This window comes from Tetrao urogallus (genome assembly GCF_951394365.1).
Source record: "Tetrao urogallus genome assembly, chromosome: 1".
Classification (NCBI taxonomy): Eukaryota; Metazoa; Chordata; class Aves; order Galliformes; family Phasianidae; genus Tetrao; species Tetrao urogallus.
The window spans coordinates 90,133,796-90,422,153 of record NC_136813.1 but is presented as its reverse complement, the minus strand read 5'-3'; the positions used below and the strand labels follow the sequence as shown (position 1 = coordinate 90,422,153).

Sequence of the window (288,358 nt, the reverse complement as noted above, 5' to 3'; positions counted from 1 at the left end):
AAAATGCAGACCATGAAATCATGAAGACTGGAAAAGACCTCTCAGATCCCCCAGCCCAACCACCAGCCCACCCCCCCCACGCCCACTGCCCACATCCCTCAGTGCCACATCCACACGGCTCCTGAACACCTCCAGGGACGGTGACTGCACCACCTCCCTGGCAGCCTGCTCACCACTCTTTCACAGAAGAAATTCCTTCTAATACCCAACCTGAAATCTCCCATGGCACAATTTGAGGCCATTTCCTCTCATCACTGTTACCTGGGAGAAGAGGCTGTCTCCCACCTCGCCACAGCCTCTTTTCAGGCAGTTGTAGAGAGCAATGAGATCTCCCCTGACCTTCAGACTGAACAACCACAGCTCCCTCAGCCACTCCCTGTTATGATTTATTCTCCAGACTTTTCATCAGCTTTGTTGCATCCTCTGTCTATGATGCATTTTGTCAGGTACTTGCCCCCTTCTTTATGTCAGTAGGAAGAGATTTCCTTCAGCCTGCCTTTTTCCAATAGCTCCAGAGAACACTTCATTGCAGCTGGACTCTCAGAGAGAAGGGTTTGTGACACATCTGGCATCTGTCCATCCCTTTCTTAGCTTACTTGGCATCCATCTCAGTTCTGATATGCTGTGGAATAATGTAACTGCCCACCAGGAAGCAAGGGTTACGTTTAAAGGCTGCTACTACTTATCTGTTAGACATTAATATTCATTTTTGCTCAACCCTTTTTAGTACCAAGGCAGTCCTTGAGCTACAGGACTCCAGAGTGATTTACATAGGCATCAGTTACACAGTCTCTTTCTGAGGGCGCTCAAGCACAATGAAAAAAAGTATTTGGTTGAAGCTGATTTAAAATGCACTACTGACATGGCCAACAGAACAAACTCATCTGAGTACTTCTGGTCTTATGAATATTACTGGGATTACATAGATCCAATTCCAGTAGATGGAAGGAAGTTGAAAGTTAATAAATGTAAGTATGGTAGTGTAGTAGGTGTTTATCTAATACAGGAAAAATGAGCGGGCAAAATGTTGCATAGATTGTCTTACTGACTTATCTTTCTTTCTTTGTGACGGAGACCATAATGGGTTAAGCATGCAGGGTTTGTATGGATGGATGTCTGTGTGCCAAACTGTCTTTCCTTGACTATGTTCTAATAGCAGTTATTGCTAATAATGAAACTCTTTGATTTATCTTAAAATATTTGAAGCTGTAAAACTGCTGATACTAACTTTTACTTAGAGCGACAGGCTTTTTGCCATTGCTGAGTGTAAACCTAATAGCATGCAGATCTGTAGGCTTGTTGTCTTGTAGGAGGATTAGCTATTTGCCTGCTACTCTCAGAAAAGTTGTGTGAATGAGCAAAGTTCTGTTGTAAGACTATCATGTTTTCAGTTTGGGACATATAGCTTATGTTACAACTGATAAATATTTAAAACCATGGTAAAGGAAGAGGTTTGATTCTGCTAGCCAAGTACAATAAGCTGAAAATACATTCTGTGATTTTTCCTCTTGTGGTTTATTGCTACTGAATTGTAAGATGAAGTAGTAATATACATTATCAGCACAATACTTTATTGCCATGGAAGCCGAGTCTGCTGAGTTTAGAAATTATTTGCAAAGTCTGTAATGTGAAACAGCATTATCCAAATTCAGCCATGGGCAGTTAATTCTCTTTCACACTTGGTTTTGCACAATGACACAGAGATGTACTTCTATGGTTACTTAAGTTGTTAAGACTTTTTTTTTTCCTAATGCAACTGCACTAGTTTGGTTTTACTACAGTAAAATCACAGTTATGTTATGAGGGATTAACTTAGCCTGATACAGCTGGAAGGATGGATGAAGATCAAGGGAGAAGAGACAGGCATGTTTGAACTGCCTCAGCTATGGGCAGCCATGGCTTTATTAGTCTCTGGTTTACTGAAGACAACTGCAGCTATGCAGGTATGTTTTCAGGAACTAAAATAGCTTTCTCCAACATAATTACAGTGATCTGGTCTGTAGGAAAAATATGATATACTCTCAAAATATTTTCAAGACAGTGCCTTCCTAATATGTGAGGGTTGGAGAGTGTGCGCAAGGAGCATTCAGACCACCCTCCTCAGACACCTAAATAAGGTCACTGTGCAAGGAGCTTCGTGTTCTTGTGAGAGCAAGAATAAGACAAGAGAGCAGAGTTTTTTTTCTGCACAGCCTCTAGAAGAGCTTTTCTGCCAACTTAATGAGCGTAGGTTTACTGCCTCCAACTTTGGGTAACCAAGAGCAACACACCTAAAAGAAGATGTTGTAAATATCATATATAGCCTTCCATATATAAAATCCCACTCCAAAATACTGCAGAGCAATATTTTGTGCTGCTGGGAACAGGCAGGCTGTGAGCAGCTTTACACCACTTATTCAATCTCTTAATTTGAAAGTTAAAGCAAATAATCTCCAGCAAATTCTACCAGGGAACCCCTTACATGTTTCTGTGAGAAAATGTTGAAATTCCCCTCTCAAGCCTTATTTCAGTTTAAAACAAACAAAACAACACACAACAGAGTCAACCAATCTCTTAGTGATCTTTTTTTTTCTCCCTATTTCTTCTCTTACCCTAAAGAAACAGAGAAGTCTAACACCTTTCAGGTCTCTATATTCTAAGGAGGTGACTTAAGTGATCATACTTTTTGTATATGCATCAGATCTTCTGTGCCTTTGGTAACTTCAACTCACTGATCAAATAATAAAGGAGTGGAGGCTTCAACGATATAAAATACCCGCAAATTCCTGTAGCAAATTCCTGTTAAATAATGGAGGAATAATATGATGAGTGAAGAAATTTACTGACAAAAAAGCTTTAGGAAGAGATCCTGCCTTGTTAGGCACCAAGAAAACCCCCTTGGCCTCAGCTTTGGGAAACAAATCTGCAGGAAACCGGTCTTCTGTATGTCAGCTGCCCATCTTCCAGGCAAAGAGGAAAAAGAAAGATGCAAGAGCACGGTGTGAGATTTACTATTTTCCCCATCTGCAGGGCAATGTGAAGGCAGTGTGTGTTCCCTGGGGCAGCTGTTTATGTAACAGATCTCTAGGCAGTGTGCCAAAATGGGATTCTGCTCCATGATTTGTGTCTTTAAAAAGCCCATATTGGCTGTATCAATTTCCAAATTACAAATGTTGGGTTTGGTTTCCTGATGGGCAGGAAAGTTAAATTGTCCAGTCATTGGGGTTTTTTTGGGTTTCCTATAAAAATAGATGTTTTTCCATGTCAGCAGCCTAGAAGGAATGGATGCTGCGTCATACTAGAACTTTTATTCTTCCTTCTCCAAATGCCAGTGGGAAAACAAGCTATAAAGAAAATAGCAAGGGAAATAATTCCACAGCTGCTTAGTTTTTTCCTTGCTTTGAATAAAAGGACTGGTAAGGCAATGAATATACTTTATAGGCTTTCCTGTCTTTACACAATATTTACATTCTTTTACCTTCAAAAGCAACTGCTGGGATTATTGTCTTCATGTGCTTGGAACTATGTAAACAAATCAGATTCAGCAAGTTCTTGCCCTTTGTGCAGAAGACGAAATGTGATAATTTCCCCTTAGACAGGGGCTTGTAGAGCTGTAAATATTCCAAAATTGGCAAATATATGATATCTCTAGAATTAAAATAAGCGCTATATTCAGAGGTTCCAGGGGACTTCTGCTCATTGACTGCAATGGGACTTGAGCATTTGTTCAGGTGCCTTGCTGAATCAGCCCTAATGAACTATACATTCGTCATAACCCCTGGGATGGGATTATAGCTCCCTAATTCAGTCTTGCCTTATTTTTTTATTTAATATAAAACAGACCTGAATCTCTGCACTTTCTCCTCTGTCATGTGGCCTGTTCCCGAAGCATGGTCAGAACTTGCTTGTCTCATGAAAATGGATCTAAATCCAGCTATGACGTCATGTTCTTGCTTTCTATTAACAGTATCATGCACGTCTACCCACTTTGTATGAAAATAATACAGGGCTTAATTGGCCCACAAACAAACACGCTGTTCAAAAACATACACACATGCGTATAGAAGGTGACTATAAAAGTTAGCAATAAAAGAGATTTCTATGGGTTGTTAAAATATGTTGTCCCAGTTCAGGAAGAATCCTAATTGCAAGACTGTAAAAACAGTCAGGAAGTTTCTGTTTATCCCTCGTGAGTTCCCGTGAGATCTGGAACAAATTTGATAAGCTTCAGTGAATTCCATGAATTGTATTAGCGGCTCTTAAAGATGAAACTAAAATAGCTTTGATACGGAGTTTTATAAATCCGTGCTCTTCATTTCTCTCCATGTGGCTTTAAGCACTTAAACATCAAGTTTTTCATCATATCTCCAGTTCTCCCCTGAGAAGTTGAGACTGGCAGTAGCACCCAGTCATTGTCTTGTATAATAACTTTTGTGAGGGTAGGCCGGAATACTGGCCCATCCATTTTCATTTACCATCCCTTGAGTTAAAGCTCAGTAAAAGGTTTGTTTTGGGGTTTTTTATTTATTTTTTTATTTTTTTATTTTTTTTACCAGAGGAAGAATAAAATAAACTGATGCCCCAGTAGTCATTTTGTACATTCTCATTTCTCAGTAGCCCAGCCAAAGCTCAGCTCTCTGGTAAGACTCCTGCTGGGTCAGCTCTAGCTGAAAGCATAAAGGACCTGGAGTAATTCCCCGTAATCTCTTTGTGGCTCTGATGACAACACATTCTGAACTTTTTCACAAGGAAACACCTCATCAAATATATCGGGCCTGTTTCAAAGAACATGAATGTTTTTTGTCCTTTGAGATAGAAGATTTATTTTATCCTGGTCAATATTTGTCTCTGGAGTCAATGACCCTTCTTTTTCACCTTAGTCTAAGTGAGAAACCAGTGATGAGTTCAGAGCATTTCTCGACTTGTGCCCTGCCCAACACCCAACGTTTTCAAGGCTTTAGCTGGAAGTTCACTACTGCACTGATCCCAGGAAGGAATATTTAGGACACAGTGACCAAATGCGCTGCTGGGGCAGAAGTGGATTCATCCCATCTAACAGCAAGCTCAGAAATGAGGCACTCATTTCAGCAGCACTGTAACCTTACATCATAGAAAATGAGCTCCCTTTTTCCTCCAAACAATTCCTGAGCTCTGTTTCCGCTCTTGAAGCCCTGTGGTCACTCAGATCAGGAATGAGATCATCTTTTTTTTTTTTTTTTTTTTTTTCCCCTTTCATTAATTAAGATTTTTAACAAATTTGCATGCAGATTCCCCTCTTTCAAGGGTTTAGTTAAATTCAATTAATTCAATGGCATACCTTTCTTACCAATCATAAACTGTGTTGTTGTTTTGTTTGTATTTGCCATGTCTCCAGTGACAGAATTATTGTGTTGTGTTCACAGATTCTATTGTCATAGCCTTTTGGGTTGGACTTGCTGCCTTTGTGATGTTTCTTTTCCTTATTTTGCTCTACATGTCCCGCTCTGGATCAAATCCAGTTAAGTAAGTAGAATGAGAGGTAAAAGAGCTAAGTGTGATAAAATAATCTGCATGAAACATTTATTCACTGCTTCAGATGATCCGGAAGTTACATTCAGCATTTGCAATTGCACACTGAGATGATGCTGCTTACTTATGTGGTTTGAGTGTCCCTCAACCAACTGCTGTTCACTGTTTCTATTAATCACCTGGGCTAAAATATTAATTAATAACTATTGTGATTTGCCAATGCCAAAAACACTGGGGAATAATGAAGCACAAGGGTAGGCAGAGCAGTCTGTTCTGCACGTTGTGTTTGCAAAAAAAACATGTATTTTTCTTATGTCAGCTATCAAGGTTGTATCTTATTAAAGTAAGAGTGTCTGTACATGCAGAGTGGGTGAGTACCTCATGTAAACCACAACTAAGGAGGAATCAGAAATCATGGTGATAAAGTAGGTGAACATGAGCCCCCCAAAGCAGTTCTGCAAGGCTCGATCAAGTTAAAAGAAACTTACTAGTGAGATCACAAAGGTAATAGTATGTGTGGCATTGCTTAGACCATTCAAAAAATGTTGTACTTGTGTTAGAATGAACTCTTTAAAAGGAGGTTTAAAGAAATAGAGAAAGAAATTGTACAGTGCATCATACAGCAAGAGCAATAAACTGAAATCAGTTCGTTTCTCAAGGGAAAGAGGCTCAAAGGTGCTTATTCTGAACTATCTGCATCCTTAGAACTCTAGTGTCCAGTTGGAGAGCCACATCATAACAATCAGATGCCAAAGTATTTTACTAAAATGTAATGACTGGAAGCTTATGCTACTCAACTAAGATGTACTACATAATTTATGTAAGGATAGCCATTCACTGAAATAATTTCTGTTAAATGGGTCATGATTAATTCTTTTTTTACTCAGTGACTTAACATCTTAGTAACATGCAGTTGTATTCATCCCAAAATTACTGTGCTACTATGGTCTAGCATTCTATGGTCTGTTATGGAGAAGCTTCTTTCTCACCTAAAATATGTGAGTGGCTTATTCTCTAAATATTTTTAAGCTCTTACCATTTAAACTTACTCTGTGAGGCTACTGATGTGTATGACTGCCTGAAGATCTGCTCCTGTTTTCTGTTCTTTTCTTGTTTGGCGAATCCTGGCAATAGTCTGACAGTGCCTTTTTTTCTCAAAGGTGGCCCATATCTGAACTGCTGTCCTTTAGCATAATAAGCTCTTGGTAAAACTATAATATGTTTAGTCAGAGGCAGTATTAATCAGTTGGAGGTGTATTTGTAAAATCAAATAATTGTTAAGGTTGATAAAGACCATTAAGATCATTTCGTCCAGCCATCAACCCATGACCACCATGCCCACTAAGTGACTTGAAACACCTGCCAACCACAACCCTGTAGCATTCACCACACCAGTCAGCTTAGGAACGATACAACATAGTAAAACTGGGTTTTCTGCTGTGCCAGAGTCTCCTGGAATTAACCTCATGTCGTTTTCCTAGTAATTGATGCTTTCAGATGTGATTCTGTTACTCACGTCTTTCTAAATATAAATTTCAGTAGAGAACTATTCACCATTAGGAAGACAGTTGGGTCTCAGCTAGAGAGTAGGTCACTAAAGCATAACAGCATTTTCAGGTTTAAAAAGTGTTCTGCACATATGGCACTACAGAAAGACATCCAAATCTACAGAAAGAGATTCTAGAGCAGCATGACACTAACCAGGTTGTTTTTACAGCTGGGCTTGACAAAACAGGACAGTATCTTTCAGTGGCAGACAGGTGGGTTAACTAATCTGTTTTAGAATATTTCTACCTGAAACTCTTGTTCCTGAAAAGAGAGGCTGAATAAATACCTAATTGTAACAGATACATTTGCAGTCCTCTAAACAATTATTGACCCTGCCCAGTGAAGAGCAGAGCAGGTGCTGCACAGGTACCTGTAGTGGATGTGCCTGAAGAAGATGCAGTGCCTGCTGATGTGCAGCACTCACATGTTGGTTGAATGGGAGCACAGTTCTAACACTACTTGTCATTTTGAACTTTGTCTAAGGACAGGTTTCTGTTTGCAGCTTTCTACACTTGGCTTGCTTTGTTTGCTACTAGGTTCTTGTTGTTTTTTTTTTTTTCTTTTTTTCCTGGCAAACATGTTTTATGTAAACAAGGATGCGTTTGCCCACTGTTCCACCTAATCTGATCAGGACAGAGAAAATTCAGCTCAGCACATTAGGGAGAGGTTCAAGATTAGGTCACGAACAAGCAGAGGGAATATCGTGGCATAAAAAAGGAGCTCTAATAGCCTAATTTATTTGCACCCTGAGGCCCCTGGCATTCCCACAAAAAGTAACAATGACAATAAAAAAGGCAACTTGCCCAAAGAAACCACAAAGCAAGAGGCAAGCTAATAATACAAGAAATATATGGAAATGAACAGAACATTATAGGGTAACATTAATTTACTGTTCCTGGAAAAAAAAACTGGCAGAAGTCTATATACATGAATAGCTCAGTGTATTTGGAAAATTAAAACAAGTGTTAGTTGTTTGTTTTTTAATCACTTTATATTATGTTATTTAATGAAACACTTGCCTTAAAAATATCCATATTCATCCTCAATATGTTCAATTTTGCTGTTAAAAGACCTGCTGTGAGCAAGGCAATTTGGCAGTGTTTTGTGGGAAACCCGAGAGTCATTAATGGAAAGCAGTATTGGATGAGATGTTCTTAAGTTTTAAATCATCCTGTGTCTCATCATTTTTCTAGGCTTGAAACATACTGAGAAAATATTTTTAGGACTGAACAGAGTAGTCAGCCCCCTTCTCCTTCCCCCCCACCCTCACAAACTTGCTCTTTTGGATTGAGTTCCACTTGTTTTCTAACTGCCTGCTCCAATTACGTTTAACTCCAGCAATAAAACACAGTGAATTGCTGTTCTTCTTATTAGCTTACACCATCTTCTCCTCTCTTCTCCTTTTCATATAATCTCTCCATTTTCCTTTGCATGAAGATCAACTCGTATCTATATGAATTCTCCTATCTCTTTTTCCATGATCATTGTGATGCATTCACCTAACAAATGTACATGTGCGTCACTGGTCAAGGCTGGAGAACTTTTACCTTCACTGTTTCTGTGCTCATCTCTCTCTCTGTCAAACCCAGGGGCATATAGGACAGTATGTTCTGTTTCCGCTTGCTCAATTGCTTGGTGAAACACTGTGCTTTCAAGTCTGACTGTTTGTAAGAGCATATCTCCTTGCTTTCACTCGTCTTCACCTGACTGTCAGGCATACCTCTGCTGCTGTAACTCAGCTGCCTTTATGGTCAGCTGGATCTTTGTGGGGTCCCTGGAGATTACATTTTGGCCTTGTATAATACGGATGATATCTCTTGTACAACAGTGATTGCATCTATTTCACCACTGTGTACACTGATGTCTGTTATGTTGGCAAGGCTATGACATCTGCCATGGTATAGTCTGCTGATTTTCAGCTGCATATCCATACAGAAGAGAAGACAAAGTGTCTTCCGAAAGACACTTACGAAATAACTAGATTTACTTATTCCACTGCATAATCTTCAGATGCTCAGAGGCCCTGGACTCAAAGCTGTGGTCTAATTGCATCACACTCACTCTGCAATACTAAGTATTTGGTGCCAAATCAGATGAGAGAATTCAGGAGGGGGGGAGGGTTAACGCATGCAAGAGAGCTTCAGCAAGGAATCCATGTCCCAGTCTCTTTTGTAACCATTATGCTGGCCCTACAGAAGGAAAGAAAAAATGGTTTGAGGCATGGCACCAATTAATTCAAACCCATTAGCATGCCAAGGCATTTACCACAGTGTTGTAATCAAGAGCCAGTATTAACATCTGCATCAACAATCTTTCTTACCATCCAAAATGATAGAGAAAACAAGGTTTGGTGGCTGGAGACAGTTCCCATTGGAGGCTGGCACTTCATGCAGTGAAATGGAGGCAGGGAATCAGCATTCCCAAGCCTCTCAGAGATCCCATTTTCCCATGCATTTCACTGGAGGTCGTGCATTCCTGACAGCTTGATAGACTGCTGTGAACATCTAAAATCTTCAGACTTTGCTTATCTGACAGTATAATGTAGGGAGGGGGAAAAAAAGCAAAGAAAAAAAAGAAAAAGGAAGGTCCACACAGTCTCAAACAAGTGACTCTGGACTCCTTGGCAGCATGAGCCTTTTTTGATGTCTGACAATTTTTTTTGCAATAAGAAACACTATTCAGTGTTCAGACATTTTTCCCAACTCCACCCAACTTTTGCCCAATATTTTTGGGACACATGGTAACAAAGTTTCAGAATCCCTCTTGCCAGACAGCCATGTGTGACTTGGCTTAGAAACCCTTGTTCTGCAGCCAGCTTTCACCTCAGTTTGCAGGTGAGGGTTTCCTGTACGGACAGGCAGATAACTGCTGATTTGGTGGACAGTCTGTACAACGTCCATGTGCTCTTTCAGTTTTCTGCTCCATCCAGATAATTGCAACAGCTGCTTCATTCCTGGAACTTGGGAACTAATTTGGATATTTGACAAGTCCAGGATCGATAGCAATATCCTAGATCTCACATGAGGGTAGACAACTGAGGTCTTTTTTTTTTTTAAATCTTCCAGATTGTAATATTCACTAGTGAACAACAAATCAACCATATATATATATCCTACAATAACAAAAAGTGCCTATTCCTGTACACAAAGGTAGCAGATTTGACAGTCTAAGCACTAGTTCATATTCTTCCCGATGACCGTAAGAAGTGTCGTAGTCTACTTTGCCATGCCTTGTCTTTGGGAAGAGGAGCTTACTGCACTACACTGCTTACTGTAGTAAGAAGATCATTGTGAGAGGTACTTTCCTGACTAAGCAGGCAATGCTTTCAGGTAGCTGTTCCTGTTCCCTGTTTTTCTCAGGCCTCTGGTTTCAAGTCTTTCAGGCTTTCATCATTAAGAGAACCTCCTACATTGACAGAACCTATGTTGGCAGCTCCTCATTGGTTGTTAAAATGGTTAGCTATGAACTGTCAGAACTTGTAACAAGTCTTCCATCATCAGAGCTCAAATCACATGGTCTTCACAGAAAGCTGTTCTCACTCCTGTCATCTAAAGGTTGACGGCTGGGAACCTAATCCATACCTTTTGGCAGGCTTCACGTCATTGGAGTCCCATGACTGGGTCTGTGGTGACACTTGGTACAGTGGTACTCATAATGCTCAGAGAAAACTTATCTCTGAGTGAAAACTAAGTCAGGTTTTTTTGTTTAGCACCATCCACTCCCTGCATGCACATGTGACCACACAGACAAGAAGAGAAATCGCCTACCAGTAATCAGTGCCCTTCCAGAAATCTCATGCACTGAAAAACTGTAGGGGAAACTGAAATACCGTTTGCTGAATGTGAGGTTAGAATGTGTCCCCCTCTAGTGGCTGCTGCTCAGACTTTCTTGGGTGGGCTGCGCAGTAGAGTGCACTTCTGAGTTGCTGGGAAGTAGGCTGCATTGGCATTAAGATGCTCACCAGTGCTTTCTGGAGGCCCTTCTAGTACTTGCCCTTTCTCTTAGAAACTAAAATCATGGGGATTTTTATTTTCAAAATATTAAACTGTTTTTAATGACAAAAACTCTTCCTATCTGATTGGGCAGACATTTAAAAGTGTCAAGTCAGAAGAGTGAAATAACTTTTGACCAATGCATTCGAGTAGACCTACTGTATGATCCAAGCCCACACTGTCTCTTCCGAGAGTGCCAAATGTCCAGTCCAGTCCTTTGCTCCCAAGGGACATAAACCACAACTGATGGGTGGGAGGAGATCTGGGAGCGCTGCCTCTTGAAAGCAGGGAGGCAGGCTCCTCTAAATTGTATTCTCCTGAAGAAATGAAATCAGATGTTTCACTGTGCCCATCTTTCTACAAAACCATACTGTCTGGAATTATTTTTTGTTGGTGTCCCTTGAAATACTTGTTCAGTTTTATCTTATCTTTGTTTTAATTCCATGACTTTGCCTGGGGCTGAGGTCAGTTACACTGGCTTCTAGTGACCTGGCTTTACCAGTTCACTCACTTGGAGTACTGGGACATTAGAGCCTTTCCAGTCTCATCATGTTTCCCCACTGTTCCAAGGATGGTTAAAGATTAACAAGAGCCATCCAGAGTTCTCCTCAGACAGACTGCAGATCTCTGGGATGCAAGTTCTCCAACTGGTGTAAAAATTTGGATAGCTAGCTGATGATACTGAGCTACTTAATGGACTGGAAAGGAAGCATCCTGTTTTGGTAAGAATATTTTTGTCTTGTTTCTGTCAGATGGAAAAGAAAGATCTCTTGAATATACCTGCATAATAGCAAGGAAAACCCCAAGTCTGCTTGCCTCCATCCTGTAGTGGGCCTGTTGCTGAGACTTGGGGATTTTGTTTTATTTATTTTTCCATTACCATTAAGCAGAATTACTGCTGTGTTAGTTTTGTCAGGCACAGATGTTTTTCATTAATTAATTATAAATTTGATGTTAACAAGTTGGTATTTCCCTTCCTCCAAATTATTCCAAATAATTGTTTCCCTTTTCATCCCATTAATTTTATCTTGCATTGTAAGTTTTGTTACGTTTGTCTGACCGCTGATACAAATGTGGCTTTTAGTCAAAGACCCCTCCTTTTTTTTTGCCTGTGAATCTGTGACACCAGTGCATTAATAAGACTTTTCAAAAAGTTTCCTTCTTCTTTCACACTTTTGGGGCACATTTTTCTTGCCAATATAATTTTCCTTTCCCACCCTTAAAGCCCTAAGGATAGAGTGATAGTTGGGACTATCATCTTGTGTTATGCCATACTCAGTGGAATTTGCTGCTTTTAGGGCTGGGCTTATCTGTCATTTCTTTTTTAAGGGTGAATTTTGGGAAGCTGCTGGGAGGAGGGAATAGAGAAGAAGAGGCAGGGTGAACTCAGCTGTCCTCCTATCATCACCCCATCCACCTCTCAACTATTTTTTTCCAGCAGAATCATAGGTCTTTGTTATGTACACTGAACATTTCCTCCTGCCCTTGTCCAACATGCTGTTTCATGCTCAGATCCCCACCCTTTCCTCAGACTGTCATTCCCAATGCCAGTGCCAGGGAATCTCTCCCAGATACCATGCATCCCTCTTGCTCTTGTCCCCATCGTCAGTGACTGTCTCTCTTGTACACTTGCTGACATTCACACATCATCCCTGTCCCCTTTCTTTCCCAGGAGCACTGATGGCAGATCCCTTTGCCCTTGCTGCAGAACGAGTCATAGCAGTGTTTCTAGTTTTCTTTATAAAAATGCAGGTGGAGAATCATGCCTTGGATTGGACTGAAGGACAACCATGATTGGGTTGGACAGAAGGTCTTATTTTGAGTAAGAGTGTTCACCAGGTGTGGCCCACAGCTCACCATTTTGCTGTTGGTAGTCACCAGCTAAGGACATAATTCTCACAGTGGATGAAGAAAACTGAAATCCAGAAGCATCTCTCATGCTGGACTCAATGTATTTGTGTTGGAAGAACCACCTTCTACATTTTTTAAAACTTTCTAAACGTGCTTGTTTATGAAACTGCTGCTATCTATCTTCCAAACAGTAGTCCCTGATAACAATGCATTTTTCCTTTCCACACATTACAGACAGGTGGTCGTAAGGAACCGGGTAGAAGAAAGCAGTTCCAACAGCGAGCAGCCTCACTGTGACAATCTCAGCAGTCCATTCCCAGATTTGGTTGCTCCTGGAACACCCAGCTGCCTTCCAGATGACAGTAGCATTCATGGAAGTATGTCAGCCTGAGTTAACACTAGTGAAACAGTGTCAGCAGGACAGTCCACCTGGCAGTGGAAACAATTAGTACACTAGACTGCAGCTGAATTAGTTCAGGAAAAGAACAACGAAGACCAAACCTGACAAATTCTGGATGCCTAAAATGAAGAACTGCCTGCGAAATCTCTCTCTCTCAGTAAAGATTCAAACTCTTCCCTCAGTTATGTCATCCAAAATGTTTGCTGCCTGTTGAATAATTCTCATTAACAGGCACTTGGCTGAGAGCAGATCTATTCCTCCAGCAGAAAGAATATACCAGTTACTCTTTGTGTTCTCTGAAGCACACTGAGTCCTCTTATTCCTAAGGATATTTCTGCAGAAGCAATTTTCCCCAAGTTTTCTTGCTGTGAAAGAAAGCAGTATCACATATATTGGGCAGCATAAACAATACTGTTTAGACATATTGTTTAGAAAATATTGTGAGAGCCTCAGTGACATATCTATTTCTAGCTTTGTCCTCAGATCACAATCTCATCAGCAGCATCTTAGTGACATCTCCATTTGGTCGTCTTCTCAAAAGTAAGCAACAATGGCAAGCATAACATCAGCAGTAAAACTTTGCTTTTGGGAGGGTTACAACTTGCTTCACTGATTTAAAGCTCAGCAATTCCCTCAGGGATAGAATTCTATTTTTTTGCAAAAGAAAAGTAAGTATTTGGTTTACTTAAAAATCACTGCTTAGCTAGAACAGCCTTTAAAAAAGCTACTGGCAGCACTAAATATTTCTATTGAGGGTGCCTTACTGAATAAACTCATTAACTTTACCCACTGCCCAGAAATAGTTTTGCCACAAATAGCCAATCACCTTTAGCTTTCATTTTGAAATGGTAAGTGGAGAAGAAACACAGAGACTGGACAGATTTGAAAAGGTATCTGTGAGTTACTCAGGCTTTAGAAGAAGTGTGCTTATCGTGTTTTATACCAAAGAAAAATGCTGGCAAAACTACAAAAGCAACAGTTATTTCTGCACAAATTGTTTGTTTTTAGCTGGGGCTGAAAAATATTCCATCAGAATCTAGAGTCCTCTCTGAGGGCCACAAAAGCTTTTCCATGAGGTGGAGAGGACAAGTTTAGTTCTGCTTGAGCAGAGCAGGAAGGGCCACTCGCATTCCCAACCCTTCAGCTCTCTCCACCTTTCCTTGGCCCTGGAGTGCCATGAAAGCCAGGCAGAACCAGACAGAGGTCCAAGAGAGGGTGAAAAACCCTTAGAGCTACAGTAAATTGTGTGACCAGGATTGCAGAGTCAGTAAGGCAGTGATAGTTGGAGTAGAAAAAGGACTGTGTAACTAATTGCTTGTCTGAGGACAACACAGAATTCATTTGAAACTTGAGGAAAAAAATAGCAGTTCCACCTCACCAAGCAGGCAGCAGAGACTCCTACAGTGAACCAGTAGCAGAGCAGCTCTATGCTGCATACGGGGGACGTGGATATGTTGGGTTGTGTTAACAAAGCCTTAAACCCAAGAGACAGACCAAACCACAAAGTATGTATTTGTAGTTGTATTGTTTTTTAAAACTCCTTTTTCATAAATCTCTGAGATAAACTCTTCTGAAGTTTGCTTTTTGAGCAAATTGACTACCGCTGGTATTGGGCTTGGAGTCCTATGGAGCTTCAAGTCTGCTGAGTCATGGATACACAGAGAAAATGAGGAAACGCCGCAGGAACCAAAGAAAGAATATGGACAGAGATGTTATCAGAGAGCTGAAGTCTTCCTTCAGCCAACCCAGATGATCACAGCAGCCTTCCCCACCTCTCAGATAAATTCACCATTTGCTAGAGCTGAAGTAGTTCCCTCAGAAGACATAAATGAACGTTTGTGGCAAAGGCCAGACTGGCTTTCATTGACAACAAAGCTCCTGCTGCCTTAAAAGGGGTGAGAATTTCACCTGTGTAGCCTACAGCATCCATGCCCTGTTGAAACGTTGTACCCATCAGCCAACAAAGCGCAACCCAAAGTAGCTCATGCAGTTGGTTCAAAGACATAATCGACTCCCATAAAAACATTATTCCTCAAACGTGACATCACTCCACCTCACTCACACTGCTTGAAGTCTTTTCCTTCCAACATGGCAGACGTGTTGTATACCAGCAGCCCATCATGGGGCTGAGATCCACTTCACGACTCAAGAAGCCTACCTGCACTCAAACCTGCTGGTGCCTACCGTACACCCCGTACTTCAGGAAGCAATATATTCTTTGGGGGCTGTTGGCCTTGATGACTTCCTGTGCATTTTGGGAGAAGGGCCCAAAAGATGTGTCCTTGCAACACACCCTTAAGTTTCATGCACTCGTGGTTCTCATCACAAGGACAACAGCAAAACAAATGACTCATGTCATTTGTAGAAACTCCTTGTTTTAAAATATAGGCTCATCTAGGGGACAAGTTTTCCACTTCTGAATCCCTTCCATAATTTATTCAATTCAAGATTAACTTCTGAAGATAATGACTCACCATCTAATTTATTGACATTCATTCTGAATACATTGGCAGCAATTCAGACACACAAATCACTCAACAGCTAGCCAACTGCGTGGGGCTTTTTTAAAAAGATATTTGACCGTTATTTCCAGAAAAACTTCATAATAATCTCTTAATTGCTCCATTATTAGACTATATTGAAGCTCACAGAAGCAGTGAGAGACAGAGCCATTTTTAGAAGTTCCCACATGCAGAGCTGCATCTGTTTACTGAGAATCACAGAATGGTAGGGGTTGGAAGGGGCCTCTGGAGACCATCGAGTCCAATGCCTCGCTAAAGCAAATTCCCTACAGTAGATTGCACAGGAAAGTGTCCTGGCAGGTCTTGAATATCCCCAGCGAAGTCATGACCTCTCTATTTTTTACATGACAGGTCAGTAGCTTTAACTTGGTAGGTTGTTCGCATTACTTTTGTTTCCGAAACATTTATAGATGAAAACATGTATGAGCAATCCTCTCCTCCAATCTTGAATATTTTGGTATTAACAGTATTGGAGAAAACAACAAAACAGGAAGACGTTAATCACAACTGAGCCATTCTGAATGCTTAAGGCCATCAGAAAACTGTTACTTCAGGATGCACCCTTAGGTGCATTCACATCAGGTAGTTAGCCTGCATTATATGTGTTACTGCAAAGAAAGTATATCAGCATAGTTGCAGCTGCAGTCTCCTCATGTTACTTTCCTTTTCTGTAGTACCTCGCAGCTCATCAGCAAAAGCCAGCTATAACCATGACAGCCATTTTTCTTATTTTAGCAGTGACAAAACTGCATAGAGAAATCACTACTTCCATTCACAGAGGGAAATATCCAGGTGTGCCAATAACTGTTGAAGCAGAAATAATTGAGCACACCTGCTTGCATCTGATGCACTTACTTCCAGAAACAGGTCTTAATTAATCAATTACTCATTCCACGTGGATGAGCTTCAATACATGAGTTCTCCTGCAAGTATCACAGTTGCACCATTCTCTTAAGCAAACATAGCATGTAAGGTATTAGGAAGTGCTGAAGCACACAGCCAAAAACTTGTTGGGAGACAGTGTAACAAAGGGGTTGAGGCATTTAGGCTTTAGGTTTTGTTCCCTTAGAAAGGGCCTGGAAGGGTCTATGGTACACCACCACTGTCCTGCAGTATGTCAGCTATTGCAGAGGATTGGCCTTAGGCTACAGGCAACTGCCCACCCAGCTGCTTTCTCACTGCCCCACAGGTCAAAATTAAGACAGGGAGATGCTTAGCAGTCACCATCTGGGCAAAACAGACTTGGCTTAGGGAAAATTAATTTACTGCCAATTAAGATAGATGTGGGCAGTGGTTGAATTGCTCTAGTTCCACGAGAAAAATTTTTACATTGCAGCCTTTTACAGGTTGAATGGTTTTAATCTCATTTCTTTAATTCTCTCAAACAAATCACATTATAAACCACTTCTTGATGTGATCAGCCCCTGAGGACAGCTGAAAACCTTCTATGTACCACAAGCATCTTCTTTTCCAGTCAGACAAGATGGCTTCTTTCCATCTCCAACCCTCATTTTCAGATCCTGCCTTGTGCACTTCCTCTGGTTTCATTTTGTCTGTTTTATGTTTCTAAATTAAGTGAAATACTTTTTTCTTTGCAAAGAACATTTTTTTTTTGTTGTTGCACACCAGTGATTCTATATTAATATCATGCCACACTTCAGCCTCTATTGGGCTTGTACAGCTTTTTCAAGAGAATATTTTTTATTTTTAAACCAAGTCTTGATAGAGATAGTACAGCTTCTTTAGGACAAGGATAACAGCATACAGAAGCAATTCTCATTTGCATCAGATAGTCCTTTATTCTTAAAAAAGGCACATTATATAAAGATCACAAGGAGTGTGCACTTTGAATTTTTCCCCAGTACAGACCGTGCATGGAGTACCTGGGCACAGCACATATTCATGAGTGAATTTAATAAATCCTGTTTTACATTTCAAAGGTTCAAGTTCAGGCTCTGCCTGTTTGCATGTCTGGAATGATATGTTAAACTGCCCTTGGGGCCATGTTCAAGAAACATTTATCACACTTCACAGAGAATTTCCAATAAAACACATGTTTTATCAATCACCAGAAGGTCATTTGGGCCTTAGCTCTCTCTCATCTTCTCAGAACGGAGAGTCTTGGCTGAATGTTTTCCGGCAGTGGTGATGGGCAGTGCATTTTTTAATTAAAAAAAAATTATTAAAAAAAACAACCATAAAACACCAACAGAAAAGAGAATAAAACCAGACCACCTCAAATAGAAATGCTTTCAAAAGCAATCTAAAAATGAGAAGAATCCTAGACCATTATGATCCCAGGGGCTCAGTGCCATCTGTTTTAGTATCAAGTATCCTGAAAGAAATGGTTTTTCAAGAAATAGTAAATCATTGTGGCTGAAGCTCTGAGCGCTTGTTCTCTGCATTTATACCAAACTGTGGTGGAGTACTGCAGTCATTTTTCAGCATCCTACATCGGAGAGAGGATGGGTTTTAATTGCACGGGGACTGAAATACAGACCAGAGATGATGGACTGATCAGTTGTCTTTGGTTCTTCATAACATTAAAAATGCTTGTAATTAAAAAAAAAAATTATATAAATAGCATTATGTCCCATAACTGGAGAAAGAAAAAAAAAAAAAAAAAAAAAAAGGCATCGATGAATCCCTCCTCCTCCGATTCTCACAAAGTAAGAAAATATTGATCCTTATGACAAAAGTTAGTTTCATATGAAGAACAGTTCAGGAGGGTTTCATGGCTAACAGCAGTGATGGCAGAGCACGTAACATTAAAGATATAAGTGTCAGTTTGCTGAATCAGTGTCCCAGTGCAGCTGAGAACAGGGTTCTGCAAAGAGGTATAATAGCTTCTTCTCCCTGTTTATCAGTTTCCATGTCATCATCATTTAATTTATCATCTGTACTACTGCAGATCAATTTGACATGGGTTATTAACATATCTGGCTCCTGTGCTCCAAGCCACACGTCTCCGATGTAAACAGAAGTCAGGAACACAGAAACAGCTGTGGAAGAATAAACAGAAAACAATCAGAACAGATAAGTTTTTTAGTCCCACATAGCAGTAACAAAATAACCCACTTTATCTAGACAACTATATTTTAAAAGCTTCCTAACTATTTTCTAGGTGGAATACGTGCGAGTTATTCACTCATACAATGCCAACTACCTTCTCCATAGTAAGGAAAGGTAACAGTTTCCTGTTAGCACACCCTGCCAACATCTTTAAATTAAAACGTCTGGAATCTGACCTGTGCCTTCTGCAATCCAATGGGCACAATGAACAGTATTTGGATCAGAACCCATGTGGATTTATTTGTTGCAGACTATTTTACCCTTGGAGTTACATTTTACATACCTCACTCAGCTCCATTAAAATCCCAAAAGGGAAAGTTTCTTTCAGGGAGTATGACTGTTGTACAACCAGAAACCCCTACAACACAGCCATATTCCGTTCTGCCAACCCACACACCCATAACACCTGAGACACAGCTCTCACATTGTTCAAGTGATGAGCACCAATAGACACAGAACTCCAGTTATGAGGAATAAAAATACCTATGGAACAACCTATTTTCTATCACAACTCTGCCTTATAACATGATTGAGAAAGAAGAGTCAAGTTACCCTTCTTGTTCACATCCTCTTCCGTCATTGCTGACTGGCACAATGTTTTTACAAGTTCATGACAGCTGTTGTTAGTCAGGCCCTGAGCATCCATCAGGTGAAGCATGATTGAACTGAACAAACAGAGCTCTTTTAAGTGTCCCACTGCCCCGCTGCTGGCCTCACAGATCCGACTGTAAAACCTGTAGATGTTGTTCCTCAGGGTCTCATCCCTGAGCACCTCCTGCACTGCCACTGGGTGCGGCAAGATGCAATTCTGCAGCCACTGCAGAGTCAATGAAACGTTCTGCATATTGAGGCTGTGCTCAACCATAGACTTCACCAGCCATTTTGTTACTATGTATGCAGATGCACAGGTCAGACTGACTGTTTCATCTGTAAGGTCAGCAGATTTGAGGGGTTCTTCTGAATGTTTGGTAGGCAGCGCTGGGAAAACGGGCTCCCAGTGGACAAATATGGTGCTCAGATCCTCTCTGCATTTCTCCAGCTCAGAGATGTTCAGATCTGCAGCCATGCAGTCTTCTGTCTTTCTCCTTTTTTGACTGCGACGCGATGAGGCTTGGGATTTGCTCTTTTCTTTAATATTTTCTGTAAGAAGACAAACAACATCACAATAAACACCAGGTCCTCCAAAGGACTTTTTTGTACCAAATTATTCGAGAAAGACTGGATCAGTCTGGATCAGACTTTCAGTTGCTAAAGGGTAAGCAGTAGCCTCATTTAACAGCTTACACAATTCAGAGCAAATAGGCTGCAGTGACTCCCACACTGAAAAACTCTTCTGAACTGGATCACCTAAATTTGAAGTGAACAATAAGGCCAGTGACGCCCTGGCCCAATGCTACGTGAAATCACAGCAGCATTTCAGAGGTCTATGAGATGCAGTTTTGCCAGTAAGGCTACATTATTTGCCCAGGGAAGCTATGGTGCCCCATCCCTGGAGGTGTTGAGGCCAGGTTGGATGGGGCCCTGGGCAGCCTGAGCTGGTGGGGAGCAGCCCTGCCCACAGCAGGGGTTGGGGTGGGTGGCTTTGATCTCCTAGCCCAAACCATTCTGTGATTTTATGACTATTTACACCACATCATGAGAAATTCACACACCACAACTCTTCAGGCTAGTGCAGTCACAGCACACACCAGCTCAAGGAAGGAGACACCAGCATAGATAAACTTTTTAACAATGCAGGCTAAAAGAGCAAAGCATGCCCTGCTCCAACACAGCTGCATCCTGACTGAGTATGGCTGATAAGTGTGGGATGTGAATTTTTCCACATACCAAGTGCACTAAATCTCCAACCAAGTTTTATTTTAAAGCTCTTTCACTTTTTGAGAATTGACTGCTCTAAAGCTTCCAGAATTGTGTTAAAATTAGAAATCACTACAGTATAGATCTGAAAATTGGCTTCCCCCATTTCCATTCCTCCTCCCCCAAGCTGCATCTGATTGACTATAGTTATTAATACTTCTTTCTAGGAAGCTTGCCTAACTTGCATGGTTAACATACAGCAACCTTAACAGTATTAATCTCCTTCAATGTTGTTAGTACTTACTAAGCAGTTCTTTGATCTGGTATTTCTGAGCAAGATTCTGTACATCCTCTTGGAGCTGCAGGTCTTTTTCAATGATGCTCCACTTATGCAACAACAGCAGGATGTCTTTGTTTGAGAGAACACTGCCATTCACAGTGAATCGACTCATTTCTTTAAAGGCTTCCACAACAAGAGCACGATATCCCAGCACAGAACTGAATGTAGTGAAAAACTGTGCCAACTTGGCTTGATCTAAATTAGTCCTATAAAAATAGAAACAGCACCATGTATTTTTCTAGATGCTAATGAGTAAAATGCAATAATAAACACAGGTTTTCCTCCTTCCACTCTCCTCTTACAATTCTCCACTTCTATTTCTCAAGGTACCAGTATTAATTTCATTCCCACTTCATGCAACTGGAGTCTGGCATACAGCTCATGGAACACAGCCTTTGCCCTCCCAGCTGCAACATCCAAAGGCATGTGGCACACAAGGAAGAGGCCAGAGGTCTGGCACTTCATTTCATTTTGCATGTATCATCAGAATTTTAAGAAAATAAGTAGAGCTTCTCGAAATTGTGGCAATACTTCTCTGCATGAAGAGCTGCAGGTGCTATTAGGAATTCAAACAGAACTGTTTATCTACCTGTTTGCTTACTGCTTTCCCTGCTGCAGCTGCTGCACGTGGGCTCATTGAGTGTGCAGAGAAGGGACTAACACCTAATTAATACTGCTGCGTAGAACCCTGCATGACTTTGTATAATTTGCAGGCATGGTTCAGACACAAAAAGAGCCCAACACATTGGAGAGCATGAAAGATCCCTGCAACAAACAGCACCACCAACTGCAGGCACTAATCCAGAAGTAAAAAACAGCTTAAAACACAGCAGCTTAAAAATAGCTAATTACTAAGGATGTAGAACTTGATGGTAACCATGCAACAGTTGTCATTTTGTTCCCAGTATATTCCAGCAGCTACATCTTCCTGAAAATCTCACTGAGGTTCATGAGCTGACATTCAGACTGAAGGGGAGAAGAGCATTACACTCATCAGAGACTGAGACATTCTCTCAGCCTTCGTAAATTTCAAACTGGACAGAGCACAGTATGCAAACTTCTTTAAAAAGAAAAACAACGACAACAAAAACAACTTACCGAATGAGTTTAACTAAAGTGATCAAAACATACAGAAATTCATTAACAAGCTGAATAGGAAGAAGCTTCCTGTTCTCCTGTGGCTTTTTCTTGCTTTCTCTGTTGCCTCCTATATTTGTCAGCCACAGAGCATGGACTAAGGAAATGATTCTATTTAGCAGCTTGTTTTCCAGAAACCTGAAAAACCAACAAGCAAAGGAATAAATACCCATAGGGAAGACAGACTTTAAGCAGAAACCAGTCTGTATTTCAGAGAGGGCTGCATTCTGGTGCATGCTGAGAGCAGCTACTTCACAGCCAGGACCTGTCAGGACTCGAGACCCACAAAGCACCAGCAGTGGAGACCCAGGCTGCTGCCTGCCCTCAGACAAGGGAAAAACCCAGCACCTCCTCCTGCCACACTGCAGTTGGGGAACAGCAGTGCATTACAGCCCTCGCACAAGGCTAGCGATTGCTGACTTGCACCTTTCATTACAAAGGCAAGGCAATCCATTCAGTCGCAGCCACTGCCACCATTTCCTTAAAGCAATTGCTGTTCAAGACATCTTGGGTCCTTATATTCCTAAGGCTTTAAGCAACAGCAGCAATGCTTACGGCACAGTATCAGAAGTTACATTTATTAAGGAGGAAAAGTAAAAAGAAAGAAAAAAAGCAATCATTTTTGCACAGAGGATGCAAGAAGAATACTCATCAAAAGGGCAACCACCAAGTAACCACTGAGTGCCAGAAGCCAAACACACAGTCTTCCAAATATACTACATGATATCAAAGAGAGGTGGCTGTCCCTAGTACCAGCTCCTGAGAACTGTTTGCACTCTGCTGTTACCATCATGGGGTATTCACTGGGACCTGTTCAGGCTGATCACAGCACAGATGATCCTGACAACTTGCTTGAACCTGCCAGGAGAATCTATGCAAGAGAGATTGTGCACATATACGTGCACATGTGCGCACACATCTCAGAGAAGCAACTGGAGTGTTACAGTGAGCTCAAAATCAGTGTCACACAAGTACTCAGAGGTCCTACACCAGGTTGTGAGGTGTGGGTATTAGAGAGATTTGGGTACACAAAAATAACTCTTTTCTTTTCTAAGGTGTTCAGAAACATGAAACTCTCCTCCCACTGCAATTTGAAAGTGCCTTGATTTTGTTTTTAGATACACTAGGGAACACTTCATAGTTCAGCAAGTTCTGCCAGTATGGCCTTAGGTGCCAAATATCAAGACCACTAACAGAGTCATTTCTGTATCTGCCACCCTTTGTTTTCATATTCAGTTACATAATTATTTCCTGTACGTGGGACAGTAGAATTGTTCTCATTTCACCAATATTTCCCTAGTTACCTTTTCTCTAAGATATGCAGTATCCAGGTTAGGAGGCTGTGGTCTTGTATCAGCTCATAAGCAGCTCTAGTGACACAGGCAGCATTCTGTAGCACTTCTAGAATGTGGTTCTGAAACAGAAAACATAATTTGTTCTTTACAAAATTAGTATATAGTCAACATCTAGTTACTATTCATCTTTCGGAAGGATGTAATTAGCAACCTGACTGGTATCCGGAATCCAATCAACTTAAAATATATCCCCAAACACCGCACGTTCAGAGAACAAAAGACATTCTCTTTCCAATGTTTCATACACACAGACACTCATCTTCAAGGAAGCAAGACAGCTTTCTCTCTGTCCAAAATGGTCATAGTTAAGTGAGATACTTTAAACAGTGGATTTCTCAGGATGGACGATTATAATCTTAAGAGCTGATGACCTCTGAACTTTCTTCTTCTTAATGCACTGCACAGATAACATGCTAATTAGGGTATCAACAAAACTAAAGTCTGCAATGTTTTCCACAAAGCAGAAGTAATAAGACTGTGCAGCCAGACCATCAGCTGATGAGAGTGAGTGAAGGGCCCCATCCGACCTGGCCTTGAACACCTGTAGGAATGGGCACCCCCAGCTTCCTTGGGCAGGGTCCTCTCCTAATTTCAGGGCTCATATATGTGACTGGTTTAGACATAAGAATTTCCCTCTTCAACATGTACAAAATCAACAATGAAAAAATTTTCAAGAGGGAAAGGGAAGAATCAACTGATCCATTCTGCTTCATATTTAAGATATTCAAAACCACATCACTTGATTTATTTATCTTTATTTATCTTTAAATTCTTACCTGTGAGCCTTCATCACACAAAGGACTGTTGAAAAAGGAAAGAATAACATGGAAGATCCTCTGGTAATCATAGAGCTGGTAGCAGTGTTTATCACGCAGCCCTTCCCCAAGAAGTCTGAGAACCCAGTCACGTTCTGTTTTGTGCTACAAGTCATAAAAAACAGCACCATCAAACGTTTCAGAATGATAACTGCTCATTAAGCACAACAAACCAGTAGCCTGGGAATGCCAGCACAGTGCTCAGCAGCTTCTTCTGGACTTTTCCACTTTCATCTCCATTACATTTAATCAATAACTACATCCACCAAGAACAGCTACTCTACGGCCCAAATATGCACTGACAATGGGACTTGTAAAGTTGCTATTTCTAAAATATCTCAATCAATCTCCAGTTTAAATTATTAAACTGAAACGTGAATTGAATTAGCTGGGGCAGAACATTCTGCTTGTTGTGCTGTACAGTACGCAGCACAACTCATGATTTCATTACCTGCTCTTATTAAAAAAAAAAAAAAAAGGAAAAAGAAATAATACTTCCCATTTACATATAATACAGAGCAACGATCTCTCTAATTAATTATCTCTGAAAGAATAAGATTTGATTGCATTTTTATGTCGTTTTTGTATTCTTTTTGGAAGAATAAGTGGATATCTATGAAGGGATTCTTAAGTTACCTCAAAGTCAAAACTGTAGAAAAGCTGGAAAAACCCTGGTACTTTCCTCAGGTCCAAATACTGGTGTGACAGAAGGAACCTGTTGATCTTTGTATACATGTGCTCCTCTGTGAAGAGAAACAATGGCTGGTTATTGAGGAGGAGGACAATGAACCCAATATACAACCACACAGAAAAATAAATGGAACCAGTATTTTCCAGTTTTTCAGCTAGCTGTCAAAACAGTGTGTTAGCTACAGCAAGGAGAGCTTGTGCTCTAAGGCTGACTGTATTGTTTGAGCTGGACCAGACTACTTGGAGGGGAAATTCAAACTCAACTATTTTTTTCCAGGGCTGCTGACGTTTGGTCGGGCATCATCCCACAGGACAAAGCAGGTATCCCAATAGAGACTGCCTTCCAGACATGTTCAGTATAGTCCTATGCACATTCACAGTCACCTCACAACTCTGTGGCATCAGCTGTGCTCATGAAACATGGAAATAATGTAAGAAAAATGCTACTGAGCAAATGAAAAGTAGGAGTACGTGTCGCATCAACGTTTCATAGACAAATGGTATTTAAAGGCCTCAATTTCAGGTGCAGTTACCCATGCAAACCTCCCAGAGAGCTTGTATGTGGCATATCAAACAAGGTGAGAGGATAAGAAACGATGGACATAAGTTAAAACATGACACTTTCAGACTAAATGTTAGGAATAACTTTTTCCCATTTAAGAACAGCAAGACAGTGGAATAGATTGCCCACAGGGGTTGTGCAACCTCCCATCCTTGGGAGCCGTCTATGATTCAGTCTGGAAGACTGGTTGTTTCCTAAGGTAAAGCCCTGAGCACAATTAACTGTCTTCAAGGTCGGCCCTGCCCTGGACAGAGCATCTAGCTAAAGATTTTGTGAGGTCCCCTGTAACCTTGATGCCGTTTCTCCTTTGCAAAGATGACTTAATTGATTCAGTGCCTAAGGACAAAGGGTTACTCAGGCCAACTGACTCTAATCTGCTGAACAGGACACACAGACTTTATATAGTCCTTTAATGATCTCCCCCCCAAAATTCCAAGGAGGTAGACCAAGGAGGTAGAGTTGCCTTCTTTAATGGACACAGCAAAAAGTCACTTCCCAGTCTTCCAGCAATAAGGCAGTCCAGGCAAACACTGAAAGCTTTTCTCAGAAATACAGGAAAGCATGCTTCGTGGCTCCTGCCACTCTCACAGTAACTCAGCCTCCAACGTCAATCAAGGACATCACTCCATGCACACCCACCCTCCTCTTTAACATGCCAGAAATTCAACATGTGCAATAGGTTACAGTACCTGGCTTCAGCATCTGCTGTGCCACACGAGCAATGTAGAGGGTTAGGGAGAAGGTAAATCTGAGGTTCTGCTGCCTGATTCCATTTTGCACAGCATCCATGAGATACAGCAACTGCAACACGAGAACCCAGGGGAGATAAAGCTTGAACTACCACCCAAACAAGTACAACAGCAGAGCATACATACAGAAGTAGGGTTTTACGATATTACCAAGGCCATAATCAAATACCAACCCCACTGGGATTTCTGTTCCTACAAATGAAGACGTTATGAATTTCTAAATGTGTTTTCCCCTCTTTTTCTTCCCAATGAATTCAGAATCACAAACGCAAAAGTGATAGAAGACAAGTAATGGAACAGAAGAAGCTGCTTTGGGCTCTTACCACGTGCAAGCAGGCTGGTTAGTAAGGCAGCAACTCTCCCCTAAGTGTCTATGACTTAAGATGTCTAACCTGGCAAACTCTCAGTGGAGCTCAGCCTTACCTGTTTCTGCTCTCGGAAGCGAGCTCCTTCCAGATGAGAACGAAAAGAAGCCAGGACAAAATATGCTGCTGCTCTCATGTTGGAATCATAGCTACTAAGGGCAGCCACCGTTAGGCCCAAGGCATTGACTTCAACAAACTTGTGACATGCCACTAAACATTCTGTGTGAGCAGAGGAGAAAGAGAGAGAAAAACATCCAGTGCATCATACTCACATGTTGTAAAGTATATAACAGCACTACAATCCTTCCTAGAACTTCCACTCATAAACACCAATTTCTAGATCTACTTCCCCGAGCTCCTGTTTCATCAAGAGCCTTCAGCTAACAGCTCTTTCAGCTAACAAAAGCATCCTGCAAATCACTCAGCAAGAATTCTTTAATAAACACTGAAGTTAAGGTGGTTACTCATTTCTTTCAGACAGATATGAGTTTGTCTGGCAGACCATGCAAAGTTAGCAGTAAATTCTCTTAAGATATCTCATATCCTACTGTTTCAGGAAAGCTAAGTGCAAGAAAGAAGAGGAGGGAAAATTCTCTTCCTCATTATTGTCTGGGTGCTTGGTAAGTCCGTGCATGAAAGCAAGATCAGCACAGACAATAGAAAACCTACCTGCAACTAAAGAGCTTTCATTATACAATGGATAAGAGAGTAATATCTAAATAAGTCATTAGCCACTTTAGAAAAACTACTGTGACCATGCAAGCATGGGTGATTCTGCTGGTAAGGCATGTTCCTACCAAAGTGCTAGGCTGTAACCCAGCAGTGATCAGTAACCAGCCAAATAGAAAACACTCTTGAACCTACTATTTATCTTCCATAGCATTTTGTCATCAAGATGCTGAGTTTCTTTTTTAGGGGCTGTGTGTTCTTGGCTTGTGCCATTGCTACTCACTGGGGCTGGCAATGACTTGATGTAAAACCTCCAGACTACCTCCTGTGCTATCTGTATTTAACAGTCACAAAGAGATTGATTAGGAAAACCATCTCTCACTGAAAACATGCAATAATATTTTCCATCCAGCTGACCTTGGAGAGCACACTGAACAACTAACATCAAATAACAAGCTATTATGAAAAGAAAAAAAAGTTCTGTCTCTGACATACAGTTTGTTTAAAGTACCTTGAGAATCATGATGGAGAAGCTTTCCACAAGATGCTTATCAGAGCTAAACTTAGACAGAACTTGCTATCTGCCCAACTCCAGACTCACTTTTTACCCAGTTAGCATGAAACACTGTGCAGTACGTCTATGTTTATAAATCCAGCAGTTGTATAACATCTGTGCACAGGGCACTGTGCAGCCAGTACAAAGAGCAAATAAATAAAGAATGAGGAATTCCAAAAGCAGCTGACATGGTTTAGGAGCACCATGGGACTCAAACGCACAAATCACTTGTGCCTTTTAAAAGGCTTCTTTGGGAACACTCACAAAGTCACATAGAGCAGTTTGCAACTAAATACAGGATGAGGACATACAAAACAGAAACTGCACTGTAAGAGTTTAAGTGAACAAGGAAAGACCAAGAGTGATTTCAATGATAGACAGTTATCAACCAGCTAATTGCTTGTGATGTTGTTGTGGAAAACAAAACCCATTAGGTACACAGTGGTTAACCACAATCAGCATCAGGAGGGAGGTGGTTAGAAATGCCTTACAATCTATTTCCCACTTTCATTTTTAATAGCCCTTGAAATAGGCAGTGTGCAGGTGAGTAACAGCAGGGATGCGCATACACAAAGCAGTCACATAAAAAAAAATCTAAGTGAGGCTAAGCAAGTAGTTTTCAAGCACTACGCAGACCTCACTAAACTTTCCAAAAATACTGAACACAGGCATAGTCACATCCATGATGGCCCCACACATCTGTGTGATGGACTGCAGCTGGGGCACTGTCCTGCCTGTTCTGCAGGATACAGCTCTCCATATTCACCAGAAAATACACAGCTTTCCAGTTGGGAATATTCTCTACTGATCTCTTTTGTGCTTGTTTTATAACTGCACTGCCCTGTTCTCTGGACTATACAGAATCAAGTTCAAAAGGTAAGATAATATAAATCTGTATCTAATTTTTAACTCTAAGCTGTTTTTAGTTCCAGTTTAAAAACCTCTCATCATTTTAAGCAGATCAGCCCCTCTACACAGGGTTCAATAGCTACATTTGAAAACATTATGAGGGAATACTTAGTGTTCTGTAAAATAACAGCTTGCTGCCTATGCTGCTACATAGTTCTAAGTACCTAAATCCCACTAGAAATACTGCACTATTTGGAAAAGTGCTTTAAAAAGACTTTAAGAGCAATTATGCCAGGTTACCTTTTAAGCCACTTTGAAATTACACTGCAGTTCAGTAGGTGGTTAAACCATGTATATATTTCTCCTTTCCAAAGCAAGCAATGTGATTTCTTTGAAGTATTAACCCTCAGACTTTAAATAACAGCACTACAGATGGAGCCATGCAGCTCCCACAGTAGAGTAAAATCAGACAAAATGTCAAAAAGGGAACACTCAATTTACCTGGTCTGGTCAATTCACTGAAGAGCTGAAGCAGAAAACATGGATCATAGAAATCATCAAGATCCTTGACACTTTCATCTCTATACAGTGACTCTTGTACCTCCTGAAACCAAATCCAAACCAAGATGATGTAAGGAACAACACTGATTTCCAGCTTGGTTTCAAACTGTCCCAACCATCTCATTCCACTGTACAGCAGCAACTCTAAATCTTGCCTAAATCTAAATCTAAATCTAACACAACTTGGGCCAAGGCATGCTTCAGTTTATACTTAGCTTTCACTAACATGGTTTCAAAATTATCAGAAAAACATAAAGAAGCATTTTAGCAAACTATCAAAGACAAAAAGAAGCCCACTGTCAGTGAATACTTGGACAGCCAAATTTAACATCTTTAAAAGTCAAATTCTGATGACAGTTACACATGGCAATATATAATCACACCTATAGACAAGATGTGGTCTTACTGCAAATCATTTGAAAAATAATTCTTTCATTTCAGGCAAAAAAAAAAAACAAAACAAAACAAAAAAGCATTCAGCAAAGTGCTCCTAGCTAATTAATTCCCCTTTATGAATGTACGTGTCTATCCTGATGTAAACGAATTGCAATATATTAAATGAATGCAAAACAAAAAGAAGGACTGAAGTGAAAGGCTTTTTTCGTATCACAGGAAGGATTATTCAGCACTCTGAATCACAGCACCTCTGATGGCAAAAGACGGCGATGCTGAGGGAAAGACAGAACTGTCTTCATCATCTTATCTCGATCGAGCAGACACAGAATCTCCTCCATGCTTGGCTGCTGCCATAGTGACTTCCCTAGACTCTTGCAAGTCTTGTGATGCTCCACAGCAGCTGGACCCCACAGCAGGATTCTTAAACATTGTTAAAAGTAAAGGCATTAGTCAACAGGCTGATAGCACCAAGCAAAAAGTAATTACAGAGGCTATAAATTAGTATTTAAATTTTCCCTTCACTTCTTCTCATTATTCTGTGGCAACTTGAAACTAGAACTCGTTTCCCTGGCAACACCTTTTTCATCCATCCAAAAGCTTCTCAAATTCAGTCTGAGGGTGTCTCATTAACTATTTCCTAACCTGGTAATTCAAGTCAGAGCTTACATTCTCACAAGAGGCTTCTTCTTATAAGCTGTAAATACAGGTAAGAATGATGGCAACTGCATGGAGAGAGCGATCAATATCTAGTCAATGAACGTTGTCTCAGCTGCAACTGATATTTCAAACCAGCATCACAGTGTTTCAGTGACACAACATTCTTACACTCCTCCCGACTTGCCCCTCAAACCCCACTTACTGTACTGACACTGATACTGTCATTTACTATGTGGGTACTGCCACCAGCATGCCCCTCTGTCAGCGAAACAAGTGGTGGGATGGCGTTGGGCTCCTTATCACCCAGATCCTGAATGCCCTGTAACACAAGCTGGGATCTGCTGGGTAGTCACTTTTCCTGAATGTGCTCTATATTCAAACTCTTCAGTGCTGAGTAGCCAGTGTCTGGTCACCAATTCACTTCAGGGTACAGTATGAAATTGTTTCTTCTTTAAAAAGACTATAAATGTTTGGGGTCCTAATTGCCTCTGAGAACAGTCTCCTCCATTTAACACCCTCCCAGTGGCAAACACTTTTGGTGAAGATTTATGCAGCATGCAACTACTGCCAAAGCCCTGGCTTCTGGAAGCTACTTCAATTGTCTTTTAACAAGAACTTTCATTTACTGTTCCACTTTATAGTCTGCAAAGATTATCTACAGTCTCAGGCAAAGCTCAGGAAGGAAATTAGGCTTCTAATTAAGAGTCCAGTCCCTCTTCAACTGCCTGAGCTGGTACTTTTAAGTATCATTTGATATGGAAGAGACCTTTAAAGGCCATCTGGTTCAACTCCCCCCTGCCATGAACAAAGACACCCACAGCTAGATCATGTGCTCAGAGACCTGTCCAATCTGACCTCTAGCTACATGCATCTTAATACAAAAGGTTACACATCACTTCTTCACTGGTGTCTTCCTCCCCTCTACAGCAAAGGGCTCTAACAGAATGTCATGCTCACAGGAGCAAGGGCAAGGGTTATGCTGAGTAGCAAATGATATATACCAAGAGAACAGGAAGGAATCCTATACTAGCAACTAGCATATTGGCCTTCTACTGACCGGGGCACTCATCAAACACTGATGCTGCAGATACCCATATATGATCCGTGTCCAAAAGCCTGGGCAATATGAATTTTACCTTTTATCCATTTTCCCATTTTCATATGAAGAATGTTTCAAAAAGCAACATTCACCTCCAAGTTTGACCTTGCTCACTTATTTTCTCGGTTAAAAATAAGACCCTGGAAAAATTCCAGCTGTGAGACCTCTTACTTGCATATAATAGGTCAAATAAAGGAAGGAGGTCAACTTACCTGGAATTTATAAGACTTTGATTATTCTTCTCATATAACTGAAGCAGCAGCAGTATCTTCTGATCTAAAAAAAAAAAAAAAAAAAAAAGCTAAAGTCAGTCATCTATGAAGATGAGAAACAGATCTAGTAGGAGTACCTTTCCCAGGCTAACATACCTACAGTACTCAGTGTAGCCCCATAGGCTCCCAGCAGCACAGCAAGGTGACTGCTCTCACATACCGAAGGGTCAAGTTTCACAATTGTCAGCAGGATATCCACCAGTGCCTCTGAAATAAATGCATGCAGGTTTAAGTAGTTTCACAACTACACCAAAGGACGATTAGGAGACAGTTGAAGGCAAAAAAGGAACACGTTTTGAATAAGTTTAAAAAGCATTTCCAAGGTGAACAAGCAGATGTTACTGTGAAGCAAGCTTCACAACGTGGCATACCTCCCTGCCAAACTTTTCTATGGACATACATTTGTTACCTTGGGAAAAAAAAAAATGAAGTTCCACACTCTACTCTGCCCTGCCACTGTTCCACCCTCTCTTGGGAAAGATTAAGGTAACAGGAGTTGCAAGGAGTAAAGACACACATCTCAGCAACTTTCCCAAGGCACTCCAGAACATAGAAGATCATGCTCTAGCTGCAGTAACTTATCAAAATGTTTCTACAGCATACATGTAAAGAGCTGTCTTCACTGCAGAGTCATTTAGCAAGCTACAGTAACTCTGTCCTGAGTTGTACAAAAGTTATTCGCCTTTGTTTTATGACTAGCTGAGGAACAGATGAGCAAGTGATTAGGTTACTCAAAGTCAAGTAGGTTATCTGTAGCAGATTCAAGATGTGAATGCAGATCTCTCTGCTCCCAGTATCTGAAAACACACAGGCTATTTCACCCAGTATCTACAGGCATGTACCAAAATAATACACATCATAAAGACACTGGTCTAAATGAATGCACTTTTGACACCATGCTTATTAATTACTAAAGTTAGCTCCAAACAATCCATTCTGCTGCTTTGCAGAAATACATTCAGATGGCAACATACATACAAAATCTATTACTTGTTAGGACCCAATTTGTATTATTCATGGAAGGACAGTGCAAGCTTTCAAGAGGAATATCAAATATACATGGAGTAGATTAATATTTGAGATAGAGTTTGCAAACAACTTAAAATCCTCTGTACTAACCATTTCTAAAATAAGGGCCTCTGTCACATAATTCTCAAAGAGCCTGCATGCACTTCAATGATCTTATTTACAACTTCACAGAAACCAAAAGAATCAATTCAAGACTTCAACAAGATTTAAAAAGGAGAAAAAGAGGCATAAACCTGCCTTAACAGAGTTTCTGAAAATGTGAGAGTTTAAATCTGGCAACCACAAAACAAATGTGAACACCTGAATCCAAGCACAGGTAGAATTTAAAACTAAATGCTAATATTCTGGAATTATCTAATAGCTCTGCAAGTATATGTGGGTGGATAGGTTCCTGGATGGATAGAATATAATAGGAGAAAGATAAGATTACTAAATATAGTTAAAAAGAAGGAAGGAGAAGAAAATATACCTCTTGTCTGGATGTTCGTGCCATCTTCTTCTCTCGACCTCAGCATGGCTGACAAAAATAGAGAATGGTGCGTGACCATCATGTGAAGTTTGGAGAGCTTGACTAATCTCTGACTAAGTGAGGATTCTTCCTTGTATAATAACTGAATAGCAGTGTTCAGGAACTTCAGAAATGCTTCATCTCTGTAGCGGTACCTTCGGAAGTAAAGATCACAAAACAGTTACGGAACGTCTCTCCCTCAGCCATTCTGCTTTAATTCCTTTTAGGTAATAACTGGTATCTTAATCAACAAAAGGTAAGAGGATAGGACACAGTCACACTTGTAGCTGCAATGAACTTGACAAAGGATGAGAATTTCTCCTACTAATCCATCAGACAGCAGCCCTTCATATTTAATGATTTTACCTCAGCAAAAACTATGATTATCCTGAATACCAACTTCCTTTGATTTCTTTTCTGTAAGTGGTTTACATTAACGGTGAAAGATCTGATTTATTTTCATCCTAATAGTATGTAAGAAATATCTTAAATGAAAAGGAGCATAAATAAGCACGAGACTTCTTTACGCCAATCAAGAAGGTGGTCCAACTATCCAGTGTTAGTTATTCACTCTGGAGCACAAAATCCCAGTGCTCAGACTTCAATGAAAACAGCTCATCCTGAGAAGCAAATAGCACCATCAAATCTAAGTGAGTTCAAGAGAGACAGGATGTATCCAGGGTGCAGGACAAGGCCACACGAACTGAACAGCATCTTTGGTGCATCTCAGTTACTTACTTTAGTCCCGTCTTCACAAGACTGTACCAGTCACCTGGGTCCACTTCTTCAACTAAGCTCTGTGCATGCAGTAAACAGAAAGAGATGCTTATGTTTAGTATATAACGTTTCTACAGATCACGACCAGCAACTTCTGTTCCATAGACCCATTAAAAACATGCAAGCCAGACATGAGACAATTAAAGGACAACAGGAAAGAAAATTCTTAGACACAGTAATCCCACCTCCTGATTCAAATGAAACTGCAAATATTGTTTTGTTGGGTCTGGGAATGAGGAAGCACATGAGCTGTATGCAATTAAAAAGCCAGCTGGTCTCTAGGTATCCAAAAAAACAACCAAAAACAAAACAACCAACAACTATCTTTAAACTCACGAGGCTCCCAGAATTCGAAAGGATTACAATGCTGGCAAGTCAAAGAGGCTGTGACTCAGGTACTAGAAGAGTACCTTCACATACTTACAGAGTACTTAACTAACAACTGCACATGACAAGCGGGTATGACAGCTGGATGAGCTGGGAGCACAGTATGTTCTTTAATAAAATTCATCCTCCCTAGAGTACTACAGACCACAACATGAACAACCAGTTTTCAGAAGGCTCAGAACTGCATATGCCAGCAGTCCTGGCAATGCTAAGCGTTAACCTCATCAGGCCTGTACAATCAAGATTAACGTTATGAGATGGCCCCTCAGGTCCTGCAAGACTCCAGTCTGCACAATCAGGTCCTAAGAGAGAATCTCACAAAAAGCCAGCAAGAGGTCAAATGCAACCACTGCCTGAAGAAAATTCCAATTTTTTTCTGTCCTTTATGGATTTGCTTACCCTACACAAGTGAAAAAAAAAGAAAAGCAAAACAGAGAGAGAATGAGCCAGCAGGTGTGTTTTGTGACCAAATTCAACTAGATTCTAGATTTCTGCCACCTACTTCTGAGGATGTGGCAGGTGGGTCTTGCCAGAAGTGTCTCTATGTTGTCACTTTTGTTTTTTTAAGTAAAAACATCCATCAACAAAAACATCCAAACTTTTGATTTTTATATCTTAAACACTTTGAACACTGGTTTTCAAAAAGCACTGTTGGTAGAAAGCTATCATCAACAACTCAAAACTGGTCCTTATCAAGGAGTGAAAGGACAAAATTAACTTTGTAAAAAGCTGTTAAAAGCCTTCAGAAGCCTTAAGTTATTTTTTTGTTTTATAAGTCCAACCTGCATTTACCCAAGACACAAACGCAAAAGCACAATAACACATATCTATACAGTCACAATCCTGGATGCCAGCAATGGACATTAAAAAGAAGTCTCACCAGTAATTCTTCTAGCCTCAGTAGCAGTGGCCTCTCCACATCTTGCTTGCTTTCATCTTTACAGCTGTTGTACATGACAACTAATCCTTTCATGCAGGCTGATAAGAGGCTTCTCCTCCAGGAATGCAGCTCTTCAGAGTTTTCAAGCACTCTAGAGATGGCATCTGCTACTGTCCAACTGCAGAAATATGTATTTAAAATGTTACATCAAGCTTTGTGTGTAGCCTAAAGCTGTGCGGCTGCCAAGCTTAAAGCTACAGATTCTCTGAAGACGGCATTACTGTTCATAATATTTCCATTCATGTGTATCTATCACAATGCTTTATGAATCAAACTTCACCACAGAACAGGGATACAGGACTGCCTACCTCTCATTATTTCCTGCTTGCTCAAGAGCAGCAGGGAGCTGGTCCATAAGCTTTCGCAGCCCTTTGCTTTGTGAAGACGGCAATAACTTTGAAAGAACTTGCAGCTTTACAGTGACCTCATCGTCCGATGCTTCTGTGTCTTGAAGTACACCAGAGATCTCTTTCCACAGAGCCTTTCTCAGGACAGGTAGAACAGCTGAGACAACTGCAGAGAGAAAGCAGGGGGCATCAGTTTCACCAGAAGTGTTAAGCAACAACTGCCATAATTAGAAATATTCCAAACCACTTCTCTAATTAAGCCCCAGCTCACCTAGTTTCTAACCATTATGCTACAGTTGCTGCTAAACTGCTACAGAATGCACTCTGCTCCTTTAACATCATCACAAGTATTCAGCAAATATACCAGAAAACCATTTGCTATGCAAATAATTACACATGGAAAAATAATGCAGATATTCAAAAGAGGGACAACTACATGATAAAAAAAACCTTGTCCTTGATTATGAAGAACAAGGAAATCCTTACCAGTTCTCTGACCATGGACTCAAGGGAACTGTACTCCCACATCAGCAAACAGCTAGCATGTACCTTATAAATCAGGTCAGCTTGCCAGCAGTTTCCTCTTCCAGCATTCAAGCACAATATCATCAATTGAATTAGGTGCCAGAAGAAGGCTTAGTTCTTTTATCATCCTGTACCAATGAGGTCTTTCCACTACTTGAACTTCCCCTACACAGAACTACCTTTCCCCACCAACAGCTACAGTCAGCCAGATTCTGTTGTTATTTACATTTCTATACAATAAGAGAAATTAATCTAACACGATCCTACTGATCTGAATCCTAAGTCAGTTTTGCTGGTTGAAAAAAACCTTGCCAATTTAACACTGCTGTTGGTTTGGAAAGTTTTGGATTGTATGCCAATTTAGGAAGGCAGCAAATTAGAAATTTATTTCAGCACGTTTTCAACTCTTACATCTGTCAAAGCAGAAGATTAGATTCCAGAAAACCATATGGCAACGGCATTCCATTCAGTGTTCTAAAGACATCCAAGAAAAAGTTTAACCTTCTATACTGAGCCAAGTAGATAAGCACGAGCATACTTGAAAATCTATGCTAAGTAGCAAGGGTTTCAGAAGAGAAGACCAGGCATCAGCCACCCCAAAAGTACTTCATAAAGGCTTCAGTCTAACATCCAAGCTTCACTACAGTCCTTCATCTTTTATATTGCAAAGATACTTTAAAAAAAAAAAAAAAAAAGACTATGAGCTCTACTTATTGAGCGGAGAATCCGATATTTTTAGACCAGAGAATTTGGCCTTCTGAATCATAACAGGGATCAGTTGTGGCTCTACCTGTGGAAGGTCGGGTGAAATCATACCGGTCTCTGCATTGCAAATACACATTAATGAGCGGAAGAAATCTCTCCATGTTTTTTCTGAGGCACTTCTCAACGGAACAGCTTAGACACCACAGCTCAAACTGCAGCAGGTGAGTCCTACAGTGTTTTATCAGCGTGCTTACAATGGCAAGGGAGGTTTCTGACCGCTGGTTAAGGCAGTAAACTTGCACCTCCACACTGACCGCGTGTGCAAGTACTGGCTCACTTTGGAGAGCCTGAAGGAAAACTTTCTCCAAATCTTCACTGGCTGATGCTGACATTAATATCCCCAAAGCTTTAATGTGCTCTGTGGACAGCAGTAGTTCTCCTTGTTGGGGCTGTCTTTGGTAGCCGTCTTTGAGGAGCTGCACCAAAATTTGTCCATACAAGCTCAACTGTTGCCCTTTTTTAGGGGATTTTTCAGATTTTTGAGTAGTCAAGCTCATCTCCGGAAGTCGCATCATGGTTAAAGTGATCTCTTTCAGCTGAGCTGCAGACATATATGCATGCAGTTCTTGAAGAGCCTCTAGCTGGTGAGACCTCTTAGGAGAGACCTGGCTTCCTCCTTTTCCAACAGCCTGTAGCTCTTTCAATACACTTTTTATGATAGCATCAAAATATTTCAATAACACATGTATATGATTCATGCTCTGCAACATCGGGGCACTTGTTTTCAGCAGCTGGAGCACACCAGAATTGACATGAGCTGACAGAAGCTTCACAGTGACAGGATTTAAACTGTGCTGGGGAAGAGAACGTTGTTCTAAAGCCAGGAACCAACTCTCCAGCGTCGGATGTTTGAAAATCAGCATTAACATATCTTCCAGGGTCTGTAACAAATAGTTGTAACAATATCACTGAATGGATAATTATAGATTGGAAAAAAAAAAAAATAATGTGTCTATCTTCCAGAACATGTTTATTACAATTAATGAACATGAAATTGGCTATTAAGCCATCAGAGGATAAAAAATTTAACAGGTTACAAGCATATTATTACCATTCTTTCAACATCTATGATGTGGAAGACACCAAGCATTTTCCACAATGAAGCACCTTTTCAAGGGGAAACTGTATATTCTTGGATTCTTCAATGTAACTTGATTCTAATCTCTAATAACCCACACAACAAATCAAAGGAGGGAAAAACTCCTCTGACTATCTAATTTTGATAACTAGCCCTAACACATGGCTTTGGAAAATAAAATTGCCTCTGCAGAGCTGTGTGGTCCCTGTCATGACCTCTCCTCACCATATTCCAGCTCAGGGGCAAGACTGTGGATGCTGCAGCTTGTTTGCATCTCCAGCTAGCAGTTTCAGAATTACTGAACCACATACTCAAAGTGCCTTCTCCCAAATGCAAACAGCATCTTTCTGCATCAACCTGCTGCCGGGTAGCACACTTTAATGTTGAGTGCAATCCCAGAAATCCTCACGACTTCCAAAACAACAGTGCTCACAAAGCCTGATGCTGGCTATTTTCCCCTATGCTCTGTCATAATTAACTAATTCCATGCTTCGGTGAATTGCTGATAATACGTCAACAAAATATGTGCTCCACAATCATTCACTTCTCAGACAAATTTCTTTACTAAGGGCTTCAACAAAAAAAGCTTAGATATTCCCCTGTTCTTTAGAATAGCTCAAAACAAAGTTTTCAATATCAGGTAAACTTCTAGCCTGTGTATCCAGGGACTCTGTACCTTGTCATTTAAAGATTCCTCTGTAATCAGAGACTCTTCATCCATAAAGAGATCCGATTCAGTCTGATGCTTTTCTTGTTTCTGCCGACTATCCAACTCTATCTGATCTCCCCGGCACAACAAGCTGTTCAGCAGGTCCACAAAGAGGTCAACAAGGCGAGGACCTGCAGTTTTACTAAGCTGTGAAAACACAGACACTTTGAAAGCTGAGAAAAGAGGAGGATGGGGACAGAAAGATAATTAGCCAACAGTAACAGAGTAAGTTAGGAACTTCCTGGATTACAACCTTTCTAGGGGAAGGAATCACTCCTCACTGTCGAAATCTGGTTCAAAGAAAAGCCTCAGGGTGCCAAACAAATGTTTTTAGATGTTCATCTGTGGTGCAACTTCCAATATAACACATGCCAGTGACTTTCACTCTCTAGAAAGGCTTCTTACAAAAACCCATGAGCCAGCTTAAAATCAGGAGTTTATCTGCTCTGCACACAGATCAGTAAGGCAATCCATGCAAAAAAAAATATGAAAGCCTCCTCAACAATTAGAAAGTTAGGATTTGTTTACAAATTATCTGCAAGTTTGTCTGGCCTCTCAGCCTCACCGAGAGCTGAAAAAAGGCGCAGAACTGAATCCTAAAGGTTTAACAGCCAAGTCTATTGTGTTTTATTTTCATGCTTCAAATAAAGTCACAGTGTCAATACAACATTGCTCTCTTACACTGCCAAAGTTCTCTACTGTGGATTTCAGGTACAGCAATACATGCTTCACTCCTAACAAAAGTTGTTCAGATGGGAGCTGGCAAGCCAGGTCTCTCAGTTTTGTCTGGATATCATCTTCCAGTAAGATACTGCTTCCTCTTGTATAGGCATTCTTTAGCAAAGTTGTAAACAGAGTGTCCAGAGCCACAGCAGGTTCTCTGCATTTCTCTTTGCGTTTTTTGAACTGTTTAAAAAACAAAAAAAACACAAAAACCACATAAGAGAAAATTAAAAGTTAGTATCACCTAAAGTTTCTTTAGCTATTTACATGTGGTATCCTGGACTGATATTCCAGGGACAAACCTCTACAGTCCTGCTGTCACACACCTTGTTAAAGGATTTCTCATGGGGTACCTGCACATGGTCGCTGTTGGGATAACAAAAACACAGCATCCCCCAGCATGGCTGGTCCATGCATTCCAAACCCATACCTGGGTGAATTCCAGACACTGTTATAATGGCTCCTCTGGCCTCGCATCACTAACATAATGCTACATTGTGCCTGGTGAGGAACTGAGTCTTTGGTGACTGGGTAGAACCCATGTGCTCTGGCTTCATTACACAACCACAGCAGAAACCTCTCTTGCTGTTAGAGAAATGTCCTTAAAAACATTTGTGTCCCTTGATGAGATCAAGGAGGAAGACATAAGCTGAACTTAAATCTACTTTCTGAAGGAAACCTAACTTTCATACACTGTCAGCTTTTTAGCAACGATTCAAGCATACAAGTGAATTCAGGTATAGCATACCACAGGTTCCTGAGCTTGCTGAGGTATCCAGAGATTATAATACTGGTTAAATTGGTAGAGTTGAGGATACTTAGAAACTTTCAGTGACTGCAGATCTTTATCATAGAGCTGGAACATCAAGCAGAGGGCAAGGGCATCTCTCTGAGAGTGTAGAAGATCAGTGAAAACACCAACAAGATACTCTACGATGTGTGCTCCTAGAAAACCAAAATAAAAAAGACACTTCCGTTGATAACATTTGCATTGATAACATTTGCATAAGCACACACCCTGAGGGATTAAAGCTTATGTGAGATACTTCTGTCCTTCCAGGGTTAGGAGAGAAGGACAGAAGTATCTCACATAAGCTTTAATCCCTCTCTTGAGTGAGGAACACCATGGATGTACCTCCTTCCTGCTCGTAACAGTAATAATAAAATGTCCTGTGGAGCTCACTAAATAAGACTTACTTTCTTCATATAAAAACAAACAAAAAGATTTTGTACCTGTTTCATTTTCAGTCTGAAGCAGCAGTTTATTCCTGGCTTCTAATGCAGCAGGGACAACAGCACTGAATGGAAATGTTTGAATAACAGTGTCTTCATTTAAAGTGAACCCAATTTCTTCATCTAAGCCATCACTGCCCTCAACTAGGACATCTACCATATCAAGGACATCTGTTGAGAGCAGAAAAAGTATAAATAAGATTCAGACTAACTAGAAACCAAAGGAGATAGAATTCAACACTCAAAGAATACGAGGCAGTTCCTGAATTCCCAAAGCAGAAAAAAGGATGAAAGCACATTTGTCCAGCAAAAACCACTCCTACAGTGTACTCAATTTCAGTTTGTCTTTCAACACAGCTGATAGAAGTAAGGAAGAAGGAGAGAAGAGATCACCACCTGTTGCTACCATGATGGCATGACCATCAGTGACAGGAAACATACAAAAAGCAGAAAGGAAGCAGCTACTGTCTCATCAGAAGAACAGCATGGATAGCTCTTGAAGAGCTTCTCAGTTTTGTATAGATACAGTATCTTGGTCACAAAAGACTCAAAAGACAGCTTTAAAACTTGAAGAATAGTATTACAGTGCACTCTGAGACTGGTATTAAGTCTCTGTAACACAGCCAACTCAAGGCATCAAATCAACTGATGCAGATGGCTGAATGACCTCAATTATCTTATATTTATGTACTACAAATTCCTACACACAGACTGTTACAGCAGAATAGCCAGCACATGACAAGTCTTCTAGTGTCCATCTGCGGAATTTTCACTGTGCCAGCAATAGGACTGTGACTGGTCCCAGAAAGCAGGAGCAGTAAAATTCCAGCTGTGAGCTTGTTAGTAAGGCTCCCTGCACAGCCCAACCTCTAAACTCATGGATGAATGCAGACGAGCAGCCCCATGGGAAGAAATGTTAATACACTCAGAAAATGCTGGTGCAAGATACGAGATCTTAAATACTGCTAAAACAGCTTAACTGCATCAGAAATTATTTCTTTGGGCAAAGAGGTAACTTTGTAATTCAAAGTTCTGCTTTTGATACTAGCCACACCTAGAAGGGCTGAATCCTGAAGATCATTACTTATGCAGGCCTTCTACAGTTATCAGTCTTTAGTAAGGCTGATTAAGGCTAGAAGATCTAGACCAAAATCTTGGAGTACTCTGTAATTGAAAGAATTGCCACATACCATCAATGTGAGAGACGGGGATGCTGACATTATCAGAGTCCTGTTTAAACATGTTAACTTGGAGCATACTCGCCTCCTGAACAAGGTCTGCTGCTTTATCTGTATATGGATAGGGATTTGTCACCAGTTTCAACAGGATCTGTTAATAAAGAGAGAGAGAAACATAAGCACACAGGCTAAGTCCATAAAAAGTCTTGTTAAGAAAAACTATGGGTTAAAAGTGCTTGAAGGTCAACTCCCACGTGCTTCTGCAGGAATCTGCCTGTGATTACCACTGTACGTGGGACTGCACTGCGCCTGATGGAAACAAGAAATATCCTCTGCAATTTTGCAATCAAAGTACCACAGTCTGAGTCCCTGGGGAAACTGCAATGAAAAGGAAGCTCTGGGCATTTAACATCCTGAAAAGTAAACAGGAAACATCAACTTTTCTTGTAAAAGATTACAATTTACTTAGGTCTGATAATTTCTGCAAATAGCATTACACAGAAGAGAACAGATAAGAGTTATTCCCCCCCACATTCATTGTTGATACTCTCCTATCAATAATGCTGTAATATCAACTTATTTTTCTTAATTTAACTTTCCTCCAAACCTATTCAGCCTCCTCCTACCTAAGACAACAAAGATACCAGCTCTGTATAAAGAACCATACCCACTGCCTTTCTCAGAATTCATTCACCAATCTCTGAGATTTCTCAGCAACAGAATAATGAGTTTCCATTAATGCTATTCTCAGCATTGTTTATCCAGCTAATTTGAACAGTTGTTACCCTTTCCAAAAATTGAATCACTGCTTCCTTTTTGTCTTCTTCTGTATTATCTAAGTGTTCCAGCCAAATTGAAAGTTCCTTCCACGTGTACTCAAACACTCCGCTGTCATGTAAAACCTGTCCAGAAAAAACAGAGGGGGGTAAACAAAAATAATGAATAAATACAGATCCTTTTGTAGAGCAACTTCATGTTTTCTTCACACACAAAACCAAGGTCAAGGTTTTCTAGACACAGAGGATTAGTTGCCTCCACTTTAGTAAATCTTGTTCTTGCTATTTCAGGAGAGTCAGCTTTAAGGGGGTTGTACTTCCCCAAGGCCATACAGTGGCATTACAAGAAGTTAAAAATAACTAAAAAAAAAAAAAAAAAATGGACTGACTCATAAAAACAGCCTGTTGAGGGGGACTTGAAAACTACTGATGTAATTAAATGAAAATCACTGCTAAATTAAACCAAAAATCAGCCTATCTATGCTTCAAAGAGTTGCACAGATGGGAAAATAGAAGGAAAATGAACTGCAGGCCAGGCCCACTGTTTACACATAAGAATAAACATAGCCATAGGAGGAATGGATGGGGAAGTAAGCATAATTTTACCACAATATCAACAGACTTTGAAAGTTTTTACTCACTTCTATTGTATCTAATTGAGGCCCTTATCTGAGACACTTAAATTAGGAACTCGGTGACCCTACGCTCCATCTGAGAGAGAAAGGAAAGAGGAGGAATGGCTGTCCAAAGAACAACCCAGACAGCAGACCATTTGAACGGTGCAATGGTGACATTGCCTGCCCCCCACCCTCAGCAACAGATGAAATCCTGGCCAGTTTCCTAACTCTGGCACCTACACTTGAATGCCTGAAGTTAAGTGGGATGAATTCATGCCTTTGTTCCTCCCCTTACTCAAAACACAAAGAAAGCTATCAGAGCTCATTTGCTCAATATTTACGCTGTGTATGCCACCGGCAGCTATAAAAATAACACTACTGCTTACTTGAAACTGTCAGGATAATTCATTTAATGAAGAAAAAAAGGTCCATTTTTAAGTAATTCACTATTTTTGGCAGTGTCTCAAAATAGAAATGCACTTGCAGCTTTCATGAAAACAGGCAGGAACAGAACGTGAAATCCAAAAATACGCCTTCTAATTGTAGGGCACAGTGTTGAAAAATAAGCAAAACACACTCATTAGCATCTATTTTTAGCAGCCTTTCTGCTGATATAACTGCCCTAACTTCACTGCTTGTCTTCTCTTCAGAGAAAATGAAATGGACTGAAAATAAAAGAGGAAACAAGAATGAGTCAGGCAACCCACGTCTCCACTTGGCAGAAGAACCCAAATACACTAGAAAAACTGCACTGGGTAGATTTTGATTGAGATATTCATTACCACGAGACAAAGTTAACCTGCCTTTAATCCCATGCAGCATTCAAGGGCAACTATAAACCTAATTCAACCAGCGTAACTTTAGGTTAGCTGACTGAACATAACAACTGCACCTTCAGATGGACACTAAATGTCAAATTTAAGTACACAAACTTGTATGCCACTAGAGCTATGGGATACTGCACAAGGAGTCCTAGTGAGAGCCTAGAACACTTTTCTATGTCTGTCCTTGGAGGTAAAGGAGGGTTGTCACATGAAATTTATTTTTAATGTAGGTTTACATCCCTATTTAGATAACTAAAAGATGTTCAGTTTAAAAAAATACATTAAAAAAAAGAAAAACAGCTGCTGCTGCCTTGTTGAGATTTGTAGTTGAGGAGCATTTCTGAGAAGTCAGATCCTTCTTAAATGCACCAAAGCAGATTTTAACTCAAATTGAGACAAAAGAATTCCTTGAATCAGAGCTTCTGCCTAAATGCAACACAGGTGATTTTCCAAGGGCAGGGTGAACTAGCTACATGTAAGGATTTAGGAAGAAGGACAAAGTACAGATTAAATAAATCAGGATAAAAAGAACAAAACTGCTCTTTGTTTGATCAAATGAGCATTGCAGACACAAATTATATCATTTCATCAAAGCAGAATGTTTAATAGAGCCTAGGTGGTGAGCAAACATTGAAGACATTTTTCCTACTATTTTATCAGTTGTTGTGAATTCAGTTGATAGCATTTATTCCCACCATGTATTTAGCTAACAGGTAGTTAGCTTAAGGCAATTTCCAAGAACAGTCAGAGAAAGCAGAAAGAAGTCTGTTAGCCAGACAAGTACGCAGTGAAGGTTTAAGAAAGGGTTTTTGGAATCCTGAAGTTTCAGACCAATGGAATACAGTAAACATCTTGATATTTCAGATCAAACACTTACCTTGATGATCAGTTTTTTCGTTGAAATTTTTAGATAAGAATGGTTACTTGTAACAAACATTTTCATCAGTAAATAAAATACTGATTTTTCACCAGCTGTCTTCTCTGTGTCAGAGACATCCTAAAAGAGAAAAAATTAAAACTCCTCAGCAACACTGTACCAAATTACATTGCACTGAGGCAGATATGTAAACAAAGTATTATTTTACAGACATACCCAAAAATACCAAGGCCAGAAATTAATGGGATGACTGCATTCAATGAACAAAGAAGATACGTATGATGGGCTTTTTTGGTAAACCAAAAAAGAGAGAAGTAGCAGAAACACCAGCTAATACAAGGATCCCAGTTAAAAATACTTCCATTCCTCTGCAATCATTCATTCTATTTGACTTTGTTGTCCCCAGGAGCTCAGCTTTCCTACAAGTACTGTCTGAGTAAGTAATCATTTAAGAGACTGAATTTGATTCTCAAAGAAAGGAAAACTATATGATTCAAAGGGATACTGAACATCAAACCACAATCTTCCAGTTATTTCCCCCACTTTTCTAACTGACTTGTATTTGATACGTAAGAACTGTTACCCTTTGTAACACTATCAGATTTGGCTTTTATCTATTCTGTGGAAAAATAAGTATACTAGAATGCCAAAGCCAGAAGAAAATACTTCAGCTTTTTGACTGTTCCCAGAGTTTTTCACTGCTTCTTCTTCACTCTCCTTGCTTCTCCTTTACGACCAATTGGATAAGGACAGAAAATCTCTAACAAGGCAGGATTGCAGTCACAATATTCAAAGGTTCCTCTGCTTCCTCTCAAAGCTAGGCTCAACTCCTTTCTCCAGACATCTAAAGCAGGCTCTCTGAAGCTCTTCAATTTTACAGGTATAAAGTAAAGAACAGGGGCTCTGAAATTTCTATTAATTACAGAGAAGGGGGATAGCCTTATTCAACATCAGAATCATCACTGGGAATAAGAGGAATGTCTCCCCACAGTGGTTCATTTCCTTGATCTGAATTCTCTGTCTTTCTGAACAAGTAGAAACAAGAAAATTCTCTTACCCTCAGCAAGAGCTGAAGAAACCCTGTCCAGCCCTCTTTATGGAGACAAAAGTTAATGTAACTGCATAAAACTTTTTCAGCTCAGAAAAAAATCTTTACTAATGCTCTGATTATAATCCCTATCTGTTTTATAAAAGCATCATCATCTAAGAACTGGACTGGGACTAATTTAGAAGCAAGCAGTGATAGAATTGATGACAGTGGGCTAAAGGTGCCTAAAACCGCTTTAAAGTTTCTTACCTGTACTCTGAACCAGGCAAATTTATTTGCAGGAAGCTCCAAAGCAACTTTCAGTACATGATACTGCAGAACATGGGGGACCTCCTCTCGGAGGCCCTGCTCGGTGACAATACCTGAGGTTTGAAGGCAACACAATTAACTTTACTTCTGAGTATCTCACTGAGATCATCAGAACAGTCATCATCTAGGGCTTCAAAACATCACTGCAATAAAGAGGCAATTCATAAGTTTCCAGACGATGAGACCTACATGCAAACACAAAATGTCCGGCCCATCTAAAGCTGAAACCCAGCAGGGATTGCACGCCTCCTCCTATCTCCAGCACAATCTATTGCTGTTGCATGAGAATACATAATCTCTTCTACCAGTCTCAGCTACTCTGAAAATGTGTGACCTACAGGACATCAAGACTACAGATGAATCAGAGATCAAAATGTAGATTTTAAGTCAATAACAAATCTTAATTACGTTGCTTATTACAGGTCACAGAACCCTGCATTCATGTCTCTTCCTACACTTCTTTAGTCACTGCCCACAAAGACTGCAATAGCATAGCCTCAGAACTATTCACCTTAAAGGTCAGAAAGTCATGCAGAGACCCTTGCAGCATGCTCCAAAAGTTAACCTGCCCATACTTAAGCTGCACTCTAATATCAGTTGTACAAAGCTTTGGTGTCAGCGTGCATTTCATCATCTGTATTGCATGTTCATGGCCCACATTAGAAAGAGACAATAGATTTTAAAAGCCAGCACCACGTCAGAGTCTAACCAACAGCAAGACAAATAGAATGGTATGAGCTCTTTAAATCACATACTACAAAGTAGAAAACCAGGCTGCCTTTGGAATGTATGTTTCAACCAGGGTGAGGGGAAGAAACAACAGAACTCTTAGGCTGGAACCCAAGGGAGGGAAGTTTAATGATTAATTTACACCACTGACTACCTTATCCTCTTTCATCAAAATGAATATCCAAGCTCCCTTCTGAGAAAGATGGTTTATTTTACAGCTTTATTATTTTATTATGTAACAAAACATACCAAAGATATCTGCCTCATAAAAATGTGTCCTGCATTCTGCCCACTTCAAAAAACAGCAGACTAGATCAAGAAATAACAGAACAAAAAGGATTTGTAATGTGGTATGACAGTTGATTTGAGGGGATGTTATTTTGTTGTTCACTTAAATTCTTTTTCTTCTAACAGACTTTAGTTACAGCTTTTAGGTAACTCCCATTCTTATACATTCCAGAACTTGAACAATTGTTTTAGCTTGGTGGCCTATTAGCTTTGCTGGCCCACAGACAGCAACAATGCCCAAACAACAATTCGCTCTTTTCTCCAGTCTCAGTTTTAAATGGCTATATTTATTGTACCATAAAGAAGGACACAGCCCTTGTGTGCAAATCCCTTAAGTACACAAACACACAGAGATTACTGTAGTGCAATCTACTACTTAAAACAACTGAGAGTAGCAGAAACAATGAGTGTCAATGCAATGAAGAAATTGAAATGAGTTTCTCATGAAAAACTTTCTCCTTCTGCCCACAAAGTAAATATTCCCTTCTGCTGTAGACTTTACAAGTAGCCAGAGAAAGCAACAAGGTAAAAGAAACACACATCACCTACCTTTCAGCAGCTTGCTAAAATCAAAGTTGCTCCGTGCTACCAAGTGGGGCACAACCTTCTGATAAAGACAAATGACCTGAAGCAATGCAGCTTTCAGAAACAGCGTCTCAGCATCATCCGAGCCTAAACCAAGTGTTGGGACAATAATTAGTTTCTCCTTCCTTCACATCAAGAAAGTACAGCATAGCACCTACATTATCCATTATGATGGCAATAATGGTTTACTAATTGTAAATGCCATTACTGATTATGCTAATTACTATTTCCAATAGATGTGCCTACAAACTGATCAGTTACCTTCTTACTAACAAGAAACAGGAAAAAAAACCCAAAATTCAACACATTATGGAATCCTATTTCCCAGTATTCCTGTTTGAATATTTTTTAAATTACCTCAGCTTATTCGGTGCCTGTTTTTAAGTAGGTTCTGAAGTGCTCACACCTTTGACAGCCTCACCATTTCAACAACCTCTACAAGAACCCAGTCATTGCCATTGCTGTTCAGTTTGAAAGTGAAAAAACAGGGAAAAAAAAGTGAGGGAAGGGATGGTCAGGCTGCTGATTTCAGGGGACACTATTTTAACATAATGTCAAGTAGGTTTAAGTGAGGTAGGGTACAAGCCATACACTAATTTATCAGTCCAATTAGAGGTTTCTTCCTTCTTCCTTTTCTTTCCGTCTTTCAAAACAATGCTTTCTCAAATTGTCCAACCTCTACTAAGGGAGCCATTTACATCTTGAGAGAAGTTATTTCAGTAGCTAAGTATTCTTTTAGTTCATAATGTGAGGATGCATAACAGCTATTTCTACCCAGTCACTAATGAAAGGAAGCAAAATAAATGAAGGGCAGCCACACTTTTAAAAACAATTATTTTTTTCTTGCTAACTTGCTCTCCCTCAGGGAGTCATGAAGAACTGGATGGATGCCACGCATAAATGTTGTCACTGTTTGCCCAAGTCTCAACATTCAGAAAAAGTTGCCGTAGTGCAAATAAAGCTGCAAAGGTAAGCTGAGGATACTATCATTCTAGCAGGAAGAGAAACTAAACCTACATTTCTTTAAAAAAATGGTTGCTCCACAGTTTTAGCAGGCACTCTGCCAGTAAAAAGCCTTGCAGTGTCAGCACTGAGGAATAATTTACTGCCAAAATCACAAACAGAAGGACAGACTTTGAAGAATTCTCTGCTACAGAAAGTCTCAGTGTGGAATATGCCCTGTCATGAGCACAAAGCCATCTGTAGATTTATTTTCAGTCTTAGTAAACCACTGTAGGCTGCTAGCCAAGCTACAGAAGAGCACTAGAAATTTCAGTTTCCTGGAACAGGATTATGAAGTCATTTAGTAAGTCCTTCAGTCAGGACAATGCTTTGTGAGAATAAAACCAAAGCCTCCAACTCCAGCACTCTGTCCCTCTTCTGACACTTAGGTATTTCCACTCCTCTGCTACACCAACACAAGCACTTGTATAGCCATAGTAACCAACTGCTTCACAAAGACATCCTCATGGCTAGATAACATGGCTGAACTGAAATCACTCAAAGTTATTTTTCCAAGCAGAACAGTTTCCCTGCCTGTTTTACTGTGTCACAGCAAAGCACAGGAGGTTGAAGGAAAGGAAGATTCTGTTCAGTATGGCAAGCTACAAAGTTCCGCATCTGGAGAAGAACAACCCCAAGTCCCAGGACAACACTGATAGTCACCCAGCTGGAAAGAAGCTTTCTGAAAAAGGACCTGTGGGTACTGCTGGTAGGAACTGGCTCAAAATGGGTCAGTATTATGTCTTTGCCACAAAGAAGGCATACGTTAGACAAAGTGATGCCAGCAGGTTGAGAAACTCCTTGTCTGTTCAGAACTGGTGAGGACACACCTGAAGTGCTTTGTCTACTTCTGAGCTCCCCAAGGCAAAACAGATATGGAGCTACTCAAAACAGGACAAGAAAGAGCCACAAAGTCAACACCTTTCTCATAAGGAAAGGATGAAAGAGCTGGGACTGTTTTGGCCAGTGAAGTATTCTTTCAGGGTACTCTGATCAGTGTACATAAATACCTGAAGAGAGAATGCAAAACAGATGAAGCCAGGCTCTTTTCTGTGGTGCTAAGTGGCAGGGCAAGACACAAAGGATGCAAACTGAAACAGAGCAGGCTCTCTGAACCTCAGGAAATAATCTTTCCATGAGGGTGACAGAGCACTAGCACGGGATGCCTAGTGGTTGTCAAGTCTCTTTGCAGATCTTCAAAAGCTGCCTGCACATGGGCCTGGGCACCCTGCTCTGGGTGCTCCTGCTCGAGCAGGGGGGTTAGACCAGATAATCTCCATAGGTCCCTCTAAATCTCAGCCATTCTGAGATGCTGCAGCAGCAGGGACACACACTGCTTAACTTCATAGTAACAATGCCAGCCTTAACATCAGACTGTGTTCTGGGCATCTCTGATAACAGTCAGAATTAAACTGCTTGAACAACCGGCCAAAGTAAAGCTGCGTAGTAAATGCATGGGACTCTGATGAAGTTAACTTCCTTAAATTAGAGGAGGATTTCACAATATCCACACATGCGTAAGGTGTGATGACTTCACCTGCTTTGCCTACCATGTTGTTCAGCAACTTCTGCCATCTCAGTCGTTTCCTCTACAGCAGACACAGCAGTTTCATTCTTTTCCTCTTGTCCATCTTGGTTTTCCTTCCCTTGCTTCAGAAGAGACTGCCAAACAGCTACTATGTTGTTCATGTCTGGTAAAAGCTAGAAGCAAAAGGATTAAATTGCATTAGCTCGCCTGTATGAGTCAAAGCCACTCCAATGCAAATATTCAAAACCAACCAACGTGACAATTTGCTGCTCTTCATAAGTCACGAACTGACTGATGTACCATGCAATCAAAAAAAAAAGATCTGAAACCAAATAGTCCACTTTCAAATCTACAGAACATAAATATGAGAAATTTTACTGAAGATTCCTTTTAAAAAAAAAAAAAAAAATTAGGTTCGTTCTTTCTTCCTGATGGTCTATTATGAACCCAAATGCTACCTTGTCTACTAACTTCTAATTCTGAATTAGCTACGCTGGCTTCAGTTTACTCAAACCTGGGGAATTTGATTCCCGAGTCCAACTCCTCATGGAACATGTTTGTTGCACAATAACTGCCAGTATTGCATATGTCTGACAATAAAAGGTTATTCACATTTCCATCAGCCAGCTTTATTAGAAAATGAAGTCCACTATGGCATTAAGTTATTAAGACCTTTTAAAGCACAGCTTCCTCCCCTGCTGAAGGACATTATCTCCTCATTCCCAAGCCATAACCACTAAGGAAGAAAGCGCACAGGAGTAGTTACATGCCACATAATGACTCTTATTAGACTTCAATTGTCTTCCCACTTTGTACCTTGCTGATGGCTTCTCTGTACAGCTGCACAAATTCCTGCATCACTGACAGTGAGTAGATTTCTGACTTTTGCCAAGTTTCTTCATTCAAGCAGTACTCAATATTCTTCAAGGCTCTTTTCAGGATGCTTGACACAAGTGATAGTATGCTGTGCTTCACTACTTTGCTTGGTAACTATAAGTGCAAAATTGCATTAAAGACATTTCAGTGCTTTCTCTTATTGCTTTGAATATGCTCTGTACTCTGAATATATGTAAACAGTTGCTAACAAATGAATTACTTTTTAAATTTTACATTGCAGAACAGAACCCACAGGTTTTCAGATTCCCAGCCCAAACTGTTAATAAGCATTGGAAAAACTGGTGCTTGCAAATACCTACCAGAAGCACTACCAACAGGTTTTAACTGATGCTCCCATGCTTCCCCACACCAGCTTTATGCTGGAATGGACAATATAAAACACATAACCGACTTAAGAACCTTCTTGGGTGATCACAAACTTGAACAAAATAGCACTAACTAGGACAGAAAAACGCACTAAAAATAAACTGCTCTTACATTTAGCCCTTGGGTGAACATCATTTTATTGCACACTGCAGGGACTGTTGTTACCATCACCATAGAAAGCAACCTTGGGAGAGGAATAAACTCTGAAGTCTTAAAAGAATTGGAAATCTCTGGCTGAGCCTCATAGATCTGAAATAAAAATAACAATTCAATCAAAATTGACAGTCAGGGAGTTAGCAGAGTCTTCTGAGGAACAATTTACAGAAGAGTTTTAACTTTTCAAAAGCAATGACAGCACTAAATGTCCAATTTTACACAGGAACACTACGGAACATCCCCCAGACTCCTATTCAACTAAATGAAACATCTGTATATAATTGCAGCCCTGCTAAAAGCCACTTTATATCTTAAAAACTGTATTATCAACATGATGTTTCCTACAACATCTTACACCAATTCCTTCTTTCCTGGTTTAGCTAAATGTTTATACAGCTTCCTGCTCTGAGAATGGCTTTTTAGCAAGTGACCTTCCAACTCTGACCACACTTGTTAAAACAACTGAGGCTCTGAGTCATTTCATTTTCCTCAGCACTCACAGAAAATAGAATGCCATCTCCCCCTCTCCTTTTACTAACTTCAAAATTTAACAGCACCCTGTTGCTTCTTCCCTAACATACCTACAGGAATTGATAGTTATTTCAGAGCAATTAAGTCCTTCCTGCTTAAGTCACTTAAACCTTCATCATCTAACTTCCTCACTGCTGGTTTAAAACCATTACTTATGAAATTCTGTGTCTGTCTGCCTTTTTAGTGATTTTAATAAACCCTATAATAATATTAATAATAAACCCTATAATAATATAATAAAATGCTGTCATTTACAGCTGTGAACAAAATTCGTCTTCAGATATGCGAGTTCCTTCCAATACAGAACATCTGCCTGTGTAACAAAGAACTCTGCTCCCTGATCTCCAATTTATTTCCTCACTCATTTCAACGAAATCTTATTACTCCTCACTAGGAAGATTTTGTCCAAGTTCAAAAATTCAGTTTACATCTAACATGACCACACTACAAGCTGACTGGATCCTGTACTGCAGCAGCACCCGAACTGTAATAAAGTTTACACAACAATGGCAGAACATGTAAGGTCTTATAATCTCCTTCTGTAACAGCAACAAAGGCAAGTCTCCCAATCAAAGATCCTTTGCTTTTCTCTAGTTTAGGAATATACCAGAACTACTTCAATTTTTGGTGAGAGAAAAGAAAAAAAAAAAAGAATATTGGACTTGCATTTCTATGTAGAAGCAGTGCGCATGATTCATACTTTTACCTTTTTGAGTAACTTCATATTGTCCGCCCAAGCTGACTTCACTCTGGGAACAAAGGAATACTGGGTTTCCTTGAAGTATCTATTCAATAGATCTGGACATACTTTAAGAATATTCACCACGAGATCAGCAACCATTTCATCTTCTGTTGCAGTTTTTAAACCAAGCAGAAAGCGCAGAAGGACTATATTTCCTCCCCTATTGAAGAAAAAAAAAAAAAAAGCTTTAAGAAAAAAGAAATCCCTATTTCAATACTTCACATGTAATTTTAACTCTGCAGCTCCTCATGAATACTGCAATGCAAAAAGTTACACTTCCTCCGACACTGAGGAAAATCCAAGGCAAAACACCTGAAACTGTTAATATAATTTCTGAGTTTCTACTGAGAAAATTAAGAACTGAATTTACCTCCAATTCACTTTTTTTGTCTCATCAATAGTTACTACTTCTAATTAAAACCACAATGTTTCAGGATACTCTAACCAAACTTCACCAAGCTGAGGATACAGAATTACAGCTTAATATTATACCTGGAAGCATCACACAGTCTTTCAGTCCTGCCTGCCCACGCCCCAGCAACCCTTCTTTTTTTTTCCTTCTTTACAGGTAAAGAAATGTTTCCAGATGTGTTGGTGTTACAGACCAAATTCTGGCATTACTGAAATCAACAGTGACATTTTGCCAAAATTTGAGATAAACAACAGCTGATTCTACCAGTAGTAAATTATTTTTACCATTATCTGGTATACACCACAGCTTTGGTGTTTTATTCTCACATCCAAAATGATATCTTACAGTAACAGACTAGGTATGTAGTTATTAATGGAAGTGGCTCAGAATAACAGCAGCACTACCTCCACTCCCTAGGAATACAGCAGAGCACTCTCTAGTAGGCAGAGGTATAAGGGAATCCAACAACTTGATTTTGGGAAGTTAAAAACAAAACAAAAAAAGCAGCAATGAATTTCTCTCTTCTGCCATAAGTTACTGAGACAGAAGCAGAATTCAGCAATGTTAACTTGCAAAGGCCTGGGAAGGCAGACAAGATAACTAGTGAGATCTGTCTTGCTATAGCATGAAGTACACACAGGGCATTCAACTCACTGGCGACCTACCTGCCAGAAGTTCCAAGACTTGGATCATAGAAAGTAATGCCATGTTTCAGAGAGCAGCAGAGGTCCATTAAGAAATTATGAACAAGTTCTCGTACCATTGCCTTTCCCACCTCTTCAGAACCTTGAGTTACCTACAAGAATCAAAAGGGAGTTAAAAATGACATGATTTTTAGTAAAGAAGAAAATCTTACAGCAATTTCTCTCTTTTCTAAGTCTCACAGAGCTCCTTTCATATAGAAATATCAAAAGAAAGTTTGGTTTGGGTTTACATTAAGAAGTTTCAGTTTCTGTATTAAACATGTTAAATATTAAGCTATATTATTTTCAAGGAAAGAAAACACCCTAAACTTATACGTATACGTACTATGTGCAGGGCATTGCTGACCTAAGACTTTTTGTTCAGAAGCCAGACAAAATAGACAAAAAAGCGAAGCTAAAGAAAAGTAGCAATACATGATTTATGTAAACTGGGGCGAGGCTACCCTGGGACTCTGGAGAATAAGAACTAAAATTTAAGCTGAAAGAAAAAACTTTCAGTCTGATGGTGCAGCTTCTGTCTGAAGTTCCAAAAGGCTAAAACAAAAGACATCTAAGCCTTCAGCATAAAGCATATGAAAAAAGCAAGCATATATTCTTTGGGCAAATTTGGCACAAGATGGAACAGCTTTAACATAGGACAAGAAAGATGGGTAGCTAACACTACACTGAACTTGTCAATATTACAGGGAAAGGAAGTGGGGAAGTGGGGTATGAATGTACAATCATCATACAAAAAAAATGGAAGAATTAATTGAACATCTGTATCAATCAAAGAGATGGGGGAAAAAAAAAAAAAAAAAAGAAAAAAAAAAAGAAGTGAACCCCTATTCCATTCATCTTTTACATTCAAGACAATGCAATATTCCCATAAATGAGCCTTCAACAACTGCAGTTAGGAATCTGTATAATCAATGAATATATAGATGTTGTAATTATGAAATAAACAAGAAAGTTTGGCTAAGCAGGTTATTATATCAAAAAGGGAATAAATAAGAGCGTTTACCCTTGCCTTAAGCTTACTATAAAACTCCAGAGGAGGGATCTCCAGAAGAGATCCTTCCCCCCTGGTAGCCAGCTCTTAAACAGGTCTAGGAGAGGTAGAACCAGGCTGCACCCCTTCCAGCAGCACAGCTGAATTGCCTTCACCTGTGCTCCCATGCCTGACTCATTGCTCACTTCAGGTGGTCAATCAGAGGTTCAGGCTGTGACTCAGCAGTTCCCATACCAGAATTGTTGTTGATAATTGTAACTGATAATTATAATTACTCCAAAATATTATAATTATTCCAAAAAGTTGTTAACAACATATCAACATTGGAATGGCATAAGTATAAGCATCCGGTAGAGGACGTACTAGAAAGTAGTCGTTCAGTGTTGTAAGATTTGATGAAGAAAGGTTTCTAAAGATCAAGTGATAATGAATACAGATGAAAAGACTGCAACCAAAACTCGGTGGAAGCATAGAAAGTTCTCCTACTGCTCTCCATCAGGCTTATACCTATGCCTTAGACAGTCCCACAACAAAAAGGTAAGAAAAAACCAAAAACTACATTAAGAAAAATAAAAAGGTAACCCATTCAAGTTACCAGACCTTGAAATCCTTAGAGCTGACATCAGTAATGCCATTCCATCGGTAAAGCGAAGCCACATGATTCAACACTTCTGCAGTGAAAAAGCGCACCTTCTGGGTTTTGGTAATATTTTTATTTTGAACCACCTGAAAACAGCAAGGGAAAAAAAATGAAAAAAAACAAAATACCATCTCTTCTATTTATTTTAACAAAAACAATGGCAACTTAGCAACACACTTCAAAAAATTTCTCCTGCAAATAAGATTGGACGTTGTAACCTAGCTCATAGCCAACAAATCTAGAACTTCTTCATTTCAGCACGAGATGCACCCAGTGAAAGACGAATCCATTGTCACTGGAAGCATTAAGACTACAAGGTTTTTGACCATCAGGCTTGGCACTGCTGCAATTGCAACCCAAAACGGTAGGAATCTGGTGGATAACACACACTACAGATGAGCTGAAATTAGCATCTAAGTAGTAGTTATGCAAAAAGACAAAACGAGACAAAACAGTTTCAAGGATACACCATACCTTAGTTTTCAGTGTAGAGAGAAGAAGATTGACAGTAGAAACTTTGTCTTCCTTTATTCCAGAACGAAAAATATCTGGGATGAAATCTAAGAAGATATTGCAAATGTTTAGTGAAGATACGAAAGCTATTTTTATACTAAAACGCTTCAAGGAATTCATATCAATTTCTCTTCTATGTCATACTATTGATTTTTCTGTTAAGAATGACCCAAAAAACTGCAACGAGTTCAAAAGGATGATATGTCTGTAACCAGTGATAAGCAAGTAATGCTGCCAAACCTATCTCAGCCTAACTAGCTAAACTGCAAACTCAGTTATTAACAATTCCTGCAACAGCATCTGTCAACTTCAAATATATTTCAGATCCCAATTTGGTATGCATTGCTTCAATTTGAGTGAAAAATGGGGCACACAGGGTAGTGTAAACAATAGAAGTCAATAATTACAGCCTAGTTTCATGCCCTCACTGTGGGAACTGCTGCCAACTAATGAATATTTCTTGATCCTTTCTGAATTCTTTCATAATTGCACCAAAGGTCATAACTGGAAGTATCACAAGTCACTGAAGTCAACAGAAGTTTTACATTCAACTTCAGCACTTAAGGGACCAAGTTTCTATTGAGTGCCAATAGGATTTGTCCTTTACGATCCTACTCTATGTCAGGTGAGCTTGACCCTCTTCTCTGAGAGACATGGGCTGAACTTTCACATAATGCCTTCAAAAAGGATGCAAAGGGCATTACAGTGCTCACTGACAAAAAGCAGTCTAATGGAGCACAAACGAGTTGTCCCGCACAACAACAGAAAGAAACTTGAAGTACATGCAGTCCTTACCATTAGTGTTTTTCAGAAAACCTACTACTGTGTTAGGAGCAAGCCCAGAGGACACATAGCTTTTTTTCTGCTTACCAATTCTATTCTTTTTTACATCTGTTCCATCAAATACTTTCTATTTTTCTAAAGCTTTTGCAGATAAAAAACACTACTCTCAAATAGAAGAGGCATTCTCTACAATACTGAAGAAGTTCACAGTTTTTCAGGAAAAAAAAGATTAAAAATATGTTTTGTATCTTAATAGTGTTTATCTTGTTCATACTTTGAATTAGCTCTTACTTATTACCATCTTTGAAAGACTCTGTCTTAAAAAATATTCACAAGGGTGGATAGTGATAGGGCAAGGGGGAATGGTTTTAAACTGAGACAGGGGAGGTTTAGGTTAGATATTAGGAGGAAGTTTTTCACTCAGAAGGTGGTGATGCACTGGAACAGGTTGCCCAAGGAGGCTGTGGATGCCCCATCCCTGCAGGCATTCAAGGCCAGGCTGGATGTGGCTCTGGGCAGCCTGGTCTGCTGGTTGGCAACCCTGCACACAGCAGGGGGTTGAAACTAGATGATCATTGTGGTCCTTTTCAACCCAGGCCAATCTATGATATATACACACACAAGCAATTATGAAGTACCTTTTAATTCCAGCACTTGCATCAAAACTGCAGTGTCACCAGCTATTAAAAAGGAGAGAGCAAACTGAATATAGGCCATACGGACATCAGGTCTCCCCTGTGAGAAAGATAAAATGCAGCATTGACAGAGATTGTATACAACTGCAACAATTGATTATCATTGTAAGTACTATAAATGGATAAATTAAGCAGCTTCCACAGGCAGATTACATACAGCCACACACATGCGTTTATATGCAATACATCCACAGTACATGTAAATTTTAAAAACTTTGTGAATTAAGCAGGTTCATTCAAGTTCAAATCAAATATGAAAGCATCTGTTTCACTTCTGAATAGATAAGACAAGCTATAAATTAAAAAGAAGAAACAGTATTTCCAAGCCAAACCTTGTATTCACATCACTGAACATCCACTTCTGCACTGCTTGGTACACAGGCAAATAGTCATGAACACCAATGACAGCAGTGCTGCTGCTTCCAGAGCTGGGCTAATCCTGGGGGCTTCTGCCACTCACTGACACCTCTGGATGCATTATACACACTCCTCAGCTATAACAGCTGCTAACAGCTTATAGCGGGGTCACACAGCTGAGACAGGCATTTCAATTTAAGGGGTGATGGCACACTCAAAGGCAACTTCTACAAAAACCACGAAATCTGCCATTCTCAAATATGTTTATATAAAAAGAAATCAAGTAATAGACAATCAACCAATCAAACAAATCCTGAAAGAAAAAAAACAAAAAACCCACTTTTCTCCCAGAAACCACCTTCTGCAGACTCATTTATCACCAAATTACAAAAACCAAACACAAACATATTTGTTCTGCACCGGCGTTGAAAATGATACTGAAATAGACTTATATTTAGGATAAAATGTAAATATTCTTGTTCTAAAACACTGGTTGATTATTTTTAGCAAATAGAAGAAATGAAAAAGAGTTCCTTTTGGAAAAGAGGACTGATTACTACTTATTCACATGTCCTCCACTGGGATTTGTAAGAGACTGTCTTAAGTTCCTGGCTGTATTTCAAGCTTTATTACTCTGGTTACTGGGCAAAATCCCCTCTCCATTAAAACAACCACAGAACCTCCATTTATTTCACTGGGTTCAAACAACAATCCACACACACTGAAAAAATGCTCTTCACCTAAATCTGTCATAGAATACCTCAGGGTGCAAGCCATTGCCTCCTCAATTGCAGACACTCAACACATGCCCTGGGGGTTTCCCACCTAAGCAGATTGGAAACTCATGCCCTATGGACCAGCTCTGCTGCAAATTGAAACAACCAAGCAGCGCTTCATCCTGACGCAGCACAAGAAGGAAGGGGTAAGTTTTTGCAGATGAAAATATGGCAAGAGACTTTGTTTAAACACTTGGCAGAAGAAAACTGATAAAGTCAATACATAGCATTTCATGGTGCACACATAGACAGCTGTTCATTTTACCTTCTTGTCTCTTTTTTTCACTAATCCAGACAGAAATTTATTATTGAAGTCAAAATGGCTAAACACGTCCCTTGCAGTATCTGGCCCCTGAGCCACCATTGCTGACAACAGGGTAAGGCACACTCGGCTCATCCTAAAAGGAAAGAGGAAAACATGCAGGTTATTTCCAGGATGACAAATGAAGAGATTAAATATAATGAAAGATGATTTTTAAATAAAATAAACTGTCCCATTCCACCTCCAAGAGCCATCAAAGCCTTCCAAATTTTCAGGCATGAAGTAGTCATCAGAGTAAGCCTCAACACGAGCAGTCAAGATAGCCATTAGCAAAGTATTCCCACTCATGCAAAGCTCTTGCTGCAGTCAACGACTGCAACGAATGTTGTGATTCTTGCTTACTGAGCAGTGGGAAAAATTGCCTAGAAAACTAGAAGAGAATTAAAAAACAACCAAAAGCATTGCTCAGGCAGTGATAATGACAACAGGGTAGAGCAGGAGACAAAAGAAGGGAAAAGGGAATGTCTATTTATATCCTCAGATAAACTTTTCAGCATGGACAGTTTTGTTACTGAATAAAATATCACCACAAATTTGCAGTCTGCCCAATGCAGGTTCTAGAAGGATTTCTCCAAAAGCTGTAGTCTTTAAATTATTAAGAAGAAATACAGATCTTGCACAGTTTCAAAAATTATTTTACTATATATACCCTCGCATATTTGGGATTTTATGGACAGTTAAAATGCTTGTTGCAGCAAGATCACCTCAGTGGTCTGGGAACCGTGGTCATGACCATGACCTGGAAGACAGAAAACACTTTTCTAATGCTGGCCTATACAAAGACCAAAAGGGTGGCCTTGGACAAGGCAACCTCTCACTGCCTACTGTTCAGGGGTATGGAGCAAAATCCACTACTTACATTCATCTGCCCCACATGCAAAGAACAGATGGAATGGTTGTTTAGATTGGGCCAGATAACAGGAGCGCTCAAATCAGCCTTAGATATAAAGGACAAAAAAGATTACAGAGGAAAAAAACAGTGTGAAAGGCCAAAAATACATCTGTTATAAAGATTCACAAACCTGGCAGCATTAAAATGGTAAGGCTGAAGATACCATCCATCTAACATCTCATCAAGACAGGCACAAACAAAGAAAACCACAGCTTCATACAAGTACCATATGGTATTAGATTGTGTATCATACTGGAGCTTCCACTTCAAAGGCTTCTACATGCAGCTGTTTTACAAACTGTAGAACAGTATCATTCAATAAAGGTAGATTGTTAGCAATAAGTTCAGTTGAATTTTGGACAGCCCCTTCGGATCAATTCAGAGCAACTGACAGAGATTCTCTGCAACAGAATAGAGAAGACTTACCTGTGATTTTCAGAATACAGTGCAGCATAGACCAATCTCATGTAGCTGTGAATCAACCTTTTGACTATGTTCATTCCCACAACAGAAAAATGGGAGAGGTCACTGGCTGTCCTCAGTAAAATAGTTTCTAGGGCTTGAAAGATTAATATCATCTGTAAAAATGAAAAACGTGTTAGTATTTGCCAATGTCAGGTAGGGCTTGAAACTATTAACTGGGCAAACAGTAAAAAATACAATTAAAGAAAAAAAACCCAAAAACCTATCACAAGAGAAAATCTTGCAAATATGAAAGCAAAATTAACTTCTGAATTCTCTCCCAAATCAATGCTTCCTTTTTAAAAGACTAATTCTGAGGGTATTAATCTTCAAGGAAGCCCCTATAGAGGTACTACATGAAAGACTAACATGCCATAGAAGGGCAACACACTGTTGATTTTTTGTTGTTGTTGTTTGTTTGTTTTTTTTTTTTTTACAGTTGTTAGACTGATGAAATTCAGCTGGAAAGCTGTGTCAGTGTGCTGACTGAAACAAAGGGCCCCTCCTCAGATGTGAATAGAGACCTACATGTGCACACATGATTTGTCAGTGTATGCACAACAGCCACTTCTGGGAACTCAGAAACTGACTGCAGTGTAAATCTTAGCACAGGCTGATGAATCTCAAAAGTCCTTTTTAAGCTGGAGGACAAGGCTGAGGTCCTTATGAAACAATACTGTAAAAGAGAACTGTTACTAAATGCTCTGTGAAACCTGCTTAAGAAAATCAATTGAGCTGCTCCAATCTTTCAATGAACTCCTTCTGGATGAAGCCAGAATCCTTGTTGCATGGGGATTGCATTCATTATTAGTTCATTGTATTCATTATTATTTTTAATCAATATTAGCCTCCGTAAGTAAAAGAGTCTTGAAAATAGAATTTAACTGAACATGACTGCCATAACAGAGGTTGTCATTTCTGTCATTTTCTGTAAAGACAACCTAATGCAAAGGCAGGTGCATGGCTATTAAAATGAACACTATCAGATTTTATGTTGAGAGCAGACTTAAGTCAAAAACAGTACCTGCTGTGAAAAGAACTTTCCAATTTGTTAGTTTCTTCAACATTTTTGTGGAAGAAAAATTGATTCAGATAAGAAAAATGATGTCAACTTTAGCAGCAGCTTCTTGGAAATATTCATGTATCAGGGGGATGTCTAATTATATAAAAACCACTATTTCCATCAGACAAATTTTTTGTTTGTGTAATTGCTGTTGGTCCCCTAATTAAATGGTAACATTTAAAGAGCTGTAACAGCCTGATTTTGGCTGGACTACTGGTTGTGCATTTTACCACCTCAGAGGGCGGTGAGGCACTGGCACAGCTGCCCAGAGAAGCTGTGGTGCCTCATCCCTGAAGGCATTCAAGGCCAGGTTGGATGGGGCCCTGGGCAGCCTGAGCTGGTGGGGGGCAGCCCTGCCTATGGCAGGGGTTGGGACCAGGTGGGCTTTGAACTTCCTTTCAACACAAACCATTCTGCGATTCATTCCATGATCATTAAATACAGGAACATCTTTGCACTGGAAAGGGCTTCTCCTACTCGATGAATGCTTCTGCCACTGTACTTTGCAATAACATAGTTATTATCAGTTATTTATGCTGCCAAGCATTTCTTTGGCAGCTTTGCTCCCAGCCAGCTCAGACTGTAACCACACCAAAATATAAAACCCACGGAAGACTTACTTCACTTTCAGGCTTCTTCTCCCCATCCAGCAGCTTGAAAATTTCAGCACACTCCACCGAAATCTTTATGTACCCCTCCACGACATCATATATTTCGGCAGACGGCAGCGTTTTCGCCGTGGAGACGAAGGTCTCCAGACCTGCAAGAAGAGATTTCCACCTGGATGGAGCTACGCGGGGTGGGGGACGCGTGGTCCAAAGCGTGGGCAGCAACACGTGCCCCGAGCGGCGATCACCCTCAGCCCCTCCGCACAGCAGCCGGGCCGGCAGCGCGCGCCTTTATCCCACGGAGCCCACCGCCCGGCCCCTTCTCACCCTTTCTAGCAGTGGCGGGGTCCCGCAACAGCGCCTTGAAGCGGGCGCCGTTGAACTCCTCCTCCTTACAGCGGGCTCGCTTGGCCGCCGGCGGGCCGGTCGTAGGCACACCGCGCCGCTTGGTCGCCATGCTGCTGTCACCGCCCCGGAAGCTGCGATGGCGGCCGCGCAGCGCCGCATCCCGGCAGGAAGCGGCGAGATCCTCCGCTGAACTGAGGAGAGCAGGGTGGGTGTTAGTGCGTGAAGTACGGCGGCAATGAGGGGTACTGGAAATAAATAACTGAGAGAAGGTGGAGTTAGAAGGCAAGCCTGATTTCTATAATAATACCATATTTCTAGGAACATCCAGGAAAGATACTACCGCAAAATACATGCAAAAAATATTTTCAATTTTCATGAAATCGTAGAATCACAGAATGGCCTGGGTTGAAAAGGACCACAATGCTCATCTAGTTTCAACCCCCTGCTGTGTGCAGGGTCACCAACCAGCAGACCAGGCTGCCCAGAGCCACATCCAGCCTGGCCTTGAATGCCTGCAGGGATGGGGCATCCACAGCCTCCTTGGGCAACCTGTTCCAGTGCCTCACCACCTCTGTGTGAAAAACTTCCTCCTAACATCTAACCTAAACCTCCCCTGTCTCAGTTTAAAACCATTCCCCTTGTCCTATCCACCCTTGTAAACAGCCGTTCCCCCTCCTGTTTATATGCTCCCTTCAAGTACTGGAAGGCCGCAATGTAAATTACATCATTCTCTCCCCTCACAGCCTGAGTAGCTGTTGCAGGATTTAATAAAGATGGTAAGGAAGACTGTTAATTTCACTTCAAACCAGACTACTTCCAATATGCTGCCCTAGTGTACTTTGATCACTTACCCCTTCCTTTCTCTGCCACAATTATTAAAATTTTCTACCCCAGAGCCTGCTTTTTGGCAAGCATCAATCGTGGAGGCCTGATCAGTGAATGAGACATCAGGCTCAGACAACGTTCATCTGCCCTGTTATGACTGCATTTTTAGAAGATGGAAGCAGCAAATGACTCAAGTATTAATTTCTGAGCTGCTCAGTTTTCAGTAAATTGAAATATATTCCTTTGATTCTTGCCAAGTGAACATGTAATCATATCCAAGATACACATTGCCCCTTTGGCATTTGCTAATCTGAAAAATAATTCCCAATCCCTCATGAGAACCTTAGCTCTTGCTCAAGATCAATGAACTCCAGATACAGAATTAATCAAGCCAAGTGACCCTCTCTTGCCTCAGCCATAATTCAACTTAAGAAGCGTTTGCTGGCTTGAACAGTGCCTTGTGTAACAAGAACCTGCTCTACAGTCCTGCTCAGCTTGCCTCTTCTTCTCAAATTCGAGCATTATTCCTAGCTTAAGATCCTTTTTCATGCAATCTTGAAGAGAAAATTTATTTTGTTAGATTCTCACTACTGGCTTCGCGAAGGTCTATCTTCAGGTTTCAGCCATAAATTCTCCTTTCCTGCTCAACCACCCAACCACCTTCAGCCTTTAGCCATAGCTCAGCAATATGTGCTATGCCAGACCTCAAGGTTAAGTTTGTTATTTTTAACATATTTCTTAACCATGTCCTGGTGAACCTTTGCTAAGCTTATCCTGATCTCTTGGCCTGCAAGTGTACACTGCAAATGAATGACTGTCTTTATGGATAGAGCAGGACTGCTGATAGAACCCAGGTCTAAACAGAGCCATATTTACAAACTTTACCTTTAAAAACACCGTTTGGTTTGGCAGAGCCAAGAACAGCCCCTGTCAGGTACAGTACCTCTCTACAGTGCAACTGCTCTCAGTGGAGGACTTAATGACCATACACAAGCTGTCGTGCCCTACTTCACACTAACACTGGCCTAGAGCGTGCAGGAAATGCAATGTTTCTTATTAAAAAAAAATAAAAATCAATAAATGGAATTCATTTGATGCATAATTTCAGAAACCATTCTGAGGAACTGAGTTTCAGCAGATGTTATGTATATAAAATTGCTGCTCTGAATGCTCTGTCGTGATTTAGAGAACTATTTCATTAAAAATAGTCTTTTTTTTCCTCTAAAATTTCAAGTTCTTGCAAACCTGAAGTGAAAGACACAACTGTTTAACAGATCTTTCTGCTTTCCAGCCTGTTAAATCTGTGGTTTAAGATCACAGAGGGAGAGACAATTAATGCTGCTAAGAGGTTGGTTAAGCACCATGCCCCCTTCTTCAACAGTTCTGCATGAAGGGAATATTCCCAACACAGCCCAATGCCACCAATTCTTCTCTACCACCCTTCCACTGATCAGCTCAGGACCAATTCACGTATATGGAGTCAGAGAGATTACAGAGCTTGAATTACGAAAGTTTAGAAACAAGTGTTCTGGATGGCTCACCAGAATCAGGTTGGATTCAGGAGCTGCATGGATAGGCCGATCTGAGGTAAGAACCCTCATGAAACTGCCTCACAGGGCCAATGCCTCTTTGGCATAAGCAGTTACAGCAATTTAGTAAAACGTCTTTTGATCCTGAAGCTGAAAAACAGAATGTTCTCTCCTCCTCCAGTCTCTTAGTTATTTCAACCACAGCAGCACTTTTCTGAGTAGTTAAAGAAGTGCTTTTTGAAACCTGACTAATGACAGCTTATCTTCCCTACCATTACACTGGAGCCCTATCGATATCAAAGGACCCAACTTGCCTGCAGCGTCAGCAGCATGAACATGCATTAGCACCAGGCTTTTGAGCCAGGGCACAGGATGAGTCAGGAATCAAGCTGTTTTCCCAGATGCTGAAGATGGATGGAAAGATTGAACAAGAAGGAGGAGGATAGAAGAGGGGGAAGGACTGTGAGCAGGCTGATGTGAGCTACCATAACTGAAAGCAGCTATGGGTATCTACTCATACATGCTGAAGAAATCCTTTATTTAGTTCAAGACATAGAACGGGTCCTTTGGCACTGCAGGCTAGCTACAACCAGAGGCACAAAATTGATAGCTTCCATGAATACTGACATCTTTACCACCTTCCACTCCTGGAACAATATTCAGCTATCATTACCCTGAGTCACTGTAACCATAAACATGGAGAATCTCTTTAGAATTTACCATTGGACCCTTATAGTACTGAGAGGAAAAGCAAACAATTCTAAACTCTGCAATGTTATTTTCAAATTTTTGTATTTGTTTCTAATTCTGGGGTGCTCAGGTTGCACTCAAGTTGAATTACTGCGAGGTCTTGATCTCAAAACTGTTAATTCTCACTGATTAGACACTGATAAGGGCTCATATTTTCTGAGATGTTCCCAGTTTAGCATGCCTTTGCATGCCTAACTTCAGTGACCTTGAGGACAGATTTTCAAAAGCTTTTGGAAAAGCCACCAATTTTTCATTGCTTTGACATTGATTCTGTGGCTGTAAAAAGCCGCTGTCTTGAATTTCAAGGACACAAAATCATTAGTCATTTTGGAAAATCTTAGCCTAAATACTTACTAAAGAAGAAACAGTGACAACACCAGCCAAAAGGCAGTCTCATAAACCCACAATAAGTCACTTTCACAAGTAAACAGGCTGTTTTCCAAGAATGGGGTCCACCCAGTTACTCTGTCCTGATGTCCTTCCCAAACTGAGAGGGAAAGCATATGACATCCTTTAGCCCATCCTTTAAGATCCTTTTTGGAAACCTACCAAGAATGACTCGTGCTTTTAGGGGGCATGATCAACAAAGCCCAGACCTTTTCCTTGGTGCATATATTCCTCCTCTTGCTTAGATCTTTTTTTGCTGTTTTCAGCAGTAAACTCAGTGGGAAGGGGCATGCCTCTGAATTCATGTCTGTACGAGTACACTGGGTGAACTGCTAGAAAAATTAATCGGTGTACAGAAGAGATGCCAGTAAGACTGGCAGCATGGAGGAGGATGAGGGGCCGTGATCTTTGTGCTGCATGTGGTGAGAAGGTTGAGATGGACTTCAGATGAAATGAGACACGAGTTTATTGGTTTTATAAGCTCCGTGTGTTTCATCTTATTGCTTTTTTTGTGAAGTGGTCAGGATCTCTATGGTGCTGTGATTAGTTAGGTCGAGTGCTGACTTTGCAGGAAGTCTTATGACACAAAACTCATAACTCGTTATCTCTATCTGAGATAACTCAAAAAAAAAGGCAAAACATATCAAATAATTCCTCTACTTGTAAGCCTGCTGGGTGAAGTACTGTACTCTGTGTTCCTTCAAATTTCTACTGATATCTGTGGGAATGTTTCCTAACTATAGCACACAGTATTGATCCTCTCAAGATCAAATTGCTACACACTTGAACTTAAAAACTGTGGCATCCTTTGAGAACTCACAACATCCAAAACACACTTGCAGTTGAAATATGCAAGAGAAGCTTCCCTATCACTATTTTCATTCTTGTATCCATAGAAATAGAGGTTGAATAAGGAAAAATGTGATATGTTATTCTAAATAATCACCATATAGTGATTACTGTAAAGCATGTGCTTTGTTTTAACTGGTTGGACACTCATTTCCATAGAAACAGAGGGAGGGTAACAGCCCACTCATTTGAACTGTCTTGTAGATTTCATCTGTGTCAAAATGCAAGCATATAAAGCATTTTAAAATGTGTGAAAATCCTGGAGTTTTGTTCTTAGCTTTTTTCTTTTTTAATCTTTTCCCCCAAAATGCTGAAAAGACCATTAGTGAATTTCTTGGACACTTTATTCTAGGAGAAGAAAATAAAGATGAAATATTTTAGTTCCTAAATTGACTGAAGAGTGGAGAGGAAGAAAAAGAGGTAAGGAGTTATGGTAGGAAAATAGTTATGTATATGAAAAAGTGTTTCATAGAAGTTGAAAGTAGTTCCAATCCAGCAAGAGCTACAGTTTTGCTACTGTGCTGTATATTTAGTTGTAATATTTTTTTCCTGATGGGAAATTTTAGGCCATCTAACTCAGCTTTAGTCTATGATTCCACATTGCAAGTTTATTTCTTGACAGCATGAATGTGATTTGAATTTCTGTACACTAGGCCATAACATGATTTTCAAATTGGCAGTTTGGCTGAAGTTCAGATAGAAATGATTAATATAGAGAAAAAAAGAACTCAAATTTTTGCTTTGCCCATACAAAACTTCAATGCAACAACACAGTTCCTGCATTTTTGACACTATAAAATGATTTCTTTTGTCCTGGAGTTCAAAAGAGAGAAACTTTTTGAAGAAGACATGCTTTCTGGTCTAGATTCTCACTTACAAGCTTTCATTTTGTCTTTGGTGAAAAATGGATCTCACTCCAGTTGCTCATAAGGAAAGGCCAAGGCTGATAAATTCTGTAATTCTGCATGCTGAACATGTCTGGATTAGTTATATTGTCTTTATATTGTATTCCAACTGCTGAGCTTTGCCAGCTTGTAGAAACTGTTTTAATGGCTATGGCATAGAAACAATTTTGCACATCAAGATAAATAATAATTTCTGCCTCTGTATCTCAGTGTTTTTTGGTGTTGTCTCTAAATTTACTATATAAGCCTTACCCCTAGAAAGGAATGGCAGGGATTGAAACAACAACAAAAATAAAAATTACAGATTAGAGATGACCATTGAATAACAAAGTATTCCCAGAGAGAGAGAGAGAGAGAGAGAGAGAGAGAAAGAGAGAGAGAAAGAGAGAGAGAAAGAGAAAGAGAAAGAGAAAGAGAAAGAGAAAGAGAAAGAGAAAGAGAAAGAGAAGAAAAGAATTGCCAATGCCATTTTACTTAAGACACATCTTCAATTCCTGCTGGCTGCAATATCCATCAGACACTCTCCTCTCCTCCATAAGAAGACTTCCCCAAAAGAGGCAACTACATACAGGAGCACCTGACTGCCTCTTTTGTTGTTGTTCAGCCCTCACTGCCTCACCTCCTGGGAGGTTACCTACAACATTTTGAACCTCTCCCAGTTCAGACATTCCACTTGAAAACTGACTTTGCCTTTGGGTCATATCTGAGCAGTGCCAAAAACATACCAGGCTCATTCCTGCATCATGGATGGTCTCTTACTTACAGCACTACTGGGCTAGAAAAGGCAGTGTTGTCTCATTAGGAGGAGAAAGTCTATAGTTCTCATTAAGCAAACAATTCCACAGGATCTTCTGACTCAAAGCCTTGCAAGTATGAGTACAGGATGGTATTTCTCAATGATTTTTGATGTTTTATATATTCTTGTGCACTGGTTCTGCTTGTCACAAACCCTCACCAACTCATACACAGCAAAGTGAACTACTATCACGGACAGTTATGTCTCATAGATTAGTGAGCAGTTCAGAGATGAGGAGGTAACTTTTGTTAGAGCTATAGCAGGTAGGGCTATAGCCAGAATATGAGGTGTCTGTATTTCTCTATTGACTGTGAGAGTCTAAAGCCAAAGGTCATCTGACTTCACACACTTGAAGATACAGTAGATATGTTGTTATGGTTGATGTGGCAGAGCCAAAGTTAGGGTAGACCAGTCCACCTCAGTCACCTAGACAATTTTGTAGAAAATCTAAGCACAGTTCCCAAGTACTTCCTCTTACTAAGGGATATAAATACTACTTTTAATGTTTCCTTGGTATTTATTTCTACCTTCAGTGGAACTGACTTCTGACAGCAGGTGCATGAAGTATCTGATTAAATGACTCGGCGTAACAAGATCAAGAGGAAAAAAAAAAGAGGGAAGTATACAGGAGAGTCCCATAGTTTTGTACCTAATATAATGGTTACAAGAGATGGGGAAGGTGTTTCAGCTCAGAGGGAAATACAGTCCTCACCTGAATCAGCTGAAAGGAAGAACTTCATACTTCCTACAGAGCTAGTCCTGTCTTCCCATCTGTTTGCAGTTGCAGCTTCTCTAAAATTATTCCATTTTCTCCTGTTTTTCAGCATCTTTTATCCCATTTTTTTTCTGAGTTTAGTAAAACTTGATGGGATGTTCCTGATCTCAGCCAGGTTTATCTGAAACCTGATTTGCTATTATCTGACCATCCAAAGGAAGAATGAGCATCCTACTCAAGTTATCCAGTTGTTATTCTGCGTGTGAAGAGGGAGAGGCTGAGGAAAGAAAGTGAATTCAGATGTAAACATGGTCAAAGTTCAGCATGACTTCCAGAAAGAGATGCCAAAGTTAGGAAATTGAAATCTGGACGTGATCCAGCTTCAGTTGGACCAGGAGGAAAGAAATGGTTTTAACAGAATCTGTTTGGTGTAATCATTTCTTACTTACTCACTTACTTGTGTCATTTCTGGAGGAAGCAGATGAGTAAACAGGTTGCCCAGAGAGGTGATGGATGCTCTGTCCCTGGAGATAATCAAAGTCAGGCTGGGCAATGCTCTGATCTAGCTGTAGGTGTCTCTGATCATTGTGGGGGAGTTGGACTAGATGGCTTTTAAAGATCCTTTATAACTCAGAAGATTACATGGTGATTCTATGAAGAGCATAAACACGCATACCTAACATAACATAGGCTGTCAGCATGTAGGTATCCTTGCCTACCTGCTTTACACCCAAGCACAGCCCTGGGATAGGGGATGTTTCCATGCCCATTTCCAGTGCTGCCTCTAGGTTCTCTTGCCCCTTTTGCCCCTCATGTGTTAAAAGCAGCTGCAAATCACATCCGAAGGTGGCTTAGCAGGTAATTTGTAAAGGGAATTTGTTTTAACTTCCCACTGGTTTACTTTCCAGTCTTACAAAATAGATCTCAAGGAACAACTTGAACCCTCTCAAAACAACTTCAAAATGTTTTCTCACCTTGCAGTGAAAGCCTTAAGCAATGCTACACACTTCAAACTCAGCTGTGCTGGACTACACAGCTCTTTAAGCTAAGGGCTGGGGTAAGGGATTGTCAGACGGCAACACGAGGGGAAGAAATGGAGAAAGAGATGTGGTGCTCTTGAGAGATAATGATTTAGCGGAGGGTTGTTAGAGTTAGGGTAGTATGGTTAGGTTGTGGTTAGACTTAATGATCTTTAAGGTCTTTTCCAACCAGAGCAATTCTATGATTCTATGATTCTTTTGCTTATTAACGCAGCCCTTTGCTCACTGAAATCCCTCATCCTGGGAGCTTTGTCCTGCTAGCTGGGTTTCCCCCACATCTGCCAGCAGCCCTGGGGGGCTGAAGCTGGTCTGGCATGCAGGCCAAGACAGTGTGAGGAAGGGAAGTAGGAAGGAAGGGAATTTAGGAAGTTTGTGCCGTGGGAAGAGGGAGCGATGGGGAGCACCTTGCGTCTGTCCTGTGGGGGAAAAATAAAGGGATGGGGGGGGAAGTATAGGGAACATAGAGAACGCAGCGGGGTAATGCTGTCACATGAGCCAGGGTGTGTGCGCAAGCCTGAGGCGGCCCTCCGACCACTGCCAAGCAGAAATGACGGGAGGGAAATAAGTTGAAAGCAAAGCGGTAAGCGCGGGGTGCGAAGGCGGAACGCTGCCATTTAGCCAAGAGGGAGGCGCCGGGCCCGAGAACTGCCCGGAGAGGGGTGGAGAGAGCCGGGGGAGGGCGGGCGAGGTGCACCGGGACTGAGTCAGCCCGGCCCGCACGATGCGCGCCGAGGGCAGTGCCAGGCGCGGCGCCGCCGAGGAGCTTCTTCCCTCCCCCGCGGCGGCGACCCGCGGCCGGGACCCCCTCTCGCGGCGGGGGGGCGGCCGCGCGGCGGCCTCGGCACCGGGCAGGGCTGCTCCGCCCCCCCGCTGCCCTCTCCCGCACCATGAGGGGAGGGGACGCGGGGCAGCACCCACGCCGGCGGCAGGTAGAGCGCGGGCGGCTGCTGCCCCTCCTCTCCTGCGCCATCCTCGCGTGCTGCGTCGAGGTGGCGGCGCTCCGGGACTTCTCAGGTACGAGGCGGTACGGAGCGTGCGGAGGGAGGGAAGCGCGTCCGGGGGAGCGCAGAGCGTGATTCAGATGTGCCGCGGAGGTGCGGATGAAGGACGAGAGGGTTAAGAGGAGCCCGAGGGGTCGGGCGGGAGGGCTTCGCCTGTTGGCCGCCGCCGGTTTCCAGCACCGCGCTCTGGGAAAGCCGCGTGCGGATCGTCCGGGACCCGATTCCGAGTGCGTGGAAGTCCCTGGAAAGGTTCCCACTTTCTCCCGTAGGCTTGGAGTCGCGCCCTGCGGGCACAGCAGCTCCCTTTGGGAGAGAGCCCTTGGGGGTGCCGGCTGGAGTGGCTCTGAAGGGAGTAGGGTCCTCTATCACCGTGTCAAATGAGGTGCCAGTGCCAACTGGGAGGGTGTCCTCGGTCCAGCAGAGAGAGAAAACAATCTCTGTTCTGTTTGGGACTGCAGCACCCCTGTGCTCTCCTTGTATTCCAGGACATCTCACTGCTGTTGTGAAGTTATTTTTACAGGAACAGTCCCTTTCCTCTCTGTGTTTCACAGTAAGCACAGCCTATTCCTGGCAGCTGCGAGCTTAAGGAACTGCCCCTAAGGCAAAAGGCAAAACTTGCCCTTAATGAATACCCTTCCCAAAGCCAGTCAACTGCACTGGAACTAAGTTAGTATATGATTAATAACACAAATGTGGCATTACACAGATTAATATAGCTCATATTAATGCGGTTCAAAAGGCCAGTGGTGGTTCTGCAGAAACCAGATGCGTTCTCTCAGCAGCAGGAACAGTGATTTTGTTGTTGTGTCAATCTCCTTAAACCTGAACGTTTCTAAGGAAGCAACCACCAAATGTTTAAAAAAAAAAGAGAGAGAAACAAAACAGAACTCTATGCTAGGATTAACTACATTTCTCCTATTAGATTCCTTTACAAATAAAAGGCTTTTCCTTATTGTAGGTTCTTGCTGGTTGTTTGGTTTGCTTGCTTGGCTGCTGGGCTTTAGATGTTAGCTTTGGAGTTGCATTTAGTTCTTCACAAGGGAACAGAAGTTCAGATTTTCTCTTCCAAATAGCCACTGAGTTATAAAATATCCCTCAAGTTTATCTAGGAAAGTTCCCCTTACAAAAGTCCATTCACATTTAAAATGAAGTTATTCAGATAAGGTTATCCAAGATCCATTTCAGAAGTACAGCTGTATTCAGTATTTCATTGTGCACTTTCTAAATAAGTAGAAGGACCAAAGATAATTCTCCAACTCGACCCAGAATTCAGCATTAAAAATGTCATGTGGACAATTCAGTAAATAAATAAAATGTAGAAAAGATTAGATTCCGAAGTTCTTGCCAATCCAGACTGGGGGCGTTTCCAGGCCTGAAAAAATTCCAGACGCATTTTCTTTTTACTTTTAATAGAGACACAATCCAGAAAATACAAAAAAAGTTACTGGATCTATTTAAAATAAGGGCATCTGGAACATCATCTGGAACACACTGGGAAGATTTTAGCTACTTCAAAGGTAGGGAAATGCATGACAGGTGCTGCAGGCCAGGAGCTGTCAGATGTAAGACAACACCTTGTAATGCCATCCTGAGCCTGCTTCAGACCTGTTACACGGTTAGAACAAGCTCTGTAACACCAGCTTTAAACTGAGCTTCCAGAACTGCTAGATTTCCTTATTTGCTCTTTCCCTCAGTAGGATCAGCTTGATTTTCACAAGCTCTGCTAGATACACATGGAAACAAATCTGTTCTGTTTAAAGGGCCAGCGCCCTGCAGCTGCCAAGATGCTGGCTGCTCCTTGGGGATTATCTCGGAGGTGACAGGAAGGGAGCTGGGTATCCTTGCTTTGCAGGCATCCTGCACTTTCACCAATCTCGAAGCCCAGCTCTCTCCTTTACAACTCTGAAGGAAAAGCTTCCAGGTGACAGGTTGCACTCTTCCACGTAAAGATCATGTCATAGCAGAAGGAACTGAGTTCAGGACCATGAATGCATTCTGCATGTTTTGATCTCAAATTGGAAATTCAGGAGTGCACTGAGAATGGGAGGGAAAGTTGCTTAAACTTTTCCTCTTCTTCACAGATTTCAGGCTTTTCTACTCAGATCATCAGGTGCATACTTTCTTGGGTCATTGCCTTTTTCCGCTCTGTGTGTTTCCAGCATCAGATCTCTACCTCAGCAGCCCAAACTCTGTTTCTTTCTTCGTTTTCTCTTTCCCTCTCTTTTTCTCCTCGTTCTCTCTCTCTGACAGCTTTCTCTAATCCCCAGCCTGCTGTCAGATTGCACCAACTTTACATGTAACCTTTTTTGCTCTCCTTCTGTATGCATTACTTTGTGCTAGCAATTCTAACTTGCCCCAGTCCAGTTGTTAATCACAAGACCTACCTGCTGCTTGTAACAACGTAAAGATGACCCTCTTTGGATTTGTCTGATGGTTTGGAAAGCAGGAGGGTAAAAGCAGACAGGAATATATGTAGATAGTGAAAGTTTGTGGTTGTTTGTTTTGTTTGTTTTTTTTTTTTTTTTTTTAATGTTTGACTTGTATTTATTTCCCCATTTAGTAAACAGTGGCCATTTTTTATGGATCACTTCACAGAACAGAAGCAGTGAAACTTTCACAGTATTTGTCCCTCCCTTTTCATAAGACACAGAGTTACAGTGCTGGCTGTGAGTAGAATCCCTTCATTTGGCTATTGCAACTCGGTTGTCATCGTGATCTTGTTATTGCACTTGCTCTCCTAGGATATATAGCTGCAGATTCTTGTTCTTGCGTTTCTTAGCCTAGCTTTTAACTATGGAAGTGTTTTGTTTTGTTTGCTTGGAGACATTTTTTCACTGTGCACTAATGGTTTATGAATCGGTATGTGAATTGGTATTTTCTGGACAGAAGAATATTCTGAAACAAGAATCTGGCAGCAGAGTTCTAAATCAACTGTGTATGAAGGACTCAGTAAGCAAAATTAGCTGCTCCTTAGTAACAGGAGATATCTGAGGTAAAGTCATGTTGATAAGCAGGATAGTTAAAGATCCATGTAGTCTATTCTTCTCTAGCAGTTTGGCAGCAACAAAGAACATATTTATTGTTTGTATTGGTTATTGAAATTAGAGGTTAGTCCTCAAGTCTGCAGTCTTCTGGAATGATTCCTTTCTTAAAGTGAAATCTGAACATGTAAGCCAAAGTTTGAATATGAAAGCTGAAGGTTAGGGGAGGGAGGGGAAAGAGCGAGAGAATCCACAGTTTTTTTCCTTAGATCTTTGTGCATATTGGTTTGAGGTAGAGAATTTTCTTCCTATTATCTGCTTTTCCAAAGACATCCAAACTCTTTTTTCACCAAAATTTTTAATCGTGTCCACAGTTTTGTTCCTACTTGGCAAAGCTCTGTCCTCATGTTGTTTTTCTCAGTGCCCACTTGCAACTTTCACATTTCAGGCTGGACTTCAGTCCAGGAGACTGAAGACTGCTGTGAATTTTGCTAAATCTCAGGAAGCTAAAAGCCCTAGTGGTCTGGGCTCCCAGGAGACCGTCAGCAGTGAAAAGGGACATCTTTTCAAGAGATGATGGCTACATGACAGCTATTTCCTCACCACTCCTCTATGCTCCTGGACTGGTTCTCAAAGCAGGCTAAATAAAGAGCTCGCAAGACCAGCAAGCTTGCATACTTCATTTAATATACATCTCATCCTGGTTCTATTGAAAGCCCGACTGCCTGCTACCAGTGATATTGTGGTAGTAGACATCCCTAGGCTGGTGCAGTGGGGATGGTGGCAGTTGTTGAGAAGAGCATACCTTCTGAACAGCAGGAGTCACTGCTTCCTTGTCTCAACCCCCTGCTCCCTAGGTTAGCTATGGAAAAAGCACTGGGCTCTTCCCTTGGCTCTCTGCCCTAGCTCTGATTCTTCTCCCACCTTTTCCTGCTCTGTGGCAAAAATGAACTCTTCTGAGGACAAACTCCTCACCAGCAGCACTTAGGAAAGCCTACAAGAAGATATGAAAAAGGAGAATGAGTATTTTACTTCTTTTTTTTTCTCCTCTTCCTCCTCCACGAGCTACATTGAGTGTAGGCCTTCTGCTTGAACTGGCTTCCGTTGCTCAATTCATCACTCAGTTGTCCTCTCTTTACCTTAGTCCCAGCCAGGTTTTCTGGGCAGCTTTCAAGAAATGTGTCTGTAACCGAAGATCAGAAATGAAGTAACTGTGTGATTGCATAACTGGGCTGAAGAAAGACTCTGTGGATGTGAACAGAGAAAGTGGCCTGCTTTGTAGGTAGAACCTTTTAACCTTTGTGCACTGGTGTCAACAACTTTTCTTTTGTCTTCCAGAAAGTTCAGACAGAACTAGGCATTACTTTAACTCCATAGACTCAATCTTCTAGCCTAATAATAGAGAACAAATGGATCTAATGAAAAAGCAAACCAGTTCACCCAAGAAATATAATCTCATCTTGTGGCTTTTCTGCATTAAAAGTTTCCATTAAGTTCTGTGGCATTTACTGATTCCCAGATTCCCCCAGGCAAAAGGAAAGCAAACAAATACTTTGAGCAAATGCTTTGTTTGTAATAATGTGGCAGGATCAATCAAGACCAACCACAATGATGCAGAGAGGGGTTTTTTTTTCTTGGCTTTACATTCGTCAGATAAAATCCTGTATAAATTTTCTGGAGTCAGTTCTGTTGATTCATTGTGGCAAGTGGAGCTTGTACTTCCACCAACATACATAATGAGGTGCTAAAAGGAGTGATGTCAGTGATGCATCTTCTTGATACCGGCTTGTAAATGTCAAATGCAAGTTTTGGTTGCTTTGTTTAAAGAGGAACATTTCATTTTAGAAACGTTTCATTTCAGTAATATGGGAGTTAAACCTCAAAATCTGGTTTAAAGTTTCTTAAAGTAGGGTGGGTTTGGATTTGGAAATTATTCTGTGAAACAGGGGTGTGTGTTAGAAGTGAGAACCAAGATTTTGCTTCAGGCTGATCTCTGCAGTTCCAGTTGCTTTCCTGAGGGAATGGGACTTGAGAAATCCAATTTTATACGTGGATTTTGCCTAGTACTTTTTTTGTTGTTAAATCCACTGATTTTAATAAACTTTGTTGAGGCTTTGGCCCAATTAAATTCCTGCTTATTTTGGTAGCTTAAGCAGCCAGGCTCCACTAGCTTCCCCAAGGGAGGATGTTGCTCCAACAGTTCTCTGTGAGTTAAGGCTTAGTTTGTTGGTCTCCACATCCCCACCATCACTCCCAACCAACACTGGGAAATTCAGATATGAGATACAAACCTCTAAGAAACATGACTTCCTAAGCACCTCTGTGTGGAGATCGATGTCTTTGAGTCTGTCTTTCAGATTACACAGCATTGGGGCAGGAACATTCTTTATTCATATCCATGCAGTTAGGTTGGTACCTATCATGTTATTTTTATTTAAAATAAATAGCAGAACTTAGCTCCTCCTGTCTTCCCATTCTGTGTATTACAGATATCCTTTTCAATTAGACAGAACTTCCGGACAGTCTGAGCTTTATTAGGGAAAATGATTACAAACCTATTCCAAATAAATACCCTTATTCTGATGGGAAGTGTCTCCAGACAGAAAAGGCACTGTCTGACCAGTCACCAGTTATCAGAAGCCTGTCAACTTCCAACTGTAATCTACAATTAAAATTAAAATATTGTGGTATGTAACCAAACACAGAGAAAATAGCGTCCTAAAGAGGCTGAAGAGCACAAGAAGGTGTGGTTGTGCCCTATTTGTTCAGCATTGGTGAGTCATTTCATCTGAATTTCTATGCATTTTAAGAGTTTGTTTCAAAGGTCTATTGTGTGGTTACTGGCAACAAATTAAATACCAGCACTGTTTGGGTCTTAATTTAGAATTAATTTAAAAACATCACTCATAATGTAAGACTTGACTAAGTCTGTGGTGGTCACTGGAAGGATTGCCAACAATTTCACTAGGCTTTGGGGTCTCAACGCTCAAATATCTGTTTATTTTTCCTCATTGTATTTATTCTTGAATGGGAAGACAAGCATTCATTATTTCAGAGTCATTTTACAGTTTTGAACTTTTCATTTCTTCAGATAAAACTGAGCTGGGGAAGAAGAAATGTAAAGAAAGTCATCGAGCTATGAGAATAGTGGGTTGTGGGGTTTTGCTTTTCTCATTTGAACTGCTCAACTATAAGCTTTCCTAACACTTCAGATAAGAGCTGTCAGGGGATGGATTTAGTGATTCAATAAGGAAATTCCCTTGTCTTTAATTTATCTTATTCCTCGTGATCTGATTTTTTGAGTGTCAAAAATAGAGGAGTGTACATGAGATTCAATGTTTAACTCAAGGTTCTCTTTGCAAAATGAAACCTGTATTTTGCTTTCTGAGGGATTGGTAATGAATAGAGCTCCCACCCACTCACCCCTTCTCAAGATTACATGGAAATTCAAGCTCATAAATCCAAGTTTTCAAGTAAATATTTCCTCTAGACTTTGAGGTCCTCCTACTTGCAGTCTTTGGGAAGATCGTACCTTTGCTGTCTCTGGGGCACAGTGATTCATTCATTCTGTCTCCAAGATGAAATTGCCACCTGCTGAGCCTTTCTCTTGTTACTTCTTGTTAATAGCACTAGAGGAAGCTACTCTGTCTCCTGTCAGAAGAAGTTTGTTTTGGTGAGGGCAGAAAGGAACTTTGCAGCCTCTCTTACAAATATTTTATCTCCTCTCAGCATCGTAAGTCACAGGACAAATATTTGTCTCTTTGGCTTTATGGAATAGCTGAGAGAGGTATGACTGACTACAGCACAGAGTTTAACAGCCCCAAATCACCAGGCTTTTGTAGCACACTGTTTACTAAGGAACTGCTGGATGCTTTTACCCAAGTCTACCAAGTGTTGTATGCTATTCTTCCTAACGATTTGCAGTAGAGCCATTGGGGTATGTATGTACACTGGGAGAGAGAGAGAGAGAGAGAAAGAAGGAAAGAAAAAGAGAAAATGTGAGAAAAGAAGGGTGTAGAGATTTCTAATTTCCTTAGAGAGCCATTGGCATAGAATGAAAATAAGTATCACTCCAAGATGACAGTGCAAGGGAACATGAAACCATCAGTCTGAATGAAACAGAATAGCTGTGGGAGGGCATGACAGAGAGAGTAGTCTTCTGGCCTGTTAGTGCAAGATTCATGGGTTTCCCCACTCTGCAAACATTTCACACATAGCTGCAAGCCTGTGTTGGGCGGCCTGGGTACAATGAGTTTATGTATGTAGTACCTGTAGAAACAAGCACATTTGGCATAACCAGAAAGTTACAGGTGGTCGATTCTTCCTTTCTGATACTTTGTTGTTGTTTGTTTGTTTTCTTAAAAAAAAAAAAAAAAAAAAAAAAAAAGCTCATGGTTTGTACTGTGTGTGTATGCTTTTATTCACTGAACGAACCTTGCTTGCATATTTGGGTTTGAATGAGTTCTTAGGATGAATTATCTCCTCATTACCTGAGTCCCTTCTCTAGCTCAGGTGGAATTAGGCCATTGCTTAATTTGATCCTCAGATTTAGCAGACAGGAGGGAGTTATGATCAATAAGATGATTATGTCCATAGGTTCTGATAATGAGGGAAAAATCACACAAAACAATTTCCTTCAAAAGTACACGAGCTGCTAAAGCAGTTCACAGAAAACCTGAATTCTTCATCACTAATGCCTGCTTTGATTGCCATACTTTTCCAAAAGCATTCTCATTTTTAACTGAAGTATTTTCTTACTGAAGGCTTAATCCTCAATCTGTCATGAAGTCCAATGAAAACAGGTTGCCCCATTAGCAGCAGGCTGATTAGCTCTCCAGTATGTGTGTGCTATGTCTTCAGCAGCCAGTTTACTTTTAGCATGAGTAAGGGATTGAATTGAAAGTGAGAGCTCTTATTTTGCCCTGTCAACTCGGGGCAATTTCAGTTTTCATGAAACTTGTAACAGCTTTATTTCTTTGATCCCTCTGTGCCATCCCATGCTTGAAACTGGCCACTGAGCTCAGCAGGTGCTGAGGAACGGAATGGCAGAGGGACAGAGCACAGTCGCATACATTTTATCTCTTTTGACAGTGGTTAAACTGAAAACTCTCAGGATCTGATTCTAAGAAATGTAACAACTCTGGAATCTCTGAAAACAGACTTGACGTTTTGAAATGGGATTTTTTTTTTTTAATCGTTACCAGCTCATCACAGGCATGAGATTTAACCCCAGTTTTTCTAAGTGAGCATCTACCCCTCCATCAAAAAGGTTTCAATAAGATCAAATATAAAATTATGGGTAAAATGTTTTCCTAGTGTGATGGCTAGAAGATGGCTTCTTTAAGCCATCACCCTCAGTGCAAGCAAAAGGATGAAGTTGTTAGGACAGTAGTCCCTGGCAGGCTGTATGGATGTTGAGAGAAATAGTGGGAAAATCTTCACTGAAAGAATGAGCAAGTGAGAGAAATTGAGTCAAATTAGTGTCTATACAAGGCACATTAATCAAATATGGATTTTTATGTGTGAATTAAACTGTTATGCTCATTTTGGAATGTTAAGTAGAATAATCAGTGCTTCTGCCCAAGGATATTTCTTCCAGGCGAAATATTGTAAGACCACATCTTTCTAGAAAGACAGGCAGTATGATTACAAGGCATTTGGTGGATGAAAAAGAATACAGTGGTAGGGCAAGTAGCTCTGAGCAACAACGACTCCATAGACAAACAGAGAATGTGGCAGAAGGGAGGGAGAGGAAACTTGGGTGTTTGTTTTTGTTCAATACTTCTTTCACAAGTGATGGAGAATATAGTGCTGGACAAGTACTGCAGCTAGTTCATAAATACCAATAAATGTCAGATTGATGCCTCTGATGGTGTTTGTAGTAGAGTTTATCAATGATTCTGTTATCACTGCATGAAATCTCTTCCTTGAAACTCGTCAGTCTTGCTTGTGTATCTTTAATACCTGTTGGCATAATTCTTCTGAAAGCTGCGGGAGACTATTTAGATGTACTGAAATGATTAGCTTTTTTTGTGTCTCCCACAACAATGCGAGTGCTATTTTGATCTATTTTGATCTAAAATGGATTTGTGTATCTTTACAACATGCTTGCAAATTGCTGTGCTAATTAGGCTAGATAGGACTATGCACAGTAACCAATATTCCTTAATCTGTATATTCTGACTCTGACAATCCTTGTAGGCTGTGTATTACTCAGCTTCAGGCTGTAAAAATATTACAGAGCTGCTGTCTTGCCAAAAAGACATTGCGTCAGTCAACGCTGAGATTGCATTTAATATGTGCTAGGCAGTAGACTCGCAGCTCAGATTGCTGTTCTCCTTGATGTTTCATGTGGTGAGATGCACGCCAGACAGAATATACACATTTCTATAACCTAATGCTGACAGCTGAAAAAGGGCCTTAAGACATTGTGCCAGTGACCCCCACCATGAGGAATGAATACAGTGTGTCTGAGTATCCTGCATTGTCTTTTGCCACACACTGGAGGTGGAAAACCTCTCTTAGCTGCCCACTTCCAGGCTTTTTGATAGTTCTGTTATTATTTTTTTTTTTTTAATGAGACGTAAGTTCCCAATTTTTCAATTGCCTGAAGTGCAGGGAAAAAAAAAAAAAAGTTTCTTTATAGATTTTCTTACTTTCATGTTCATTATTATTGTTATCCAAAGCAATAGTACCAGGAGCAAGTGTTGAGTATAAAACTACAATATTGTAAGAGGTGTTTTACACAAAGAGGTGTCTATTTACAATGTGAACTCTCTCAAGCCAGTTATTTTAGTCTGCCTCTGTCGTTACTGTCCTCCTTTGCAACAAGAAGTGATCCATAAGGCTTAAATCTTTGTTTAGCTGCTTGGTCTCAGTGTTTTGTGCATTTTTCTGGTACTACATTTTTTTAGTTGGAGTTCTTTGTCAACACAGTTGATGCTGTGACTAATTTGGCTAATTCTGGAAGAAAGGATTACGCTTGGGTTTTGCATTGGTATTTTGTAAGAAGTTACAATGAATGAGCAGTCTGGGTTATGCAGACAGTTGAGTGGGATGGTACCTTCTGGCCTTCAAATCAATGGGATGTATGATTCAGGCCTAACTTCTGAGCCAGTCTGTAATGTCTTCGAGATGATTTTGCATGCAGAGCACTCCATACAATGCTCATGAATGTGCCTTGGATAAATGGGAAAGCGACTAGTGGGGCTTTCACACAGGGGCATACAGATGCTATTAGGACACTGTAGTATTGCCAAGTTTCTCTGATTTAGCCAGACCTCACTACAATTGACATTTTCTCGGAAGTCTCATATTGTTTTAAAGAAGTCATGTTTATTATTTTAGGGGGGAAAAAAAATAATGAAATGAGAACAAAACCAACCAGCCAACCAAACAAAAAGATTTTCTCAGAATCTACAAGTAACAGACTTTGATTAATTAAACACAAGATGGGGGATTCTGAGCAATAAATTGTGCCCCCAAGTGTCTGCAGCCTAGACAATGTGCTGGGCCAGTGCCTGAAAGTGACACAGTCCTGTAGTCTGGTTTGTATGGTGACACAACCCTGCTGCCTATTTTGGATGACCTGATTTAATTGCGCCAGCAGAGGGAAATGCAGAAAAGGAAGCGTGCTTCAGAAAGAGTGACAGACCCATTCAACTGTTACAATGCCCTCTCTCCTGATAATCAGAGCTGCTATTAATTGTAGAGATAAGAACATATTTTTTGCCTAACCTTACATTGTCATTCGACTAAATGTGTTGCCTTGAGGGCAGTGCATTTCTGTCCAATTTCTGGTAAACAATATAGGGATACTCATGGTCTGGAGAAGATGAGTCACAGAATCATTAAGGTTGGAAAAGATCTCTAAGATCCCCCAGTGCAACCACCAGCCCACCCTCACCACTCCCACTGCCCACGTCCCTCAGTGCCACATCCACACGGCTCCTGAACACCTCAGGGACGGTGACTGCACCACCTCCCTGGGCAGCCTGTGCCACTGCAGCACCGCTCTTGCTGAAAAGAATTCTGTATAGGCAGCAGCCTCCAAGAAAGCACTGTGCCTTGTCCAGTCCAGTCTTCTAGGTGGGCACAGGATAGGCAGAGCCCTGGGACAGGGAGGAGTGCCAGCATCAGGAATGGAAAGAAGCTTGAGACTTGCAGGTAAGAAGCAGGAGGAAATTGTGACCAGAGTCAAAGCCCTGCCTAGCGTGGGCTGCCCAGTCTACACCACTCTTGAAAAAGGGCTAACCTCTTGACCTGTGCCTACGTAGTTTGTGTGCATAGTAATTATATAAAAAAAAAAGAGATTTACATGGTCAGCCATGTGAGACAAGTGGTTCGGATAGTACTACGTCACCACTTCTCTTATCAGAGGTTAGCAGCCAATTTCCATTGCTATATTTATCCTTTATTGTGTGCAAATAGTATCCTTCATTGTGCGAGTGTCACTTTAAATGCCACTTGGAAGGCCAGAGAGCATGATGTCTTATTTTCACCAGTCCAACTAACACTAATTTTACAAGTGATCCATGTTGCTTATTCAGAACAAGAGCATGTTTTTTAAAAAGACATTTTTTTAGAGAATTGAATAGTTGCAGTCGTTGGATAAAGGTGCTTAGATACTGGATTAGGAATTTGAAAGATCAAAGTAGCAGTTAAGATGCCAGGGAACTCATCCAAATCACAACATAGCTGATATTCTTTAGGGAATACTGGGCTGTTTTGTATACGGTACTCTTGGTTCCCCGTAACTTAAAACCTGAAGAATCAAAATGATTACAAATATCAGGCGAAATCTTTCAAGGTGTTGAGTGCCCACTACTCACATTGGGCTGAATACTCTTTTACACTGTGGCCCTTTATGCTACAAAGGCAATGCGAAAGGCCCTCGGCGGCAGCAAATGCCACAGGAGGCCCCTTTGCGGTATCAGACCGTAGCGAAGTAGGTTGGGTGCAGCCGGGCATTGGGCCCATTTTCTTGGCGGTACTCAGCACCTCTCAGGAGCAGGCTGACACAGGAGTGGTTCTGGCAGGAAAGCTCAACTATTTGTGATCTCAATTACACTGGAAAATGTAGGGGATGGGTTCTGCTTTCTTTTTTTCTTCTTCTTTTTTTTTTTTAACCTGTGTGAAGCCACACGGCTGGTCTCCATGAGATCTAGGCTGCAAATACAGGTCATGAAATGTTCTCCATCCTGATGGCAATGCCAGCACTCTGAGGCCAGTGAGGTGCAGAGCTCACCTACGTCTCTGCTGCAGTGGCAGATGCATGCAATGACTCCTATCTTCTCTAGAGCTATGGAGGGGGCATGGCAAAGGCAGTAGTGGAGCAGGCTTCGTTCTTTGAACTTAACAACTGATAGGAGAGCTGAAATTTCATCCAGCTTCAGCAGGTGGTAAAAACACAAGAGGATTGGAATATCTTTTTCTCATCATTTCGTCGTTTACTTGGAATACTTGGATTTCTGTTTCAAAGCATCTTTCTCTCTTCCTCTCTCTCTCTTTCTCTCTTTCTCTCTTTCTCTTTCTCTCTCTCTCTTTCTCGTTTTCTCTTTTGAGGGCTTAAAAAGGCAGCAAATATGAAAATTAAATAGCATGAGCAAACTCTTATTTCTTTCCTTCCAGGAAACTGATTTTGTATTTTTAGCCAATTTTTATTCAAAATGATTGTGGTTCTCTTTCTGATTCAGACACAAAAAAAAAAAAAAGAAAAAAAAAAAATACACACAGTTTTTCTCCATTGTACTTAATAGTAATAATATTGTTATCATCACAGTGGGATAAGCAGAATTTCTGAGGAGATAATACTTGTTTTGCCTTTAATTAGACCAACCACATGATTGGAAAACAGACAAGGATGGGAAAAATTCAATTTTGAAAATTAAAAAGATGTTTATGTAATGATGGTCACAGTATTAAAATTCCTGCAAACCCTTTTCATAACAAATAAGCGATAAGCTCTTAGTAGTTTCTCATTACTTAATAGATTGGGCTTGGGAATTTTGTTTGTTGTTTTGTTTTATTGGGTTTTTGTTGTTGTTGTTTTGCTCTAAATGGGGATGAACTTGGTGTTATATTTCCATACATTGAGGAGCTGGGTATTGGGTCTAATTTCCATGTGTTTATTGATGAGGAGTGGTAAAGATCATGCTTCACATGGAGACTGATATTTTGCGTCCTTTCTCTCTCTTGTCCCTCACCTCTTCCTTCCCACAAATATTCTCTGCATAAAGACAGACTTCAGTCGAGTGCAGCAGTTCATTATGTGTATTTATATATACATACTTATCAAAACTTCATAAGTGTAGGTGAGGAAATTCTTTGAATTGAGTAACCCCGGTAGTTTCACATCACAATGGCTAATTTGTAATGGTCAAAGGTAGCAGTCTGCATGTTTCCATGGAGGTTTTCTGCCCAAGAACAGAGAGAAGGGCACCAGGACATGAATTTTATAAATACTTGTGGTGATAAGAGAAATCTTGGCTTACAGTGCCCACTCGATGAAATACAAATCAGAAGAACAGCTTTCATTAGCTGTTTCATTAGTTGCTCATGGGATTACTTATTAGAAGATGCAAACAGATGGTACAGCTGCATGCAGACCCTACCTCTTCCTCTCCTGGTAACGCTGATATTCTCTGGTAAATACAAAATTCTGCATATAGTGCTTTTGGGTTTCTGTCCAGCAGCTTCCATGTCCAGCACTTATGAACAACCTTTCCTCTCTGCTGTCCTAGCACCTGGCTTGGTGGCCCACAGGGAGTCACCTCCCTTGTCATTTGTGCGTAACACAATTGCTAGGAAGCCTCAAAATGCAGAGGGCTGGCTTAAGCCAAGATATAACAGACATGACCAAGCAGGGCCTGAATCCTCCTTGTTGTCTGTGAAATGGCATCTCCAACTGCTGTGCCGCTGACGGGCTACTGATGCAGCCCTGAGACAGTGCCACAGCAACCTGCTGTTCTCCAGACCTGGCTGTTACTGGCATATAAGGACTGACCCAAGCAGGGTGTTGTGGCAGCGGGCCATATGTTTAACCTTGACTGCAGTGCCCTTTTCCAGAGACTGATTGTGATTTTCATATTATCTAACAAGCTTGTCATTTCCTGTACTAGTTGTAACACAGCTGAATATTTTCTAGGTTACCTAACCAAACTTCTTCAAAATCATACTGCTTATGCCTGCGATGGGGAACGTTTGAGTCTGCACTGTCCTCGGCATTCAACAATAAGTATTCAGTCAGCACTTTACGGGCAAGACTACCAAATGTGTGGCACACAACAGCCTGAAGCCAGAATGACAGAACCCACAAACTGTGTGGCACCCACCTCCTTGCAGGTATCACATCTTGTAAAGGTTCATCTTGCACAACATGCCTGTAGACTTCCATGCAGTGAGCTATGCTGCAGGAAAACTGCAAGTGTTCACCATGTTAAATGAAATGTCACCGTGTTTTTGTCAGTTTGTCACAAAAAGTATTGCACCTGAAAGGATTCATCTGGCCAGCAAGATATTACCGTAGACTGTGAAAGCTGTGTAGATTTCCTTCCATTTTGATAAGCCTTACTTTTAAAACCACATTGTCAATGTTCCCTAAAGTAATCAGTTCCCTTCTAATCAAATATCTGTCATGGCTCAGTAGACCAGCCTTTATCTATCACATGGGCTTTCCTTATCCCCAGCAGAGGACGCAAATTTTTAACACAGCTGGGTTACAAATCCACTGAGTTAGCTGACATCTTGGTAGGATTTGGCTTGCTTCATGCTGTCGTCACTGAAAGGGCCTGTGGCAGCTAAACAGCAGATTCTAAGCACTTCTATGGCTACCTACGTTTCAAAAAATACATGGTTTGTATCAAAAATATCCTATATTTTGTTTCCCAAGTCCACTTAAATGTAATTTAAAATGACTTACGTTTCATATATTATTGCTTTCTGCCATGGAGACTTCTAACAGGTCTTAGAAGGGCTGGCTTACACTGCTGTTAAAGGTTTGTTTCATCATAGTGGAAATAGCAGTGTTAAACCTAATTCAGTAAATCATTGGAAGAATGTGTAGTCAGTGGAATCTAAACATGTTCTGTCAGTGAAGCTGTTGTAAGTGCTTTACAGAAGCTTTGATGAAGCTTGCAATGTTTGTGCTTGTAGCTGACACGTCACTCTTTGACAACAGGGAACATCTGTTTCTACTACTAGTGAGCTGAAGAGTTTTATGGAATTGTTTGGCAGTAACATCTTCTCTCCAGAAACATTATTAGGCCCATAGTTTATATGTGTGGCTTGTCCATGCTGCACTGCAACTGCTAAAGACATTCCAGCCTTGACCTGTGGGCCATGTGAAAGTACAGCTCTCCACTAAAAACAGTAAGCCAGATGCATCCTTGATGTCATTTTACTGATTACTTGAGGCAACACCAATGATTATTTTGGGTTTGTGATGTTGAGCATCTTTGTGAGGTCTCCTTTTGCAGTTGTTGTTTTTTTTTTCCCCCTTACATATAATAAACACAGCGTGGGACAACTGTTGTATAAACTGTCATCATTGTTTGGGCACTGTCACTGATCAAAGACATGAAATCACTCTGACAGGGCCACAAATGTGAGACATACAAATGCTCTGCATCTTAGGGAGTTCCGGTTCTGTCAAGGAGAAGAGCAATATCCTGTAAACTGATTTCTTAGAGAAAGAGCACCAGTGATCTCATCCCTCCTCCCCTTCCCTTTGGAACTACATCTGCAGTCTGCTTAAATAGGCGTGATGCAGCCTGCAGCCCTGAGGATGTGTAACAGGCATTCCATATGGGGACCTCCTATTAAATAGGATTACTGCAAAATTTGATATGTCCTGAGATGTTAATAACCCTGAGCTGTCTTGTTATGATTATCGTTGTTTGCTTTCATAGTTGCATGTTTTTGTGCAGCAGCTTGATAGAGAATGTGATTACTCTTTGCCTTAAGCAAGAGAAAATACAAACGGATGCACAGGAGATGATTCAGCTCGGGTGCAAGAAGATGACTCAGTAGGGGACAGCCATTCTTCATTTGCTGAAGTCGTAACTCTATTTCACTGTCCTGCTCCAGAGCAATCCTGATTAAGGAGGAGCTGTTTGTGTAACTTGCAACTCTTTAAAAGAATAGTTGAGTGATAAAATTAAATCTGCTGGGCTTTTCTTTCCCTTTTAAAATCTACAGTGTGCACTTAATGCTGGAAAAGTATTGGATGCGCATTGTCTTCTTCTATGCAGGGAAACAAAAAGACAAGAATGTTACAGGATCACTGCAATATGCTGCCAATGTGTATCATTTCTGTTTGGGAAGGATGGCTTCCAGTGATGGCAGGAGAGGCTCAGCCACAGCCAATTGTCTGGAAACAAGCCTGGAAACAAGAGTGCAGCTTGTGCTAATCTCAGTGGTGAATTTGTGATTTGGCATCTTGGTATGACTCAGAGCCCTTTAATGAGAAACAGGACCAAAAAAACCCTAGATTTTATGAAAGTACCCAAAACTGTCTGAGAATTATATATTACAGTTACTCCTATTTAGAGCGGAGTGACATAAAGATAATGCCCTCCTTAGTGTGTTGTGCTTTTATATATCAAGAATCAGGGGGACAGCAATCAGAGAATCATAGAATGGCTTGAGTTGGAAGGAACCTTAAATATTATCTAGTTCCAACCCCCCTACTATGGGAAATAGTATATAGAAAGCCTCTGAACTGGGCTCTGGAGGTGAATAGGAATTTCATAAGTATGCTGCTGCATTTAATTTTTTTTTTTTTAGATGCTTTGGGGTGTGACTGGGTTACAGCTGGTCTCAGAGTCATCTTCTACAGCATCTTCATGTTTTCTTTCACCATCATAGCTACTGGTCTGAAAGCACTAAGTGAGAATATTACTGAAAGTATTAGGAATGCATGATAACTGAGCCTAGAGAAGGTCCACAAGACTCTCTGTGTGTAACAGTGGTGACCTTCCTGTTGTCCTCCTTCAGTTGCCACTCAGTGAAACAGCACAGTAAGGACCATTACCACAGTAATGTTTATTGCTATGCCAAAAGATCTAACATAGATTTGACCTTAAAATGACATTAAAAAAAAAAAAAAAGAAGAAGAAAAAAAAGAAAAGAAAGAAACAAGTTAAGGGTAGACTTACTCACACATGTTCTTGGCTCTGTGCATAGTCCCAAGTATCAGTAGGCTGTGGTGGCGTGCAGCAGGGTCTTGCTGACTGTCTGGGGTCAGAGAGAAGAGTAACTAGCAACAGTGAATTGATAGCATCCTCAACTGCCACTGATAATGCAGCTATGAATGTGTTGCCATAAACTTGGCTGAGGCTCAGAGGCCATAGGAGATGTGGCCTAAATCCAGGGATACAGATGTATTACATGTCTGTGGCCAGAAAGCTGTGAAGGAAGTTTGTCTCCTGTATAGAACAAAGTACAACTAAATGTTGTCATTGCTGTATAGCTTCATACTTTGTTTTCAAGACTATCCCTTTTGCCTGTTGTTCTAGAAAGTACTGGATGAATGCCAAAACCTGAGATCCTGCCAACTTCTTGTCAATAGTCGGGTTTTTGGACCTGATCTATGTCCAGGGACCACTAAATTCCTCCTTGTCTCCTTTAAATGCAAACCTAGTAAGTAAAAAACAAGAGAAAAATGTGCTTTTGTCTGTTTTATTTTTTTGTTTTGGTTAGAATGCCACTGCACTGCACAAAGCTTTATATAAATCCATGTTGAGTTTTGAGACTCTTAGATTAATAACAAGTTGCTTTTTTTCTATCCTGCCTTGGCTCTCTGCTGTGCTTACAACTTCACTGTGCTTGCTGCCAATTTAGTGACCAGTGTAGTTTGTCAGAACCAGATGTCAGATGTCAGACTCTAAAGGAAAAATGTTTTGGAAATTATTTTTAAAGCGATGGCAATGATAATGTCTTATTAGAAATACAGAGCTGAACAGCAAAAGCAGATGTCTGGATCCAAATGATGAAGAAGATCTCATAAGAAGTATGCAAAAATGCTTAAGAAATAGGACCAAAGTTTTCAAAGATCTTCTGTTATTATCTACCATTTGTAGACTAGCGACTGGAAGATGCACGGCTGCATGGCTGAATTTATTATAGAATTACCTGTATCCTAAACAGGTAATTGACATTGGCATGGAAAAGGGGCAAATCCTGCCCTAAAGAGAACCATCTTTGCAAACATGAGAAAAGCGTCAAAAAAGTTAATCATGATGAGGTTTAATTTATTGTTTTGTTTTCTTTCAATTGTTTTTCTTGTTGCTATTATGTGTGAGAACAAGCCCTGGTTGCCCAGGGGCTCAGCTGTTTCTGTCAGCTAATTTCCAGTGTGGCTGAAGTGGATCCCAAAGAAAATTCTTGTGGAATTATTTATGGGGAGGTTCACCAGCCAACACAGGATACCATCCCACAGCTAAAGGAGAAAACATGAAAGAGATTTTCTTTAATCATAGCATCAGGATGGGCTTCATTGGTGGAATAGGAATAAATGTGGCACAGCAAGCTCCGTACAAAGTATGCAACAGAGAACTGAAGAGCAAAGATGGAAAGGAATAGATCTCACCTTTGGCAAAGCACTGACAAAAGAACTGGCAGAGAGATTTATTGGGCCAATTATCTAAGACTGTTTAGAATTTATCATTTTTGTGATCTGTTTTATTACCTATTTCTTTTTTTTTTCATATACTACGATTACTACATTACTGATAAATACAATAAGTAAAATCGAATATAGCAATTGTGACTGTTTTCATTAGAAATCTCCTTCTACTAATGAAAAGTGGATCCTCTTTTTAGTTTTTAATTATTATTTTAATATTTTAGATATTTTTTATATTTGTATTTAGATTTATATTTAGATAAGTTACTTTGAGCACAAAATACTGTCTGTGGTACAAATATTACAAAAGCTGGTCAAAAGTGTATTTAGCTTTCAGAATAGAAGAGAGTCCAGTTCCAGTGCAAAGTACATTATTTCATTCAGCAGGAAATTTATATTTGTAGATGAGATACCAATATTGTTAGACTTGGTTGGAAGAGCATCCCTATTCAGGAAATTGCTTGGGTATCATTTTAAGCATATGTTGCAAACTCCTTGCCTCCTTCAAGTGAGCGCTGAAGTGATTACCCGAATTCCTTAGTTTTTCATCTCCTCGGAAACGTTGCCCTTCCCTCTGCATCTCTGCAGACATGTCTGTTGTATGCTAACCCTCATGATGCCCATGGGTCTGTCCTGCATTCCCTCCTCACAGCCTCACAGAGGCAGAGCCCAACTTCAGGCTGCCAGCCCTGGGGTCAGAGCCGCCATTTTGGGGTACGACCCCCATGGCAGTGCAGGGACTGGGAGGGAATTTAAAGAGGAAAATTAACCCTCAAAAAAAATAATGATCTATTCTAAATGGAACAGTGTTTCCTTTATTGAATAAATAGGAGTTTTTCTTTCTGGATCCCCTAGCACTTACACCCACACTCTGCTCCCTCAGTAACAGTAAGATTTCCCTTTGCTCCTGCTTGGCTCAGGAACCTTCTTTCCTGTTTTCACATGATTGAAAGACAAAAGCATTGAGCAGAACGAACTCTTCTCCCTGGCCTCAACGGCACGAAGGGATGGTGTGGCACTGTAGCCAGGCCAGGGAGGCCAGGGGTGGCAGAACCCAGCCTAGGTTTGTGCCTGGGTGGGATCATCCACACTGTCCCAAAGGTCATCCCTCTCAATGTGGGGAGCTCTGCCAGCCTGCCTGTGCCCCCTGAGAGAGAGAGGGCGGTGTTTTTCTCAGGCTTCTGATCCACATTGCTTTGTCAGCAAAACTTTCAAAGGAGCCTTGCCGGGTGGTCACACCCAGGGAAACCCACTGACTGGTGGAGCGATGCAAACAGAGCTGAGAGCACTGCCTGGCTCAGGGCTCACAACTTGTCCTCCATTCTTCGGCACTCGCTCGGTGCCGCGTGCTGTGCCTCCAGCGATGCCAGCCGCCTCCGTGATTGATGAGGCCACAGCATTTGGAATGGGCACAGAATGCGACATTGTCCTGGGGAGGTACAAAAGGAAAGGATAAGGTTAGCCCTCCCGAACAGTAGTGGAAAGCAGGCCAGAAAAGCAGGCAGGAATGGGGGCGGAGGTTCCAGTGGGAGAGGAGATTGGCAAAAGTTAGTATTTCAATTCATTTTTAAAAAGAGCTGGAGGCTTCAGGCAGTCATGAGGGAACAATTTAGTTGGAGGAAATGCTCCGCTTTGCTATTGGCTTTGTCTGTGGTTGTAATTGTTCCACATATCACTCAAAAAACAACTTGCAGAAAAGCTGTTTTCTGTCATGCTGCTATTTGCTATTAACAGTCTAGCTGAGAAACTTGCCTCATGCTACTGTATTGTTTTTTGCTTCTATTTCAGCTGAATACAAAACCAAATCAGCCTGTGAAAACCAGGAACTGAAACTCCACTGTCAAGAGTCCAAGTTCCTTATTATCTACTCTGCCACCTACGGCAGTTGGGCACACAAGGACAACATCTGCTCGGCCAAGGCAGAACGCGTCCCTCAGTTTGGTAAGTTAGTATGCTCTCAATAGACCTTCTCCATGTGGGTGCACAGGAAAGGGGGCATGGGTGGGGAGAAAGGGTCAGGCACGAGAGCAGTGGCATTTTGGAAGTGTTTGTGGTTGAAGCATGAGAGATTATTTCTGAAACTCAAACAAACTGCCTAGCACAAGGGAGAAATGAGTAAGAAATGTAAGCAAAGTAATAGCCCTTGATGTAGTTAATAATTTTTGCTATGATTACTCTCAAATACTCTTTCTATTGGCTCTCTTGAACTTAAGTGACTGTTTTCAATATCAGCTGCTGGCTCTCATCTTCCTCCGATGTCTGACAAAGACCAGGCAATATGAGCATCATGCCACCTTGTCTTTCTGATGCCTTTCACACTGATCTCTCCTTGCCTTAAGTGCAGACAGTCAGGATGAGGTCCACAGGTCAGGACCCACTGCTTTGGATACAGTGGTATGACCCAACTCCAAGACTGTGGTAGTGTGCTAGTAAATCAGATCCATCTGGGGCTTCTCTCTGGCAGGAGCCCAGAAAACAGGAAATGATGTGTGTGTGTGTAGCATCTAGCCCTCACCCCTATAGCAGGATGGCTGCATGCAGTCTGACTCCTGGGACTGCTCACCAGCCTTAATTGTGATGGGAGCTGTTGGTACTGGCCAGAAAAGTGCAGGGACCACAGATATCAGCACAGAGAACTGTGTTAGTGTTAGAAATGTTTCCCTGTCACTGCTGGTTTACTACAGGTGCATCTCAAGGGATGTGAATATTAGTGTTGTTGTATTAATATATCTAGCCAATATAGTAATGTTGCTATAGTGTTAGCACCTTGGTGACAGACTATGAGCATTATCAAACTCACGCTGTTCCCCTTCAAACAGGTAGAAGAACCCAAAACATCATCAGTAGTTTACGGTCAGCATCAATTACCAATCACTGACTTCAAAGTCTCAACTGGGGCAAGACTGATAGCTCAGTTTTTATCATTAGGTACCTAATTATATATTTTATGTGTTTGTGAGGATGCTTGTATGAATAATGCATTCAATGCCAGACACCAAAAGCATGGAGGTATGTTTTCATGCTGTGGAGAAGGCCAGTGCAGGATCTGTGCGCTGCTTACCTCCCTTCACACCACACAGTTAAGGACTTAGATGGCTGACACCAGTCCTGTGCAAAGCCTGAACTTTACTCACTTCTGAGAAATTGCTACAAGTGAAATCTATAATCTGAATTGCGTCTCTGAACAAGAGAGATCAATAACTAGTCTTAAAAGCAATTTGTCTGCAAGCCAGTGTTTCTATTTAGTTTTACAAGTATTAAAAATGTATTGGCTGAAAAATGTATTCTGTTCTTTTGCAAGAATCTACTTAAAACTGCCAGGTCCATATTTCACACTGGCTATTCTAACACGAACTGTAGCTATGTTTATTTGTTCTACAAAGGAAATATTTTAGCAGGTTTCTGAAGGACCCATATATTCTCTGTGATGATGGCCTTAGTGTATGACTCCAGGCAGTGCAGAAAGAGCTCAGTTGATTGAGGAAGACCATCACACTTGCTTACTTCTTGTATTTCTTTTACCTCTGAAAATTGCTTACTTTCCTATAGTGTCCTATAGAACTTATATTCTATAGATCATAATACTGCAAAGTCTTCTTGCTGGATAAAGTCTCTCAGTGTAAACAGATGAGGAATTTGCAAGAAAGCAAAATCTGTGCTTTGACTGCCTGCATAAAAGCACTTTTTGGCTGCTGCTCTTTTTGTGTTCTGGAAAACAACCTAAAACTGGCAATAGGAGAGAACATAAAACTTGAGACAAACACAAGGTAGAGCTGCAGAAGGTAGACCGTGGTACAGGTTTCCCATTATTTAATGAAGTAGTTGGCCTCTTCCTGCATAGTGCCAGTAACACCCCACAGTGAGTACAGCCTTCCAGAGCACTTATGTGCTTAGGAGTATACATTCAGTTATCCCAAGGGACTTAGCACTTAGGAACAAAATCCAATTGACTCCTGTTCTATCCATCTGGAGCTTAAATCTTACTTATGTGGTTATTCAAGCCCATACAGATGACAGCGCATGCATAATTAGGCTATTTAAGTGCCAGTATACTTCTTCTCTGAGAAGGCAGTGGTAGTTTGAATGTCAACATCATTTCAACGATTTGAGGCAATTTAGAAAGTGTAGTGCAGCTGTTCTTTATTCCAGAATCAGAGCCCCTATATGTTTGCATCAAAAAAAAAAATCTGCTCCAGCTCAAACTCACGTTTGTGCATCTTGGCCTAAAGACAGTGGTCAAGCCCTACCATTTCTTTCACTGCATCACAGGAAAGCTGCTTGACATTTTTTTTAGTACTATGCAAATAAGAAGTTGTCTGTAGTTTCTGATGACAGCTATGGGAAGTCTCTGTTGAGCTCACAGTTTTGCTTTTATTCACACTGGGTTTGTTCCTACTAGAAGTACTGGATGTTGAATTAATTAGATACTTCTCTAGGTTTTGGCCACCTCACGTTATGTGCATTGTGGCTGATAAGCCATTACTGGCATGCAGCAGCACTGAGCTGAGACAGATGTATTCTGAATTATCAGTTTACTTTTCTGTGAACAGTGTATCAAATCAGCTGTCAGACTTACACATCTGTGCTTGAAATGAAACACGGGAAAATGTAAAATTTCTTTAGCATAAGGGTTCTTCTCCATATGGTAAACAGTATATAAATCTGTCTCTTTATTGACAACATCTGCATGGCCTCAGAGCATCTGTGGGACCCTGGGCCCCAGGTCAGCATCCAGCATGGCTGCCACAATCAAAAACTTTACAAGAAAGCTAAGATTTGCTTGGATGCAGTTCTGTGTAGCAGAATCTATTGTGCTCAACAGATCTCCAACAAATAGGAGCCTGTAGAATTTGTTTCCTCTGTTGGTTTTTTTCTGACATACTCTGTCTTTTACATTTGTACAAACATGTACAAGAGGAAAGACAAAATTTATTGGCCAAATGAAGTGAGAGTTGTGCCAAAACAGGTTACAATAGAGAGTATGAGGAAGATTCAGATCAACAAACACCTCTCAAATCATACTCTTGTTAATACTTGAAAGAAGGCTTGGTAGTAGGTAGCCTCTTGCTGCAGCTTGCAAGCCAGAACAGTAAAATGTACTTACCAGAAATGTTACCTGGATGTGCACTGACTGGTCAGAAGTGTGCTTCCTCAAGCACTAATGACAAACAGAACCCAGAACTGCCCATCTGTATTAACGAAAGGTAGGGTCCTTCCCAGCACAGCCCTCATTTTAGCCTCTTCCCATTTTGTGGAGGTTAAAGAAGTGCATTCTGTGACAAATTCAGGCACTCACATGCCATACTTTACACCATGGCATAACATACCCTGGGGCTAGATTTTGTCTAATCCCCTCTTCCCATTGAAATAATATTCAGGCAAGAAAAAGGGGTATTAACAGGAAGCAGAGTCGTCCAGAATCCTGCAGATGCCTTCTAGCTAGCAAGGTATTAAGCTATATAAGGGTATTTTGTGATGTCATGATTCCTTTTATTTGTTATATATGTATATAACAAATGTATATATATATATGTGTATATATATATATATATAGTGGACAATTTCTCTCTTATTCAGCAACAGAGGCTGAAAAGCTTTTGGCTCCTTCTCATATCAGGAGATGTATACTCTTCCTGCTATGAGCCAGTTCCTTGTGTAAGTCTCTCCAGAGCAGCTGTAAATGAAGTAAAAGTACAGATAGATGCAGGCAGATCTGGAAATACTTAAACACCAAAGTAGCTAGGTTCATGCTAGCTGTATATTTCTAGGTACTGTAAATCACAAACCATGTAAATTGGGTGGAATTTGGGAAACATTGGCCACTGAAATACTGACACTTGAAGGAGCACTGAGTAGATCAGCAGGAGCTCTGAGTCCAGTGCTTTGCTGGAGGAAGGAATGAGGATTTCTAGCTGAAAGCTGCTGAAAACAACATGACTGAGTCCTTTCTAGACTGCAAGTACCATCAGCTGTAGGCCTGGGCATACTCTGCTATTCCCATGCTTCACATGCTTAGCTTATATTACTAGCTAATTAAAGTTGATTTCAGACACAAACCCTGTGGACAGTCATACAAGTGGCAGGCTCCAGAACAGAAGAAATCTGAGACTGCAGAACAGTTATTTTGGTAACACAGCATACAGGTTCATGGTGAAAGAGCAAATATATCCCAGCTGTGCTCCAGGGGACAAGGCAGCAGGATGCTGTGAGCAGAGTAGATGCAGAGGCATGGTTCTGTAGCAGTGTCAGGGCTCAGGGACATGAGGAAGGTTAACATCTCCCTCTGCAGCTTCTGCCACTGCTGTCTTGTCACGTGTGGGAGACAGCACTTCATCCATTAGTGTTTTCTTCACTTTACAGGGTTACAGGGTTTTCCTTGTACCTGGGTTCTTCTAGCTTAGATTTTTGAACAGTTGGAGAAGTATACTTGACACTCAAGTTTAAAATAGAGTTACAAACCAAATTGTGCAAAACAAAGCTGTAGGCTTTTGAGCAGAAGGAGCTCAGTTCCTGCTTCCATCCAAGTAGTATAGACCTCCACTTGTATCCTCTACTGGGCATCTGTGCTGGCCCTCGCTCCATACCTATGTGTGTGCAAGCAGAGGAAAACTGCACCAAGTGCTTAGAGGCTGAATTCTGAACTCCAAGCCACTTGTAAATAACACCAAATAATGGGCTAATCTTCTGTAGGCTAAAGGAGCCTCCAGCAGGCACATGAGCTGCTGCTGTGTGGCATGGGAGAGAGATGGGGCAGCTTTGTGGAATGCCATGGTATAGTATTCACTCGTAAGGAATGGCCTGTTCTGACAATAAGTATTTTTAGCATAGCATACTGGCAGAACTTGGACCTGGAATATAAAGATACCAGCACCATTTCTCATAAATGTTTTTGCTGCAATCAGCAGCACAATCGGCCCTTTTCTGATGCACAGGCAGGACCCTGTGTGCCATGCTTTTGCATAAATTACCATATTATTATGGAAACTTTGTTTAGGAGTATGCAGCCCTAGCTTGGTCCGGAACTCCACAGTTTCCCCTTGTCACTTCTTGTTCTCACAGCTGATATCTGGGCTCTACAAAGCACAAGCCATGCTGATTTGATAGTGTGAAATCTTTGCTTTCAATTGATTTTAAAAGCGTGCTCCTTATTCTTTTGTGGGTAGACACGGCCCAGAAAACATAAAGCACTATAAGCCAGCCAGCAGTTTGGGATGAAAGCAGTGAGCAACTGGACTCTAGCACCAAAATGAAAAATTGAGATGGGGTTCCTCTTATGGGAGCCCTGGTCCTTCATCAGTGTGTTACTTTTCATGTAGTATGGATCTGCGTTTGAGACACATTTCTCACTTACCACATCTTGTGCCCTATGCATAGCAATGTGGGAGAAAACAGCAGCCAGTCAGAAAACAGCAGAGGGTGTGAGCAGAGGCTGTTGGCAGTGCTTGGCACAAAACTCTTGGGCCAGCTCTGGCTGTTCCATCACCTGCAGCTCTTGTGTGGCAAGAGGCAAAGAAAGGAAGGGAAAGCTCCTACGGTCTGAATCGAGAGAAGCTTTGAAGAATCGGAAAACAAATTGCTACTCATTAAAGCCTGCGTGATTTATGGCATGTCATTTGCATGCCAAAACTTTCCTAAACAAAGCTAATTAAGGAGCTGAAAGAGCCATGCCTCCAGAAACAAGGCTTTCTGCTCTAACTGTTAAATAGCTGCAGTCAGGTTTGATAATTTACCACTGTGTTAAGAGCCTCTGCTTCATGCCCATATTTCCATGCCACCCATAGAAGCGTGCATTTCAAGGAACTCACCAGCACTCACGATGTGTAACAGGCGGCTCTGACAGGAGGGAATGAAAAATGAGTGTTTTCCCAGCCATCCAGAGCCGCCCTTTCTGCCACTGCTGGGGGTGTCACCAACCTCCTGGCGTTCTGAGAAAGTGCTTTTCAAGAGGCAGTTTATTTTAAACATCTGGTACCAATTTAGCAAGCCCCATAAAATGTAAGCTTAGTTCAAACAGTACTTAGATGTTCAGGAAGAAGACACAAGAAATGTTTATATTCTCCTAATTTGTGATTTCTTCAGGACTGCTGAGTGGGACTACTCACTCATTTACTCAAATTTAAGCACGGACTGAACCTCATCCTCTTTCAGATGCTTCAGTGAGATGTATGACCTGAAGGAACAGGAGGCTGTGGATGCCCCATCCCTGGAGGCATTCAAGGCCAGGCTGGATGTGGCTCTGGGCAGCCTGGTCTGCTGGTTGGCGACCCTGCACACAGCAGGGGGGGTTAAACTACATGATCATTGTGGTCCTTTTCAACCCAGGCCATTCTGTGATTCTGTGATTCTGTGAAGGAGACGTTATCCCCAGCATCAGCTCTGTGTTGCTGCAGCTGGTTTGTCATAAGACCCCCAAGCAAGTTTCATTGAAAATAGCTTGGGTGTCTCTTCAGTACACACCGACTCCTCTGACTTCACTGCAGATACACTTCTGTAACGTCTGCTTGTAGGAGATAGTGCAGATGAAGCTGCAGCTGATGAAAAAGTGGCCTTTGGTACTGAGTACACAGAATTCCTCTGAGCTGAACTCATGGTTCAGCCTTCACTGGAGCTGCCAGGACAGCTTGGGGAGGTAGCAAGGACACACACAGAACTGAGAGAAGGAAACTGAACAGGTTTTGATTGTACTAAATGCCAAAACCTTGCTATACCACAGAGAGCTGTTAAGTAGTGCTTGTTTTGTTTTGCTTTGTTTCATTTTTGTTATGGATCTCTTCAGTTAACGTTTGTGCTGCCCTGCAGAAGCAAGCCAGCCTTAGTTTGTGTTCACACACCTGTGACACCAGCCAAGCCTCGCAGAGCTCTCCAAAAACAGGCCTGCCAGGAGCCTACAGGCACATGATGGTAGAGGAGCCAAAGCCAACATGAATGTAGGCGATAAGGAGTTATTAACTCTCAGAGAACAAGAGCAAACAGCTACCAGAGGCAAAATGAAACATGCACTCACTGTATCACTGAATTTGTAGAAAACCATCAGAGCAACAGCTAGCTCTCCCTTAAGATACTGCATGCAGCTCAAAGGGCAGGAGAGTTTGGAGAACATATAATTAACTTCGCCAGATTGCTGTTGTTCTCCCAATCTATTCATCAGTTGGATGTGATGATCCTGAAGCTCACTTCCAACCTGGATGATTCTATGATTTATGAATCATCTGATAGTTCCTCCTGATATTCTTCAGTTGTTTTCATGCTTGCCAAAAGATGCTGCTTAGCTGCCTAAAATGTCCACCTGAACGCATTCTTAGCTGATGGCCAGAAAGACTAAAATAATTGAGTTATTTAAGCAGAGCTATTCAGTGTCTCAAGACAGATTTCCTTGCCCGATGAACAGCCTTCCAAGTATTAGGTTCTTAGGTCCCGAGAAAGAGAAAGTTGCTCTTCTCTAACATCTATCTTCAGCACTGATCCCTGGGCCTTTTGCCAGACAGATCAGCCCAATATCTTCTGATGTTCTGTTTACATACATGACAGTGCTGGTGTCAAGGGATTAACTCTAAAAATCACAGATCTACCCTAACTACATATGTTGGAGGTCAATCTTCTTCGCCAAGAACCTCAGTCTCAGTTCTCTTCATTCTTTTCAAACAAAATTGATTTGAGAAAGAGATGGGGTGTCTTTGTGAACATGATTTCTCCTTTCTCTGCAGATGCACAAATGAGCTTAAGCTGCTGGAAGGGGAAGATGCCATGTTTGTCTCAGGGTTTTTACAGAAGATAGTTCTAATGAACAGAGAACATGTTGTCAAATCTATAGAATGTTGCTGCCCAGGGAGAACTAGAATGAGAAATGTTTGTCATCCATAGAAATGTACCAAAAGTGTGAGGAAACACTGACACCTTGTAAGGAAAACATTCCTTACCTAGAGTAAGATTTTCAAGTTCTGCATATTTTCTGCTTCAAAACAAGAACCAGAAGGTATTTTCGCTCTTTAGATTGGGGTTTAGCTGATTGAGAATTCAATCACATTTAGAGATGTTTCTTTTTTAAAGCAGAATTTTAAATTTTTTTTCTGATACCCAAATTTTATCTGATACACAAACTTTCCCATTCAAATTCAGCTTTGGTGTACAATCTGCTGACCGTGTCTCATTCATTTATAAATCATGGTGGAAGGTAGAAAACTTGAGTGAAAAAATCCCCGTCCCAGCAAATGCAGGCAGGTGCAGCTGTGAGCATTAGTACAGTGCACTGTAGGTGCCTTTGACATTGCCTTAGGCATTCAAATTTGGCAGCCTGATGGGAGCAGTGCAGCATTTTGTATGGCAGAGAGAAGTCGAATGATTTTCTGGTTAAACATTGAGCCTATTTTGACCTCTTGGCCATAGCAGAATGGCTCCTAGCAGCACCAGGCAGAGTAAATCATAAGCTACTCTTGATTTCACCGTAGACCGAGCTGTTGCGGTGCACAGAAATTGATCTCACCTAACTTGAACTGAAACTGGGCATCCAGTCAAACCGTGGTGATAATCCTGGGAGAGGAGGGGGAGACCTGCAAACAGCACTGCATCGCCCTTTACTGGCACACTCATCTTAAGGTGGAGCAGGTGAAGCAGGTGGAGAGCTGCGTGAAGATGCTTAGTTCTTCCAGGTTATCCTGAAAAGAACAGAGAGGATGTTTGCAAGGCACCTCATTTGAAATTTGACTTGAATCTTACTGCAGCCTTAGTACGCGACTGGAAGTCATCATGAGGGAGCCAATTTGCTGCAAATCCTCCATTTCATCACGTGCTGACTTCCTTGCTTTCACAAATGTTAATACCTAATTCTGAAATCCTGCTTAGGCAAGCGCAGGTGTGTGAAATTGATAGTAGGTTTGTATCTTTAGCTGTGCACGTAGCAGTTATTATGCCTGATAACAGCAGAGTTGTATATTTATTGGATGTGTTTTTCTTTCAGACTGCTTGTCTCACACAGCGCTAGAAGTTTTATCAAAGAGATGTTATGGGAAACAGAGATGCAAAATTATTGTCAGTAGCCAAGATTTTGGAAGTCCGTGCCTACCTGGAGTGGCAAAACACCTAAACGTCAGCTATGCATGTGGTAAGAGCAAATGCATGGTAATTTTGAAGCCCTCATTCCCTATAAAAATGTCTTACTGAAATAAGGGCTTGAGGTTATGCATCACTCACAGAACTGAGGCAACACAGACAAGAAGGAAGAGTTTCTCATTTTCTTTACCGTAGATTAATATATTTGCATCATGGGAAGGCAGAGTTCCATGCAGTTCTTTTTCTCAAAAGCCAGAGCCACGAGACAGCAAAGTATAGTACAAATACAGATGAGAGAAAAATGATTGCAGGACTTCAATGCAGTGCCTTATATAGGTGTTGAATCCTCTTAGGAATGCCTTTCTCTGGCTGAGGACTGGAACAGATTTCCTCAGCCTCTGCTTTTGGGGATGAACTGTGACCCTCAGGGGTGGCTGTCTGACATGCCGGTGGATGTGTCCAATCAGTTTTACCAAGTTACTGCTCTGCTTGCTGTGCGTAGGCTAGGAAGCTGCTGGCTTCAAGGAGCACTGGCTATCTATGTACTTTTGGCAGTAGCCATGCAGGACTGACTGCCAGATCACTGCCTACCTGAGGATCAGAGGGAAGGGAGCCCCAGCTGTTCCCTTGCTGGCATGAGAGATTTTCTCTTCCAGTCTCTCCATGTGTACGTTGTCAGGCAAGAGGCACTGCAGCAACTCTCCTCTTCACATTGTTGAAGAGAGCTGGAGCCTGTCTTTGCACTAACAAACACACAACATTATTGTGTGTTTGCCTTCATGCTGTAGTAACTTTATGAATGTGTTAATGGAATTCTCTTTAATTAGAGTAAGGATAATTACAACAGATTGTTCTTTCTTACACACCCGTATACTGGAAAACAAGCGTATGTTTGTTTGCAGTGAGGTTCTGCATTCTGATTTGTAGTGAATTGTTTTTGCACTAACGCATGGATAATAAATAGTGCCTGTGTGCTTTGCTGGCACACGTCGAAGACTTTTTCTTCTGCCAGATCCTACTGAGCTGTGCAGTCTGAAACATTAGCCAATGGTTTGCAGGTCTAATTATTTTACAGATCATCTAGGGAACATGGGAAGAGGCGGGGCGTGGTCCAGAATGGCATTTTACATTCTTTTCCCTCACTAGAAGATCCCTGCTAGCCTGACGCTTCCCAAGCTGAGGTACATGGGCATTTTTCTGAAGTGACAGGGACAAAGCTGAGCAGATCCTATTTTCTTAGGGCTGTGACACACTTGAAAGCATGATCAGGAATGTGAAAAACCACACTCCCTACCTCAGAGGTCAGCAGCTAGTTAGTGTCTGCCTGCATTTGTATTTTGTGGTTAATAACAACTTAGCGGGAGCTGGGAGATGCTGTTTATTCACAGTCCCAGTCTCACAACCTCCTCAGCATCACCTGAAGTCTGCAGAGACTATAATCTATCAGCTCCTGCTGAGGCAAGGAGCAAGCCCCAGGAAACACAGCTTCTGCCTGCACGTCCTGCATGTCTCTGGCAGTTTACAGTTGCTTGCTGGCTCCTGCCCTGCCTGGCAAAGCAGAGCTGCACAGGATCTAATGTAGATAAAAAAATCCTTCTGCTGGTATCAGCTAGTCTGTCCAGTGACCTCAGCACACCTCATCTTGGTTAAAGTCCTTATGACTATAGTGTGTCTGAAATTAAACCCCAACAAAAATTAATAGTGCAAGTAGCCAAGAACAGTACAAGCAGCTGAGAGCTTTTGTTGCCTGTAAAATTCTAAATCAAGCATTCCCCTGCAATAGATATTTGCATGAGCAAAGGATGCTGACTTGGCAGGAGGTAGGACAACAGGACAAGACAAGGCTACACAGTCTGACAAAGCTGGTCCAGGTATGTGTCCAGCATCAGGACTTTCCTGCCCATCAGAATGTGGCAATCCCAAAGCAGCACTGCAGATTCCTCGTGTACTGCCTTCCTGCTACTTCCGTAGCAAACTCTTGCACCTCTCAAGCACACTGCTCCCAACAGCCAGGTCTGTGAATTCAGCATGTGGTCTGAAAGGAAACCAGCCTTGTCCGTCAACAAAAATATTCTGCCTCTGCAGAACAGTTAAGAATTACAGTGGCATACGAGCCAAAATAGAAATTAGTTAGTTTGTCCCTATCTCTGTTGGCTTTCTATTGCAAACAGGAGCAAAGAATTCTAAAAAAATCCTTCATCAGGAAAGGCAACAGTTATGACTTTGAGCCCACACACACAGAAGAGTTCTGCTCAGAAAGAAGAGCTATTTTTAGTTGTTTTGAATGTAAAAACTATGCTAAGCCCCAAACTTCTGTCTCCTCTGTTCCATTTGACTTTCTTTAACACTGCCTATTGGCAAATGTTTGTGTGCAGGATATAGGTGGGCTTCAGACTTGGAATTTCTGTCTTTTTTTCCCCTTCACATCAGTCTGAAAATCAATCAATCTGCCTTCATACAATGCAGAGAACAAGTGCCAAGACCTGAATCCATGAAGGGCCCATTCATCTTGTGCACAATCTGAGAGCTCTCCATATCTACACAGCATGCTTTCTTTTAGCTCTTTTATTTGTTTTAGCAAGAGTGGGAAAACATCCCAAGAGAAAAAAAATAAATGAGAATACCCAGTAGCATCCTGCCACCTCATCCTCAGCATCTTCCCTCTCTGAGACTGCTCACTTCAGAGGCTCTGCAGAGAATGTCAGACAAGTCTTTAAATGTTCCTGGGCCATTCTGACAGTGAATTGAATCTGAGTCAGCAACGTGCCAGGGCAGCCGAAAGGGCCAACCATACCCACAGGTGCACCAGGCCCAGCACTGCCAACAGGTGAGAGAGTGGGAACAGGCTGCCCAGGGCAGTGGGCATGGCCCCAAGTGCTGGAGTTCAAGGAGCATTTGGACCACTTTTTTAGACATAGGGTTTGGATGGTGCTGTGTGGAGCCTGAAGTTGTTTCCTCCTGCTCAGGATGTTCTGTGATTCTGGCTTTTTCCACTTTTCTCTTTTTCCTCTACAGCCCTTCTGTAGTAGAAGGGCTGCTCCACTCCCATGGGTGTGTGGGGAGATCAATCCCCACCTGGGGCTGCCTCCCCCTGCAAACCCTGAGAAGCCAAGCTGTGCTCAACTCTTGGCAGGTGAGTGACCCCAGAGATCCAGGTTTCAGGGTGTTTACCTGCCATGAGGTTAAAATGCAATCATGTGAACGTTAGCCAACAGCTGATGGCATGGCACATAAGAAACACAGCTGTGGCCAGGGATTCCAGCAGGCACTATTTCTCCAGCTGCTGCCATCCTTGCAGGGCATAGCCTTAGGCACCACCATCAAAAGCCCCATTCATTTAGAATGCAAACACTCCTTGGCTGTGAGGGTGCCGGAGCACTGGCACAGGCTGCCCACAGGCTGTGGAGTCTCCTCCTTGGAGATGTCCAAAAAACATTTGGACGTGTCCCTGCTGGAACAGAGGTTGGGCCAGGTGGACTCAGAAGCCCTGGCAGCCTCAGCCACTCTGTGATCCTATAATGGGGAATGGTAATTGACAGGGGATCTGGTTTGCAAAACTGACAGTGCATCATTTGCCTTTCTTCTTTCCAGTTCCTAAATTCATCCTCACAGCTGTCAACCACCTGGTCACTCACAACAATTCTTCCGTGAAGCAGAATGATGGTGAACATGGTAATTAAAAAAACAATAAAATAAAAATAAAAGGTTTACCTTCAATTGCAGTAGGACACTGTGGTCCAGCAGAGGTGGGTGTAAGGGAGGGGACAGTGGGAGTGCTTCTGGAACAGCTTCTCTCTGCCTTGCGGACACAGTTGTCACAGCAATCAGGAGGGAAGAGCTCACAAGAGGCCCTGCAGTCAGCTGTATGTGCCTTATACTGCTTCTGAGGAGCTTGCTCCTCCTAAAAGCAAATAAAATGAATGATGTGGCCGGTGCATATTTGCTGTCATTGCTGATGAGAGCACTGCAGTGATTGGTCTGGGAAGTCCGTTTGGCAGCTGTGAAGTTAATGCAGTAAATTATTTCTGACAGCTTAATGGGACGAGACAAGGTGGTTCACGTGGTAATAATTTCTTTTTTAAAATAAGATTTCCATTTTACATGTATTTGATATTTTCAGTACCTTTTTAATTATATTTTACTTCAAGATTTATCTTAATATTTATTGTACTGACCAACCATTATTTGGTTTAACAATCTGCAAGGTTCCTATAGCAAAGTGCTGGTCTGCCTGTGTTTTGGACAGACTCATTAGTTCAGAAGGGATAAGGGGAATATCAATGTGATGGCTTTATCATCTACAGTGTGACTGATTGTTCTACCTCCTCTCACTGCAGGTATTGATATCGATCCAAAGGAATCAAGATCTCCAAAGAAAGATGGCACCATTGTTAGCAACTCCTTGGCTACATTTGCATACATTAGAGGTAGGAAAATGAGGCAGCTTGGTTCATGAGGTGTTGGCATTTTGGAAAGAAGGGGAAAAGGGAAGATGACTTCAGAAGCTCACAGCTGGTAATCCCACATTTATAGTAATAGTATTATTACAATATAATTACAGTCCTGTGGATGGGACTATCACAGTCTAACTGACATTTATAGAATATTTTCCATCCTGAAGGATCCAAACTCTTTTAGGGACAGCAGCCAAGATTTTTTCAATTGATATTTTCAGTGGGGGCTGTTGGTTATTTGGTATTTTTAAAAATCTGGTCCTGATCTGGGAGCAGTGTTGGAGACATCCATTTTTGGAAATGTTGGTTTACATAAGTATAAGGATCACTGAAAAGCAGTAAAGAACCAACCAAACAAAGAAAGCAGCCATCTCCAGTATGGGCCATGACAGGTCTTGTGACTTGGCAATGCTAAGGCAAATTTCATTGAGGCCAGTAAATTCACGGTCAGGAGATCTCTGACACCATGAGAGAAGTCTAATGGATTTCAGAAGTAAGCATTAAGAAGCAGCTCCAGAATTCAGATTTCTGCGCCTCTAGAAAATGGCAGAACTGTGCAGCTGTGGAGTCCCTGCCTCTTTTGTTGCTTTACTGAGATGCTATATCAGAACATGTTGGAAACCAAAATGTTCCCTACCTAGCCTGGGCTGGGAATGCTACCATAGCTCCTCAGAGCATGGAGCTGCTCATCCCATAGAATCAAAGAACCATTAAGATTGGAAAAGATCTCTAAGATCACCCAGTCCAACCCATCCCCACCACACCCACTGCCCACATCCCTCAGTGCCACGTCCACACAGTTCTTGAACACCTCCAGGGACGGTGACCCCACCACCTCCCTGGGCAGCCTGTTCACCACTCTTTCTGAGAAGAATATCCAACTTGAATCTCTTCTGGCACAACTCCCCCTCATCCTATCGCTGTTGCCTGGGAGAAGAGGCCAACCCCCACCTCATTGCAACCTCCTCTCAGGTGGTTGTAGAGACTGATGACGTCTCCCCTGAGCCTCCTCTTCTCCAGATTGAACAACCCTCATGTCCCCGCTTTGCGAAGGTAAGACCTATTTAGGCTGGATGGCTGGAAAAAAAAGTGTATTTCTGATAGGTGATTAAGAATGCTAACAGAATGGTGAGATGTTATTCGAGTATGTTTTTAAGAGATTGTGGGTTTTGCACAGCAAGCTGAAAAAGCAGAGGTGGTAGAAAGGTCAATTTCCAAGTGCGAGATGTTTCTGGGGCAGGATGCAGCAAGTCTCTCCCAGCCCCACTGCCACTATAGCCATAGAGTGCAGGGCATTGGGAATGGCAGCTGGCTGCTTTGTAGCTACACTTTGGCAGAGCTGGGGAAAAGTTTATGCATTGGATTTCTAATTTCAGATCACCCGGAAAGAGCTGCTCTGCTGTTTGTGTCCAGTGTTTGTGTGGGATTAATCCTCACGCTGTGTGCTTTGGTGATCCGCGTGTCCTGCTTTAAAGACTTCCAGAAACTGCAGGGAAAGAAGGAGCACTTGGTGCCAGAAAGTGATGGAGTGGATGAGAGCAGTGAGAGCGAGGAGGAGGAAGATGAAGACTCCTCTGGGTCAGAGCTGCCGGACGAGCTAGCAGAACTTTACAGACCTTCTTACTCAGGTTATAACTCAGCAGAAGCAGCGGACCTGGCTGAGCGGATAGAGCGGAGGGAGCAGATCATGCAAGAAATTTGGATGAACAGTGGTTTGGATATGACACCGCCCAGAAATATGAACACATTTTATATCAATGAGGAATAATGGCTTATTTCGGATGATGCTCTCTCCCCTTTTTTTTTTTTTTTTTTTTTTTTTTAAAAAGAAATGTACCTTCTGTGAAGGAACATTTGTAACAGTACAGATAATTATTTGTAAAGTAAGAAGAAATACATACAATAAAAAGAGAGTTTCAAGCCCTTCACTGTCCATAAATCATTCTGTGGAAAAACACATGCATAAGCTTTCATAGCTTGCTTTTCAGTGTCATTTGGAATCAGTTGCCACATGAGGTTCATGAAATATTAGGAAAAGGAGGAAAATAGCTGAGAAGTGCAATGTAGAGAACAGCCTTCTGCATTAGGGCACTTGTAACCAGTTGGTGTGTTGCAGCTCATAAATCACATAAGTATGTGCTGTTGATGAGAAATGTGTTACTAACAGAAAGAGCAGAACAGAATTAAATACAGGTGCTTGAAGCTGAAGCCTCATTAGAACATACAGGGAGTGTGAAAAAATAGTGTCCTCTCAACATCGGTTTGGCTGCCCTGGCATCCCAACAGCCAACACATTTTCCTCTGAGGGAAACGTTTGATCATAGAATCACAGAATGGCCTGTGTTGAAAAGGACCACAATGATCATCCAGTTTCAACCCCCTGCTGTGTGCAGGGTCGCCAACCAGCAGACCAGGCTGCCCAGAGCCACATCCAGCCTGGCCTTGAATGCCTCCAGGGATGGGGCATCCACAGCCTCCTTGGGCAACCTGTTCCAGTGCCTCACCAGCCTCTGTGTGGAAAAAACTTCCTCCTAATATCTAACCTAAACCTCCCCTGTCTCAGTTTAAAACCATTCCCCTTGTCCTATCACTATCCACCCTTGTAAACCCTTGTTCCCTCTCCTGTTTATATGCTCCCTTCAAGTATTGGAAGGCCACACTGAGGTCTCCCCAGAGTCTTCTCCAAGCTGAACAACCACATTTCCTTCAACTGATGATTTTGATGAACTCAAACTTGTTACAGCATATTAAGGATATTCCTTTTTAAGGGAAATTTGGTATTAATTTTGGGTGATTTTAAAGCATATTTTAGAGCCAACATTTGACTTAAGGTTATAGTCTGAGGACTTCTATGGAAGTTCATTTGTTCACACCAGTTGGGTTTGGTGTGGTGCTGTCAGACAGAAAATGAAATCAGGAATGTATCTGAGCTGAAAACGCGACCTTTCTGCCTTTAAATAAAATGTGTCCAATATTTTAGCTGCAGCCCACTGGGAATTCAGCAAACAAAAGGAGGAAAAATGTCACTTCCTATTGGTAAGAATTCATGAGCTCATTGTGCTTTCCCACTTAGACACTGTGCTTTAGGGCAGCATATCGTATGGAACGCACGGAAAGAAAGAAGTGACACAGCTCGTCATTTCCTGCCTGTGCTGAGACAAACCTAAGCATGGGAAAGCTTCATCAAAAGGAAGGGACACACTCCATGACTAAGGTGCAATCGTGTGCTCAACTGGAAAAATCTCTGTGCCGATTGGAGGAAGGAAGAGGAGACTGAGAGGAAGGAAGAGGGACTGAGGAGCAGAGCGAACATTGAGCATGGGCTGCTATTTCCTCCTGTCCATGAACTTTCTAAGTTGAAGTGGGAACGAGAACTTTCCAGGTCGAACTGGGGAAAGTTATCAATTAGTGCTTTGTCTTGTGCCCAAATGTTCACTGCTCACAGTGGTGTGGAAGTCAAAGTGAAAGCAAGCAAGAAAACTTAGAAACAGACTAAATTATTTTGGTCTCTCCAACATAACACCTTCCAGCATCCAGCGTGGAGAACAAAAAATAATGGGCAACATGTCTGGCCACCCGACTTGACCATACATTTTATTTCATGGACAAATACAGTGTATGCCCATTAAAGACAAGCAGTGATGCAGTGACCCACACTGGTTTCGGTATCAGGTCTGCGGTAAGAAGCAGTGGGGTTTTGCTAGCTATTAGTGGGGTATATAACCTGAGAAAAACAAGCAGCAGAAATACCATAGCCAGTATCTGCCTTCCTTCCAGGCTGAGGGCAAGAATACAATTTAAGAGGGTTCTGCAAGTCAGCAGCAACACAGTAAGGGGGGCATTTCAGAGCATCAAAAGATAATGTTCCAGCAGTAAAATTCTTGCAGTGCCCAGGACTACAAGGGAGACTTTGCAGGCCATGTGGCTGGCTCTGCATGAAAGCAGCTATTAGGCTCAGGCTACTCACATGGCTGTGGGAATGATGTGCATCTGAAAGCGATACGAGCCAGCATCAGCCCTGAGACTGCAAGAGCAGTGAGGCTGTTTTAGTTCTTTGCCACTGTTTTCAAAACAACCCAGAACTTCCCAACAGCAACCCCTGCAATGAGACAAGCGGTAAATCAACCCTCCTGAAACTCGCTCTTCCTGAAACTCTCCCTTTCTCTCAGCAGTCACCATGGGCCACATATACAACACTTACGTGGCTGCAGCCCAAGCTCCCCAGCTGGGCTCTGGCAGTGCAGCAGCAGTGTCTGTGATCAGCAGAGCCCAGCAGTGTCCGGGGTGCGGCCAGGCCAAGGGCAGCAGAGGTGGTGTGGGCAGGGTTTGGCGGGAGGGAGAGCATGAAGAGCCTGGGAAAGCAAAGCCCTGTGTGGGCGAGCAGGGAGTAAAGCACCAAAAGCAGGCATGGAAACCTTTACATTGGCACTGCCTGCATGTGGAGAAGCCTAAGGGATACCTACCTAACTGCAAGCATCCTGTTACGGGCAAGGTGTGCGGTCATGCAGAAAAGTCAAACACAAACCGAGGCAGGGGATTTTGTATCAGTTGTGAAGTCATCTGTGGTGTGTTTCCTTGGGCTCACAAAGGAAAGCTGACCTTCAGCCCTTGCTAAAGTAAGCAGAAGTCCAGCCAGAGGGGTCTGGAGCCCTGCAAAGCACTACCAGGGTTTTCCTCAGAAAGCCAAATGCTGGCCTGGGAGCAGAAGAGTAACACACAGACTGTCGAGGTGCGGTCCTGATGTACTGCGCAAGTCAGTGCCTGTGATGTCCCATCCAACTGGTGCTCATCACACTGTGGTTCTGCAGCGCTGAGGCACTCCCTGCTCTGCTTCCAAGGGCAGCTTTCCAGCATCATGGAAAACTGCAGAAGTTGTGGCTTCACGTGGAGAGAGAGCAAAATCCCAGCTGGAAAGCTTCAGTCAGAGCTTGCACCTTTGTTAGACAACCAAGCCAATCAGCCTGAGAAGCTTGGTTATGTTCAGAGACAACATAGCTGCCTCTTCTGGTTTCATTTTTTAACATCTGAGTGCTCTGGACACAGCAATGCGTGGTGGCTCTGGAGCTGGATCGTGTTTGAAGCAGGGCCCTGCTCAGTGTGCGGTAGGACCAGCAGACCTCCAGGGGTCCTCCCAACCTCAGCAATTTTGTGAGCCTCCCAACAGCTCTTACCACAGCTCTGATCACAGCACATGGAGTTGCAGGGATTGCAGGTTTGGGCCTTGCAATGCTGCGCGTGTCCCTACCGCTCTGATCTACCCTAAGCAAAAGTTCAAGATGGAATTGTTAAGAATATCCCTTTGGTGAAATGTACATTTCTGAATGAGGGAAAGGCAGGAAGAAGCAGAGCTCCAAAATGGTGACTGGTCAGGACACTGTGGAAAATACTGGGCTAGATCCTAAACTACACAAACTGTTGCTATGATAAGAAGCAGAGCTGGTATGGAACAACATAGCTGTGCCCACAGCCCCTGTATGGGGATGGTGCAGCTGTATGATGATTACTGGGGAAAAAAATCCTTCACAACTGGGTTTGACTACACCATTATAGATATTTAATCATAGCTGGCTGGATTACTCTGCCTTCATTGAGAGCTGCTCTCACAGACCTAATCCTTGAAATACAACAATAATTGCCTTTTTTTCTTTTTCCTTAAGGAAGTGCCAAATTTCCTATTTTTGATATAAACTTCCTCAGTTGGAAGGCAATCCCACCATGGCTACTGCACAAGACATACTAACACAATGCGAGGACAAGCACTGTCCTTGACACAGCAGGCAGGTGGCTTTTGGGTAAGGTGCTGCTGTGGCCAGCGCAGGGCAGATGGGACTAGGCTGTTCCCATTACCTGCTGTACCCTGGATTGGGTGGAGGGCAGCTCAGAGCTCCTGCTCTGAATGATGGCTCCTAATCACAGCCGGTCCTTGTGCCATTCCCAATTGCAGTCAGACAATTCAATTCATTATGGAATCGTTGGGGTTATAGATTGGTAGAGGTTAGCAGGAACTTCTGAATCCATCTGTCCCAACCCCAGCTCCAGCAGGGTGCCCAGGGCCACATTCAACTGAGGTTTTGAAGATCTCCAAGGAGGAGACTCCACAGCCTCCGGGCAACCTTTGCCAGTGCTCTGTCTGCTGCACAGCACAGGAGTGCTGCCTGATGATCTGACAGCATAGAGAGTCTCCTCCTCTGGCCTGATCAGGTCAGACCTTTGCCAGATCCCAGCTGTCAAGGTTGTACAAAGCAGGAACACAAGCTACACAAGAGCACAACATCAGCGCTGCCAAAAGCATCAACTCCAGCTCCCTGCATCCCCTGGGCCTCTCCATCCAGCAGGAGATCAATGTCTACGTTCCCTCTGCAGCCTCTCCCTCCACCACACATCCTGTCATGCCTTCTGCTGCTTGGGGAGCCCACAGCAGTGCATGATGTAGGCTGCAAGAAGGGGAAAACAGGGAGGGAAAACAACCAGAAAATCAATTTTAAAATCCACTGGCTGTGTTGGGTTCTGGCCACCCCATGACTTTGCAGTACAACAGCCAACCCACAGCTCCCTGGTGGCTTTTGTCCATGGCTCTCGTGCAGTAGAACTAAGCACAAAAACACACTTGCAGAAGTCACAGCAATTCAATGCAGGGGTGAGAAATGACTGTGAGGACCTGCTTCATCTTTCAAGGCAGAGCAGGCCTTCCTCTGTTGCACTCTAAAATGCTCCTTCACAGGGAACCCTCAGTCTGTGCCAAGGACTGCAGTTACATTACCAACTCCCACGATATGCAATATAAATTTCCACTAATCAGAATGGTGATATGGCCACAAAACAAACATTTTAGCCAAGCTGCCCTGTATGTGGCCTTTGACAGATAACTGCTTTTCCCTCTAGAAGGGCATGTCTGCTATCAAGCTCCCAGAAATTAGAAGTTTAGAAGAAAGATAAAATGCTTTCACAAACCTAAGAGCAGCGTTCATATCACATAATTCTGATTCTTTGGAGCAGATCTTTAAATGCTTGCAATCCTGTGCTTTGTTCTAATGCTCTTTCATCTTTTTCCAGTAAGTTCATTCAATTTCAGTTGTAACAAACGAGCGTAGCAGCTCTACGGATGCTATCATGAGTACTATGAGAGCATTGTGTGAGCATTAAGAAGGGAGAACAACAATCAAAGGTATTTCAAACACAATGCAGTTTCTTCTGTGTTAATTATTTCCTATACCAGCTTTTCCTCACTTTAAGAAAGGAAATGACAACACTACAACATAATCAAACGCCCCCCTCAGAGATCAGAGCCCTCCATCTAATACAGCTGAAAAGGATCTTTTTCACTGAAACAATAACTCTCAACGAGTCTTGGAAATGTAACAAAAGTCCTTAGGCTCCTTTGATACAAACGCCAGAGGGCTCTGCTAGGAGGACACTACCAACACGGTGTAGTTTCTTCATGGAAAACTACCTGCTCACGGTTGTGGATGTGCTGTTTAATGAGGGCAATCCAAGGAAATATAGATACTGAGCTGTTTGTTTTTTCACCTTGTCACTGCTATTGGATACTTCTGGTATCAAGGATGTTAAATGAAATGGCCACAAGCCAACAGTGACTTCAGCTGTTTACAGAGTGGGAGTGTACCGAACAAACTTCTCACAATAACACCGATCTGAGATGAAAGCTCTGCTTGCAAGAGGGATTCAGGTGGGTATTTCCGAGCATTCATTCCAATGGATCCAGAACATCTGGGAAGCTTCCTGCCAAGGACACTAATCTCAGAGCAGTTATGACAAACTAACTGTAAAAAGTTGTTTTCAAATGAAGAGGAGTAGGTAAGTGCCTCCCCTAAGCGTTCTAGGATGCATCAATAAATTACTACCATTGGTTCAGTCATGTCACAAGTGCAATCCCTATGTTATCATAGAATCACAGAATGGCCTGAGTTTTAACCAAAGACCTCAAAGATCATCTAGTTTCAACCCCCTGCTGTGTGCAGGGTCACCAACCAGCAGACCAGGCTGCCCAGAGCCACATCCAGCCTGGCCTTCAATGCCTCCAGGGATGGGGCATCCACAGCCTCCTTGGGCAACCTGTGCCAGTGCCTCACCACCTCTGTGTGGAAAAACTTCCTCCTCATATCAGCCTACCAGAACGAAAATTCTCTGGACCATTGCTGGAAAAGAAGGAAGCAGCTTTGCAACAACTCTGAACTGCTAACCAAAAATATAGTCATTTGATAACTTTTTAAAACACATATATAAATATATAGCTGCCCAAAAAAACCTTCAGGGCAAAATCTGTTTTTAAGTTTATGTCTTCAAACACTCATCAACGTCCACAGGAAACTCACCGAAGGAGAGCACTGTGAGAGACGGGAGATGAGGGAGGGGGGGTTGTGTCTGTAAGGAGCACTTACAACAAGCAGGAGCTATCAGGAGCTGGCTTAGTAAATTTTATAAGAAATCATTTTTATGATTTTACACCAATTTCAATGAGTGTTACCAATTTTAGTCATGGACTGAGAGCATGCATCGTAACAATGCCAATGATATTAAAAAATGAAGTGTTTTCAGATTTTCTTCTCTCCATGCTTTGAAGACAGCAAAGGCAGACATTAAGAAAAAAAGCCATGAGCTGTGGGAATGAATTAAAACCTCTGCAGAATTGTACAGGACTCTTATTTTCATCTGAGCAAGCAGCAGAAACAGGGGTTCTTTTAAAACCTGCTCTAGCTTCTTGCCACAGAGAAATAATTCCAAGTAGTTTAAAATATGAGAATAAAATATTGACATGATTCTTTTCTTGAAAACGTACTATAAATTTGATGCTTGGAAAAAACTACCAAACAACTTCAATCGCTGCAGCAAAACCACCATTAATACCTTACTGAATTACATTATTTCTGTTTTTTTATATTGTAGTTCTCAGCTACAAGTTGAAGAAAACACTGAAGTTTAACTTGATCAAAGTCTCTTCTATGATACTAATATGTAAAGAAAATTGCGATTGCTTCGTAGTAATGGAAAAACATTTAGCAAAGTACTTTGTTATTCTACAATGACTCAAACAAGCAGGGAGATTGAAGCCAGGGGTACTGAGAATTGCAAATCTAGAGAGGAACAAGCAGGTGTTTTTAATGGACAGTCAATGACCACAGGATTTACTCCCCCCTTGTTGCACTGGCAGGTTTGGCATTGTAGGAAGCTTCCAGTTGATAATGTGTCAGACATTTGTCTCTGCAACTAAGCCCTTGTGACAAGAGGATTAGGGTGTGAATAAGACCAAAAAAACTAGCAATGGAAAATATCAAATGTGGGTGCAAATTCGGACTGCAAACACAAGCACTCTGTTAGAAGTGGGCAGCCCTAGCACCACAGTGCCAAGATGTGGCACCTGCAAAAAAATATTTCAGATTAAAACCTGACATAAACTATGTGCTATGAGCAATTGCCTGTTATTAAGATTGAGGTCACTTGTGAACATAATCTAGCCTGCTCAAGCAGAAGGCAAATATACATATGTAGGAGCAACTTGGCACATGGAGTATGATAAAAAACTACAATACCAAACCAGCTGCTTTAGCTGGCTTGCCTATCTTCACTTCAGAACTGAAAATGAAGACTGCTCTAGGTGTGAATGAAGATACCATTGTTGGCTGTAAGTGTCCACAGCCAGGTATGGCTCACCTCTCTTTAAAACACCCAGCTGATCCTCATGTAAGATTTTCAGGGCAGTCAGGCTTTGTGCTGCACAGCTTCTGGCATGAACACACAGCTGCCTCAGTAGAAAAGAATCCCTACTGAGCAGACAGAAATCTAACATGTAAAACTTCATGTTATACAAAAAACTTCTCCTTAAATAATTGCTAAGTGGTCAAGTCATTTAAAAATGAGTTTAAAATCAGCTCTGAAGAAATGATTATATAGACTTCTCTTTTAACACATTTATTACCTATATTACCTATGAAATATGTTAACTTCACATATTCAAAATACAAGTTTCTAATAAAATAATCAACTCAAACAGGATTTATTCCGTTCTCTGCAGAGACAAGTGCTGCTAAAGTTGCATAGAAATGTAAACAGGTATCAAAAATCTAAGGCTGAAACAGGCATCTGCTAAGGAAGTAACAACTTCAGCTTCTGTCAGAAGAATCTAACACACAGTAACAACCCTCTTTGCAAACCAAACAGTGTAAAGAGGCAAAAAGTGCTTGTGGAGCTTCATCTTGGTCCCCATTTGATGTCTTTCACGCCATGAAATTGTCTTTTCAAAGCATGGCTGTCTGCCCACTCAGCATTTAGAAATGAATCGTCGTCATCCTCTTCAAGTTTCTATGAACAGAACCAACAGCTTAAGGCAGCGGTAATGAAAGGAACTTGTGCTTAGTCTCTGTGCTACCACAGCTCAAAGACAGTTAAAAAGACATTGTTACCTTAAGTTCTTCTTGCTTTTTGTAGTAATACAGCATCATCTGTTTTTGCTCTTCATGGCTAATCAGAGGCTCACGTCCTGGAGCTCCCTGTCCTTTCTGAAAGGGAAAGCATACATTTCTTTCAGATGGTATTTATGATACAAATCATAAAATCATAGAATCACAGAATGGCCTGGGTTGAAAAGGACCACAATGATCATCCGGTTTCAACCCCCTGCTGTGTGCAGGGTCACCAACCAGCAGACCAGGCTGCCCAGAGCCACATCCAGCCTGGCCTTGAATGCCTCCAGGCATGGGGCATCCACAGCCTCCTTGGGCAACCTGTGCCAGTGCCTCACCACCCTCTGTGTGAAAAACTTCCTCCTAACATCTAACTTAAACCTCCCGTCTCAGTTTATAACCATTCCCCCTTGTCCTATCACTATCAACCCTCATGAAAAAGAGCAGGAGAAGCTGCTAAGCAGAGACAGCAAAATCTTTCTTCAAACAATAAAATCTCTCAAATTTAACAAGATTTTAAGGACAGGAAAATAAACGAAAACAGGATTACTGAGTCTGTTTTACTTAAACTTCTGCTCTGAGAGACATCAGAAATCTCTCAGCTTTAAGGCCATTCCCAGTGTCTCAGAATGAGCCAATTCATCTTTAGCTCCTCTTGTAACATAGACTCAAGATGGCTTACAACTTGGTAAAGAAAAACAGCAACAAAATACTACAAATAAAAATTATTTGTTCCTACTAATAAAAGAAAAAACTTTCCAGTCAATTATCTTCATGGAAGAAGTGATGCACGCAGCAGAAAATAGCTGATGATAGCTATTGTCAACAATAGCAAACAGAACAGTTTAAATAAAGATGCCAAATCCCCTATGGAACAAAAATGGTCTGGCTTGCTTTAAATTAGCTCTGCAACTCAAGAATGCAGGCATCCACTGCGAGATAAGAAAAACACCATACTACTCCGCATTCTCTGAAGAGATCCCTCAACTGATTAAACAGTAAGACAACTTTCCTGGGAGCCTGCATTTCGATGGCTCTTCAATAGCCACAGCATTTTTCAGCCCAGTCAGATAGAAAAGAGAAAGCAATTCCAGTTTTCCAAATGACAAAAACATGTGTCACTTGATGAATCTTTAAGGAATCCAATTACACACTCTTGCAGATTGTAGCCATTCCTGCTTTCCAAGGCAGAGAAACTTTTACTGCCATAAAAGTGAAATGAATCTCAAGAATAATTCTGAGCTATGGGCAAGTACCGCCCATAGGAAACGTCAGTCATCTGATATTCATAAACGCATCCTTTGAATGGGATACACTGAAAGTGAACTGAAAATCCAAAAGTTCTTCCCTTGGGTAAGGCTTTCTCACCTGAGATGAGCAGAACTGCACAGTTCTGCACTACTTTGTCTAGAAAATTGCAAACGGCCCCATCAACTTACTACTTAGTTCTGATAACGTCAGAACATGACCATGGTGTCAGCTGCCAGCACACACTTAATGACAGCTTTTTGCTAAAGCATCCGGTCTATAAACTGAGGGGAAGTGGGAAATCTTTGCTTCAATTTTTGCTCACTCTGTCAGAAGGCAGCTCAGAGCTATGTTCACAAGCTACATGTGTGTCACCACATCTGTCTGGAAAGTCTGATCTCCTTTACGAAGTTCAGCTGCTTCAGAGCTTTAAGAAGCACAGCTGACAGCACAGCTGGGCAGTGCACGTGCAGCAGCCGGTTTTTTCCTTCTAGCACTCAGTGAATTCTCACTGATGACTCTGGGATAGCCTATGTTTGGGCCCCAAATATACAACCTGTGTCTTCAAAGAAGACCAGTTCACAACGCAACCAAGACAACTTGAGGACCTGCCATCAAGAAACTCAGGGCACCACATTTAGGAAGGCACGGAGTTGCAGAGATTTTCTCTCAATGCACAGACATAAGAGTTAACAAAGGTATTCTGCCTAATGCTCTGCACTGAGATGGAACTGAGAGCCAGTTGAGTTTTTGTGTGCGTTTTAAAGCTTTTCAGGTTGTGTTCAAACAAGTTCTAAGTATCTCTTTGGTGCACTTTCATAAAGTGTTATGGAGCAGGTAATAGGAATTAGAATATTTAACTGATAGGCAAAGGAATTACTAAAAAAAATAATTGAGATATAATAAACTAGAAGCTTAAAAAAAAAAAAAAAAAGATGTTATTTTAAGACACTTAGGCTAGATCTAATTCTAAATAATTTCATACACCTAATAACATTTCTCTACCATAGAGAATTGGACTGCCAAGAAGGAATAACAAAGAAATCAACTGGTGATACTCACTTTCTGTATCTTGACAATGATGGTGGTTTTCTCATTTCTGCCTACATAGTCGGAAAGCAGCTTTGTTTCTTTCAGCTCTTTTCCTGCCCACCATAACTGCACTTCGGATTCTTCTATGACTTCAAGCCCAGCCTGTGGCAAATAGACAAGGTGAAGGGTGTGCATGGGAGAACTTACTGGGGTGGAGGAGGCATTCTCTTATTTATTTATTTTTGCTAAAACCAGATATTTTTTTCCTGGAAAATAAACCTGGAATTAACAGGAAAACAATTTTCCCTGATTTTACACTTTAGCTCTCTTTTATTGCACTTTTCATATTAAATGTTCATATCCCATTCAGTTTTAATTTAACAGAAACACTCTGCGAAGCAGATTTTTAATACTGACCTTAAAAAGAACAGACAAGCTATTTAAATTGGGTCTTTTTATGTAACTTTTATATAATTACTTATTATGTAGCTTTTATGTAACGTTTAAAATACTCTTCATTCATCTTACTACTGCAGCAAAGCTGCTGATGTGCTTTCATGTGAAGTATCAGACAATAATACCTAACAGAATTTCTCAAGCACATGGAAACAAATTCACCTTAACTGATAAAGTGGGGAACAACAGCATAGCACAGATGGAACCCAGACACAACATACAACACAAAAACACAACTGCATACGTGAGTTCCTGCCAAGTCTTCCTTATCTTCCAGCTCCATCCTAACTGGATCGTGTGGAGGCAATCCCATTGGATACACAATCATCACAGCCCCTCGGAGCTGGTCCAATGCATCTTTCACCATCTCCAGATTAACACACACATTGGCCTGAACTTGTTTCTGAAAAACAGGCAGGGGTCATGGATAATTTTTTATATACACACACGTAGACACACACAGAGGTATATGAAGAAAGACCAAGCTTCACAGTGATTTTAAAAGTTTATCAGTGGGATATTCGAACACAGCTGTCTACACAGATATTAGGCATACAAATATACATATATATGTAAAATACTTCCTAAGTTGTGCAGAGTGCACATAGTAACAAATGTCTGTGGAATACAGGCACTCAGGTATGTACACATAGGACTGCAGAAACTGGATGGGAAGCCTTTTGTTCCAAGTACTTGCAATTCACCAACAAGATTCAAGTCGAATTAAAGTGAGGACTAGAGAAAGGATCTAGAACTTGTGTCTTCAGTAAGATGTGGGGTGAACGTGAGTGAAAGAGTAAAGTTTGGCATATTCATGCAAAGACCTGAAAGACCCTGAGATGATTCCAAATCAGACTGCAACAGACAAAGGGGGAAAACAACCAACTAACCATACAAGGTGCATCTAGAAAAGAACAACAGAAGCTTTTTCCTCAGTGATTGAACAGTTCCAATTTGTGTAAGAGACAACAAAAGAGTAAGAGAATGCTGCCTCCTGGTGGCCATTAGTAAGCTCATTAACAGATGAGTCAAATTGGTGTCTCAGCCTCAGAAGATTAACACACTTACCAGCAACGGAATTGTCAAGAAGGCCAATTCAAGCTCACAGGCAACACTAAAAATTGATTAACTATCTGTACATGGCTTAAAGCTGTTTTAGACTTCCATACCTATTAATTCCCAGAAGCAGAGGATTGAGAAGAAGAGAAGAAAATAGCTTGAAAGTATTTACCAAAACATTAATCTGATAAAAAACGTTCCTGAATTAGCATTTCAAAGTTGTATGAAAGATGAGACACTATGCACAACATCCACACATTTGGTAAGGTAAGCTGAGACTATAGTCCCATGAAAGCATACTCTCATGCTTACCTTTAAGCACACAAAGTCACAGAGACCGAGTGCACATCTGATTGCTTGTAAAACCAAGGCTTAATCTTGGAGATCAGAGTGTTTCAATTAGCCACAGGTAACAGTCAAAAGACTGTGTTAGTGAGCAAGAGGTATTTTATTCCAGGAACATCACAGTACACAGTTAAATTTTCACCAGAAAACACGACAAGCATTCACCTAAAGAATGCATCAGTAGCAAATTAGGAGTGTGTGGATGAAATTAAATGCAATTTAATCATTCAGCGAGGTCTCGGCTGCCAGCATTCGCTTGGTGTTTAATACCTGATTCCTTCACTCATTGAACCAGCTTGCCAGAAGCCATTAAGAAAATCATTAACAGCAGCGTGAGTTTCTGCTACATTATTCCCATCGCTGCAGGATATTAATCAAAAACTGTTTGCCTTTGCACTGAAAAAAGTCCACTTTTAATTAAGCTGTGTAACTACGCAGCCCCTATTAGGAAAGTCCCAAGTATCACATGCTGCTTTGGAAAACTTACCTTAGAGATTAATGCCTTGGCTTCCTCTATGGTCTTTCTTATAACCTGCTGCATTTTTTCATTTGGAGCTAGAAAATGAGAGAGATGTACTCAATAGTCTATATTTGCTATAAGAACAAGCTAAACAAAGCAAAACTAAGAGAGGGAACACCAACCAAAACACACATACAAATCCCAAGGAATCAAGCAAGCTGCCTGTCCAGGTTATTCTCTACTGCAAGCAAATGAAACATTGTTCAGCCACAAAGCAAGAAACATATTCACTGCTAAACTGTAGTCCATTTACCACACGGATGCTTTAGTATCAAGTTTCTTACTAACTTAAGAAACAAAACAGCATTTCTCAAGGGCACAGTAAAACGCAGTGTTCTCTGGAGATATCTGACTGATACTGGGAACTTCACCAAAAACAAAAATACTGAGTGAAAAGCAACAGCCACCACCTCACGCTCACCACAACCCAAAGCAAGACTCTCTCTCATCTGACTACTGTGGACTGTACTGGCAGATGTGCTTTATGGAATTGCTCAGGTTGGAAAAGACCTTCGAGATCATCAAGTCCAATCTCAACCTAACCATGCTTACCTTAACTGATGAAGATACAACAGATGATAAGGTTTTTATGTTTTGTAGTTGTTCCTGTCTCTAGGCTCTGGATTCTGCTCTGGCTTTGAAGGCTTTCCCACCAGTTAGCATTATTCTACCATGCGCAGACTAAAGTTAACTCTGCATAGCAAAAGGGATCATCTCTGCCTCTTGCACAGATAGCTTTAATCAGAAACAACAGCTTGGAGCTTGCTGGCTTTTTTTTATCCTAATTAAAATCTCAAAGTAATTTGCAAATACAATGCACATTTTACATCATAGCTATTTTGACTGCTTTAAAAATTGTCTCCTTGCAAACAAAAATGCAATTAAATCATACTCATTTGCAGCTAGACATTTAAATGCATCATTTAATTTGGCCCACATTTGCATACTATTCAGTATTATAACTGCTAATATTAAGAAGCTGTCCACCTGCTAACAAATAAATACCCTACCCAGACTACAAGTCAGAGTGGTTGTATCTTCATGTTAAGGCTGACTGCTAATTTTTACCATAAGGCCTGACAATGCTCATAACTGTGGTAATTCTGAACACAAATGAGCACTCCAAGGCACGTGAGAGAGGCTCAAACACTTGGCTGAGGTAGGAGGGAAAGCATCCCTGTATATTACAATTCAGGAGAGGTTCAATTTGCTTGGGGAATGTATTGCATTAGAAGAACTATTTACCCCCAAAAGATATTAAGAACAAGCTACTCATGGATGTCAAGTCAAAGCTGCATTATTCAAAGATTCCTCCTTAACTGAACTGCCCTGCAACCCATGCCTACAGGGTTGTTGAACAGAGAGCAAGAAGACAGAGCCTCTGCTGCACAGACAGCCTTCATCCTCTTGTCTCCAAAGTGGAGGGGGAGTGGTGCTTGATACATGCACCACGAGTTAAGGCCAGAGTACCTGGAAGAATTCTAGCACTTGTCTGCTTATTTTTGGAATTTACTTCTAAGTGTCACAGTTGTGAAGTTAAATACCATATGTGCTGAAGAGATGTAACACCACTTAGGCTTTTAAATCAACATTATGTTAGGTCCTAATCTAGGATTTAGGTATGTACAGAATCACAAAATGGCGTGGGTTGAAAAGGACCACAATGATCATCCAGTTTCAACCCCCTGCTACGTGCAGGGTCACCAACCAGCAGACCAGGCTGCCCAGAGCCACATCCAGCCTGGCCTTCAATGCCTCCAGGGATGGGGCATCCACAGCCTCCTTGGGCAACCTGTTCCAGTGCCTCACCACCCTCTGTGTGAAAAACTTCCTCCTAATATCTAACCTAAACCTCCTCTGTCTCAGTTTAAAACTATTCCCCCTTGTCCTATCACTATCCACCCTTGTAAACAGCCATTCCCCCTCCTGTTTATATGCTCCCTTCAAGTACTGGAAGGCCTCAATGAGGTCTTCCTGGAGCCTTCTCTTTTCCAAGCTAAACAAGCCCACATAAATGATAGCTTTGCTGATTCATTGTGAAAACAGGCTATTAAATAGATACCACTTAACAAATCTATGGCTTTAGCATCCTTTGTTCATAGGATGACAGCAGTAATTGGCAAACAAACATAATCTGGCTAACCTGCTGGCCTGATAGATATGAAATATGCAATTGCTGATTGGTTTTATATTCTTTTCAGGATAGCAAAGCAAAAAGATAGGTTCAGAATCACAATTTCCACATTTGTGATGACATCAGCAAGTGGCACCCATCTGTACCATATTTACCATGCCCGTTCCTTTGTCCAATCTCATCCTTCTTGAAGACACTCCCACCACTGGGAACGCATTTTTCTGCCCATTCGTCCTTCAACTTCAGTTCTTCAATCTGCTCATCCGTCAGCCCTTGCATATTGAGCGGTAAGTACGCACCGTGCTCCGCCAGCTCCTGCATCTCTTGGTCAAGCGTTTAGAGCACAAGGTTAGAAATCTGCCTTACTGAGAACACACCGCTTACAAAACCCTCTCAGAAAAACGCGTACGCAGCCAAAGCCCGCACAGAGCCTAGGATTTGAGGCGGGGATCCCCGCTCCCTTGAATTCGGGGACGCGGAGCCCTTCCCGACTCCCGCAGGCCCAGAACCCGCACGCAGCAGCGGGGCGGCGGGCCGGTACCTGCGCACAGCCGCTGCACCTTCAGCCTGCCGTTGTAAATGCGAGCGACGAGAGGCGCCAGCTCGGCGAGGCGGGCGCTGCAGGCCGCCTCCAGCAGGAACTGACTCTCATCGCCGCGCTTCACGTGCAGCCGCACCATGGCGGGGCCGGGCCGGGCCGAGCGGGGAGACGACGGCGGGACCCCGCTGTGGCTCCGGAGTCGCGACGCGCATGCGCGGGGGGCCGTTGGAGCTGCTGCCCGCCTCCCCGCGTCCGCAGCAACGCACGCGCCTCTCTGGATACGGGCGGGGAGACGGCGCTTCCGCTTCCGCCCTAGGCGGGGAGGGGGCCCTCATCGGGCCAATCAGGGCGGCGCAGTTGGAGCTGTTCTGTCTGGAGAACGGGGCGATTAGGGAAGGCTTCATTTCTCTCTACAACCACCTGAAGGGAGGCTGTGGTGGGGTGAAGGTGGCCTCTTCTCCCGGGTAACAGTGATAGGAAAAAGAGAATGGTCTCAAGCTGTGCTAGAGGAGGTATTAAACGTCTGTTGGTCACTTCAAACCTAGAGCTTAGGCTGATTTAAACAAAATACGTTGCGAATGCATTGAAAGAAATAGATTCCTCACATCCTCGTTTATTTATCTTTCCATTCTGCAAATTCAAACTCACTAGATATCACCCAAATATGTTTTATCCACACTTCTAGTACTCAGCAGTGTAACCTCTAAAACACCAGCAAAGGCAGAGAAAGAAATTAGGGTCAGAACATTTACTGCCATCCCCATACTCTCTTTACCAAGTCTTACTTTATTGGACCCTCCATTGCTCCCACCAGAATGCTGTGAGATTTGGTGGAGCAAATGATGTACCTTCCTATGAGCAGCAGTGCCCCTTCATCTGCCTGAAATGCAGGAAGTGATGGAGATCTTATGCAGTCATGTTGCAGCAGGGTGAATTCATTCCCATGAAGCTGAGGAATGAAGCCATTCATGCTCTCTGCCCCACAAACTCTAAAACGTCCTTTCCTTCCCAGTTCTTCCACCTGAAACAGCTCTTCATCAATTACACTGCAGTTCCCACTGTGGCCCCACTCAAACCGATCACTTCCAATCAACTTGTTGCTGGTCCTGCACAGAGCCACAGGTGATGTCAATTGATTAAAGGGGCAAACAAAACTGTCTGCAGGAGACGACTCCTCACCCAGATCTTGTTTCCCCTTCCCTGTGTGGTCCCCAGGTTGCTCCCTTCTGGCCTCCTTGATATCCCTCTGGTTCTCCAGATGGAGTGGACATCAGTTTCCCAAGCTCAAGTGCTCACACAGAAAAAAATAGTGATCTCTTCCCAGCTTGTCACCATTTCTTTTACATGCTCCACGACTTAAACAGCACAGCTTCTGCAAGGGAGTAGCTGTGTGTGCAGGCAATGATGGCCACATCAGCCATCTCCCAGAGGCTGCTCTGTGGGTCCAACTGGAAAATCACTGAGTGTGTTTTCCTGGTGGCAGAAATGGGAGATGTGCAGTCCCTCTTTTATTTCATTCCTATGCTGTTCTTTGACATTTTAGAAATCTAGAAAGCAATCCAAGAAAGTCAGTGATGTTCTCTAAGCCATTTAAATCACATCTCTCTCTACAGGATCAAGTGCTCTATCTGTAAGGGAGAGGTTAGATCTAGAGTAGGTGTCTGGATGCAGAGTGCAAATGTATGCTAACTTTTAGATTTAAAAACCTAACCATGAGGGTAGGTAGACCTTACAGAGAGAGACTGACAGATAGGAGTGCTGGGCAGTCACTGACTACATGGAATTGAACAGGAGCAAGTGCTACAGTCTGCCCTGGAATGGGACAACCCCGGGTGTGTGTACAGACTGGGGGTGAGGGGCTGCAGAGCATCATGGAGAGGGATCTGGGGGTTCTGATCGATGGTTTTGATCATTTTGATTTTTTTTTTATTTTTGATTTTTGATTGATGGTTTTGATCAATTGATGGAAATTGAATTGAGACAGCAGTGTGCCCTGATAGCCAAAGAGCCAACCATACCTACGTGGTATGAAGATGGTGAAGGGTCTGGAAGGTAAGAATAAGAGGAGCGGCTGAGGCCCCTGGCTGTGCTCAGCGCAGAGCAGAGGAGCTGAGGGGAGGCCTGATGGCGGCTGCAGCTCCTCACAGGGAGCAGAGGGGCAGCGCTGAGCTCTGCTCTGTGTGACAGCGACAGGGCCCGAGGGAACGGCATGGAGCTGCGTCAGGGGAGGGCAGCTGGGGGTCAGGGAAAGGGGCTGCACCACAGGGCGGTGGGAGAGGAATGGGCTGCACGGGGCTGTGGGCATGGCCACCAGTGATGGAGCTCAAGGAGCATTTGGACAACACTCAGACACAGGGTTTGAATTTTAGGTGGTGCTGTGTGGAGCCCAGAGTTGGACTCAGTTGTTGCAGGTTGCTTTTAACTTGGGATATTCTGTGATCCTATGAAGCAGGAGCCACCATGCCAACAGCCAAGGCAGCACAGTGCACAGAGAAGCAAGGCAGTGGTGGAGACCCTGGGGCCTCCCTGTCTGTGCAATTTGGAGCCTGGCCTCTTGGGCATGGAGTGGGCTGCAGCTGTCCTTCAGCAGCAAAAGGAAAGGCCTAGTCTTTACTGTCAAATTTCTTACATCCATGAGATCACGGGAGATAAGCACTGCATGCGTTAAAAGGCTGTTACCATTCATAGGGTTGAGATGAAAAAGTCATTTTGCCATCCAGTTCAGCTTGAACAAGAGGAGGTACAAAAGTGCCAGTGCAGACAGGACCAACCCTGACCTCAGCAAACACCAGGTGTTAAGCAGCAAACTCATCCCACATTGCCTTGTGTCCTGGCCATTTTACCAAGGACCGTGGTTTACATCACATCCATTTCACAAAGCGGTCAGAGCATTTCCAAGGCTCTGCCAAGAGACTACAGCTGGCCAGGTCTCTGCCAGTGCTCCGAAGGAGAGCCAGAGTGATCTCTACCCCAGAGCAACATCTGAGAGCTGCTCTGATAAACAGCGCCCCAGGAAAGTTTCCAGCAAGAGAAAATAAAAAGTTGAGTCCTTAAGGGCAGTATGTTTATTTGGTTAATACAACACCGCCTTCCACAGGGTATATACGGAATGTTGTACGCCACTGAGTTTCAATACTGCAGTTCTGTAAAGTATACAGCCATAGATATTGTGTGCCACAAGCAATAAAACTGTTACATTTAACAGAGCAGTTTACCACAGGGAACATGGAACTCGTGTGAATGTGTTGAGCGTTTCTATTTTTAATTCTTAGTATGTTCAGAACTTCTGCTAGTAATTCTTTTCGTTAATACACGTTACAGTGGTTAGCAATATATATATACACACACTACAATTTTGGAGCAGTTCTCGTGATCTTTGCAGTACTTTGCTGTCCATCTCCGTAATCCTGTATAGTGCAGAGGTGCTGTATACCAGGTGCATTTTAGACAGTAGTTTTCAATCACTGTAATTAAATATTCAACAAAGAACATATTTATCACGTAACTCCCACTAGGAAAAAGTTTCCCCCCCCAAAATGTTTTGCTAATGTAAGAATATACCAAAACACTGATCACACAGATGTTTATAGCAACAGTGTGAAACAAGGTAATCCACATACCGAAGCACAAAGATTAAAGTAGCACTGCTGTTTAAAATGTACAAGTACTGTTTAATGAGCTGAACAGAAAAAAAAAGCACAATATAAAATTCACTATAGTCACTCCTGTATCCAACTGCAGCTCATGGCTAGCCAGACGGTGTCAAAGAAAAAGTGGACTATTTTATAAATAATCTTTTAATAGCAGTTGAGAATTTTTAAAAAGTACTGTCACTGTGTATTTTGCTGCTATAAATACAATGCTGATACGTTGAGTTTCGGTCACTGGTTTTGCAGAACCAGTTGGCTTGTTTGCAAGTAAAGCCAATGAGCGTAGTAGGCAGGCGTTTGCAGTCCCCCAAGAGATGACAACATTGTGCCACGTTGAGCTTTTGACAGAAGTACACAACTGCATGTAGAAGTTACGTGCCAAGACAGCGTGAATTGTAGGGAGAACGGCAGGGGGCTTTTAGCATGTGTAAGTAGAGCTAAGGATATCAGTTATTTTAAATTGCCTCAAGATAACAAAATATTAGATTTTATGTAATATTATGCGAGCTTTAGAAAACATAAGAGCACAGAGTTGCCTTTTTATAGCATAATATGCAGAACCATGACTTAGGCTTTGCTAGCCTCAAAGCAGCACCAAACGCGGGACAGTCACCATCTCTGGGGGATGAAGGGTCACTTGTTTAGCTTAACTGCAAAAGTGACAGAATGATATCGTTCAGCTCAGAGAATGTTCTCTTCTTTGAAGGCAAGGTTTTGAAAATACAGCAGTAAGTATAACAGTAGACAGGAAGGATGCTGGGAGGACAGCCCGAATATGTAAGTGACTTTCTCCTCTGCTGCTGAACACGACTGCCAGTTCCTTCACCCAGGTCCTTCTGTAGGACAAGAAAGCCCTTCCAACACATGAAAGAAGAGTGGGACGAGCTAATGGCAGTATGTTGTCTGCAACTGGTAAAAGACTGCTTCATTTATCAAAATTCAAGGGGATTTTTTCCAGAGGTTGAGGGAAAACTTGTATCAATTGTTTCCAATTTGTGGAAAAAAAAGTATTTTAAAATAGCAGTGAATAAATGGATGATATGGAACAGTAATTCTGCATTAATAATGGTGAATATATGTCACAATAATATTTAACAGCTGAAATGTACTGACACAGAAAATTAAAGTCAAATATTGAATATATTAATATACAAAGTATTGTTTGTATTTTGAAATTAAACTATTCTTGCTGTGCCTCAAATTCAAATATAAGCCTTACAAATCTCTGTAGCTTCTGTTATAAATTAAACAACTTCTAAACAATACTTGTCAACATTCAAATCTCAATAAACTTTGGCAGCTCTTTGGTAAATACTTATAAATAGCAATTAACAAAACAGTAAAAAGGGAGTGGGAAGGCTACCAGCAGGGAGCTCCCTTTTTTGAAATTCCACAAAGGAGAACTGAACAGAGGGAGCTCCCTAGGCAAAAAACTATTTCCAAGATTGGTATATTTTACTGAGATTAGTAGCTCATCCTTCTTTCTTTTCCATCTATTCAAATACTATTACACTGGGATTTTAATAAACTTCAGATCATTTTTTGTGCTCTACCATATATACATATTCAAAATCTATACACAAATAATAGTGGCTGTTTACGAGTAAAGTTTCAGTGCATTTGACAAGTAATTATTGCACACAGAATAATCTCAAATGCCCAATTATTCTACTGGATAAACGTAGCAACAAATATAACCTCTTATTTTTTTTTGAAGATCTATCTTTCTGTAAAATCTTGTGTTGGTGACACCTTAGGTGCCAAAGAAGTGAAAGGATCTGCAGGGGATCTGTTGCTGGTTACTCTCGATGGGACAGGAGGTGCAGGCGGTCTTCTTGCTGGCATTGTATAGAAACAATCAGTAGAACTTTTATTCCAGTCATTACCAAAGGTAAAGTCTGAACCAAGAAAAGTATTTTTTTCAGTGCCCAGCAAATCTGGAGATCCAGCTGACTTCCTGGAATCGATTTGCTTAAAATCTGGAACACTTTTAGATGGCTTTAGCTTTACGTGGAAATTGTCATCCTCCTCGTCAAACGTTACCCATCCTTTTGGCTGTACATTTTTTACCATGAGAGATCTACTTCGCAAGCAAAAACTGTTCTCAGGTGCATTAACAGAGAATACAGGCTTGCTCGTATTAGAACTGGGGGGATTTAGAAAAGGGAAAGGGTTGAAAGCGGCGTGTCCTTCCTGTGAATGTGAAGTTATTTCAGATTCTTGAGTTTCTGTTCTAAATGGGTTTCCAGCAGTAAGCGTTCTTTCAGTGAATGGATTTGTGCGGTTCAGTCCAGTGACAAATGGATTTGGAGAGCTGCGCGTGCGTTCCTGGGATATGTTCAGGGTTGGAGCAGGAGGCATTGCTGGCATGCAACTTACAGTATTCAAAATATCATTTCTTTGTGTTGCGGAAGGCAACTGCATCGATTCCTTTTGGTTTAAGGTTGGAACAGCTGATGTTCGAGCAGATGTCTGCATCTTTGACACAAGCAGCTGAAATGACAAATCTTCAAAAGGGTCGCTATTTAACTGTGTTTCAAGTTTAGTGCCATAGGTTCCATTTGTTTTAATCTGGAAAGAAAACAAGGTGCTTAATAATCACATGACTGTCTGTTTTTAAGATTATTATCAACTCCCCATTTCTCATGGGAAAAAAAGAAGCTCTTGGGCTTAAACTGAACCTTCAGTACAACTTGGCTGCAACTTGTACAATGTGCTTATTGTAGAATGATTGCTTCTTTTCAGGAACAAAAAAAAAAAACAACCCTTAGCTCCTTTTCCAAAGAAAAGCTTCCTAGTAGCTCAAGTTAACTCTCCATCCCACAGCTTCACGCAGCTCAGAACCCTGGCCAGAATCTCTGTTGGATATGGTATTGGATACTCTTCAAGAAACTTGTGCTATATCCTAAACAAGTGATAACCAAGCACAGATGTAAAAGAAGAGCTCTTGTTTTCATTATTGGAGAGTTTCTAACATGGATGTTAAAAGCAATATTTAAGCATCACAATGAAAGAGAAAATTAGTGTTATTAGTGTATGTACTTTAGGCATCTCTATGTAGATGTCTATTTTGTAGGCATCTCCAATACTTCTTGACATGTGAAGCTACAATCATCATCCTTGTCAGGAGGGGGAGGGACTTTCTTTTAAAACACATTATGATTTAAAATGGTAAGTTATCATTGTTTAGAATAAAACTAGATGGAGAAGACAGTTTTCTCCTTATCTTTTAAAACCAAACTTTTAAACAACAATGTGATTATTATACCTTGTTCCAACTGTCCAAAAAGGCAGAATATTTATTACCTACAGATTGTGCGAGTCACAACACTGACGGAACAAAGTTTGGAGTTCCACCTTATTAAGCTAAAGCAAAGCAATTAAAGCTGTTAAAATAACTTCTGAGAGTTCCAATATCATGAACAGCTCTGTCACTTTAACACATTACTTTAACATACCAAAACAGTTTAGATCTTTAGCATGAAGACTGTTAACTACTGTTTCACTGAACTAGGATGCTAGCTAAATCAACTGAAATGCAGTATTAAGTAGCCTAACCTCAGCCTTTACAAAAATGTTTTTACTGCATTTCTTTTGTCAGCAGTTTAAAGCACGACTCCATACATCCACTTTCTAATACAAAAAAAAAAAAAAGGCTGATTCAGTTTAAAGACTCTTAGCACTTACAAAAATATTAAAGTTTTGTGTTTTTATCAGAACAACATTAGTTACATAACTCTCTGGCTTAGTAGTACCAGAGATGTTCTAAAATAGATGAAGCTTAAGGTTAGCAAACCATAAACAGAATTATTCATCTTATAAGGATAGTGTTTCAGAAAACAGCACTAAAATAAAGACATCAAGTAACAAAGGGGAAAAGTGTAAAACACTGAACCATAGGATGAATCCAAATTAAATGCAGCTTAGCACAAGTTGGTTAAATCCTATGTTCATTCACCAAGTAATCAAAAAGTACAAAATCCCAAAGAAACTATGAATCCCAATTGCTCTTTACTTAGGCAAAATTTGGTCTGAATAATTCTGGAAACACTTGCTTTTAAATTTTCCACATAACAGCATTTTAATTGTAACACTCAGCTCATTTTACTATGGGTAACAGTAAGATCTCCGTTCTTTGAGAAATGTGAATCATAGAATCACTCAGGTTGGAAAAGAGTTTACAGATCATCAGTCCAACCACGACCTAACCATCCTACCCTAACTCTAACAGCCCTCTGCTGAATCATGTCCCTGAGCACCACATCCAAATGGTTTTTAAACACTTCCAGGGATGGTGACTCAACCACCTCCCTGGGGAGCCTATTCCAGTGCTTTACAACCCTTTCTGAAAGAAGTTTTTCCTGATATCCAACCTAAACCTCCCCTTTTGCAACTTGAGGCCACTTCCTCTCATCCTGTCATGAGTGAGAAGAGACCAACCCCATTCTCTCTGCCATCACCCTTCCAAACACCTACTTGTTGGCTTGTTTTTTTTTTTCCCAAACAGACTATGAGCAGCAGATTCAGACTAAACAGCATATGTAAGATCTAACTGTTTCATTAAAGATGATGAAGCAAAATTTTTGCTATGTCACTAGTAAATACAGTTAACACTATCAATTTTTACTGCATTATGAAAAGAAAAAGCAAACTATGGTTTGACAGTCAATCCATTAATGTGGACAGGTGATTTTAATGTGGATGAGACTGCAGATGTATGAAAAGCAGATTCATACATCTTTTCTGCTTGAACAGATGGAGACCACATACAATATTGGTAAATAGGCAGATACCTGTTACCCTGACGGTTGCTCCTGCTTGTGAAAGAGAAACAGACATCAAAGGAAAGAACATTAGGGAGAAAATCCAAGTAACAAAGCAATCTCATATTAAAAATACTTTGTTTTAACAACAACATATTTTCGCGATATGAAAATGAAATAAACACTTCAATTTATTTTACTGTAATATTTATAAACTTTACCATTAAGAGTTCAAAAAAACAGCTCGAGCCAATTCTAATTTTATTTCCATATGAACATTCATTGTGCAGCTGACTTGTGCTTTGTGAAAATAGTCTATGCAGAAATTTGCATATGGATGGTCTAATTCTAATCACCCATTAATATAAAAAGCACCACAGCTTCCTTCTTGGAACTGTGTTGATATAACCTTCCAGCTACAGTAATAGCATTTGAAACTGAAAAACTACAAAACTTCTCTCTCAATCAAAAACCAAAACCGTCTTAATTTAAAATAAATAAATCCCCTCTATTTACAATAACTACTTTGCTCTTTTAATATATTTCTTGGTGACCTATGAAATCCCAAATATGCACTCTGTATAGAAGCAATTACTTTAATAAAGCAAAAGTTTAGTTTCTTAAATATCACAGTCAAGCTCTGAATCAAAGCACAGGCTCGGAATCCATTGCCCCTGAACAGAGACTACTTTTATTTAAACACCTTTTCTGAGAAAAATCCATATTTGTAAATGGCAATCAAAACATGAAAGAAACATCACTTATCTTACTCTTTTTTAAAAAATGAAAAAAGAAATTAAGAACTCTAAGCTGGAGACAATAAACAAAACTCAAAGTGGGCTTTCCTTGTGATTGCATAGCCTGTGGTAGTCACAGAAGAGTGACTGCAGAGAAAATTATAGCTACCTGAATTAGTTTTAAAGTGTTTGGGATATTATTAACAACACAGCTACAGCGTTAGGCAGCTCAAAAACCTGTTGACAGTGCTTTTAAGCATAATAGTGATTGCTGTAAATGTGCACAGATAAATGTAATTTCACAGTAATTTTGAAAGAGCAGCTTGCTTTCACAGAACTTTCAGAGGTAAAGCTACATTTAGAAGGCGTGCAGCTTTAGCAACACAATGCTGTCTGCTTCTATTCATGACAGTGGTACGTTCTCAAGTACCTTATGCCTACGTGTATATTCTCTGCAGTCAAAAACTTCATGCTTTCTAGCAAACTTCACAAGTCCTGATATGCTATGTGTATATTCACAAACATCCTCCTTCTTCAGCCAAAGTTAAAAAAAAAAAAAAGTTAACAGGTAAAGAGAGAGGTACAGCAGAAATAAAGGAAGAGCATTTAAAAATGTTCTAATAGAATTCAAAATCATCATCTCAGGGAGGCTGCTGTGCTGTTGTACAAAATAAGTATTGCCAAACAGCTTTTCTGAAAGTGGGCTTCAGGTGTAGAGATGAGGTAAGATCTGAAATGCTAATGTAAAACTTATGTAGTCATAAATATCCACAGCTGAGTGTAGGCTAAAAAAAAAAAAAAAAACCAACACATTGCCAGGAAAAAAAAAAAGTAATTTACTCTTGATAGTAGATGGCACAAATCTATCAGCTTCAATGAATGCACACATTTATACAAGTGGGGATCATCTGGCCTAACACTTGATGCTGTAGAAATTAATATCACTGGTCTTTAGTGAATAAGTTTAGACATGACAACATAATTGTAAGAACAAGTTGTTCATAAGTTGTCTTAAGAAATCTTAAGTTAAAAGTTTAGTATTCAAGATCTTAGTTATTTACAAGACAACACAAAAGCCACTAAGTATTACTCAACCAGAAGCCGAATTATGGATCCAATCTTATGACCTTTTTCTTTGTTTATCTGAGTTTCTCATAAATCTACAGCATGCAGTACAAAATGTTAATTTACTTAATAAAAAAAACAACTAGACTTTTTTTTAAACTTACTTGCTGATGTGAAGGAGCAGATTCAGAAGGCAAAGTGTGGGATGATCGGCTACGGGGAGGTGGTTGTGGGGGTGGTTCCAGACTTGGTGGGGCACTTGTCTGAGGTGGATGTGATGCCACGGGTATCAAAGGCTCTTGCATCTTTAGTGCAGATGGTGGCTGAGTCACGGGTTGGGCAGGAGCGGCCTGAGGCTTTAGTGGTTCAGGAAGCAACGGGGAGCCTGCAAGTATATTTTCAGTATTGTTCAATGAAAAGAACTGTTATGGAAACTTTAAAAATGGCATGAATGAGAATGTGTGGATGTGGAAGCACCAAACAGAACTGCAGCAAGAATGGCTGCAAGAAAAAGCAGGTATTCTAGATCAGAAGTCAAAAGCCCAGCATATCTCCCTTAAAAATATTACTCCAGAAAACAGAGCCAAAAGATGTGCTATTCTTAAATGTACTTCAGTTACATTTAAGCATATTTTTGATGTCACAATTAGAAAGTGCATTTTTGACACTAGCACACACACAAAAAAACCCAAAAAGCTTTATTTTTTAACTTAGGGAGAGAAACATAATTCCCATGCCAAATAATATGATTATGGAGCAACCACTGCAGAGAATAATCTGTGATAAACACCTCTGATCAGAGAGGCTGATAAGCCTAGACCAGAATGTAGCAATCTGATATAAGAGTTTCTCTTGTTGGAATCAACCTTGTGAGCCCAGACTTCCCCCAGTGCTGCCTACTATCTGGTAAAGATTTACAATACTGGTTGATGATCAGCACTAACATAGACTCAGATATTACTGCATTTGAAATCCTTCATTTGTAGTAAAAAAATGAAGACATCTGTGAAAAACGAAGACAGCAAAACGTTAAAACCAGAAACAGCAGTACCTCTTAATCAAACAGTGACATTTAGATTTAACTTCTAAGTGTACATATATATATATATATATATATATATATATATATATATATATGTACACACACACACGTATACGTATATATATATATGCTTTGGAAGAAATAAAACTTACTCCTTGGTGGTTCAGCTGGTTTGGTTTGAGGTTCAGGTGTTGGTCTTCCACCAGAGGGGCGGACATGGCTTTGCGGTGCACTAATAACTCCAGCTCGAGGTGGAATAGTCTAATAGTGGGTAAAGAGAAAGGACTGTAAATTCAACTTCAGATCTGTAGTCATCTACCAATTGACTCAGGATAATTAAGGGTTGTGAAAAATGAGTTCTTTGATAATAGTAGCTGAGCTATTTTTTCATGCATATATACAACTAGAGAGAATTTTCTCAAAATAGAGGGTTCAAGTCAAAGCAAAGGATTTTTACAAGTCTTCTGCTTTATATAATATTTACCAGCATAGCAACATTTAAATCACCTACTACTTTGTCACAATTATTAACTGAATTTGACCTAAGTCTGTGAAATATTTAAAAAAACAAAACAACAAGAACCTTATTTTGTAAGTATCTTATTTAGTAAGCACACACTGATAACACATTGTGAACACAGGTTGTACACACTCTCTACCATTTGGGTTGTAACTATAGCCTGCAATTTGTAAACAGCAGTTACATTCAGGTCTATTTACAGAAGGTCCAAGATATGGATAAGAGACTATGGTTATTTCTTTTAACAAATGTAGGTTTGCTAATTGGAAAAAAATTGTTCTTGTTCCCCAGCAAGAAGGATTAGTGAAACATACATTCTGCATCAGCTGAAGACTAGAGTCTTCCCGAAGAAGCTTATATGCCAGGAATAAAATTGTTCTCTCAAAACAAACTAAAAGAACCTGCGTGTGTATTTAAATAGAAACAGGAAACTACTGTAGGTTACAACAGGAGCTGAATGAGTTACTAACACTTGAAAGCCAAATGTAAAGCACTAGAATAAAAACAATAGATTTCAGAAAAAAATAATTATCGCGAGAAAAAATAATTTAAGATTTGTTTCCTCTAGAATTTTGTGTGTGTTATATATTCTCCCACAAGAAGTGAGTAACAACACATGCCCTAGAAATGGCTTTCAGAGCTAATCTGCAGTTCTTTACACAAACATGATCTAAAAATACGCAAATAAATGTCACCACTTGAAAAAAGTATTATACTTGAGGCTACTTTTAATAGAAGTACATACTAGATATACTACTTCTTATTTCTGAATCATCATGGTTAGCTGAGTCCATTTAACAATGATCTCATGCTTCATGGCACATAACCTCTGAAATACCCGACTTCACTGTCATTGCCAAGATACGTGTCACCAGGCTTAATTTTTTTGTTTTAATATTTAGAAAGTAGGCAGAATGATTAATTTCCAAAACTCACATTGAAAGTTATGCACTAAATTGAAGAGAAACTAAGCGTAAAATAATCCTCAGGACCACCTGAAGGGAAACTGAGCACGCAGCCGGTACTGTCCCTGGTCCTGAAAGCTGTGAAAGGAAATGCTGCCCAAAAAAACAACCTGAGGAAAGGACGTCATACCAACTCAAATGTGAAAGAGGGTCGAGCTTAAGCTTGAAAAACAAAGCATCTCTTAGATGTTTTTTGATCTTTTAATCTTGCATCTGTCACAATTAAAAAAACCAAAAACCCACACACCACTAATGTAATAAACTATAGAAATACAAAAGGAAAATAATTTCGCAAAAGAATGCATACCGGCCGAGCAGTAGCATATCCAACAGTTCCTGCACTTGGAAATCCAGTTGAAGGTGGAGGCTGACTACGTACTGGAACAGATATTAGAAACCACTGACTTAGAACATATTTCAAAATCAACTTATTTCTGTATTATAATTAGTACAAAGCATGTGTCTGTATTACCTAAGTTATCTTTTCTTTGTGTTCCAGGACTTTTTTGTGCTTTGAAGCATGGGAAAAAAATCAGATTATCTTTGTTAGATAAGATACAAACAGGCATTACGCAGCAATGGTACATTATCACTAATGGAAACAGGAGCAAAGAGACATTAGTGATTTGAGTTATTACAGATTAGAGTCTATCAATCAGCTAAACTGTTATACTAGTGCACTCTTACCCACACTGTACCTGTGAAGTAATTTGACCCTTCTAATTGCAAGTTAAGTCAAACCACTTCCCGTTTGTTGCAAGCTAAAGATGTTGACTTGTACAGGTACCCTGTGTTCTGAACTTTGCTAGAAGCAGTTGTTTTCTTTGTAGTATATCCTGTAGATATTCTAACAGCAGTCTTTAAAACAAAGAGAACTCTTATAACATACTAATTCAAAAAATCACACAATCAGAAGCGTACATCTGTAATTAAGTGATTCAGCAATCTAAAGGGTCTACACCAAATTTTCTGAACCTACTCTCTTCACTTATAGGATAAATATATTGTAGCACCAACCTCAACATTTACACGCTGGTGCTCATGACAACCTTGTATTCAACATTCAGATTGTGAAGTGCAAGATACGAAAAAGTTACCTTTACTTCAGATAAGTGCACAATTTCTAACAGGTAAAGAGGTTTAGGATTCAGGCTTATGTTTCAGTTGTCTATTTCCCAGGAAGGTAAATCACCACATCATTTACAGTAACTGGAAGGAATACTCTGTGATACATAAGACACTTTATCAAATCAGCTTCCAGATGACAGACAATCCTGCTTTCTTAGATCCAGTTAGAATGAGTTTCTGGATCCAGTTCTCAGTAGATACAACTTGTACCCAGAATAACCTGGCTTAGTTCACCTTACTTTGAGAAGGGGGTTGGACTAAGATGACCACCAAAGGTCCCTTCCAACCTGACCTACCCTATATATATCTTGTGATTTTTGCAATACCGCAGAATGAACCAGCCAAAATTCACTATGGCATATAGGAGTACATTCTGACTGAGACTATATTAGGACTTGCACTGCCATATCTATGTTTACTACAAAGAGTAAAAACCTCAGACTCTGCTGTCAAAGCTAAAACAGGACTCATTCAGAACCATATGCACATACTCCAACTAGAATCATGCAAGAAAAATGCTTATCATGAATGTACGTCACATACTCTTAGTTCCTAGAATTAAATACATACATTATGCTCTTTAAAAAGATACAAAATATTAAATTATAGGCTAAATTATTTGAATGGAAATTTCTGTCAAAACATGAGTATGTAGTTCTTTATGAAAAAATTTAGATTCCTAGTTTAGTTACAGATATAGTATTTATTCCAGCAATCAGTCAGTTACATCTTCCTTCAAGAGTCTGACTTGAAGGTAGCCTTGATTAATGCGGTCTAAGTTTTCATTTCATTTGTCTGTAATGGAAGACTGCTTCTATAACAATTCACACCATCACTAATAAAGCAACTCACCTTTCTGAAAAGTATGTTAAACAAAAGAAAAAATACCCTATATAATATGTGCCTTAAACTGTCTTTAGTATCACAAGAACAATATCGCTCAGGTATTAAAACTGAAATTCATTTCTAGAATACAAAAATTGTTATGTTACCTTCTACTTCTCTCTTAGCTACCCCAGGACTGGGAGGAGCTCCAAGACCTTTTCAGAGAAAGAAGAGAAGCTGTACATTGCATAAGAAAAGCAGTAGATTGAGAAAGTAAAACCAGAAAGGATATTCCCCAAGATAGCTCTATATAATTTAAAAATGGCCTACTAGATTGTAGGTATAGAACTGTTTGGAGCAGCATGGGGAAACCAGACTGATAGGAATTAGAGATCAAATAAGATCATGTTTAGAAACACTTTAAGCTACAGTTGAAAAAGATTTTAATTTCTCCAATATATGCTATCCATAATCTTTTATAAATTCAAAATGATATTAAATGTAATTCTTGAAATTCTTTTGATTAAAACATATCTATACTCCAACACTCGAAAGCAAACATACATCACTTATACTCAGCAACATTGCTTCCAAAAATTTGGGAGAATACTATATATTTCCGACAAGACTACATCTGAATGAGCAAATTAATGGAATAAATCAGGTTTGCATTTTATATAATGTATTCTATCATACAGAATTATATCATTGTTTCCAAGCAGCACTCTGTACATCAGAAAGCCAGAATATCTGCAGTTAGATGTTGAAGTTTACACTAAGAGAAAGATTTTTAATCATGAATAATCACACTGAATTGTTTTGATTCTGTAGTATGATCAGGCACACATGGAGTCCATAAGCTTACATGATAAAAACAGAGCAGGGCATAATAATATCAAATGGTATGAAAGGAGGAATCCTTAAGGCGTGCATATAGGAATAAGTAAAAGTAATATCTGGCAACTCTCAAATGGCTTTAGCATAGATGAGGAGAAGGGAGCTGGTGTTCAAGAAGACTACCTTAAAAGCAACTTTTGCCTTAGCAATGATACAGACTCAAGTGTTTTTCTAATCGTGTGCCAATGTGTGGTATCTGCTCAGGAGCTCTTTATGATCTAGAAAGAGTGCCATGAGTTTTGTCAGATATGGGTTGAAGTGTCACTCCGAGTAGGAAGATTAAAGGCTGCAGATGAGGCTGGTATGTGACTATCTTCAGAGATGCCAAATATCTGGTTTTCATGAACATCTGGTTCCAAGATGTTCAATACTGGCACATGATATATTCTGGGTGAGTTCCAAGTTCTACCAATTAACCTTAGATTTCCATTGCAAAAGTTTCTGACAGTAAACTTTTCAGAGGGAAACAGCACTGCAGAGGGATGAACAAAGAACATAGGGGGACACAACAGGAAATGTCATTGCTTTCATATATATACACACATATATACATATATACACATATATGCTACCCAAGGGTGCATTGGGGAAGACTGTAGTAACCTAGAAGCTATTAGACCTGCCGACTGGAGAAAAAACAGGGCAGTGGAGAGCATTCCCAAGGAGTACAGGATGCTCCTCTGACCCTATCTGTTCCTTCAAAAGTACTACTGGAAATAGACACAATAAAGCCTCTCTAAGAGCAGGGTTAGGTCTATATGAAGCTCACCTCAGCCCATACTTTGATCAGATATCTTCAGGATTGTCTTGTGAAGTAAATCTTGTTTTATGCAAGATGATTAATAAAGTAAACTCCTTTCAAATGACGAAATGGGAGGAACCTCTGGCCATAAGCACATAGACATGTGTTCCTATGCCAATGCACCATACAGTTGAGAATTCTAATTGCAGCCTGATACAGTATTTCGCAGGTAAGTATGCTATACAGTTATTTAACAACAGTTTTAAGGAAAGCAGTTTGATTTATCAAAAATAAATCTGTAACTTTTGCCCTGACATCTTTTATACAGAACTGCATGTTTTGCAAGGATTACATTTACAGATTAGCCTAATGGAAAATAAAGCAACTCCAATCTTTCACTAAATTAAATGCATTGGTATGTATGTATGTGCGTATATACATACAGATATGGGGCCTGTATACATATCCGGGCACAAATATATAAATAGCTATAGATAGATAGATGGAGGTCCTGCATCTGGGTAGAGCAATCCCAAGCACAAATACAGGCTGATGGGCAGAGAATGCATTGAGAGCAGCCCAGAAGAGAAGGGCTTGGAGGCTGAAAAAGTCTGCATGCATGAGCATGGAGCTCAGAATGCCTGCTGCATCCTAGGCAGCATCAAGAAGAGCATGGTCAGCAGGGCAAAGGAAGTGACCACTGACTTCTACTCCACTCTTGTGAGACTCCATCTGGAGCACTGCATCCAGGCCCAGGCCCCCCAGCACAAGAAAGACACGGAGTTGTTGGAGTGAGTCTAGAGGAGGGCACAAAGATGCTCCAGCCCTCTGATCATCTCTCTTGTGACAACAGGCTGAGGGAGCTGGGCTTGTTCAGCCTTGAGATGGCACCAGGGAGACCTCACTGCAGCTTTCCAGTACCCAGAAAAGGCCTACAGAAAAGCTGGAGAGACTCTTTATCAGGGTGCATAGTGATAGGACAAGGGGTGATGGCTTTGAACTAAAGGAGAGGAGATTTAGGGTAGATCATGCTGTTGCTGAACATCACTTCTTCAGCAAAAGAGGAAGAAAATTTCAATTTTTTTTTAGACTGTAAAAAAATATCTTCTTCAAAATGACTGTAACGTCCCATATTCTAATGTACTCAACATTAGCTCTGTTTTTTTTTTTTTTTTTTTTTTTTTTTAAAGTGACAGGAAAAATAGAGACGTTGAACTTGAAAGGTTTTTAACGTGTGACTGTAAATATCAATGTACACTAATCAGTATTTGCTGCTTAAGCATGTTTGCTTTTGCATCTTAGCATATTTGCATTTCTTTGCATATCAATCTTGCTACTATATTTTCTAGGCTTATAATCTTTATTTAGAGGATTAGGATCACAGCGAAGGGGTAACACGTGTTACCCAAATGACTGTATATACTGAAGATATTGTGCATTCTCTCAGTCTTAACCCTGTTTTAATAGTTTAAACCAATCATAAAAGACAACTATCAGCCTTTCTTGCATTAATCAGGAAATGTTTGAATGTCACTAATAAAGTGAAAAAGCAAAACAGATGTTATTAACTTCAAGTAACTGACAATAGCATCTCATTTCAAATATTCCCTAAAAATTTATAATGCAGTACAGCATCTTAGTTTTGAACTATTGAGAGCTTACAGAATCCTCAAAATGACATTAGCAGGCAAAAAAATCTACGCTTTGCAAACCTCTACAATTAACATGTAGTTTTGGGTGCATTATTACTTAAAATCTGAATTAATTCTGATAAAAAATATAACCAAATTCTAAAAAAATTTTTGAATGCATACTGAGCCACGAAAAGAAACATGATGGGCGCTGAAGGGACTGAAGCCCTCAGAATAAAAGGTTAGAACAGAAGGGGAGAAAAAGCTAACATTTAAAATGAATGACATTTCAGATATCTGAACAATGTTGTTTTGCATTCTATAGAAGCCATACATTTCTACAGTACACAGGGGTATTTTAACAGTGTTTTAGGAGCACACATTCCAGATAAGAGAAACAGATGCCATTTACACAAGCACTGTGACATTTACACTCTGCTTCCAGTCCTGTGCTAACTTCCTCTGAACTAAGCTCAGGTACTGCTGAAAAGCAAAGCGTCAGTGCCTTATAAATGTAGTCCATGAGTGGAAAACATGAAGAACAGAAAAAGTAGGATGAGTTTTAAATCAGAATAATATATGAAAAAAGAATATACTACACTCTTTTAAAAGATTGCTAAAAAGCAAGTTTTATGCAAGCTATAACTCTTTATGCAAAATGACATTGGAGAAGAGCAAGAAATGAAGGCTGGTCTTTGCACAACTGACATTGAAACTAGACAAACATGATTGAATCAATGCACACAAGGCCATATAGGACCGAAGTAGTACAAATTGAATCTCACATATGCCGTACATTATGTATATACTATTTTCTAAAGCTTAAGCATTTCAATTAATTTGAAATATTATGACTTTGGCATAATAACCCCCTATTCTCAATTTAATCTAAGAGCTGTACACATCTGTGGCACAATAGAATGTCATATTTTTAGACTATGTGAAATGACTACTTCTTTTAGAATTGTTTTCACCAAAAAACCTTGTTTCCTACCAACTGAGTGGCAACACCTGAATAGCCATTAAGAAAGTATTCCAGTATTCCAGAGACTCGCTGTATCCCATGTATTAACAAACTGATTTAATTCCCTGCAAGACAGCAGGGCAACAAGTGTCAAAAATATACAAAGATTAGTTTCAAGAAGCACTCTGAGAACAGGTGAGTTGTTATAACATGCAAAAGCAGATTAAGCTGGAAAAAATAAAACAAAACCGAAGAGTTTATAAGGCCCTCAGTACTATTAAAAGAAAAGGAATTAAGAGAGAATTATTTCAGGATTTTGTTTCTTTGTAGACTCGTATCTCGAATGCCTTTAAAGTAATTGCACAAATTCCTTCGCTAAATTTGTACTGCTGAATTACATGCTAGTTCCAAGAACTATGGATGATGTTTCATGTGTCTAGGAAAGGCTTAAGAGCACATTTGGATACTTGGAAATAGCAAATAAATGATGCAGATGTGAGTGTTCAGCCTAGAAACATATATAGCTCAGTGATTTGCAGTTCTCTGCTAACTGGTGATCATCCAGGGGAAACCTGGCCAGAGTTCAGCAGCAGTTTCAATTTGAGCAATTAATGGATAATCACTCTAAGCAACTACAATCACAACTCAATTCACAATGTGCCTTATCATGAACAGCAAGGGTAAAAAAAAAAAAAAATAAAAAAAAAAATCTGTGTTTTTCACAGCTACCAACAAGACAGCTTTCATTGAAAAGTTAGTTGGGTATGCTGTGACAAGGACAAAGAACAAGATAGAAACACAGAACAGTGCTAATCTGACTACAGTGTACCAACTTCTGGAGAAATATTGTTTTGCTAAAAAAATCAACTGTAATTCAGCAGGGATACAAATACTGAGAAACAAAAATTAAAAATTTTTAAATACAAATATAATTTCTGCCTTCGGACATCAATATTAAGTATTGTCAAAAGAGACCATTGAAATTTTGCTGTACAGTCATACTTGAAAACAATTAAAATCATTACCTCCAAACTCCTTTCTAGCAGGTGCAGGACTCCTACCGCCTTACAGTATTTAAGAAATGAATGCAGCAATAATGAAAAATATCAGTATAATAAGAGGGAAGAAAAAGAATGAGAAAGTTAAAAATGGCAAGGGTCAGTGTGTTAGTAACTATGCTGCCCGTATGCTTCTGGACATCCAGTTTCTCTTAACACAATTGTTTACATTTTCAGATGATCCAGATGAATACCATAATAAGAACTTTGACATGATAAAGTACTGGTGTCAAAACCAAAGGAATACAAATCAATGATTACATGTTTCTTTATCTTTTGTATAAAAATTTAAGATGCTATACAAAAATGAAAATGCTGATTTAACAATGCTATGGGAAGCCCATGTTTTAGAGCTGTAGAAATTAGTTTGTAAGTATTATAAAACTCATTCATTAAATAAAATAGTAATTAAATGGTGCTGAAAAACACGTTTTACCTCAACATAATTTGGCTAATAAATATCTTATTTAAAAACCTCTGGTGAGGTTGTGTTGAGCCCCAAACCATAGGTGCTTTGGGTCTGGAACTTCAAAGCTCATCTCACAGAGCCAAAACAAAGTATTTCCAATCTCCCAATGTGTGTCACCACGTTACCTGATGGTGGAGGTGGCCTCTGTGGTGGAGTAGGACGTGCAGGAGGAGCAACAGGGCGAGGTGGTGGAGGGCGCTTAGGCTCCAAGGTCTGAGAAGTGTCTTTCTGCTGGGTACCAAGTTGAGTTTCATCTGGAGAATGTGACAGAAAACAGTGCAAAAATTAATCACTTGTATTCTATTCACAGTTAAGCTTCTGTAATAATAAATTATTTCCTCAGAAAGAATGGTCAGTTCCCAGAACTGCCAATGCAGCGATACAGAAGTAGCACTGAGGTTTGGAGAGAGGGGAAATAAATTAAACCAACAGTGAAAATAAGCTGATTTTCGTCTCACGCGCTTTCATAAGTATATGCTTTTCAAGAATGAGGCGGTTTACCCAAAGCTACCTATATGTAAAATGCAATGACAAGAATAGCCTTTTTTATTACTCTAGAAGGGCTATTAAAAATTATCTACAAGCAAGTATTCTGCCACTAGGCCATGCCACTGCCACACCATACAGTAGCTGAGGAAGTTGAGCAACATAATACACACTGTGCAGGGAAACTGGTGGTCCAGGAGTTTTTGCTGGGGCTCGGCTCGGTCTCACTGGGAGTGTGGGTCCATCTGACAGTGTAGGAGACTGACAGGGACTGGAACGTGGTGAGGAGCTTGGGGAGGTTCCAAGGCCAGAGCTTAAGGTTGGCTGTAGGTGCTGAGGAAGGATTTCTTCTACTTCAGCACTATAGTCATCAATGTCACCTAGATAACCATGACCCAGAAAAGAAAAAAGCACGTCAAAATAAGGGAGCTATAGTTACTTATTTTCATAAGAGGGAAAATTATCAACTGACTTTGGATGTGGGATTTTCTGCAAAAAGCCCTCGAGTTTCCCAAGGAATTTGCTCAAGGAAAACACCACCACAAGAAGTGTCACCGGGCAAGGTGCCTTTGGCATATGCTTAGTGGAAAAACTGTGAGAAAGTACATAGATAAAAAACATGCAAGTGAAGAAAAGCAAACTGCAGAGGTGTGAAGAATGCAAGAGTGATATTTAGCAGCTCAAGGATTTCATTTCAAAAACAATGGCAGGAAAAAAAAAAAAGACAGAAACAAGGAACTGGAAAGCAGCAAATGAACGCTGAAGATGAGCCAGTTCCAAGGAGCAACAGAGGATGAAGGCTTCTTCATCCAGGTGATACTTGCCTGCCTTTAAAAGGTTCATCAGGTGTTTGTGAGGAGTGGGGTAAGTGTATCAATACTTAGCATGGGGCCTCATTAGTCCTATCTGTTATATGACCCAAAAATAATTGCTCTGTAACCTGAATTTGGATATCCTACTTATAGATCGTCTCCATAAAAACATAAAAGCTGCCTGAATGAAGTGATCCTTGTGACACTACAGGACCAAGTGAAAAGAATAAAAAAAGAGTGAGTAAATTAGTAAAACTTACATGTACAGTGCATACAGTACAAACTGCCATCAGAAATGGCTCAATAAACTGGCAAGACACTATTGGAAATAAAAGCTTTTTAATTACCTGTTTCTGCTAGGTATATGCTTGTTAAATTACAGTGGTATCAAATTAACTAGATTAGTTAGAACTATAAGCATTTCAAAAATAGTATTTTATTCCAACAGACCTTCCATATCATAGTCTGCAGTAACCTCAGCGTCTTCACAAAGCAAAGTGGAGCTTGTTGATGAAGGCAGACCAACATTAATCTTCTCCAGATTCATTTCATCCTCCAAACTTCTGATCCAGTCCGGATTCTTTAAACTTATGTTTATAATCCTTCCCAGTATCTGAATTGTCATAAAGGTACACATAAAACAAAAATTGCTAAAAATAGGGATATTAAAATTCAGCATTCTGCATTAAAAAAAATAATAAAATTATGAAAAAAAATCACAAGTTATCAGAATTTATGGGACCAAACAACAACAGTGACATTTCACAGAAAAATAATTATAATTTTAACTTTATTTTTCTAATTAAGTGCATTTACATAGTTTAAACCATAAGGTCCTGAGCAACCTGATGTAACTGCACATGTCCCTGTTCATTGCAGGGGAGCTGGGCTAGATGACCTTCAGCAGCCCCTTCCAACTCTAATTATTCTATGATTCTATCACTAATTGCAACTATACGTAATGTTTTTCTAAAGTAAACCAGAGAACTTGTCTATCAAGATTTCTTTTCAGTTAACAGGAAAGCTTCTGGTTTCTTTGTTCTGACAGAAAGATTACTTTTTGTAAAGGAAAATAGATTTCCTATTAAACTATATTAACAAAGTCATTATTAGACTGATAAACAGCCATTGTTCCTCAAAATGATACATGACAACGAGACCCTACAGTACATGGATTGTTGGTGAAAATCTCAGCAGATATGAAGACCCACCTGCAAACATTGCCCTACAGAATCTAAGTTTTAACAGAAGTGTAGTTGAGTAAAAATTTGAGTGTAAAACTTTATTTATTTTTTACAAAAAAGAAATACTGGCCCTAGAGAAGTCAAAGAAAGAGCTGCAATCACTTAGATATGTCAACGCTTTAATACAGGAACGCTCTCTTCTTACAGATAGTAGGCTATAAAAATGATGAACTAGTTCCTGCCACAAATTCGAGGTAAAAGCTGTGCTATATAAATCATAAAAGAAATATTTTTTTTTCTAAATCCTTTTTTGATGAAGATATCCCTAAACATAGGATCTTAATTTTCCTAATAGCCCTTATCCCAAAACTAAATAAATCTTATGACTTCCTTATGTCAGTTTTTGGAAGACTGTATAAATGCTATGAGGCTATCAAAAGCAGAAAAAAGACTAGATGCAACAGCCTAGTGCAGAACATGAAAATCTTGTAAAAATCAAACCAAAAACAAAGCAGTGCCTAAAAATACTTCTCTTGGTATAAGAAAGTTTAGTAATTTTTACATTACCTCAGTACCATTCAAATTCATAACATTCAAAGCAGAGCTTCCTTCCAAAAACGTTACCCACATCTTGTCTGCCACGAATCTGCAAAGTCCATTGATAAATATTTGGGAAACGACAGGCAACAATCTTTCATCCTACCTACGATCATTTGAAGCCTCTTAGCTTAAAGGTTTGTCAGTGTTCATGTATGTGTGTGTATATATTCATATATATATATGCATACAGGCTAATAAACTTTAGCAAACAGACCCTTTGGGGGAAAAAAGGCTGAACAAATTGATAAGTATTACACAGAAACCACTGTCATTTTAAAATTATGCGACTACAGCTATACAATTTACATTCAAAATTAACTGCACAGCTAGAAGTTAAGAATTTGTGTCAAGCATTCCACATTAGATCAAACTGTGCACTAGGGACTTCTTAGGGTTCTAGAAAAAGTCAATGGGTTCCATTAACAACTAAGTGAAGACAGAAATCACAGGAATCCTCTTTCGTTCAGTTCCTTAAAAACTACTGACCTAATTTGTTCAAAATCATACATATATTAAATTTTAAGTCTAATTTCCAAAGTATGATGCTATAGCTCAAAAAAAAAGATGAGAAACAGTCTGAAAACTGAACTAATCTTTAGCTCCTATTAAAATCAGAGTTGAAAACTGAACATTAAAAATGAAGCAGATCAGAACTGAAATGCCTACTAAGACACTTAATTCGGAAAATAAAAAGGAAAAAGGCAAAGGAATAGAGATTAAGAATAAAAGGCCTTTTTAACCTTATAAGTATAACTTCTCCATAGCTTGCAAATTTTTGAAGAAGATCATCAATCAGGTTATCATCAAAGTAGCTTTCTTCTGCTGAAGAACTCTTGATGGAGACCATTACTGTACCGTCAGGTGGGCCCTGTGTTGCAATCACCTCTTTATAAACTTTCTGTCTCTCTTCTGCTTCAATTTCAAATATGTCAATGTCAATCAACGCCACCACAGGCCTTGGGGAAAAAAAAAACACCAGAAAAAAAAGGTTGTAAACAGAATTAAGATGCCTTAAAATTAAATTGTCAATGATTAGGAAGAAATGCATAAAAAAAACTGAAACCTATGATCAGATGTCTTCAACTCTGCTCTTCCATAGTGCAACAAAGTACCAGGATTCCATGTGTAAGGGACTTTACTGTTATCATGAAAGCTGGCATTCAGAAGATCCAGGTCTTCAGCTACATTCAATATTAATGAAAACAAAAGGGGAAAGATACAGTGATTGCAAGAACATGATAAAAAAAATCCAAGTAGTAAAAAAAAAAAAAAAAAAAAAAAAAAAGAAATTAGACCAAAACCAAGCATTTTACAGAAAGAAAAAGTTCCTTTTGAACAAGTGAAATGTCAGTAACTCTTGTCTGTCTCATGATCCACCTGTTCAGTGTCACTCTTGTGTATAAAAAATTCTGTTGGAAGCTTTCTGCCTGGTACAAAGCCAGGGAGACAAGCTCAGAACTGCTGGCACTATGAATGTCACTCAATAGATTCTGTACACCGGTTAAAAGAATATTTAAAAAAATTTAAGGAAGAGCTCAAACCTGATCGGTCAAAGGGCCATTTTCTTCTTCTCCAAAGAATACGATCTGTCCATGCTGGCGTGCGACACTTTTCACTGGTGTCATAGTCATCAGAAAACAGATCATACTTGTACGTAGGAGCAAAGTTTATTTTCCCCTCCAAAAATCCCCTAAAAATCTATAGAAAAAAAAAAAACAATTATGTCATGCCAGAAGACAGAAACAGATGGGAAACAGCTTGAAACTAATCAGAACTCTCTTTTTTAACAGTGAAAACCTTTATAGACATCTCCAAAAAAAAAAAAAAAAAAAAAAAAAGCACTTGATAATACAAATCTTTTTCCAAATTTTATTTACTGAGAACATTCTACATCTGCCACTATGACTAAACAGCAACCCAGACAGATCATCATTAAACAGAAGTATGTCAGCAATTATGTCTTGAAACCCAGACTCCTCAGCAACATACTGTTCCAGCAATATCATGCAGAACTTCAGGCCATCAGGATGCTGTCCACAGCACTTTAATTTGTTGAGTAGTTGCTAATTTGTCAGCAAAGTTGGGAACTGTGATTGTATTTTATTTACCTTTCTGAACGTACATAGCACATTCAGAAAGGCAAGTGCCTCATGTGTAAATTAATGAGTTAAAGAAAAAAAATAAACAAAAAAACCCCAATAGACTTTAAAATCAATACACCTGACACGATATGAAAGATTAAAGAAATGCTATCACCATTTCCTTCAATCACCTGCCCAGCATTAACAGATAAAGCTGGCCAACATAAGACACTAGAAGGCCAGAAGATTTGTGCGCTCCTGCAGCGTTCAGATTAAACATAAGCTAAGACCCTTTAGTTAATGGAATCAGGTCCAACCTACAGTCTATTCTTGCACCAGCATTTGACTTGACTATAAACCTAATATGGATCCTATAGCCAAGTCTGTATCAAACAACAGAGTGCTTCTCCACTATTCTTGAATGTGATGATGTATTTAAGATACCTGTCCAGAATTTTTCTGATTGATGAGCTGGTCTCCTGCTATAAGGGAATCCCAGTTTTGTTGTCGGATTAGTTCCTTAACCTCCTCATTAGGAATATCTATTCGATAATTGAAGTCACCACACCAAAATATGTAGTCATGGGAAAAAAGCATCCTTCCCTATAAGAGAGAAGCACACACTGAAGTTAAAAAATAATCAAGTGACAGAAATTTACTAGTTTCAGGTGCAGTTGTTTAGGAAGCGTTAGTCTTTTTTTAATCAAACTATTTATTATTTCTATCTGATTAGGACAAGTGTTAGTGTTTAGCATCCATACAGTTAGAACCAACAGCCACAGGTATGTTATTCACACATGCATGATATGAAAGGAGATAAACACTTTCTATGCAGCTGGCATTTCTAAAGAAACATGAATCATCTGAACTGGATCCCATGAATTCTTCATCTGCTGTCTGTGTCACAAATACTATCCTGAGATCTTCTGGCAGAATATCCTGGCACAAACTGCAAGCTGAAGGGTTTATTATTCGGATTTAATTGCAAATTTTTCAGTTACATACAATTTTTTGAGGCTAGGAACAGACAGAAGAGCTCTTTCAGTACCAAGAAGGCCTAGGCCTTGAGTGAAAATTATTACTTTGTTTTGATTTTTTCATTGCCCTTAAGTAAATCAAAGCAAATGCAGTAAATTAAAACAACAGTATTTACAAAACTGTTTCTGGAAACTCTAAAAATACAATACATTCAAGAAAAACTAAAATAGAACAAGGGTGAAAAATTTAGAAAAACAAGAAGCCCAATAAAATCAGATGTCAGTTGTCTGCACAGCACCACAGAAGCTAACAATTGCAACTTAAGACAGTTTTGTCTCTAGCAAGTTCTGAAATTACTGTTTATTTGGTATTTGATAACTTTTTATGAGAATAAACTACAGAACTGCATGATCTGATTTGACAAAAGTTAAGAAGAAGCTAAGATGAGCTAGCAAAAAAAAAAAATCATTCTTGTGTACTGAAAACAGAGCTGTTCCCATAGTTGTTTTTTTCCCCCCCTCATAATTGATTAACTTTAGCACCTACAAAAATTCTACAACATCTCAGGAATCTCTAGGGTCTCTTCCCAATGCTAAACCTTCAGACTTCTGTCTTTTCCATTTGTCATTACTGTGGGAAGCTCTATTTTTCTCTAATCTTCTATTTCAACAAAAATTGGGGGAATTTATTTTTAATCTCTGAGACCTCTATAATCCAAGGAAAGTTGGATATTTCCCAAAGGCGTTTGGGAAGAAAAACAAAAGAAAAAAAGAGAAAAACAAACTTTTGAATGATGCTGCTGGTGCATCTCCAAGGGGTTTAATTTCTCAGTTAAGGAATTTGAACACTATTGCTTACCATTGGAAAACTGAGCTTGCGAGCTATTTCTATGAAGTCTTCATTTCTTTCTTTAACTTGTGATTGCCCTGCAGCAAAATGGCTGCAGACAAAGCAAAGACTGGATGTATGAAACAGCATCCGAATTGCTACTGCACCTTTATTACCAGTGGCTCCTCCCATGCCAGTCTTTACAGTATCCACAGCAACATCTCTGAAAGAGTTAAACAAACATTAAACCTTCAGATCATAAAATCATAGAACATCCAAAGCTGGAGGAGTCCTACAAGGATGGCTGAGGCCAACTCTGAACTCCACACAGCACCATTTGAAATTGAAATCCTATGTCTGAGAGCACCGTCCAGATCTCCTTGAATTCCTGCACTGGGGGCTGTGCCCACAGCCCTGGGCAGCCTGTTCCATGCCCGCTGCCCTCCGGATGAACAGCTCTACATCTGTTTGAGGAGGACTGTATCCCTGAAAGATACTTTGTAAAGGAACTACAGGATAACAATAGGACCTTACCTTGGGAAAAAATGACATTTTCACGTTGTTATTTCAGCAGTAAGCCACAGAACTGTTTTAAGTAAAAGTCAACAAGCAGGACCATAACACCTCCACTTTTCAAGCCTTCTAGTCAACTGATGAGAAATTTAAAGCTACAATAAAAGAAGTTAAGCAGCTCGTTCTCTCTCATGGAGCCCAACACATTTCTCAGTATACTTGTACATCAGTGTGCAATACCCAACAATCTGCAGGTGACCCAGCCCTGGGCACAGCTGTGCATTCACTGACCTGATAAAGGGAGCATGCTGGGGCCTGATGAACACAAAGAGGCAGACGCCCACTAACTGCTCGGAAGCCAGCAGCACATACTTGTAATCTCTTGATATGGTCTTCTGCAGTTCTGCAGCCCAGAGCTTCTGATTGGTTGTGCTAGCAGTGAGATAAAAAGTGCCAGTTTTACAAGAAAAGAAATTAAGCAGGTATTGAGAGTGTTGTTCTCATTCAATCACCTTCATACAGTAATTTTAACCAGACCCTGGGAAATCAGGTCAAAGCAAAGCAGTGAATTTGCCTTCTAGCAGAGTCGCAGCCTAGAAGACTGTAGTGAAACTCACAAAACGTTGCCTCACTTTTCAGAATAACATGGACTATTTAGAAACCAGGACTCTTTCCTATATCTCTGAGGCTAGAGTACAGGAGTAAAATTTTTTCTTGGGAATTACCTCCTAGCCTAGAGTTCAGTTAAATATGGAAAACACACGTCTGTGGTCTTAGATCAAGAAGAAACTTCCTTGAAGACATAATGACTATGGTTCTCAGAGCTAGCATAGGATATACATGAAAAAAATGACAGATCTAGAAGCACTGCTAACTAGACAGTGCAAATTAGCGGATGAAACAAACTGCCACTTTGTCCTCAGGACAAAAGCTTTTGCAAAGGCACACAGTGCAATAGGCTTTAGATTTTTTTTTTCCCCTGATGAATTTAAGCTTCACAAAAAACAGAAAAACATGCAAAACAGACAAACAAAACAATGGACAAAGAAATAGACCTAGAATATAATCCTAAGATTACACATGAAGATTTCATCAATCATCAACCAGAACTGACAAAGGTATATTTTCATATCCCACTTCACCAGGAGCAAAAAACAACACAACCCAAATCCCACAGTAACATACACACACAACATATGGAACGACAGAGCTAAAAACAAACTGCAAATAGATCAAGTTATGCTCAGAAGTTACTTCTGCTTTTGACAACAGCAAAGACTGACAGTATAAGAGAATGCACTTGTTTTATATAGACCAAAATTTGATGCCAGACAGTATACAAAGGCATACCAATAACTCATGCTTTTGAAAGGGATTTCACAGAACCCACTGCTCCCAGCACTTAAGATGGCACATAGACTGCAGCATCCACCAGCATCAGAAATTCTTTCAATGTGTTTAACAAAAAAAAAAAAAAAAAAAAAAAAAAAAAAAAAAAAAAAAAACCACAAAAAAACTCAGAGGCTACTGAACTTTTTCAGCACAATCCAAAATATGACCAGGTACTGACTGTTTGGATCCTTGAGATTATTTTGAGTAATCTCAAGTGTTCACAGCTTCACTAACAAAAGCTGAGATGACTCTAAAGTCTCAGCGCAGACACAGGCAGAGAGAACAGGAATACAAAATTAACATAAAATAATCCTAACCTTCACAATTACGGAGAAAAAATTGCATTATACTTAAGTCTAGCTGTCAGTGGAATTAATTTTGCATAGATTTTATCACCTACCTTGCATTCACAATGTTTCCTGCATTTAACTCCACCATTTCTTCAAATCCAATGGCAAATATGTCTACAGGTTTGCTTCTTCGATCTGCATTTAAATATTGAAAAAGCCACTTGTTGGTTACGATTAACTCTGGAACCAAGACCTCATATTTTTATTCTAATGTTCACGGTCTAATTAAGAAAGAGAGCTTTCAATTAAAAAAAAAAAAAAGAGAAAAAAGAGGCCAGTCTATAAATCTTACCTTGAAATTCATGAATACCAGCTATGCTTGGTGCATCCAGAAGCCAGTCAGTGAGGGTCTGATTTTTGAAGGCGATACTTCGGAACTGCTTCCCCCCATTGACATTCCATGTCCCAACGCAGACTCGAACTTTCTTCGGTTTTGCAAACTTATAAAAGTTTTCACACATACTCTTCAGCACTTTCACAGATGCTGCAAAAACATGTAAACATACGTTATTCTTATATAGGATTTCTTTTTTTCCCCCTTTTTTTTCCCCAAAAATACTTGGCAATGAGATCTTTTCCAAAAAAAAAAAAAAAAAAAAAAAAAAAAAAAAAAAAAAAGCAATAAAACCATGCATAGACATACAGAAAGTTAAAAAGTGAGAAAGCAAAATAGATGCAGCATTTCACCAGGTGAAGTACATTTGTAGACATTTTATTTGCCTAGGTAGGATACCGACTGAATAAAAGATGGTAATAATTTGTTCAAAATTATATATTATGTAACATATATATACTCATACATGCTACATATATAGTAATACACATTACTATATGCATTTTATACAGTATGCATATTAGCATAAAATTTAGTCATATGTTATATAGGTATAACATATATAGCGTATATATGTATTACTATACATACCTATATATTTACATTTCTCTATATAGTAATATATATATATTAATATATCATCATATATCACATCCATCATTCTCTAGCCTATCTATAATCCCTATGGAAATTTATTTCCAATACATGCCAGCACAGATATCTCATTTACACAGATTGCATTTATGAAATTAGAATCTCATTAATCAACACAACAATTTACAAACAATTTCTTGAAATGAAAAAATGATCGAAGTAGATCCATTCACTAAAACAGATAAGGTAAATTATCTTATCAAAATATGTTCTTTTTAAACCACAAACCCAAATTGCTGCGTAGGTAAGTTGAATCCCTGAAATTCTGTTTTAATGAGGGAAGTAGGCTAGGATTTAAAACTAACTTCTCTTTTATCTCAGCCTTTCTGTGCCTTTTTACTATGTGACACATGGGAAAAAGAGTAGTGACCTACTTGTAAAGGGCATTGTGAGAAATGTATATATTTAATGCTTAGACATTGAAGTTACAGGGATTTCAAAATTCCCTTCACAGATTTGCATAAGAACTATATATATATTTTATAAACATATTTCCTGAAATATACAGACCTCTCTCTTTTCAATTATGCTTTTTTTTTTTTTCTCTAGTCAAAGTAGGAAAGAAATTGCTTTAGATGTGAACACTATTGCTTGCACTGCACTCAAGCAAAATTAATTTATCTGCTTGTAAGACCATCACGGTCATCAGTTTATGAGAATCATGCAAACTTCATTGGATAGAATTCTTTCCTCTACTGTGTGGTGTCTGACAAAATGGTCAATTACCAGGCACACTATCGTCACTCAGATCCCCAAACAGGATTTCTAGTGAGCAGTGTCAAATTTTTGTGTTACATTTGTGAATAAATACACTGTTGAATCAATCATATGTTTGTACGTGGGGTAACCACACACAAGAGCCAGCAAACTGACTGGTATCGCTGAGAGTAACGCAAGCAGATTGTGTTTGCGATTTAATTTCCTTATCATAGTCCAGGCAAATGAAGTCAACAAAACTGTAAGGAGTCAGCAGAATACCTCACACCTTCATAAGATTACCACCAGAAGTACCTACATGCTAAGCAACAGTCAAGTTAAGAAGTCCACCAAATGCTGCAAACACCAATGAGAGTCAAAGAGAGAAATTATCCCAGCACTTGACCACTGAAATGAAACCAATCCAAGAAATGATGCAGCCAGAATGCAGGCAAGTACCCAAATCACCCTACAAGTGAGCTGAACCCAAGGAATACAAAATGGTACCACAGAGAGGCTCTAAAGACAGGCACAAATTAGTCTTTGTAGTGTTCCCAGCAAGTTTAAAAACTGAGCTTGGACTTCTTCACTTCAGCCCCTTTTCCTTTTCTTTTGGCACTAACTTTGAGTTTGAACAGTTGCTCCACATAATTCACATTTCCTATCGCACAAGATCAGATTACTGCCTACTTAACTCCTGGTGCTGTAACGAGTCCCTAATGTGAAAAAGCAGAGTGGAACAGAATGCAACTTCATCAGGCACCTGATAACATGCTTACTGCAGATATGAAATTGATACTGTTACACTAGAAAAACTTCTAAACTGGAGAATGACTCTTCATTCAAAATGAGAATAATGAAGGAAAACCAAGATATTTTCACCCCTTTTTCCAAAACAGTGAGAAAGCCAATGGTATTTCAGAGCTCCTGAGCATCCTGCATACATTTATTTTCCTTCGCATTTCTAGCTGATTACCCTTTTAACGAAACAGTTGTCCCACTCTACAACACCAATAACCCAATAAATTACATTGTATGTTTCACTGTAACAAGAATGTTGTAACTGCTGTTCATACTGAGTAGGTACGCATTTGGAAATCAATTTCACAAAAGAAACATTAATTCAAAATGCAACCGAACTCTTTTGCTGCGATGTCCAAATTACGGCAGGCATTTTTCACCATATGCAATCTGCATCCAGGTGAAGTCCAAAGTAAAATATTATATCAGTAAGTTAAAAAAAAAAAAAAAAAATCTACATTTACAAGTCCTACTGAGTCTTTGCCATTTATAAGGAGCTTCCGATGTATCTCAACAAAAAATAAGTCAACAACAACTTCTTAAGTGCTTCTTGCAAGGATTCTCCCCATTCGTTCTGCAGTACATGGGGCACATGGCTACTACCTGAGTATCCAAGTTCCATGGAGACTGTGCAGAAACCCACAATTCCTAAATAATTGTTCAAATAATTTTCCCAGTTTAGTAGCCTCCTGTTTTCACTCCCTCTTCTTTTCCCTTTATTTTCCCAGGTATTGAGTATCTACTTTTTCCCCTCACCTAGAAACTAAGCACCTAAATCTGGCTTCACCAAAATTACTTCCAAAAAGTAACAAAATGAACTCAATTAAAACAGCAGTTTCTGGGTCGTTGTGTTAAGTTTTCTCAGCATATAGTAAAATCTGAATATACAATAGGAATTTTGCTTTTTAACTAATAGTTTCTAGGAGCAAGGAGGTGATGAAGCTGCGAAGTACTCACAGTCCTCCTTTAAAAATACAAAGCGCATACAAATCATCTCTTCAGATGGAGCAGCTCCAGATAGAGTAACCAGACAGAGTTACAACAGAAAGGAGAATTTCCACTGGCCGCTATCTCATTTTAAGCCCAAAAAACAATGGTCAAGATATTAACTCCTAATCTTGAGACATGATGCTAACTATGATGGTCCCTCTTTGAGTTTTCTCTTCACAGAGAGTTCTATCTAAACAGATGCTCTAATTCTTTCCTGTTGCATGCATAGGTAACTGTATCTCAGTAGTTATGCTCATACTTTTGCTCCACAAAAGCACGTGTCAGCACATTATTTCAGATCATTCTTGTACAACATAAGCCATCACTGAGAGATTAACACAGTCAGTCTCCTGCAAGGACTCAAGCAGGTAGAGCCTTCTAAAGGCAAAGCAACAAAATTACAAATCGTACTAAAGAATTTTACTTTATATGCCCCCAAAAACCAACCAGTTTGACAAAACAAGAATCTGAAGCTCTCAAATCAGATAAAAATGCAAGTTCCTCTACAGCTAGAATAAAGCATTTGCAAAAATAAAACAAAATAAAACAACCAAGAACTGGCTGTATGCTTTTATAATCCAAACCCGAGCACAACTGTAACCTTTTCCACTTCTTGCATTTTCACTTCTTTTGCATTAAAGAGACTTCCTTATATTACAGAATTTTGTGGTATAGGAACGTCAGGTCCAAATAATACAGAGAAAATGTGAGCCCAAGACCAACTATTATGCAAACGGGCATAGAAAAAAGCCAGAGAAGAACAGCTACTTGGATATTTACAGCTTAGTTTCTATACTATACCTGATTGTAATGATTGCTCTGAAACTACGGATGCAGTAAGAAGGAAACAAGAAAAGAATTAGTCAAACAGGCAATTCCTTAAAAAAAAATTCAGAGAGAACATGCTATAATATACAATTTATTATACATAATTGTTCACATCAATTAAAGCACATCTTTTATGCGGCAAAATCTAAAAAGTTACACAACAGTATTGACAAAGTCTCCATTCTTGCCCTACTTATACCTCACCTACTAGAAAATGCAATGACCTTATGCTCTGTGAAGACTGACTCATCTTCTACCACTGACAGGAGCTGCAAATATCAAAAGGCCAGCTTGCATTCACAGAGAAAGTGAGAAGGAACAAGAAGGACTTTCCATTAGCTTTGAGGCAATTTTCTGATGCAGGAAAAGTTACAAAATGAAATCATATGGTTAAAAAAAAAAAAAAAAGTGAGAGGAAAAGACTTTCGGGTTACACATAGTAATTTAGATGAACGTAAGATGTATAGTACAACAGGGCAAGGGTTTTCTTGTATCACTTGCTACTTCCCTGCATGTTTCAAAAGGATGGGACACGACTGCACTCCTGGGGATTGCACAGCCTATGGCTCTGTTTAGAAATGCAGGGTTCTGTGATCTATTGCCCCGTTCTCATCAGGTGAGCTAGATTCAGGTAACCACCTTCCAAACCCCACATGACTGTGCCTAAGCAGAGCTTCTCATTGAAATCTCTCTCTGATTTTAGTGCAGAATGTCACCCATTGCCTGACATATTTTGGTGGTGCACGTGTTCATGGGAAAGGTCTCTTTACACACAAAAAGATTTTTTTTTTTGTGATGGAAACTCATTCTCATTCACCAGGAATTTTCTAATAGCTCCTATTACTTTAAATTTTCTTCTCTTAGGAAAATCCTCTTTGCTCCTCAGTGGGGGAAACCGAAATGATAAATACAATCATTAAGCACTCTTAAGTTAGCAAAATAAATAAATAAATAAATAAATGTTTTGCATCTAGTATAGCACCACAGTGAGAAGTTCTTCACTGACATGACAGATGAACTAAAGAAAGACATTCAGCAACCAACCATTTTTAAACATTTTTTAAAACCATTATATTTTAAACATTTTGAAAACAAACCAGGATTTACTGATTTACTTTTCCCCAAAATTCAGCATGTAATTGTCATAGCTAACGCTTACTATAAACAGATCTGAAGGTGTGAACAAACCCTATCTCACATGCACTACTGTAAAGTTTTGAGAAACACACTCCCCAGATATTTTCCTATTAAACCACCAGATATGAACAAAATATGAACAGTAAACAAATTACTGCAGCATGTTAGTTTGGTAATATTAGTCAAGGAGAAGTAACTTTTACCGTTTAATAAGCCAACAGAACATAAAAAAAGCTATTACACTTTCCAATACTGCTTTGAAAAAACAGACTCCATACAGCTTTCTTACACCAACTAGTTAGTTATCAGACAGATTAAAATCCTGAAAGACACATACCGCGTAAACTGCTGGTGGTTAAGAGAGCCCGTGCTTTATCTGCTAAATCACTATTTAGGGTATTTCCCAATAACAAAACATCAATGGCCTCCTGCTTGGAGCTATCAAAAAAGTTATTTTGAATCGTTCTGGTCACAGAACGAGCACCATCCTTCAGCTTTCCAGCCTGTTAGGGAGGAATACGTATAAAATATTTTATGTTGGACATTGCTCATAAAAACATTGGCAATATTCAGTAACATTTTTGTTAACCTCATTAATAATTTTTAAATCTAAGACAGTTTCCATCCCTTGCCGTTAAATAAGAGCCTTCTGAGACTACTGTACTATATCCATTTTTTTTTCCCCAAAACACTAAGCCACATACTAACATCTTCAAGGTACATCTAAGAACCAGATGATTACAGTTTATTAAGTAAAATTCTACTGAAAGGGGAATATATATATATATATTATTTTTTTTTTCCCCTAAACCCTTAGTCTTCAAAAATTAAATCAATATAATGCCATGTTTAGATCATGATACAGTATTTTGGGCTTTTCCCCAAATTGTGAAAAATGAACGAGCACTTAAGTCCAGGTGTCACGATACGTGAATATGTATGTATGTATATATGTATATATATGTACATATATATGTATATATGTATGTATGTATATATGAGCATATTAATTCAGAATCCATATTCTGAAATATCCACGTTACAGAAGGGATAGGTTCAATTCAATAAGACTTCTCAATGTTTTAAAGTAACATGCAAGTCTCATGCAGTATCCCAGAAGGAACATACACACTAATCTATAGCTACATACGTACCAAGACACTGTCATTGCACGCACTGCACACCAGCAGTGCAATGGAATAGTGCTCCAGTAGAACACTGTCTAGCAACCTGAAAGAAGAGTCTCCAAAAGATGTGCTGGTACTACAAATGGTAGCTGTGGTCAGACTTATAGAGGCTAATGTAAACAGCATGTCATGCAGAATCCTACTCAACTCAAAAGCCAGCAGCGTTAAACTGCATGCACATCACTGACAATGACTCCACAGGCACAGAAATGTTCTCTGGATTGCATGGCTTATCATATCTTATGTACACAAATGTATTTTACCTGCAAAGCATGTGTAAACACATGCTATTGCATGTATGTGAAATACAGATCAGAATCCATCAGGGATACTGCATGGTATTATAGTATTATTAAAAATGCTTCAAGTTTACAATTTGCATTGTTCATGGAGGTCTCTTAAATGCACGTATAAAAAAAGACAAAAGCTTAAGAAAACTACAAAATCAATCCACTGGTTAGTTCATTGAACTGTGCTACGTAACAAGAAAAGGAATTACTCCTTTATCAAGGATAAGTAGTAGCAGATTAGCAGCATGATTTTGTAAGACGATGCGGATGAAGTGGGGAGCATACCATTGCAACAGAATTTTAATAGGATGCTGCTTGTTTTCTGTCAGAAAATGAACGACTTAAGACATGATCCAAAAAACACACTCACCATTCACATATCAGGCAATTAATTGAAAGGAACCCAGAGAGAGCAAAAGAAAGAGTAGGTAAGGAGTTAGATGTAATAAGTATTATCATTCTTTAAAAAAGGACTGTTTTTCAGTACATTAACATGCTTAAGGTCAAAATACATTCTCTCCTATCCCAAATTTCCATGTTTTTACTTCTAAGTACTCTTGGATTTTGAAGAATCAAACTGACAAACCTTTCATTTGAGAAATGAGAAAAATAATTTGAAAACAAAAATTTAAAATATATTAGCAGAGTGCCTACAGAAATACTGAGCAGTGACCTGGTCAAGTTTCACTGAAAGAATGGCAACTAACAGATGGCTTTGCAAGTATTAGAGGTCCTCTTCAAATTGACAGATTTCTATCTGGGATGCTGCCTTTGAATATACTATAGTTAGTACAATCCTAACAGCTGTATAGTTAGTACTCACTGACAGCTGTACCAGGACTGGGACCCCAGTGACAACGATGGACTATTCTGTATTATTATAGAAACAACAGAGTAAACATACTCTGAGTTTTACACGTTAAAAATTGAAGTGCAAATACAATAAATGCATGTCACAAAGTAAAAATTTTAAGTAGTCTAATGATCACCAGGAAAAGTATTAATTTAGGAGAAGAAACAAATAAGGTTGAATGCAAAAGTCAGGAGAAGGGGAAACACCCCATGAAGTACTTACTGTAGCTTTCCCGAGGGTCTAATTGACATAAAGTAAAACTAAGTGTTTAGTAACAAAATTCCATTCTATACTAAAACATGAGCAACTACCAAATGAGAAGGCCTTGATGCACCAATTAAGGGCAGAATCAGCAACAATCCCATTTAGTTGTTTTCTTTTAATGTAGCTTACTTGTGATGCCTTCTATTTGTGCAGAGAAAGACCCTGATATGGTTTAAATGAAGAAACAGTGGAAAACAAAATAGTCAACTATGAATACGTAGTATATATGGAAATGAGTTGAACAGAGATCACGTAATGAGAAGCAGTGTATTCTTGAATAAAAGGAATTGTATGAGAAGAGATTCTTGAAGGAACTAAGGGTAATAATAATCATGGTTCATTTTTTCTTTGTCTTGACAAGTATTACGTGTAGAGAATTACAGAAACAAAAAAGCAACATTGTTAAGAAGAGAAATAAGAGAAAGCATTAGGAAATTTGAACCACTCACACATCAACCAAAACAAAACAAACTGATGAGAAACAGAGTATGACAGTGCCAAGTAGGACAATATTCCATAACAAGGAAAGCAGAAACAGAAATTGATGGTTCTGACGGTTGTTATTGTTTTTCCAGTAATTGCAGAACTAAAAAGCAATAGCTAGATGAGCATGCACAGGAAAAATACCTTACCATAACCTGCTGAATTTTAGCACTGTTAATAAATGCTACAAGCATGGACAACAGTGAGCAGTGAAATACATTTGAAAAACAAGGAGATGCACTGAATGAAACTAAAACAGTAGAAGGCAGAGGTACAGACAGAAAATTGAAACAAAGAGATTAGAGCTGATTTGAATATACATTTTTTAGAGCTATGATCAAAAGAAATCAAAGTTTTGAGCCTCATCCTTTCCTAGAGGGTAGTATCATCTGGGAAGCAGGAGCATGGCTAAGAAAGGATGTACTGACACAAGATCTGGCTGTCAAGATAACCAAACTTTTCTCATTAAACGCTTTTCTTTTTCCCCATTCACTGGCTTATTAAGATCACAACCAAAGCACACTTTAAAAAAAAAAAATTCTTAAATCCATGAAAGAATCTAAAAAAAATAGACAAACATTGGAAATTGATGAAGATTCAAATACAATGCACTTTACCTTAGCTTTTCCTTCAAGGGCTCCAGTCCCAGCATAAATTTTACTGACAGAATCTCCATTCACAGACCACATGGATCGGAAAACTTCCTGAAAGCGAGTAACCAGCTGAGGCTTCTCAGCTAATCCTAACACCTCCAGTTGTTTTGTTAGCATCTGCAACAGTTGAAGGCAACATTTGCAAGAGAAAGATCTTTAATGTTTTTCTAATACATTTATTAAAAAGTACATCACATTCTTTGAGCATATATACAACCGCCCCCCAAAAAATCTTTGCTTTATACCCAGACACATAATACTGAACAAATACTGTGTCATGTTTATTAAATTGTATTCTATCTGGAGCTTTAGCTTCAGCATTTCACTTTGTTTTAAAAACAGGTAGAAACACAGGAAAATGTCAACAATCTTAAACATTTTTACCTAAAAATTGCCATGTCACAAGGTAGGCTGGCTTTGATTCTTAAGTCTTTCTATTTAAATCTTTTAGAAATAGGACTATGTATGTTTCCCAACATAAAGTGTACTATCAAACACATGAACCTCTATTACCAGAATGCAACATGAACAGAGCTCTGCAATGAGTGAAACTGCAATGACTGCTATCATTCATTCTGTTTTCATGTGTAATTTTTATCTGACAAACCGCAATCTTCACACTTACAGTCAGTATACTTCAATTCTTTTTTTTTTTTTTACTGTGCCTTCTACATTGAATGCAATTATATTATAGGTATATATGAAATATATATATGCATTTAAATGTAAAATAATACATTTCAAACACAGCATTATGCCCAGGGAAATAGAAATGAACTACTGTACCTTTCCCAAAATCCCAGAATCAAGTTTACTTAGAAAAAAAAAAATCAACTAAGTTTGTTGCTACTATTACAACATAATAGTGAAAATAAATACTAATGATTAAAGCTAATGAAGAAGCTACTTTTAAGTGTTTTAGAACATTTTTAACACCTTGAAGTGTCCGCTGGCAAGGAGAAGGGGCCTAAAATGATGAAGACAGAATTATGTACAGACAGTATTCTGAAAGTTATATGGGAACAAATAACAGACAGAAAAGGAACTTGTAGAGAGAATTAAAGTAGAAATAAATGAGGAAAAAAATTCCAGGAATTGTGTATTTCATTTTGTTATGTCAGCTGTTTGTCCACGGTTCACAAATCAAGAGAATATATATCATTGGAAAAAAAAAAAGAAAAAAGATTTAGAGTGGTAGTCTTTTAAAATTAAGAAAGCAGTTGGTAGGACTTAGATTTCTCCTGCTTATGAATGAATTTTAGAATTTTAGCAGAAATCACAGTTTAGCTCTCACCAAGGAAAAGTTTGACATACTTAGCCTGAAAAAAAAATACTATTAATTCAGCTCCTTAAAAGGTATTACAAAGGCAAATGTAGAGCTGTAAATCTATGTCTTCTGTGTGAGTACTACACTATACTTTCTATTACACTACAAATCCTACTGTAATATCATTAAAATCCAATAGGTAATGTTTCACAGTGTTTCAATAGCAAGCCAACTTATTGAAGTAGAGCCTGGTAACAGAATTGAATCCCACAGTAGAGATGAACTACATAATCTGACCGTAGCCAAAGCTACAACCACAACATTCTTCTACAAAGAATTCACAGCACAGAGATGTGGAAACAAGATGAGAGGACTAGCAGATGCTGGGAACTGTAATCTCTTATGAAGAGCTTCATCTCTTAGAAGAGAAAATGGTTTCAAGCTCTAAGAGTGTAGATTTAGGTTGGATAGTCTTTCACAGTGACAGTGGCGAGGCATTGGAACAGGTTGCCCAGAGATGTGGTTGATGTTCCATCACTGGAGACTTTCAAGGTGAGGCTGGATCAGGCCCTGGGCACCTGATTCTGCTGTGCATGTCCCTGTTCATTGCATTGGATTAGATAGTCTTCAAAGGTTCCTTCCAACTCTAAGGATTCTGTGACTCTAACGGAGTAACTGTGAGTGTTTTGCGAAGGACTACACCACCACTACCTATTCTGTAGTTGCAACCCTCTATCTTAAAAGACAAACTGACACTTAACAAAGAGTGAAGCGTTTTTCATAACGCTACATGACAGTTGTGTAATCGCAATTACCGCACAACTACTGCTTCATCAAACTAAGAGCTGGCTGCCCACAAAACAAGAGAGTACGATGCTATAAATCAAAAGGCCACCTTACCATTTATTTTTATTCAGCTATCATGTGGAAGGTACAGCTACTTTTACAGTCTACTTCCTACAGAAGTATCAGGAACAGTTCTGTATCTGGAAATGCACATCATTTTTCCTACCTCTAAGCCAAAGAAAGCCTGCACGCTGTTTGTTCTATCCAGACAGTCCAAGCAGTTTGTTCTGACAGTACCACTTTGAGATCTGTGCCAAGGACAATGAGAGACAGAAACAGAAAACAACTGAAATAACTCATTTAATGCACATCATCAGCAGAGACAGGGACATTAAGATCTGAACCAGAATAGTACATCACAGCACTGTCACTGCGTTGTTACTCTCATCTTGAGTGCATTTATAAATGCATCAGCAATAGAGGGTTAGCTACAATAACAGCAGTAATTTTGCAACAGCACTGACTACACAAAAGTAATCAGTTTTCTGCAAATAAGACGAGCCTTTAAGTTTTTCTGCAGTTCTCCCTGCTTTCTTGGTTAAGCTGTTACGCAAGAGTAAGTTTCATTTTTAAATAATCTAGCTAACACATTTTGTAAGAACTTCTGAGAGAAATAATTACAAAAATGATAAACAAAGAAAAAATAAAAAGAACTGTCCTAATAAAAGTAACAACTTGTGATAAATTTAAATTCAATTTCAATCTCTCTTTACTTTTCCTCCCCAAACACAAATGAAAATTAAACCGCTTCCCTTTAGATAAACAGATGACTGATGCCATCAGGATCCCTAAAGCACTCCCCTTCTTTGAAAGAAGCCTGTTCATCTTTGCTAAAAAGTTCTCAGAAGGGTCATATTAGGCAATGTTCACATTCTTCTTGGCTGGCTACGAGGATAAACATCCGATGTTCTCCCAGTGATTTATGGTTTTCCTATCTTTTGTCATTCCCACTACCCCCTTTGTCCAATTAAGTTAGTAAAGGTTGATAACATTTACTCAGCTTGAACAACTAATCAGAAAATTGTTGAAAATACTGAAAAATCTTTGTCGAGATTATTCCATTACTATGTCTATATTTTATTGAAATAGAAACTTGCTATCAGTATTAGAGGGAAAACTCACATTCTACAATAGAGATGGTCCATAAACTTCAAGTAATTTTAAAGCTATCACAAATCACAACCTATTTTGCTGTCAGTCATTTTGAGAGGTGATGATACTATCTGGATCTCTGGCAAGATCGAATAGCCCCACAAAGTGATAGGGCTACACTATTTTTAGGATGTAAAACAAAAGTAAAAAAAAGCTTTAAAAACTTTTTTAAGAATACAAACAGTGTTTTGAGGTGGGTATGTGCTCTAACTACCATTCTACTAAATCTAACCTTCAGGTCTACTGAAACCTGCCCCTGCAGGACACAGTCCCGCAGTGAAGTCAGGATGCAGAGCAGCACTGGAACTCTCTCCTCCCCCACTGTATCAGCAGACAGAACCCAGGCCATGGCAACATCCCTTCACTCAACGCTTGTCATGGAAAATCCCACAGAAATGCTCCGCCCTGGTGTTAATTAAATGGAGGAAGGGTGTGAAGGGGAGAAGAGCAGGAACATTGCCTATTCCTAGCCCTGCCTTTTCCTGCTGAGATCTTTGCTCTAGGAAGAAGAAAGGGGAAATAAGGACAAGAATATATGAAATACAGCATGCATCCCTGCTACCACAGGGTATAGAGCCCCAGAATTCTGATATAACTATAACTGCAGTTACTGTCATGCTACTGGCTTACTGTCCATCGCATATCTCAATACCTCCACAAGTGCTAGAAAGAATTTATTTCTTTAACAGAAGTTAGAGCTAAAAATATGAAAAAATTAGAAGTGCGTGACTTAAAGCAAATATCAGCTGCTGAAAATGTTTCACTAGACTACCTTTGCCTCTTCTACAACTAGCTGTATTTGCTACATCAGCAGTATGTTCTTATGTGATCTGCAAAAAGCACAGATTGCTGATCAAAACTCAGTAATGAATCTTGCCTACAAGGCTACTGAATAGCTGACTGTTCCTTTTTTTTTTTTTTTTTCCATAAGGACATTTCAACATATGTTTTTTGCACCTCAGTAAGATGCATTTCTCACATCTCAATATGATGCTTCCCAAATAATAATTCTCCCCAGCTGCAAAACCTTATTTGAAATCCTTTGGAACTCATTTATCTTGGGTAAAGATCACACAATAAGAAGGTATTATATTGTATTATATTTAAAACTCATATGGCTATTGTGAGTGACTCATTTTGTGGAGAACCAAATATGTCAACTGGCAGGAATCCAAATAAAGAAATTTCAAGGAAGGTAGCACTGAAAAATTGACGTTTACAACAAACTGAAAACAGCATGCTCCATTGCTGAGGAAAATATGAATAAGTTATACAAGGAATGGGGAAAAGCATTCATCCTTCAATCCTATAGGAGCACACTCAAGAAAAAGGACAATTGACCACATTTACAAAATGATGAGTTCAAGAGAACAAAGAACCTGAAATTAAGTCATATCCCACCAATGCTTTAGAGGCTGTTTCCATCAAGACCTTTCAGAACATATTCAGAGCAAGACAAAGTTTTAATAAAATAAGTGATTCATACTTAGTTGCTGAACATCATCATCTTGTATACAATAGAAATACAATAACATAACCAGAAATACTTTTCTCTTCTGGCTACGAGGTTGAAAGCACCTCAGAACCATAACTTAATTTGAGTAAATACACAGGAAAATAAAAAAGAAAGAAAGAAAGAAAATGCAAACCTTTTAACTTCCTTTCCATCAAAATAAAAAAATCCACATTCTAAGAATTTCTGGACTTGAGGCTTAAGCACACTGTGCAGTTTTTCTGCCTTTCCACCTTTAACCATTTGATGATAGTCAAAGTTCACCATTTTTATATCAGCTGAATGTTCAGATGCTTTTAAGTGGCTCTGGTTTTGTAAATAGAGAAGAAAAGAACATAAATATGCTAATACATGATCACGGAGTAACATAAGTAAAACGAGATTAAACAAGAGTCTAAACAAGAATTTAAACATTTTAAAAGCAGTTTTATTAGATATTCTGTGCCCTCTACGTTGTTTTATCACTACTGTGCAACAAACCACTCAAAACTGACAAATATTTCACCTTTGTTTCTGTTTTTCTCTTGTCACAAACAAGATAGCGTTTTGTTGTTTTGTTTTTTTTTGCTTACTATACTAGGGATCACCAATCACACACACGACAGCTTCTCCTGTTAAAACATTTCCCTTTATTAAGCCCTTCCGCTATACCCACCATTTTAGAAATAACAGACAAAGCAGACAAATAATTTAATTGCTGTGGAGGACAGTTTGAGTAAAATTTCCCCTTCAATTCCCTGAAAAATCATAAAACTGTTCACAAAACCTTTGGTGATAGAGGAATGGTAGAGTCATGAGCTGTATCAATACACAGCAATACACATCTGCAAACAATAACATCTCCTGCCAGGATGCCTGGATTCAGAAAAGATGCTAGCAAATGGCCTAAAACATTCAACTACTGTAATACAAAGGGAAAGGGAAGAAGGAAAAGAAAAGCAACACATGGCTGCTGCAATGTTCTCTGGCTTCAAAGAAGGCTGCTCATGTTGGCAGAATCTGAGGACTGCTACGTGACAGTTGTTTTTAAGCACCTAGCATGAATTTGTAACACAGGCCAGCTACAGTGAACGCCTTCTGAACGAAAGCTCCAATTTAATCACAAAGCAGATTTTAAATTTATATTGCAAAATTTGTAATTTTTAAAAAATATTAAGTAATATACCCCAGAATTCAAAAGGGAAGATTTTAAAAAAGAATACAATATTATGAAAAGTCACAAAGGATCATTTACCAGCATTACAGGGCAAAAAAGATTTCCTTTACAATTAAGCCTAACAAGCACAAAACGTAAGAATAACTGCAGATCTCTCAATATTTTCTATGTGATAATTTTTCAGCAAAGTCATCAGTCTGCACACAATCAAGCCATAATTGTAAATAGCTTTCAAAAATTCACACTATTTATCTTCAGCAGTACTTTTAGGATAGATACTTCTTTAACTCCATGCAGTAGCTGTTGCTGGGTATACCAGTATTTATTTCATTTTTCAAAGGCTATGTAAAAGCTTCATAGCACACATCCCAATTCCACGGAAAAGCACCATGAGAGAAAGATAATTCTTACCTGAAAAGCTTTGCTGAGCATGTGCTCCCCTTCTTTTGCCCCAAGTAAATTCACAATAATTTGTTTGCCATATAAATTTTTAAGAGTTCGGAAATGCCTGTTAACAGAAGAACAATTCCACACTCATTTTCTGAAAATGCTCATGCTGAAAATTAACATGACCGTGTGGAACACTGACACAAACATAGTGGAGATTCTAATATCTCCGGCAAGTCTTATGTTATGTCATGGCCATACAAACCAGTGTAATCCAATAACAGCATATAACAATTGACGGCTCTTTAACTCAGATAATAGCATCAAAAAAGTTGTTTGACAAAATGCGTGTACTTAAAATCACAATGTTGTGAAATGGTTGTGTTAAGAATAAAATCAAAGTATAGATTTTACTTCTACAACAGCAGCTGACAAATACGGATTGTTCAATGTGCGCCTATAATTTTTGTTCTACATTTAATGAAGCATTTCACAGTCTTACATTTTCTTCAAACTTTTCAACAAAGCACTCAAAGGCACAAGAAAACCTGCAAAAGTTTTTGAAAAGATTTCCCAGACACTCTGCTGCTTTGGCGAATCACACTTTTGCATGGGCAAAGCCTCCTGCTTGAAATAATACATCCCAGCACATTGATACATCACTTATCAGAGGTTCGTAACACCTTCACAAAATCTCAAGACATCACCTGTCAAAAGCTGGTGCGTTCGCCTCAAAACCCCTTGACATTCTGACACGATGGGATCCCACCTGTAACACGAACATTAAACCATTTGTCGTAACACATTTGACTTGTTCTTCCAAGACCACTTAATCCTGAATGTCTAAAGATGGCCTAAAAATTCGTTACGCTACTTAAACCAACTCCCCCAAATTTATTGTTTGCTATGATGAGCATTCTTTTATTGGCTTTCCTGAAGTTTCATTTCACTTTTGTAAAAAGAAAAAAAAATAAAACAACAAACGTTTTAGAGGGTCTATTGCAACATGCTTATATGCCCAGCTTAAAGAACCTAAAGTAATTGTGAAGCATGAACTTAAAAAAAAAAAAAAACCTCTCTATAAAAGTTATATCCCAATAGTAGTTGCTGATATCCCTATTCCAAGAAAACTGGGATTTAACTATATTGTTGGCACTCGTTACTTCCTGAAAAACCTTACAGAAGAATAATTCAGTCTCTGAATGAGTCTCTGAGCATGCTCTTAGATAATCTATTTTGAAACAGCTATTTAAATTAAAACAGAAAATCTCAGAACTTCAAAAACAAAACATCTCAAATTAATGGACATTCAAACTTATGCAAGACAGCATTCAGAGACTCAAGTAGCAGATTTGCTATGTTGAATAACAGCATCAACTTGCTTCCAAAGGCAACCTCATCTGGGTAGCTAACTGCAGAAGAGCCTAGAAGTTACACCATGATGCTTAAGAACACATGGGGAGGAATTATAATTAGATCCATCTCCTGCTTACCTGCAGGCCTGGCTGCTCCCAAAACAATGGAACAGACCCTCGAATCTGGATGAAAGACGACACAGAATCATCTAAATATATTACCTGTTGAGGAAAAAAATCCAACACATAATATTACTAGGCATTAGGGAATGTATGGAGGTTTTAAATTTGTTAGCCTTAGCTAGACATGCAGTAAACAAAATATATTTACACACTGCCTATTCCACCATGCAAAACACCATTTGTTTTCCTCACACTTATTCCTCTTTCAGATTTGAACAATTCATAAGTAGTTCTGGCACTTCTATGCTTCCTGTGGAAACACGGTTCAGAAAGGTTGAGAAAATATTGCAAGATTTTATTACTTGGGCCTGAATGACTTTGGTACTAAGAGTAACTAATTATTGTGAAATCTTGATAGCTTCCTGTAAAGTTTTTGTTTCCTACATCACAAGACCCATAATAGTTGAAATGTAAACCAGTGCCCAGAAAATAACAATGCAGCCTACTCAGAACACCTGCACAGATTTTGTGCACCAGAATATGAAATGCAATTGTCTGTTGAGTATAAGGGAAAGGAAACTCAGTGTGATGATGATACGCCACAGACATCTAGCGACATTATCTGAAGGAGGCTTGTGCTGAGAAACCACAGGAACAGCATTCTAACTACGCTCCCAAAACTAGATGTGCATGGGCAGAGCTCCAGCTAGATAAAATCCTACTGAAGTCACCTAGGATTTGCAGTGAGTCAATCAAAAATACCTACTCTCATGAATACTTTTGCAGGAACAACATCTTGGTAACTAGGTTATCATAGGAAGTGGGCAAAAAAAGCTGAAAGAATGATTTAATGGCTTCCTGCATTTCAGTATAATAATAAGGGCAAGGAAATGCAACCAAATGCAGCAGAATTACGGTGGCTTTAAAGACTACCTTTCTGAGCCATATTAAGTAACCACAGGAATGCTTTTATCTTTCCCAGGCACCAGGCAACATGTATCTGCCAAAGTCTCTTTTGCTGATGTTTACAATTCGCTCAGGCTAAAAGAAGCACACCTACAGCTCAAGCTAAAAGCAAGTATGGCCACCTACAGCAGCAGTTCAGCTGATGGGTAACATCTACTTAAGCTAGTGAAACTTAGGCGCACGCATGCCCTGACCTTAAGCTACACTAAAAACCAAGATCAGCGAATTATGTAACCTACTTAGATCCCTCATTTAGCAGCAAAGGAACTGTTTTCATATCTGCTGGTTACAGACTCGATTCATAACCTGTTGGGTTTGGGGAAGAAAAAAAAAACATCACCACAAAAACTTACACTGAGCTCACCAAGTGAATGTGCAGACATACCTGCTCTGTTTCAACAAAATTAGCAACATGACCATCATCGTTGGTTCCCCGGACGTTAAACCTGGTCCCTGCTCGCTCACAGCTTAGTCGTGAAATGAGACAAGCCTTTGCCTGCTTGTGAGCTGCATAAATCGTCCTTATCTCCACTCCTCCACACATGAGACGTAACAACCAGTCATCACAATTCACTCCATAGTGCTTCAAATGTAAATGCAGTGACTGATTCCTATCAGGAAAAAAATATATATATTTTTTTTTTATTTATATATACATATATATATATATATATATATATATATAGGAAGAAAATAAAGCACAGCTCAATTTGTTAACACCAGATGCTAACTTTTTATATCCTATGCCCACTAATACAAATGAGAAAAGGACAAAAATATGTCATAGTTACATGATGTAATTCTTACTTAAACATACTTAAAATAGCAGAGTTTACAAGGGAATAGCTTTGATGATGGCACAGTAAGTCATGAATTTTAATGATCCTAAAAAAAACCAAACTACTAAAAAAAAACCATAGCATCTGCTCTTCAACTAGAGAGAAAAAAAGAGAAAAAACACTCCAAAGCAGGAACACATTCATAACCAATTGATTTTCAAAACTCTGCAAATATCAGTTTCAGGGCTAGGTGTGGCTGCATTTTATATTGCATATACCTAATTCTAATACCAGTGACTGATGAAACAAAAGGAAGACCCACAATCTGGATATACCTATACATTAAGTAGTACCCATTAATGCTGTAGTGAGTAAATAGAGCTGGGATTTGTTGGGATTTGGGAGAATTGGTGTTTCACTCTACTGAGGTTTTGTTTCTCTTTGGAAACATTTGTTGTATAAAAGGGAAGTAAAGTTTTCTGTACAGCAAAAAAAGAAAAAAAAAAAGCAAACTCTAGTAAGAGAATTGCTGACAGTGCCCAGAAAATTCTAACACAATTGAAAATAAAGTTTGGTGTAATGGCTGAAAGTATTTATTTTAATTTCAGCCTTTTCATTCTAAACTTCTAAGTAAGAAAAAATAAAATAAAGTAAACCTGCAACTAATCAAACACATGAGCTGCTTTAAAAAATATTCATTAACATTCAAATCATGTGAATACTTTCATTTTACAAAGAAGTACATGGATGCATTACAATAGAAGGGTAAGAAAATGAACAACATTCCTCCCTGGGCAACTTGAGACTGGGACTTTTGAATAGAAAAAGCCCACAAGAGCTCACTGAAATGCATAATCAGAATATTTGGTCTTGGAATCTGTGATAATTCATCTTCCTCCTATTAAGAATGATTCTTACTGGGGAAAAAAAAAAACCAACAACAAAAGCTGAGAAGTTTTACATCAAGGGACAAAATGCAAGGCCAATCTGATTTGGACAGGATCAGCACACACCACCACGCCTTGAAATACTGACCTACAAACAGCCCTTTTCCAGATACAAAGATAAATAGCTAGGATCCCTTAATTCCTTTAAATCTACTTTAACATGTAAGTCGCTGAAGACTACAACTCATTTTCAGTACTGATACACATATTTGCTTTAACATAACAATCTGATCATGCTCCTCTATCTGAACAAAACAGTGGCAACAGTATTCCAGGCCTTGCATATTGAATAGAAAAGAGAGCAAAGAGATAGTTTTTCACTTGTTGAAAATTACACGTGTGTCTATGACCATTGGAAGGGTCCTGAAGACTTGGTAGCATGCTTTTTAAACAAGACTGAAAAATAGGTGAGCAGAATTTGTTCACCTTTTCTAAAGTTCAGAATGCATCACCGGCATTATTTCATAGAATCACAAAATCATTAAGAATGGAAAAAAATAGTAAGATAATAGTCCAATCATTGACCCATCCCCAGTAAAACATGCCCCTAACTGCCATATCTACACGTTTACTGAATGCCTCCATGCTCTCCCTGGAAAGCCTGTTCCAATGCACAACCAGCCCTTCTGAAAAGAAATGTTTCCTACTGTCCAACCTGAACCTTCTCTGGCACAACTTGAGGCCATTACCTCGTCCCATTGCTATTACCTGCAAGAAAAGCCTGACACCCATCTTGCCACAACCTCCTTTCTGCCAATTGTAGAGTGCTACGAGGTCTCCCCTGAGCCTCCTCTTCTTCAGGCTGAACAACTCCAGCTCCCTCAAACACTCCCAATCAAACTTGCACTCCAGACCCCTCACAGCTTCACTGCCCTTCTCTGGACACACTCCAGGTCTCAATACATTTATTGTAGTGAAGAAACCAAAACTGGACCCAGTACACACAGCCTCACAAGTGCTGAATATGAGGGGATGATCACCTTCTGCTTATTGGCAGAAGCAGCAGTATTCCCTTAATCAAGAATTTTGTGTGAAAACCTTGTATCTTATTGAAAGATATTCTGCAAAATGATAGTAAGTTCAGTGGCCAAGCAATGTGTATTGTAGTGTAACATACCTGCTCTGTTTCAGCAAAATTAGCAACAACACAATTACCCATGTGATAAAACTTTTACAGCCCTTCAATACATGAAAACTCATTTGGAAAGTACATGTTAAAAACCCCCACCATTTCAGCATCCAGAATGCTCTTAAGATTCGATTTTTGTCGAAGTTCCATTACTCACTCATTTTAAAAAAATCAACATACTTATGAAGAACTAAAAGACACCAAAGCTGAAACATCACATCACAAAGACTGTTCAGATCAAAGTACCGTATCAGAAGCAGTAAAAATCTGTCTCATCCAATTAGGAAATACCAAGTGGCCACAGAACATGATATCACTAAGATCATCATACTTATGTCCTCAGAGTTAAAATGATGCTCTGTAGCTAATTACTATTTGCGAGGCCTACATTTAAGAGCTGATGAAAACAGAGTTGAAGACTTAGCACAGCTTAGTTTGCACAGACATACATTAATCTACAGAACGTCTGATCTAAATCTAAAGAACCTCTGATAAAGCACACTGTGAACTCACCAGAAAAACCTGTTGTCAGTGGTGTGCTCTTGCATGCTGCGGTGAGCATTGAGACTAAGATCTAAGCTGACACCAGTGGCAGACCACGCAAAATAAAAGTTGCCTGAATTCAAAACTTTGCGCACTTCTGAAATACGATCTTCATCTGTTGACTCGATTCGTAACGATACGAACTCAGTGGAGGTAACTCGAAAGACTTCGGAGTCTTGAATCTTTCCCACAGACATGCATCCTGTTACTAGAACCAAATAATGCAGCAACGTGTCCCCTGGAAGAGCAAAAAAGGCACATGTAAGAGAATTGATCTTAGACTGTGATGCTGACATATTCATATTCTTCAGTGCACACAATCTGACCCTGACTTGGCTGAGAAAGTTATTAACACGAAGAAGTCATTCTCAACTTCAACAGAATAGAAGGAAACACAAATAGGAGAAACTACGTTGAAAGTAACAGGGATTGCGAAAAAGGAAGTTATTTTTGTCCACTCCCTCATTTCTGGGAGCACTCCAAACTTGCAAGTTACCCTACAGAGACAAAAGAAAAAAAGCAAGCACAGCTCCTGTTCCGGAGATGCTAAGCTGTTCAGTTTTGCAGAAGCAACACAGTTTTCTTTCCCAAATGAGAAATTAAAGTTTTAGATAAGCTTACTCACCTAGGTTTAATCTTAATACTCCCAGAAGCCCATATGCATCCATTACTTTGGAGTAGGTATTCTTGATTGTATCTTTTTCTGCAGATGCTATGAAGATAAAACAAAAGGTTTTATGACGTTAAGGACTGCACGCTATGGTGTGGACAATGAATCTGCTCTAAACTGAAAATCCAAGTAAGTACAGCTATAGCGCTAACATACAACTGCAGGAAAGAAATCAGAATTTATGAGCACATGGCATTTTATAGTGAAAAATGAGTATTTGATTTTACGACAATGTATGATACTCCATATTTTTAGGCCCCCCAAAAAGAAACGTGCATAATCCTCAAGTGATAGGTATTAACATTACCACCTCCTAACATAAAAAGAATCAAAACCACAAGCAAATTATTTCCATGAGAATGTTCTTTTGAAATTAAGGTAGTGCTAAATGCTTTTTATTTCTGAATAAATAAATCCATACTCTCCAAGAATAAAAATATGAAATGATAATATTATTTCCAGAAAACTAGATCATCCCAAACATATTTCAATCAGATTTCTCTATATTCCAAGGAAACTGTAAGTCTTCTGAGGCCAAAAGATGACAGTATCTAAAATCCAAGTCTTTTTCCACAGAAAAAAAAATTGGACTTGTAGGATTTTAGAAGAAATTGAAGTATATCTGCTATTACTTACCTAGGAGTTAATTTTAGTGTACATACTTTAGAACTCTAATCAGCTCTCGAAAAACCAGGCAAACAAGGTTGGCAGTGGAGCCAGGCAACAGCCTGCAGAGCACAGCAGAAACAGGATCCCACCTGTCCTGAGCTGCTGCTCGTGACTGAGTCTGCTCCTGAAGCACAAGGGCTGACAATTCCAGCTGTGCCACTGGATCAATTGAGATTTGCAGGTCATCAAGGATCAGCACCTTCTCCTTCCTCAAAAATAGTAAATTTTCACTTCGATTCACTATCAACACAAGGAAAAGTGTAAATTGAAACACCTGCTCTGGCACAATGTTGTGTCCTATTTCATGTTAGCTATCTTTTCTTTAAAACAGCTGTTGTGAATCTTCCTATTGAGTGTTCCTAAGCTTAGCACAGCACTGCCCATGCACCAGTTTATATGCCTTTTGTTTAAATGTCTGCCAGTTTTTTTTAAACGGAGATTCTAATCCACTCTATAGATGAAACAATTATTTAACCTCAGTCTGAAATCCAAGCTAGCTCAATATATAAAATGCACTTTAAAAAAAATCCTTCTTCAACTATTTACACTGTATTCTGGAATCTAGAAACAAAGAAAAAGAGAATTGTAGAAGCAGCATTCTTCCCCAAATCCTCATCCTCATCCACAGTGTTACAAATCACAGCTAATACAAACACACTGCTTACAAAGTGATTTTATCAGCATCACCATATTTTGCTTAACTAGAACACTATCAGGCTGGGAAGAACAACTCTCAAACTTCCAATCCATTTTTCCATAATGCATTCAGTGAGATTAATGCACTCTTCTAAACTCATCTTTTGGTAGGCAGAAAACTGCTGTATTCCTCCGCATTTCAAATTATTAAGGATAGATGAGGTTTTCTTTCCAACTAATATCTTTTTGCAGGGTTTTTCCTTAGGGGAGCTTGGCAGCATTTAACAATATCATAAAACAATGGCTTTTTTGTCTTCTGTGGATTAACTCTGTTTTTGTCATTGCACAGAGCGCCTGTTCTCCTTGCTAAGCCTCAATAAATAAATGCCTGAAGTGAATTAAGTAGTGTGGGCTTTGCAAATTCAGATCTATAAAGAAAGCCAAGAGAGACTAATAAAGCACTAAAAGGTGGCAAAAACAAAGAGAAAATGAAACCAGAAAAACCTACTGTAGCCAGTCAACTATTATAATCTCAGCCAAGTTCCCAGGCACTATCCCAAAGCACCTAGGTTTTATGCTATGGTTTTCAATTACAGTATGCCTAAGTGTGAACTCTTCCACAGTCAGAGCTTAAGTACTTCTCTCTCACGCACTGGCTGATGCTGTCTTTTTTTAAAGCCAAAATTCACGTAAGAAAGTGGCAAATGCCTCAGAAGGTTCAGATCACCCTGTTCCGGCCCTCCTCACCTGTTCCCACATTTCTGCCTCCCAGAACTGGACTTCAAGCACAAGGGGAATTTCAAACACAAGAAATCAGCATCCATGATGCCCTACAAGAAGCAACCTGGATTCTGAAGACCTTTCTTGTGTGAGCTCTGCAGCTTAACTCCAACGCATTTGTACCACCCTCCCCTAAGGCACACAGCTTTATAACACAACTGAAATCCTAAGGCAAGGTCCTCCCTCACTGAGTGAACCAGCCGGGTACCAGCTAAACGTTCTACGCTGAGAGGGCAGTCAGGCCTTGTAACAGGCTCACCAGTGAAGTGGTTACAGCATCAAGCCTGATGGAGATCAAGAAGCATTTGGATGATACTCAAACGTAGTGTTTAAATTTTGGGCAGTCCTGTGTGGGGCAAAGAGCTGGATTTGATCCCTGTGGGCCCCTTCTACTTTAAGATATTCTGTGATACCTCTCATTGTCAGCATTCATTAATCTTAAAAGAATTTTGATGTAGGGACGACTGATACTAGCCAGTACTCACAACCACTGAAGGGACAACAAATGGTTACCACATAAGCCTCCACAGCTAAACTGTTTCTTTTCCCTTTTGGTTTCTTTTCCTCACTTGAGCTGTGGGGGCACTGTAAGGACCTGCAGCTCCCTGGCAGTCAAGAGTTACAGGCAGGGATCTCACTGGCCAGGACCCATCCCACTGCCCCAGGCAAGGAGTAAGGCAACTGAGAACAGCTCCAGATTCCATGAAGACTAGCTGAGGCCAGGCCACAACATCAGCCTGTAGAAGATTTGGAATCAGGCCTGATGAGGGGATGGCCAGGGCCACAGGGATTGGACACGGGTGGGACATCAACATGCCTTGGTAGCCCAGCCCTGCTGCAGCCTTGCTGGGGTAGGGCCTGATGGTCCTGAAGTCTGCTGTGGTGTCCTGAGACCAGCCTGCTGGTGTCCTGACAAAATCCATCTGTGTTATTATTAAAACAGTAGTTGTACGTGTGGTTTAGACCAAAAGTCCACTCAGCCATCACGCATTTACAGAAAAGTATTTGCTAAACCAGTACCTCCACCATTAATAAGTAAAAGCATGAGTTTCATTTCATAGGTGCTAAAGGTAAAAAACAAAACAAAAACAAACAAACAAAAAAAACCACCAAGAAAAACCACAAAACACCAAACAAACACAATCAACCAGTCAGACCAGAGTAGATCCAGACTGGAATTCACTATTGACAGCTGCTGCACATAGCATTTCCCATTTCTGATGATGCTTAAGTTAAATTTGTGGGTCTTTATCTCCCTCAGTACTAACAGGCTGAACAACAAGAGAAATGCTCTGGAACTATTTGATTTCTCCCTACAACTTTTGAAGATCTGCTCCCTCTCACTTCATTCAGAATGCACAAAGCCTTCAGATAATGCTGGATGCAGAAGAGCATATGAAATAACAAAGTTATGTGGACAAGACTTCATCTTTATAGTACGTTGTATCTAGAGTATGCAAAGCCAAACACCACTTCTCTCTACCAAAAGCTGGAATCACCAGCTGCGTGAACTGCACAGAAGTCAAACCAAGGCAAAGCTGAGGCAATCCTGACAGAAGAAGACGACGTTTCCAAGAGTGTTTCCTCATTTCTTCTGCAACATTTTTAACAAATGAGAACATCTCTTCCCAAATGATGGGCTGGCCTGCAGCCATGAGAACCCCTTTGACTTTGATTTATGAGCTCCATACCTTGAAAAACGCACAGCTGATATAAACATCTGCTCAAAGAAAGCAGAAACTCCTGCAAATTAACGAGTTTACTTCTCTCTCAGAAACAGACCTTTCTATTTATTTATATTTAGTTGGATGTAAGCAAATATTGAAGCTATCTGAGCAAAATAAAACAAGCTAAACAAACACTACGAAGAATGAGTCAAGGCATACAACTTCTGAAGACAGAAATCTGCAGTTAGAATGACAACCTTCATCTGCAATGCAGAAGTTCACAGATTTCTAAATTACAAAGTACGTGGCACTTAACAGTAGACATAACTTAAGTGTCTGCGTATAAAGATGGAAAGAAAATACTATGAGGCAGTATTCTTCTATTACTTGTTATTTAATAGAATAAAAAGACAACAAAACCACAACATCTTTAATGTGGTTTTCAAGTCAAGTTTTAATGCAGTCTTACTGAAAGCCATCAAGACTCTTTGCAGTGTCAAGAGAAAAGGAATAAAACAAGTCATACTTATTAAAAATTAATAGGCCATAGTATTTTTTAAATGGCCATGTCTCACTTGTGTGTATCCGCAATATCGCATCTTATCAGCCAATGACTCGCATTTAAGAAAGGTGACTAACTAAACTGTTTTACAGGGATTATATCAGCTGTCTTACTGCTACACAAAGGAAACTCCATTAAAAACCCTGCCTCTGGGACAACTTCAGGTGCACAATCCATTCTGCTTAATTCCCTTTAAAAAAAAAAAAGTTTCACAATTTTTACAAGAACTGTAAAGCTATGGTCACATTAAGAGTTCTTCTTTAGGCTCTCTACAGTTCTTTTCTGAATGGTTCACGAGGTATCACTGACACGTGAACCAGGGCAACAACTTCCAACTAGAACATGGGATACCTCCTGGAATTACATGCAGCTCCTTCAGAAACAGGATCATTCTCATTTAAGTTAGAAGAGGGAAAAGAAATCATGCAGCTGCTACTTTAAAATGTTCAAAACTTAAAAATGTATGATTTTTAAATTTTTTTATTATTGTTATTCTTTAGCTGAGCATTTAAGATGGAGATTTTCAAGCTTTTCGTCAAATTAGGACAACTAAGATTTCAGAATTTAAATGAAAACTAATAGTTCAATATTACCATACATGGGAGACATTAAAGTCACTACCTTCACTTGTAACTCAACCAACTGAAGACCCATTTTGATCCTTTTGATACTTCATTGATGTGAATAGATGCACAGCAAACTGGAAGACAGCTGATATTTAAATCTGTCATAACTAATAGAACTGTTCTGAATTAGCACACAATTACTTTTTTCCCCCATTTTATTGACTAATTCAAATTATTAGGTGTATTATTTCATTTCTAATAAAAATATAGACAATGCTGTCATCTAGAGATGTCTTCAGACTGAGGGGAGAAACTACCAAATAACAAATCACCTCTACCCAAAAAGGAAAAAAAAGAAAAAGAAAATAATCCACAGACATTTCCAGATGTTAGCAATTACATTTAAATAATACACAACAAATACACTGTTTGAAATAAGGCAAAAAAGTTTGTAAAAGATTAGCAGATAAAATGAATGGTTGTTTTAAAACTATATTTCAATATTGTGCAAATTTACCCTACTAATAACTTCAGAAAACTTACCTTTTAATCACTGAAAATTGGGAAAAAAAATAAAATAAAGCTGGCCTACTTAACAGCCTACAGTTTTTAATCAGGCTTGAGCTTTCTGACCCAAGTACATGTTTTTCAGTGAAAACAAAAGCTATGGCTTTAATAATCAACAACAGTGTTTCGTTTTCTCCCCCCACCAACTGCTTCTATTATAATATACAAAGTATCTTACACAAAGGCGAGCTTTTTGCCTGTATAAGTCAGTTCTACACAGGTTAATTTGTAATACCATGTACAATTACAAGATTTTCCATTTAAATACATGCTAGCATGCAGTAAATCCTCCAACCTATCTCAAATGTAGAGACGTTAATTAGTTTTTCTAAATTATGTCAGAGTAATTTCAGAAGTATGTAAACTAACTTTAACAGCCATTTAATTAGTAAGAACCATCATTCACTGCAAGTCTAGTAGGGCATAAGCCAAGCCTCTTACTATTGCTTCAGCGCTAACTTTGAAATGAAAACATACTGCACTGAAAAGGGAATGTTCGAGAATTGGGGACCAAATTTTTATAGCTCCATTATGCCATTCAAATTCATTATGCCAGACAAAAATTACTGCCTCCACCGATCTCCTAGAAAAATTCTTACTGTAAGTAAAAACTTTTCCAAGCATGCTAGGCTAACATGTTTGGTCTTAGTTGAATCATGTAGTTTTGTTGGAAATGCCTGGAAAGTAATAAGCTGAGCATCTTCTCTGCAGATTTGAAAGGAGAGAAAATTCTGATGACAGGAGGACAGACGACATCTTCCTCCAGCAGCATGGCTGCACTCAGTGTCTACCATCACTGCTGCTTCCCTGCAGCTTCCAAAACATCTTAAGATATTGTTCAGCAGGTAGGTGTAGCCCAGAAGATTACATTTAGTCAAAACAGTAATGAGAGGGAGGGTGGTTATGTATACACACATATACACACATATACAAAGACACACAGATGCACTGATATATACATGCAAATATAAAACCTTATTTTGAAGTATTCCATTATGAAAAACAGCATGTAGAGATTTCTAATGAAATAGCCTCCTTCCCTAATTTTAAGGGGATGCGATTCCATTCAAAATGCTGCACTAGCATTATTTGTGAGAAAGAAAAAGAGGAAAAAAAAAAAAATATATCACACAGTTGCATGTTGTGTTACCCCCCTTATGATTATGCACACACATGGGCGGCGCTCAAATATATCTGTCGCTATGTTTCTTTTTTTGGTAGCTCAGTTTCCTAAACCATCACCAACCCAGAGCCTCTTGCAAAATGCTCACACCCCCGTCTGCTGCTGTGGATAGATACAACCTATCTGGTACTTCTCCTCCCAGTGCAGTGCATCAGAGTATTTGAAGTGGAATGCGAATGGGTGATAGTGCTGGGACACCCGCAGCAGGCGTAGGCTGTGACAGTTCTTCCATTATCTAGCTCTATGGAAAGCTCAGGGTGGGCACGGTGCCTCTTCCTGTTCACACCTGCTCTCTTTTCAGCTTTGCATGGGACTAAACTCCAAATATGCGCACAAAGCTGCAGTTCTCTGTGCTCAGGGCTCAGTATTTTCCCAAATGACAGAACATTCTCCTTTACCCATCACAAGCAACAGGAGTAAAAGCAGCTTCCCACTCCTTTTGCTGTGACTCACCAGAGAGGCACAGGGAAAGAGAACACTCTCCTGTTTAATCAATGAAATTTCTGTGGGTAAGGTACCTCATTGAAGACTCCTGTTTCAGAGAATAAATAGACCACCTATTTTACATGCCAAATAATGAAAAAAATAGATCCTCCAGGTAAATGCTAAACAAAGAAACAGTCAAGCTGCTGACATTTAAAACCGAATGCTCTTACAAGGCCTTGAGAAGCAAGCTGGCAGGATCCTTTCAGACCTCAATATCCTGGGTTAACCTGCTACTAGGAGTGATCTGATCAAAGAGGTACTCAGTCTTTGTCAGTCTTCTATTCAGTCTATCTCAGTCTTCTACTACCATTTTTATGTAAGGTAAGCAAAGTATTTCTCAGAGCTTTTGGTCACACTAACACTGACTAATGCACATTACAAGCAGTGCACAGAGCACTTCCAGCACAGGCATGGCTTGGACTGCTTCCATTTTAAGACTGAATGATTATGCAACAATAACCCCTGTGAACAACCCCTTCTGCCCTCCTCCTTTCTTCTTGAATAACACATTCAGCACAAATACAACACACATTGCAAAGTCATGCAGCATATGAATTGTAGAGCACTGCATACAGAGGCCAAACAAAACTCCCTGAATTATCTTGCAATGCTTTGTTGAACGCTGAGGGGATGAAAGTTAATACCCTTATCCTTCCCTCAGCAAAATGACAGATGGACTTCCACTAAGATGACATTTAAGGCACTGGTAAGCTTGCATTCCTTTCTCTCAGCCCAGTTCAAGTTCTAATTACTGCAATACTGTGCATGCATATTCCAAAAGATGAGGTTCACTGAGGTTCTCAGAACTGAGTCACATGAACCACTTTCGATTCTGAGTGCATTTCACTGGGTTGTACATATGTTATGCATTTTACAGCCAGCCAGCAGCTATTATCAGGCGTAAGGCTAAACAACTAATCTTCAGTATTTAATAAAACCTTTTGAAAAAAAGCCTAAGATCTGTACTGTCATTCTTTGTAGTCCGCAAAGATGTTACTTCCATCAGCAAAACCGGAAGTTTTTAACAATTTGCATTCATGTTGTTCTGGATTTATGCATAAATGACCATTATTCTACCAGTTTACATGGATTTTTAAAAACATCTTGAAAATCTTCTCAGAATTTCTCATTAACATCGGCTGAGAAGGTAGGTTTGTACCAACATGCAGAAATTCGTGAGGCTACAGAGTAGAAACTTCCAAGTGGTTTCTGTCCAAAACCGGTCAGAAGTTCTGAGATCGATAAAGAGATGGAGTAGTACTTAACAAACCTTAACCAAGTGCTGATAATTGTACTCCTTGAAACACATATGTTAAAAAAAAAAAAAGTGAAATGCTAGCAGAATAAAAGGAAAATAGTCTAAGTCTGCTATCAAATCAAGATTATTTCAACCATTAAAAGAACTATTCAGTAAAGAATTTAGGTGCACGGATTAAATGAATTAAAGCAAACTGCCACAGCTTAACACATTGGGAAAATAAGCCCACCTATCAGAGTAAGCAGTTCACGATCTTAAGTTACTGAAAACAGTATTTAGAGTAACTACTTACAACGAGGCGTAAATATTTACTATATTGCAAACTACCAATCAAAATACCAAGGACTACTCTTACAAAGTAGTAACACGCTATCACTAAGTACAGTACCCAAGAAGAGCTAGGCTTCTGAAATTCTTTTGGGTTTTAATTCCTGTTTAATTACAACCCGAAGCATAGGAGAGGGCAGAACTTCAACACAGATATAAATAGTGAATTTCTAGAGAAGACAGTCTACTCATCTATCTGCAATACATGGTTTAGTGGGAGCTATTGGTAATAGGTGAACAGTTGGACTGGATGATCTTTTAGGTCTTTTCCAACCTTGGTGATTCTATGATTCTATGATTATATCACAGCACAAGAGGTCTTTAACTCATTTGATTTTTTGAGCATAACTTCCATGAATATATTACTTTGAATAGATTCCTCCTTAAGTACCTTAAACAAATGCACTAATTACTGAACAAATACTAAAATAAAATCTTTCCATAAATCTTCACAACGTTCTTCCCATACTGTACTGATCTCACTAAGCATGTTTTCTAGTTTCATGCTAAGACACTTACTTCAAGCCCAAACCACACTACACAATACTTTTCAAATACTGCTGGCAAGATAACTTACATATATATAAGAAGAAACTGTATCAGTTAAAAACAATTCTCAAAATATGGGAAGAAAGCACTCATTGTTTTTGACCTGAATAATCATATGAGTTAATTTCATTTGTAATGCCAACAGTGCTAGCACGTCCCACTGCTAGACTGATCATGGCAGCTTGTCCAAAAGGCTCATTAACTAAGGCACAGATTGAGACACAAGCTGGAGAGCACTAGCTCACGCAGCCAGTTCAGCACAAAGTATGCCCTGACTTCGAAGCACTTAACTTGCAAGACACAGGGACAGCCAGGTGCCTCATTAACAGACAACACCACAGCCCACAAACACATTAGGCATACAAACAATTGCAAATACCAAAGATAAGGGAACGTATCTCCAATCCCGCTTTGGAACTCCCACTTCTAAACTTCAGCCTTGCTGTAGGAGGGGACACGCTGCAGCTCAGCCCACTCTACCCTCTCTGGGCCAGAGCAGCCTATGGAGAGATAACCACCCACCTGTGAGCCCTGTAAGGCTGCAGGCAATGCATCACAACCTCCAGGCACCAGGGTTAACTCATCAAAAACTGATTCTTTCAAAAGAAGTATATCCACAGTACTCAAGCTTTCCATAAAAATAAAAAACAAGCCTAGGAACTCTTTGCAATCTGGTGCTCAGGCCTTTTTACTGAAGAACACAAACCAAAGTACATTTTTAGACCCTATCTACAGGCTTTGAGGATCTTTTCTGCACTTCTTGTTTCAGAGCCCCCTTTCAGCTATGACTTGAAAAAACATGCATTTATCACTGAAAGCATGTAAAAATAACCTTGCAGTGCATGACAACTTGCTCCAAACATTGACTGATGTTATTACGAGACGAACTAACACGCAAAGTATGGCTACAAAGATAGGCTAAAAACAGGTGCAACATCAATTTAAAAATAAAAAAGCCATGAAAGTCATAATACAAAGTGAGATAACAAACTAAGATGATGTACCATTTCAGAATACAGCACTTTGTAATAAAAACTGCATCACAGATTTTCCTTTTTAATGAGTCATTGTGTATTCAAAGGCAGACAATTGTTCAGAACCAAAGATAAGCAGACACTGACAGTTATTGGAAGAATATTTTGTATACATGACAATACATATTCATGATGAAATCTAATTAAATGTGTAAAATTCTTTCTCCAACAGATAAAGACATGAAACATTTCTTCCATTTAAATCAGAAGAATCTCCATTAGCAAATAAAAACCAGAACTGCTGTTTCTTCTTTAGCTGTCATAAATAAAAACAAACAGCTTACGCAACGTTGCCAGCATTTTTACCGTAGTTATCAAAACATAACAACTTACAGAGGACAGCCACAGCTCCAGATTCAAACATGAGACATTCCTCTCTGTTTCTGGCTTCCACTATCACGCTGAATGGGAGCGGATCCAGCTTGTGATAGACACGATATCCTTTACTGAAAGCCATTTTGTCTTTATCGGTGGCAGTCCTGTCCAACACAAGATGATGTTAGTGAGAGCTTCCTGTGCTTCCAGGTACCTTCTGCTGAACAGGTCTGACTTCCATTCTTCCCTAAGAATTTTACAGATCTAACAAGAAAAGGAAAGAAAAAAAAAAAGAGACGCTCACTCTTTCTACTTCATGAGACTTGTTTTACCTTATGTTTCAAAGCAAATATATCTAAAGACAAGTTAAAGACAACATGCCCATGTAGCAAAAACGTAATCGCCCAGAGCAGCATAAAGGATTTATTTAAGACCTCCTCCAGAACAACCAGAATTTCTTTTGCAATACCTAAAACAGATTTCTTCTCAGTGAAGCTGAAGATGAGATTCTCCTTTAGTCACCACTAACGCATGAGAGTAGCAGCGACCTTCTGCTGAACACAGAAGGCCAGGAGCTTCAGTTTTACAACGCCTTATGTTCATTCTGACCTTGTACAAGAGGACAGTATATTTCAAACAGTAAAGCTGCTAAGAGGCTTTGGAAGACCATACAGAAACGATAACCTACGCTTGATTTGGCTTTATAAATGAAAGCGGGGCTCTGGCTGGACTTAAGCCCTCCCTCGCAGCGGCTGACGATTAGAAAATCGCAGCACCGCACGAGACAGACCTCTGACAAGCCGTAAAGGTAACACCTTTTTCCGAAGCGACGAAAAAAGCAATAACAAACCGCAGTCCACCAGCAACTCACCCAAACGTTAGGGGCTGAAGCCGAACAAACGCACAGTGCGGAGAGGAGCTGCCGGAAAGCCACGAGCAGGCTCCCAACCCTTTCCCCAGCCCCATGCCGGTAACCTCAGAGCCGACAGCGGCACCGACCTTCTGTTCCTCTACTACGACACAGCCCGGTCCCGGCCGCCCCGCTCCCTTCCCAAGCAGCCGGCACAGGGCGAGCAGCCCCCGCCCCTCCACCTGCCCGGCGCCCGCGGCGCTAACAGAGCCTCCATCTTGTCTGGCGCCCGCGGCGCCTCCGCAGCTCGACACCCGCGACAGCGACAGCCGAGCAGACTCCTCCGCGTACCGACAGCCGCCCTCTGTGCCGCCGACCCGCCCCGCCGCCGACCCCGCGCCTCCTCACCGGCCGCGCCAGCTGCCGCCCGCTCCGCTCCCTGCCGCGGGAGCCGGCGGCAACCTCACTTCCGCTCCGGCCCCGCCGTCCCTTCCGCATTGCGCCTCCCGCCACCGGAAGTCGGGGAAAGGCGTGAGGCGGGGGCGCCGGGGCGACAGTTACGCTCCGGCTGCCCTGGGGGCGGTGAGGGGAGGGGGTTCCTGTCGGGGCGCGTACAGGACCGTCGAGGGGGACCCGAGCCCTAATGGACAAATAATACCTTCCCCCCCCCCTCACGCCATGAAGTTCTCTCTTCGCTCTCCCTTAGCATTCTCTTCTTTGAAAGCCGATCGGCTCCACTGCCGGCTCCTTATTTATTACAGCAGGCAGAAATGCCGCAGGGACAGGCTCCTGAATGGGATCGGGATGATGTGCGCGAAAGGTGCGGTATGGGCATGGCACGTGTCGCTGTGCACTGAGACGCGGCTCGAGCCAAGCCTGCTGCTGCATGACAGGCTAAAAAGTTTCGCCTCCAGACCTTAAACATCGCTTTGGAAATTTCCATCCAGCGTGTAAGTGGAGGAGGAGTGCTGCCTCACAGGAGCTCTGCTGAGCTGTGCCGAGTTTCGTTACAAGCTGCAGAGACTACAGAACAGATTCGGGAGCTTCGTCATAAAATAAAGAGAAGTAGAATTCACAAAGTCCCGTTTAACTCGCTTAATTTCCTTACAGGACAAGGTTACCCAACTAGTTGACCATGGGAAGCCAGTAGATGTAATACTTTAGCTTTCTGCAAAGCCCAGTATGCTCCTGGACAAAATGTCCAGCGTATGGCTAGGCAAAAATATCACGTAATGGGTGAACACCTAGCTGATGGGCCAGGCTCAAAGGGTTATAATGAATGGGCTTCTGTCAGAATAGTGGCCAGTCACTGGCGGGATTTCACAGGGTTCCATTTGATGGCCGCTTCAATATTTTAATAAACAACTTGGATGTGTGTAGAAATTGAAGGTATACTGGTTACGTTTTTGGACAACACTGAGCTGGGAGGAGCTGTTGACTCTTGAGGGTAGAGAGGCTTTACAGAGAGTGCTTGACAAATGGGAGGGCTGGGCAGTCAGTAGCTGCATAGAGTTGAACAGGAGCAAGTGCCAGAGGTAGTTGGCAAGGTATCACTTAAATCTTAAGGCAGAAAATAAGACAGTACTCAAGAGCTTTGTTGAAATTTAGGCTATGAAAATATGGGTTTACATATGTGTGAGGAATATCACAGTGAGTCTTGGAGATACATCTATGTATGAAAACATTTAAATATGCACATAAATCACAATAGTGGAGTCAATGGGACATTGACATTCCACATGTATGAAAAAAAACTGTAAGTCATCACTTGGAGCAGGATTTAAATGGTAGACTCTTGGATTATTAAATATGTTTATCTCTGTTTTATTTCTGTTCACCCATTTCTGAATATTTATGGCCAGATTTTTAATTTCATACAAAAATTAAGTACTCTTGAACAAGAAACAATGCTTAATTCTGCAGATAAATCCAACCAATATTGCATGGCAAGGTATCAAAAATTTAGTTTGGAGTATGATATGCAAGGGAAGAACACTCATCTCTGATCCATTCTATTGAGTTTCCCAGAAAACCTCAACCGTCTTTCTTGCAGCAATCATTTCTGAAGCCACCTCACAGTTCCCTTTTCTGAACACATCAGACTTTTGCAGGAATGTTTAATTTTCACTGAGGCAACTAACAAACTTGGGGGATTGCTTTTTAGCTCTATCACTCATAAAAGGAGAGTGCAGCCAGCTGAAATGTAGCTCATGAAGCCACTACACCAAAGCACTATACCATATAAAAAACTGCAGGTGCACATCCTCTCTTCCCTTTATCTTACATATGTATATTTAGTGTTCCTTCTAATATGTGTTTTTCGTAGAATAACTCTGAACTAAAAGCAGAACAACAGCAAACTTTTGCAGAAAGCGAGAGGCAGCTGAAAGGAAGAAAAAGAGGAACCACATGGCTCCATGTACAAGTACAAATTTTCTTCTCACTTTTCCATTTTAAATATTGACTTTTCAATTTGTTGGCCATAATAACAAAGGACAAGGTTTTTATCTTTGCTAGTGATGACTTTTAGGGAAAAGGTAATTATGTAATACCTACAATTCTACAAAAATAATTGCATCATAAGGTAGTAATGCAATAAAATAATTGTAACCATCCTGTAACATTATCCTGTGCATCACAATTCAGAATGCCCCCAAATTTTACATGCAGTGTTATACATCTTTCCTGTTTCTAGACAATGCTAACTACTGAAGAGGTTACTAGATCTCAAGAGACCTTGCAGAGTTTTGAGTAGAACTAAGATTGTCATGTCATAAGTGATTTTATTATCTTCCAGGACAGTCTCTGAATATAATTATGTGTACTGATTTTGATGGTGAATGCTAAGATAACACAGTCAACCATGGAAGAAGTAATTTTAAAGCAAGCGTGCTGACCTGCTCAATTTTAGAGCAGTCCACTCAACCAAGCAGCAATGTATAACATTTTTGAAGACCATTTCATGACGTGCAACTGCTTTGTTACAAGCATTTAATTTGGGTCAACGCATAAGAGAAATGGCTGAAGAAGGGCAGAAATGGAAGTTCTTTTGTTTATAAATGAAACTGCATATCAGCATTTACATGAAGTCTTTAAGTACCAAGGCAATCCTAGCCATTCAAATACATTACTCATCACTCATAACAATACTTTGCAAATTTCTGTGCACTGCTCTCCAAGTATGACATATAAATATGAAAAGGAGAAATTCCTGCAGTGTGCATCAGCTTAAACATCACAGACACACAGCAGCAATGTATGAGAAGGAAGATGGGCTAAGTGCAGTATGACTACCCGGTCTTCTAAGGAATCAATTAAGAAAATGACTACAACCTACTCCGAAAAAAAAAAAAAAAAAAAAAAAAAAAAAAAAAAAAAAAGATTTTCCATAGCTGTAATTTATAACAAAATTAGAAGGAAGATATTTTCTTTACCTCTTCCTTATTCTATCATTATCCAAACTAGAGCAAAATGCCTCCATTTTTAACGACAGCATTTAAAGTTGTCTCATGGAGACAACTCAAGGTTTGGAGCCCCGGTAGTGATGCACACCTACTGAAACTGCACTTACACACCTTCAAAAACTTAAATGCAGCTTTGTATATGCTATATTAGAAAAAAAAGCTAAAGTCTGAGATGACAAAAATAGTTAGCATGCGTATTTTTTCCTTCACAACTTAAAGGAATAAAACTTATCGAGTTGCACTGCAACAGCTCCTTGACAGACGAGTTTATTGAAACAAATTTTAAAAGCAGATATTCTGAATGTACTCCATCAATGTCAGCAGTTCAGAAAAACAATTGTTCAGTGCCCAAATGAAGTGTGCATGTTACAAATTGTACATTTTTAATATACTCATTTATACCACGACATGAGCTTAAAATACAGTTTTACTTCATGTTATTCAGGATGTCAATTTATTGCTATAATTCCCCCCAAAATGTAGGGTTCACCAGTAAAACAGCTCTTAATCCAAGGCCATTACAGCTGTTAACGTGCCTCAGACCCCAGGATCAAATCATTAGTATTCCAACATGGATCACCCTGTTTTAAAGGATTTTCCTTCCGATTTCCAAAAAAATGAAATGCTTTGTTTTCCAAGACTGTATTCTTAGTTGCTATTTAGCAGGAAATGTAACATTTGAATGTTTACTACAGTATAAACACTTTGAATTCTAGGATATAAAGTTTTCTCCACCTTTGCTTTGCATCTTCAGCCATACCAATCAGAAGAAACAGATTCCCAATGTGAAGTTATAAAACGGGATACAAACAGTGAACTTAGCCACCAAGGGCCCAGAGTTCACAGGTGAACTATTTTCTCCTTGAAAATGAAAGGTGCTGGGGGATTGGGAAATACTGTAAGTTTGCACAATAATCACAAATTTGCATTGTCTGCCCAAATTAAGAAAATAATCGAATACTGATTTGTGTTTTCTCATCTCTTGTTTCTAAGAACAGTCTTAAGAGTTTCAGTCTGAGTGCAGCACAGCTGCTTTTTAAAGGTTTGGTTGCATTTGGAAGCGTCTCTACTATTTAGGCCAAATGATTTTCACAGATTTAACCTGTTAACCAATAATATGATCATTTTATTTTCAAAACAAGTAATTTTTAGAAAAAGGAAAAGCTTTTTCAACAGTAAAAGATCTCCATATCCAGTGTGAAAGTAACACGGTGGTATAAATATATGCACGCATTGCATTACACTTAATATATTACACACATTCCAGTTAGCCATGGAACAACTAAACAAAGGAGTAGATGACAACTAATTGTGGGTACAAAGTGTTTTTGTAAACAAGATTTTGAGAAACTTTGAGGAAAGCCTGATTTCTGGGAGGGTGACTACTTTGGAATTTCATTTTTGCCTCCAAAGAAAGTCAACGTTGTCATTTATTTTAAAGGATGCTGTATATAAGAATGCACTTTGTATTAAAACAAAGATCAATACTTTACAGTTTAAGAAACTTTACATATGTACATAAATTACACACATCAGGAATGGTTTTAAAGCTCATAACGAGATGTCAGAAAAGTCTATTTTCCTTCTATTAAAATTTTCAACTCTTTTACATTGTGATCATTTGCAACTGTCACAGCATGATCCAGTGCTCGTATACTTGCTAGAAGCTTTATGATCTGCTTTATCTGCTCCCTAAAAAAAAAATATATATAAAAAGAGCAATCATGTAAAAGGAATGACAGAAAAGCACAATATGACAGTACAGCAAATCAGTTTCAGGTAACTTTGCATCATCTCCTGTTTGCTAAGTCTGTAAATTAAATTGGTCATCAGCTCAGCAATGAAATTGAAAAGAGGAAATAGGAATTAGTCATTCAATACTAGATGCGGTATAAACTGAAAGAAGTCCTGGATTATTTATGGTACTGTGTGCAGTGAGTCACAGCTCTCTTGATAAATGATGTTTGAGCCAAAAAAAACCCCTAACAAACAACAAAGAACAAATATGTTTTCACACATGCCTTACAAAGGTATGAAGCTGGCCACCAACAAACTGCATTTCAGATCCAGCTCAGTCCTGGGAAGAACATTCTACCTCAATGGTCAAGAACAATTTTAGTGTCTTGCAAGGAATGTAGACATGAATTTTCACCAAGTTCCATAAAAAATACTTGAGGTTCAAAATTCATCTTAAAAGTGAAACCAGCTGGTTTGTGAAAAGGCACTCAACTTGGAAAACTAGTATCAATAGGTATGGATAAAAAACAGGCTTCCTTCTCTTGAGAAATTAATGCATTTTTCTTTCAAACAACTACACTAGGATTTATATGAACAGATATGTTGTTCTTTCATTATGCAAAATAATATTTCTGCTGCAGACTTATTTTATGTGCTTAATGGGAACAAAATAACAACTGATACAGAAAAAGAGACTCCTAAACAAGATTTGCCTGCTATACGACAAGGGAAATTCCCGTCCCTGTATTTCAGTGCCGTGCATAAGGATCTAATTCCACTGAGAGCCTCAATAATTGAAGAGTAACTCAACAATGGCTCAGGCAAGTACAGGTATCAAGAGTGACTAATGCAGGTAGCATGGGATCCAAGTTTCAGTTTAAGTAGGTTTTCTGAAACAACAAAACTACTGACCTTGCAACCTCTCCCTGTGCAACAGCACAATAATAAACATTCTTCCAATATGGTTATGTTCATGTGTATCAGTGTAACAGTGTGGATATGAAGTTCACCACTGATTAGACAACCCACCACAAAGCATCTCAGGTCACTTGGATAGCAGTTGCATTCATGCACACATCTAACCCAAGCTTTCAATTATGCTGGTTATCAGATACAAGTAAAATTGCACTGATCAAGGAAAAAACAGGTTCATCGAGTTGGTTGCATAAGCAAAGACAAAATTTTTGCACCATATACAAAAGCACAATCTGTAATTCAGGAGCCATTGTGTAGGAGTTTGCAACAGGTTTACAAGGTGAAGCAGCCCAGAACGAGTAACTACAAAATGTGCCACAATCAAGGACATTAAGGAGTACTGCAAAATGCTATGAATGCTTAATGAATTTCAACAGCTGCTGTTTTCAAATACCTTTAAAAATTCACCCCATCTACCATACCACAAAAAAAATTTTAAGTTTGTATTCAACAGCCTTCCAAAAGACTTGTAGCAGAACGGAGATACTTACCGGTGGTTGGATACAATTAACAAAGCACAAGTATTGCCACTGAATAATTCAAACTAAGTTACCTTGCATTTCTTTTCTCTACATCAGAGCAACCAATGCTGTTTCTGTAAATTGTATCAGCCAGATGAACAAGATATCTACAGAAATTTTCTAGCTGCGAAATAGTCTTGTCTCCTTTTAGATTAGCAAACCACTGTTTAGGAAAGCAAGCAATTACCTAGAAAAAACAGGAAAAAAAATTTAAAAAACAAGTATCAAAATGTTAGAAGTTTAATGACACAATCTGTTCAGTCACCAGGTAAGACTGTGTTTACAAGTGAATGAAACAGGAACTCTCCCCCCCACCCAAATCAACTCCAAAATTCAAGCAGTAAAACACTGAATCTCTGCAAGTGTAAGACAGCAAAGGTTCTCTCTTTGGTTCATCAACATTACAATATTAAGATATCAAAACCAAGATTTCAGAGGTAATGTCAAATTTTAAATACATTTTGAATATTTTGTTTGCTATTACTCACACTTTGTGCCTTCTTAATGCTGTCATCTCCATACTCAGAGTTTTGAAAAGCCATAAGAATGTATCTGTTTAGTAGCCCATCTATTGACAGCTCCTGGAGAGTTTTGTTTGAAAGGATTCCATACCACTGGAGAAAGTTTCCTAATAACTGAAAATACAACACAGGGAAAATAATTATTTAAAATTGTCACAACTCCTTAAAGTTAATCAAGTATCTAGAGAGTCTTCAAGTGCAGCAGTATGGCTTAAGTAAAGCAAGGAAAATATGCCTTCTGATAGTTCCAGAAGTATTTAGAATTCATAAAGTAACAGCTTAGAGTGCTATAAACTCTTGTACAACAACCATTATCTCAGTGTTCCTTACATTTTGCCCAAGGAATTGTTGAAAAAAACTACTAAAGTTTCAAGCCATTTTGATGTCAAAATTTGATGTGAATACCAAGTCAAGTGAGACCTAGCATATGCAACTCAGAGGCAAATTCACAGTCTCTCATCAGTGAGATTCCCAGGCATGCTGTCAGTATACCCCTATTTTCAAGGCACACTGAAACAAAAGGCACAGAAATTGCCTGAAGGGAAGTGCTGGCTAAGCCAACAGTACAGCTGTTATTCTCCAGTGGTATACAGCCTGTGGAAAACTGCTGCCAGCCTTGTAGAAGGGAACACAGCCAGCAGCTTACTGTCGAAGCAGATCATCAGAAAATAGTAATAATGGACTTGCTTCCCAGCTTCTATTTCTCATCTTCAGCAATGCTATCTATACCTGCCTCGCAGTGAGAACTGCATGCGCAGTTCTACATGGCCCATGCTCCAAGAAATATTTTCAGAAGTGGGCAGCTTCATTCTTAAGAGACACAAGCCATAAGAGAGTTAACAGCACCACTCTTAACAACAACATTCTCATAAATAAGCTTTATGCCCCTTTTTGCTCTAGACAGCATTTAAGAAGTTGACTCTTACTTCAAAGTGAAAGAAGTCAGTGCTGAATGTTTAAAGTAAATTATGTCATTGCAAATGCATTCAAGTATAAGGTTTCCCTCACTTCTAAATAGAAAAAAAACAGATAAAAGTTCTGTTTGCATGGCTATGGAATTCAGCAGTCCAATCAACGTCTCAACGTAGCTAAAAAGGAAATATAACATTTCCAATAGAAGGATAAAAATTACAACAATTACAGCTTCTTATAGACCTCTGACAATTCTATAAAGCACCTGACACACACACAGACATTTTTTTCACTCTTCATCATTTCAAGTAAACTAAGATCAAAACTGCTGCATATTTTACAAATAGCAACATGCTTTCCAGGGGGATACAGAAAACTGTCCATTTATCTAAGTTACTTTCATGAAAATTCTCATGCTACTTAAAGAAATACAGAAAAAAATCCTCTAATTACTACAAAAGTAAATTAAAAACTTTTTTTTTTTCTGACAAATACAATGACATTAAAAAACCTTGGTTGTTGAATGTGCCAAATAAACCCACAGTGTAGAAATAAAAACAATGCCCTTTCACTTGGCAATCTTTTGAAGAGGGCACAGCATGTTATTGAAGGCTAAGAATCCCACTTCAGAATTCTTTCAACTAGAGAAAAGGCAATTTTCCATCTACCATTTTCCACAATTATGAAGGGGATTTTATTGCTGTGCTGACTGCACCAGAAATTTACCAGATGCATTTAGTGACTTACCTTAACAGACGACCAAAACTGACGTTGGAAAAACAAATATGGACCAGAGTTCTTGTTTTCTAAGACACTGCAAAGTAAGAGATTTCTTTAATGAGCAAACATCATCACTTCTGTCTGGAGTTCATTGACTTCCTCCTTCCCACATAAAGTTCATTTCTGTAAATATCCCCTTCTTCCACTGTGCTCGTTCTTGATAATTCCTCATGATAATTAATTTGCTCCTACATCCAACCAGTGAACCGTACAGAGGTATGGAAAAAACCTTACCAGCTATGGTCAGAAAACACTTGACATGCTAATAGAGAGGTCAAATACCACAGTTGAAAGCAAACTTACTTTTTGGGATATAAGGGCATGAATACATCATCATCTAGTGCTCTCCTCATTCTTAGCAACAGTGCCTTTAAAAGCATCTGAAACAGATTTTTTTTTTTTTTAAATAACAGCCAAAGTAATGCTTAGTAGTTAAGCACTCAGAAATTGTTTTAAAAACAATAAAGAACATTTGTGATCCTAAAAGTAAAAGGCACACAGACTTAAGCACACACGTGGAGTCTTCGAGACATCTGTAACGATTAAACTTTAGAGCTGAAACTTGACAACTTCAATAAATAGTGAAAGCAATGGAATTACTTTATCATTAAGCCTGGCTACACAATTAGCTATAATGACATCAGCTGTTTTGTCATTTTTCATCTTCTGCTACCTTCCCTGCGCATGCAAACTTTGGTCGATCTCCCATTACTGTAAAGGCAATGCATTACACACAGAACCTGAACTCATGACATTAGTTCTTATGTTCACAGAAGAACCACCACCAAATTATGATTCTCCCCCCCCAATACATGTGGGAGAAGAAGAAAAGTCTATGTTTAACCTGATCCTTCAAGCAAAAATTGCAAACCAACAAGTCTTAGTTCATTTGCCACCTCTAATAAGTCAGCAGAAAAAGAAACCCCAAACAACTCCTTTTTGACTCTCCTTAAACATGCTACATGGATATTTTTTCCAATATTGGTGTATTACAAATACACCCAAATTCCTTAACTTACCCAAGATACTTACGAAAAAACCAAAACAAACTTACTTGTGTGTTTTTGTTTTCAGCATTAACCACTGAAGGATATCCATTTACTAGCTTTTGTACAATTGCTACCATTCTTGATGTTTGCGTTGTAGAAAAAGGATCCCATATATTTTCAGAAATCACTATTAAAGAGAGAAAAGAATTACTCCATTTTGCAAATGCTCAAATACAGGTAGAAGGACAGTCACTTAGGACAGTAATTTACAAAGCAGTAAAATCTACTGGCGTAAATAAACACCAACTTCCTTCTCCTCCCCCTTTGTTTTTTTTTTTAAGATTATACCTGTTAATTTAGGAAGAACAACTCTCTCTACAATAGTAGGTAATAGTGAAATATCAGCATCATCTTTTTCTTGCTCCTGTTCTTCACAGCCATAAAAGAGCAACGATTCAAACCACAACATAGTCTCAAAATCTCGACATTTGCCCTAATAAAATGAATTGAGAAGATATTAGCTTCCTAAATAGACATTTGAAGTCAAGACATTAACATAATAGAAATAAAAAACAACAGCCAAATGAACAAATTCACTGTAGAACCACACAATCACCAAATCATAAGTGAAAATGGTTGAAGCAAGACTACTTTTTTGGGCAGCTGCTGCCTAACTTATTTTAACAACTAACTGCCCCTGAGCAAAATAAGAAGGAAATATGAGAAACAGAGTTCATTGGCACTGCTTTATAAAATGATGTTTTCTGAATTAAAAATCTCTTGCCTTGTACTTTTTCAAACTTAGCAAGATGTATAAATGGGAACAGTGAAGCACAAGAGAATTCTCAAATCTTCATTTTCTATGTTATCTTGCCACCAAATAGCTTAAGCTTTATTTTGCCAACTTAAGAATTCAAATAAAACCAGCATGGGGAAGGGAAAATTCACATAAAGTTTTAATTTTTATGAGGCTGCCTTTCACAGATTCTCTAATTTATTCCAAGTAAACACTCTGAATGTTCTCTGAAGAGGAATCTAGCTTCCCCTCCTCTGCAGTCAGAGCAGAGGAGGCAGAAGATCATCTTCTGCAAATATTCTCTTGGTAGTTAAGAAAAAGCACTTCTGAAGAGAGGACAGATTCAGTCATTTGTGATACATCTGCAGAAGGTGCTACAGATGTGTTAAGTTTTGAAAAGGAAGACGACTTTCTGCCTTCTTAGTCTGCTTTCTGAACTTCATTTCTTAGCAAAACAAACTTACACAATTGCACTCGTGTCTCTTGATATACTTCCCACTAAAAGCCAACATGGCAGGAAAAAGCAAGTTCCTACCAGTACTTTGCAAATAACCTCCTGACTGCAGCAGAAATATGTAAGGAGCTTTCACAGCTAGGAAGAACAATGGGAGGCCAAAATTAGGTGAACTGTTTGTCCTCTCATGGCTACTCCTGACAGCACACACACAAGCTGGACATCGAATACATGCCAGGAACATTGTGTTGCAATTGTGCTGCCCTGCTCCTCCCATGTTCCTTACCTAATTACTGTGTGATGAGTACTATGAGGAAGAGTTGAAAACTGCCAGCCAGAGTTCTATGGGGTATGAAGGGTGGGTGGAAGAAAGAAAGATATATAATATAGGGACACAGATCACAAGCCCAATGAAAAACAGGCTTCTTCATTCCACTTCTCTTGAAGAAATATCATCTTTAGAATCACATATTTCCCTGAAATATTTTAAAACTCAAATGTATTATTTAATACATGACTTGGTTTTTGGTCTATATTGCTCCCTGAGAAGGTGCCAGCATCTGCTGAATTCCTAGCAGGCGAGAGCTGAATAGAGGGCAATAGTGCAGGAACTCCCCAGAAAAGCACTTCAACCCAAGACAGGTGACCACTTTAAGCTTCAAGCCTACAACATGCATTTATGAGAAGCATAGGTACAATTCACCTTGCTCTGCAGATGTATGAAAGAATCACACTATACAGAAGCTTCTGTGAATACTGCGTGCCCAGGACCTTACCTCCAAAGGAGTCCAGACAAGCAGCTGAAGTCTGATTAAAGGGTTGAACAACTTTGGTAAACAGAGGCCAATATAAGCATCTTTGTAGGAAGCAAAGTACTTTGAACGCCAAGCTTCAAACTGGGACTTAATACAATCAATTGAGTAAAAGCTTTCCAAAACATCTTCAAAAACTTTGCTGGATTCTTTCAATATACGGTCTGGTCATGAGGGAAAAAAATAGCAACAGATTAATCACCTACTGCATATACAACCTCTCTCAGACTTTAATGATGACTGGCATAAGCCAACTCTTACCAACATTACAAAAAAAAAAAAAACAAAAAAAACCAAAAACACAACAACAACTAGTAGCCTTAAATCCTCTAATAATTTTGCCTTAAATAGCCATATGCAGGAGAACAGTGTGGACCTTCAGAGCTACCTTGTTTTGCACCAGTGTTTGGAGCAGGTGATCTCTCAGTACCTTCCAACTCACACTGTTTCACTATTTCATTCAAGTGCAAGTGCATGGCATCCTTGAGATGTGACAACTGAATCAGTGCTTCAGACAGCGGGTGCTGGCAGACACCACAACACAACACTTCCCGACATCTCCCAGGGTTAACTCTATTTTAGTTGGACATTCTTTGCTGCAGTCAGTTTTAAATGTCCAGTTACAATAGTTAATTGCACACAATAACTACTACACATAACAGGTAGAGAGAAGTCAGTACAAAGTTAGATAACATTATATAAATGCACTGTTAATGCTGTGATCCCAGATAAAAATGCTATGAATAAAGGCAGCGGGGCTGAAGTGCATCTCTCTGTTCCATATCGTTCAGTGATCATTCTGGGCTGTCATGAGGGTGAAGTATGAATGAATAAGAAATGCTTCAGATATCCTATGCTTACTCAGAAACTGACAATACTTGTAAAGAATTTTGTAAATGTTACAAAAGCAATACAGCTGCACAGAATTTTTAATCTAGATCATTTAACTTGCAAGGTGAATTACCGCACCTAACAACTCTTCAGTAGTTTCTATGTTCAATCAGAGCTCTCTGCATGCATCTGCAATTTTGGTGACAGGCCAGCAACTAAAGGTGTGATTGTTTGCACTTCTGATGCACTTCTGGACAGTTCATTTAATTGCCTTTTAATCTAGTTATACTTTGGCTCTCCACAACCGCCTACAGCTATGACTTCAGTGCTCTTACTACACACTCAGCAAAAAGAAAGTAATTTTCTTCATGCCCCCAGTTCTCACAGTTTACAAAATAAATGTTCTTGTGGCTGCATCATCCCTCCTCACATATACATGTCCAATTCTATATACATGGCCTATACCAATCTACTTCTCCACATTTCTTCAAATTTGATGAAATTTTCTTTCATTGGTGATAATTGTACTCGGTTTCAAGGTGAGAAAGTAATAGGATTATTGCTTTGCCACTGCCTTCACAGTTACCTCTAGTATTCTGTTTATGCACAATTAAGGCTACTTTGAGTAAACCAATCATAACACCATGGGGGAAATGCAAAAAGTCAGCACAGAACCTTTCTGCAATGTTTGCAGTCAACATCACTTTCTGTCATCTGCAAAGTTTGCTGTAATAAAAGCTTATAAAATTTTTGTCCCAGCATTTCTGGATACTGATACAGAACTCCATAAAACGTGTCATAGAACCATTAGTGTTGGAAAAGACTTATACTATCACCTAGTCCAGTCGTCAGCCTATCGCCACCATACTCACTGACCACATTCCTCAGTGCCACATCCACAGTTCCTGAATGCCTCTAGAGAAGATGACTGCACCACCTCCCTTTGCATCCTGTGCCACTGCCTCACTGCTCTTCCTGAGAAGAGATTCTTCCTAACATCCAACTTGAACCTCCCCTGGCGCATCTTGGGGCCACTCCCTCTCATACTATTTCTAGGTACCCAGAAAAGAGGTGGACCCCCAGCTAACAGCTGTAGTGAACTACAGCCATTGAGAAGCTAGTAAGAAATGGTTCTTAAACTTTCTCTGAAACATGGTGAAATACATGTACAGGGTCAACTTTTATTTTTTCTGTCTTTTCTACATTTGATAGTGCAAGGCTTCTTTATCTTTTCTAACCTCGTTCCATATTGAAGTTTGTAATATCCGTTGAAGTTTCCTCATCATCACTGGAAAGGCCTTCAAGGTGATCTGCCATCTTCCCAGTTTGCTCTCTTGCTTGTCTACGACGAGCTCTACAAAGGATCAGCAGTATAATGCACTTATTACATTTTTTCCCCCCTATATCACGAACACAGTTGTAACTTTAAGTGCAAGGAAATTCAGGTTGAAAATAAATAATAATGAAAATAACTACCAGTTTGTCACTGCCTCAAACATCCCACTGTGTTGCTGCCTCAAGCAATGGAAGGAAGAGGAACCAAGCAGAACCCACATAGATACCAAATGGGCTTATTATAGTTTCTTAGAAATTCTAAATTAGCATCATCTAATTGTCATTTGTTTTGTACTTCCAGATGCTAAGTTGTGATATGTAGGAACAGTCCTCCCCAGAATACCAGCTGAAGTGTTTTTTTCCCTTCACAGGAGAGGAACAAACAGTGCTATTTATGCTAGCATGCTGCAGTGGAAAACTACATTTTGAGAACAGGCAAATACTCCTGATGGACAAGAAATCCCAGCACTCTACCTTCTAGCCTCTCTTTCTGCAGTCCGACGCTTAACTTGTTCTTGATAGAGCACTCTGTCTCGTCCAAAAGAATCAAGATTTGGTGCCATGAGCGCTTTATCTGTAAAATTACATCGATGAAAATTAAAATGCTTTTCTATGATTATATAAATATACTGTAGGCTGTTTCACAAGAGCCCTGTACCTACTTTAAACTAAGTGTAATTTGAAGTAGAAAGTGTAAGATGCATCCAGAAGCCTAGAATCCGCAAATATAGAGGTTAAAAGAGGAAGTAATGGGGTTCAGAAAAATCTCCACTCCAATGTCAAATAGAAGAATCTTTTCACCATACTTCACTCTTGTCCCTCTCACAACAGTGCACAACTATATAAAACTTAGCATTTTAAACAGAAATTGCTGAAATTGAATATTCCCAGACACAAAGAGCTCCTAACATAAACATGTTCACCATGCATCTTCTGAAAATAAAATGAACAAAAAGAAAGATGGAGAAGAGTGACCAGAGTCAGAATGTATGATATTCCAGAGTTCTATTCATAACCTCTTTACCTGTATCCTTTGTACTGTCTACAATTTCAACTGCTTCAAAATCTACAGGAAAATGGATCCTCTCCCCTCCTCTTTTTAAGCAGCAATTCATTAAAGATGTTCCTGACAATAGCACAGCTAACAGGGAAACCTGGTTACTCTTTTCAGGTAAATTTTTAGAAGTGAATTGAGTCTCAGTCAGTGCTCAAGTCCACCCCCTAAGATACAAACATCAAAATTTAAACACAAGCCTATCCAAATTTCAGGAGTAAGTTCAAATGTTCTAACTTAGCCCATTTACAGATCTATCATTAAAAATACCAGTGATATTCTGCATTAGTATTACAACTCTGTACCAGAAGTACTAAGAGTCCTAATATACAGAGTAAATCATGCCCCCCCCCTTTTTTTTTTTTTTTTTTTTTTTTAATTAAATGCTGTTATTCAAAGCTACTGGTCTTTACACAAAAATAAAGCAAAACTTGGCAGACCAATCTAAATTAACTTCTATCTCCTTAGTGTTCTGACACTATATGAAGGAATGCAGATTGTCTATGTCTGCACCACGCAACACATCAAAGGTTGACACTAGTTCACTAGTTTCTGTGATAATTTGAAGGAAAGAACCGAACTATTCAAGATGCAGTGCAGTTTATTCTCAAGATTTCCAGATGCTAAATAAGCTCTCTCTCAACAATGATATCTGTCACTATCCCACCACCAAACCCTAGTCCAAAATAGTCAATTTTAGGCTTCATTTAGGAAATCTGTTTAAAAGCGTGCTAGACATCTAGTTCTCACAAGCACTTTTTTAATGTAAAATTGCAAAGCCAACATGTGATGCTTAGGGGCTCTAAATAAAGGAATATTTATGCTGACCGTTCTGTAAAGAGATGACCAACTCTGAAGGCTCAATGCTTTATCACACACAGTAAATGATATCAAATGGTACCAACATTTCAATTCTGGCAACACTGTGACAGAACAGGAAATGGCTTTTATTATAGGATATTGGGTCAGCAACAGGACAGAAAAGAAAGCCATTCTAAAAATGAGGCACTCTCCAAAACAGAAAGAAAACTACTATTAATGTACGTTTCCCATCTTATAGCATGCAGAACAAAACTTCCCCCAAGGAATTTCTGTTTTCTTCTAAGGTAACACACCTTTGTAGTGTTCTACATACTTAAGTGATACCACAAAAAAAACTCATTGAGACTCTCCCATCTCCACACTAATGGTAAGCAAGTATTTTAACTAATTTTGAACTATAATGCATATAAATTTATGTTGTATTAGTCTGATTTTCATCAAGACTCTTCCACTTCCTTTACCAGTTCAGTGTCTGAAATGAAATGCTTCTGCTACCTACAAAGTAGAGCATCAGGTAAAAGTAATCTCTAACCCAATTTCACAGCTTTGTATAGGTTAAATGTAGATGGTACAGGAAATTTCCAGATTCAAGGAAATAAAAAAAAAAAAATCTGACATAAAAGCATAAGTCACGTGGCACCAGTATGGCCACTGCCACCATCATACATTTCACAGTGCTAGAAAAGAGGAAACACAGTTAAGAGCAATAGAAAGGAGAGATGAGGTCAGAGTTAGAGCGGCTTTGAATTCAAACCAAAACAGATTAGAGAACTTTTAATCTAAACTTGTTTCTACCTCAAGAGTTAGGATAAACTTCAAGGCAGTCAATATTCTAAACATTTACATTTAAAATTAGCCATAATAAGTAAACAAGGTTGTTTAATGAATAATAAAAACCTTCAAGATGGACTGACTTGAATGGCTTGAAAACTCCGAAGATTCATCTTTAATATCATCTTGTCGTCTTTGGACAAGGCGGGAAGCTCGCTGTTTGTACAGCTGGTGCATTGCAGATTCAAGTTCATTAATCAGAGGCACCTGTAAAAATACAACACACTACGTAATATCAAATCCTCCAGGTGCTTAGCTTTCTGGGGTACCACACTACTCCGAAGCATAGCACTGTCACTGCACTTCTAGCAGCACAAGCTCTTTTGTTTTTAACCATTTGTGTCATTTGGACCAGGAAATATTTCGACTTGAAGAAAACACATGCATTTAACAATGTTGGCAGCTTTCAGTCATAACGATTAGTGTTCTGAAAGAAATCGGTATTGACTGAACGAGGCAAAACACTGAGACAATAATTTCAAAGTGAAATGTTACTTAAAGTCCTCGTTTTCCCTGCTAAGTGCATTTAAATGTTGTTACAAAGCTCATTGTGTAGTCATTGTATCCACTCTGTCTTTAAGCAAGAATGTAGCAATATCCTATAGTTTATGTGAAACTGACTTTACCCAACGAGGACAAAAAAAAAAAAAAAAAAAAAAAAGAAAAAAGATCAAATAATCAATCTAACCTATCAAATACCAGCAGGTATTGTTTTGCCATAACTTTTATTAGTATGTATAGAAATATTAAGTACAGTAAAACAAAATACTGCTGAAATGCAGTAAAACAGTGCATAAACACTTTATGGGAACAGGTAAATCAATAAAATGTTATTCTAGCCTATCATTAAAATCAAAATTGTACAAATAGTGGGAGTTCTGCATTAAGTATAATCTTTGAAGGATACACGCTTCAGTCGGACCTGCTACTTAAAACAAATTAGACTGAATTTCAGGAGCAACAAAAATAGGTGATAGCAGGAATATCCTGACATTAAATAGCAGATTCACTGCCTACTTTTGCAGAATTTCATTTCCTGGCACAAGTTAAAATTAGTCCACCATAAATACTCAAACGTAAAAGAGAATTTTTCATGATCTCTTAATTTGGAAAAGCAAGTCCTATGAGTCAGTTACTTCTAGTATGAATATTTTTATGCCATATCCTCCTTACCTCCAAAACTATGTTTAGTCCAGTCTTCCACCTTAGCTCAGATACTTCATTGCTGCCTACCAGCCAGGATTACTTTTTTTTTTTTTTTCCCCAAAAAGAGATAAAATCAGAAACTGTTTCCTGACGTAATTTAGAATGTGACTCAGCAGCTATTTAAAAAACTCCTCCAGTAAAATTTAAGACTATGACATTACAGCTGCAAGGCCATTTCAGCTGAGAATGACACACACTTCAGAGGACAAATTAAATGAAAGAAATATTAGCTCTTCGTGGTATAAACTGGTCTGCAGAGATTAAAGGCTGTAAAGTAGCTCAAAATACATGCAATTTTCTTCTGGAGCAAACAAAGCAGAGAGAATGGAGAGAGTAGGAAAAATCCCACTGTTGAAAGGGCACATTCTGAATTCAAGACAATTTTGAAAAAAATAAATAATAATTAAAAAGAAATAACACAGCTTGCCACAGAAAATAGTTTCTTCCCTTAAGTGCGTCAAGGGAATTCTAAAATTGAGAAGTTAAATTACAAATTTTGACAGCATCTCTAGAAGTTCTTCTATAATTGCCTCAAGATAAACAAACAAATAGAATAATTAAAAAAAAAAAAAAACACAAGAAAAAACTATGCATTTAAATATCTAAACCCAAAATATTTCCCATTTACAACATAAGAGACTTAGAAGCCATCATTCTTTTATCAGTACTGTGGTTTATGAGTGACTGACAGTTTCACCGACTACTATAGAGCTCTCATTCATTCACTGTTCTTTTGTTTGTTTTTTAAGTTATTAACTTAAATTCAGCAATTTATTTTACATTCTCCCCTGCCCTCCCCCCCCCCACACACACATTCACTGTGAACAGTGTGAGAGGAAAAATGAAAAGTTCTCTGAACATTTAGCAGACGAGAATCATTTTAACCCAATTTCAATCCCCCTTCCTGATGCAGACAAATTGCTTTTGCAGGTAAAGTAAGAGTTCATCTAATCATGCTAACAAAGACAGGCTTGCAATGATCTGATCTTTTTATATCCCTTACTTTTCGAAAATGAGAAAGTGCAAGAGACACATGACAACTTCCCAGCCTTCTCTGAAGGCATAATTTTGACAACAATTACTTGCGAAGAGGCTACTAATGATGCAAAAATGTTCCATTTCCTTGGTTTTACCATTTGTGGAGAAAAACATCACAAGATTTGGCATTTCTATTGCTTGTTTCTAGCGATCTTGTAAGACCTGGCCTGTTATAGTCTCCATCACACCTTATCAATGAACAAAGCATTTATAACACTCAGCATTCCTGCAAAATCAGAATAGAGACAAAATAGTCTTGCTTGGCTGGGGTCCCAAAAGACTGAACATGGCACAGAGGTGCAGAAATAAGGTTAATCAGAGAAAGAAGTTCTACTTTATGATGTTATCTTTTGTTCTCAAAAACTAAGTCTGTGAACATATAAGGAAACTCTGGGGCAATGGACTCTTTTTGGAGAGAACAAGTACACTGTGTGCCCATTTGTGCTTGTTCAGCAAACAATTTCCTTATTCAGACCAGTATCAACGTGAATTTGACTAATAACAATGACCAGACTTCATACAATAAAGAGAGAGCATCAATGCATCATATTTGAAAGGACAGGGGAGGCCCTGGTTTTACAGATTTAGGATATGTATATACACACACATATCCCCACAGTATTACTACATATATGCACATAAGGATACATTTCTTGTTGCTGTTATATAATATAATCATAATATATAGCTATTATTATTATATACACATTCTATGTTGTAAACACAGATAAATACAGTTGTTTCAAATATACAGCATTAAGGGCCACAGGCTCTACAGAAAGCTGAAAGTAATTTACGTCTACACTAAAAAAATAAAAATATTTTCCTGCTGCATTTCATTATTATACTTAGTTAAAACCTGATAATCATTTGTTACCTTTTATTCCTTCCTTCTCAGCCCCTTTTTGAAAAGAACTTATGATGTCCTGTTGGCTACTTTTGATTTGATAGTAATTTTGTCATGCTAAAAATACTGAATTCTGAAATAGATTATTTGGCCAAAGAACTGAGGAACACACAAGACATTGTAATTGATGTAATGTGTCTGTTAAACTGTTTGACATCCTAATTTTGCAACTCAACTGTAGATACAGGCACTATAGCAGCCTCTAACTGAAAAAAACACCAAAACATTTCTTAAAACAGCCTTAAGAAGTATGAGATGATAAAAGTCACAGCTTAAGAGTTTGAGGAACTGCATGTGGATACTTTTGGGAAAGTTGGGGGGAAGAGGGTTCAAATATACAATCCTTATAAAACTGGGAAAGCAAAAGGATATTACAAGAAAGCAGCTTTGACAAGCCTAATTGTTAAATTATCAACAGCTAATCGTCACAAGTGGAATTGACTTACTTCCTAGTACAGCTAGATACATAAAACTTTCTGAAGAAGAACCGACACAAACTGTTACACTACTTGTTAACAGTAAACTTTCCTGGTTTTACATGAAGTCTGGAAGACTAAGAGGCGTGGTTTTCACTCAAAACAAGGCATTCCAAAACAATTTGTTTAAAGAAAATATTAGAACAAGATTGTGTGGACAATCAAAGAGAACAACCACACAACAACATATTTCTGATGTTTCAGTTGTGTGGACGTTCTCTTGGACTGGTAAGAGGTCTTTTAAAAAGCAAATGCTGAATACAGATACAGATAAGTTTGTGTTTCAGAAGTCAATTATCTCAGACAAGGAATATAATTTCTCTTTAATTAAGAATTTAGGCATCTGTGCAACTAGCAAAGATAGAACAGTAAAGAAAAGAAGGGTACCTTCATTACTCCTTAATACCTAGCGCACTAATAGAGACTCAGGAATACTGCTTCTTTTGTGAACAGTACTTTTTATAACTAATTCATTAGCTGGGCAGATTAACTGGTCCAAACATCCTGGGTTTGTCCACAATTCATAGTTCTTCTCTAGCTTACAAGACTGAAGATGGCAATCTCCCAAAACCATTAATGATGGACAGTTACTAACTGACCAGCAGTCAGAATGCTTCTCTCACACCTAACAAGATAAGTAAGCAGCATCTTTAGCCACTGAAGTAATTCTGGCAGCTAATACAAGAAAAAGATGCCATACTATTGTATTCAAGTCAAGACGATGAAGCCTGTACACTGCTAACTGAATTTGACAGCTCCTGTATGTGCCTGCATACACATACACACACATATATATATATAAAAGAAAACTAACTACATTTAGCATAATGAATAAAAGAAAAAAGACTAAGTTCTCAAGTTAGAAACATGCAAGAGTACCACACTACATGATGCACACTACAAGATGTACTTCTTTTAATTGTCTTCAGAAGCTTACAATTTTTCTTCTACAGACATTAGAGCACTAAGAAAGCCATAAAACTACCTGGCGGTAGGAAGCTTACAATACAAAATACAAATGTTTCTTATTGCATTCATAAAACATTCAAAGAACTGGCAGTGTAATTCAGTCATTATTTTTCTTCACCTGCTATCCAACACAGGCCAAAAGCGGCATCTATGTAAAGCTGAAATGCCCTCAAGACAGAGAATCTAAACACGTTTTTAGGTGATCCTGAAGTCACTAATGTGATACACTGTGAAAGAAAGGTTTTTGACAACCAACATTACTTTTCATGATGCTACCTCTTCAACACTTGAATAACCAAACCTTTGCGAGAACATGTTTTCAGGGGACTTTTTGAAAAAATGATGTGGTGTTTGGCATGTACTAAGAGACTTTTTTTTTTTTTTTTTTTTTAAAAAAAAAGATGAATGTTTTTACATCCTTACCTTTTCACTGAAACACTCAAGCAAGTCTTGGACATACCCTCGCATTTCTTGCAAAAACTTATACTGTTCACCAATACCCCCAGAAGACCCTTCTAATCTTTCAATTGCCTTGGTAGAGTCCTCTTGACTTTGCTGATGTTTCTCAAACTGCTGCCGATTAGCTTTGTGCAATTCTTTCATAGAGTCCAACCTGAGAGGCAATGGATAAATAACAAATTTACATCCAGAAGTCTCTATCCTTCAGACTGTTGAGATATTAGACAGTGCAAGTACTAAGTATATAAATGGAAATACTGTAAAGAGACATTCTTTTTCTCTTGTCACTTTCTCTCCTCTCTACATAAACAGTGAGGCTAATGATTTAAATTAATTTTCTAGACTATGCTGAGTGCATTAAACTGTTAACTCCTTCAAATTTTTACAGGAGTTGGTAGCACTTATAATACTACTAGGCTAGCCCTACAGAAAAACAGAGAGGAAAAAGTATTTTATGGAGAGAGGGGGAAAAAAACCAAAAACAAATGCAGATGAATTATGGCTCCTACAAAGCAGTTACCTTACTCTACTAACTCACATTACTAGTGGAGTTTCTAACACTACAATGGGCATACAAACCAATACTGCAGACAAAGTGCAAGTTGTTCGTTACTAATAATTTCTCTCCGCAATTGGGATGTTCATTTAGTAGGACCTTTTGTGTAGCTGACAGATTACAACTTCTAAACAAAAGAAAAAGCTTACACTAAAATGTAAATTCTTTGTCTACTGAAGCATAAGATTTTCATCTACAATTTAAAAGAATGAAACCTGCTGACAAAGCTAAACACCTCACTGGCCTTTCAATTCTTGACTATAAGATTGTGTAGCGTCCAGAAGATGCAACTCAGACCTGTCTTCAACAAGATCAATGGTCACACATTTAAAGCTTCACTTCCAGAGAAGCAATCCAGGGAGACTTTCGAACAAAGTGTCAATGTCATCTTCACTTTGAGCTTTTTTTGTTTGCCTTTTAATATTTTTTTTTAATGGATGTGCCAGTCAGTACTTTTCCAGCGATGAAACTGTGTTTTCTCGAGACTAAAAGATGCCTGAGGAACAGAAAGCTAGGGGACATGTCTTTAAGTCTAAAAAGATGGTCTGTCCTACCTGTCTTTAAGCTGTTTCTTTACCAAATCAATAGTAATAGGAGTCATCTCATTACTGGGTGTTTTGAAAGGAACTGTATTATCTGTTTTTTGAGACTTGGCTTCCGATGATCCATACGCAGCATAAGTGTATGGAATGCCATATGACGAACCATAAGACAATGTCTGGTAAGTGTTCTGGTAGTACAGATTATTCACTTCAGCAGGCTGACTTGGCTGAACCTGAAGTAGGAGGACATGCAATTGTACCGTGTTAGACTTCAGAAAAGGAGACACGCTGTTTCACATCTCAAATGTTATAAAATGAAAATGGTAGCCAGAAACCATCCGTGTGGCAAATTCATGTGGGTTTGACCCTACATCTTCCAATATCTAAGGTCTCAAAAGTGCCTTCTTAAAAGGACAAAGTCTTAACATTGTTATTACTCTGAATGTTTAAAAACTTGCTGTAAACATAAACAATAATTTTAGCCAGCCTACAACTCCTAAAATAACAAGCTACTTTGAACTAGACTAAATTTCACTAAGACTATCTATTAGAATCAGCGTTTTGTTAGGATTTTTCTGAAATGTTTTTTAAAAACGCCATTATCTTCAACTGAAAAGCAACTTCACTGTTACAACATATGGCACAGCCTGCTACCAATATCAATTGCATGTTTATACCACAAGAGAAGATACAGAACCAGAAAACAAGCTCTGTTTACAAACTCTAAAGCCACTGACAAATAGGAACAGAGGTCTCTTCCAAGTGGCGTTGTTCTAGCCCTATTTCAGGCTGCAAATATATGCTGCTTACACTATCAGTATCTATCCCAAACAGAGGACTACAGAAATGGGTAACGCTCAATATTTAAAATCTGATCTCTCATTTCTTTTTAAAGAATATCAGAAGTTACAAACTGACCTTCTCAGACAAAACAGCCTTCTGTAAACTACCCTAGTTTATAATGGATTTAGCCAATATAGCAGAAACAAAACAAGAGCAGCTCACAACAAAATACGTGCCTGAGGTATGTTGATTCCTTTCCGTATCTGTTCTTGCTCCCATCTACTGAGTTCCTCATCTTGTTCCCCTGCCACCAGTGCCTCATCATCACTCCCCTCAATACCTGAAGAGGAATAAAACAGACAAAACAGGAAACAAAAACAAATTAACACATTCATAGTAAGGGCCATGAGTTCCAAAACCTAAAAGACCAAGCTTTGGTGGGAACTTCTCAGTGCATTCTCTCTTTCCCTTCACAAGAAATTAAGCATGCTAGCCCACGAATCATTATCACAGAGGTTCCACTGCAAAAAGGCAATGGATAAGTTTGCAGCTAACTGTTGGTAAAGCTCTCTAATATTACAGATCTGTTTTCTTGCTATTTTCTCCTTCTCCAGAAAGCCATTTCACTTCTTTGCCAAGAAGCAGAATCCTATATTCAAAAACTGATGTTTTCTTTTGACAGCTAGTTGCTAAAACAGTATAGGAATAATACTAATTGCTCCTCAGTGTAAGTTTCTACCAGATTAAATAGTCGCATGCTTCTAACCAAAGGAACAGAATCTGTGCACAAAAGTTTACAAGTAGATTCCACTATGCAGTACTTTTTCTTAAAAAACAAATGAACTACAGGCTTCAGTCTGAAAAATGTGTTGTTTAAAAACGTTGAAAGGGTGCACTTGCAATAAAATCAGTGCAAATATTGACCAGTTGTCTCTCTGAGAAGATTTTACCTATTTCCTCAGCAATCTTTTGCCTTTGGGATTTTTCCTTCACTGTAAAAACTATTCTCCTCTTCTCGTCATCATCTTCATCATCACTGGCATCATTTTCATCTTCTCGAACAAGGCGGCTTTTACCTGGTTCACTGTCAACAGGAGTAAAGTCTCCAAGTTCACGAGCCATTTGACGCTTTTTCCTAGCAGCATGAATAAAAGCAGCATCTGGAATTTCTCCTAGAGACAGATGTTCACAGCGTTAACCACCCACTGCAGGAAAACAGGTATTACAACTCCTTATTACTCATCTCTGCCATCCCACCAAAGCACATTAGTAAGTGGCAATAAAAGTAAGAGGAAAAAAAAAAAATCTATACTCACAGAAACATTTGCAAGCAACCTAAAAGCTACACATGTAAACTTTCAGAGCAATAGCTCTCAGATATGGAATCTTTCCCAAAAGATCTGGCTCTGCTCTCATTAGCTCACATTAGCTATAATGGCAGAAGCTTGAAGTCCCCTTGGGAAATACTCCTAGAGAAGAGGACGCCTTTTACAGGACCTGACTGTTGCACCAGGAAGAAGAAAACGAGATTCCTCTGAAGTCACTTCCTGTTCTGATATTGCTCCTAACTCTTATTACTTTAAGGGAAACAAAAATCCTCAGCCATTTCAACAGATGATGGTAGCTCAGGGGACAAAGGACACCAAATAAGAAGGGCAACACTCACAAAAAAACAACCCACAAACCCAGATTTATGAAGGAAAAAAAAGTAAAATCACTAATACAAGAGTAATGCAGCTTACTTACGTAACATAAAGAATAGCCCCTGCAAATCTATTTTTTGAAACGTTAATAAATCTTTACCACTACTTTGACTAGTCATGGACAAAAGGTCAAAGTTCATATTCTCTTTATACTTGAAATAAGATATTCTTCTCGAGCTTGCACTACCTCTACAGATGTAATAACATACATACTGTACCTTTATGCAATTTTCCCTAAAAGGAAAAGTCACTTGGGAATCAACCAGGAAATTATTTTTTCCCCTGAAATGCAGACTCAGAGCATGCAGACGGAGGCTCTATTTGGGGAGCAGGCCATCACCAAGTCAGCTACCAATTAGAAACTACTTTCTCAATTGGATTTCTTTGGCCTCGGGGCTCGACAGAAAAGTTATTAGGCGAAAAAATAGAGGATAACATTTTAGATACCTCGCAGACCCGTAACTGAGACATTCAAATTAAAGACAAACACTGGCTAAAGCATTCGTTTAACATATCAGACATACTATGACAACCAACCTGGGCGAAGAACATTCAGCGATGATAGAGCACTTGAAAAAGCCCCACCAGGTTTTGTTTTTTCTTCTTCCTTTTCACTTTCAACTTCCATTTCTTCTTCACCATGTTCGCTGTTTGCAGTCCCATCTTCTTGACCTATGTCCTTAATCTGTCCTGTCTTTTCTAGTGGTGGCTCAACTGTTAAGACAATAAAGCCTACATTTGACTCTTTGGTAAAGGTCACTTGGAGGCATTTTTTTTAAAGGACTAACATTCTAGGATTCTTAAAATCAAGTGAAAGCAAATTTCTCCATGGGATTACATTCAACTTCCATAAGCTTCAGCTGTATCACTGTGATTTTTAGATAACACTTGTACTCATGGGTTGTAGGTTTCACTCTACCCAAGTAAGTGGTAGAGGAAAACATATCAAGATACTTTACCAATGATTTTCCTAATAACCAACAGCAGAATTACAACAAAACCGAAATCTCAGGCTCTACCTACAAGTTCTAGAAGACCATGTACTGTTAAAAGGTCCACCTGCTCCAATACTTTCATCTTGTCATCTTGATCACCAACTCTGCTCTAAGGTCAAACTGCGAAACGCACAACTGTTGAGTAATTTACTTAATAACAAAAACCATCACATCTCACTCCCTCATTTTTTCCTTTCTGACAAGCTGCATTGCAAGGACATCCTGTCAAATAAGCACTAGAAGTAGTGCTGAACTAATAATAGGAAGAAAAGAAATGGATCTGACATAAATAGTGCTGAAACATAAGCTACTGAAGTCTACTGAGAATTGTAAAGGCAGCTATCTGAGAAATTTCATCCTTCAGCATTCATTTCTACCGACAGAGATTCAAAGATCTCTATCAGCATCAGAATAGCATTTGTGAGGTTCAACTGAATGCATTCAACATATACTCTAGTAATAAGTACTAAATCCTATAGAAAGACAGACAACTCATCCTGAAAACATATGATCTGTATTTACAATTCTTAATCTTTGCCATTAGAGAAGTTACTGTTAATTTTGCATTTACCATCTGTTGGAGAATTGACCTCTGTTCTAACTTTTGATTTTTCAAGATCTTCCTTGTATTCTTTCTTCAGCTGTTTTACAATCTTTTTGCTGTAACTTGATTTCTTCACTTTGAAAACTTCTTCAGTTTCTTTAAAAGAAAGTTGAAAAACACCACGTCAGATCTGCCAAGAAGTACAGTTAGCTATTATACCTCCCTTGCACGTAGATCTCAAGAAGCACACTAGGAACATAATTTCATGTGATTGCACATTTGCACTACTGTAACAACAAGAGCCGCATATCCTCTCACAAACACTCTTGTCTTCCTTGTTTCCTTAGGGGTCTTTCACAGCACAGTCACAGAAAAGCAACGCAGAAGCTGAAGTATACAAACGTGACCTGCTTTTTATCTGTATTCACTACTGTTGCAATTTTTATTTTTATTTTTTAAGCAGTGGATTCTTCATTGTGACCACAGACTTAGAAGAAAACGAGAAGCCTCAGCATTTTGCGTTAACGCTCTCTTCATAGCCACACTTAGGCCAGTATGACTAATGAGTAAGGGAATGACTGGTTTTTGCTGCACCGACAGCTTGAATGCCTGCAGAGCTACAACCTATTGAAAGGTATGCAGTAAGTTTGAAAAAAAAAAAAAACAACACAAAAACAACATGCAGAAATTCAAAGTTGGATGCAGGAAATCCAACAGCTTTTTCTTAAGTAAATACTATAACACTGCGTTTTCAGTATTTGACAGGTTTTCAAACCCGCAGTTCAGAGACCAGAGAGAGTTCTTTGAAACAAAATATCAAAAGGCACATTAACTCTCCTCTAGCAGAAGATCACAAGACCTCTTAACACAAAACAAGTCTGATCAAACCTGAACTTCTGGGATGCAATGGACTCAGTGGCTTGAAGAGCGCTTTTTTCATCACTGTTTTTAATGTGTAACAACTACTGCCCATCAGTAAATTAGGACATACATAGGCACAGTACCTGTGGCAGGATTACTGCCAGAGCACTGAACAAATACAGCTATGCTATAAATCAAAGTACAGAAAATGTTCAGTCACTTTTCCAACTACTTATGAAGGACAATCTAGTAATCTGTAAGGAAATAACTACAACAAAATACCCATTTCACCCAGAGTCTACTCATAGAACGGGTGATCTGACACATTCACAGAATCACAAAATGGCCAGGGTTGGAAAGGGACCTCAAGGATCATGAATCTCCAACCCCCCTGCTACAGGCAGGGCCACCAACCTCCCTGTTTGACACTAGACCAGGCTGCCCAGGGCTCCATCCAATCTGCCCTTGAGCACCTCCAGGGATGGGGCATCCATAGCCTCTCTGGGCAGCCTGTGCCAGCACCTCATCACTCTCATAGTAAAGAACTTCCCCCTGACATCCACGCGGGATGAAAGCAAACTTGATGCAGAAGGACAGCAAACACCACCCTCCATCAGCACCACAGGCCCGGCGGGACCGAACAGGTTGGGTCCAGCACCTGGAACCGTGCAAATCCAGGTCCGGCTACTCCAGACACGAGTGCAGCCAGGAGCTGGAGTCGGTGACGCCCGTGGATCCCTTCCAAGTCGGGGTGCTGTGATAGTAACTCACCCCGCTAAACCACAGCAAAACCAAGGAGCACATCCCGGTGCCGCCGACGAGGAGCTCCCTGCCAGCACATCCCTGTCGCCAGGAAGGCTGGCCGCAGCCCCTCACAGCCCACGTTCCTCGGCCACTCCACTGCCTTAAGATAACAGAACCACGGCGCAAATTCAGCCCCGCCACGGCCGCCTCACCCTCCTCCTCGTCCTGGAAGCTGAGCAGGCTGGCGCGGGGCACCTCTTTGTTCTCCCGAGCCCGCTTCTTCTCTTTAGGCCGCCCTGTGGCCGGCAGCCCGTTGCCCTGCGGCGGCGGAGGCGGCGGGGGGGGCAGCAGGGAGGGCGCCGGCAGCGCCCCTAGCCCGGCCCGGTCGCCTCCCATCAGGCCCAGCCCCAGGCCGAGGGCTGCACCGTAGCCCGCAGCGCATGCGAAGGCGGCGGGGCTGCCGGGCAGGGCGAGGGGCACGCAGCCGGGCGGCAGAGGCAGCAGCCCGGTGCCCGCAGACGCCAGGGCCACGGCGGAGGCCTCGGCAGGCCCTTCTCCTCCGGCCCCAGAGGCCGGCGCCGGCTCCTGAGGCGGCTCCTCATCGCGCTCTTCGTCCTCTTCTTCCGAGTCGTTCCGCTTCCGCACGTTCACTCTCCGCGCCTTGCGGAACATCCCGCCGGGCGCCGACCCCCCGCGCCGCGCAGCGCCGGCACCGGCACCACCCACTTCTGCCGCCCCGCGCCGCGGCCCAGGCCCGGCTCGCCGAGCATGATGGCCGCCGCTCCGCGGCCCACAGCGCCCCCTGTCGGCTGCCGCCCGCCGCCTCCCCCCCGGCAACGGACAGAAACCTCCCGACCATAGAGAGGCGGCGAAACGAGGGTAGAGAGTACCCAGCAGGGAGGGTAGAGAGCAGGGACTAGAGCGACTCGACACGCCGCGTGCCTCTCCCTCCTCCCCTTCTTCCCAATGGGACCGCCTCTGCCGCCATCTTGTGTCGGGAAAGCGGCGCGCGGTAGGCGGGGGAGGGGCGGGCAGGGCGCGCGGGCCCTTTGAACTTGCGGCCCGTGTGTCACTGGCCTTCTTAAAAACTCCTTCCAGGTGTAAGTGCTGGAACCTGGGGAGGTCTTTTCATCCTTCCAGACTCTGAGCAACCTGATGTAGCTGTAGGTGTCCCTGTTCACTGCAGGGAAGTTGGACCAGGTGGCCTTGAAAGATCCCTTCTAACTCAAATGATCTATGACCAAGTAGCCTCCATCTTGCAGCCCCTCTTCTACATGGGAGGAGACGCAGAAGGCTTGGCCAGCGTCCCACAGCCTCTAAAAAAGGCTCAATTTCTATTCATTGGCATAGCCTATAATCATACACCAAAACTGAAAACCGCCAAACCAGGTTGGACTTCATATATAGAGAATGGAAGCACTGTGTGTAAATATTAGTTACTATAAGCATGTGATGAAACGCCATAAAATGATGACGCAAAGTTTGGGGTGTGATTGAACAGTCTTACACTAATTGTAATGAATTCACTAAATCTAGGGCCCTCACACAGGAAAAATGCGGAGCTTTTGGAGCAGGTCCTGATCAGAGGGCTGGAGCTCATCTCTTATGAAGGAAGGCTGAGGGAGCTGGGCTTGTTCAACCTGAAGAGGAAAAGTCTCCAGTGCAACCTTGCTGTAGCCTTACAGTGCCCAAAGGGAGCTTATCAGCAGAAGCAAGGCCACCATTTTGCACTGTCTGATGATAGGACAAGTGGGAACGGCTTTAAACTGAAAGAGGGAAGATTTAAGTTAGATGTTAGATAGTGGTGAGAAACATCACAGGCTGACCAGAAAGGCTGTGGGTGCCCCATCCCTGGAAACACTCAAGGCCAGGTTGAATGGGGCCCTGGGCTGCCTGAGCTGGTGGCGGGCAGCACTGTCGACATCAGTGGTTGGAACCAGATGATCTTTATGGTTCCTTCTAACCTAAGCCAGTCTATAATTTTATGAAATTATGTAATGATTTCTGCATTGTGATACTTAATGTACCACTGCAGTTTGTCCAGATGCAGAGAAAAGAAAACTCTGCCAACAGAATTAATAAAGCTCACATTGTATGCGTTATGTACTTTGCTTTGTATTTAGCTCTTTGAATTGCTATGAAGAAATTCTGCAAGCTTCTAAAATAGTGCTTTTATATGGCAAAACCAAATCAAATGTAAATTTGGAGAATCAGATTCTTGGTATCTGTTGAAGAAAAATGTATGAACTGCAAAGATGAATGCAATATTGGTGCTGTGGATTTCTGCCAATCATGTAACTGAAAGTAGGATTTTCCCTGACTCCTTGAAGATTTCTGCAGTGTTTACTTGTACACAGGAATATGATGTCTTTTATTTGATCATTACTCAGAACACAGCTGTGGCAAGAGTGATCAAAACTTTAATTTACAGCATTAAAAAGCACACAGATCTATTAATGTGATTTCTTCCCAAGAAAGCCAGAATACGCATGTCCTCAGTTTCTGCTCTGTGTGTGGATTTCAAACAGTAACCTCAGCAATCATTGCTGCTCTGGCAATATAGTATTGTGTTACTGTGTTATTCAGCACATTTTTTACTAGAGGGCAGCAGAGCATCAGTGAATTAACTGAAAAAGATTTAGGCTTGATTTTTAAGAGAGGATTAATAACATTTAGAAATCAATATATTATGTGTATTTTTTAACAAGAGTATCCTGTGCAGAGTTAATGATCAGTCAGTTTGTGAAGGCAATGTTAATAGTTTTGCACAGCCAGGATGATTTATATTCTTCTATAATCCATACCAGGCAAGTACATGCTCAGAACAGCACCCCTGCTCTTAACCTCTGTCACCTCAGCTTCAGCTCCTGACCATGCTGGAACTTGTGACAAAACCATAGAGTGTTCACAAGTAATATTTTTCATCTGTGGAAAAAAACTTTCAGTTTGTTTTCCAAACTAAGATGCTAATAAATGACAAAAGTCTGTACAACAGCTGATTGAATAGCTCTCTGAGTTAAATGGAGTTCACTGCTCAGCCCATAAACGCCAGTGTCTTTAAATCTGTTAATTTGCAATTGCAAATCGACCTGATTCTCCTAATAGCTATTACACTGTTGATTTCAGTGGCAAAGCCTGTAGTAATGAAGTGTATGTAAAAAAAAAAAATTGAGTTGTGTTACCTAGCAAAACTGCTCCACCATTGATTATAATTATGGGCAAGGCTTAAAGTTACTGAAACAAATTCATTGGTTCCTCAGAATCTTAATAACTGTTCCCCTCAGTACATGTATTTTATCCCAGATTAAGAGAAAAAAAAAAAAAAAAAACAACACCACAAAAAACGTAATCCTTTGCTGGCATTGCAATTCTGTTTGGACTTTATTATACTATACACATTGATTCCAGCCTTAATTGCATCTCACAGAATGTGAATCCTGCAGACATGGGCAAGGAGTAGACTTTTGGCTATTGACATTGTCCTGATGTTTTTCAGGGAATGGCAATCTCTCCCACAGTGCAGCTAATACCTGTTGCTTGAAGCTTTGCCTTACTTATCAGATGAGTCACAGGATGGTTTATTTTCTCCTTTTCTTAGAGAGGAGAGTTCACCATCAGCACAAAAGATGAAATCAACTTTGCTGTATTTGGGGAAAGGAGCCATCAATAGGAAAAAAAACACCTTTATAATCATGGCATTTTGCAGGGTGACCTCTTGCCCACCATTTCCCACAATGAATGGAAAATGAGAGTACCCTGCTGCATAACTGGGCACCCTCCATCACATACTGAAAATCCACAGATTGCTGGCCATCTCACAAATGCACCATTGGTTATGCTGAGGTGGGAAGCAGACTGCAAAGCTGCCTTTGCTGTCCTAAGAGGCTCTGTCACCCAGGCTGAGCATGGGGATCCCAGCCCTGACAACTCAGTGGAGGGCAAGGAAAACCAGCACTCTCTGTTTTTCTCTGGTAACTTGTAACCACCTCAAATCATAGAATCATAGAATCTTAGAATCACAGAATGGCTTGGGTTGGAAGGGATCTCAAGGATCATCAAGCTCCAACTCCCTACCATAGGCAGGGCCACCCACATCCGCATTTAATTCCAGAGCAGGCTGCCCAGGGCCCCATCCAGTCTGGCCTTGAACACCTCCAGGGATGGGTATTGAACACATATCTGGGCAGTCTGTTTCAAATGCCTCAAACCTCACAGCACAGAGGTGAGGCCAGTAAATATAGGCAAGGGATTATTCCCCCTGTGTGCAGAGTACTACTGGCAGTTTTGGCCTCCCTCATTGGAAGAAAAGTATTGATCAACCAGGGCGTGCCCAGTGGAGAGTGACCAAGATTGTCAGGGAACAGAGAGTGTGTTCAAGTCTTAGCTTACAATATAAAAGATTTGTAGTGATGCTTTTACCTTGTTTCATGTGTTCTTTGTTCTTTAAGGAAGCGTTTACTGAGTTAGTCAGATGAATCTGTATTACTTCAAACGCCTCCTTGTAGAGTACACAGTCAAAACTTTTCATCCCATAATGGCTCCTTCTGGACAAACCAAACAGAGTCCCATCTCTCTTTCAGCAGTTTGCCATGCCTTTGGCTGACTGTGCTAGAGAACTCAGTAAATGAATGTTACAACATAACTTTTGTTATCTGAGTTTGAGAAAACACTGGAGTACAGCAGGTTGTGAAAGTGCTCTGTGATACTAGAGACATTTTCCACACTGTATGACTTCAGCAAAGAATATCCATTGAAAAGAGAGGTATCCAGGAAAGAAATGTATACTAACATTTGCCTGTCTTTGTTGTGCATTGTGAGTAGATCTTCTTTTTCATTCTTGCTGCTACTGTAGATGGTTACGCTCTGCTCTGGAAATTGTCCCCTGACCTTATTTTTTACCCGGAGCTTTCTCAGTCCCCAGATGGTCAAGTATTCTGTTGGTAGAGGAGTAGTGCCACAGAAGGAGAGCTTCAAATCCCACACCATTGTGAAGTTGAGGAGCATCTCCAGCACAGAGGTGTCTGTGAACCAAATTGTCAGGTCGCTACTGTAGTCAGTTTTTTCCATGGTAGAAGGCAGCACTGTTCTGCAATTGCACAACAGGTTTGCCAGGCTGTAGTCACAGTCACGGATATCCGCCAAGCAACTGCAGTTGCGAATATTGCTTTCCTTGGTGAAAATTAGTGTATGGTTCTTCTGACTTCCCATAAAACTGTCAGTAATGCATATGCCAAGGAAGCCAGCCAAAAAGAGGGCCAGCCAAAAACAGAAAGTAGAGAAGGCTGTTAGCTTCATTAGTACTGGTGCCAAAATGCCACGTGTCTTCTCCTTTTACACAGTGGATTTTATTGCTTGTCTTTACCTACTGAAAGAAAACAATTTCTTTAGTATACTGAAGATGCTTAACTGTTAATACTGCTTTGCTCTTCTCATTTATTATCAGAAGCACTGCTGGATGCAGCATGTATCCTTCAGACCCATGCGGGGCCAACTTGTTTCCATAAAACTTGCTTTTTGTCCATATAAAGCTACATCATTTTCAACATTAACCTGTAAGTTTTGAGATGCAAGGACCATCTCTCACCGTCTCTGCATGGCGACCAGTATAGGACAGATTCTGATTGCTCTGGCTCCCTTCATTTACCCTGGTAAAACAAACTAGCACCTGCAGGAATGCCATGGAGCATTGAGCAATTTTTCATCCCAACCAAGGTCCACCTCAAAAGGTTGGGGGCAGGACTGGTGAGACTTCTCAGCAACAAGCTCTTGGGTTTTCAGAGCAGCGTTGGATCTACATTTGGCATATTATTGAATGATGGTACAAGCAGAAGTGAAAAATGGTATTTCTCAACAAAAAATTACAAAATGTTACAAAGTTTGATTTGTCTGTAACTGTTTTGAAGTACCAAGAAACAGTAGACCCAAATTTTGACTAAAGGCAGCAGGTTCCAGTGAGGGCAACAGTAGAGCATGCAGTGGAATGCATTTTGGTCCTTAGAATGTGTGAAGATTGCTCCATGTCCAGAATGTGTGTCCAGCACTTCAGGCGACATGGCAATGCAACTACAATTATGGAAAACATACCAGATAAATAGGAAAATAATAGTATTTGCAATAAGAATATGAATTGTTTATTTTCTAATATCCAGTCTCCCATCATTAGGCAATGAAGTCTTCTGCTAAAACTTAATGGTAGTTTAACAGAAAATAAAGGTAAAATTTGCAATTTAGATTTGAATGCTTTAAGCTGCCGAAAATTCAACTGAGGTTATTCTTTTACTGATATTACACAAAATACATACATAATTGCATTTTGACCAAATAATTTGCGTCCTACTTTCCACATTTTTCATTTATAGAGGATGTATCAATAGGAAATCATGATTTGGAAATGGCCAGAACTTTGGCATCTGTAGGAAAAAGAAGAAAAAAGAACGTGCACATGTAGGAAAAAAAAATGGCAATAAGGAATAACAGACTTTGGGCTGGACATTACCAGGTGATCCTCTATGGAACTGAGATCTTTAGTTTGTGATAGACAGCTGCATGAAAAAAAGCAGCAACTAAAAAATGATTAAATTTCTAAGTAGTAGTAGGTAAGTATAGGGAAAAAAGACAATATGGTTGATCTTCTGCATAAGTCTTTTGCTCACACTTGCCTGTTGCATGCAGTTCAGATCCCACTACTTCAGAAAGGATGCCACATGCCTGGAGTTGGAGAAGAGCAACAAGGACAATGAGGTATAGAAGGGTTTCCCTTTAAGTAGGGCGGAACTAGGTAAGATAGGACTCTAGCCAGGAAAAGAGGTGGCTGGTAAACTGCAACAGCACAAATAACGTGGGGATAGTGTGTAGAGATCAATTGTTCTTTGACTTTTCGAGACACTAAGAGTGAGACATCTCCCAGACACACTAGGAGGTGGCTACATGGCTAGGCAGATTTTTGGTCTGACAGATTATGGCCCTCTTGTGCATTCTTATATATTCTTATGTAGTGTAAATGTAAGCAAACTGACTCAAACATGATTTCATTCCGTATGTACTCCTTGAATGTAGCACATTGTTTTCTTAAAAGAAGGATACAGACATTTTAATGTTGAAATAAAATATTTAACGCACATTCCTCAGACTTATTGCGGAACATACCAGAAATACCAATCCAACTGTTAGCTAATGTTTAACTTCAAAGGTCAGACACATCCAAGCTGTGACTGTTCTGATATCCTTATTGCCAGATGAATTTGATGCCCAGCATCTAAGCCTCTAAGCATAGAATGTATTGAAAATCCTATTTACTAAACCTTCACACTGTGTTTGCTCAACTCTTCAGCTATGGCTCACAGTTAGGATAAAATAAATCGCAGACACTTTCACATGTCAATAAAATTATTGGGATTTATCTATTTCAGAGAAAGCATTTGCCAGGAGAAAACCTAGACAAAGTTAACAGTATGAGTGCAAATTAAGCAAACATAATTTTAACTGAAGACTCAGAAATTAAAATGACAATACATTTTCACACTAGAAATGACCGAACTTGCTCATTAAGCAATTGCAGAGAGGTATGTGATAAACACATTTTGATTAAAACTCACAGTGGCTCTGTAGCCTAAGAGTAGTATGTGCTATAGGACTTCTGTGCTGCTGCTGGAAGTTTGTTTTAAACTTTTTATATATAAGTTTGTTTTATCTAGAAGTCTAGAGCTGTGCAAGGCTGCAAGATAACCTCCAGCAGCAGAGGTAACACTGTGGCTTCTTTTTTTAGTCCAACAAGAGGCAGTGTCCAAACTGACCGTGGTTTATTCAAACAAAGTAGCTTATGCATTGGCAGTACTGACTTAACAGCATCTCAAATAACCATGTTTCCAATGAAGGGTAGGTGGGGCCCCATAACAAGCCCTTCACCCAACTGTACTGTTGCTTTTTTGAAGCTAGCTTTATACAGTCAGCTGACAATTAGCGTTCTAAAATTATGTGCTGTAGTTGTAATGTTTTTGTAATGTCTTTTATCAGTGGCTGGTCATCTGTTACAGCTGCCACCTCCAACAAATCCACACATCTTGGTGAATTGGATAACATAATTCCTGCTTTCCATCTTTTCCCATCCTTACACGGTCTCGTTTGGGAAATACAATTAGAAGTGGAAGAAAAATAGGCAAATAATATGGCAGGTAAACAGCTACCGAGTTGTATTACCCAAACTTGCCATCTGGAGTGGCAGATAGACAAGCACTTAGTGTTTGAGAATGAAGTGAAAAATTAAATCAGCACGTGAGAAAAACTGAAGTTAATAAAAAAACTGCCTCAAGTATCACTTAGACTGCAAGACCTCAGAGGTCCTTCTTTATGCCTGTTTTTTCTCCTAAACATTCACCCAGCTTCATTAAGCAGTAGCAGAGTATCATCGCCCCGTTAGAATTCCTGGTACTTGGTCCAGTTCTCTTCCAAACAGCTGACAATGTTTCTGCCAATTCCTCCAATTCTGCCAATGTAACCTGCCTATTCCTGCATTAAAACACCTCAAAAATGTTTTGAAGTGTAGATTTTGGCTGGAAGAGAGCTCAAAGCCCACACCGTCCCAACCTCTGCCGTGGGCAGGGCTGCCCCCACCAGCTCGGCTGCCCAGGGCCCCATTCAACCTGGCCTCAAGTGCCTCCAGGGATGGGGCACCACAGCTTCTGGGCAGCTGTGCCAGCGCCTCACCACCCGGAAGTGGTTTTCTGAATTCCACTTTCCTCTTAAACTCATCTAGAAAAGTATTCAGTGCCCCTGTCTCTGAGCACAGCCTCAGCCAAAGCATGTGGAAGGCACAGCAGTCTGTATGTTCAGTAATACAAAGACTGGAAGAAAATGGAAGAAAATGAGGTCCGGCACATGCAGTACGTTCCCCATCCTGGGAAGGAAGTTCTTCTCCCAAGCTGGGGTCTTTGCTTAGTGGCAAACACAAGCCGTGATGGTTTTAGGAAAGTGTCGCATGCTGGAGATAGCAGCAACCTGATTCTAAAGAAAAATGTCATCAAATGATCTGAACTCAGCTGGTCATCTGTTCATTTTTGCCCTGAGCAGGGGGCCTTTTAAGTGAAAATTGGATTAGACACAGATACTGGAAGAAAACAGTTCTGGTGTGACTGCTTGAACTGTGAATACTGTTACTTGTATATCATCTTTCCAGCACCAAAACCCCATTTCATAGCACATTATCCCCAAAAATTTCCTGGCACAAGTTTCCACTCCCACCTTTTTCTTTACAGGTTCGGATAGCTACAGGACATTTCCAACACCTGCTTAGTAATAATGTCATTTCAGGTTTCTCAATTTGCTTTGATCATTCCAGTAATTTATAAGTTTATTTTATTTTATCTTATTTTATTGCTAATTGCAGATCCTGTGTATGAAGAAAACTGCAAAAAAGCAATAAAAAGCCTGTGACTGTTGTGTGAGAATGCTACTGTCTCAAGGAAAGTTAATCCTATTCAATGGGAGTCCCCAGCCTATACAATTAATTTCTTCATGGGGTGCTTTCTTCCATTCTCTATTCAGAAAAAAAACTAATTAAAACCCTTCATTGATCACTTGTGTTAGCATGTGCCTGTGTGAAAGTGCTGTATTAAGCAAAGAGGAGCTTAAATCCATATAATCTTGTGCAGCTTGGGCTACGTACACAGAATGAATACCAAAACCACCCAATTTAGACCAAAATAACATGAAAGACTGGATAAAGCCCAAAGCATTTAGAAGGAGAGTAGTGAGGACTGCCTCTCTGTTTTCCTGTTTGCATGCAGGTATGAGAGGGCCATGTAGAATACACTGCATTTCACAGCTCAGGTGGCACTGAGGAGGTGGGTAGAGCAGCAGCAAGAGCTGACATCCTGCACACTTCTGGACTGCAGCATGAACCATGCTTGTTGCTCCTTACTTGAACATGGTTTCTTCTTTTACCTGTACAGCAAAAGCCTGAGCTGCTGTCACTGGGCTGAACAGCCATTGATGTCATGGAGGTGCTGTCACACGTAGGGGAACAAATTCCTTCCTAGCTGTGATAGAAATGCAAGATAAATCGGGCAGTTCTACTGCATTGAACCTGAACAATGCATGAACCCTCAGACATCTTGAGCAGCTGTATGTGTCCCTGCTTCAGTATTAGTCTGGAATAGTTTAATTCAGGAAGTCACAGAATTGTTTCAGATGGGAAACCTTAAAGGCCATCTGGTCCAAGTCCCCTGCAATGATCAGGGACACCCACAGTTCCATCAGGTGCTCAGAGCCCCATCCAGCCTGATCTTGAGTGTCTCCAGGGACGGGGCATCCGAACCAACTCCTGACTTTGTGCTAAGGAGAAACACGGCGTGCATGGATATGTGTTAAAGTGTGAAAATATCTTACTTCTATTTTAATCAATATCATTACTTTCTGATATCTTCCTGGTTATGTTACTGAATGACCCATCCTTTTTCCATTCATCAGGCTGATTTTATTTGTTTTTGTTTAAGAGAAGCCTCAACAAATACAGTTTCTTTCAGTACTGCAGCTGATTCAGAATGTGTTAAATACATGCAAGCTACAATGGTAGGGCTTTTGAGCTTAGCATGATCTTCTCATGGCCTTCAAAAAGCATGTACCCACATACATGAAGAATAGACTTGTGTAGTCTTCCTAACAGAATTTTCATAAAACTAGTAATGCTTTGTTTATTCCTCTTTCTGCTGAAGGGCACACCATTGGGGAATCAGGGGCCACTCTGTCTGAATACCACTGAACCAAGATGAATAATTCAACATCAAAGTGCTGACAGTAATTTTAAAACCACTTTTTAAAATTCTCTGGTTTTTGTGTCAAATCAATGCCTTTTTAGAGCAAAGGCATTCACACTGCGTGAACTTTAGGAAAGAACATTTGATGGCAAATTTTTGGTTGTATCATTTCTAAGCTCCATTTCTAACCTGTCTGGCACGGAAGTTCAAGTTAAGCATTACACTAAGTTAGAGATTTACCAAACCCAAAGAGTTGTGCTTAATTCATTAGTGCAAATGGTGTACAAAGTGTATTCTAACAATCGAGTTTCTTCTGTTCAAATCTCAGGCTAAAAAAAAAAGATGCAAGCAAGCAAAGTCACATGTTAGAAAGACGCAAAGAAGATGGCCATGAAGAGGATGGAGGCTGGATTCCAGAAGCAGGGTTACCTGGTGCTGGGTGTCTCAGCTCCCACTCACGGGTTGGGACAGAGCATGGTGTCACTGCCAGCAGATTGCAGAGCCACAGAGTGATGGCGTGCTTGTTGTGCTTTGTACTCCCTGCATCACCAGCCTGACTTGTAAATTAAACAACAGAATAAAGCACAGGTTCCAGCTGCTCTTCCCCTGACTGTCCTCTGCCAGTGCTTTTCTCAAGACAGTTTTTTAACAGAACACAATGGGAATAATTGACAGCAAAGCTCTGCTGCCTTTGGTGAACGGTTTTCCTAAAGAAGCGTTTGCAAGAGGGAGCAAAACCTTTCCACAGTTCTTTCAGTTTATTATTCATACAGCTATTAATTATTAACTCAGACATATGAGTATAAACAATTGCAACACATCCAAGACAAACTTTGCATAACCTGTTATTTCCCTGTGATGACGAAGCAACAAATCTGAAACGTACCTTCCAGGAAGAGAACATCGGTGACAAGGAAATAATTGTGCTGTGGGAGAAACTGCCTTAGACATGAATACACAAGCTATTAAACATTCTCCAGCTATTTACCACCCCCTGCTTAGGACAGCACAAAAGCAGCAACTCACTCTTTCTCCTGGTGCCGGTGGAGCATCCGTTCCTGCACCGCAGCCCTTCTGGAGGTGGCGATGTGTGGCACTGAGGTTAATCTGCAGGGCAGGCGGGATGCGGCTCTCCCACTCACTGCTCTCATGTTGCATGGGGCTGGCAGCCCATAGCATTCCCCTGACAAGCAGGAGAGAGCTCCAAGGTCTGCCCATTTCACTATTACCACAGCAGGTCCCTACCTGACTTTGCCACCTCCGCTCCTATGCTGCTCCCACACCAAGGGGATTGGCCACGAGGGACGTGCCCTCCCCTGCTTGCTTTCCGGAGGCTGCTTTTATAGGTTTAGAACAGAAAAATGCCTGTCCTCCAGAGCCCCAGGTCCTGCTTCAGAGGCTGTTTGCCCTATGTGCAGGAGTAAATGGGTGTTACTGATCACAAAGAAACGCATCAAGAGAATCCTAAAAGGGTATGAGACAACATACTCTGACAAGACTCCAGGGAGATCTCATCACAACCTTAAAATACTTGAAGCAGAAGGAGGGGACTGACTTTTTTTGTGGTCTGATAGTAACAGAACAAGAGGGAATGGCTTCAAACTAAAAGAGGGGAGATTTATGTAAGATATGAAGAAGAAATCCTTTTCTCAGAGGGTGGTGAGGCGCTGGCACAGCTGCCTAGAGAAGCTGTGGTGCCCCATCCCTGGAGGTGCTCAAGGCCAGGTTGGATGGAGCCCTGGGCAGCCTGAGCTGGGGGGGGGGGCAGCCCTGCCCACAGCAGGGATTGGGGCGGTGTGGGTTTTGAGGACCCTTCCAACCCAAACCATTCTGTGATTCTGTTGTTCTATGATTCTTCTTCTCTTATTGCTAAGTCATGTCCCCAAAAAACAGATTCTGCAACATGCTTGGCACTCCCATTCATGCCGTTTTGGCTCTCGCAGTACTGCAGGGCTGGACTCTGTATTTGTTTCAGAGCCAGGCTGAGAGATAGGTATTAGCCTTGCCTGGGTTCAGCTCTCTTTTACACACTCACAAGTGAGCCAAATGCCTTTTGTCCAGAAATGTTCCTACTCATTTCCAGAATCTCTCAATACGTCATCATGGGTGATGGTAATGTGTTCCCAGCTGTGTGCAAAGTGGACTGGTACAGGAGCACTTACATAAGATAACTGGTAACTTTTGCCATTTGTCTTTGAAGGAAGGTAAATATACCTGTTAGCTCTTCTGCATATGCTTGTACATATACACACCTTCCTGAGCCAAAGGACTCCTCTGAGTTTCACCATTCCTCCAGGGAGAACGTGAATGCCTGACACTGGGGTGTTCTTTCCCATAACCCTGGGCATTATTTTCCAATGAATGTGAAGGGAATTCCTATGATGTATCAAGAAAGTCTACAGCCTCAGGTTGATAAAAATAAACAGCAATTCTGTAAAAGGCTCAGTAACACACTGGGTTATAGATGAGAGCATGCATCCTTCACTATGGGATAGCATAGCATTCCATATGATGACATGGAGTAACAACAAACAGGTGCATTACATGTATACATTACAGCAGTATTAAAACCATAAGAAAACGCAAACCGAACATGATTCACAATGATAAATCAATGCTTGCTCCTAAGTTAAACCCTACGGTTGGTGCAGCATCACCTTCAAAGTGAATGAGGTATTCACTTCAAAAGAATTCATTCAAAGTGAATGAGGTATTTTGTCCTGTTGCCAGCAGATAAACATTTCTAAACAAACAAGCACCCAGACTTCCATGCTTGGCAGCAATCAGTGTTCATCTGAACCCACCAGACGAGAACCGTGTGCCTGTAAGTAGTGGTGACTTTCAACAGTCTGCAGAGGGGTGTGCTGTTGAGTAGGGCGGTTGTTTTTATCATGGAGATGGTTGTCCGCTGACTGCTGAAACGAAACCTCTGGCTGATGGCACCATTCAGGTACTTGGTGACTGTGTCTGATATACGGTCCCTCTCCCGTCCTGTCCTGTCCTCTCTGCACTGGGCCAAGCAGCACTGTGGTGCAGTGGAAAGGGAAGGGACAAACGGCAGGTTTCCTTCTGGATTTCAACCTGTAGCTGGCCTGACTTAGATGGATAACAAGTTACAGTGACTAAAGATGCACTGGTATGAGATCACCTGCACTTTCAACATTGCAGTGGAATGGAGTGTCTTCAGAGAAAGGCAAGGAAGGTGAGAAGGATCTGGAGCACAAGTCTGATGGGGAGCGGCTGAGAGAACTGGAGTTGTTCAGACTGAAGAAGAGGAGTCTCAGGAGAGACGTCATCGCTCTCTACAGCCACCTGACTGGAGGTTGTGGCGAGGTGGGGATCGGCTTCTTCTCACTGGTACCAGCCATAGGAGAGGTGACGCCCCCCAGTTGCCATGGGGAGGTTCGGGTTGTGGCAGCAGAGGGCGCTCTCGGCCCGGCGCTGCGGGCTCGCTCCGAGCCGCGGGCAGAGTTGCGGGGCGGGGGGAGGACGCTGTGGCCGGGCTGTGCCTCAGAGCCCGCAATCGCCCTCCAGAGATCCCGGTTCGAGGAGGATTCTGCGCCGACCTGAATGTAAAGGCGGGATTTCTGCTAGAGGGGCGATGGAAGGGCCTTATGCCTTGTTGAGGAGTACAAAGCAGCAGGTGCTTAAGGCTCCGTGGTTCCAGTGGCAGTTAAGAAGTTGGCTGGGGCAAGAGGGAGGCATGCCGGTGCAATTTTGACCATGTGGCCACCTGTACAAACTTCCAGGTTTTGAGGCTTTGTTTATCTTTTCTTTCTGAATTTTCCTAAAGTGCTGCGAGTTCACCTCTGAAGTAACCAACCTCATTCCTGACTGTCTTTTCTGTACATTGCTGTTTTGAAATGGAACACTGCAAATGGCTGTGCCTTTTACTGAAGAGCGGTCCATAACCATCTTTACCTGTAGATGCAGCACAGTTGACTCGAGCATGATGTAGGGTTTATGTAGTGCATTATTGCCTTTGTGTCGCGCTTTCCTCGGTTCACTCAAAGTAAGAGTGGCATTTAGATAGTGTGTATATGGAAGAAGTTTACTGCGAGAGTGGCAGAGCTGGAACAGGCTGCTCGGAGATGTGTCTGTCTCTGGAGATATTCAAGACCCACCTGGATGCTTTCCTGTGCAACCTGCTGTGGGGAACTGCTTTAGTGGGGATTGGACTCGATGGTCTCCAGAGGTCCTTTCCAAGCCCTGTGATTCCATGGTTTATTTCTTGCTGAAGATGCAGCCTGTTTCCTACTTCAATTATTCCTAGTTGGAACCCCCTGACTAACTGATTTTCCCATATTCACTGGCCATGCCAAAGCAAGGCACCACCCCGTGACAAGGACAGCTCCTTGCTCAACAGAGGGGAAGAAATATTAGAACAAAGTTTTTAATATCTTGGTCTAGTCAGTCAGTTTGTTCAAATGCTCAGGGCTCTACATCAGATGAGGCTGTCTGAATCCAATACCGGAAAAGCTTCCACCCAAATCTTGTCCTTCTGTGCAAAGCAAAGGGTTTTCGTTAAATTGGTGCATTCAGGCTTTAAAAGAGCACAGAGAGGAAAGAAGCACACAATGGGTAGAGAAGCAGCGCTTCTGATCTGTGTCTGCTCCTACCACGTATGCATCAGCATTACAGATCCACCCAGGACAAAAAATTGAGGAGCTGGTAGATCATCGGAAAGTAGGAAGTTTTTCTTACTCACAGGATCTCACTGATGCGCTTTATTTCTGGAAGACATAGGGCATCAGCTGGCTGATACTTCACAGCAACTCGTTTTCTAGAAGTAAGAGACCCCAGTAGGCAAATATAAACATTTTACAGGCACTGGACTTTATTAACTCCCAGTTGCAATCTGTGGAGAGTAAAACCACTAAAAAGCTATTAAAAAATCCTAGAAACTGAACATCATGCTGTCTGTGCTACAGTTAGTGGAGTCGAACACACCCAACTCACAAGGCTGTTGCTACTCCAACGTGTTATCGGTTCCTTGAACTACCCCTTCATACAGCCTTCATCAGCTTCGTTACTAACACGACAACAGCTTCTCCATTTCATTCTTTCTAATCTGATTATGTCTTTTTTTTTTTTTTAACCTAACATGGTGTCCAAATTTGATAATTATCTCAAATTGTTTCCAGAAATATTGACATAAACCTTCTTAAGTTGGTTTGTATTATTTTGTCACCTTTCGAGAGGCAGCAGTCCCTCACACTTTTACTTGGCAAGTTGTTTAAAGCCTAAGTGACTCCATTAGCTTAAATTTATTGTCCAGATCATTATTTTGCTATCAGAGAATATACTGGCCCTACGCACACCTGCAATTCTTTCTCTGAAATTGTGACAAATCTGTGTAACTTTATATTTTGATGCCTGCAGACTGTGAGAGTTCTTATGGTTTGAGAACAGCGTGGGCCACATTTTTCCCTTGTCTTATCCTTTAATGATTGAACTTTCCTGAGTGCCTCGTGTGGCTAAGCTCCCTTGGGAGCTCAGCACTTGTATTTGGCAGCATATCTTCACCAGGATTGTGCCTGACTAATCTGATGGTCTTCTAGGATGGAGTGCCAGCATCAGTGGATGAAGGAAGAGAGAGTGATGTTGTCTTCCTGGATTTGTGCAAGGCCTCTGACAGTGTTCCACATTACATCCTTATTTGTAAAGTGGAAAGTTATGGATTTGAAGGCTGGATTATTAGGTGAATTAAGAATTAGCTGGATGATCGCAGCCAGATTGTTGTGGTCAGCGGGCCTAAGTCAAGGTGGAGGCCAGTGACAAGCAGTATACGCCAGGGCTCTGCCTTGGGATCAGTGTTGTCCTGCATCTTAGTCAGTGGAATAGATATTGAGTAGCAGGACATTTAGGTTAGATGTCAGGGGGAAGCTCTTTCCTCAGAGGGCGGTAGACACTGGCACAGCTGCCCAGAGAAGCTGTGGAGCCCCATCCCTGGAGGCGCTCAAGGCCAGGTTGGATGGGGCCCTGGGCAGCCTGAGCTGGTGGAGGGCAGCCCTGCCAATGGCAGGGGTTGGGGTGGTGTGGGATTTCCAACCCACACCCTTCTATGATTCTATGATATTCCCATGCCAACCCTTCTGGCCTTCCTGGCAGGACAATATCTGGGCAATAGGGCACCAGTGGAAGATTTCACAGCAGTGTTGTAGTGTTAGAGAGGATGAGAGAAGAGCTTAGGGAATAGGGGCCATCATCTCATGGGAAACAGCTACTTTTCTCCTAGGATGAATTGTATCTTACAGTTTAAAACCTAGTTAAGCATCCTAGGCAATGCAAGAGCTTGTGGACAACAAGGAAAAAGGAGAAAGGTGAGAATAAGAAACACCTGAGTAGGAATTTTATGTTAGGATCCAGACACACAAGAGTTAAGTGTTGAGTTAATGGGTGTAGCTGTGCTGTAGGTTTTGGCCTCTGACACCTGGATGGGTGATGCATCTGCATTTTCTTGGACTGAAAATAGTTTAAAAAAACCCACTGCTTAACATGAGAATTGCAGTAGCAAGCTGTATTCATGTGGCTGGAAGTATGTACCATATGATATTCCTATTCTCCATTGGAATAAGTCTTAATTACTCTCAATAATGCATACCCATTTATGTGGCTTTTAATAATACCATTTTAAAGAGAATAGTTTTACAACTGGATAAGCTCACAAGTGACAAAGTCAGCAGAAGAAATCCTGCCTTACTTGAGTTGGTGGGGACTTAAAAACACGAAGAGATTTAAGGTAGGTCCAATAAGAGAACATAAGGCACACCAGGCTGCAGGAAAGTGATCAGAGCTTCCAGCGAGTCATATAATTGATAGTTACCATGAAGCTTAACAATTATCTAAAATGCTGCCCTTAAAAATGAACATTTGGAAATGTGCCAGATTGTGAACTCCAATGTTTATGATCAGACAACGCAGGCAATGCTTTCTTTTAGAAAGTGGGCACAATGAGAAACAAATGACAAAAGCATTTGATTTCATGTGTGTGGTCTTCATCAAATTAGCAAAAAATCCTCTGAGGGCAGGATGAGAGTTTGTGGGCATCATGAAAGAAATTTATTTTTAAAAGGATCTTGAAAGAGGGCTGTATGAATAGCTGGGGGAAAAGAAATAGTCTGATTGGGCAGTACACAGACAAATTAGAGGAGTTATTACTCATTTGTATCTTCATCTTTGGTAAGCAGGCCTGTTCTCTGGGAAGAAAATTTCTTTGGAAGATTGGTTACTATGAAAACAAGGGCTGTTAGTGGAGTCCTAAGTGCACCACTCAAAAAAGTGGAGTCCCTACACGTATCTGTTCTCATATGGATATCTGGGCCAGCATTTGGTCAGCAAAATTATAGTTTATTCTTAATGCAAGAAGCAGACTGGATTAGTATATGCTATAATTCAAACTTGCCTTCTTTTCCTGGGATAGGAGCAACCTGACACTGTGAATGACCATCACTTGCTTCTGTGTTGTTAGAAAAAGAGGGTTTTTTTGTGGTTTTTTTTACTTTTTCTCGTGTGTGTAAGCAAAGATAAATACTGACGGGCAAGCAAATAAAGATGCCAACAGGTGTCCTTTGTACACAGTGCTGCTCAGTGTTTTGCATTTAGCCAACTACACATGTGCTGGCACTTTTGGTTGTTTATTTTTCCAGTTAGTTCATCTATTCTGCATGCAGTGGGTATTTGAAGAAATATCTAAGAAACTTGGTTGAATCCGAATCCAGTGCTGCGAATTGCAGTGAATGGTCCCCAGTGGGACATCTGCTGCTTGAAGACGTGGCTCCCAGGCTCATGATCACACCCATCTTTTACTCAACTTTTTAGACAGCAAATGCATGCCCAAAACAGTGGTTAGTCAAGCAGACCTTGCCACTTTTTGGGTGAACAACTCAAACAAATAAAATTAAATGGAATTAAATTTATTCATTTCTTCTGCATTCTCCATCGAGAAGCTCTTTTTTTGGAGAAAGAACAGTTCTCCTGAAAAAGATCACAGAGGAGAGGATGATTTTTCTTGTTTCAAAGTACATAGAATATTGTAATGTTTTAGGCTTTTGTCATCTAATTATCAGAAATAAAGGCTTCCACCTTTTCCAGTTGTGCATTTGCATTCCTAATAGCATGTTGCCATGGCGAAATCTTATAATCCTTGACTTCCTTGATGAAAACACATCCTTAGAGGAGTATAGGAAAAAAAAATAGGGCAGCGTCCAGGTTTTCTCGCTCTGATGCAGTGAGCTCTCCCCTCAGGTAGGCAGCACGGGGGGCAGCGAGGCAGCTGGTAGCCTGGGTCCTTAGGCTGAGACCGCCCAAAGCCATTTTCATCTCTGTGACACTTGGGGATCACATCCCGTGCAGAGCACGCGGAGGTGGCATGTCCTCGATGGAAGGGACAATAGAGGGCTGGATGTGTCAAAGGGAATCAAGCTGCAAAAAGCTGGAGAAGCTGCCTATTGTCCCCAGCTCGTGCTATTAAATGTGGGATTAAGGAGGAAACAGCCCCCTGGCTCATTGGGCCCATTCAAGAGAAGCTTGTTCCAAAATTTTTTGACAGGGGTGGCTTCTATTCAGAGCTCTGGCTGATAGCACTGGCCACACAAAGGGGCTTTAGGAGGTTAATTAAAGCCAGGTAATGGAAAGAATTGAGTACTGACACTTCACAAATGCCTCCGTAGATCCAAAACAAGAGAAAAGACATATGGTAGGAAGAGCAACCTCCCGGCTGCCACCCGCTCACTTGTCCTAGCCGCTGATTGACACTTGGTTATTTCTTGGGTGAAACTGAACATTAGCAGTTAGCTCCTATTTTTCTGCTGCTCAACTTGAGCAGGACTGGCAGCCCCACAGAGGTCTGCAGCCCCTGCAAGCCTCAGTACTCCCAGATGGTCCCTAAAATACTCCTGTACGAGCAGATGGATAAATCTTGCCACATCCTTCTCATTCTCATCAGTGTTTCTGCCTTTGTCACTCTAGATGAGAGCAGGCAGGATGACCCAGCACTGAGGATGTACAAAGGGTTTATCTCTGAAGTTTCTCTTCCTCTGTGACTTGAGTGCAGCTGTAAGTGCAGCATGTGGTTACCTGGTTCTACAGCTCCCCAGTCTGGAGTGATTGAGCAGAAAAGGCGGCTAGCCACAAAATACCATACATTTATGCCAGGCTTACCAAGACGTGAACTCTTTGGGAAAATCAATCAGAAGCTTTTAGTATTTATAACGGGAAATTTCACATGTGTATTACACATGTATAGGTGTTTAATAGGTGTTTGTTTTCTTTTCTTTTTCCTAATGATTTTTTTTTTTTGGGGGGGGGGGGTGGAAATTCCCTTTTTGGATCTTCTACAGTGAATTTAGCTCTAGTTAGAGCTAAATCAGCCATTCCAAACTTTTCTGATACTGCCACTATTTACAAAGTGAGCACTTTCTGTGATTTGGCTGCTGAAGGACATTGTATTTCAAGTGTGGTCTCAGCTCCTAAATTCGGAAGAGCTACACTAACTAGTCATGAATATTACCGCCTGGAAAGAGGTTCTATTCTGGAGATATTGACAGACAGACAATTTGCTGTAAATCAACCTGGGCCACTAACACACAGCGTAACAGCTACTTCACAGCACTTTGTTTGCAAGTGGGCTCTTACACAGCAGTAAATGTGAAACAAATGTCCCTTCTTTGTGGGATCAGCAAGTGTCCTTCCTCCTGACAGGGGTTATGAGAGTAAGAGCACAGTTGTAAGCACTTCATGTAAAATAACTGGTGTTCAGTAAGGTCAGACTACATCACCTAGTTTGCTGCTCTGTGCTTATAAGCACTGGATGAGGCAAAACTTGCTTGGAAGAAGCCATCCTTACTGTAGCAAATGAGCGACACACTGCCGGAGGTAGAAACCTGTTATAAAATCCTGCCTGCTACTGAATGCACTTACCAAGCAGAAACTAAAGATCCTTAAGCAGTCTGAACAACAAGCTGCTTTAGGCATAGTGCTCCTTTCCGGATTGCAGGAAAAACCGTCATTCACCCTGGGGACTTAATTATATGGTAGATCCCTCCTGTTGCTCCTCCTATCCCTCTTGTGAGAAAGGCTGAACAGTAGGCATCTGAGCACTGCAAGTGGCCTGTTTGCCTCCTCTCTGCCCTTGCTTTCTTCCACTTCTTTAGAAAAGCAGAAGGAAAGAAGTGCTGTAAGCCAGAACAAGGTGCAGGGACCATGGCAATAACCATGCAGATGTGTATGCCTGGTGCACACAGGTGAGGGAGGGACTGTTTGCCTCTGCTTTGGTCACATGAAACCCCACCTGTAATACCTCATCCAGACCTGGGACCCCCAGCACAAGAAGGATGTGGAAAGCTGATGGAGCGGGTCCAGAGGAAGGCATGCAGATGATCGAAGGGCTGGAGCACCTCTCCTGTGAAGACAAGCTCAGGGAACTGGGCTTATTCAGCCTGGAGAAAAGAAGGCTCCAAGGAGACCTCATTGTGATCTTCCAGTACCTAAAGAGAGTGTTCAAGAAAGCTAGAGAGGGACTTATTACATGATCTGATAGTGATGGACCAAGTAGAAATGACTTAAAACTAAAAGAGGGGAGATTTGGATTAAACATCATAAGGGGGAAACTTTTTACTAACTTGCTGATGAGGCGCTGGCACAGCTGCCCAGAGAAGATGTGGTGCCCCATCCCTGGAGGCCAGGTTGGATGGGGTCCTGGGCAGCTAAGCTGGTGGGGGGCAGCCCTGCCCATGGCAGGGATTGGGGTGGTGTGGGTTTTGAGGCCCCTTCCAACCCAATCCACAGAATCCAGTCTTAGCACAGTAAAATGTTTCCATCTCTTAACATTTAAACGAATGCAAATGATTGCACAGCAACTCCACCCCATGTACCGTTTGCTACGAGTCTCCTCCTGGCATGGCAGCTGCATGGGGGTATGACGTTTCACTCCCTCCCTGATCCAGTCACTTGGATCTCTCTGGGCCAGGAGGGCAGTGTCTTGGGGTTGGAGAACAACACAGCAGCCAGTCCAAAGCGCCTGAGTCAACAGTTGCCCATGCACCTCTTCCTGCAGCCTTGCTGGCAGGTAGGTGGTGGCAGAGGGGTAGTTGCTGTGGGCGTGTGAGGGTGGCTGATCAGAGGCTTTGAGGCCATTCAGCTCAAGAGGATTAGTCACGGTCCAGCAGTGACAGGGTAAAGACCAACTCAGTGAAACAGAGTTCATATGGCATCATGAGTCTGTTAACAGAAATGTGTCTTCCTGGTAAAACTCCACACATGGTTTCTCTCTGCATCAGACTGTTCCAGCCCATGGATGTCTGCCAAAAAGACATTTTGTTATCAGCTTGGCAGCCCCCTCACTGTAGAGTGACCCACTGCCTCCACAGTGCCCACAGGGCAGGTGGCACCCAGGCCCAAGCCTGCCTGCTCAGAGGGGGAAAGTAAGGCTGTGGAAGTAAATGTATAGATAGCACCCAAAGGACGTCTCGATTTCCCACTATTTTCTCATGCTTATATTACTACGATTAGTTTTGTGATATTTGTGAGGCTTGGCAACAGTAATGTGTGACTGTTCGTATTACAGGGAAGCCTGAGGGCTGTCAGAGTACAGCTTGGCTTTCTGGTTAAAATATTCAAGTACTGTTTCTACTAAACTGTAGGAATCCATCCCCATGCCCTTTTGTTTGCATTAAAGGCCAAGAGTTGCCTGTGCTTCTGTGATCTACACTCAGACCTTTGGGCATGGTTGCATGTCACCAGTGGCAAAATGCTCGCATGCTGCTTTTTCACACCTTACCCCCGTTTAATTTAGTGGGAGGTTGGTCTGCCTGAGCAGAGCAGGGCTTGAGCAGTGTGGGAGACAAGCAACATGTGCTCTGCCTCACTTCAACCTGAGCTTTCCTCATTTTCTGGCTTCCTGACATAAGGTTTAGTGCTAACTCAGGTGTGTCTGCACAGTGCTATGGCTTGTCCCAAACTAGGAGTAATCCTATGATGCTAACAGAGGCCTTTTGCATCTTTACTCATTTTTATTTCCCTTGCTTGTGAAATATAATAGTCTTGTGTAAAAACTATTTCATACTTAACAAGCTTTAAACTGTTTAAACCAGAATGGGGAAATCTGTGCAATTCATGGAGCTGTCTCTGTGTTGGCAGTTAACTTCCCATCATAGTGTAATGATGCAAAAGCTGGAAGATATACCAAAGCACACTAAAACCATGCCATTTCATATATTTTCCTCCTCACCTTTCTCCTGTTTGCCTTATTCAGTAAAATGAAAACAAGGGAATGAGGAAAAAATATTAGTAGTGCCAAAGTAGCAAAATCAAGCCACAAAAGTGGGCAAATGCAAATAGCTGGGATTCTCCACCAGAATGGGTTGGCCATGCTACATTCAAAACTGCCGTTTTTGTTGCTAGAATATCCAGATTTCCTAATAGCACCCAATTTCCTGCAGTCAGAGCAGGCAGTGGCAGCAACACCATAATGGCAGCGATGGTACCAGCTGGCTGCAATGTAACTCAACGTTGCTCCTGTTGGCCACAGGTGATATCCAGAGGATATCCTTGCTGGTGTCAGGGCTGTACTCTGCTGTCCTGTGCATGCATTTTGTTGCTGCCCTGAACTTGACATTTCCTTTCTTTATTTGCTGTGGCAATCTCTGCAGTGCTCATATGTGAGGGACAAATATTAACGTCCTTCCCAGCAGCGACCAGAACAGTCCGGCTGATCTACTGTTTAGCAATGGCTTGCAATTAGCAGGTGCCTCTTTACCAGGCCAGCTGCAGGAGAAATTAATTAAATTTAATGGATGCTGGTTTTGATTTGAAACCCCCCTTTTTTTTTTTAAACTTCAGGAGGAAGCAATTAATCATAATGTATGTGATGGATGAAAAAATATATGAAAATCACATAGGAAAATGTGATCCACACTGATCTGCAAATTCAACATAAATCTGCATTTTACTTTAATAGGATGAAAATACTTGCTTATTGTCTAATCATTCTGATTCCCATTTTGCCTATGAGGATCCCATATGCCATTCCATCATAGGTAAAGTCCTGCTTGTCTGACATGTTCTGATTCTTATAAGAAACCAAAAGAGAATACAACCAAAGAACTTGCACTGGTTTGTGTTTTGTATTTACAAAGCAGCAACACAAAGCCACCAAGTTCAGGCAGCAATAGATGTGTTAGAGTTCATCCAAACCTCAGGAATTCCTATAAATTTAAATAATTTTCCCATTCTGAACAAGAACAGAAACTTAAAAGCCTGAGAACTTTTACAAAGCCAAGTCCAAACAAATACCAGCTCAAATCACCACAGCGTGTTTCAAATTTATATTGAGGGTGAGACGTTTTGTGTGTTGGTGTATGACAATAAATGAATTTGATATGGAATGTTTTGGTCCATATTTCTTTACCTGGTCCTAGGCTCCAGCACCCAAACAGCCTGGCAATATGCATTAAATAACCCAGTAAGAGGAAGCAATTGCCTGCAAACCAGTAGAGCTCCCGCTATTTGGTTCAGCTGGGAGCAAACAAATAAGTTATGCAGTCTTTGTCCTAAAAACTGATATTCAGAGTGGTTCTCCTCCTTTATTTGGATGGTTCCTTAGGAAGAATAACAGATTGTAATTTTACTGAAAGTAAACTTGCAAAAAGAAGGAAATTGTTATTATTTATAATTCATAAGTCACCTCTCACCCTAATAGTCAGATATCAGAAAGCTGGGTAGAAGTCTCCTCTCTTATAATTTAGCATTTCTGCTTGGTTTTATTGGTGATGAAAGGCCTGATCCAGCACCTGGTGAAGCCTGTGGGGATCTCTCCTTTAACTTGAGCTGCGGTCCCCCAAGCTATAGATCTTTCTACATGGACTTAGAGAATCACAGAATGGTTTGAGTTGGAAGGGACCCTTAACGCTCACCTAGTCTGACCTCCGTGCAATGGGCAGGGACATCCACAGCTCCATCAGGTGCTCAGAGCCCCATCCAGCCTGACCTTGAGTGTCTCCAGAGATGGAGAATCCACCAACTCTCTTGGCAACCTGTTCCAGTGTCTTGCCATCCTTATTGTAAAAACCTTTTCCTTATATCCAGTTTAAATCTCCCCTCTTGCATGAGGGAAGCTGGGGGCTCTTGTGTGACAGCCCAGTAATTTATTTTGAAATCATTGCTGGGTTCACCTCCAGCCTCACAACAGAGCCCTGACTGTGTCCCTTCTTCCATCCCAGCAGCTGGGCAGTGCTGGCACCTCTGCACCACCCGCTTGTCCCCCAGGAGGAGCATGCAGTCTGACCCCTACACCGTGATTAACTTCCACCTTGCTCCACTGAGTACAGAGAAAGGAAACACAAGGGTTTGCCTTCAGCCCAGGGGGAGAAATCATCCGCCCCAGCCTTTTTTTTCCAGCCAGTGATGCAGAGAGGGAGGAGGAAAAGGGTCTTTTGGAGGCTCTCTTTTTCATCCAAGAGTGAGTCGACAATTAAAGCTGACTCGCTTATTCATTAGATCACATTAAAAAAAACCCACGCAGAGCAAGTGGTGGGGGAACTCTAAATAAATTTGGTGCACTCTTCCCTCATTCATCAATAGTTATGACTAGTCAATGTGCTCAATTTGTAAGCTAACTGCTTCTGAAGTAGAACCATATGGTTGCATTAAAACATCTTTTTCGTGCTTAATTTGAGGCAATGATGCACCCTAATCAGCTGTGTGAGGATGAGACCCGTAATTGATGAATAATGAATCACGTGCTCTTGCTCTGATTGCAGCATCACCAAATTAATCCTTTTAATCACTTGAAATTGAATTGTTTTGGAGGACGAGGTTTGTTTTAATGGCCAGATCATGGCACTGCAGGTGGATGGGATGCATTGAGAGATGCTGTGCTCAGCAAATGCCTCTCTTCTGCAAATTCTTTAGGGCACAGAAAACATCCAGAAGTAGTCCCGTCACAGCCTGAAGGATAAAAGTAGCCACAAGGGCTGAGAACACTTGGGTGGCAAGAAGATTTTTCATTTTCTGCCAGTGTCACCACATCAGTGTGGTCACCACTGAACATCTTTTGACTTTTAAATGAATTTTGATATTCTGGGGCTTTGTGGAATACTCAAGTATGAGGAGAGCTCAGCTGATTGCCCCCATCAAAACAGAACAGGACACGATTGGGGAGACCTGATAGCAGCCTTTCGGTATCTAAAGGGGCAGTAAAAGACAGACTCTTTAGCAGGGTCTGTTGGGATAAGACAAGGGGAAATGGTTTCAAACTATAAAAGGGGAGATTTAGACTGGATATTAGGAATAAGGTTTTTATGGTAAGATTGATGAGGCACATGAACAGGTTGCCCAGAGAGGCGGTGGATGCCCCATTTCTGGAGACACTCAAGGTCAGGCTGGACGGGGCTCTGAGCACCTGATGGAACTGCGGGTGTTCATTGCAGGGGAGTTGGACCAGATGGCCTTTTAACATCCCTTCCAAATCAAACAGTTCCATGATTATATGATTTTATGATCACTGCTGGTCATTCTCCTTGCAGCTACCTGTGCACCAAAACAGCAAGAGAAGACTTCACTGCATGTTTAAATTAACATCCTTCCTTGGATTGGGACCGAGACTGAACTTACAACAATATTCTAAAGTTACATTTAATCAAAGAAGATACTTGTGTGCCAGCACTTCAAGTAAGTTAAAAAAAAAAATCAATAATGATTTGTCTGGTGTTCATTATAACACTGAAACATTAGCGCAGTGTTATTTTTCCATTGCTACCTCCAAGCCTTTCATACAGAGGCTGAATTGATTATTCCTATCTGTCAGAAGCATCCAGCTCTGGCATTATTGACCTCATACAGTTAATTGCACAATTATCTTTCAACTCTGCAATGAAGTGCTGCTTATTCTTATGTTTTGAATTTTAAAAATCTTACTGTTGAACTCCTGTGCATGGACCTCTAGCTGCAGCTGAATTAAAAAAAAAAATCATATTTTCCCTTCTTCTTCACACTAATAAAAGCATAAAATAGTGATACCGGGCTGTACTGTCTTTCCATTTCTAATGGCCACACAGTTTACAAATTGATATTGTGCTTTTAAAAGCACAGTGCATAAACACTGTACATATGCTGCTAGTGATGCCTACTGATCCTGGGAAACCTACAAATTAGATGTTAATTTACATCAAGAGGATGTGAATGCTTTAAATTAAATGATGAAAGACTCAACAACACTGGCATGGAAAACAGTTACAAAACGTTGCTGTGACTCAGTGTAACCAGGGTGCTTTGGTGCACTGTCCATCCTCATATACAAAAACCCCTCAGTCTTCTCTCATTAATGTGATACCAGGCAAAAAAATCTGCACAATGCTATTTATCCTCTACAAAAGCGGGGATACATTTAACTTTTAGCCTCCACAGCATTTTGAAGGATGACCAGGTGTCCCAGGGCTATAGACTTTCAGCTGGTAAGTCTCAGCCCTGTGTTTTCTGAAGGGTCTGCACACTGGAGAAGGGAAGGTTCATTGTTGGGGCAGACAATTTTAGACACTGTGCTTTGATTTTCAGAAATTCTGGGTAAATACGGTTTAAAAAGTGGAGGGAAGGCGCTTGTTGATAAGGCTTTAATAAAGTGCATTCCTCCTTATTTTCCAGGAGACTGTCAGCTCTCAATAGCACTATCATTTTCTTAAGATACTTTCATCTAAAACTGTACTACAGTGCCATTAGAGCTGTCATTCCACTACCAGACCTCCGTAAGGACACAGTCTCCTGTCCTTTCCAAAATGCAATAGCTCCTTTGCTACCCTATTGCAAGCTCCAGCAATCCTACACAATTCCAGTTTTTTTGCCATCAGTCAGCATTATCCTAGTCTTTTCTTTTTCCTCTATTCGGTTCATTCGCTCCCATCCCCAGCTCCATTCCCTTCCCACCTAGGTCCCTGTACTTCACATAGAATCATTAATGTTGGAAAAAACCTCTAAGATCATCCAGTCCAACCATCAATCCATCACCACCATCCCACTAACTATGTCCCTCCTGCCTGATCCACCCTGGGAGGCTTCTTGCACTGTCGTGGATCAGAACACTTCTTGTTGTGGTGCTGAGTGGAAGTTGGGTGCTTTCTCCATTGTGTGAGGTTCAGATCCAGTTGTATTAATCTCTATCATGTGTCTGAGCTGCAGCAGTACAGCTGTAACCCAGATTTTTGCAGCCATCTCAGGGTATATCATTTTATGGGCCCTTGCTCACCTCCATTCCTGAGCAGAGGCAGTGTGTTTTGAAAACAGTTATTTGTCATTGAAACGTCTGTCGGATGAGGCTCGCAAGTTATTTCAGACACGTCCTGAGATTATCCTTGTTTGTTACTTTAGGAACATATTTGGCTGGCTATTTTGGGGCTTTGTGGAATGACGGTCATTATGTGATACTGCAGGCAGCTATTATTCCTGCTCCAGCTTTAATAAATGCATGGCAGATTTAATAAAACCAAGCCAGATTTAAAGTGTCCCTCTGGTGATAAATCACCTGGTAAAAATTTTCCACAATGCACTCTCACTCTGGGATTTCTTCTTAGTTCAATTCATTAGTCAAAATAAGTCACCCTACCTTATGAAAATCAAACTGTTCTCACCCAGCTCAAGCATCGTTTCTGAACAAAGGAGATCATAAATCTAAATAGCGATAGTTAATGATCACTGCAATTAAAAACTTACAAAATATTGCAAACGGTTTCAATCAGCAGGCCTCAGAGAGAATTTAAATGCGTTCTGCAAACCCGCAAATCTGGGAATTAATTTGATTGGACTTTCTGCTGCTTTGAAAAGAAGCAGCTCGGGGTGCTGGCAAAGCCAGGTTGCCCTTTGCCAAGTGTCAGAGCGGGCGCTTCTCTGTCCACCTTCTCTTTTTTCTTTCTCTTTTCCTTTCTGCGGCAGGGAGGGGAGGAAACACTCCTAAAACAAACTAATTTTTGGTCATTTCATTCCTTTCGCAAACAGTTTGAACACTGGGCAATTTGTACTGACAAATCTGAGCCATTAAGAGATGGGGGACCCTAAATCCACATGCACACAAGCAGTAACTGTTTGTATGCCAAGCTGTTTGTAAGCCTGATTTGACAGCACTGGCTATTCATTCCTTTGTCCCTCGCCGGTCTCACAGCGCTAACCTGCATGGGTCTTGGGGTATGGGAGCGCTAAACCTTCCTTCCACCCCCGTATAATGAACAGCCCGTTTCATTAGGAGGACAATTCCCCCGGCCAACCCAGCCCAAACAACTTATTTCACGATCTGTGAGTAGAATTAAGCTTGGGGGGAGCGGGGTGGGGGTGGGAGAAGGTGAGAGGCGCACAATGTGCGGCGGGGGATGGAGGGGGCCCCGGCCCATCCAGCGGCTGCTGCGGGCCAGCCTGCCAGGCTCCCGCATGCAGATCAGCGGATTAGGGGGTCCCCGGCACAGGGTCAAGTGTCTGGAGGGGAGCTGATAAACACCCCAAACCTGGCAGCAGATTTTCCTTTCTTCCCGCTCCACTTGTGAAGTGTCGGAGCAAATCTCCTGAATGGCGGCGGAGTTTACTTAGGGGCCTTTTCTTCCAGAAGACACTCCATCCATTTTCTGAAGCCTGTTCCAGGCAGTCTCCGACATAAATTTACTACGCATCCTGCACAAAAACCTTCCCCCGCCCCCTTCCAGACTCAGCCCTGGCCTTTGTCTCAAGGTGTGTGAGTGGGGAGAATCCGCCACGTGAAAAGCAGCACCAGGCCCTACGGATTAAGTGGAGTGCTTGGAAGGTTGTCTGAACAACTGACTTTTCGTCTTAAAGAAAGTTATTTCTTTTTTCCTTGCAGACAGCTCTACTTTCCAAAATATATATATATTTTAAGAGAAAACACTGGGCTGGGAATCAGCTGGTTGGTGTACACAGCACTGGTGAGGCTGCATCTCGAGTGCTGTGTTCAGTTTTGGGCCCCTCACTACAAGAAAGACATCGAGACCCTGGAATGTCTCCAGAGAAGGGCAGCAAAGCTATGAAGGATCTGGACCACAAGTCTGATGGGGAGCGGCTGACAGAACTGGGATTGTTCAACCTGGACAAGAGGAGGCTCAGGAGAGATCTCATCAATCTCTACAATCACCTGAGAGGAGGTTGTGGTAAGGTGGGGTCTGTCTCTTCTCTCAGGTAACAGTGATAGGATGAGAAGTTATGGCCTCAAGTTGCGCTAGGAGAAGCTCAGGTTGGGTATTGGGAAACATTTCTTCTGAGCAAGAGCAGTGCTGCAGTGGCACAGGCTGCCCAGGGAGGTGGTGCAGTCACCGTCCCTGGAGGTGTTCAGGAGCCGTGTGGATGTGGCACTGAGGGACGTGGGCAGTGGGCGTGGGAGGGGTGGGCTGGTGGTTGGACTGAATGATCTGAGAGGTCTTTTCTAATCTTAATGATTCTATGTTTCCACAAATCTGGCTGGGGAACAGCTGTACCAATACTGGGCCATGTTGTCCCTCTTTCTGCAGAGACTGCTGAAGGAGAGCAACCTATTTGTCACTGTCACCTAGCACACACAGCTCCCACTAAAGAAAAAGGAACTCCACCAAGAAGGCATGAAATAGATTGAAAATACTGAAAAAACAGGCCAAGGCTTGCTCCTGCACCACATGCTGGAAAGCTGCCTCGTCAGTCTCATGAAGAAGGTCACCACACAGGCATGGGATGATCCCAGTTTCTGGATGTACATGACAGGCTGTTCTCCATTATACATGGGAGACTCAAGGTGAACTTTTTTCCAAAGTCATAAAGAAAGATTGGTGGAGGGGAAAGGGCCTGACTCTGTGCCACCCACCTGGCTTCCAGCACCACCCTGCCCTACTTCATGGTGCTCAGGGTGCTCCTTAGCTCCTTACATCCACCTTCACTCTCCTCACATCTGTATATGACAACTCTCTGTTGCTCCATTTCTCTCCTTCCCTTGGCCTGGATCCTTGCTGTAGGTGCTGGTGCCTGCAAAGAGATCCCAAAGAAGTGCATAGAGACCTGAGATTGCAGGAAGCCTGGATGACTTCCACTCTTCACAGATGACTACAGCTGCAGAGGAGGTCAAACCTCCTGATATCACTCTGTCAGTGAAGAGGCATCACGGGAATGGCCACGTTTTTATTTTTCTCCTGTTTTTGTTTGTTTGTTTGAAAGACCATCTCCCCTGCAATCTACAGCAGAAAGCTACAGAACAAACTACCCCTCAGTGAATGCATCATACTGTTGTTGCATGCCTGCTGATGTGCAATTTTCCACAGCAGCTGTGGGACTTCCTCAGCACCTGGGAATGTATTAGGAAGCTTGTGTTACCAACTGCAACGTTTACAGGCTGAGTAGTAACCATTCCTTCTGCACTATTCTGTGGCTGCGCTCAGGCTACTGTGTCCTGGGACCACATCGTTACTCCACTGAATGGATCAACTGGTCTGAATCTATGCATGCTCTTCTCATAGATCACAGAATCATTAAGATCAAAGGCCACTAAGATCATTTAGTCCCCTCATTTAATCAACCTGGTGACATCTGCAAATTTACAGAGGGTGCATTCAATCCCCTTTTCCAGATCATTGATAACAATATTAATAGGATGGAACACAATACTGATCCCTGGGGAACACCACTTATGACATGTCACCAGCTGGATTTAACTCCTTTCACCATGTTGTTCAACCTTTCAGGCACCCCAGAACTGTTAGCATGCAGTTTGGCTTCCAAAGCATTTCTGTTTCAGGTGGCCACCTATAGGAATGCCACCCTGTTCTTGGAGGGGGATGAGGATGGCTTTTACTCCAGTGCTTTGGATAGAAAGGCAGTGCTTTACCTAAATGATAGCCTGGCTGCTTGCCAGGTGAAGAGACCTCCTCCAAAACCAGTCCCAGCAAGGGCTAGAGGAAGAGTTTCTGTGTCAGAGGCAGGTTTTGTGCAGCTAAGTGGTCTAAGCATGCCGACCACATAGAAGGGAAACCATTAGAAGAAAACAGCTTTGATGGCAAGTGTGAGATGCATACAGGTCAGAGCACATAATGAGATAAACTTTAACTTGAAACTAATTCTTGAGCTTATTATACTGAAATGGCTTTGGAAAAATCACTTCACATGGACATATTACAGTCTCTAAGGTAGCACTTCTAACTACCACTAAGCCAAAGAGGTTATTTTCCTCTCTAATGCTTTCATGGATTAGAAAAACGTGTTCCAGTTAAGTCGTGCTACCCATGTGGAGGTTATATGTAATTAAATTCTATCGCTGAGATTACCAATTATTAGATTATATATCTATTTTTTAAAAAAGCAAGCATGTTTTTGCTTTTGTGACAAGGGGCGGCATGAAGAAAAACAGCAGTATGTGCAAAGAATCTCTAAATAACTGATAAATAGGCTTAAGTTATTTAAACTGGCATCACAAGTAGCTTAAGCAGTATGTTTTGTATATCTAAATTTCTAAATACCTGTAGTATATTTGTAAACATGGCAATCTAACATTTTGCTGAACAGCACATTCACATTCAAATTACCATAAATGAGGATTTAACAGCTGATTGCACAGTGTGAATGATAGTAACTAATTGTTAGAGAGAGAGAGTTGTAAAATGATGGTTCTAATGTGATCACAGAGAAGTGAGGTGCCTTACAGCAAGAACAGGGGACTTTTTTGAGGCTGTGGTCTCCATCAGGGGAGACAAATGCCACCGAGGGTGATGGCAATGTGGGCCGAGGGGAACATCAGAGGAATGAGACTTGGAGAGCAGGAGTGAGCGCAAGTGGCGGCGTGGAGTCTTTCTCCAGCAGGCCCCCACCTCCTTTATGGCAGGGATCAATGGGATTCCTGGCTATTGAATGCTACTCCTCCTGGAGGATGCAATTGTTGGGAGGCGTGGCTCATTTCAGGCATTTAATCTCTGCTGAATGGAGGCTGTGTTACTCCTTTTGCTTGTGGGCCAGGGAGCGCAGGCAGCTGGTCAGTGGGAGGCAACAATGACAGCGAGTGGGAGCAAGGGCTGGGCTGCGGGTGTCTGCATCCCCCCTGCAGGATGTTCAATCCTGTACCCTGCCCTTGGCTTCCTTGTGGGTCTTGTCCTCATCTGGTAGTGGAGAACTGATGGACACATGTCACCTTCAGGCACTGATTTCAATCTCCATAGGGCACTACCAACATCTTTGTCCCCAGCGTGGGCACCCAAGAGGAAGATCACTGGAAGGGACCTGTGTTCACCTGGGAGCTCTGAATAACTCTTTGAAGAATCCCTCTTCTCTCCACGCTTCCTCAGTACTCACCACAAACACGTCCCACCACCAGAGTGAGAATTTAGCAGTAGGGCAATGTCAAAATTCCTGTCTGGGAGAAAGTTTCTCAGTTATATTTGGGTTAAATTTGTCCAAATGCAATCATAGAATCATAGAACCTTCTGAGTTGGAAGGGACCCTTAAAGGCCATCTGTTCCAACCCCCCCTGCAATGAACAGAGAAACCTACAGATCCATCAGGTGCTCAGAGCCTTGTCCCCACTGATCTTGAGCATCTCTACAGATGGAGCATCCACCACCTCTCTGGGTAACCTGTTCCAGTGCCTCACCAGCCCTATGTAAAAATGTCTTCCTTATATCCAGCCTAAATCTCCCTTCTTTTAGTCTTCACTCAGGGCCACCATGTGTGAGGGCTATTCCAAAAATAATGCCTTCTATTTTATCATGTCAGCTTACAACATCAAGGTGAATGGTGGTGATATGGCAGTAGAAGCTGAACCTTCCTGCCTCTGTTCTATTGCATGTTGTTGCTGTGTGACAGATAGCAGTGGGGCAGTTTGACAAAATCACATCTGACATGGGTGTATGTATAAAGAAAAGGTGTGAAACTGAGTTCCTCCATGCAGAAAAAATGGTATCCATTGACATTCGTCAACGCTTGCTGAACGTTCATGGAAACCAAGCACTGAATGTGAGCACAGTGAGGGGTGGGTGATGTGTTTCAGCAATGGTGACAGCAACATGGAAGACAAGCCACGTTCCAGATGGTCATGCACAGCTGTCACCACAAAATGAAGTCTCAATCAGCTCATCTGCACAAATCAGTGGATTACCACTAAAAAACTGTGTACAGAACTGAACATCTACTTCAGTGCATTGGAAATGTTGCTGGCAACATTAGAGTATCACAAAGTTTCTTCCAGGGGGGTCCTGTGATTTCTCATACAGGAACAGAAAGAACATCACATGCAAGTTTGTCAGGATTTTTGAACCAATACCATGCGATCGAGGAAACTGTCACTTTAGGCCTCATTACTGGCAAGATGTGTTGTCACCACTAGATGCTGAGGTCAAAACTGCAGTCCATGGAGTGACGACGTGTCAACTCCCCGTTGAAGAAGAAGTTCAAGATGCAACCCTCAGTGAGCAACGTGATGTGCACTGTCTTCTGAGATAGGACAGGGGAGATCCTTCTGGATTTCCCAGAACCCAGACTAACCATCAGCTTTAACAGCTACATCATGACAGTGACTAAGCTGAAGGCTCAAACCTCCAGAGTCAGGCCAGAGAAGAAGACTACCTTTCTCTTGCAACATGATAACACTGGGTACCACACCAATTTGAAGACCCATGGAGCACATTGCTGATCTTGGTTGGGGTGTCCTATCGCACCCACCGTATAGTCCAGCTTTGGCATCTTCTGACTTCTGTCTCTTGGAGCCAGGGAAGGACAGACTGCAGGGGCAACATTTTCCTAGCAACGACGTCATCATAGCAGCAGTGAGACGGTCACCTCCACTGCTGCAGATTTTTATGAGTGCAGCATGCAGGCTCTTGGGCATTATGGACAAAAATGCACAGCTGATGGTGTTGACTATGTTGAAAAAGGGTGTTTTGTAGCTGAGAATCTGCTCTATCAAACAGTGTTATTTTGCTCTTTGTATCTGTTGTAGTTTCCATGGAAATAAATATGAGACACTACTTTCAGTGTGACCTATGTGTAATCAGGGAAGGAAATCTTGACCCCTGACTATTTACCATTGCTTGTTGAATACTTATTCGGCTTACTGTTCCAAACATTACTCATGGACTCTGGATAGACCACAGAGAAACCCTGATTTGCTTTCTCCCTCACTAGCTTCAGCAAAAACTAGTGAAAATGCTCCCAAATGAAGCTCAGCTGCACTTGCACAGTGCAAGGAACAAGCATTCAGCCACTGGGAACACCTTTGTTACTCTGTTTCCTTGAGCAACTCCTAATTTCTTGGCAGATCTGCAAAGGAGCTGATGGAGGCAATCAATTTCCCGAACTCAGAATCCTGGATGGCTGGAAACTTGACTGTGTCTGTGCTCCCCTTGGTGCCTCTGCCTTGGATGGTTTTGTGCAGTGTTTTTATGCTATAAGCTCAGCACCCCATCATAAGAGCCACTTGTCAGGCTGTCTCAGCAAGGGATAAAATTACTGAATATATTGTAGGTTTCTTTTTTTTCTATCAAGAACTCCTTATAGTATAACGCTATGAGTAGCAGCATTAACAAACCCAGCTACTGCAAGGGTGATTTTTGCTGGAAACATTGACTTTGGAAGATCTGCTGGACAAAAATAAAATAATTACCGGAGTCAAAAGCTTTAAGGACACTTCCAGTTTCCAATAAGAACATTTTAACACGCCTAAGATTTGGGCAAATGGGCAAAATGTTTTCCACAAAGTTGAATCATTGAGGCAGGAGTTGGATTTGATGATCCTTGTGGATCTCTCCCAGCTTGAGATATTCTATGATTCTATGAAATGTCTAAATCAAAGAAGCATCAGAGTTACTTAAGGAATTATTTATGGTGTAAAAAAGAGAAAGGAACTTTAAAGAACCCCTTGATGCTTCTTTGCTCAACACTGGTGTGTTAAACAGCCAGAAACCCACAATAAGATCATTCTATCTGCCACGAGTGAAGGAGAGTGTCGCTGGGGTTAAGTGGCCACCCCATAAGTCTTCCTGGCAGTGTGCGGGATGATCGGCCCTCAGTGGCTCATGAGACAGCTTGCTGCTGGTTGCCATCTGCAGCTGGCCTGGCTTCATGTGGAGTGCTGAGGCCATGAGGTGCAGCTGACACCGCGCCGGTGGCCCTCGGTGGCAACAATGGCAGCACTCCAAAGTGAGGAGGGCGGCCCCGGCGTGTTTAGCACTGTAGCCTCCTTGAAAATAATGAGAGCTGAGTTCTTTGTGGGCCCAGGGCTAAATGGGCGTAGTAAATCTTGTCACCTTTAACTTCTGTGTCCGGGGAGCCTGATGCTCTTCGCTCATTTGTCAGACCCTAAGCATCTTGTCCAGAGAAGGGTACGGTAGTACCTTATCACAGCACAGTGCTAAATCACTTTGTGCACACTGTTATTTGGTATCCTCCTAATCTCCTCCCTGTATGTCTGTAATGTTTAGCCTTATTAAGGGCTTATGGCCTTATCTTAATTTTCCCGCAAACCAGATGCATTTAATGATATTCATTTCTGTTATTTTCCCAGCTGTACATTCTTTTGCTGGTTAATCTTTGCTACCATGTAGTTTGACAAGGGCTATGTGGATGCATGTAGACTTCTTTCTAACTCTTAAAGGAAAAAGAAGGCTGTGTTTTATAATTCCAGACTTCTGCAGAAGCACTACAGCTAGCTGGCATCTCTGCTAGCTGGGTACAATCATGGTGAGAAACTCAGTTCTGGCCCAGAGGAGCCATTCCACCTGCAGCACAGGCCATAGGGGAACATAGGTGGATAATGATATGCGGATCACAAAGGGGCTCATAGGATAGAATCATAGAATTGTTTGAGTCCGAAGGGACCTTTTGAGATACTCTGGTCCAACTCATGTGCAATGAACAGAGATACCTACAGCTAGATCAAGTGTCCAGAGCCCCGTCCAGCCTGTGTTAAATCAAGCTAAGCCTAAATCAGCGCTTCAGTGATGATGTAGCAAACAGCAACAGGTGAAACGGACTCCTGATGAGTGAGAAGCAGCATCCTCTGATCTTTGAGGTTTTTATTTTGAGGTCATGTGACTCCCAGTGGGGATTTCTGCAAGATGTGTCCTCCTTTCTGCTAGTGTTGCCCACAGTCAGTTTCAGAATGACCCAAGTTTAATCTGAAGCCTGCCCTGCACTCCTGCTGCAGACTGAAGCCTAACAGGTCTGATTTAGTTAATGTTTACTGAGAGGTTGTGCTTTGACCAATGGAGTGTATTTTCACATTAATGAAAAAGCCTAAGCAGTTGCTAAATTTGTGATATGCTGCCTCAAAAAATGAAATTTTACAGCGTTTTAGAAAAAAAACCAACAAAACGAATGTATATTTTATCTCATTTCATTTTATCTTTTTAGGTAGAATCAAACAAATGTGTTTTCTTCTGTCCTAATTTTCACAAACTGTTCTGACAGAATATAAATTGAGAAGAAGAAATACTGCTCAAGGTTTTTGTGATCTTTTAAATTCGCAACTGAAAATGAGACTGGATAAGAAAATACCTCAAAGTGTGTTTCTAACCAGAGGTGCCTCCTTTCCTCTTTCCTCTCCAGGTAAAATGGGGAAAGAACACTCATTTGCTTCTCTATCCCATCAGATTTAACATGCTTTGGAAAAAAAACTTTGTCTTCCATATGTTACGACACCATAAAGCGTATTTCAATCCCTGGGCTTCACAGAATGCTACTGCTGCTAGTGCTACATCCCTCCTTCAGATTCAGACCCAAGTATAGTGAAGTTTGTCTATTCTTTCTTCCCAGGTACAGGAATGGAAAGGATAATTATCAACTATATTGTTTGATTTGGGGCAAAAAAGAGGGACTGAAAACACACTTGAACAAGAGTCCATATACTCTGTGACCCCCAACTGATGGCAGGACAGGGCTCAAGGCCATCTGCCCCAGCTTCTCCCGACATCTGCTGCCCTAACTGGCCGACCTGAGGATCCTAGCGAGTTACTATTAATTATTGAAGGCAGCATTTTCAGTACTGGCTTCTTTAGTGAGGGTCAGCGCAATGTCCATTCAGTTGCAGACACGCTGCAAACTAAATGCATGACCGCAGTCAAAGTTCATTGTAGAGACACAGATCTGGGCCGTGACCTCAGAAATAGCTCAGCCTGTTTTGCAAGGACGACAGGGCATAGAATTACTGACGAGAATAAAGTTACTGTCTTCAAAATGGGTGTCCATATAGATCAGCAACTGTTACCATTAAGAAGTGGAAAGATTTCTGAGGGTGACTGACATCATCTCCCCAGCCTATAGATTTTCTTGAGTGAGCCTTTCACCTGCAGTGAGCACTGGGTCATCTTCCTTTCAGCATCTAAAGGGAGTCTATAAGAAAGAAGGGGACTTTCTTAGAAAGGTCTCTTGGGACAGAACAAGGGGAAATGGTTTCAAAATAAAAGAGGAAACATTTAGATTGGATATAAGGAATAAGTTGATAAGGACGGTTAGACAGTGGAACAGGTTGCCCAGAGAGGTGGTGGATGCCCTGTTCCTGCAGACACTCAAGGTCAGGCTGGATGGGGCTCTGAGCACCTGATGGAACTGTAGGTGTCCCTGCTCATTGCAGGGGAGTTGGACCAGATGGCCTTTAAGGGTCCTTTCCAAATCAAACAAGTCTATGATCCTATGATCTCATCGAGTGTGCCAACCATGGGTCAGCAGCATCCCGCGTCCCCAGGGGGGCAGCAAGACACTAGGGAGAGCCACAGTGCTGACATCGCTGCCCCTGAGGTAGAACAGAGGCCGCCTGTGGTTTCCCACAGGCATCATGTCCCAGCTCAGGTAAGCAAACTGCAGACTCGTGCCTGGTCATGGAGTGTCAGATGGCACAGAAAAGGGCAGCAGGGGCACTGCCATCCCCGCACACTTTTTGCTTGCTAGGTGCAGCACGCTACCGAGAACAAAACCAGGCACTGAAGCAAAGACAAATTGACATTTCCAAATGCTCACTGCAGCATTACTCTTAGAAAAGCTTCGGGATCAGGAAAACTGGAAACACCCCTCTGAGAGTGCAGTGCTTCTTGCTCCTCCCTTGTGCTGGTACTTTTGGCATTGACTAAGTCTACCAAAAACTGTGCTTTCTAAACGTGTTTAAATCTACTTTTTGTTGTTGTTGTTTTGTTTCACCTTTTTTTTCTTTTCTTTTTTTTTTTTTAATTTTGGTGAGTGTTACAAAAGGGGTATGCAGGTTCACTACAACTGTCTGATATGGTTCAACCATAACAGAGACCTCAAGGGTCACCTGGGAAGAAGTTTCCCCTTGTGCTCCATGGAAATTCTGCACACTGAGTGCAAAGAAACATGAGCGCTAATCCTTTAGGATGCACAGCAGCCCATAAACCTGTTGAGCCTCAGGAACAGAAGTACACAGGGTAGTGCCCAATGGAAAAAGAGTAGGGTGATCATTATATCCATGGCAACAAGGACATTTAATTAATGAAAAGACAAGCCAAAAGACCGGCTGTGCCTCTTGGGACAAAAAAGGACAGCAGAGCACAGATAGCAGCTGGGCTGAGAAAGCCCTGACCATCACATTCTCCCACTGAAGGGGACTGGTGCAGCATGGGGCAGAGGGCACAAAGGTGGAACCTCCAAGAAGTGAAATGAGACTGCAGCATGGTGGGTGCAGTGCTGCCAACAGCAGGGGAAGCCAGGTGAGAAGATGTACTGAAATGATGCAGGAGAAGGTTCTGACCCACTGGAAACCTTCCTAGCCTGGAAAATTAGGCTATGACCAATAATTACCCTTTTTTAATTTTAAGAAATTATGATTATTTTGAAAAATCAAGATTTTCTGTTTTAGGCTAATCGGTGCTTTCACATTTCTGATTTTTGTCTGTAAGAAAGCCACACAGGCACTTCTTTCACTGCTGTTATTTTTCCTACCTATGCCTCAAACTGACAGGATGACATCAACAATTTTCATGGATTCCTGCTTGGCAAATGCCATGAATAAAAATAGTGCATAGCTTAGGAAAGAAACAGAAACTAGCAGACAAATCTACACGATCCGCGTGCCCCCTTTAATAATACATTCTGCTGCAAAGTACATCAAGTGACAGTACAGCCCCTGCTGTAAGATTGGTTGAGGAACCTGCACAAAAAAAAAGACAGTTGGCTTCTGTCAGTTTTGGATTTGCATCAGACTGGTATAGCAAGTGGTTGCAAGTGCACAGTATGCATGTACATGTAAGCTATAGGCCCTTATAAGATATATCTTGGTCTTTGGTCTTACAGGAGATTGTGATTTTGCAACCTGAAGTTCTTGTTAACAACCTGAATCATGCATCTGGTATGATAATATATCTAAATTGGTAAATATCTGCAGTGACAAAATCAATCAAGTTGATTTTGCTGCTGTTTTTCTTCTAGAGGAAAAATACCAGTAATGCTGGATCTGGCCCTTTGGAAACTTCAATGGGCGTAGTGGTGATGAGTTGATGGTTGGACTAGATGATCTTAGTGGTCTTTTTCAACCTTAACAAGTCTGTGATTCTAAACATACCACTCATTTCTCGTCAGATTCTGAACTGTCACTGCTGTTTGTATCAAAATGCTTTGATTTTGAGTTACAGCAAATATTATGCTACAAATATGGGCAGATCAACAGGAAACAATATGGAACACCTTGACCAATCCAACATTTCATTTCTGAACTTTAATGATTTTTTATTTTCATTTTTTAAGATGCATCAAAATCAACACTTTTCCAGATGCTTCCACTTAGAATCACAGAATCGTTACAGTTGGGAAAGACCTCCAAGACAACCTAGTCCATCCGTCAGTCCACCCCCACCATGCCCAGTGCCCATGTCCCTCAGTGACACATCTACACGGCTCTTGAACACCTCTACCACCTCCCTGAAACACTGTTTTCCTTACAAATACAGTCTTGGGGTGGCATCCAGGATAGGTGGAGCAAGACTCAAGACACGAAGCAGTGGTTGGAGTCTAAGGCCTACTGCCCACATCACCACACCACATGGTTTGTATCACTCTATGACATCCTGTGGAACCCCAGAGCCCATATCTCTGTGAAGTTACTTAGACAACCCATGTTGTTAAACTTTGAAGAAGTACAAGCTGAGCACCAGCTCCAAGGGTTGGTGAGGATACAAAAGAAGAAGCAAATACAGCTTTTAGCAGGAGGTTGGACTTGATGATTTCAAGAAGTCCCTTTCAGTCCCTATGAGTCTATGATTCACCTACTCTCTATTTCCACAGCTTATCATACATGAACTTTGTTTGTTTGTTTGTTTTCTAAAGTATGGCATGAACTTCACTGTGTGAAGTTTCTGTGATTGTTTAATGTATGAAATATTCATTTGAAATTTCATTTCTATTTAAATATTGGCAAATAATTTCATCCAGTGCAACTCTCTTTATCAGAATATAAAATATTTCATGAAAACTCTGTTTCTCCTATTACCAATACCATGATCTTCCTGCTTTATGAAACTTACCACCTGCAATACCTGCAACAACCTATCTATCTGCTCTTTTCTGTGTCCCTAGGTAGGAAGGAAGGAGAATTATGTCACCATCTCCTGTAAGCTCTGGAGCATTTGATTTTTGAAAGCAACCAGGACTTTTATTCCTCTGACCATGACCCAGACGAAGTTAATTCTGACTATGTGACTTGCCTCCTGCCTTGTCAAAGAATCTTAGAATCACAGTGTCATTGAGTCGTAGAAGGTTTGGGTTGGAAGGGGCCTCGAAGTCCATTCACCCCCAACTGATGTGCAGCGCTGCCCCCCACCAGCTCAGGCTGCCCAGGGCCCCATCCAACCTGGCCTTGAAGCCTCCGGGGAGGCTTCTCTGTGCATCTGTGCCAGCGCCTCACTAGCCTTGTGAAGGGCTACTTAGGCACTTGCTGTCTTTGTCAGACCTGAGTCTGGAGTTTTGCAGGGTCCTCTCCATCATGTTGAATATTTATGGACACCAATGTCAGGGAGGAAAAGCCAGAATCCAGTGGAAAACAGAAGAGCGTGGGATAGCATATGACTCAAGCTCAGGTTTGCAAGCTGCTAAACCAGCTCTCCCCTAGCAACCATGCCTGCTAGTGGCTAGAAGTAGTCTGGCTTTATGATGGGAGTTCTGAGGAAGTCCTCACACTTCTGCAGCTTCTAGCTGACAGCTCCATCTTATTCCAAGCTGCAGATACCCAGCAGTTTATACATGCTTTTTTTTTTTCCTTTTTTTTTTTTTCCCTGATAAACCAGGCCTGGAACCAGGCCTCCCTGAGACATAGATTAATTTATTCCCCTCTCTCCCTTATAAATTTTCCACCATCATCTTTTCATTTGTGCTCTTCTGCAAGGGTACAGGTCTGTGATTTCATCCTATAGAACATCCCACCAAGGTCTCTGTCTTTGAACTGTGCTTGGTCTGTCAAAGTGCACTTGTTGTAAGCTGGCACGGTTTGGGGGCACAGACTCTGGTTTCCCTCTTATTCAAGTGCAAATTGAAGAGTATAGTAGTGAATTTATAAATAGACTTTTTTATCTTTTCATAAATAGCACTTTACATGCATATTTTCAATGATAGTAGAGCTAAATCGTTTTTTGTCCAATTAAAAATTGAACAGGAATAGATGTAAAACATTCTCTCTCGCTTCTCTCTTGCTTCAGTGCTCTGCCCTTAATTTTGAAGAATGAAAAGATACATCTCTGCGGCCTTGCCCTACACGTATCTGAGCCAATTTGCCATCATTACCCATGCTGCCACAAAGTTTGGATTCCACGCTTTCTCAATTTCTTTTAATGAGGAATGTATGCTTTGACAAACAAATAACATTTGTATGGCTAGTTTAACATGACCTTCTTGTGAGGTTTTTAAATTTAAAAATTCAGAAAAAAATAAAATCAGTTCCATTAGAAATCCTTGGAAAAGAGAGGATGGGACCAACCAGTAAGGGAAAAACTCAGTGGTTCCATTACAACTAAATCAGCAAGTGTAAGAGGTAGAGCAAAGACCTGCAACACAACCAGTTGGGCTTCACTCCTTGGCCTGGGTCCATTTGGCTTTTTGGTCACAAAAATCACAGAACCACAGAATGGCCAGGGTTGGAAGGGACCTCAAGGATCATGAATCTCCAACCTCCCCGCCACAGGCAGGGCCACCAACCTCCACATTCAATACCAGACCAGACTGCTCAGGGACCCATCCAACCTGGCCTTGAACACCTCCAGGGACGGGGCATCCACAACCACAGCCTGTTCCAGCACCTCACCACTCTCTCTGTGAAGAACTTCCCCCGACATCCAACCTAAATCTTCCCTCCCTCAACTTAAAAGCATTTCCTCTTGTCCTTTAAAATGTTCTATTGCTTTCTCAAGGAAGGCATGAGCTTGGTGTTTAGCTGCAGACTTGTGTCATCTCTTACAGAAGCTATGCAGGTCTCAGCAGGACTGGTGAAACCCATGCTGAAGAAGTCAGTGTTGGTGGGATAACCCAATCCTTTTTCAGAGCTAAGTTTTTTCCAGTGTCAGAAAAATGCCTTCTGATAGCTAGCTCATATATGGTTTATCAAGTAAAAAAATCACACCATTACATAACATTACAGTCAAAAATACCACACCTCTTGTCACAGAGGGCCATGCTTCTCTACCCCCCTCCCCCCCCAAAAAAGAAATGTGCCTTCCTAATTCAATAACACACCATAGTCCTAAGTGATCATAAACTCCATCTAAGTGAGGAGAACAAGGATACTTGGTGATATTAATGTTCCCTCCAGTCTCACACAAAACCAAAGTCTTTCTGACTCCTAGAAAACAACTCTGATATTTTCTAATGCCAACCATGCCAACAAGCTGGTGTGCCACAAGGGTACACACCCAAAATAATGAATGCAGTAGAAACCTTTTAAGTCCAGTGTGATCTGGCTTCTTCTCACAGAGTGCTGTGGCATGAACTCAAAGCCAAGTGAGTACCCACATGACACATCAGTAATTCACCTTCCGCAGTTCATCTCCTCTGTGGCACCATGAAGCGACAGGTGGTTCTACAAGGACAAAGACACAGAAGGAAGGTCAAAGGCCACTTCAAGCTCTGAGATCCCAAAGTACTCTCCAAGTTAAAACTGATGATCACAGCACAACCAGACCCAAAACACAGATGGATGCGTTTCTGGAGATAAGCAAGCTTCTGTGTTTTAAACTTTGTTTTCTGCATCGATTTTGGAGGAAGCCACATGTAAAATCTGATGTGGCCATGGCAAAAAGCATAAACCACATTAGCAACATTCACATGTGAGCAGACAGAGAACAGCTCTCTTTGCCAAAGGCAGATGGAAAATGGCTGGTTGATGCTGTTGATTTAAGTGACCTGGGATTCTGACCAACTTCCAGAAAGTGAACTTTGTCAAAAGTGACCAAAACAATCTTCTCTCCACAAGATGAGAAATACCATTGCCATCAGCTGCTCTCTTACACCACTTTAGGGCAGTGTCATTGAAGCTGAACACTTGCCAGTTCCCTCTTGTGCACACTCCCTGCATCTCCCTCAAACAATGAGGAGCTCTCGGAGATGCTTGCCTTGGCTTAGCTAGAAGTTACAGCTAACAGCAGAAGCTGATGGAAGCACCAACATCTGCTTTCAGGGACCATGCCATGTAATCACAATGGTCCCTTAATCTTACAGTCTCTTATGGTCCATAGTTTGGGTAATTGGAACTCTAGCCACACATCATGTCCATTAAAACTGGAGAGATTTGGGTAGCTGTTTCAATTAGATGCACAAAACAAACTCAGTCAAAAACTTAAAAAGAGTGGTGAGGCATTGCCCAGAGAGGTGGTGCAGTCACCGTCCCTGGAGGTGTTCAAGAGCCGTGTGGATGTGGCACTGAGGGATGTGGGCAGTGGGCATGGTGGCGGTGGGCTGATGCTTGGACTAGGTAATCTTAGAGGTCTTTTCCAACCTTACTGATCCTATGATTCTGTGTTTCTCTCAAGCCTCATCCCACCTAGCTCTACTGTATTGCAGGCTGTGTGGCTATTTTGTCCTATTAAGCTCACGCAGACCTAGCTGGTAGACACGGCAATACTGTGGTGAGATCAAAGTGGTTCACAGCAAACAGGCTGGCTTGTGTGCCACTCAGCACTGGTGGTGAGGCTTCCCTCATCCCATACGGTCTGTCTTCCTCTTCTCTGTACTCTGACTCACTCACAGGTGCCAATGAGCATAGTGCTTGGCAATGTGGGATTAAACCCCATGGTCTGCAATTGTTTTTTTTCTGGGGCTGGATTTCAAGGCTCCTTGGGCTGCTGGCAAATATTGGTTGGACCTGTGCGAGAGTCTGATAAGACCATCCTGGCTCCAGCCTGTTCTGCATGGAAGGAAAAGAAAGCAACCCAAAAACACAGCCCAGCGTCTGGTTGTGCAGTATGCATATGAGGTGGATTTACTGTGGTGCTGGACTTAAAACCGCCCCATCTGGATCTGTTATCTGCTCCGTAACCCGAGTTTTCTTGTGACAGAAGGTCTGCTTCTCCTCTGCTGGAGACAAACACAACCAACAACAACAACAAAAAACAACAAAATCAAAACAAGTGGTTTTATTAAGCTTGCATGTACTTAAGCCATTTCTTTGAACCTTTACAATTCAGCACAGTGTTCACTGGCTATGAATGTCTTCATCTGGATTTAAAAGGTGGGGACAATGTCATGCACTTAAATCCCTTAACTGGAAATTTCTTGCCTTTCATTTGTTTAGCCACAGTAGAGAAAAGACTAGTCACAAAACTTTCCTCTGTGCTTAAGAAGATTTCTCCTTTGAAGCAGCACCAACAATAATACTGTAATAGAAGTAAAGCCTGCTCTTCTTACACCAAGCATATTTTCTTCTGAAGAAACGTGCTGCAATTGCAGTGACAAAGTAGGGCTGGCTAAGCACGGCTGCTTCCCCCTGCTACTTTGTGTTGAACTTTTACAAGCAAGCCATAAATACATAGATACCAAAGAGTTAATTTGCGTTTTTAAACCTCCTTCCCAATATCCTCTCTCATTCCTGCATAAAATCCCCATGTCCAGACATCAAATCAGTAAACCCTGTTGCCTGTCAGAGAATACAATGTCAGGCCATTAGTATGTTAATAAGTCCGGAGGGTGACAGGTGGCCTAGTAGACAGCTCAATTAAGCTGCTCATTAAACACACGCTAACGAACAGCCAAGGCAGGGCCTGAACAGCACCATTCTGTAATGACATGATGTCAGAGCGAACAAATGAGGAAAAATAACAAAAACATTACAGCAGTGACAGACGCCACTAATAGGGACCCCTTGCACTACATCAGCCCTCAAATCAATGAGCAACAGGGATCAAAAAACTCGACCCAACATTCTCAGGGGACTGAATGCAGCAAGATTTTTTTGGTCAGTTTTTTTTTCTCTCTGTTTGGTTTGTTGTTGTTGTTTTGTTGTTTTTTGTTGTTTTTTTTTTCCCCTCGACTAAAATTATCACAGAATATCACAAATTCATCATGGGGGGGGGAGGGAATAAAGGGACAGAATTTGTATTCCATAAGACATAACCACAAAACGCGAAAACTGTGGAAGGCAAGGTCTGAATGAAAATCATTATTTAATGGGATCATCATTTAAATTTGATTGGCGGTTTTTCTTTATCTTGATATTTCCCCCCTTTTTCTGAAGTCCACAGGTTCCAATGATGTCTGTACCTGCTCTGCCTTCTCGCTCGGCATAGGTCACCCTCCCGGTTAGAGAGCACAAGACAACTTTTAAAGTGCAGATTTGCAGCTATTATTTTTAAAAAGGGGCCTTCTGGCAGAAAAATCCCATCATTTTCATGTAAGGAGCTTTCTGGATAATAAATTCAAGCATCCGACTGGTGCTGGAGCGACATTCGAGTCCCGCGCTGCTAAACTAATAGGCTGGTGGGCCATTATAAGGTCACGACCTTGGCTCTTATCCTCGCTGCAGAGCTGTGTTAAGTTAACAACTGATACCTTCAAGACCTAACTCCAGAGTTGTGCTAATAACTGCCATAATCAAGTCGAACTGCGCAGTGAACCTGCAGTGGTGACTTTGGGGAAAAAGATCTGATCGCTCAGCAGCTAGCGGTAGGCAGGTGTGAAGGCAGCTGCAGCAGCGAGCAGGCTTGCAATCAGAGTCATAGAATCACAGAATCACAGAATCACAGAAGGATTTGGGTTGGAAAGGGCCTCAAAGTCCACCCTCCACCCAGCTCCAACCCACTGCAGTAGGCAGGGATGCCCCCCCACCAGCTCAGGATGCCCAGAGCCCCATCCAACCATTCTGTCATGTTTGGGGAGCCCCTTTATCCACGAGGTAGGCCAAATCCAGTCAAATGCAAAGTAACAGGAAAGGGGGTAATGCTGTGCCACCTGCACCTTGCAAAGCACCATTTACCTACCAGTGCAAAACGGGATGCCTTACTGTATCATACCACAGTCGATTTTTCCAGCCCCTTATTGGTCTCCTGCAGATAAGGTGCCGAGTGATAGGAAATGAGAAGTGAAGGATGTGAGACCAGTGGGTGTTTCTGGGCTGAATCCAGCTGTGCCACATTGAGTGATGGGAGGCAGCCATCAGATGTCAGATTAGCGCTGAGTAACAATGCAGCCCAATTTGCCCCAATACGGTTACAAAAAATGAACACAGTGGAGGGCTGCCTCATGCTCAGTGTTTGCGCTGCTTTTCCAAGGTTTACACATGTCCTGTTGGGATGTCCTCTGAGGCTGGATCATTTTAACTACTCCAATTCTAATCTGGCAGTATTAAATTGGGATGAAAACCATGCGTGGATTGCTTCTATCAGACCTGTGGCTGCATTCCTTGCTGGATTAAATGCACGCAGCTCCAGCTCCACCAGCACAGGCAGAGAAGTGATAGCAAGTGCCAGACGAGCAGCTTTTTTCTGCATCTCACAAAACATCAGGTTCACCAGAAGCTAAGGGAGCTGCATCCCTTCTTCTTCATCCTAGATGAGCACTTCAGCACTTGTTACTACTTCTAGGAAAAATCTGCCTATTTCACACTGCTTGTCACACCCATTTTGCATACACAAAGTTTTGGCTAAATCAGAGCAATTTGTGTTACTTCACTACTGAAGTGTGAAGATACTTTTATTTGCCATCTGCTGGTGTCATTGACTGTTCTGTTTGTATGTGTCTCCTCTCTATTAGTTGTATCTAAGTTCAGGATGGAGCAAGAAGCATCATCCTGAAGAAGGCAACTGAAGTTTCTGTTGCCACCAATCTGGGAGTACAAAAATCTGTTTGGTGTCAAAACATGAGCATTTCTTGCACTTAGAAGGCTTCACAAAGTTGCAAATTGAGATATATTAAACCTCATGAACTTGATTGAAAGTGCAGAAACATATGGTGAGCACTGCAGGCATGTTTGGAAAGTAGGGAACTGGGGGACTGCCAGCCCTCAGTGATGAAGCATGATTAACGTGTGCAAAGTTGGTGCCCACCAACCCTCTTGTGAGTCTCATAGGAATAGGACTGAAAGGAGTGACCTTGTGGGTGCAGGGAAGGAGGCAGTACATAAAGCAACTGGGATTAAAATCTAAATAATGATGACAAGATGAGAGATAATGACCTTAAGTTGCACCAGAGGAGGTTCAGTTTTGGTGTTAAGAACAATTTCTTAGAAAGAGTTTTGAGGCAGTGGCACAGGCTGCCCAGGGAGGTGGTGGAGTCACCATCCCTGGAGGTATTCAAGAGCCGTGTGGAGGTGGTCAGTGGGCTGATGGTTGGATTAGGTGATCCTTCAATCTTAATGATTCTTTGCTTCTTTGATGACATGATTGAGATTCATCATGGCTGCTTTATGGAAAACAGCAGAACATCAGGATGCAAGCTATTGAATAATGACTCACAAATTTTGGAGGATATGAACTCTCTGAACAGCAGTGCTAAGGACCAAGGAAGGCTAAACAGCAGAGAGAGATCTGGATACGTGCTTATCCAGCAGATTCACTCCAACAAACTGTACAGTAGTCCCGCTCCACCTGAAGATGAAAAAGCACCGCACACAGTGCAAACTGTTCCTGTGAGGCAGGGTAATGTCAGCATGGAAAGAAACCTAAAGCTGAGAAATGTGTATGTGTAGGCTTCACACATGTCCAAGAGCCTTCGTACTCAACATCAATTTCACCGTCTCTGGGAGCAGCTTTGGGTGCCCAGTTTCTTATCACAGTTTGGTGGATAGCCCAATATCTTATTTAGTGAGTACTATTACAGACTCACTCTGCAAATAATTGTTTGTGTCCTCATGGGCTTTTCCATGAGCACAGAAGTATCAGAGAGTCCTACAAGTACTTGTCTCCACCACTTCTGTGTGAAGGAAGAGAGAAAATACTCCCGGGCTGAACTGAGACGCAGGATCACAGCCACAGTTAGTAACTAACCTGAAGCCTTTGTCATTTGCTAGTATTCCAGAATCACCCTGTACTTCATTAGACAAAAGCATCCCCCCTGCTGAGACCAACAGCAGCTGAGACACACTGCACCTCTGCATCTCTGAATATCATCCTGCTTCTTGTTGAGGCAAGGCCAGTCCCTCTCACCTACCCTTTTTCCACACCCAGTGTCTTCCATACCCCTGCCTTCCTGTCCTGGTTTTGGCCCCACCACTGCGTCCTGTCCAAATCTATGTCCAGTGTTCCATTCCTGGTTACACTGCAGAGGGCTCCCTGACCCAGACCCAGGGTCTCCCATCTCTGACTTTTCTCCCCCCACTCTGCTTATTTCCAAATCCCCACCCCAATTGCCTTGTCCAGTTACTCTCCTTCCTCACTTCAGGGTAGGCTAATTCTCTCCCCCAATGCATTAAACCAGGCAGATCTTTTTGCATCAGTCATTGGTAATGGAGGAGAAAATGTTCTCCTGCAGTTTGAACCCATGTCAGAGACTCCCCTATCAGCCACAGAAAACTGTAACTGGAGATTTTTCTCTGCAAATGTACTAAAAATCGTATTTGGCTCTGGAGTGTACCCAAAACCAACATTGTTTGCAGGGAATTAAGTTGCTAAAACTGACGAGAGCTCTGCTGAGCATGTATAAAACTCTCATTATTACAATTTTATGATAATTTCTCCAGATTTGGATGCATTTTCAATAAGGCAGTAAAGCACAAATCCCCAGCAAATAGCCATATTGCCAAATTCAGATCATTCTGATTTTCTTCTGAAAAGCGTTCCACCTCTACATTTAGGAAATGTCAAAAAGTAATGCTTGCACATAAAAATCTCTGGTTTATTTTGCTTCTCCCTGAGTTATGTTTCTGTAAATGTCGCAACCACTTGGTCTGGTGTTTTCCAAACATCCAGCTTGAATAGAAATCTGTGCAAAAAGTACCTGCTCAAACATTTTGAGATCAAGGTGATACATCATAAGCCGTAGATTTTAGTTTGTGTTGGGCTTTCAAGGTGTCAGTGCATCATTTCCACTGAAAGAACAATTTGTGCATGTTTGTTTACATCTGTGTGTGAGTTTGAATTCAAGCCAGTTGAATACTATATATTTTCACAAATCTTGCTTTTGGGGCAAGAGAGTCTTTGTCTTGTAAGAGCTGAGTTTTGTTAGCCCAGAGCTACCATAACCAAAGCCTTTCTGGAGGGCTTGGGGAGGCTTGCCCCATGGAGGACCATCATGTTAGGCTGTATGGTAAGACCTGACAATTTTAAGGGGTCAGTCTGACTGGTCGTAGATAATTAATGTCCTGAGACACAGTCTTGTCACAGTTCTCAGCCTACTACAGATATTGCCCTCAGTCTTGGGGCTACTGCCATTGGAGGTGGGTGGCCCTTTCCTGTTATGCCTGTGTGTGTGACTCTGGGTTAGGAAAAACGCCGAATTTCTCACTCCATCACACACCTCCTGGCTGCGGTACCTCCTAGCTCATGAAGGCCAGGAGGGAAGAGCCTGAGCATTGTGAGGAGAGGTAATGGCTGCCTTCTCTCACAGGCATGATGTAAAAAAAAATATACGAGTGCATCATAGAATCTCAAACCGGACACAAAGTCTACCTGAAGGTGCACAGTTGAAGTTGGCTTTTGGAGTGTGAGCATTTAAGATATGTGGGGACAGAGGTGCTAACCTGAAGGGAAGACCCATAGGAGCACCTCCTCCCCCTTCCCCCTCCCCCCCACTGCTTCATCCCATTTAGTAGCACTTCTATTAACAATTCCTGCACCACAGTGACTCTTTGGTAGGTAAAGCCAGTCTGTAGGGGTCAAGCTCACTCTCTTTCTCAGATATAATACTGAAAATGGGCATGGAATAAGATTATATATTTTTGCCCAAACCTTTTCTTTTTGTTCAGACGAGGTCCTAGATGCGACGTTATGTCTCCCACACCCAAAGGTTCATCCCATGCCTCCAGGCTCAAAGCAGCCCAGCGCCAATGCTTGGCTCCTCCTCTCCTTACAAATGGTACCCATGGGATCCTCCATGCCCTAACCTGGCATGAACTCAGCTCATCTTCTCCCAGATGGAAAAGAAACATCTTTCACCTGTCACCAACACTCTGCAACCATGCAGGGGGGAAAGTCCCTGACCCTCGAAGAGGAAGATGATTATTTGGCTGACATGGAGGTCCTTGCTTTCTGCCAACTAGGAGCATTATACTCAGTACAGATGGTGTCCTCTTTTTGCTTTGTGTTTTAGGAAAATGCTACTGGGTAATAAATGTAGTAAAACTGGGTTCAGGTGTAGCACTGGGACTTTCGGTTGCCTAGACTGGTTCTGTGAGCCTATCTTTGCTTGTCCCAGGGAGTGTTCATCTGTCAGAGGCACTAACACAGATGTAACAGCTCCATTTTGGGGTACTTTGCATAGGCTCAAAAGATGACACACATCAAGTTTTTGAGACCTGCTGGGAATTGTCTGCCTGCTAAAATTTAATAAGCAAGCCAAGGTTTTAAATCCTACTGCTGCATTATGCCGAAATTTCTTCTTTTCATTAAAGCTTGGAATGTCAATATAAACTTGAATGTCTCCACCTCAGTGAGAATAACAGTAAGTTTGGGGTCATAGAAGGCCTGAGAAACAGAATAATAGAATCATACAATCATTAATGTTGGAAAACACCTCTAAGACTATCTAGTCCAATCATCCATCCAATAACAATATTGCCCACTAGATTGTGTCCCTAAAATTCTCTGATAAAGTGAAATACGCACTTTGCACTTTAAGCTGAGCTTTGAAATTGATTCTCCATGCTTGAAACCACATAAAAATATGATCAGGAAAATTGAATGGTTCTGGAGAGAGATTGTCGGACCCTGTTTGGTTCCAAGTTTTTCCTGAGCTTGCTATCCAGGGGCCAGCCGTGGGGGGACCATGGCCTGCTACAGACAGGTAGTTGCCTTCACCTGTGTCAGCCTGAACTGAGGAAGTGGTGAGTATATGGGAAAGGTGGCCAGCAGTCTGTGTCTCTTCTGCTGGACTCTGTGTCTTCCTGGACGGACACCAATAGACATCATGTGATATTGAGATGCATCAGATTTCCCAAATACATCTGCAAGACTTTGAAAATGAATTCCAGAATCAGAAGAAACACAATTTAAACACTAGCAGGAGCCTGGTCTGGATGTCCTGCACTTTGTCTGGAAAGCCAGAGGGCTCCATGAGCGACCCGGTGCCCCACTTACCCTGACAGGGCATCCTTTCGGGGCTGTTCAGCCGTTCCCTTGGAAGAGGAAGAGGACCAGAAGTAAATGTGGGATAATAGCCCACAGGCATGCAGCCCTCCCCTCTGAGGTCCAAGTTATTGCGCCTCTGCATGTGAGTTTGTTTTTTGATTTTCCACGGTCCAGCCCTGTATTTAGCAGAGAAAGACACTGCCGAAGTTCTGACACCGATAACAGCCCTAAATACACACGTGCACAAAGCCCAGGGCACGTCTGTTTTGTCCCCTCACACAAATTATGATCCGCGCATTGTGCTCGCACCGTTTTTTTCTTTGATTGGTGGTGAAGCTGTGATTTCTTCTGAGGTGGTGGCGTGCCACTAAATCAATCCCCCTTCTTCCAAATAATAATAAAAAAATGCATTAAAAAAAGAGAGCGGGATTTAAATAAGATTTAAACAGTTGCAAAATGCAATGCAGCTCTTCTTAGCGGAGGAAAGCAGGGCTATAAAATCAAATCAGCTTAGACAGCACAGGGTGGGTCTCACCAAGATGCTTGCACCGGTTTGAGGAGAGAAACTTCAGCCGAATGTTGGAACTTAAATTTAAATAAGAGCCCTGTGGACTTTTGCCTGAGCACCACCAATCCTCACCTGAGCAGAACTCCCCTGGCAGCAGTGGAAGTTGCACATGGGTAATTCAAGATACATTTTGCACTCAGAAAGCTGTGCATACTTATTTTCCAGCACTGAACTGCTTTGGGAGTTACAATTAAAAGTTACATTTACTTCCATTTTAACAGAGGAGAATTTCTTCAAAGGATCATATCTCTGTTTTCTACTCAATAACTAGAAGATTATTATTCAGCTTCTTAGAGGGATTAATCCTTAAAATCCTTGCGTAGGGAGAAGGGATATTTTTAAAACCGCTACTGGGACTTTTTGTTTAAAAGGTACTGAATGAGTGCAGGAGGAGCTCTCGTTTCCTTATTTTTCAGGGCCCCGTGTGTACAAAGTGTGTCAGAATGTGCCCAGTGCTGGCCAGGAGGAGCAATCATTTGCTGCTCTTTCTGATTGGTTGAGTTTTTAGGGTTTTGGTGGTTTTTTTCGAGTTGGTTCGAGATTATTTTTTTTTTTAGAGTTTCTTCGTTTGTCGATCTTTTTATTTTTATTTTTCAAATGGAGAAAGCTTCTTGTCAGAAGAAGAAAAGTGTATAAATCTCAGTCGGCACCTTTCAAGTATAGAGCGTTCTCTTGGTGATTCTCACAGCACTACTGGGAAGGAGAGGATGTTAAGTCACCAAAGGAAACAGCCGTGTGCATTTTTTCAGCCAACAGAATTGCTCACTGATGTTCTGAATTAGCAAATATCTCTTTCCCGGGGCCATTATGAGAGGATGTACTAGAAACCAAGTAACACAGCTGACCAAGAAGTCTCTGAAGTTGCAGTCCTTTGTGTTTATACTTTTGAAATATCTCCATTGTGATGCAAATGCTGATTTTCAATCAAAAATATCTCTTTCTCCCTGTGAAAACTGTTGTAGGAAGTAAGCTTAACTCCAAATGTTCCTATTGAAGGTTCGGATTTCTTTTCGCCCTTGTTTTCTGCAAAACATGAAAATGGTCAGTATGGAACAAGCTGCTTTTCTGTTTATTCAAGCCCTGACAGTTCCCAGCTTCTATCATTTACACTCCAACTGCCCAGAGTTTTCAAATATCTTTAATTCGTCATCGTGAGCATTTTAGGGCAGTATGTGTGGGTGGGGAGGGCAGTGGAAGCCGAGCACTTGTTACTTTTATTCTCTTTTTACAATTGAAGTCCTCCCTCACAGTTTCATCGAAAGATTTGCTCGTGAGAGGATAGCCATGTAAATTATATCTCCAAAGGCAGAATAACTGAATGAAACGCATCCGCGCAGGGGTGATGTGCCATGCATTCGTTAAACTCTGGGCTTTTTAGTAAATGTGCGTATATTTTTATGAGGCTGAGGGTCTGCAACATCAGCCACCGAAATTTTCCAAAAAAAGGGTTTTAGCAGAGGCAGCCGATACCTCTGCTGAGGATTTTGATGCCTTTCATCTGTATCGGGTTAGAAGTGTTTTTACTGTATCCCTCTCCATGCAGTTCTGAAGAAACATTTCTCCTGCCAAAATACACACACAGCCCGGGATTAAAAGGGCTGAAACCTACCACCAAGTTCTTAACGCCCTCCCACAATCATTAGACTAAATCCGCCGTCATTCCAGATTCATTTTTCCCTTATTCATCTGTCCAACTAATTCCTGCTGCATTCACTGGGCTTACATCTTAATCTTTTCTGTTACATAGAGAATACATAATGAAAAGCTGCATTTTCTGGGTACATGCACACATTTGGAGCGGATGAACCATATGTGAAGTGACATACAATACTGAATGGAGGCTGAATGGTGTCCAGTGCTAAAAACAGTGCAAGTCCAGGAACAAAAAGCAGGAGAACAAGAGCCCTGCGCTGGGCTCGCCTCGCCTGAACACCAGGGGATTCGCCGCTAAAACATGGGTATAATTTCACTGTTTTCACTCACACAAGCTGTGGGAAAGGAGTCACCATCTGATGTTTGATTGTGCTGGATATGTTTTTGGCAGTGGCCTTGTATTCCACAGCGGAAAAAAAGGAGGGGAAGAGAAAGGGGCCGCATTCGTCGCCTTGAATCCGGCGTCTGGCGGGGAGGAGTCCCTGACTGCTGGCCACCTGAAGGCAGGACAAGGCCCCCTCCCTGCCCTTTCCCCTCTTTGCACCTCTACCACACCCTGGGAGAAGGAAACTGGCCCCATGGCCATGGCTTGTGCTGTCAGGCCCTGATTAAGTGGGTGTGCTGAGGGGAAAGCGGCCATGAGGGAGTTCTGCTTGGGAGACCCCAGGTGTGGCCACCCAGTGCACAATGTGCAGGTAAGCCCCTAGGCCCTGAGCACCACACGCTGTAGGGGAGTCAGTGACCAGGAAGGGGAATCGTCTATTTGAAACCTCTCTTCCCATTGTAATTTATAATTTAAAAGCAAAATGTAGAAGTGCACCCATGAGGAGAGTGAGTCCAGCTAGGAACAGTCAGCACTGCCAGTCTTTCCTTGATTTCCACAGGTCAGCCCTGTGCCACCAAGAAGAGCCAGCGTGGGCAGGATTTCCATGGGTACACTGAGTTTCTCTCTCCAGTTCAAATTCTGCTTGGCTTCAGGCTGGAATCAGCCCCTGTCCCAGTGTCACCCAATGTCCCCTCTGTCAGCCCTGGGAACCTGCTGGAGAGGGATATTGGAGTGGAGATGCCTAGAATCATAGAATCACAAAAAATCCCAAGTTGGAAGGGACCCACAACGATCACCGAGTTCAGCTCCTGCCTCCACACAGGACCACCCAAAATCAGACCATATGTTTGGGAATACTGTCCAAACTCTCCTTGAACTCCAGCACTTGGAGCCATGCCCACTGCCCTGGGCAGCCTATTCCATGCCCATCGCCCTCTGGTGCAGACCCTTTCCCTAAACCCTAGCTGCCCCTCCCCTGAAACAGCTCCATGCCATTCCCTCTAGTTCTTCTCACATTAAAGAGAGCTTAATAAAGTTGGGACATCTTTCAAAACTCTTATAAGTTGCAAGAAGAAAAATACATCCCCAAATTCACAAATGGCGTCTGACCATCTCTCAGCACACATAGTGGAATGTCCAAAAGCAGCCGTGAATGGCAATCACTAACCTGTGCAGATGAAAATGTCTGCAGGTGTTACAGGGCTGTACACCTTTCCTGATGCTTTCTTCCTGGCATGGAGGCAGATCTGCTGAGGAAAAGGAGGAGGAAAGGAGACTTTGTGCAGTTTTGGTGTGGATGAGCTGGGTGTTTTTCAGAAGGCAGAGGCCGGCTCCATTGTGCGTGCTGGGGTTTCTCCAGCAGGTGGAGATATCAAAACAGTCTTGTGCATCCAACCAGAACACTTTCAAAACAAAGCAAAATCTGAACATTTCTGGCAATTCCAACAATAGAAACTTTCAAGAAGGTGGCTAGGAGAAAATCAAGCACAAAGCCTGTGATTTTTCTAGAAGCTACCCACATATCCGCTTCACGAGCAAGAGATTCCATACCTCTCACTGCTAGAGAGATGCATCGTGTGGAGGAATGAATCTTTTTTTTTTTTTTTTTACATAGGGTGTAGTGGGCTAATGGAAGCATATAATTACTGTGTTAGTATTAGGGAGCAATATAGTTGCAATAAATTAAGACTGCTTTGCAATTAGAATGATGAACACAGCTGTGGAGACAAATGGCATATGTGCTAATTAAATAATTTGTCACTTGACTGTTAAGCAAACAATACAGCCTCTTTACATTACAAACTACCATCTCTAGAATGGCATGATGGCCTATTAACAAAATGGAAGGAACAGATTGCATTGCCATGTTTGTCTGATAGCAACTGCGAATGCAGGGCAAAGGTGGTGTATTGAAGAAACTAACATTAGTTTTTTAAAATATCTCAGACTTTAGTGTGAGGGAACAGCAGAGTTCCCTGGAAATAATCCCGTTAATGCACATATAGCTACAGTACCTAATGATTCATTACCAGCAAGCAGTGGCCTTTTGTTTCACATTAAATGAACTGGGCATTTGCCATCCAGTGACTGTCAGCGAACAGTAGAAAGTAATGACAGGATGTGGTTGTACAAGCCCCTTTCATCCCGGCAGCTCTCAAAAGACATTTGCAAATGTTTATAGGGGCAGCTTTTCTGCACGAACCAGCCCTCCGAGTTGGTGAGCAGCATCCTACTCCAAGAAGTACCTGGCAAAACCCAGGGACCCAGGCAACTTCGTGGGGAGATTCCCAGGAGTCTGCTGCAGCACACAGCAAGCCTGATCTGTGAGGTTTGGTGTCACATTTATATAAAATATCAAGGCATGGTTCGAGGGTGCAGTGGCTGAAGTCACAGCTGGGTTTTGGGATGAAATGTTGCTTTGCTTGCAGGGCTCTCCTCGCAGGAGGAGGAGAAGCGAACAGCCTGCACATAACAGATGTTTCCCATGTCCCCAAAAGCTGTACTCGAAAGTGCTTAGTTACTATGGTGCTGGAGGTGGCATTAGACTTTACACAGACCAAAAGAGCGGTTTGGGAAAGAGGGCAACTTCATCTGTCACTGAAAACCCTGCAGTAGCTGGCCATCCTCACGTACCTCTCTTCAACACCAAATACTTCTGTTGTTGAGGCTGGGGGTTTGTGCAGTCGCAGATCATTTTATGAACACGCTGCTGCTGTAGAAAGCAAGCTGGGCTCAATCGCCATCCCCCACCGAGGCTGATCCAAAATAAAGAGAAAAATAATATAGACACCAAATCTGCAAGAGTGTGAAATATGCAAAGAAGGGAAAACTGGTTTAAAATGCCTCATCATGAACAAAATACACAGAATTATTATGGAATTGTAATAATAACGATAGAAATCACTCTATTATAGGACTTGCTGGCTGCTGAAATGACACCTGCCTTGTTTCTCCTTGCTACCCTGGCTTCAAGTTGCTTGTAAGCTGCAGTCATTCTGTGGTCTGGGGAGCAGAGGGATGAAGTCAGAAGCAAAGCCACAGCAATGCCTTATTCCAAATGGGGAAGGTGAGGAATCTGGGAGCTGTTCTCTAATGACAGAAACACAGAGACTGGACATAACTAAGCTGCAACAGTGCTTCTTAAAGTGTGGACAATGAGATGTGATGGTTTTCCTCTGTCCTGCAAGGAGATCTGGCAATGTCAGTATTTTCATAACAAAAGATCAGCGAGATGTGTTTGCTTATTCTGTTGCACTATTGCATACCCGTACAATTTTAACACCCGTAACAATTTTAAGGTCAGCTTGCAGGAATTTTGTTATCCCAGCAAAGATACATTGCTAAGTCTCCTAGGCATGCACCATCCCAAGTTCACTGTGTTTCTCTTGCATTTTTTATATTGTTTGATCTTAAGAAAACTGCAACAAATGAGTGCACTCTTGCATTGCAAATCTTAACTAATAAAAAAATATATTTATTATTGAGTGTGATAGAAGCGCAATTAGCAGCAATAATAATGTTTACTTGAAAGTCCCCCGTGGCATCTAGGTGCCTCTGTTTTGAGATTTTGCTTCAGTTCTGAAAGCTGGGATGCTGGGCTCAGTAAGCTCAGGGGACAGGTGCACAAACCACACCAGCTGGTTTCTACAGGTTTGGTAGTGGAAGAGATTTGCAGATTTGCAGCCCTGCCATCAGTAGTCTGCCTCACTTCTTCATCTGGGCTACATATACAGAGTTTGCTCCAGCCTCAGGTAAGCTCTCTTGGAGCTCAGGAACACAAGGTATGACCTGTCCTCACCACTTTTCACCATGCTTTGGATCTGCAAGATCCAAACTGTCCACGCTTGTTCCCTTCTGCTGATGACACAGAACACATTCTCTAGGTCTTCCCTCAGCCTTCCAAGGAATGAAATGGGCAACCAGCAAAACAATCAACCTTGTCCATGGCAGAGGGGTTGGAACTAGATGATCTTTAAGGTCTCTTCCAACCAAAGACGCTCTATGATTCTCCAATTCTATGAGTCTAAGGGAAACCTCACTTTGCTCATGGGACAACGACCATACTGCAACACAAGGATTTGGAGCTGTACATTACCATAAAGTAGAGACCAAGGGGGAGGTGTGAGTCAGTGTCATCCCTCACTATCAAGTTTTGCCAAAGATGATGCCTGGTCCCTCTGCTGCCAAAATCACCAGGTGCTGAGAGTTTCATCTTTCAAAAAGCCTTGCCCAGCCCCATTGTCCTGGAGGGGAAATGGGTGGCTTTAGATACTGCTGTGAGCAAGGGCAGCACTCTTAAGCACTCTTAAGCAATAGGAGCTAATACTGAGTGGTGGGAAAACACCCATCCAACCCCAAGATGGCAGCAGAAACAGCAGCACACAGTTTGTGCTGGTTACATACAGATGTTAAGCTGCTCCATTTGCTCTGAAACAATTCAAAATTCTCCCCGGCCCAATATGCAATATTTTCTGCATTGCTAAGCACAGCTGTCCATTTTTTCTAGTGTCTTTAATGACCAGGTTTTTTCTTTCTAACCACCAAGAGCATGTGTGTGCATTTTCACCTGCTGTGTCTTCCACGGCCATCTCAGACTCACGTGCCAAGCGATGAAAAGTGCCACATGAACCCAATGGGAAAACTCACGGGCTGAAGGTACTCAAGTGAGACGCTGGAGAAAGGCAGGGTTTTGGCAGAATTTCTCCCTCCCTTATTTAAAAGGGAATGATTACAAGAATGATACAGCATGCACATAAAATGCCCTCTACTTACTGTATATATCTGCTCTTCTACAAGCTTTTATCTAGTGTCAAAGTAAGGAATAGAGTGAAAGCCTCACTGTTTGGGAATCAGTGGTGAAATTCCCACTGGTTTGCATTAAAGCATTTCACACACCGTTTCCACTGGGAATCAAACTGGCTATTCAGAGAGCAGCCAGAGAAAACAGCAGTATCTGGACCATCTGGGGGCAGAAAATGAGGCCTGCTCTGCCTAGCTGTGTGGCTCTGCTGGCCACCATCACACAGGAGCAAGAGGAGAGAAGACTGAGGACAGCATGGTGCTAAAGCCACGCAGGCAGAGGGGGAAGGTACTCCTTATAAAGACATTTTCTGATGATTATTTTGGGAAACCTTCTGGTAATCCCCAGTCAATCTGCATGCTAATAGAGGTCATTTACCAAAGCAGAATACTGGGAAAAGCTTTGCATAATAAGAACGTTAGTTTGATTTGATACTAAAACTTTTCTACTGCTCAATCAAAGCCAATGCTGAATTTCTGGAAGAAAAAAAAAAAACAAAAAAAAAACAGTATTGAATGCAGAAGTGAAAGTGGACACAGTTTAAGTGAGTTCTTTTTGATCAATTAGACCTTCCCGTGATGTCATCTTTATTACTCATTCTAATGAGATGGGTGTTGTAAAAAGGATTGGGGAGTGAAATCCATTGATAATCTCCTTAGCGCTGTGGATAATATACAAGGTTTCTCCCCCACATTGAGAGCTCTAAGCTGTTCTAATATACTTTAAGACTTCTCAGTATCTCCCTATTCTTAAAGGAAGATGATTTTCCTTTTTATGATGGGATGTAGATTTGTTCACTCTCTCTCTCTGAATAATTCTGTCAGAGATTTACAGCTGCCCTCAGTCGTTTTTATTCTCTGCTGTACTTTTTGTGCACAAAAGCCATGGTTTAACCCCAGATAAATGCTATCTGCTGCGGGGCTTTTTGAGTGTGCTAAAGACGCAGAAGCAAGTGCAGCTGCAAGCTTCCTTCTCAAGCCTCGGAGCTACATTAAACTAATTTAAGTACCTAGGCAAATATGCTGAAACTGTTCTGCTGAGGAATGTTCAGGAGGAGAATGGAATTTCTGGTTGAGTATTTGCACAGCACTTCCTCAGTCTGAAATGAGCGATCAAGATTATAATCAGGCTGTGTTACCACCACTCAGACCTCTCTCTATTTTAAGAGATGCATAACAAAGTGATAAAGGCTTTAAAAGAAGCAAATTATTGACTCTTGGATTGGGGCGTCCCTTCAGGCTGACATCAGACCTTCTCATGAGTCAATAAGAAAAAGAAATCTAGCAAGTTTTCAAAGCTATCTAGAAAAATACAAAGTAAAATAAAACAAGCTTATATGAAACAAAGAGATACGACTTTCCAAACTACTGAGGGGAAATTAAATTAATTACTTGGAGACATGTAAGAAAGAAAGGGAAAAAGAGCAAGTGAGAGTGCGAGGCTCAGTGTCTGCATAGAGATCAGTGACAAGTGGTGTCCCCCAGGGGTCAGAGCTGGTACCAATACTCATTAGATCTTCATAAATGACATCGATAGTGGAGTCAAATGCACCCTCAGCAAATTTGCTGATAACACCAACCTGTGGGGTGCAGTCAACATACCAGAGGGACGGGATCCAGAGGAACCTAGACAGGCTTGAGCAGTGGGCCAAAGTGAACCTCGTGAGGTTCAACAAAATCCAAATACAAGATCTTGTGCCTGGGTTGAGGCAACCCTCGCTACCAATACAAACTGGGGGATGAAAGGATTGAGCATAGTCCTGCTGAAAAATACCTGGGGGTTGTAAGAAGAGCTACCACGGAAGCAGTGCAGCACTGTGAAAATGAGGTAAATGCTGTGAGAGTATTTCCAGACTCCTGAGGTTTTCCCCAGGTTACACCCAGTGATCATGTAGCTGTGGATCAGGCCCACCTAGCTCTGGAGCACCTACCCTATATGGAGCCCCAGAGAGGCTTCCTCTGTGCGTGGAAACCACACAGTACATCAAGGGCATCATCACAGATAGCCAAACAATGATGAGCAAAACCCACAGCAAAGAGGAAAGAAACCCAAACGTTATGTCTAGAGGATACAAACAGTATGTTCAGTTCTTAAAGTGCATGAATGAAAGCCAAGCCTGCAAAAAGGCAGCAGGTGATGCCAGCCAAATCAGGAGTTGCACAACATTTTTGTGGTGCGAGGTCTTTAAGGGCTGAAGGAAAAAATTTGCATTTTCACATTTCTAAGGCGGTGTCATAAAGCTATTCCCACACATACCTAACTCATTGCAAACCGGACAGCTGGGAAAGTCTTGACTGTATCCCTACAATATGTAGATGCTAACTCAGGTTGGGCAGGGAGGTGAGTCTGACTGTCCCCTCCCAGCATGTGTCTTTGCACCCTGGGAGGAAATGGATGAGAAGATCAAGCCCTTGATGGCTCATCACTGCTATCACAGCATGACAGGTCTCATATCTTCTCCCAGACATCGCCTCAGTCCCTGCCTTGAGGAGCCAAGTCCTACACTGTTGCTGCAAGAGTGGCAGCAGCATGGTCCAGCATGGCAGGGGCTCTCCCCCACTGTGGCCGCCCTAGCTTCCCTTGGAGAGCTCAGACACTGAGCCAGGTGGGCTCTCCCATGGGCCCCCCACCGTCTTGCAGCTCTCATTTGCATCTTGGCAGAGCAGCAGAGCAGCACACAGCACACCAGGATGACTCGATGTCCTGACCCTGTCTTACACAAATGTCAAGCTGTCCCCATCTGTACCCCCTGCAGCTTGACAGCATTTGCTTTCCTTCTCCAGTGAGACAAAGCACACTCTTCATGCCTAGAGACATCTAACAGGGAGAAATGCAGCTCCTTGGCCAGCCGCACACAGCCATAACCAGGCTGATTTCTTTCTCTGTACAGGTCCCTGGGGGCAATTTTTATCTGGCCTCACTCGCCAGTTGTTAGGGTCAGGTGAAGGTAAAGGCTGTGGAGACCTCAGCCCTGGGAGTCTCCCATCCCCACACCTCCCCACCAGACCCCTTCCCTTGTTGTTGAGTAGAGCCCTGTGCACCAGTTTTCTGCTCGGTCACATCAGGAGGTCTTTTTGAATCGCTGCATGCAGACACAGCTCAGTGTTTAGCTCCTCAGAATGTTTCAAGACCAGCTCCCAGATTTCCATTGCTGTACTGGAGTCAAAGCTCATCTTTCCTCTGATGAGCCAAGGATGCTCCTCCAATAGCACCAACGGATGACATGTCTCTGCTGGTCCTCACCACCGTATCCCCGCAGTAGACACCCATGATGTTCATCCCTGTCTGTCCTGTGGGGGCCCAAGCAAGCCCCCTCAAATCACTTCTCACCACACAAGGAGCTCCAGGAAAGGCTGCGAAACCATGATCATCCCAGAGTCGTTGAAGGCTGACAGGGCTCATGGGCCCAGATGGTGACCCAACTGTCACCACTGTGGACAGTAAAACAAGGCAAGAGCCTTTCCATCAGTTTAGAGGCTAAAAAGCAACAGACAACCACTTATTTTTACCATTGACCAATAACTGTGGTATTGTCTGCTGGGTATAAATGCCACACTGTTCCATGACAGGCTTTGCCTTGTCCTCTTTCCAGATAATTTCTATCAAATGAAGAAGATAAATCCGATAGTGAGCATTTCTGGTAAAAGGTTTGCAAAGTGCATGAGGCAACCCGAGAAGCAGAACCCATGAGACCTCCTCAGGTGGTGTCCCCATGACTCCAAGTCTGCGTGCTAAAACAGCAACATCCCCTGTGTGTTCACTAAGCTGACTTGGAGGGGATGAAACGCTGTTGGTAGGAATTAGCTGCCATACCTGTAAAACCTCCCAGGTGCAGGATACTCTCACAAACAGGTCCAGCCTTTCTGTGAGAAGCAGCCCTATACCAGGGCGGTGGGCTTCAGGAGTGTCCTGCCCACCCCAGGCCTGTCCCAGTCCCACCAGGCCCATCAGGTGGTGGAAACCCCATCCAGGCCTGGCGCTTCAGGCCTGCCTGCCAGAGGATCCCAGGAAATGCCGCTCCTTTGGAGGACAACCAGAAATGAAGGCTCCTTTCTGTGGAAAACGCCAGTGTCTTGCATCTGCCAGACGGAACACGTTTCCTCCACCTCTCCCAAGCAACCCTCCCCACGGCCACGGACTCTTGTGGCTTTTTCAATAGTTGTTTTCTTTCTGCTTAAAACAGGGCTGCTTCTCTGCACGCAGAAAGGCTCTGTTTGTGGGGTGCAGCTGCATTTCAAAGGTACATTGTTGGTGAGTTATGAATTTGCATGCCTTTACTAATGTGTGGAAACAGGAGAATTCTTTTGCTTTTTAATCAAAATTGATGTTATTCCTCTGCCAGTGGTACCCGAGGAACCGTTTTGTTCCATTTCCTCTCCTTTCATGCAGCCCTATTTATGTTTGGATCTGGTTTGCTGCCACTAAGCATCATTGTCATTACCACCAGTGTCTAAGGCCTGGCCAAGTCCAGCAGCTGTGTGTTTAATGCCTACCCTGGCTAAGGTTTATTTCCTTGACAACATGTTCTTGTGCGAAGCAACTTTCCTGCCTTCGAGAAGAAAGAAAGAAAGAAAAACTCCCCTTCTAGCCTTTCTTTTCCTCTTTCTTCCTTTTTTTTTTTTTTTTTTTTTTTTTTCTTTTTTTTTCTGGGGGACGGCAGTGGGCGCTGGGGCATGAATGAGGGGGCTACCCCTGTTATGGGTTGGCAGTCCCCCCTCCCCACCCCAGGCCCAAATTCTCGCCCCACTCTTCACTCGCCTTTAGCATTTAAAAGGGAACACCTAGGTGGCCAAGTGGGACCCGCTGACCTCTATATCCTGTTCCTTTCTCCGAGCTTTGCTGCCAGCTTCCTCGATAAAAGGAGAGAGTGAGAGATAATTAACAAAAAACATGGCCCCTGGACAATGAAACAACTGGCCTTGGCCAGCCAGAAATTTATCCTGGTTTTCTAGGTGAACTTTCTCCCATCAATCTTTCCTTTAACCTCCATGTTAGTGGAAGCAATAGGAACACCCCCTCCCCTCCCCCGAGCAAATGCTTTCTTTTGAGGGGAACAAAACCCGGGATCGGAGAGCACCGAGGTAAAATCTGGGTGGTATCGTGCCGCTGCACAATGCCCCCACTGTTCCCGGGCGAGCGCTGGTGTTTTACAACAGGGGAGGGGAGAGCATGAATGGCCCGATGATGTGAAACAATCCTCCCGATTCAGGGTGACAAACCCATCCTCTGTTCTGCCGGGAGGGGAACAAAAAGGGGAAGGCATCGACACAAAACGGGCTCGGCAAAAAACCTCTCGGATCCTGGAAACGCATCCCGGGACGGAGCTGGAGCACTGCTGCTGGGGCTTTGGGTGGCTGATGGAGCTCTCCAGGCGTGCGGAGAAAGGCTGAGGATGCTTTGTCTGGAGGTGGAGTACAATGGTCAGTAAGTGCTGGGATCTTGCGGGCTGCCCTGCTCCTGTTCTCTTGCGGGTTGCTGAAAACCCCAGCAGTGGCAAAAAATGATTGGCGGCATGATTGGGAGTGCATGTGACAATGCAGGTCCACTTCAGGTCCCCTCGAGAGGGTATTATAGTTAGGGAAAATATTTGTGCTCTGAAGATGACACTCTCCATTTTGTTAATGGCTCTCATCCGGCGCTGATAATCACACCCACCACGCTCCTGTCAGTTGTACGCTGTTTTCCAATTAATGGGGCATGCTCAGAGAAAGCATCCTTTTCTCTGAAACCAAGACAATTACATTGTGTTCACCTACTTGAGAGGAGGGGAAGGTGAATATGAGGGCATTCAGCATTGTAAATTACCAATAAAACAAAACCTGAAAGAGTACCCCTCCAATAAATTAGGAGCCTTTACTCCCATTGGGTCACGCGTTGGGAAAGGCACATTCAGGCTTGCAGCAGAAGGATTTTACGCAGATCAGTGGCTGGATCATTTTATTGCCCAACCCTATTATTACTTGCAAGAAAAACAGTCTCTCCTTTTAAAAATGTTGTGTCCGTTCTATGTTGTGTGCACTGACAATATGGTGCAATAGTCCAAACAGATGCGTTAATACAAGTAGCTGACAACAACAAAAAGGTGATGCCATCATTTATTAAATACTAAGGGCTGTTAAAAATGTCTTTAAAAAAAGTACATTGTCAATCCATGTTTTGTTATGCAAGGAATAGTAACAGGTTTGGTAGGAAGTTCTGCATCTCCAAAGAAGATGTCGCACAGTTACTGACTTCTATTCTTTCCCAAAGAGAAAAGTAAAGTAAAACCAAACAACAACAAAAAAAAACCCTCTCTTTGCACAGAGTAACATCAGCATAGGTATTAAAAGTTGAACATCTTTGATGCAAAGCCCTGTTGACAAATTCACAAGCACACAGACATGCCAAGAGAGAGATCTTAGATCAAAAACACTTAAGTAAAGCTTTAAAAATTAAAGTGTCTCAACTTTGAACATGAAAAATTCAAGATGTTGTTTTAGAGATATCATGTTCTGCTTGAGATTGATAAACATCTGATAGATATCAGGTAAATATAATCCTGAATGCTTTTCTGAAAGTTGCTCATATGTCATCATCATTACTATAAAGAATAAAATTGTCGTTGATTTCACTGGACTTAGACCAGATTCCAGCTCCAGAGCAGTAATGACAGGCATCATGACAATTATATACTTTGGCTGCTGTAGGCACGTAACGATCATGGTTTATGAGAAATACCAAAAGTTTCCTCAGTGCACTAAGCATTAACATTGCTGGTACAATTCTTTTGGCTTCCCTTTTTACCCCATGCTTGCCAAGCCCAAAGAAGTGTTGGACTGCTTTTCTAGTAATGCTTCAAGAGGGAAAAAGAAGTTCTATCAGGCCCCCTCCAGCACTGGCTCTTCCTTGAAGCGAGCTCTGCTTGGTTCCCATTTTAGTGCTGGTCACGACCAATACGTGGTCATCTGGAAGGAGGGACAGCTGCATCAAGCAGGTTCATCTAACTCAGAGGTATTTAGTCTCACACATACAGATATTGTCTGTTGCAAACTATAGGGAAGGAGTAGGTCCTCCTTGGACTGGTGGCTATTTGCGAGAAAGAACTCAAGCCTCAAGCTACCATTTTGGCAAATTTTTGGCAAGGCTGTGCCTTGAGGTGCTCCATCTTAAGCTGTAACTTATGGGAGAAAGCCCAAAGAAGACGATGTCAAGGCTACAGTATTGGCTGGTACTAGAGTCCGGAGATGGAAATTGTTTAGATGGTTACACAGGATGCTCTTGTAAGCTCATGGTAACTTGGTATTTATGCCCTATGGCCAACATCACACCAACTTGAGAGTGGGCATGATGACATCTTAACAGATGGGTGTGAGTGATTTCAGTTAAGAAGCAGTGTATGTCCATCACATATGTTTATTTAGGGAACTGTTCCCAGCCTGGAGACATAGGGCTTATAAATGTGATGTCCAGGAAGACAACGCTATCAGTTTTGGATCACATCTGTGCAGCATGAAGGACAGACCACTCTCCTCTTCATTCCAACTGCTCTGCAGAAGCGATGCTATGCCCATACAATCTTAGAAAAATGCCCACAGGCAATGGCTGTGTATTCCCCACATCTGAAGACATGTAATTAAATTGCATAGCATCCCTGGGAACAATGCCAACAGCAATGCCCAGAAAAGGGGCCAACTTCAAACTCCATCTATACCTCTCAAAATCCACCTGCTTAAATGGTCTGAACTGCTCTGGATCTTGGCTAGAACAGCTCATCTTTAGCAACTCCGAGAGGCAGTTTGCAGGCTGCCTTGGTAACCAAGCCCTGGGGAAGCTGCTTGTGTCCACACCAAAGCTCGCACAAGATGTGGTTGTGGACAGCTCTGTCGAATAGCTCAGGTGTACTTTAATGCAGCCAGCTAACATCTCCTAGAGAGTTTCTGCTGTGAAGAGCCAGGACGGGCTAAAGCCCCCGGGTCACAGCTACACACAGGTCTCCAACTTGCACCTCTGTGCTGGTGTAGGCACCACCAGCCCGAAGGCAATGAATTGTCCCACAGTAGCAGGACCTGGAACTGCTGAGCTTGGAAACGGCAGGATGAGCACCAACCGCCACTGCCAAATTTGCTCTTCCACACGATGCAAATAGATATTATTATATTTTAAATTTTTCCTCCTTTTATTATTATTTTGCTGTTGTTGTTATTTATTGCAATAGTGGTAAGGTTTTAGAAGGCACACAGTTCTGCAGCCTCTAATCACCATCACTGGTGAGAAGCTACAGAGTGGGAAGGGTTGAGTCCATCCTTGATGTGCCTTCTGGCCATGCTCTCTCGGTGCTGCAGCCCTGGCTGACTGGAGAATTGTATGCCACTCCCATGAGTAGAGGCAGTCCTGAGACAGATGCCCACCTCTCTCAAGCTGGCATGTCACAGCCTGTGTGGAAACGCCCACAGCCAGAGGCTCCAAGGAAAGTGCTGGTTTGTCCTTCCACATCCAGATTCAGTTTTAGCGGGGCACACTGGCCCCAGCAAGGAAGAGCAAACATACAGGAATACGCTGTCTTGTTCTGCTTTATCACCCAATTGAGCAGGCAGACTGCATGGTGCTATCAAGGACAATCTGGCTTCATGTCTTACTCCTAGAAAATGATTTCTTCATGTCAACAATATCACTTTTCCTCCTAGCAAGTAAATGCAGGGTTTGCACTAGAACACACCACCATCCTTTCTGAACTTCATACTGCATTTTTATTACTTTTTTTCAGTGCCCTTTTGCTCAGTTTTTTTTGACCATTCCCTACATCCTCAAGATGGAGAGTGCTCTGCCAATGCAAGAGCATCCTGAATGCCAACGTTAGGAAATCAGTTGAGGGAACACTGGGGAAGCAAATGCAGCCTGGTTCCACTCTAGGAGAAAGACAGGGAGAAGGGGAAGAAGCATATGAATGTAGAAGACTGACTCCCAGCTTGCACTATGCTGCATGCTAGGCAGGACCACACACCACCTCCTCTTCACCTGAATCAACGGCTGCCAGTCGGGGAAGGAACTAGGAGATAGATAGGAAGTGGGGATGAGAACCTGTGAGGAGATGCCCTCACAGCTGAGCCCTAGTATAGACATCCCATGCTGGATGGTGCAGACAAGGGGAGTGGACTGTCAGAGACAGGAGTCAGGTGTTACAACTACAAAGATCAGCAGTTGTGGTCCCAGCACCAGTGTCCACTTACAGGACAAGGGTGAGTTTTGGTAGGGACAGCCATGGCATAGAAGATCTTAGCCTGGACTCTGTTCCCATGCAGCCCTACACACAGGAAAGTTGTCCCACACTAATGCCAACCCAACGCAGAAGCAAGTCTTGACCCACTCCAGATGCCCTTGATAGTTATTCCCAAGGAACAAAGGTCTCAGCTGAACATCGTGTGGCTGCTATGGTTTCGTTAGGCTGCAAAAAAACATGGACTTGCCTGAAGAATGCCAGCCTGCACCGAAGGTGGTCTACAGAAGGCATCAGCCCCTGCAGGAACAACACCGAGGTCTCAGCCAGCAAGAACGTTGGTTCTTCTGATCACTGCCATCAACAAGATACCAGTTGGAAATGTTAAGCCTGTCTAGTACTTCTACTGGAAGTACATGCAGTCTGAAGGATACCATGAACATGAACTTAAAGGGTAGGTTGCTCACCTCCCTGCTGCTGGTCCCAGAAGCCCTTCCAGGAAGACCAGAGTAGGTTGATTGTTTTGTGGGTCCCAAGGCTGCCAAATAAACTGGTAGAGCCACAGCTAGACTTTCCCTCCTCCCTGCTGAAAACATATTCACACGTATTTCTGCTCTCACTTTTTCTCCATACCCAAATGGCATTCATGCAGGGAGGTTGAGTTGTGGAAAACAGCATCAATTAAACATCTACTTCCCTGCGAGGGTCACTTCATGTGACAGTGTGGCAGCCACCTCACCTCCCAGCCCTGACAGTCGCAACACTGGGGTGGTGACAGGGAGAGAAGACTGCAAGAGCAGAGGGTCTCCTAGACATGACAAACTTGCCATGCCCTTCTCAACAAGCACGCAGAAAATCAGCATGAGATAAGGCATACGGAACAGTTTCTTTCCCTTTTCTTTCTTTTTTTTTTTTTTTCTCCGAGCAATACATATCTGCAAAATATAGCCTCAAAAGTTGTCTCAGTATTCAGAACTTCTGCTATGCACTCAATCCAGCTGAAAAAACAAAACAAAAAAGGAGAAAAACTTTTCTCAAATCACACTTTGTAATTTTCCAACAGTTCTACAAAAGAAAGCTTTTATTCTTTCGGTTGTGCATGTCTCCTCAGAAAGCAAAAGGCTTCGTCTGATACTGAAACAGGTCACGCTGGTTATTTAAATTTTGTTTAAGAGAACACTTGCCTATGTGTCTTTCCCTGCTCAAGGGATGGTCTTAGCTTAACAAAGCCACTAACTTCGCTCTATAGAGCTAAGTGTTTTCTTTTAATTTCTCCTCTGCTCTTGGAAGACCACTCATGCTCAGCACTGCACATGTGCAAACATGTTGAGACAAACATTTTCTTTTCCCTCCTCCCCCGCACCAGCATCTTCTGCCCATATGGGACAGATAATCCCTTTTCATATCAGCTCATCTTCTTCTTTCAACACAATTTCCTTGACATCCCAAATTACAACCAAATGGAGGAACGGAGGAATGAGCCTGAAATCAATTTCAGATCACTCAAAAGAAATAGATTTATAGCAAAGATAAATCAACAAAACCTTTGAGGGAAGATCCCTGAATTCTTGCCGCAGTCCCTGACATATTTAGTACCTGTTGATAGAGGCTAAGACAGCACCTAGTCACTGAGGCGAGGGGCTGGGACACAGGCAGAGGTCACCTTCCCCTTGGGTGGTGGTGGGATGAGCATCCCTTGCAGTGGAAGGGCTTGGGTCAAGTGTGTCTGTAGGAGCATCCCCACTGAGGCATGGAGCATCATCCTGTGTGTCCCACATAGGGTAGGTGGGATGAGGGAGGTCCAGTACTTGTGGCTGCTTCACACGGGTGAAGGATGCCCTGAGCATTCCAGCTGGATTTTCAGCCCCACATGGTTAACAAGAGCTTATTAAGAGTTATCAAGGAGGTAATCCAGAAATTCCCAAACTGTGAGAAATTTTAAGAAACAATACAACTGCCAGTGGCATCCTGGGGGCATTAAAAATATTATAGCCAGCATGATTGAGGGAGACATTACTCCCCTTCCAATCTGCCCTCATAAGGCCACATCCACAAAGTACCGTGTCTAGTTCTGGGCTCCTCAGTTCAAGAAAGACCAGGAACTTCTAGAGAGAGTCCAGTGGAAGGCCACAAAAATGATGAGCCCAGAGCATCTCCCTTATAAGGAAAGGCTGAGAGACCTGGGACTATTCAGCTTGGAGAAAACTGCTTATAAACATCTAATCAGTGGGTGACAAGTGGATGGGGTCAGGCTCTATTTGGTGGTGCCCAGTAGCAAAACAAGGGACAATGAGCACAAACTGGAACATAGGAAGTTCCACTTGAACATGAGGAAAAACTTATTTACTGTGCGGGGGGCAGAGCACTGGAATAGGCTGCCAGAGAGATTGTGGAATTGCCTTCTCTGGAGACATTCAAAACCTACCTGAGGTCCCTTCCAACCTCCATGATTCTGTGATTCTGTAAAATGAGCCACCAAACTGATCTCAAGGAGGCACACACAGGAGCCAAATCACTGCCCATGCTAATACTGCAGCACAGATAGAGGAGTAATGGCTTTGCAGAGTCAAGACTTCTTGAGATTGACATGGGAAGTCAAGGCCAGAGGTTGCCAGGAAGTCAGACAGGCAGTACTGCTAGTGGGCCGGGAAGTACACCACTAGTTTGGCCATTAACTCAAATGCACACATGGATAAGGGGAAAACGATGTGTTTGATGGTGAGAGGGGGCCCAACGGCATCTGCCAAAGCTACCAGCAAAATGCCCACTCACTCCAGGAAGAGCAGATTTGTTTCCAGATCTTATGAAGGGAAATGCTGACATTAAGCCTAAATTTTCCACTCTTTTTTTTTTTCTTTCTAGACATGTTTGAATGTTTTCACTTGATTAACACCAAAATTTCAATATTTCATGAAGTCAATGCCCAGTGAAAAAACAAATCTTACACTAGTATGTACTTACATCAAAGATCCCAACATCAGTGAATTTTATGGGGGGAGGGGAGTTGGAGGAAAGGAAGAAATCACAGCCCTGAGTATTGCATCATGTTGCCAGTTCTGTTCATCTCTCTTTCTGGAGTTTTTGCTTGGCTTGGACATCAACAGGACTACTTCAGGAATGAGGCACTTTTTAGCATGGGGAAGGGTAATAAAACTCAGTCTTTTGTTTTTAATTTAACTGCCTGGTACAATTTGTCTCCATGCTGAAATGTGCTCAGAGGGTCCTTTAAAGGATAGCAAAAGTGCAAGAGAACAGATCTCCCCTCCCTCTGCAAGTGAGCACCTTCCTTATGGAGATGCTGTGCCCCCAATTCAATTTGAGAACAACGCACAGGGCAGAGCAGAGGTTCTAGTATAGGTACACACTGAAAACATTTCTCAAGTTTGAAAGTGTGTTTGAGTCATCCCTGTGCTGCATATTTCTTTTCTGGGGATAGAGGATCTTGATGTCCAATGCCTGCCAAGCACTGCAGTCCCTTTGCAATGCCCTGCTGGCTGCAAGCACCTGGGTGCAGCATGCATGCCAGGACCAGGCAGGTAGGGAAGAGATTTCCTCCTGCTTCCTAGCTCAGCCTTTGTAAGACCCTTCAGTTGCTGGCTGGAACCAAGAATAAACCCATTTGTCACAATACTGCTGAACAAGCGCTTTGCCAAGAGCTGCCTCTGCAAAGGCCCGATGCAACAGAGTTGGGGCATTGCTGAGTAGATTGAAGACTCGCAGCGCAATCCTTCATCTCTGCACTGGCAGAAGCATGGAGATTGAACTCTCGATATTAATTTCCCAGTTCCTATATGTTTTCATTCACATCTGGCTGCAATCTATATTACTGAGGCCCAGGTCCAGTCTCTTCTCTGAATAACTCTGGGACAGCTCCAGCGCCTGTGCCAGGCCTAGGCTGCTGGAGATGTGTGGTGCATCCAGTGGCACGCGGGTACCTTTGGGTCACTTGCATCACTAAAGGACGGCCTGACACTAGCCTGTCACATCTCTATGATGCATCTCATTCCCCCTTTCAAAGCTCTTGCAGAACCCCAAGTGCCAGTGCAAGGCCTAAGCCATCCCAACAAGATCACCACTAATGACAGTAATGGAGAATGATAGAATCATACAATGTCCTGAGCTGGAAGGCTCCACAAGGATCAAATTCAACTCTGGGCTCCAAACAGCACCACTCAAAAATCCAAACCCCACGTCTCAGAGCGTTGTCCAAACACCCCTCGAACTCCATCACTGGTGGCCGTGCCCACAGCCCCG

The 288,358-nt window shown here is 41.1% G+C and overlaps 6 protein-coding genes across 7 annotated transcripts; 1 reads left to right on the top strand and 5 right to left on the bottom strand.

The window, feature by feature from the left end:
• Nucleotides 1-18,596: 18,596 nt before the first annotated feature.
• On the bottom strand, nt 18,597-62,890 carry URB1 (URB1 ribosome biogenesis homolog; the record flags this gene model as incomplete). Its single annotated transcript, XM_079536286.1, has 39 exons — nt 18,597-18,802; nt 19,425-20,012; nt 20,974-21,215; nt 22,108-22,284; nt 23,451-23,560; nt 24,278-24,421; nt 24,953-25,059; nt 26,258-26,369; nt 26,741-26,901; nt 29,258-29,360; nt 29,962-30,133; nt 31,682-31,745; nt 31,838-31,948; nt 33,240-33,433; nt 34,017-34,075; nt 35,323-35,500; nt 35,691-35,895; nt 37,045-37,900; nt 38,774-38,953; nt 39,488-39,712; nt 40,278-40,474; nt 40,763-40,933; nt 41,953-42,091; nt 42,726-42,842; nt 45,035-45,154; nt 46,332-46,444; nt 47,958-48,080; nt 50,546-50,696; nt 51,340-51,513; nt 51,898-52,035; nt 53,180-53,375; nt 54,293-54,423; nt 55,923-56,048; nt 56,437-56,522; nt 57,897-57,993; nt 59,352-59,484; nt 60,727-60,878; nt 62,446-62,585; nt 62,761-62,890. The coding sequence occupies 39 exons, from the start codon at nt 62,888-62,890 to the stop codon at nt 18,597-18,599; spliced, it is 6,828 nt and encodes a 2,275-aa protein (XP_079392412.1).
• Nucleotides 62,891-71,464: 8,574 nt separating this feature from the next.
• On the top strand, nt 71,465-107,607 carry EVA1C (eva-1 homolog C; the record flags this gene model as incomplete). Its single annotated transcript, XM_079547577.1, has 8 exons — nt 71,465-71,591; nt 85,706-85,902; nt 89,076-89,199; nt 91,973-92,125; nt 101,139-101,282; nt 104,822-104,893; nt 105,568-105,657; nt 107,061-107,607. 8 exons carry the CDS (start codon nt 71,465-71,467, stop codon nt 107,450-107,452), a joined length of 1,299 nt encoding a protein of 432 aa, XP_079403703.1. The 3' UTR covers nt 107,453-107,607.
• An 8,283-nt stretch (nt 107,608-115,890) lies between these two features.
• LOC306958279 (cilia- and flagella-associated protein 298-like) lies at nt 115,891-123,576 on the bottom strand (the record flags this gene model as incomplete). Of its 2 annotated transcripts, XM_079549751.1 has the most annotated exons (7): nt 115,891-116,001; nt 116,103-116,198; nt 118,413-118,544; nt 119,083-119,241; nt 120,730-120,797; nt 123,052-123,219; nt 123,438-123,576. In XM_079549751.1, 7 exons carry the CDS (start codon nt 123,574-123,576, stop codon nt 115,891-115,893), a joined length of 873 nt encoding a protein of 290 aa, XP_079405877.1. The 2 variants fall into 2 exon arrangements, with proteins under 2 accessions (XP_079405877.1, XP_079405878.1); XM_079549752.1 differs by lacking the exon at nt 116,103-116,198.
• Nucleotides 123,577-128,806: 5,230 nt separating this feature from the next.
• Nucleotides 128,807-185,861, bottom strand: SYNJ1 (synaptojanin 1; the record flags this gene model as incomplete). Its single annotated transcript, XM_079543107.1, has 31 exons — nt 128,807-129,658; nt 133,817-134,037; nt 134,847-134,955; nt 136,487-136,557; nt 136,652-136,690; nt 138,300-138,347; nt 143,392-143,430; nt 144,019-144,147; nt 144,553-144,759; nt 145,642-145,804; nt 146,943-147,021; nt 147,716-147,931; nt 148,039-148,156; nt 148,517-148,673; nt 149,501-149,659; nt 150,893-151,085; nt 151,667-151,807; nt 153,168-153,252; nt 153,410-153,601; nt 157,394-157,417; nt 158,895-159,060; nt 162,252-162,404; nt 164,567-164,648; nt 167,202-167,371; nt 168,633-168,729; nt 169,316-169,377; nt 170,102-170,185; nt 171,438-171,663; nt 174,421-174,688; nt 175,076-175,162; nt 185,738-185,861. 31 exons carry the CDS (start codon nt 185,859-185,861, stop codon nt 128,807-128,809), a joined length of 4,761 nt encoding a protein of 1,586 aa, XP_079399233.1.
• A 5,746-nt stretch (nt 185,862-191,607) lies between these two features.
• Nucleotides 191,608-215,858, bottom strand: PAXBP1 (PAX3 and PAX7 binding protein 1; the record flags this gene model as incomplete). Its single annotated transcript, XM_079536643.1, has 18 exons — nt 191,608-191,725; nt 193,299-193,453; nt 193,755-193,901; nt 195,447-195,513; nt 195,783-195,859; nt 196,534-196,655; nt 196,817-196,961; nt 198,495-198,694; nt 200,600-200,715; nt 201,171-201,270; nt 203,487-203,610; nt 208,423-208,612; nt 209,569-209,789; nt 210,576-210,679; nt 211,290-211,511; nt 212,580-212,756; nt 213,609-213,737; nt 215,399-215,858. 18 exons carry the CDS (start codon nt 215,856-215,858, stop codon nt 191,608-191,610), a joined length of 2,874 nt encoding a protein of 957 aa, XP_079392769.1.
• A 3,945-nt stretch (nt 215,859-219,803) lies between these two features.
• On the bottom strand, nt 219,804-220,481 carry EPCIP (exosomal polycystin 1 interacting protein; the record flags this gene model as incomplete). Its single annotated transcript, XM_079534737.1, has 1 exon — nt 219,804-220,481. The coding sequence occupies one exon, from the start codon at nt 220,479-220,481 to the stop codon at nt 219,804-219,806; it is 678 nt and encodes a 225-aa protein (XP_079390863.1).
• Between the last annotated feature and the right edge of the window lie 67,877 nt (nt 220,482-288,358).